Here is a 288,358-nt window from a genome sequence, read left to right as displayed (position 1 = left end):
CAGACTGATGTCCCAGCCAAGAGTCAGAGAGAGAACCATTTGCTCTTCCCTTCCCCCGACATGTCCCATCCTCTGCCCCCCTTCCTGCCCCCTACATCAGCTCTTCACTAGTCAAGGATTCTCTGCGTCCATGGGAATCCTCAGCCGCCCCTTTGGAGCAGCTTTCTGGGTGTTTGCAGTGCTCATAGCAACCTGAACCAGGAGCAAGAACTGAGCCCACTATACCTGGGTAGGATGAATAAGATCCCTCTATCACAGTCAGTACTGTAAGATTAAATAGGTGTTTCTGTTAGATTCTGATATTATCAAATGCTTGTTTTGCTCTTCCTAATGTTTATCTCTCTAGGTTCTTTCACTGCACCCATCATTGTGGTATCTGCTCTTCATCCAGTTGCTGGTTTCTGACAAGCGTGGGCAGGACTGGGAGATAGCACTGTTTATGTCCAATGTGAATGTGATGTATACCTGGGGGTTTGTCTGTATATTAGTGGCACAGCCTGTGCTGTTTCAGAGTCTCTCCAAGTGCCTTTATATAAGTGTGGAATCAGATGGGGGAAAGGAAGGATCCCATTAATATTCTCCTTGAAAATTCTTTGAGGCTTGAAATGTGTGAGTAACAAATACGACTGCATGAGTACGTTGGCTGTACACCTACTTACCTTACCCATGTCATTCAAGCACACCACTCTTTGCCATATTACCTCTGGAGGCGATACTCAGAAAAACAGTGGCCTCTACAACATAAATAAAGAGGAATCTGTGCTATTCACAAGTTTTTATCTTGCCTTCATATGAGCTCTGTTCCTGTGAAGGGCTGAACACTATCAACTATCTCAGTATCTTGGAAGACTGGATGCTTCAGTAGGAGTTGAGGGTGCTCAGCCTCCCACAGGCAGTGCTCAGCACCGATCAGACTCAACCCTCAGAGTCTTTACCCCTATATTTGAAGGCAACAATTACTTGAAGGATTACCTAGGGTATCTGTAGGTGAACATCTCCTTTTCTTTTCCTTGCTGCTATTCAATATCTTAATCCCAACTTGTGGGAGTGAAACTGTGGCAACCTTAAGTATATAATTTGCTTCCTATTACATTATTCTTCCAGTACAGGAGGTACCAGTGTTTGTCATTTAGGAGCATCATATCATTACATTGCATATTGCTGTGTAATGATGTGAAATGATTAAATGACAAAATGCCAGTTCACTGCCAAAAAATTAAAGTGGCATACTTTTATCTGCTGATGGGAAAGCTATTATTAATTTCTGTATGGGCTTTGCCAGATGAAATAATGTTAGCAGACTGATAATGGGAGGTGGGTACAATCCTTTTCCTAATTTCAGCATGCCCCCCTTGTGATGTTAGAGCATGTATCCAGTGCAGCGGGTACTGCCATATGTCAGCCTAGTATCCTAACAAATGAGAAGAGGTAGATATAAAAATAAACCCTGATTGGCATTTCTGATTGTATGAGAGAAAGGATCTGGTCACACAGAAGACTGTAAGGGGAAAATGGTTTCAGCGTTTTCTGTTCAATATTTTCTTTGCTATTTTCTTTGTATGGGCGATTGAACTTTGCCTTTTAGTCATCTTTATAGGGAAAAAAGAACATACCAAAGGGTTGTAGTTAATGGGGTAGAACAGACAGACCAACTGGGCCTGATGAAACGCATCCTAGAATACTCAAGGAGGAGGTATCTGAGCCTCTAGCTATAATCTTTGGAAAATCATGGGAGACAGGAGAGATTCCAGAAGACTGGAAAAGGGCAAATATAGTACCCATCTATAAAAAGGGAAATAAAAACAATCCAGGAAACTACAGACCACTTAGTTTAACTTCTGTGCCAGGGAAGATAATGGAGCAAGTGGTTAAGGAAATCATCTGCAAACACTTGGAAGGTGGAAAGGTGATAGGGAATAGCCAGCATGGATTTGTAAAGAACAAATCGTGTCAAACCAATCTGATAGCTTTCTTTGATAGGATAACAAGTCTTGTGGATGAGGGAGAAGCAGTGGGTGTGGTATACCTAGACTTTAGTAAGGCATTTGATACGGTCTCGCATGATATTCTTATCAATAAACTAGGCAAATACAACTTAGATGGGACTACGATAAGGTGGGTGCATAATTGGCTGGATAACCGTACTCAGAGAGTAGTTATTAATGGTTCCCAGTCCTGCTGGAAAGGTATAACAAGTGGGGTTCCGCAGGGGTTTGTTTTGGGACCAGCTCTGTTCAATATCTTCATCAATGACTTAGATATTGGCATAGAAAGTACGCTTATTAAGTTTGCAGACGATACCAAACTGGGAGGGATTGCAACTGCTTTGAAGGATAGGGTCATAATTCAAAATGATCTGGACAAATTGGAGAAATGGTCTGAGGTAAACAGGATGAAGTTTAACAAAGACAAATGCAAAGTGCTCCACTTAGGAAGGAACAATCAGTTTCACACATACAGAATGGGAAGAGACTGTCTAGGAAGGAGTACGGCAGAAAGGGATCTAGGGGTTATAGTGGACCATAAGCTAAATATGAATCAACGGTATGATGCTGTTGCAAAAAAAGGAAACATGATTCTGGGATGCATTTGCAGGTGTGTTGTGAGCAAGACACAAAAAGTCATTCTTCCGCTCTACTCTGCGCTGGTTAGGGGGACATGATAGCAGTTTTCAGGTATCTAAAAGGGTGTCATAAGGAGGAGGGAGAAAACTTGTTCGTCTTAGCCCCTAAGGATAGAACAAGAAGCAATGGACTTAAACGGCAGCAAGGGAGGTTTAGGTTGGACATTAGGAAAAAGTTCCTAACTGTCAGGGTGGTTAAACACTGGAATAAATTGTCTAGGGAGGTTGTGGAATCTCCATCTCTGGAAATAGTTAAGAGTAGGTTAGATAAATGTCTATCAGGGATGGTCTAGACAGTATTTGGACCTGTCATGAGGGCAGGGGACTGGACTCGATGACCTCTCGAGGTCCCTTCCAGTCCTAGAATCTATGAAACTATGAACTGGTGGTGAGTGCAATACAGTCTTGACTTTTTATTCCTAATACTATTATAGGCTTTGACCTGTACATTAGGAGCTGGCTCATGCAGATGACGCTGTAATATTTTTAGATAACTGGCATTCTTTCTGTGGCTACAGAATTAAGGTCAAAGATGACCAAGAGATGAAATCCATAAAATTTTCTTCGTTTGCTTCCATTTTAACAGTGCATCAGTTTCCAAACATAATTCGTTCCAAAGGATTTTGTTTCATTCATCCACTACTTATTTAAATTCCCTGTGTTTCTGTGTATGTATAAAAAGTATTAAAGTAGTACCTTTCACTTTGATGTCTTATTACTAAAATGCTTAAAATGCAATGGACCGGATCCTTGACTGATGTAAATGAATACAGCTCTCTTCAGAGAAGCTGCATGGATGTATATCACCTGAGGATCTGGCCTGACATATTTGCATTATCTCACTTGGCACTCATTTATTCCACCATTTTTATATGGAATTCTTGACCTCTCTGCAAAAGATTAAAGAGATCTCTAAAAGGAAGAATGCTCCTGCAACTAGTGGGCCGCTCAGCCTTCGAGGACACTAACCATCTATTGTCCTCCATTATCAATAAGATGGTTCCTGAACACCATCCATTATATCATCCTCATATGTCTGCTTGGTATGCAGAAGAGCTATAAGAAATGCTTAGTAAGAGGAGACTAGACCACTTATGGTGGAAATCATACTCCTTTAGTGGTGGCACAGCCAAAGAAAATTTTCTCCTCCTTCTCTGTCTAGATCCAAATCTGAATGGTGTTGTTCCAAGTTATAAGCCGCTTGGATGTATCCAGTCAGGAGCCTGGAAAGCCATTCTGAAGTCACAACTTGTGCAGAATGTGAAGCCAGCTTGTGTTGAATTATAGCTATAGGGAACATATTACTAGGGCTTGTTGGAAATTCTCTGATGGAATGGTTTTCCGGCAGAGAACACGGATTTGTTGAAATTAAAACATCTCACAGAGACAGTTTGATTTTGGTGAAGGTCCGATGGTTTCCTGCAGCTCATCTGACGGGCTACTCAGCAGTCCACCTGGTGGACTGACGGGGAGCTAAAGCCCTAGTAACACCCAGACTTCCAGCCCAGCTGATACTTCCAGGGCTTCCTGGCTCCCCTTCTGCCCATGTGGTGGAGTTTTGTTTTGAAATTTTTTTAAACAAAATTTTTTGGATTCTGTTTTGTGAAGAATTTCAAAAATTTTGGTTTTCATTCCAAATCAGAACAAAGCCAAATTTTGAAATTCCAAAATCCTCCATGACACAGAATTGCCGTTCTCTGCACAGCTCTAGGTATTACATCAATCTTTACAGACGGCAGTAGCTCTCTATACACCTCCAGGTTCAAATCAAACTGACAGTCCCTAGGTTTAAACATTAGGGGGTAGTGTCTGGAAATTCTGAATGGAGGCCCTTGGTTCAGGAATATGTTTTTTTCACTAGTCCACCAGAGCCTGAGTGTCTTGGCTTTAAAGACACAATTCAGACTTATTGCTTTTTTTTTTTTTTTTTTAACTTCTGCCTGAGGAAAAAATTACTGGGGAGACACAGAGGTTAAGTCACATAAAATAGGACTATTTGTTTAAAGTTACACACGTGCTTTGCTGAATTGGTGCCTTAGCCAACAAGTTATGTATGTTGCCTTTTAATAATATAGGTATTAAGTGCTCAGAGAGATACGGTGATGCTTACTTTTATAAATTAAAAATTAATAAAGATGTAACAGCCTTTTGGCTGATTATTGATATCTAAGATAAAGTGTTGTTTATTTTTAGTTGTAGTTTTCCCTATGTTTTATTATTGTTTTTATTTTGCTCTGCAGTGACAGCAACTGAGAGAAAAAGAAAAAAATTACTGGAAACGGTTTGAATTTAAATTGTATTGAGTTTTTTGACACTGAAATTCACTTGCCTGTTATAAAAAAAAAAGTAGGTAACAGAAACCATCCCAAAACAATAATAACTTTATGGGTTTCTAAACAATGGTTATATGCTTACAGAGACTATTTGGAACTATTTCTTTATCTTGACATTTTTTCTAGCAAAGGAAACTACAAGAGACCTAGTTTTCTTACTTCTAACATGTTGGCAAAAGTACAGAAACCCCATTTTTAATGTGATGGGATTCATAAATGGACAACTATTCAACTAATAAAACTGTCAAAAGAATTCAATGTACATGTGGCTAAAACATTAGACATTTGAAAAGCATTGTCATGATAAACATATTGCTCTATATATGGACTTATTGCCACTAATTTATTTGTCTAATGGATGAATTACTGCATATATTAAATGGTCTTGATTTTTATTCATGCATTCTCTAGGCTGAAGTATAAAGAAACCAGAAAATGCATAAGGATACCTTAGAAAACTGAATCTACTACACTATGCAGTATAGTTTGCTGTTCTAAATCTAGTTGTTAAGTCTCTAATTTTCCCCTCACACACACTCCCAGCTTTTGATCTTAGTTACAATGAAATAAATTATGTTACTCCAGAATTACACTGATATAACTGAGCCCTTACTTAGCTTCTATTAACTTCAGTGGTAGATTTGTCAGAGTGAAAACTGAGTCATGACTTGGCCTATAATATTTCTTTTTGTTTGTCTTGTGACCTGGGATGAGCATTCTCAATTCACTTGCAGTCACATGGGCAGTGAAAGTGCTCAGCATCTTGAATGTTCAAACCAGGAAGAATTGGGTGGTGACCATTAGTTATTTCTACGGCAAGGGGAGGAGGAGATATGATTCTCATCTAAAGGTTATGGGTCATATCCATCCCATGTAATACCACATAGGCTGAGAATTCCATATCACCAGTGAGAACTGAACACCAAATGATGTGAATATACTGCACCGAATCCTCAACTCATGTAAATCTGTGGCGCTCCATATAATTTCACTGCTGTTAGTAGTGTAACACCATGTGCAAATTTGGTCTGATTTCATTACTGATCAAAGAGATAATCAAGTGTTTAAAAACACAGCCGGCCTTGCTTTCTCCTTTAATACTGAAAAATCTGTATATAAGTTAGCTGGTAAGTTCAGTTTCAGTGTAAAACTTAGAGGAGTAGAAGCTAGCTCGGGTCTGGGATCTTCAAACCATTACGAACTTGAGTCCATATTATGCCACGACACCCACAAGTTTAAAAAACTAACAAAAGGGGTACTTTTTTGTTCCATAAAACCCGACCACTCTTATAATGTTATCAGTAAAGCTGTTTACTCTGATTTCTTTTTCAAAACTTTTCACATTAAAAAAAAAAAGATTTGCTTCGCAGTTACACTCTCTCATATTTTTAAATTCTTAAACATTGCAAAACATCCTTGGCACTTGTCTCCAGGCAATATTTCTTAATTTCATTCCTATTTTTAACACTGCAAACTTGTATAAGAAAAACAAAAGAAAAATTAAAATATCCCTTTTTAAGAAGAAAGGATCTATCTTCAGCCTGGTTGGTTAAATAATTATATTATCTCAGGTTAGGAAAGGGTGACCAAACTAATGCATTTTTGCATGCTTAATTTTGGCTGTAAAATGAGTGTAAAATTCATTTCACTTTTGAAATTAATTGAAAATATGTTTTCTTCAGCTAAACCGTGGTAAAAAATGTTGCCTCAGAAGGTTATTTGGGGATAGAACAGCTAAAAACAGAGTGAATTAATTAAAAAAAGGAAACCAGGTTTGGTTAGATAAATTGCATGTATGTTGAAAGTGGAGTTGACCAAGCTAAGCTGATTGACCAAAAATAGAAATCAGATTTTACACACACTTCCAATTGTAGGGAAGGTGAAGATATAGGTTTAAACACTTGATTTTCTTAGCTTAGGGAAGACTGTAGACAAAACCACCATGTTCCCAGGACTCCATGCTATTGGCAGCCTTGGGCAGCCTGAAATGTTTAAACTCATCTCTTATGTCCAGTTGGGATAGATTTTTGTTTTGTTTTGTTTTGTTTAAAATTGTATCATCACTCTTCTGTGGGCCTCAGAAAAAAACTTCTCGTCTCTTGAAGGGGGGATATCTGTCTGTCTACTGTTCTTCCATTTGAATCACAAACTTTACATGCAGGTTTATTTTAGTTGTTGGGGGGGAGGGTTAAGTGAGATATTGTAGTGAAAGAGGACAGGATGGGAGCAGATACTGTGCCTGAGAACCAACACACTAGATTAGTTTAGACTTTATACGTCTGTAGCAACCATCTTCAGGATCCCGGGAGAGTTTTACCTGTTCAGGCAGAGGGTAAAGGTGGATTAAGAAAATACAAAAGAGTTAAAACCTCTGTGTAAAAAGAACTGTGTTTTTTGCATCCTTTACTTTGTGTAGATTCTATAGTATTGGGCTACTCCTGCACCATGGAAATCAGTGGGAAGTTTGCTATTGACTTCAGTGTGAGCAAGACTGGGGGCCTATAAGAGAAAAAAAGCAATATTTGCTCAAATGAGGCCAATCATCTGGGATCACACCAGCCAGTGAAAGAGATGTAAAAACTTAAAGGGGTAGTTGGAGGAGAGGGGAATTGTTCTACCAGGATCCATGCAGAGCTTCCATTTCCCATGTGGAAGACAAAGGGAAAGGTACAGTTGTCTATGTGGCACCATCTCTCCCATTTCCTGCATCCTAAGTAGAGCCCCCTGCACTTCTGGGATTGGCATGAAGGGAGAGTGGTGGAGGGCAGTGGCAGATGGTGAGCTAGAGGGCATTCACATTATCCCCTCCCATAACCCAAAACCTCAGCATCACTATGAAGAAGTTAATGGAGCTTGAGGCTGCATTACATTTTCAATTGGCCTTTTTCAGGCTGTGGAAAGCCTCTCTCCCTTCATCCCCTTTTAAAGATGCTGACGGGGCCATCCTTAGCATTGTGGTTCCTTTGTAACTGTGCTGCCTGGGGGTACAGCATCTGGGCATGAATCACCCCATGTTCTGCATACATCCTAAGAAAGTTCTGGGTGCTTTTAGCAGAAAGAACAATGTTCATGACCTGAAGGAATAATTTGGGGAAAATTCAAATGGAGTGAACTTTGCAGCATCTTCTTCAGCTCTCATCATCTCCCCTGTGTTTTTTCCATAGGAAGGACAATCCCCACTTCAGTAAATCATGTGTGTTAAGTAATATGCCAAACTGGACTATATGGAGAGTAAGATGGAACTAAAGAAGGCTATAAAAATGCCAACTAGGAGAACTCCAGGATATTTGAAAATTGTAATATATCCTAAAATATACCATGAACTCAAGATGTTTAGGGAAGTTTTAGATAGTCCTCTTCAGCTTTGGGGTGCTATATCTTAACTGATCTTCTGAAACCCTTCCGTTTCACTCAGGCCTTGTCTACACTACCAGGGTAAATCAACCTCAGTTACGAATTATGAATAATGTAGCGGGAGTCGACATAACTTAGGTTGACTTACTGCAGTATCTACACCGCACGGCATCGACAGGAGGCACTCTCCCGTCGACTTATCTTCCTCCTCTTGTTCCCAGTGGAGTACCAGGGTCAACCAGAGAGCGCTCTGTGGTCGACTTAGCAGGTATTCACTAGACCCACTAAATCAATTCCCGCTGCATTGATCGCAGCAGTGTCGATCCCAGGTAAGTGTAGATGTGTCCTCATTGCTAATTGTTAGCAAAGGATTGGAAATGCTTGAGTTATACACCACTATGTGGTGCCATCAGATCCATTGTCAGATTGTCATGGCAAGATGAGAAGAGCAAGAAACAGGTGTATAAGGCTTAGACAGTTGTAATGGATTACTTCATAGGGATACAGCAGAAAAGTGGAAGCATTTTAAAAAATAAGAGACTCCCATTGAAAGTCAGTCTAGGTTTCTTTGGACTGACCACCAGGAGGGGACAAGTTGTAGGCTAGAGCAAAATCTTGGTTGAGCTTTATTGTTATTGTTACTGTCTCATCTTTAAAGATGCTTAAATGAGATTAAGAAATTGAAAATGCTGTAAATATAAAAACTTGTAGTTCAGAGAGAGAGAGAGAGAGAGTAAATTTGTCAGGGTCCAATCATTGGAACTGTCCCTGCCTGTCCCTGACACCACCCACACCCACTCCCCTATGGGAATGAGTTTGTTATTAAATGCATACACAATGCTCAGGGTGCATGAGATTTTTTTAATATAACTTTTTGCCCTTCAATAGCACCTTTTATCCAAGGATCTCAAAGCACTGTACAAAGATGAATGAAGTTAGATACAGAAGCTGAGGTACAGTGAGGCCAAAATATTGTGAAGTGATCATAATTTTGAGCATCTCAATTTTTGGATGCCCAACTCGGAACCACCAGGGCCTGATTTTCAGAGATGTTGAGCCCTCACAGCAGGGCCGGCATTAGGAAGTGTGGGGCCCGATTCGAATACCCAGCGGCGGTCCGGGTCTTCGGCGGCACTTCGGCAGTGTGTCCTTCACTCGCTCTGGGTCTTCCATGGCACTGAAGGACCCGCCGCCGCCGAAATGCTGCCGAAGACCCGGAGCGAGAGAAGGACCCACCGCTGACATGCCGCCAAAGACCCGGACCATTGCTGGGTGATTAAAAAAATTAAAAAGGCGCCTAATTTAGGCACTCTTTTTTAGGGCGTGGGGCCCTCTTAGGTGCGGGGCCCGATTTTGGGGGGAATCGGGGGAATCGCCCTAAAGCTGGCCCTGCCTCACAGCTCCTGTTGACTTCAGAGGAAGCCATTGCCGTCTAATACCTCTGAAAGTCAGGCCCTTCTGAGTATTACATTTTTTGCTTATCAGGTAGGTTATGTTACCTGATTACAGACAGGTGTTGGAGTGATGCACATGACTAGATAGTTGGCTCGCACATTTGAATGCTTGTCCATCTATTAATATATGGGAATTCAATTTCAAAAGCCTTGTCTGGCAGCATCTCAATGTGTGACAATACTAGGAAAGCCGTGGATTTCAGATGATACTCTATGTAGAAGGGTTCAGTTCCTCCCCATCTCCAACAAAGCGCAGGCAAACTCATCCTTCTTCCTTCATCTATAACGTAAGAAATAGTAACTCGAAACAATCCTCAGCCTAAACTTCCTCCTCTAGTTTAGCTATTCTCTAGGTCCAGGTTCCTCAACTTTGAGGTCCACTCCTACCAAATGGGAGTGAATGAACCACACCTTCCACGGTGAGTTGGCAAGAACTAATCATTGTCTACTTTGAACGGTTTACACAGCAACAGCAGGGTTTCATTCTGCATTGCCTTGCATAGCTATATAGCACATATATAGTTTATGCCTCTTCCTCCTCCCACCTTGCCAGCTTGTGCTGGTTCATATGCCCTCCATAATGCCACTCAATTCTGTTTGTTTTGTGATTAATAGTTTTTGTATTGTGAAAAGCAAACAAATGGTTTAGAGAACCAGATATTATAGGAAAAACATTGCCTCTCTAAGGGCATTTTTGTTATGATTCCCAAACCGTTATTTTGCCGTTATTTTTTTTAAATATACATATCTGACTGTGGGCCTCAGAGTTAGCATCCCTAAAAGCAGTGCTCAGCTTAAAAAGTAATGCATTATATTTTGAACACTGTATGTTTGACAATACATTTCATGCCTCATTTCCTGCTAGTTGTGAGCTCTAGTAAACACTCAAACAGCAAATTCACATTTTTCATGTCAAAAAGCCCTATAGTTTGTTCCCGCTAGGATGTCACTAGTTAAATAGATTCCTGTAAGGACATATTCCGTTCACACCATAATCTGTTGTGACACTAAACCTTAAGCCGTCTTCAAATTTTCATTGTTTTTCCACTAAAAGATTATTTCTAAAATATTTTATACCTCACATTCATTTTCTTTGTAAGAATTAATTGCATAAGCAGTGAGTATCTGACTAGGACTAAGTCTTCCATCCTAACCCAAAATTAAGAATTTAATGTGAATTATTCATAGCCATCCTATACAGTTAATTCAATGTGATTTTTCTCTAGCCTAGGCAGAATTTCCCTTCCCTGAAATCACCTTACCTCCTTGTAAGATCTTGAAGGAGGACGCACAGCTCTGGTGTAGTTATGGTCATTGTAGCACCCGCCGATGCAGCTAATTTATAGATATCAAAGTGTCTATTATAAAACTGAAGGTTTGATCCTGCCCTGTCTTAGGCAGCATGCAGTTTATTACACATGTCCAAAGTGAGCCAATGAGTCAAAACACTTGGCCTAATTAATGCACAATGGGTGGACAACAGTACTATTAACAGTGGGCGAGAGGCGGAGAATTCTGGGCTGATTGCAGTTTACACCCATTTTTCAAAGGCAAGTAACTACAGAAGGATGGAAGGCCATGGAGAATCAGGCCCCATATATCAGAGATCTGTCTTATTACTTTAAATTAACTCAGCATGGAGCCACCTGGAATCTTCAGTTGTGATAAGCTGCCTTAAAAAACACTTATAGTATTTGAGTATCTGGATTTCTTTCTTGCTTGCTTCCTAGTTTAACAGAGTTTAGCTCTCTAACTTCATCCATTGTGTTACATACTGTACATACACATGGGAGACAGTCTCTGCTCCAAAGAGCTTATGATCTAAAGAGGAACAAACTGTGGGAGGGGAAACAAAGGCACAGAGAGACCACAAGACTTCACTAAGGTCACACAGCAGATCATTTCAGGCTCCAGTCCAGCAGTGGAGCTCTAAGGTTGGGTTCCTGGATGAACTCCACACCCTATCAAAGTCAGTGGGAGTTTCGTGACTGACTTCAGTGGGGCCAAGATTTCACCCCCTAGCTGTGGCTGTCTGCCCCAAGGCTGGTAGAGGAGATCCAAGTTCAACTTCATAACCTGGTCCCTCCCACTTGAAATCAGAAGTGTCTCCTGCACCCATTTATTCAGAGACAAGCAAGAAACATATTGCAGTGAAATCTTTTCTCAGTTGCACATCATTCTCACTAGGGGTATGTCTACACTGCAAAATACACCCGTGATTGGCCCGTGCCAGCTGACTCGGGATCAGGAGCCCAGGCTAAGGGGCTGTTTAATTGCAGTGTAGACCTTCAGGCCTGGGCTGCAGCCCAAGCTCTGGGACCATCCCATCTCGCAGGGTCCTAGAGCCTGGTCTTCAGCCTGAGCCAAACATCTACACCACAATTAAACAGCCCTTTAGCCCAAGCTCTGTGAGCCCGAGTCAGCTGGCACGGGCCAGCTGCGGGTTTTTAATTGCAGTGTAAACATACCCTTTGAGCCATTCGCATATATTGTGTCTGTGGGCAGATTTTTAGCTCTCTGTTTTGATCATTTATGGGGATGCTTTTTATTTACAACTCAGCTAAAGAAAAGGTTTCCCTCATAGTATGAAACGTGTAATTAGTTAATCTAAAATATAGAATTGGGTCCCTTTGTATTTGTATAAATATTACAGAGCAGGATTGCTCATCTCATTCAATATGGGAAATAGCTCTCTCATATAAAGTTCCACTGAAGTCAAGAGGAATTTGCATATCACCATCTGAATAACGTTATACTATCCATTACCTAGTATGCCTGCTATAGCCTGACAGGTACAGGGTAACAGCTCCAAAAGATCAATACCAATGCTTAAAAAGGAGACTAGTAGGATAATCCAGTTGATACTCAGCTCTATGTAACTGCATTGCTATCAGTGCATGGGGAGCAGCTAGGGGGGCTGTGGAATAGAGAAGGAGGGTGGCATCCTATGCATGCTTTTAAGATGGACACTATGCTGCTTCTGAATATGTTGGTGCAGAAAGAATTTTTAGGAGTGGGTGACAGAAAGGGGTCTGGGGACCACACTTAATATGGAGTGGGACATGGAAGGGAAGTAGTCTCTATTCCAATTTACAGGTATGGTGGGCAGCAGAGAAACACGGCTCGTCTTGTTCGCCAAAAGCGGGACAAGGCTTGACAAAATTTGTTTGCGTAGCTGGGCTGAGTTTGGCCAGGGGTAACAAACTCAGCTGAGTTTGAAACGGGAAGTATTTTGTTCTCCCGGATCAATCTTTTCTATCCTTCTCAACCTCTTTTTAATATAAGCTTTCCCCAAAAATCACTTGTCAAGTCTCTTCCTCATTGTATCACACTTCTGGGGTATATTGGGAAACATTATTTACAAAAAAAATGCTGAATCCCCACAAATGTTTTGCCACCCAGAAAAGTGCCATCAGAAAAGTATTTAAACAGTCTCCATGACAAATATTTCAAGGATGTTAGGTATCTGACAAATCGATTTGAAAGAGAGCCAAGAAATCTCTAGCAGAAAAGAACTGAATATAGATATATGCAGGACATGGAAATCTCTCCTTATAGCACACTGTTGGGTTTTTTTTTATTAACTTAAATGCAAGCTGGGATAAAGTAACTAGCTAAGCAGAAAAGGACCTCTTGGAGTCAGATATTTGTGAATAAAATGTCTGCTGCAGAAAGGTAATACAAATGATATACAGTCGCTTTGTAGTCGTTGGCTCTTTAATTGAGCAGACTGATGTGTTGCTAGCATAATGGATCTTTGGAGCAGACGGAGAATGAGGTGCTGTTATTTTGTTCCTCAAAGCCACACATTTGAAGTGTAGGTGAATACAAACCATTTAAGAAATAATTGGTCTGACCCAGCAGCAGAGTAGCCATTTTGGCAGCAGTAAAAGAGGTGTTACTCAGGTGACAGAAGACAATGAGACAGAAATATAGAACACAATAGTTACTCCATCTCAAAAAATGTCAGCCTAATGAAAAAGAGAGGGGGAAAACAACTACAAAAGAAGTCCCATCCCTTTTGGGTCTATTATGTTATCTGCAGATTCTTCTGCTTCATTAGCCAAATTTCAATCCTTTTCATCTTTCCTGACTGTTCTTTAAAAACAAAACACAAAAAAACCAGTTTCATTGCCATCCAGACATCTTATACCTCACTGCAACTTCCCGGCCTCCCTTCTTTCACTTTACTACCTGCAAGTCCATCCAAACCAATGTGCCTAACTTCATCCCAGTCTGTCACTGGTCTGACCAGGTCATCCTCCCTTTTTATTAAACTAAAAAGACCCCCCACTCCCAAAATCAGTCTCCTGAATAGTAGACTTCTGTGGGCCTTTCCAGCGGAAAGGGATTTTTGGAGAATAGCCTTAGGTTGCTGGTATTTTATTATTATTATTTATTTGTATTACAGTAGCACCTAGGGTCCCTAGTCATAAAACAGGAACCTATTGTGGTAGGCACTGTACAAACACAGAACAAAAAGAAACCAGATCCTCATTTTTTAGAACTGGTGGAGCTAAGCTATATTACACCATCTAACAATCTGGCCCTCCATACTTTTATGGGGAATTTGAAATCCGCTATTGTTCTACTTATCATTAAAATTATATTTTCCACAGTGCAGCACAACAGACGCAGACTTTATAATTCTATTATCAGATAAGTCAGAAGCATCCACAATATCCTTGGTCAAAATAGCATGTAATGGTGATGTGGGGCCAAAAGGCTGAAAAATGAGAGTTCTTCTCAGCCTGTTTGGAGCTGAAGGAGGGGATTTGTGAATGGAAAGACCTTGATTTTGGAGGCTATTAGACGTAAGGTTTCTTTTTAAAGGAACAGGACACTTGCTAGCAAAGACAAGGCCAAATCTTTAATTAAAGTAAATATTTGTCACAGCAGGGGGTCACTAGCTCAGCAACAGATATAGAATCTGATGAAATAATGTACATGTTCTTGAGTCTTCCTCATCATGCAATGTCATTTTAGAAACTCGACACTGATGTAGACAGGACAGTGACTGAAGAAAGCGACTTCAGCTGTAGACAAGATGACATCATAGCAGGTGGAGGTAGAAAACATCTCTTGTTGATAATACTTTGTAGTTCTACAGCATTAGCTATTCCACGGAACTTGAAATATTATACAAACATGAATTAATTAAATCTGCTTTCTGAGATTCTTGAGATGTTTAATTTCATTATAATATTGAGAAATAATTAAATGTTACCTCCATTGTACCAAAGGGGAAAATGAGGCACATGTTTCTCAGTTTGTAGGACACTTTTCACCTAGAACCTTGAGATCATAGACATCCAACAGCTCTGACCCAAGATGATTACATTTACACTCTATTGGACTGAAAGGACTCTATGAGGCACCAGGTTTGCCCATCAACACAGCAAGTATATTTTACCTGGATGGATCTTTAACATGCAACAGCCATCAAAGGGGGATCCATCTTTTGAAAAAATTTATATTTTCAAAGAAGCTTAATGGATAACGCTTGTCTGGCACAGTGGGCCAAGTTCATCCCCTTTGTAATTTCATTGACTCTGATGTAGTCCATGCCAAGGATGAATTTGGTCCATAATATTTGAGCAGCAAGTAGTGACAATCTAACAAGGTATAACAAAGCTTTCTGTTTGCACAAGTGTTTTGCTGCATGGTGGTATCTTTTTTATTGCAGATGGGCTCACGAATGGTGCAAGATTACAGTATGGGCTTTCAATGTATACATGTATGACTGTGAAACTTTAAAGCTGTTGATACGGACATAAGTTCTTCCTGATTATCTACTCTTTAGGGCAAATTTTAAAATTAATCTCTTAAATTGTGCTTGGAAAAAGATGCAAAAATACCTGTCTGCATGTGTTAGTGTTTGTACGTGCAAGTGGATCTATCTCTGCGCTGTAAGGATCTGATTGAAGTCCATGGGAGTATTGTAACCTCGTTCCTCAACAAGTTCGTCTTGGGATTTGTCCCTTTCAGAGGATGGCTTGAATATCTGGCCCTTATTTTTATGAATTCTATGAATGTTTCAGATTCACCTTAAAGAAACACTTTTTGGGATACGGATGTAAAATCCTTTCACTCAAATTTGTAGTATACTATAATAAAAGTCTTCTTTATAATATGTTCAAGGTCTATTAAATAAGTGCATTGAAGAATTCCTGTTCCATCTTAAATGGGCTTGTCAAGTTAATCTATTTTCAGTGTCTGCATGCGTAAGAAATGCTATAGTCTTCTCTCGGTGATTTTAAAAATTAATTATTTAAGTTTCCTATTTCACTTGATAATCTCAGCAAATTACTGCATTCCATTTATTCCTTTATGGTTTACGATAGTGGTTTAATTATTGCTATGGGTACCTCCAAGCATGTCACACTAAAAACATTCATATCAAACTATTTGAAAGAACTGCTGAGCCAGGACAACTTCAGGTAAGAAAACTTTGTAGGTCCCATTTATTAATAAATCCTGGTGAGATGCTTGTTGCAAAGATGCCAGCCTGTCAAAGACTTAATCAGGAAGAAGAATCCTGATCTCTCTATTGCACTGCGGGGGAGGGGAGAGATTGTTTATCACTTTAGGAAGTGTGTGCTTGTTAATTTCAGAGATGTGCTTTCTTCCTGGGTTGGAAATGAAACTGTATTCACTTAAAGCTTGATCCTGTGAGGTGCTCAGCTCTGGAATCTATATCATAGTGGGATTGAAGGGCACGCAGCACCTTTCAAGAGAACTTCTGTGTCTTGCAAGATCAGACCCTTATAGTGAAGCAGGCATAGTTAACAAAAAGTGAATATTTGGGGCATGAAACTGTTTGTATGTATTTCTTTTACCCACTCATCACCGTGAGAGCAAGTCTTTAAGGAACATGTTTCAAAGTCCTTATTTCTGAGTTGGATACTTGTAGATCATGGTGATATTTTTCCAGGTCCTTCTAAACATTCATAGTTCTTAGATTAGTCAATTTTCATATTTCTTTTTTTCTTTGGCATTGCTCTTTCTCGTGCATTAAGTTGGATTTCTAAGAAAATGGGACCCAAGTTGTCATACACTTCAGAACGTCAAAGTTGAAATCAGTGATCACCAGTGAAGGCTGTTTTTTTTTTAATTATTTCTTCAATCCTGTATATTTCCTGCTTCTACCTGAAATGTGCAAGCATTTCTGTGGCTACACCAAAGGCTTCTGATATGGAAATCAAAGCATGACAGATCATTCAGACAAAAAATAGTATCTAAATACTAGTAGTGAAATTCACCACAATGCAGAGAGGCCACACATGGCCTGTTTCACAACTTAAACTCTTACAAGACGATAAATAAACCTTTAACATCTTTTAAATTTTCACCCTTTTATAGTCCCTTAGCACAGATGGTTCTTCTCGGCATCATTCACTTGAGTGTATTGAAGAGAATAGGAACTAATTACTTTTGTAGTGCAGTAAGTGTCATGAGCACTTCTTGATCAGGCACTAGAGGGCGCTTTGGCATAGATCAGTTGGCCAGTGTCTTGAAAACCATAATCCAACCATATCTAATGTTGTGGGGTTTTTTTCTTCTGTAGGACGCAATGATCTAGTATTAGAGACAGAATATCCTGTACTGCAATATTATTTAGAATTGTAGGGTTTTTGAATGATAATACAAGATGGAATTGATTGCTTGATATACTGTAGTCAGTCAAGCTAGAGCAACATTCTCTGAACTATGATACCAAGCTGAAGCAGAGTATAAAAAACAGAGACAAGTTCATGCACAGAGATCATGCACCCAACATTGCACCTTCAATAGAGCAAGTAATCACCATGAATGGGTATCCAAATTAGCTAACAGGGAGATTTTCAAAAGTTCCTGAGAGAGGTGGCTGCCTAATTCTCAATGAAAATCAGTGTGAGTTGGGTGCCCAACTCCCCTACGTGCTTTTGGAAATCCCACCCTAAATTCATTGGCTAGTGCATAGGTATGACACTAGTCACTTGCATGCGAATTTATCTTATTTACAAACCCAATGACCAATGTGTAATTTCATATGAATCTTGAGTTTCTATTTTGGGGGGCGGAAATGTTAGGGGTTGTCTACATGGTGTGTCAAAGCCTACTAGAGGAGTTTAATTTGTAAAGTATTCTAACATGCTATGCTCTAACTGCCGCATGGCACACACTAAAAGGGTAGGTACTCTTTTAGTTCTTAGGCTTTGCCTACATTAGTGAATAGGGTAGCCATTTACCAGTAATTATATTGGTTCAGTTGTGTGAGCAATGGTGCAGCTTCACCATGTTAGCATCATTGCATGCACTGATTTATACAGGGCTTAGGCATTTCATGAAAACCTAGAAGGAAGCAGATACAAACTCTTCTAATATACATTCAGCTTTAGTGACCAGGATACAGTGTTGCTAATGATTTATTATATTGTCTTAAAGGTAGTTTAGCGGTAGCCCTGCCACTTACCTTGTAATGCTCTATGGGGATAAACAGTCACTTCTATTTAGAAGGTACTTTGATGGGAAGCTGGTGAATGGTGATGGGATATAGAGCCTTTCATCTCTAAGCCACTGGTGTGAATTTGGTCCAGGTCAGTTAGAAGTGACAAATTGTAGCATCCCTCATGGAAGAGAAAATGACAAGAGTCAGCTGCAGTGAATACAAAGGTAATGCTTTATTCAGGCTGACTGACACAGACAGACCCTGTACTTCTGCCTGGCTCTCTAATTCCCAGGCTAACACAGCTTATACTGCTTCATGTCACCACACAGGGTCTCCCTTAAACATGGCCATCATGCAACGGTCTGTTGCCTACACTAAAACAGTCATTATCTGAAGGCTGTGATTGGGTGAATCTTAATCTAGTTCTCAGTTGGCCAGCACCTAGATCATAAGAACAGACACCACCATTGGCATCATTGCTGGCTCTCAGCAGAGACCAACACCTGAGTGGGCCGTGGCAACTGAACTCCCCTCTCTTTCATAATGGTGGTTACTCCTGGTGAGCAGTGAGGCGTGTGGGATTGTGTAGAGATGTTCACACTACTGCTGCCTGAGCTGTAGCTATTATTTAGAACTTCCATCGCTGGGGCTATTGTTCTGGGGATGGTCTAATACTTCCTTTCTCCCATCTGAAGAGAGTCTTGCCTGAGACAGTAAGGATTTTGAGGGCAGGGACTGCCTCTTAATACATTTATACAGAGTTTAGCACAGAGGGACCTCTTACAACTACTGCAATACTACTAATAATAACGGCAAACTTTAAATTCACTTTGACATTCTTTTGAAACCAAGTCACTGTCTCAAAAATTCATTTTTCATTTGTAACAGTATATCATAATCCATAATTTAAAATCTGACCGCTGTGTTGCTGTAAATTGCACTAGTAATCATTGAAACCTCTGCAGAAAATACACCAATCAGGTTGGCCATTTAGCAAATATTGTATGGATCTGTTTAATTACTGTTTCTGCCCTATTAACAAAACCCACAGGAGAGCTGAGAGCAATACTAGGAACTAAGTGAAGGGCTGGCTGTGCTACATGTAATGAAAGGACTTGAGTATGCAAACTCCCCTGTTAAGATAACAACAGTGACATTTAGTAAAGTCAGTGCCTGTGATGGAATCAGGATACAACACAGCTGCCCTTTAGAATAACTTCCTGTGAAAAATGGGCTGATGTGAGTTGCTGGAGGTGAGTGCTGGGAGTTTACAGACAGCCTACTTAGTTCACGCTGACTTTCACAGTTTGAAATTTTGTTTGTTAGTTTGTTTATTTTAGCCCTCCCGGGGTCTTGACCAATTGCTATGTGACAGAGCTTATTTTTTTTAATTTTAATTTAAAAAAAAATTCGGAGGAGGTGCGTGGCAACTGAAACAAATTGGTTTCTGCCTCTGAAATCTGATCTGCTTAGATCCTTCTTTCAGAGCCTGCTATTCAGACTGCTGTTTTTTCTTCACAAAAAATAAATAACATCAGTCCAAGTACGTGCATTTAAAGTGTATTGCTGTGTAAAGATAATCTGAATATATACAAGATTTGGTGGAGTGAATTAGTGAATTGAAGCCTCAAATGGATATTTAGAAAATATCACTGCATATAACTCCTGAGAGTTACATCTTCCTCTGGAATAAACACAATGGATCCTTAATAAAACTGAGTGAATAACCATTTTTTTCAGTTCTGAAAAAAAAAACCTGAGTTTGGGTCCAACCAAATCCAAAAATTGGAACACACAAAATCAGTGAATTGAAAAAATATGTTTTGGGTCCAATGAAACAACCTGAAACTAGCCCAGTGGCTTGTATACTCACCTGGGAGTTTAAGTTCTGTGCCAGGGAAGCTAATGGAGCAAGTAATTAAGGAAATCATCTGCAAACACTTGGAAGGTGGTAAGGTGATAGGGAATAGCCAGCATGGATTTGTAAAGAACAAATCATGTCAAACCAATCTGATAGCTTTCTTTGATAGGATAACGAGTCTTGTGGATAAGGGAGAAGCGGTGGATGTGGTATACCTAGACTTTAGTAAGGCATTTGATACTGTCTTGCATGATATTCTTATCGATAAACTAGGCAAATACAACTTAGATGAGTCTACTATAAGGTGGGTTCATAACTGGCTGGATAACCGTACTCAGAGAGTAGTTATTAATGGTTCCCAATCCTGCTGGAAAGGTATAACAAGTGGGGTTCCGCAGCAGTCTGTTTTGGGACCGGCTCTGTTCAATATTTTCATCAACAACTTAGATATTGGCATAGAAAGTATGCTTATTAAGTTTGCAGACGATACCAAACTGGGAGGGATTGCAACTGCTTTGGAGGATAGGGTCATAATTCAAAATAATCTGGACAAATTGGAGAAATGGTCTGAGGTAAACAGGATGAAGTTTAACAAAGACAAATGCAAAGTGCTCCACTTAGGAAGGAACAATCAGTTTCACACATACAGAATGGGAAGAGACTGTCTAGGAAGGAGTACGGCAGAAAGGGATCTAGGGGTTATAGTGGACCACAAGCTAAATATGAATCAACAGTGCGATCCGCCCTCCAGAGGTTTTAATCCGTCCCTCAAACTCCTGCCAGGGAGCAGGCTCCAGGGCTTGCCCCGCTCTGACGTTCCACCCAGGGAGCGGGGTCAGGGGTTTGCCCCACTCTGTGTGTGCTGTGGCTCCTGGAAGCAGTGGCATGTCCCCCCTCCAGCTCCTATGTGTAGGGGCAGCCAGGGGGCTCCGCACGCTGCCCCCGCCCCCAAGCACTGCCTCCGCAGCTCCCATTGGCTGGGAACCATGGCCAATTCGAGCTGCAGGGGTGGCGCCTGCAGACAGGGCAGCACGCAGAGCTGCCTGGCCGCGCTTCCACGTAGGAGCCAGAGGTGGGACATGCTGCTGCTTCCAGGAGCTGCTTGAGGTAAGCGCCACCTGGAGCCTGCACCCCTGACACCCTCCTGCCCTCCAAACCCCTCGGTCCCAGCCTGGCGCATCCTCCTGCACCCCCAACCCCTCATCCTCAGCCCCACCCTAGAGCCTGCAGCCTCACCTTCCCCCCCCCATCCCAGCCCAGAGCCCCTTAGCGCACCCAGAACTCCTCATTTCTGGCCCCAGCCAGAGCCCTGACCCTTCCCACACCCCAGCCCCCAATTTCGTGAGCATTCATGGCCCGCCATACAATTTCCATACCCAGACATGGCCTTCGGGCCAAAAAGTTTGCCCACCCCTGGTCTGGCACCTTCCTCTGACCTTCAGCCCTCTCCAGCTCTGGCTATCTGGCTTGGGGAAGTCAGCCAGTAAACCGTTCACTGTTCTCCTGCCTTCAGCCTTTCCCCAGGAACCACCCTGTAGTCTCCTAGCTCTGACAGCTCTGACCTGCAGATTTCCCATGGTCAGGCAGCTCTCATCTGCCTTCTTCCTGTCTGACTCCCAGCAGCTCTGTCTCACCAGTTCTCTCTCACCTCTAGCGCCTCGGTACCCTCTTTTTATCCCACTTAGGAGGCACAGGTCACTGTTCCTTCTCCCTCATAAAGGGCCAGTGTCACCCTGTGACAAATTGCAAGGTGGATTCTTATTAAGTATTAGGACATCAGGGTTTAAATTTTCAGAAAAATGAATGCGAAATTTCAGACCTAATTCTGCGTGTGTAATTATTGTGCTTGTGGGAGCAACCCTGGTAACTGTGCATATAAATGACTCATCAGATGGGTTGGTCTCACTTCCCACAATTGTGCATGTCATCTCAGAGAGTGGAAAGTATGCAGAGATCCTTCTGAACATCTAGGGCAGAAATTCTTTTATATCTGCTCACAGATGATAGTGCATGTAAAATTGTGGATACCAATGTTTGGCAGGAACAGAATTACCCTCCTCTATGAGAAAAGTGCTATAGTATTGTATATATCAGTGAACATATTGCTAGGCTGAAGACAAAGCTCTAGATTCTAAAAACATTTTGTTTCCGTTTCCTAGAGAATAGTACAAATCACTTGTGAGAAATTACAATATGTACTCCTACAAAGCCAAAATTATTTCAGATATGCACTGTGTACCCCTGATGAGAATGCTACTTTGAGATGTACCTTTACACTTTCTAGTCTCCTTTTCATGTGCTAACCTCTTGCACATTCTGTAAGTCATGATGTTAGATAAAGTGAAAACTGAGCAAGAGACTATCCCTATTAGATAAACTCTTGTCTTAAGATCCTGCCCAATGTGAAGGAATCTTCCAACACATTGGTTCTGTTCCATCACAGCTGGGAGGAGATCTTGCTTAACCTATTGTTGGTGGTCACTTCATACGGGTTTCACTGTATTCCAAGGTGTGGCTGGGCTACGGTATCTATCCTGAACTACATCCTGACTGCAACCTGGAGTGTGAGATTTAAAGCTATTTGTAAGATTTAGCGCAAGTACTTTTTCAGGCAATTCATACAGGTCTGTCTCATCTTACGCTGGGGTTACGTTCTGCAGTCAGTGCCTAAAGCGAAAATCGCGTATAGTCAAAATTACATTGAGAGTAATGGCGGGCAGAATCGCCTGCACTACAGAAAGTGTATTTAAATTGTTATTTTTCTCTTTTTTGGTTTTTTTTTTTTTGGTTTTACCAACCACATAAAGCTGAAATCGCGCATGTTAAATGCGCCTAAGATGCGACAGACCTGTACTGTGGAACCCATTGCCACAGGATTCCACTGAGGCTAACAATTTAGCAAGATTTAAAAGGAAATTGGACATTTATATGGATAACAAGACTATCTAGAGTTAAAATAGTTAATGCTAATAAAAAGAGTATTGGAAGGGGCACGTATTTCATGTTCAGGGCTAAAAACAATCTATTGCTATCAGGGATTAGGAAGACACCTGCATGGAGGGGGACAGACTATCCCACATCTGCCTTCGGTGGGGTTTCTTTCACCTTCCTCTGAAGCATCTGGTGCTGGCCACTCTCACAGAAAGGACTCTGGACTAGATGGACTACAGAGCTGATCCGGTGTGGTCATTCTTATGCACCAAAATATAGTCCTCTTCCTTGCTACTTAAACTTGCATGAACTCTCTCCAAAGGTTTCAGAGTGGTAGCCGTGTTAGTCTGTATCAGCAAAAACAATGAGGAGTTCTTGTGGCACCTTAGAGACTAACAAATGTATTTGGGCCTAAGCTTTTGTGGGCTAAAACCTACTTCATCAGGTGCATGGAATGGAAAATACAGTAGAGAGATATAAATACACAGCATATGAAAAGATGGTAAGGCAACTCCCATCTTTTCATGTGCTGTATATTTATACCTGCCTACTGTATTTTCCACTCCATGCATCTGATGAAGTGGGTTATGCCCAAATACATTTGTTAGTCTCTAAGGTGCCACAAGGACTCCTCGTTGTCTCTCCAAAGGGAAATCATTTGGCAACTGAACATTCAGGGAGAAAGAACAGATAGCTCCAAGAGACGTGTACTCTCAGGGTGGTAGTGTGGGTGGAGAGTCTCTTGGAAGAAGCAATGTTTAATATCAGTCTGAACAAAAGTAGCAGCAGAAGGGAGGAGACAGAACATGCTGACAGATATCGGTCAAGAGTCAGAATCGAAGATTAAGACTTGAATAGACTCAGGAGCAGCAGGCAGGAGGCCAGTCAATGAATAACAATTAGCATGCCCCATACCGCTCTCCATATTGTTGCTCGCCTGCCTATTCAACCTCCTCCTCTCCCTGTGTTTTCTTTAACATACCAGTGGTCAAAGCAAATAATGACATTATGTTTTCAAGAGAAGCCCTTGAAAGCTATTCTGAGGCAAGGGTGCAGAAAAACGTAATCTCAATTTGATTCTGTGTTTAGTGGGGATTCAAATCCCAACTTAATTTAATCTTTGATTTATCCTGCAGGTACTGCCTGATTATATTCCAGTGCCACCAGTAATAGGATTGTAGGAAAGAAATCTTGCTATTAGCACTTGGAGGAACAAAAGCTTAATAGAAGCCATCATTGTCATTTCTCAGTGTAACACACCACAAATGAATGACTGCATCTCTGGGCACTTTCCCTGTTGTCTAATTTTAATAACCTCCGGTTAGGATTACATACCAAACTTTCAAATACGATTGATTCACAAAGCTCTTTGGGCCTGTGAACTTCAGCTAAAACAGCACTGCATACCTGGCTAATGTGTAGAGTGAAATCCTAGTCCACTGAAGTCAATGGCAAAATTTCCATTGACTTCAAAGGGGCCAGCAATTCACCTGGAATGTATGAAGTTGACTAGGAGAGGAAGAATGGTCCAGTGGTTAGGCACTAGATTTAGGATTTAACAATCTAATGTTCAAGTCCCTGCTCTGCCACAGATTTCCTGTGTGGCCTTGGGCAAATCACGTAGCCTCCCTGGGCCTCCCCTTCAGTAAAATGCACATCTTGACCTCACAGGGTCTATAACAGTGGTTCTCAAACTGTGGATCAGGATCCCAAAGTGGGTCGTGACCCTGTTTTAATGGGGTTGCCAGGATTGACGTTAAACTTGCTGGGGCCTGATGCTGAAGCCCCCTGAGCCTTCTGCCTCGAGCCAAAGCTTTCAGCCCTGGGTGGCAGGGCTCAGGTTACAGGCCCCCCGCCCAGGGCTGAAGCCCTTTGGCTTTGGCCCAAGGGCGGCAGGGCTCAGGCAGGCTCAGGTTTTGGTCCCCCGTCCTGAGTTGTGTCATAATTTTTATTGTCAGAAGGGGGTCTCGGTACAATGAAGTTTGAGAACCGTTGGTCTATGAGGATAAAAGTGCTCAGAGACTCTGGTCTTGGGAACATACATGTACTTAAAATAGACAAACCCCATCAAATCACAATGCATGTGTTGTCCTGCCTTTTCCTCCATGATCTGCACATTTCTATGACTGAGTCCTGTTTGTATCAATCAGTTTGCATTTCCCAGTTGCACCTTAAAATATTAAACACATTTTATTTAATTTTCCCCTTGCTTTCTCAACAAGATATCAGTTTGTTCATATCCTTCAAAAAGCCACTGTTTAAAATTATTTTTTTTAAAAACATATTAAATCTTTAATATTCTCCTATGGGTGATTATGTATCTAAGCAGACAAGAGCAGCATGCAAATCTAGTGGCATGCCTGACAAACATAATGCATTTATATTAAATCTATTGTACAGTAAGAATTTTAAGAGAGCAGAGAAAATCATGCAATTGGATTAATATAGAAATTAGACCCTCATCTACCAAAACAGTTAAGCACATGCTGAACTTTAAGCATAAGTAGTCCCATTGACTTCAACTGAGACTACTCACATGCTTAAAGTTAAGCACCGGCTTGCCCACTTTGTTTGTTTGGGGACTTAGAAAAAAGATCTGAAAAAATGAAATCTTTGGGTTGTAACGTGGAACGTAACACATGGAGACACAACACTCCCCATGCAGTCATAAACTAAAGCAGCAATCCAACTCAAGCTACAAACCCTTCAATTTTTACAGGGAGAAGAAAAAAAAGAATGCTGCCACTAACTCCAGGGGTAAATAGTTCATGGATTATTTATTTTACCTGCATTCCTGGTTAAATTGAGTTCAAAATAATTAGATAACCCTGTAAAAGCAATCACTGGTGCTGTTAATTCTCCATAAAGATTTTCTAATGCAATACTCAATAAAAAGGGTTATCTTCTAACGCGAGTTTTGAACAGATTAATATACCTTACTTAAGTTGCACACTGCAGTTGAGTTTAAATGTTTGCTTTGGTTCTAACTAGAACTGAATGGAGGAAGAAAACTTCCTGAATGACCTTAGATTGTCACCTGGAGTTGACTGTACTAGCTCCACCAGTTAACTCAATTGTGATGCTTTAGAGTATTTGTGGCCTTAATTGAGGGACCTAAACAAACAAATTTATCATTGAAGCCCATAAAAATGACAGAATTCATATGGTAGCATTCTTCATTCTCTCCAATTTGTTTCTCTGAAATCCCTGCAGCGATTTATTTGCTGAATATGCGAGTTTTCCCCTTATGAAAATTACAAATTGTTGTCAAGGTTAACGAGTTAATATTCTCATTCAATATTTATTTTATAAGAAGGGGGGGAAGAAGAAGAAGCGCGACTGTTCTTGTACTTTCTTCCACTGCAAAGTCTGGTTTCTTAATCAATATGACAAGGACACTGTCCTTTGGATAATACCCTGAATCATCGGGACTAAAAAATGAGCTTTATTAATCAACAGCCCCTGATTAATTATTATAAAGTGATGCTCATACACTTCTGTACGTTTTAATAATTCCTGCAGAAGGCTAACAATGTCCCCAGTGATTTGAAGGCTTTTGGGTTTGAATTTTTCTCAGCAATGTCACAATAAATAGTCCAAGGGTACTAGTGCTCTCTCACTAATCCAGTCTGTTTCAATCCAGCAAATGAGTAAAACCTTCTTTTTTCCTATTTCCCATCTATAATTCATCATTTGCATACAAAGTAAGAAGCAAGAATCAGCAGTCTCATCAGTTTTCAAAATATCAAGGGACAATGGGGGTGATTTATAGCAGGCTGCATTATCTAGTTCATATAACCAGAATATTTCTGTAAAAATAGACCTATGTAATTTCTCGATAACAGTGGCTATGTACCAGATAAATGTGGTGAAGGTCATTGGTCTGGAGAACTTATAGTAAGTGTCAACTTGGCTAGCTGTTTGCTCTTCTGCCTCCTCACCCCACAAAAGCAAACCATCCCTGTCTTAAAATAGCAACTGTGAGTACCAAAGATACATCGTTATTTAAGGCTCTTTCAAAGCCCCTCAAAGAATATACTTGTCTGCTACAAGTGAGAGGAAAAATGTGCCACCTGTTTCTTCTGCTTTCAATGCACTTTTGAAGAGTGTTACTGATGTAACCTTACTGAAAGGAACAGATGCATCCAGCAGGCAGTCTCTCTTGGTTAGGAAATTATTCAACCCCAATAGTACATCACAAGGTGACCACAATTGGTTTAACATCCTTGTATTCATATCTTAGCGTGCATGAAGACTAGGAGTTCTGAACCCCAGTGATGTATCACCATTGTACAAATAAATGCTACGACAGACAGATCTTAGTTTAAAAGAAAAATATTGGGGCTGAATTAACCAAATGACGATACTAAACTAGCATGAGAGGGGCATTAGTAGCTAAGAACTGTTGGTTTCTAACACTTCTGTTGCTGACTCTGTCTGTGGTCTTGGGTGAGTCATGTAATTTTTTTTTTGCCTCAGTTTCCTATTCTTTAAAATACCTAACTCATAGGTGGTGTGAGAGGATTAATTAGTTCATGTTTCTGAAGCACTGCAAGTGTGCTAGATATTAGACTTCCAGCAGCACCAGTGTCTAGTGTTTGTGCTTAAAAAGAATGCGATGGAAACATACAATGCCCTTTTCACAACCTTCCTGTACGAAACGTTTTTAATTACTAGTCAATGTGCTCATCTATTCTGAGACAAGGCTGAGGATTTCTTCATGGTGAGTTGTCACAGTATGCTCAGGTAACCTATAGGTTACCTGGGTTAAGCACCTCAGTTTCTATTTGAATTCAAGAGTATCAATAATGACTTCTCCACGGTTTTATTAATGCCAGTCAGTGAATAATAAATATTTCATTGCTTTAGAATACTGTGTGACAGGCAGAGCTCCTGCATTTTGCCCTCTAGAAATATGGGTTCTGATCACAGATAACTAAAATGAGATTAGGATGTTAGCTTTCTCTAGAGATAACAGCAGTCTAGGTCATAAAACTACCATATGGCAGATTTGGCAGTCTTTACAGAGGTCCATGGTTTAATTATCACAAAGACAGATTCAGTTCCCCATTTGCAAATGCCTGGGTCCTCCTGCGGCAGGGACTGGCAATGCAATTAAGGGGAAAGCTGTATTGTACTTGGCTGAAACAAGAAGTGACCTTACTGTGGCCAGCGCTGTCACTTCCTAACATTTCACTCATGATTAAGTTTATCTTTTCAAACAAACAACATAAAATGTCAGGTCTCTGGTCTGTTTAACGCGTTGGCGGGAGGGAGGAAGGGGAAGTACAACCCACATCTCTGTATTTTGCACCAAGCCAAACTGGAAAGCACTTGTATTTAAAATAGAGGAAATAGATGGAGGAAATTATCTGGTTAGCGCCTAACTGTGATATATACGTTATAAAATCACTTAGGTGCAGCTTGCGATGTAACTGGCTGATTGTCCCGGGTCAAACACCCTGGTTTTCCAGCCATCACTCCTCACATGCCTCCTGAAGTCCCTTCTCCCCAGCTCAATCTGATACCATCAAACCAGCACTACCATCTACCCCATATCAATATCGCTAGCACTGGTTCACCCTTAAGGGCTTTTACCAGTATTCATCCATCTAAAGCTGTCTTGCATCATCTGGTACCTCCTCCCACTCCTGATTAAATGGGGACAACATTCTGAACCTCTCTCTAAATGCACTTCCTACAACCATTCTTCAGTCAGTTTTGGGTACTCAATGGGCATGGTCCCTATTTCCTAAACCTTCTCTCACCCAGACGTTCAAAAGAAAACATAAAAACCAAAGCCTTGTGTAGTCTCTACGCTGGAGTTTTTCCAGCTGCAAAAATTATACTCCCTAGAGATTCTGCATAAATCTTCAAACCCTCCCCTTAGCTACAGATCAAGCCTGAAAGCAGTTCCAGTTTTGCATGTGTTTGTTTATGTCAATAGGGTCCATTTATGTCAATAGAAAACAATGTCTTCCACTAATAGAACATACTTCCTAAGACAAGTCAGCTTCCCTTAGCTGCTTACACCTGAACTCACTTCATGAAGGACTTGGATTTTCCACACTTCTTTTCCAATCTCTAGATCTAGCTTCATATAAAATCTAAACTGCTGCACACCCATCTTCCAGGTGTTTTGATTTGTAGCCCCCACATCCTGTTCTGCGGCGTTAGCACTTGTCTACTTGATGTGGCCACAGTTTTAACTGGTGTTACGTCTCAGCCAAGAGAGTTAGGAGGCACCTTTGGATCCCTCACTTCCCTATGTGTGCTACCCCTAGGGCAGATCACAACACAGGGGAAGAGCTGTCACCTGGGAGCCATTATTTCCCCTCCCAAGTATGTGGACGTGGAGTGGCTAGAGCCTTGACTCTACCCTACGGTGCTGTGGGCAGCCCAGCTGTGCTAACGCAGAGGGAGAAGTAATCTGCACCAGGTATAAGGTTGATACAGATTTCTTCCTCTCAGGGCAAGAGTGGATGCAGGGCCCAAATAGTGACTGAACTCTGACTAGGGGCTTGGCTACACTTGCAAGTTAGAGCGCATTAAAGCAGCCTCGGGCGCCCTAACGCCTGATGTGTCCACACTGGCAAGGCACTTAGCTGCAGCCGGAGCGCTCCTGGTAATCCACTTCCACGAGAAGCATAAAGCTTGCTGCGCCCTGGCTGAAATGCCCGGGCATCAGTGTGGATGACGTGTCGCATTACTGCGCTGTGATTGGTCTCCAGAAACATCCCATAATCCCCTGAAGTCAAGTGGCCACTCTTGTCATTGTTTTGAACTCGGCTGCAGGCATGCGGATATCCCCTTTCAAAGCTCCGTTTCTGACAGCCGGCATGCTTATCTGCTCCGGGACAAAGCAAGCCATTATTGTGGAATGCCGCTGTTGTGAATGTTTGTGAGAGAGAGAGGCGGGGAGAGGGGGAGTCTGCTGCTGTCTGAACTTACATGACCGCATGCTGACACACTCTCTCCCCCCACAACACACTCCCTGTCACACTCCATTCCCCCCCGCCCCCATTTGAAAAGCACGCTGCAGCCACTTGCACACTGGGATAGCTACCACAATGCACTGCTCTCTGTGGCATTACAAGAGCTGCTAATGTGGCCACACCAGTGCGCTTGCAGCTGACTTTGTAAATACACAGCAGCATTTTCCATGCTGCGATCTCCGAAGGTAGTTTTAACTCCCAGTGCTCTACATCTGCAAGAGTAGCCAAGCCCTACATTTCTATTTACATATGAAGTCCATTATTTTACCAAAATGTGGTAGTAAAAGATTTGACAACAATGTTCATCAAACATAAAACACTTAACAAATCATGCCCTCTTACAGGCTCTTTCTAACATGTTACAAAAGGGAAACACACTACTGGTCATTATTTGTAAGGCACTCATTCTAGTGAGTACTGCAAGGTTGAATTTAATTCACAGTGGAAATTAACAAGAGATTTGTCATTCTTTTTTGCATGTAATATTGAGAATAGTAAATTGTAGCAGTGAGATAATTGCTTTCAAATAATTACATGATACATTAAGGATGGAATTTTCAGAAGTCCTTAAGTGTTTTAGGAAGACAAGTGCCACTGACAGTGAATAGGACTTGTGTTCCTAAGTCACTTACATGCTTTCAATCAATGGGACTTGTGTTTCTAAGTCACTTAGGTGCTTTTGAAAATCCCACCCATATTTTGTAAAGTATACAGAGATTTGTGAAATACAGAAAGCGCTAAATGTTAAAAATCTAACTTAAACTCATGGAAAATAACTCTTGGAAATTCAGTGTTAAAAATATCACTTCACCTAAAATGCAACCTGTTGTGGGTCAGTGTTACCACACAAATTGTATCATCATTATAACCTTCCCTATTTTTAACTCCCTGCAGTACCTTGGCATGGTACAATATACTGTAGTGGAAGCTCCATTTGCCTATGTCTTGGTCAATTTCACATGAATCTTTGAAGGCAAAAAATATCTTCAATACATAGAGTTTTACAGGTATAGCCCTGATTAAAAATGACATGTTTGAGGTACATATGCCAGATCATCAAGATGCAGCATTGCCAACCACAAGCATTCAAAAAACATGAGCCAGCCCCCCAAAATCATGAGAATGGCTTTAAAATCATGAGATTTTAACAATTAATCAATTTGGGGTCCTTTATATTTGCCTTCTAGGTTTTGGATCTTTATGATATACTCATGTCCTCTTTTTAAACTTTTTTTCCTGAAACCATGAGGGCTAGAAACTTCATTTTTAAAAATGAAAATTGAGATTCTCATGTATTCCCATGAATCGTGGTGCTGGGGCTTTAAAAATACACCAAATACGACAAGACTCATGATAAAATTATGTGAGTTGCCAATGCTGAGGATGATACATCAGTAAGAATTTCAGCACCGCTCAGGTTTTAGCTTAATGGGAGTTTTATCTGACATCAGAAGTTAACCCATTATTAATAACCTCCTTGGTTCCTTATGAATGTTCATCGTATATCCTGAAAATAATCATCTGTGTTGCCAAACACACAGAAGTACTGTTGACATTTTTTTTGACACAGTGTTGTTGGTTTTTAATTCTGGTAGCACCTAAAAACCTTGGTTGTGGACCAGGACTACTTTGTTCCAGGCACTATACAAACACCAAACAAAAAGATAGTCCCTGGCCCAAAGAGCTTACAGTCTCAGTAAGCTAAACAGTAGATCTCTAATTTCTCCTTTGGGGTGTTTTGGAAAAAAGAAATGCAATAGGACCAAAGTCTGAACAACATTCCCAGTTAGTATTTTTCTTAACATTGTTTGTAGTGACACCAATTCCCTATTTACTTGCGTAGTTAGCAGCAGCAGCCCAACAAATTCATGCTAACATTAATGTAAGCAGAGATAATGCAGACTTTAAAATCCAGCCTATGGAAAATGAGAGCATGATGTCAATGTAAAAATCAAACAACCTCAGTGGAAATCTGTGGAGGCTAAAAAAAGAAAAAGACGCTAGCGGAGAATGGTGACATAGGTTATTACAGAATTAGCATGAAGAACTGCATGGTGTTTTACAACAACGTGCAAAGCAACTATGGAAAAATATACAATAGGGAAAATACTGTTCTGGTCAAGAATGGGATAGATAATCAACAAGATCTATTCCATTGCTTATTTCCAAGATTTTATGGTAAACACAATAACCTCTTTGGAATCAAACTTCCTTCATTCTGCCTCTAACATCATCACCAGTAATAAATATTTTGTAATTAGAATTTAGCAGACAATGTTGTTAATGACAGGTAAGTACCCAGATATTATAGTGATGCCTGATAAGTACCCTAGATAGAATAAAACCCATAGATGGCACTGGCTCTGGGATATCAAAAGTAGTTTAAAAAATTGCTTTCACCACGAAAGTCAGCAGATAGATTCAAATCCACATATGGAACAGGTATGTTCTGTAAAAAGGGCTCCGTTTCACAGAGTGACTTCCTGGCCATAACACATGTAGTAAGCAGGCATAAAAATGGATATATAAAGAAGCAAAGAAAATTGGGTAATACAAAAAAAAGTTTAAAATGTTAGACTGTATGAGAGTTCCTTGCAGTCATAGACCAAATAACACAAGACCAGGAATCAGCTGGTTATTTCAATTGTAAGGCACCATATGTTCTTTGTTGTGTAAATTATGACCAGATGCATTAGACATGAGACTGATGACAACTCACCCCAGATGTACATGACTAACAATAATGATGGGCCTTACGTGTCATGGTATATTTTTAACAAACTATACATAACAATTAAGAAAAAAAATTATAACTAAATGTGACTCCATCATTTTCTGGCATGTTGATTCTAAAATAAGTTCAACTTGCAACTCGCCTTTTTGCAAGAACACTTCATGAGGAAAAGCCCATGGTTTTCTTTTCAAAAGAATTAAAAATAAAAGCTAAAAAATATAAAACTAGCTAATTTTACAGGTCAGATTCTGCACACTACACATCCATATGGATATCATTGTGTGGACATTCACAGGATACTTGAGGGATTTGGTCATTCAGCTCTAACTTGCCAATTCTGTGAAGTCAAGTAGCATAAAGTATCTTTCCATCAAGACAAACTTTTATGAAAAAAAGGATGTAAAAGGCAGAGACTCACTTATGAGAATTGCCTCTTTGCCATATCTGATTACAGAGACAAGGCAATGAATGAGCCATTTTAAATAACTTAAATTTCATGAACTCATGAGGGTTAGGAAGTTTACTGGTGACAGATGCTAAATAAAACGATCTGTCTCCCACTTAAGGTTACTGGTTTCCTGCAGGATACATAGTTGTACCATTAACAGGTGGAAATCCATGACTGATATGTTTTCCTTAAAGACGATAATGTAATTACTTGATGAAAACTGTCCTTTCCTTGTGATTGTGTGTTTTTGTTTGTTTGTTTGTTTTATTTTTTTACAAAAAGCTTTGTGCAAGATGCTGAACTTAGATAACTAGACCAAACATGGGCTCTGAAAATATGTTAGACCCTTATCCATCAAAGTAGCTTATCTTTAAGCTCTGGAGTAGTTCCACTGAGTTCAATGGAACAACTTGCATGTTTACAGTTATGCATGTGCTCAAGTACTTTGCTGGATTGGGGCCATAGTTTGCTATGACTCCCAAAACTTGAAAAGATCACAGCCTAGTGATTCTGTTGCCCTTTGTGCATTGTCTATTGGAAGATCCCCCCCTCCCCCTTATTAGAGTTACTAATTTGCTGTGGCTTGTATCTCTCACCTTTAACAATCAGATTGTTTCAGATGCCAAGGTACTCTGTACAGTACTACTTAGATTGGTCAAAAGAATGCAAGGTAGCAAGAAGAGCTATTAATTCAGGGAGAAGAACAAAAAATCAGATATAACCAAGAATGGTTTCGATTCTTATGTGTCAGAATATCCTAATTCAAACCCAAGTGGGAACCCACCCTTCTAGGGGATTCACACAGCTCCAGGTAAACAACTAATGAGCAGCCTGCCAGTTTCATTTTTATCAAGAGCCCTCTGAGATTCAACCGTGCCATTTCATAAAATATGCAGATGATAGTGGAGGGAGAATAGCAAAGGCTTTGAAAATGATTCACACAACCTAAAAATGATGTTGAAAAGGGAGGAATTAAATATTCACAAAGTGAGAGAAATTAAGGCATATTAACTGTTAGAATGTGGAAATGAAGTGACTAACATGCACAGAGATGATGAGAACTAGATGATTACAGATCTGTCAAAAGTTTCTAATTCTGACATAGTGTGATGTCGAGGTGCTAGCTGGCTGGTAAGGGCAAAAAAATAGGTATGGGACAAGTAAGGCAAACCTGACAGATCAGAGTCAAAGGCAGTAAGACACTGCAGTGATTAACATTAGACTCAGTCCTGTATCAAGGGTGAACTTTAAGCTTGCAAAATGAATACTAATTATAGTTACAAAACAGAGCACAAGGGGTTTGATTCATCAGCTGTGGAAAGGGTGGTGTAATGATTTAGATGCAAAAAATAGTCACCTGGGGCCAAATTTGTCTCACCATTGGGTTCTGTAGGCTTACGCTGGGGACGAATTTGATCCCTGGGATGTATAAGTGAGATGGAATTGTAATTTGCACACTTCTGTAATTCACTATTAGTGTAACAAGTTCTAACTCCACTTGGTTGGTGAGTTGGGGGAAAGGAAAGAGCAGGCATCATTTCTGCAGAGGCAGATATATTGAAGCAAGGGTAGTTGAAGAGGTAGGAAGAGCGTCTAACCTGAGTATCTAATTAAAGTAGGCTCTTCCCCCAGTCCTAGTTTAACCTGGATACAGTTCTACCTTCTTCACAGCATAAAGTATCTGCCTCAGCTCAGACACTCATATTTACAATCAGCTACATTGGAAAAGTGATCTCCCAAAAACCATTCCGAAACCATGAGATAATTTTTTTTAATACTATCTTTAAATCACGTGGTGCACACCTGCTAGCCCTACAATAGGTAGATCTATGACTTGCCTGAAACTGTTCACGGTGGTCACCAGAAACACAATCACATTCCCTTTGGCTGCAAAAACAACTTATTGTGCCCATCTATGGCCCACTGAATACTGTTGTTGCTTCATGGCGCCATGACAATCACAGGTACAGAAAGATGATTGGTCTTTACTGTGATCACATTATATGAATTGGCATCACTCCCACCCCTGGATATATCCATCTCACAGATGGATTGTTCACCAATGAATACCATTCATCCACTGCACCCTGAAAGTAGTTTACATGTAAGAGTGTCCTTTAATCACAGTGTGCATGGCAGAAATTAAATCAGTACCAGGTACTTTAGATGCAAACCTGCTAGCCAGATTTCTTTGATGGGCCAGATTTTAAAAAAAAATTAGGTATGTGCAAACACACAATTAATATGCATGTGCTATTACCATGACAGCACATACAACTCAGGCAAAGGCACATGCAGATTTACCTCGTTAGCCATTTGTGCACACAATGATGCAATTTGTGAGTGCAATCTTCTTTAGTATAAGGCAGTTTGAAATTCAATAGGGTTAGGTATCTCTCGTAGGCTCCTTTCAAAATGACAGCCTTGGGGTATGTCTACAGTGCAATGAGACGTGATTAGAGCACGTGTAGACATACCCACACTAGCTTTAATCTAGCAGAAAAGCTATGGCAGCAGAGGCAACCCCTGGGCAGGGCACGTGGAGTCACATGTCCCCTCCCCCCCCATTTGCTGCTTGGTCTTGTACTGAGCATGTTCACATGGACTGAGTATTCTCAGTAACATCTGCTGAAGCCGCTGCCCTCATTCGGCTCCCCTTCCCCCACTGTCTGCAGGTATGGGTCATCTCTGTGTGGCTGCATAGATAACAGCTGTCCAAGTAAGAACTTAGATGCTTAGGCGGCTTGTACAGTTTGCACTGAAACCTGTGCTGCTGCGGCTTCACTGCGGTTAATACTAGATTAAAGCTAGCTCAGGTATGTCTATACGTCCTCGCTCCACCCAGATTGTACTATAGACATACCTTTAAATTGTAAGGTCTTTTGGGCATGGACTGTCCATTTAGTATCATGTACAGCCCTGGGAACATTGTCAATGCTTAACAAATCACTATGATTTAGATTGCATGAGTATCCCCAGTGTGCTAGTTGACTTCCGAACACACACAAGAAACAGTACCTAAACTGAAGAGCCTGTAGACTAAAATATAAATAAATAAAAATAATTGTGGCAATTGTGCATGCCAGTTAGGCATGGAAATGTGTATGCATTTTGCATATTTAATTTATTAGAAAACCTGTACTATGTTCATGATCAAGTGGTGAAAAGACTGAGTTTGGTGAGGTGGATGTTCTGAATATATTAGGTATGTAAAGCAGTATTGTGGCTCCTCCAAACTAGAATTAGTGGTAATTATTATATAATATGTAATGATGGGATTTAAATGGCTAACACATTTTTTCTGCTGAGATCATTTAGACATGATTCATATAAATGATTAAATTAATAGATCTTTCTCTTTAAGACTGCTAGGCAGCTTAAACTAGATTTCTCAACAGAGACTGATCCCAGAAAAATAGTATGAATAGAGACTTAATAAAAATCAAAAGAGGAATTTCTGGGTCAGTGTGTAAATGCGTACTATAGTTTGAGGAAATGTCTACAGTCATCTTTCCCCACATTCAAATGTTATCTAGAAATAACCCACCAAGGACTTTAGAAGGTGAAAGAATAAGAAACCCAACTTTCCCCAAAAGAATAGAATGGTAAAATGTACTGGAAGACGGGGACTTAAAGGATCACTGTCTACTTAGTTTAGGCTTAAACATTAGGCTTTTTATAAAACTCAATGATTTTACAAAACCTAATATGAATGGAATGTTTTTCCTTCTTTTAAATCAAATTTCAATAAGATAAATTCCACCCCCCCACCCATATATTCAGGTCATTCCTCTGCAGTGTTGCAAGCCTACACATGAGAGCATTGTGATAATTAGTAAGAACAAGGACATGAAACTGACTACTTGTGGGATTTACAAAAGAGCCTAAGGGAGTTAGTCACCCAAATCCTAGCAAAACTCAATGGGAGTTGAGTGCTTAAATCCCTTAGGCACCGTTGAAAATCTTAGCCTAAAAGTACAAGTAAAAATGCCCTGGCTGAGATTCTCTGCTGTGCCCCTGTGAGTAGGTCTACACTGCAGCTGCGGGTGAGCCTCTGAGCCTGGTAGGCAGATTTGTGCTAGTGGGGCTTCAGCTAGCACACTAAAAATATCAGTGTGGCCATTGCAGCTCTGGCAGAGATCCGGGCTTGAGACCCATGGAGTTTGTTGGGCTTGAGAGCCCAACCTACCACCTGAACTCCAATATCCACACTGCTATTTTGAGCATGCTTCAGCCAGCTAGGGCAAGACTGTCAACTCGAGCAGGGAGGTTTGCTCCCACCTGCAGTGCAGACAGACCCTATGAGGCTTTAATCCACTTTGCACCCTCCTGATTCTGGCCTGCTCTACAGCCCCCCAGAATAAATGAAACATTGGTGGGGGCCCTGGCAAAATAACAGCAGCCTCCCAGGGCTGCCTTGTGTGCCCTAAGCATTACCGGGAACTTCCCCAACAGTGTGTGCTGTGGCCTCACCCCAATACACTCCTCCCACCCATGGAATGTCCTCATGCCAGGGGGCCTTTGAAGGCAGCATTGTGGCGGTCTTTCTCAGTTCCTGTGCTGAGGGAATCCTCTACTTTGGATCCATGGCTTTTAGAGCTCTTTTAGACCACTCCAGCCCTTTTACCTAGCATAAAGGGGCTGGAGTGGGGGGTGAAGATCTCACCTAGAGAGATTAAGCTATTTACTCAAGGTTTTACACAGAGTGTTACTGCAGAGGAAAGGCTAGAACCTGGAATTTCTTACTCATGATCCCCTACTCTAACCACTAGTCCTCAAACTCTCTTGTAGCCATGAACTGTCCCATTCTGCATTTAGGCTGCAACAGGGAAGATGAGACTTCCCAATTCCAAAACTAGCCCGAGGCATTCCCAAGTCTGTTTACTTTATATTAGCACAATTAATAATCAGGGATAGAACTGTAGCAGCTTGCTGTATATCAGCCATTCTGTTGGGAAAGGCCTGTCATCTTCTAGTTTTCTTTTACTCAGACTGAGAAAATGATAGGTCACCAGTGTCCTGGAGTACCACTCAGAAGATATCATATTTATTCTAGCTACAGCTTTGAATCAGTGCTATTCACACTGCAAAGAATTTCATTCCATAAAGCATATTTTGTCTTCATTTTTCATATTCCTCAGAATAGAACATATGGTGATCTGTTTAACTCTATCCCACAGGGTTACCCCAGTGCTATATACCAAGTGGTCTTCTATTTTTACTGTTGAATTCATGTTCTTTCCTTATCCTAAATATTTCACTTTTGTGCTTCGGATGTTAAAAATACCTGAAGCTGCAAGTCTGGCCTATTTACTACAGGATTCATGACTCATGCACTCTACTGAAATCTTGAAATATCACAGAGGTATTATTCACAGGGCGTCCAGCAAAAAGAATGGTGAAATCTGCTCTTCAAGGATTCCGGAGTCAAACGCTTTAGTATAACTGTTTGTGGAGCTTTATTTTTCAGGAAAAAAATTAGTAGGGAAACCTTTACTTTGCATAAAGTTTAAGACTGACTCTTTTGGGAGAGGAGGGGACACAAATGTTGCCAGTACTGGAATGTCCAGTCAGCCTTGTAATTTTGGTGCTATATTTCAGAAATGCTGAATGTTTCTCCAGATCCCAATTCTGTTCCTGCTCCCCTCCTACTCCAGTCTTTGGTGGCATATAAAAAGCTGACACCATGTCTTAAATAGCTCAGAGATTTTTGTCTCTAGTCTTTCTGATGGAATTTCAGTATGGAAGGTAGCAATGGGATATCCAGACTTCCACTTCGTGATGTAGCTATTATTGATGGATCAACCCAGTGATCAGAATTGGAGGATGTTCAAAGCTAACTTACCAATGCAGGAACAACATAATTTTTTTCTGAAAACTGGTCTCTCTGGCCTTGTCTACACTACGAGAGTAGTTCGATTTTACTTGCATCGAATTTTTGTAATCGATATTGCAAAGTCGAACGTGTGTGTCCACACTAAGGACAGTAATTCGACTTTGTGCGTCCACACTAACGGTGATAGCGTCGACATTCGAAGCGGTGCACTGTGGTCAGCTATCCCACAGTTCCCGCAGTCCCCTCTGCCCATTGGAATTCTGGGTGTAGCCGGCAATGCCTTCTGGGTAACAAAATGAGTCGAGGGTGCTTTTGGGAAACTGTCGTCATCCGTCCATCACTCCCGCCCTCCCTCCCTGAAAGCGCCGGCGGGAAAACAGTTCGCGCGCTTTTCCAGTCATTGACAGCGCGGACGCCACTGTACTCCGAGCATGGAGCCCGCTGCGACCATCGCTGCAGTTGTGGCCGCTCTCAACGTCTCGCAGCTTATCATAAAGGTTTCCCTGAGGCAGATGCAGAAAAGTCAGGCAAGGAGGCTACGGCACCGCGGTGATGTCCTGAAGTCTGAGAGTAGCACAGACCTGTCAGAAAGCAGGCGACCCAGCGCCGAGGACATCACAGTGGCAATGGGTCATGTTGATGCCGTGGAACGGCGATTCTGGGCACGGGAGACAAGCACTGAGTGGTGGGACCGCATAGTGCTGCAGGTCTGGGATGAATCCCAGTGGCTGCGAAACTTTCGCATGCGGAAGGGAACTTTCCTGGAACTTTGTGAGTTGCTGTCCCCTGCCCTGAAGCGCAGTGACACCCGGTTGCGAGCTGCACTGAGTGTACAGAAGCGAGTGGCCATAGCCCTGTGGAAGCTTGCAACGCCAGACAGCTACCGGTCAGTCGCGAACCAGTTTGGGGTGGGCAAATCTACCGTGGGGGTTGTTGTGATGCAAGTAGCGAAGGCAATCGTTGATGTACTGCTGCCAAAGGTAGTGACCCTGGGAAACGTGGAGGCGATCATAGATGGCTTCGCAGCGATGGGATTCCCAAACTGCGGTGGGGCCATAGATGGAACTCACATCCCTATCCTGGCACCGGACCACCAGGCCACCCAGTACATTAACCGAAAGGGATACTTTTCCATGGTGCTGCAAGCACTGGTGGACCACAGGGGACGTTTTACCAACATCTACGTGGGATGGCCGGGCAAGGTTCATGACGCTCGTGTTTTCAGGAACTCTGGTCTGTTTAGACGGCTGCAACAAGGTATTTACTTCCCGGACCACAAAATAACTGTTGGGGATGTGGAGATGCCTATAGTCATCCTCGGGGACCCAGCCTACCCGCTAATGCCCTGGCTCATGAAGCCCTATACTGGCGCCCTGGACACTGAAAAAGAACTCTTCAACTACCGGCTGAGCAAGTGCAGAATGGTGGTGGAGTGTGCTTTTGGCCGTCTCAAGGGGAGATGGAGAAGCTTACTGACTCGCTGTGATCTCAGCGAAACCAATATCCCCATTGTTATAGCAGCTTGCTGTGTGCTCCACAATCTCTGTGAGAGCAAGGGGGAGACCTTTATGGCGGGGTGGGAGGTTGACGAAAATAGCCTGGCTGGTGATTACTCACAGCCAGACAGCCGGGCGATTAGAAGAGACCAGCGGGAAGCGCTGTGCATCCGGGAGGCTTTGAAAGCAAAGTTCCTGAGTGAGCAGGGTAACCTGTGATTTTATAGTTTGTGTACTGAGAAGCTAAACCTGCCCCCGTTTCTTTACCCAGGTAATGTTGACTATCCTATCCAGTTACATACCCCCTTCACCCCCCCTCCAACACACGTGTCGAAATAAAAATAGTTCTACTTTGTTAAAGCACACCGTTTTCTTTAATACTGTTTTAGCGGGAATTTTTTAAAACTGGGACGCAGACTGTGGTGCGGGGCGGGTCTAGTGTTGTGATGCGAATGCAGCTTCTAAACTCAAGGATTGACAGGCTCCGCTGCGGTGGGATGCTTGTTTCAACGGAGCCTGTCAACCCTCCTGATCGGGACTGTGTGTATGGGAGGTCTATTTGACTTTGTGGCAGGGGGAGGACGGTTACAGATCCCATGCTGTGTGGCTCTGTGATCCTGTCTAAGGACCGGCGCTTAAGATCTGTAACTGCCCTCCCCCGCCACAAAGTCACAGAGCAACCCACCCCCCCCAACATTACATCAAAACAACCTCCCAGACTAACCGGGGCAACTAGTCACTGCATCACTGCACTGTGTATGTGCCCTGCTGCTGTGCCTGCCCCCGACTATGTACCCTGCCAAAGGAGACTGTCCTGTCCAATTTCCAACCCCCTTTCCCCTCCTCCTCCAAAAGAACATGATTGAAACAGTAGTTAACAGAAACGAATTTTTTATTATCAACTACACATGGCATTGGGAGGTGAAACTTGGACGTGGGCTTGTGTCAGGCGGGAAGGAAAGAACTTTTCAAATTTTGGGAAATGAGAGCCTTCTGCTACTAGAGCTCTCTGCAGGGGTGGAGTGAGAGTTAGCAGGGACTCTGCCGCCTCTCCTTCTTTGCACTTTGGGTGAGGTGGGTATGGGACTTGGTGGCGGGGGAGGGCGGTTAGAGATGGACTGCAGCGGGGCTCTGTCCTCCTGCCTCCGTTCCTGCAGAACATCCACAAGGCGCCGGAGCGTGTCCGTTTGCTCCCTCAGTAGTCCAAGCAGCGTTTGAGTCGCCTGCTGGTCTTCCTGCCGCCACCTCTCCTCCCGATCCATGTTGGCTTGGTGCATTCGGGTCAAGTTCTCCCGCCACTGGGTCTGCTGTGCTGCCTGGGCTTGGGAAGAGGCCATAAGCTCAGAGAACATGTCCTCCCGTGTCCTCTTCTTCCTACGCCTAATCCGCGCTAGCCTCTGGGAGTGTGATTCCAGGCTAGGTTGTGAGACAGTCGCAGACGGGGCTGTGGAAATGGGAAAAAGGGAGTGAATTCCTCTGAAAGATAAATGTAGTTGTGAACAAAGAACATAGTCTTTCTCTGTGAACAAGACCATGCACAGCACCTTTCACATGCGCACTCAGCACAAGGTCGAATTCTCGGCCTTCGCATTCTGTGCCTGGGGTCTTGAACAGCACATTTGAGAAGCGAGGCAGCACAACGGAATTTCTGTTGCAGGCAGACATGGTAAGCCGTACACTTGTGGCAGTTTAAAACTTTTATATTACCACTGGCCTCATTTCACATTTAAATCAATGTCAGTCCCTGCTGCCAGCAATCCGGCAAGCGGGAACTCTGCCCCTGTCCCACCCCCTCGCGGCTGTCCCCGGGAATGATCCCTTTCGGCTGCCCCTCTCCCGCCTCCACCGCGTGGCTGCAAACCAGCGGTGACAGTTCTGTAAAGGAACGGGAAAGCAGTCCCAACACTAACATTCCCCTACCTAATTAAAAGCAGGTCACCATGGCCGACATCACCCTGATGAGGATCTCCGAGAGCGACAAAGAGAGAATGCTCCGGGAAAGCCTCCAAAGACCAGGGCCGTATGCCGCCCTGCTGTGCAGAGCAATGATCCCCGAGTACCTGATAATCTCGTGGCGCGGCAACGTGTCGTACTTCGGAGGACCCAATAAGGCCGCTCTCCCCAAGAACCTCATGCAACGGCTTTCAAGTTACCTCCAGGAGAGCTTCATCGAGATGTCCCAGGAGGATTACTGCTCTATCCCCGCACATATAGACCGCATTTTACTGTAGCTGCAGTAGCAGGGAATACACAGTAGAGCGGCTTGTGCAGGACAATCACTGAAAACCGGACATTGCTAGATTTCTTTTCAAAACTTGCACTGCCCCTTACTAAACCGTTAAGCGCCTAGGGCACACTAATCATGAACAACCCATTCTTTTAATTGTTAATATTCCTGTTTTGTTAAAAATAAATGTTTAGATGTTTACAACACTTACTGGCTGATCCTTCACCAGATTCTGTGTCCGGGGTAATGGCTGGGGACGCTTCGTAGGGGATCTCTGTAAGGGTGATGAAGAGATCCTGGCTGTCGGGGAAATCAGCGTTGTGAGAGCTGCCAACTGCCTCGCCCTCCTCATCTCCTTCCTCATCTTCCCCGTCCCCTAACATGTCTGAGGAACCGGCCGTGGACAGTATCCCATCCTCAGAGTCCACGGTCACTGGTGGGGTAGTGGTGGCGGCAGCACCGAGGATGGAATGCAGTGCCTCGTAGAAACGGGATGTCTGGGGATGGGATCCGGAGCGTCCGTTTGCCTCTTTGGTCTTCTGGTAGCCTTGTCTCAGCTCCTTGATTTTCACGCGGCACTGCGTTGCATCCCGGCTGTATCCTCTCTCTGCCATGTCTTTAGAGATCTTCTCGTAGATCTTTGCATTCCTTCTTTTGGATCGCAGCTCGGAAAGCACGGACTCATCGCCCCACACAGCGATGAGATCCAAGACTTCACGATCAGTCCATGCTGGGGCTCTCTTTCTATTCCCAGACTGCACGGCCATCACTGCTGGAGAGCTCTGCATCGTTGCCAGTGCTGCTGTGCTCGCCACGATGTCCAGACAGGAAATGAGATTCAAACTGGCCAGACAGGAAAAGGAATTCAAATTCAAATTTTCCCGGGGCTTTTCCTGTGTGGCTGGTCAGAGCATCCGAGCTCGCACTGCTGTCCAGAGCGTCAACAGAGTGGTGCACTGTGGGATAGCTCCCGGAGCTATTAGCGTCGATTTCCATCCACACCTAGCCTAATTCGACATGGCCATGTCGAATTTAGCGCTACTCCCCTCGTCGGGGAGGAGTACAGAAGTCGAATTAAAGAGACCTCTATGTCGAACTAAATAGCATCGCAGTGTGGACGGGTGCAGGGTTAATTCGATTTAACGGCGCTAACTTCGACATAAACGCCTAGTGTAGACCAGGCCTCTTAATTGTGGGTTTCCAAATGAATCCATTTAGATTCATTTTATCCTGGGGCTCAGGCTCAGTATGATAAATTAAAAACTGTTCTGCATCATATTATCCTTTATTTATCTTAGTAGCAAAAATAGCCTATTAAGGTTTTTGAAAAGCATTGATTGGCATAGAATGCATGTCATTGTGCAGCACAGCATAAGCGAAACACTTTTCAAAAAAGCTAAAAGAAAGCAACATCGTTTTGTTTTTGGTTTTTGTTTAGTTTTGTTTTTAACAAGTATTACTTTAGCAATTAGATTGAGATTTAGGGCTTGTACCTGAAACTGTGAGAATATTTTCTACCTGGTATTACTTACTAGAAGGATAGATTTAGCCTCATATCCATGGGTTATTTCTTGGTAGAATACCAAGTAATACATTTCAATGAGTTATCACTAGGTACAATAGCTAAGTTGTGGGAGGAGGAAGAATGGTCTGGTGGTTGGGGCACTTAGGTATATTTTGGAAGACTGGGGTTCAATTCCTTGCTCACCCACAGAGCTCCTGTGTGACTGTAGCCAAGTCACCTTCACTTTCTGGGCTTCAGTTCCCTGCCCCTTGCAGGGGGAAAAAATTTAACAGTTCTTTCCTACCCGCAAGAGTTGTGGTGAAGATAAATACATTAAATATTGTGACATGTTCAGCTACTTAGGGGAGGGATAGCTCAGTGGTTTGAGCATTAACCTGCTAAACCTAGGGTTGTGAGTTCAATCCTTGGGGGGGGACTACTTAGGAATCTGGGGCAAAATCAGTACTTGGGTCCTGCTAGTGAAGGCAGGGGGCTGGACTCAATGACCTTTCAGGGTCCCTTCCAGTTCTAGGAGATAGGTATATCTTCATATATTTTTTATATTATATTGTGGTGATGGGGCCTGTATAAGTACCATTGGGGGGGGGGTCTTTTTACTCTTTGACTATTGGGTTAAAAACTAATAGGGGAAAATAGGCCTAGAGTTTCAACCTTATGACCTGGTACTTCAAACTTCCTCACTCCCTGCCACCATGTGGAGCCCACTGAAGTCAGTTGAACTCCACACAGGAATCTTCTCACAGGGAACAGCCAGGGCCGGCCTTAGGGGTGGGAAATCAGGGAAGTGGTCCACATCAATATCTAGGGAGGAATGCATCTAATCAGGTGGAGGTTTTTTGGTTCAGCTGTTTTGTTTTTTCCCCACCCAGGGAGGCAGAACACCAAGGGCCAGCCTTGGGAACACCTTGCCGGATAGGGGTCTTAGGTTAAAATCAGGCACCTGAATCCATATTGAGTATGCCTATATTGGCAAAAAAAACCCAACCTGTGTCATCAAGGCTCAGAGCCCAGATCTACAGGCTTCAGCTCAAGGGAGCCATGATATGGCATTAAAAATAGCCATGGAGATGTTCTCGCTCAGGCTGGTGCATGAGCTCTGAGACCCACCCCCCTTCACTGGGTTTCAGAGCCCAAGCTCGAGCTTGAGCAGGAACGTCTATACAGCTAATTTTAGTGCCATGGCGCGAGTCCCATGAGCCTGAGTCTGTAAATCCAGGCTCTGAGACTCGCTGCCGTGGGATGTGGTTTTTTTGTTTTGCATTGTAGACATACATATTTCATCACCTTAAAAGTAGCTTGATTTTCAAAGGTGGTGGGAACCTGCAGCTTCCATTGACTTTATTGGAGTTCGGCACTTCAATTGATTTTTGTCAATGTGCCTATACGCAGATTTAGGTTCCTGACTTTTAAGATGAAAATTGTGACCACAGTATAAAAACAATTTCAGTATTTCCAGGTGAAACCTCTGTTTTAAAAGTAAAACATTTTGGGGGGGTTAATTAACACAAAAAGATGGCCTTGATTGGTGCAGTTATCTACATTTTTTCTAGACTCATGGATGTGTCTCCTCAGTTGCATCCTCACTGCTTGTTGTGCTGCTTTGTTCAGAGGCATAGATCTGATGGAGCTAGGGATAAGAAACATCTTAGCAGGACAGAAAAACATGGAATTTCTATACCATGTGCCAGAATGGCTAGAAGCTCCAGTGGGTCATACATGCTTTCATTTCAGGAATGCCAGGTGTTGATGAGGATGCAGAATTTGGGCAGGAATCAGACATAACACAAAAACCAAATCACTTGTGCATTCATGAGTCAGAAAAGCTTGCAGAGTTTGCTCCCCACTTAGCCGCCTCCTAAAGTTTTGCCCCATGAGGGGTTCTGTTCTATTCTGTTCTATGTAGGTTCTCATACCGTGCTCATCCCCATAGCATCTGATCAATCAGGGCCTAAAAGATGTACATTTGGGAAGCCAAAATTAGGCTTTACCCTAAAAATAAATAAATAACTACAGTATCTAGTTAAGCTGGCTGAAAAATGGTCAACTTTTTTTCAGGGCAGGGGAAGACGGGAAATTGTTTTGGGAGGTTTTGTGAGGAAAATAAAAGCTGAAATTTTGCCATTTTCCATAATTTCAGCTAGATAAGAAAACTCACACTGCATAGTCATTTTTAAAACTCCAAAACAACAGGACAGAAAATAGGTTTATCTCAAAATTCCCAGGTAGCTCCACAAAACGGATACTTGTACCTCTGCTCGTAAAAGGGGCAGGTGCGGTATGTGAACTTCAAGGAAAACTTGGCAAGATCATTATGTCAAGTGGTCTGATGAATAAAGGCCGAAACCTGGACTTAGGAGACCCACCTTCTATTCTTGGTTTTGCCACCAAGTTGCTGACCTTGGGCAACTTGTTTAACCTCTCTATGCCCTTTTATCCCCATCTGTAGGATGAGTATATTGAGATTTACATTCCCTTTTAACGTGCTTTTAGATCTGTGGATGAACAGCACTAAGCAAACCCAAACTCCCAATTAAATTAAATGGAGAAAAGGACGCAGGACAATCCAGTAGCAAGGTTCATTTAGACACCTCTTACCGTTCTTCGGTCTTTCATGGAAACCCCTTTATTGTGCTAGTATCCACAGTACACTCTAATCTATAGAAGTGAGCTCTCTGGGACAGAATTGAGGCACATTCATGGGATAAAAAGTGAGAAGTTTACACTGCTTCTAGATCTGTTCTCTGCATAAGTATAGGAGTTTAGACTACATAGCATGCTATCCAGTACTTTAGCCAGCACAAAATTCTTTCTCTCAGTTATACACACATATGCCTTACAATTAGCGGGAATCTAGTGAAAACTCTCTGCCATGCCGCTGATTCAATACCTTACATGAAAGAAGTGACTAAATTAAACTGGGAAGTTGAGCTCTTGCAATGTAAAGCCAAATGTGGGCACAAAACAGAGTATTTGTACGTTTTTACTACTTGATTTATGCCCACGTTTGGATTGTTCGATGTAAAAGTACTCAGATTTGTGCCTTTACTCAAGTGCAGGAAGAAAAATGCAAGTGCAAATTCTGTGGGCACGAAGTTTATCCACAAAAAAGGAGGCCCATGTTTTGAAAACTTGGCCTGGTACATACAGTCTTTCTTGATGAATTTGAATCTCAAAATTGCTTGATTTTTTTTTGTTTTCTTGCAGGTAAATATAAGAAAATCTAGCAATTTCTTTTCATATCAGTGGCTATCTGAGTCACGTGAAGGTTGTGTAATTTGGGGGATGGGGGGGTAAGGAAAAATACATGAACATTTGTGCTGCGTGTGGGTATGAAGTAGAGTATATTGCACAGAAGCTGGTTTTGTTTTGAGAATTTCCAGGACCAATGCAGTCCGGAAACTGTGATCCTTGAACAGCTCAGAGATCAGAAGTAATAAGAAGCCTCTGAATTATCTTTTGTCTGTTCACAAAGCTTGAATTATCTTTTGTCTGTTCACAAAGCTTTAACTTAATCTGACTGACTGCCTATAGCTGGTACTTGACAAGATGCAACACCAAATATCAGATGCATGTCTGGATTACGCTGTATACAGGGAGCAGTCAGGAAGCATGTACAGAACAAAGGAAGGGGAACAGAAGCCCAAGAGCCGCAGTTTGCCAAGTGTTTTTGATGGTTTCCCATTATGACAGAAAACAGTTTTTTAAAAGTTCCCTTTTTAGGAACAGAAATGGTTTTTGCAGTCAGGTCAGTGCACTCCCCGCTCTCTAGAGTTTTTCACTGGATCCATCAGGTAGATGTAGAGTGGTGACAATTATTTTTTGCTCTGTTTCCCCAGACAACTCAAGAGTGTTACTGGAAGTTGATTCTTCTCTTATGTGAATCTATTGAAGTCAGTGGAATCACACCAGTTTAAAAGTGGTGTGAGAGGAGACTAAGTCCCTCTCTGTCACTGCACCATGTTCTTCAGTATTTTTACATTTGATACTGCATGTAATATGGCATTTTGGGATGCTTCCATAAATAATGCCTCTTAACATTATGTCAATCACCTTTATTGGGAGGGGGAAGGGGAGAATTTCATCTAGGAATGGGCAGGCTGGTTTTGGTATCATCCAAAGGGCCCTCAATTGAAGCTGTCTTCTTACTTTTGATTGAGAGATGGTGATAATACATTTGTTATCTACAATATTAATTATTTAATGTGTATTTAGTATATGAATAATTTTTTGATTAGCTCAAGTGTGTGAGCACCACTCAGGACAGGCGTGCAACATCCAGCCAGCATACTGCCTACCTATAGAGGTAATAGAGGGGAAAAATATGGGCCAAAGAAGTTGATATAAGGGTTAGAAAACTTTAATGTCTCCAGAAAGACCTTATTTTGTTAAAGGTCTACATATAGAGAAGTATTTATCCATTGAACCAGTTTGTTCAACATCAATGGATGTTTCACATCTAATCTTCTAACCACGAAGCCTCTGTGACCAGATGTCAGGCTTTATGATCCTATGTGGTGTTGCAGAATTATTCTGCAGACTTCTCCATGTAGCCAGATCAGATGCATCTCATTAGTTCCTATGAAGCAAGATAACCTGAATGTCTGTCTAAGTTAAGAGTAAGAGCTAGAGGGAGGGATAAGTCCAGCAGTGGAATTCATGCTTCAGGGTTACAGCAGGGTCAGGCAGAGTTTCCCCCCACTTCCTCAGTGTATTTTGGGAGGTTTATTTTTTGTATCTCCTTCCTCTAAAGCATTGGGGTGGCCATTGTTGGAGGTTGGACATTGGACAGGAAGGGCCAGGGCCTGGAGGCAGCATTGACCATTCTCTCTGTCAAGTGCTGGCTGGCTGGTTCTTACTCAAGGTCTAACTGCTCACCATGCGTGGAGTGAGAAAGGAATTGTCCCCAGGTCAGACTGGCAAGAGACCTTGGGAGTTTTTCGCCTTCCTCAGCGGCATGTGGTGTGGGTCACTTGTAGGATTAACTGGGTATATCTCATTTAAACATTTCCCTGCTATTGTGGGAGCCTTGAGCACTGGTACACCTCAGTCCCTTCTATTCTCTGCCTGTGGCAGAGGAAAATGTCTAGTCTCCTGTGGGCTGTAATACTTTGGTCTAATTTTGGTAGTTAGATTCAGTGTGTGGGTACTGGGTGGTGTGGGTGGCCTGTGATTTACAGAAAGTCAGACTAGATGATCTTGTGATCCCTTCTGGCCTTCACCTATCACTTTAGGAGTTGCTGTGGATTTTCACCAGTGGATTTACACCGAGATCAGAATGTAGTTTTATTTCTTTGTCAGACTGGATAACAACAGACACAAGGTGAACAAAAATTAAAGGTATTTTTAATTGTTTTCCTGACTGCCATCTTCTACTGTATTTTTCTACCAAAACACTCCTTGTAATTAAACATTTTTTTAACTAAAAAAAATTCTTCACTAAAATGCTATGTTGTTGTGTAAAAACTTTTCAAACAATTCTAGAATTTTCTAAACTCAGTCAAGAATTTGGTCTGCTGTATTGAACAGGAATGTTGACATATCACTACATTTCAATCCTAGGGTTGCTGCTTTTGTGAGTAGTAGGGATAACAGGAATTTAAACAAACTGTTATGCAGCAGGGAACTGGATTGATAATAGAATACAAGAAGGCCTTCCATTAGTAGGCCAGTGGATCAAATCTCACCTCACAAAGTCTAGTGAAATGATTTGAGGATCTCAGTCCAGGTGTCAGCTGATTGGTATCCTTATTGCAGAAAAACCCAATCATAGAAGATTAGGGTTGGAAGAGACGCAGAAGGTCATCTAGTCCAACCCCCTGCTCAAAGCAGGACCAACCCCAACTAAATCATCCCAGCCAGGGCTTTGTCAAGCTGGGCCTTAAAAATCTGTAAGGATGACGATTCCACCACCTCCCTAGGTAACCCATTCCAGTGCTTCACCACCCTTCTAGTGGAATAATTTTTCCTAATATCCAACCTAGACTTCATCCACTGCAACTTGAAACCATTGCTCCTTGTTCTGTCATGTGCCACCACTGAGAACAGCCTAGCTCCATCCTCTTTGGAATCCCCTTTCAGGTAGTTGAAGGCTACTATCAAATCCTCCCTCACTCTTCTCTTCTGCAAATGAAATAAGCCCAGTTCCTTCAGCCTCTCCTCGTAAGTCATGTGCCCCAGCCCCCTAATCATTTTAGTTGCCCTCTGCTGGACTCTCTCCAATTTGTACACATCCTTTCTGTAGTGGGGGGGTTCAAAACTGAACGCACTACTCCAGATGAGGCCTCACCAGTGCCAAATAAAGGGGAATAATCAGTTCCCTCAATCTGCTGGCAATGCTCCATTAGCCTTCTTGGCAACAAGGGCACACTGTTGACTCATATCCAGCTTCTCGTCCACTGTAATCTCTAGGTTCTTTTCTGCAGAACTGCTGCTTAGCAAGTTGGTCCCCAGCCTGTAGCAGTGCCTGGGATTCTTCCATCCTAAGTGCAGGACTCTGCACTCGTCCTTGTTGAACCTCATACGATTTCTTTTGGCCCAATCCTCCAATTTGTCTAGGTCGCTCTGGACCCTATCCCTACCCTCCAGCATATCTGCCTCTCCCCCCAGCTTAGTGTCATCCACGAACTTGCTGAGGGCGCAATCCATCCCGTCATCCAGATCATTAATGAAGTTGTTGAACAAAACCGGCCCCATCCAGCCAGCATACTGCCTACCTATAGAGGTAATAGAGGGGAAAAAATATGGGCCAAAGAAGTAGATATAAGGGTCAGAAAACTTTAACGTCTGCAGAAAGACCTTATTTTTTTAGAGGTCTACATATAGAGAAGCATTTATCCATTGAACCAGTTGCTAGCTGCAACTCCAATTGTGCTTTGGCCTTCCTGATTACACCCCTGCATGCTTGAGCAATATTTTTATACTCCTCCCTAATCATCTGTCCAAGTTTCCACTTCTTGTAAGCTTCCTTTTTGTGTTTAAGCTCACTGAAGATTTCTCTGTTAAGCCAAGCTGGTCGCCTGCCATATTTGCTATTCTTTCTGCACATTAGGATGGTTTATTCCTGTGCCCTCAATAAGGCTTCTTTAAAATACAGCCAGCTCTCCTGGACTCCTTTCCCCCTCATATTAGCCTCCCAGGGGATCCTGCCCATCAGTTCCCTGAGGGACTCAAAGTCTGCTTTTCTGAAGTCCAGGGTCCGTATTCTGCTGCTCTCCTTTCTTCCTTTTATCAGGATCCTGAACTCGACCATCTGATGGTCACTGCTGCCCAGGTTGCCACCCACTTCTACTTCCCCTACCAATTCTTCCCTGTTTGTGAGCAGAAGGTCAAGAGAAGCATGGCCCCTAGTTGGTTCCTCCAGCACTTGCACCAGGAAGTTGTCCCCAACATGCTCCAAAAACTTCCTGGATTGTCTGTGCACTGCTGTATTGCTCTCCCAGCAGATGTCAGGGTGATCGAAGTCCCCCATGAGAACCAGGGCCTGTGATCTGGAAACTTCTGTTAGTTGTCCAAAGAAAGCCTCATGTACCTCATCCTCCTGGTCTGGTGGTCTATAGCAGATGCCCACCATGACATCACCCTTGTTGCTCTCACCTCTAAACTTGACTCATGGTTGGCACCCTTCTTTATAGTCACTACACAGAGAACAGAGTAAATATGCATGAAGGCTAAATTAGTCTCTTAACCCTAGAGATGAAAATATTATGGTGTGAATTAGAAATTAGTTTTTGAACAGGGGAAAGTGAGTTTCCAGGGAAAGTAGGAAAAGAAACAATGGCCTGGAGTTATGGAAAGAAAAGCATCATCTTGACTCATGGAGAAGTTCTTAACTCCGAGAGCTATTGGCCAGTGTAAAAACTCCTCAAGGCACTGTGGATGCAAGAACAGGTTAGGTACAACATTAAAAGGAATTACCTTTTTAAAACATATATATACAGGTAGTGCCTCTTCCAGTACCTGGGGTTTGACTTGGGGGACCTAAGTAAGACCCAAGTATGTTAATATTTAGCAACAGTTACTAGTTATTTCTTTTTCTAAGTATGGGGCAGGGGTAACTGTACTAATTTCAGATGCTACTGTGTGGTCAGTGAACTTTTCTTAGCAACCCAGTGTATCCAGACTTCTAAAGAGTCAAGTCTGCTCTTATTCACAAAATCCATGCAATCTCATTGATTCCAGTGGGATAGCAGGCATGGGTCATGGCAGAATATACTATTCTGTGTTTACCGTTTGGTATTTTTCAATCTGTATATTCAGCCATGCTGAAAAACTAGACATCTTGGCCTAGCAGGAGTACTGCTGGTGGCTCAGGAATGAGGTTCACTGGTAGAGTTTACATGAGGGTTTGTGGGCAGAATGCACAGTGTCTGCCTGCAATATACATCACTTTAGCTGGTGAAATGAGTCTTCATTTCCGCAAGTACCAAATTTACCTACTTTTTTTTTTTAATGGAAATATCTCATTTCTGCTAAGATTTTACCTTAGCATGCTAGGACAGAACTAGTTTCTCTGCATGTGTTTGTATAGTGCCCATCATTTTGGGACCAGTGGGTGCTACCACAGTATAAATGTTTAATGCTAATAGAATAATAACAGTATTCCCTAATCTGCAGGTTTCATTGCAGACTTAATCTGGCTCAAATAAATACTCAAAGTAGCTAATGCTGTTTGGTGTAAGAATGAGTTTTTAAAAGAGTTTTCTTTGAAGGGGTAGTGTCCCCACCACACTCCCTCGACACAGCACACATTCAGTTGTTGTCCAAAATGTATCTCCGTCCTGTGATTATAGTCAATTTCAATAACAAAATGTAAGCCCCAAGCTAAATTTTCTACTGTGTGTGGCTTGTTCCTAGGATTCTTACTTGAAAAGTCATGGGTTTAAATCCCTCTCGTCCTTCAGACACATGGGCACAGATAGACTTTCCCATGTCCTGAATTGAAACTAATGTGTCTCACCTGATCCAGCTTGCAGCATAAGAGTCAGAAGAATATCTCTGCCTTTCTTTGCAAGGTCCTAAATCCTGACCTTATACCACAGGTCTGTTGTAAACTCATTGGAGAATTTAAAACTGTTTTTAGTCAGAATTATCAGGAAAGCTTATTAATTAATAAAGCAAAATTGTTTCATAGTTGAGAATATTTGAGGAGGGTAGCAAGTGAAGTGGCAAAATAAAGGGTCAGATGGGGGTTAGGTGAGAGGGAGAAGTGTGCAAAACATTCCTTGCAAGAATTAGACTTCTAAGGGCCTCCAACCTATTTAAAACGGGTCATCACTCATCAGCACCATCATCATTATCTGCTCGGTCAGAAGAAGAAGGAAAGGGAGGGATAATCAGCCAGGGATGCTCAGCTTGTTATCACTGAGCTCTTCATTTTGGGGCTAAAACTGCAGGACTCTTTCTGGAGATAATTCATATTTTATCGTTATAACTGCTGATCAGAACACTGTTAATATGTGGACATTACTAACATACACACACACACACACACACACAAAAGCTAACATGATAAAATTGTAATGCTTCTATTAAATTACTTAAACTAGTTTACCCCACCTCGGCATTATTCCCATCCCCACCCCCTCCTCTGCCATCACAGAAGCTGCTTGTACATGGCACACAAAATCTATAAACTCTTTCCAGGAATACAAAAGCATTCTCTATGATGTTGATAAGAAACAGGACAGTCACTCTCCCCTGACATATTTGTTCTTTAAAAACAAATCAATGGTGCAGGGATTTGGCACCTGAATGCAGAACAACGGCTTGATGAGGCAAAGATTGTCTTCATTAAGGACATTAATATTCATAGAGAGTAGAAAATCTGACACAAGAGAGGACTCACTAACCTTTTCTCATATTAGATTTTTACTTCTTAACACAATTACAGTCCGGCAATGACTTAATTAATGCTGCTTTTCGTCAGGCTGCTTTAAAGAGCTGTCAATTTGGTCCTGCAGAGGCTGTCAGTGAAAGAGAAAGACAGTCATCTAGGCTAAAAAGACACAGGAAGAAATTCAAACACTTAATAACATTCAAAGTGCTATGCAAAGTCACACATCAGCCTGTATTAAGGCGAGTTTTTTTTCTTTCTTCTCTTCCTACTTATGTTAATATTTTACAGGTAAAATAGGGGCAGTTACCATGCTCCAGCTCTGAAATACAGGGCAGAAAATGGAGGAAAGGTCACCAAAACCTGTGAGGGGCTAGGTATATCTCAAACAAGCTGTGAGACTGGAGAAGAACAAACAGAACCAGACTAACTAGACATCTTAAATGTTTCGTATTTCCGATCCAGGTAGACCCGTAAATGAGTTGATCTGCTGGCATGTTGCTTCCAGCACTGTCCTGGAGCCTTAAATATCTGCATGCCCAGCCAAAGTAAGGGAGTGTCTATTTGGTGGGATTTGTTCAACCAAAACTCCACAATATTCAAGGGAATTCACCTAACAGACCAGGACATTTTTTGAAGCGCAGGTGGAATTTTAAGGTTATCAGGCCTGTAATTTTAGAATATGTTTTTCTAGTGCTTTTATATTTGTGTGTTTAGTTAGTTAAGAAAAAATGCTTCATCTCTCTGCAATATAGCCACTGGCCACAGAGCTGAGAGTGGCCTGAACCTCAGATCTTTTGCTAAATTCAGATCCTGATCTGAATCCAGATTTCATACCTCTGGCTTATTTTTCTTACACAGTGATGTCTTTCCTAATTTAGACTTTAACTGTTGCTATGTAAGTGATTTTAAAAATGTCATTTTCTGGGGAACCAGATGTTTCAGAGAATCTGTCTTTCTAATTGTATGACCCCATAATTATAGTAGCTGAGTGCTTCATAAACATTGATGAAATTAACCTTACAAGGTCTCTGTAAGGTTGGGAAGTGTTATTTATCCCCATTTTACAGATAGGGAATGGAGGCACAAAGAGATTAAGTAATGACCAAAGATATACAGAAAATTATAGCAGAAACAGGAAGTGAAGTCCATTCGCCAGAGTCCCATGATAGTGTTTCAACCACAAGATTATTGTTCTTCAGATGGACTTCACCATTGGATCATTACAGCTCCAAATGGTATTGACAGAAAAGTCACAGGCATCAAATGGTTGATGACTGATATATGAGATATGACTGAGTGATCTCAGTCCAGTTTTCAATGGACAAGCCAGCACACAGATGGCACCATTCTTGGCAGACTCAGAAGAGAGGCCAAGGCGTGAATGAAAAATGAAGAAACACTTGCTTCTTGAGTTGGTCATGATTGTAGAATAATGGTGGAAATGGTGGAGGAATATCATATCTATGTAACAAAATATATTGATCATGGAACGTTGACTGTCTCACCTGCATTCTTCCCACTACCCATATCCAGCAGGAGCTCTTCTGGTATGTCAAACTTCTGCACAGCTTCCACCAGCTGCCATTTAAAACAAAACTATGGAATTTTTCTTCCCAAATTAGGCTAGTTTAAGCTCTAATGCCCCACCCTGCCTGTATACAGTTCTGACTGCATCCCTTCCCATTGCATAATAATTCCACTATTTCAATTACATATATGGACAATTCACATTGGGATTTTAATGCATTCTTATCTCCAAATTAACAAGTGGAAACTAAGAGATGGAGCTAGAACTATGAGTGCAACCAGCTCTCTGCTGACTACCAGCAAGTGCTCTTTGGACCACTAACCACACTTTACAACCTCTGGCATAAAGGATTTATTAGCACTTGTTTGGGGTAATTTACATAATTTGACTGTATCATTGCCTCTTGAAAGTAATGCGGTCAATCCATCTTTGAGCCACTCTGCCCATTTTATGCTCTTTATTTTTTTAAATTCATTTTTGAGAAATGTTTTACGCGGATAACCTAAGTAAAAAGAATAGGAGAGTAAGCACGTTGTGCTAAAATGAATAATAAAGCAAATAAAATAGTGTACAATAGTGTACAAATATCAGAACGACAGTAATTAATGTTTTCAGAAGAAAGAGCTGATTTAGGCATTGCAGTGTGATGTTTACCTGAGGTGTTCAGATAGTCCAACATTGAGGGCCATAGAAATGCCATGTAGATTGGTTTTGTGCAGACGTCTCAGAAGTGGCTTTGACTTTGAAACTTCAGTGGATGTAATTCTCCATAAAAGGTAGTGCTTTTAAAAAAAATGTCAACCTGTAATATTGGGTTTGATTTTAATAAACTTGTAAGTACTTGAACATCACGCTGACCAGGCACAGCAGAAGACAGATCTGTATGCAACCTTAATGTAGTGACCTCTGAGTGCTTAACTGCAACATCAAATCCTGTCTCAAGGGCAAAACTCCCATTGACTTCAATCTGAATGAGATTTCACTTAAATATATGCAAGGAGTAATAAGGCTACAGAAATGATGGAGCCTTTTTTTAAAAAGCAAAGATCCACACTCCAGTCTCTACTCCATTATACCAATATTACATCAGTGTAACTCTATTTACTTCACTGTGTTTACTCTGGCATAAAATCAATGTCAAAAAAAGGAGAATCAGGCCCACAGTACTGAATTAGTTTCTAGTGGTCTTTGGTATGTGCTAATTTGTACAAATAAATGGTGTGAAACAAAATCCAAATAAGTGGTGTTTACAAGTCTCTTCTGTTTATGAACAATCCCCCTTACACTGAGGTTGTATGGTGCTGTACATGTTGGTTCATGGAAGATTTGTGTTAATAGCATGCAACCTTGTTATCAAAGCCTTCCAGTGATAGGATATATTATATATATGGCTGCCCCCTTTTCAGCATACCTTTCTGGAACAGAAAGAGATGAAAATGAACTTTGCCAATAAACTTCTGCTAACACTCACATATACTGCTTGTTAATATTATTATCTTGTTTAAAATGTGACTCTATTATTCTTGATACTACATAGCATATGTTACATTGTAATCATTAGGTTCTGGCACAAGGTAAACAAGGCTATTCTAAACTTCTTAGTAAAATTAGCCCATAAAATCTTTCAGCTCTGAAACTCTACTAATATTTCTCAGTCACATGATCTCATACTCAGTTAATTGTTCTTGCCCAGTTCTATTCCCTACTTTTCCACAGGTTTACTGTGTGACCAAGGGCAAGTAATTTCACCTCTCTGTACTTCAGTTTCTATATCAGTAAAACAGAGATAATAATACATACCCTAATTTCTGCAGGACTTTAAGATATTTGGATGAAAAGCGCTATGTAAGTGCTAAGGAGTGGACACAACTAAAAATTTGTGTGATTCAATGCCCTGTTTTGGACACTCAGTAGGTAGGCAATCTTCATACATGGCTCACGCCATGCATGGGCTTTTGGAAATGTGACTGATAAACTGATTATGCTTTCTACTTGCTGAATTCTCATCAGCACAACTGGTTGAACAATTGAACAAAAAAATTATGAAACATTTTGACAATTTTTCTCCCTGGTTTTACCTGAATTCCATTTATGTCAAAATTTTCTGATGAGCACACCTGTCATTCAGAGGTATTTGTATGGCTTGCAGAGAAATGATAGAGAAGCTTTTATAAAGATATAAAATGAAACAACAAAACTTTTCAACTATTTACATCAACCAAAGTAAAATTTTACTTCTACAGCCTAGTATAAAAAAATATAATATGCTCTTGAAAAACACAGACCACTGCATTTAAATTAGGCCAGGCCCTTTAAATGTCTGTTTCCTGTGTATACAAATGAGATCACACCTCCAAATAGTTTCTCTTCCACTCCAAAAGCTTCAAGAAAACACAGTGGAAACCCAAGATCTGTGAAGATACCATGTGTACTCACTTTACCCTGGAGAAACTTGTTTGCTTTGCAGAACAGAGGTCTAAAAGACTTGGACAGAACTGAGCGACACAGTCCTACCATGTTTGTAGAATTATCTTGTTGACAAGTGCAGAAGTATACATTTGAATCCATTAGCTAAAAGGATCCATAAACATTTGAATAATGGCCTTTTACATTTTTCACCTGTCTATCAAACACATCATGTCTTCTTTTTTTAAAAAACAATTTTCCCACAGATAATATAAAAAAGAGCTGGATGGAGCTGCACTACACTTTAAAGATTTTAAATATTTCTGTAATTTCAGACAGGAAACAATTGTTTTTGGGGGTGGGTTTTTTTGGGGAGGGGGGGAGAAGGAGAAGGTTGCTTTGTTTTGTTTTTTCCTGGATTCTGTGCTCACATCTCTGCCATAGCCATTTGCCAGTAGGAAAAAGTAAACATATCATAATCAATGAAAATTTCCTCCACTTAAATTGCTTCATTAAATCTTAAAGTAAAAACCACCACAGAAATGAATTTTGTATTGAAGGAAGTGAAGCCCTTCATATGGTTCAACAGGTGTTGCATTGGGCCATTGATGAGCATCAGAGTAATAAGGAACAAAGAAAGAGAAAAGCAGAAAACATGGGCCAAATTTTCAGCAGCAATTGTGTGTCTAATTTCAGTACATGATTATCAAAATTAGATACCTGCCTGTAATAAGATATGACCTTGTCATATGAATGCAACTACGGAGAATGTGCATGCAATAACATTAAGGGTGTGATTAATTTGGCCAAGCATCATTTTGTAACTCTAGCCCTATATGTTATATTGGCCCAGACCTGAGGTGTATTCAGCTCCTGTTTAAATCAACAGGAATTTTAAGTGAACATTGATTGCAGGATCAAGAACATACAGTATATTTAGAATGGTGTCTAAATAGAGGGCCAGATAATCACCTCGTGTAAATCAGCATTTTTCATGACATATCTGCTGCTCTTCAAGGATGGTTATTCAGGAGCTTATCCAATTTTCATTGAATTCAGTGGAAACACTTGCATTGTCTTTGGTAGACAGTGGATCGGGCTGTTAAACTGGGCGCCACCAAGCATTGGTAGAGGGAAGTCTTACTTCAAGCATAAATGTCAAAAGATATCTTAAGGAGTACATCTGAAAGTTATCCTGAACTAAAACAACAAGGAGTCTGGTGGCACCTTAAAGACTAACAGATTTATTTGGGCATAAGCTTTCATGGGTAAAAACCTCACTTCTTCGGATGCAATAAGTATACCCCCTGATACTTATCCTGAACTGAATCTAAAACACAGTATGAAACAATAATTATTTTATTAATTGGTTTTGAAAATGGAAATCCATATGTTTTCTGCATATGACAACAAACAACATTCTCAAACTGAAATAGGAGATTCTTGTCACAGTGATGTGGGGAGGGGGAGGGAGAAAAATCATTTCCCTTCCACTCTATACCACAAATAGTTTGTGGCTGAGCCAAATGTAATAAGGTTTGACTCATTTGTAGGAATTAGCATGACTGAAAAGTATGCCAGATTTCAAAACAATTTCTAACAGTTTCTGTGATACTGTGTAAGCAACTGAAAATTGGCATGTTGTGTTGTGCACAAGTCAGCCAACTGCTGTCACTGAATAATTAGATTTTCTAGCAGAAGAAAGAGAGTTTTCTAAACAAAATATTAGGAAAAAATACTGAAAATACTGAAGCTTTTATTAGCTATTTTAAGTAGAAATGAACCTAACCCCAAAAGCCTGGGTCCACACACCTGGAACTTTCAAGAAGTTTCTATCCGGTTCCAAAATGCAAGATGTGGGCGCATCTCTAAATTGAAAGTATAAATTAAGTAAGAGAGAGAGAGTGTGTTTGTGTGTGTGTACGTACACATTGCAGTATGTTTGTCATGTACACGAGGAGATATGTTTTCATTCTTGGATATGGCTGAACTCTCTAATATATATCTGAATGTGTTAATTTTTCTAAGACAAATTTTTCATGTAAAATATCAATTTCAGGATCCCAAGATCAAGGACCAGAATTTAGGTTATGGGCTAGTTATATTTTCATCTACTATATAAATTAAATGCTTGTGACATTTGTGTATGTGGACAGAAGGTTAGATTCTCCATTGTCTTCCACCTGGGGGTAGTAAATGACATCTGTGTAAAGGGAGCACAAATAGGGTACAGAACCATACTGGTTTGTTAGTATTGACACCTGTTTGCTTTGTGCAGGTGAAAATGATTACACAAAATACACTGGAGAATCAGGCCCAGTGATTACAAAGTGAGCGTAAGATGTCACAACTAGCATGAGTGACAGGAGATTTCTGATTTGGTGGAATTTTACATATACTTTGCTCTCCCTTCATACATTTGTGACTCAGAAATGCAGATATTATCTGTAATGGAAGACTCTGGGCCAGATCCTCATGGAACGATGCCTATTTGCATCTTCCAAGGATTTAGCCTGATATCTAGTTAACTTGTAAAATGATGAGATCATATGAGTCAAGAGAGTGAATATTGAGCAATTGAGAAGGGAAGGAAGTTTTAGTCAAAATGTTTCAAACTCTTTGGGTTTTGCTTGCTTGGTTTTTTGGTAACATCTAATTCATTTCAATGGCTAATTAAAAATAAATGGCTCAGGACTATCTATGTCTATTTGAATCTTTCTCCAACTCCTATCCTATACCACCATCCATGTTACCCCCTCCACCTGAAAACCTTCTCCCTAACCCAGGCCACCATGACTCCATCTTCTCCTGGTAGATAATTAAACTGAAATCCCCCAAATAAAACCAATCCAAACACAAATTGTGGGGCCAACAATGCACAGAAAACATCATGGTTCTGTTGCACTGTTTTTTGCTAGACTATCTTTTGTCTGAAAATTACTTAGATGGTAAACTTTTTAGGCCAGAGACCTTGGGAAGAATTTGAAAAGCGCTCAGCATTGATCTAGTTGGTCCCATTGAAATCCAGGGTAGAACTCCCACTGACTTCAGTGGGAGTAAAATTAGGACAATACTTGGCCCATTTGAAAATCACACCCCTTTTCTTTGACAGGACTGTAAAATGCCTGGTACGCTGTTGGCTCTATATAAATGAGAGATAAATAATAAACATCTCCCAGTACATCCAAAGCTGCACATATAAATCCATATTAAATCCAAGGTTAATAATGTTTTCTGTTTTATTGGCTGCAAGTTCTTCCAGTTTGGAAAATCTTGACACAGTGCAAAGCAGTTTCCTTTCGGAAGTTCTTAAGCAACAGCAGTCAGTGGTTCAGCTCATGACTGGGACATGCTGCAAACACAACGGGAGTGAGAGTGAAGTTCTGGTATTTTGAGTTGGTCAATAACAATCAAAATCCTTCTTCTTTTTTTCCCCCAAAAATCATTTTGTATCCATAACAACCCTAATTCAGCTTGGCTTTGCAGGAAAGAGAAGTGGCATCCCACTCATTAGTGCTTTGCAGTGCTCTGTTCCCTGGCTTAGGTGGGAGCAGTTTAAATCGTTGGGGGGAAAGGGAGGAAATAAAAGAGATAAAACAAGCTTTTTGAACCCTGTAATGTAAATTTGCAGACAATTATTCATTATGAACTGCCTGCAGCATCACACCTCTCTCACCTTTGCTGGAATGTCTGAACATTAGGGTAAACAACACAATGCTGTCTTATCATAATGCGGTCTGCTTCACTGCAGCAAGAACTTGTCAGAAACAGATTGTGATGTTGACTTCTCAATAGGGGGAAAAAAGGGCCTAAATTAGACTTCTATAAAAAGAATATTGCATATTTATTTCCACAATAACACCAAGGAAAAGCGTTAGTCAAGAAGCAAGCAATTGGGTGAATAAATAAGCTTGTCTTTGTTCTCATCAATTAAGTTATTACATCAGTTGGAAAACCAGTGAATTATAATACAGATGTTTAATGAAACACTGCTGTGCCTATAAGTCAAACTCCTATTTTGTGGTGTGATTTTGGCTGCATAGTTTTGTGTGTGTTAAACCGTATTTATTAGCTGATACCCATTATTATTTTGAGCAAGGTATAATTCAGTTGTCAGGCTCCAGCTCTGGGAAGGAGATTTAATCAGTGAGAGCCCGCTTTGCTGCTGAGCATAAAACAATGTGGGTTTCATGAAGCAATCACACCAGTGTGAAAAAATGGGATTAATTAGTATTGTACAAGAACAGGCAGCATGCTCATTAAAACCTTGTGAGCTGCCTCTTGATAAACTGCCACTTGATAGGGCCGCATTAATGTGACAAGGCAAAGACTTTATTTCCAAATCCTTTCTGATTATATCTCACTTTTTAAGTTACCTGAATTGACTCTCCAAGGCTTTTGGAATACAAAGATCAAAATTGCAGCAAGAGATCCCCAAGACACCTGGACAAAGGAACCATGCTCAGATAGCAAGGCTTCAAAAGACAACTTTTTTTTTAACTCCCATTCAAACAGAAATCAATAGATGTACAATGAAGCCGCTCCAAAGGTGGTAAATTTGCATTTACACTCAGCAGGTTGGGCTGAAACTAATTTGACAATTGGCAACTGCCTTAACGAATCCCATATACAAATTCTCTGTGTAACTGTTTACCAAATGCTTCCTATGTTTATAGATATATAAAGTCTTATGAATATTCCTATGGTTCCTAATATGTTTTGAGGCAAGAGGGAAAAATAGGTAGGTATTCCTGTCTGTACATCTATTTTATGTAGTTTAGGTTTATTGCTGTCCAATGACAAACATGGGTATATACAGATTTTATCCTTTCCTTTAGAAATGTTCACAAAATAAAAATGTAGATTTCCACTAGTGGATTTGTTTCTACATGACAAAATGTAATAGGAGATATGCCTGAATAACAACAGTAAATGTTGGCTAGGATGTATTTTTGATCTTGTGTGTTATTTTCCTCTAGGCATAATGTTTTATTCCTTCCTGAATTTGTAGCAGTTCTGATGATTTACTTGCACAACAGTCTTTCCTTTTATTTATTTTTTTTCCTCTTAGCTCTTGTGAATTAGCAGCTATAATAAAATTAAATCTGAACTTTTAATAGTTACCTAAATCTACAGTCTATTGCATGATGTATAAGTGAACCAAGATGCTGACTTTTATGTAGCTTTAGCTGACATTGTATGTAAGGGCAATTGTATTGCAATATACTTATCTGTCAGCATGTATTTGTAGGTGTGGAAAATGCCACTCAGAGAACAGAGATCTCTGATTCCTTGACGCTTTTTCCAACTATTATATTTTTAAGCAAAAACGTCTTGTTAAATCTCAACAAAAATTAAATTAATGCTTTCTACCATGAAGTCGGAGTATTCAGTTACCAATTATAGATTGTTTGCAATCGTACTTGTGTAAATCCACCAGAAGATACCAGTGTAAGGCATCAGACTGGAGGCAAGGTACCTGAGCTGGCTAGATATGGATGAGTACAACGCTTTACAAAGTGATGGGTTGCAATATTATTAATTTAAACCCTACGATTTCATTGTTGTGATCTGGGCTGCATGATGTAATGCAAGATGACAGCCATTGAATTAATAGAAAATGGGATTCATCTCTTGAAATTTCACACAAAATAGAAGCAAGAGAGACAGACAAAATAAAGGGAGATAGATCGACAGACTGATAAATACTACTAATACTTTTAAATTTAAACTGAATGGGTGAGATAATTTTAAAGTACTAATGGTATTTATCAACAGTATGATGGCAGAGAAATCACTCTCTCTCTCTCTCTCTCTCTCTCTCTCATTGATTGCTTTGTTGAGCAAGTCAGTGAATATTTTACACTTTGTTTCTTTTATTTTAGCAAATGAACTGCCTGGAGCTAATGTAGTGTAAGTGGAAATTTCAAGCCCCGACATCCACTGCATGATCCTATAATAGGAACTTTCTTCCCCTGCAAGCTCTGTAGCATAGTTTAACAGCAAACTCCCTGCAGCCTTTCAGGTAATCACGTGGCTGATTTATAATCCTATAGCTTTGGAAGAGGTTAGCTAGGTAGTTTAAATCATTGGTTTTCTCTAATGAACTGGGGTCAGGGAGAAAGTATTGCATTATAAAGACTCTATTTGGTTGTTACTTATGCCCTACATACCATACCTCTGTATTTTTTACATAATTTAAATCAAAATGCCATTTTACACAACGGTATTACTGAAAATTGCATAAAATGAGCATTCTTCCTCCTATTTATTCTATATCTTGGGGGAAAGCGGAGTTGGAGATTCGTGTTCAAGAGTGCAGAGTGACAATAGAATGAAGGAAGTTTTCTTACCCCAAAGAAAATGTTCCACGGGGCTAAATTCTGCTCTAACATATGCCTTTGAAACCCCAGTACAAATGCCTAGATAGCAGGGAGATGGGTGTATTAGTAATGCATGAGATAGATAAATAGGCTGATATCAGAGAGGTTTCCAGAAACTTGTCTAAAAGGTCCTGAAAGTTTGGAAAAAATGTGTGATTTCCATGGAACTCTTACACAGCTGAGTCTTGCACAAGCAGCGCTTACTCAGTAGATCACAATCAGGCTTGTTGGCCTTGATAGCAGGACAGTGATGATACTTGTATACAGATACACTCCTTCTGGACAATTTATTCCCCATTGTATTCAGGATTTTCTTCACCATCAGGCATTCAACCAGTTTTTACTTTGATACGTTATTTATACATTAAAGGCAAAACTAATATTTGAGTTACTCTCTTTCCTATGTCCCTCAGTAGCTGCTTAATGGAGTATGAGACTCTTATTGTGTCCTGACACTTCAACGCCGTAGAGCAACTGCTAGTGCTACTCTTTCCCTACGGTAGTTCCATGTTTGGGAAGTAGTGGGGTAAATTATTCCTGTCTTGGCCCACAGCAATTTCAAATTGTCCATTTCCTGTTACCTAAAGAGTTCTAGTAGCACAGCTCTTTTTACCACCAGGCCTGTACCTCTGCAAAGAGATGGTTAAGCAGTCACTGGGTTGCATTTAGAAAGACTGGTAAGACCCATTTCTTTGCCATGGTTTCCTTCCCAGCTGACTGTAAAGCTGCAGACAGCAGAAGAGCATAGTGTCTGGGCTCTTTCACTGAGCACTTCAATGTATCAACTTTGAGGCAGAAGCCCAGAAATCTGGGGTATTAGATATGCCATCATCAGGAGGATCAACCAGTGTGAGCCATATTTAAGCAGCTTTCTCTGTTTCCTCATATGAATGATTGATGAAGGAGACTGCCTATTTGCACATTGTTGTATACAGTCGTGTTGTAGCCATGTCGGTCCCAGCATGTTAGAGAGACAAGGTGGGTGAGGTGATATCTTTTATTGGACTAGCTTCTGCTGGGGAGAGAGACAAGCTTTCAAGTTACACAGAGACCTGAGGAAGAGCTCAGTTGGGTATCTCGCACTGCCTTATATCCCTGCACTGCTATGCCATGTGAGACTCAATTTGGCACTCTGCAAAGTAGAGGGAAGCCAGAAAGAACCCTCAGACTTTTCATGTGCAGTGTCCCCAGTTTACACATATGGACGGCAGGGTCAGCTGTCACAGCACAGACAGGTAATAAGAGTTATTCATTCTATCAAAAATATGCATAAGGACCCTTGAATAACTGGAATAATTCATGGAATTTATCCCTGTAAAATGTATGTAGTGTTAGATGTGAGGGTAAAGTGTGTTTAAATTGTATGCTACTAAATACAGGTAGAGTGCTGCCTAGTTCATTTCTAACCATACTAGTTAGTAATGATGGTATCCCGAGCACCAGTGATACAACACAGGAAATGATGATTCAAAATACTAAGGGAGAAACATCCAATGGCACTTACAGGAGAGTAACACTGGGCCCTTTGGCAAATGTGGGCTTGGGATTCAGCCTGGGATTGTCTAGGGGCTAGAGTAAGACATGAGCTGCCAGGACTCCTTGGTTTGGTTTCTGGCTCAGCGTGTTGCGTGTTTTTGGGTAAGTCACTTGTCTGTATGCCATAGCATAGAATCTACTCACCTACCCTTTACCCTCATGGCTAAGACCAAAGATACGGAAGGATCTCATATAACTTTACTGACCCTTCAAAAGAAAAAAATACTCACCCCAGGTGAATGGGCAAGTAGGATTTTGTAGAGTTGATAGATCTGATATTAGCCCTGAGCCAGTAAAATTCCACCTCTCTTTCAGGAGATTTCCTGACCACCAGGGTGAATTCCACTGAATAACTTGGAGATCCTGCAATAAAACAACACTCCTTTCTTTGGAGGGCCAGCCCTATGCAGTATGTATATTGTTGGAGCACATTCAGCTTGGGCAGGGTGATGGACTATGATTTAACATGTCTTCTCCATCTCTGTCTCCTCCAGTCTTCTGAGCGTGTGCAGTCTTGGAGAACTTATTAATTCTGAAACTACGAGGATACCTCACCCATCCTCTGGTGTTTCAATCTATCTAACTAATGAAACATGTACAAGGTTGGAAGAAACTCTTCAAAACATTGCCCAGGATATACCAGTGAAAGCACTTACTTGTTTGAAAGGTTTGCGGAAGGATCAATCTGTACAAAATTGTGAGCAGCAATGTCCCTCTTTCACTCAGATTTTTCATGCAAGCCAATGAGAGAAGAGCCAATGAGACAGGCAACCTGGAAAAGGGGAGGAGCTGCTCCAAGAGCTTCCATGTGGTCTTTGTTGCTATAGAAACCATTTCTTTTGTCTGCATGTGCAGCTGCTTTATTTATAATCCGGCTCTCAGGTAAGGCAACTTGTGTCGTGACGTGGAAAATAAGAAAGGAGGATGGGGGGGCAAAAATGCTTAAAAGAGGAAAAAAAACCACCACAATTAGCTATATACTCAGATAATATCCAAGCATGTAGAGTTACGAGTCTTTTCCCCCTTTCAAGAATGCAGCAATGCACTCAGCCTGCTGCATACAATGTATCTGTATATATACAAATATCTTTGTCCTATAGGTATGTATATTATCTTTGACTTCCAATTGAGCGTCTACAACCCAGGTCGCTATCATTTGAATGATGCAATCTCCCTATAAGTGTCTGAACAAAAGAAAAAGATATTTGTTTTATTTGAACAATTGATTTTTCCTGGCTGCATCATAGTAGGGGAGAGCTTTATAGTTACTCTCTTATTTTTCTTCAGTAGCAACACACATATAAAATATGAATTAGAGCTCTCATGTGCCCACTTTGAGATACTATCCTTCTCTTTCTGTTTGTCTGAGAAAAACCTCAGTAAAGTAACTTCCAATTGCCATCTTGTGAAGTGCAAAATCCTTTTAGTTTATACATTAAAACAAAATCCCTTTAAGCTTTTAGTTGAAAAGGTGCTAAAGGAACCCAACCAGATAATTCAATTACTTGTAGCTACTCTTAAAATAGAGGTGGATGGCACAGCTAGAACTCACCACCACATGTTGTTATTGAAGCAAAATATTTAGTAAGTTTAAAAAAAATTAGCCATTTATATGAATCTGCATCTCTATACTGACACTAGCTAGGACAAAATGACAAAGATTGTCAGCCCAAATGCTTCAGCGCAGAAGATCACCAGCTGGTAGCAGAACAACATTTTTTCTCTGGTATAGTTGTGCATTTACATGTGTTATAGGTGTTGTCCTCTTTCTCTGGAGCATCAGGTACTGGCCAGTGTCAATAAAACATGTTTTTCATGATCCAGAGTGAGCCGGCTGAGTAGTATAATAGATACTTATAGCTATTTTTAGGGAAAATAGATCAAAAAATAGTTTCATAATGTTACCTGTTTAAAGACAAGGAAAGAACTCAGGGACTTGGATATGGACACCCAAATGACAGACTAAGACTGGGGTAATATTTGCACTAACAGTCAAAAATAATCACCAAGTGATTAAGGTCTTCTCTAACAACAAAATTATATTGCAAATTTCCTTGACTCCAAGCAGAATTCACTCTGCCAGCATTCTGAATAATGATAAGGGCCTGGTGATGCAATATAAATTCCGGAACACTTTGTCCACATGTTATCGGAATGCCCACAATGAAAGAGTTATGGGAAATATATCATCATCCCTAAACTAGAGTTTATACAGAATATTACTCTGCCATGGGATCCCTTTATCTACGTTCTAGATAGCCTGACAAGGACTCCCCAAATGGTTGAAGCCAATTTAAAAAAGGATAGTAAGAGCTCTCTAATAGCCAAAGTTATTACTACTAAAGTGTAAATCAATGCAGTGTATATTCCAAGAAGGAAGTGTAGATCTGATTGAGCTTTGTCTTAATGGAAAGAGCATTTTAGATTAATTCTACATGTGTGAAGCCAGATTTTACATATATGGTGCCAGATTCTGCAGTCAGTTGTGCCTGTGAACCTCCTGTTGACTTCAGTGGAATATGCATACATTCATCTTTGGAGCAGAATTTGACAAATGTTCTGCATGTTTTACCATATATGACTATATATAATCAGTTGCCTTCCTTCCTTATTAATCTAGTCCCATTAGTTTTGTAAGCCCTATGTCAATGCCCAGCTTCAGCTGTGCTGTACGCAAGGCGAATGGATGAGGGATGTGGGGGTTAGAAGGGAGGAGGACTCTTCTATAGGTACTACGTCATCCCTACCCCACTTCTGACCCCACTGTGTGTTGCTATTCAGGCACTCCATCACACAGGGTACACCAGCCCCTATGAGGGATCCAATTCTGGATCTGACCTATAAACCTAATTATCCCGAGTTAATCCAGCAATGAAGAAAGTTGGAAATTGGTCTCTTTCTTATTAATAATGAAAAAAATGGTGAAATTCTCTGAAGCTGCCAATGTCACGAGCAATACCACTTTTCTCTAAGGTGACTGACTCAGAAATGCCAATTAAAATTAAAATCATTATTTCCAAATACATGTTGGTTTATTCCTGGTGAAAAGTGAAGAGAATTTTAGAGTGACAGATCTCTGTAAAATACAAACTTAAAGAAAAAGGTTTTTTGAGGCTGCCTCTAACAATTCAGTTTCAACAGGCATTCGGTTCAAACATGTCTTCCTTAAAAAGCATATTGACCAAGCTGGCATACTGCATTATATTAGTATAATTCAGATTCAGGCTGAGCCATGTAAATAGAACAAATGGTAATTTAATGGCCTAAATTTTCAAAAGTTGCTAGTGATTTCTCAGTTCCTCCATGCCCAACTTTCAGACACCTTAAAAAGGCATGATTTTCAGAAAAGTGCTGAGTGCCCATCCTCTGAAAATCAGGTCGCTCTAAGAATTCTCAGATTGGGCACCCAAATACTGAGACACCCACATTCACCAGCCACTTTTGAAACTTTTGGCCAAAGGTGGTAATAAAATGGCAAGGAGCAGACCGAGCTCCAGAATTGTTTTTGGAGGGGATTTCAACCTGTTTAGAGATCAAGATTTGCTGGTGAGCTAAGGGCAACAAATTCTTTATGCGTCTGACTAGGTTTAACTATTTACCTATCACAATGTGCAACTAACCATAGTATCTAAGAGCCATATCATTAACTAGGATATTCAACATTGTCATGGCTGGACAGAAGTCTCTGTTTCACCCTTGCTGGGTTTCTGTTCCATAATTTGAGCTTGATTCACAGCTGTGGCTGCAGGAGGGTATAAATTGCATGCACAGGGGTTGTGGGTTGTTCACTACTGGAGTAAAAACAACAAGGAGTCCGATGGCACCTTAAAGACTAACAGATTTATTTGGGCATAATCTTTCATGGGTTTTAAAAAACCTCACTTCTTCAGATGCCACTTCTTCAGATGCCAGTACTGGAGTGCAGCTTTAAACTTGGGCCTGGACTTCACAGAAGCCCTAAAAGTAGAAATGGTGTCACAACATCTTCTGAGTGCCCTAGGCCTTCTGCTTCTGCAACAGCCCCTGGCTGCTGGGAGAGAAGCAGGGTCTGTGAGCAGCTTGTGGTTGTATCTTCTCCAGAATGACTTTCTACCCCTGGGGACCTAGAGCCCAAGTTTGGCTGGAAGACAGTGAAACTCAGAAGCATCTGGTACAGACCACCACCTGTAACAGGATACTGGACTAGATGGACCACTGTTCTGATCCAGAATGGCAACTCCTATGTTCCTATGGATTTGGTCCATTACCATTCCATTTAGATTCATTTGTACAAGGTGATCAAACAACCTCCTTTTCCCTGTGCATTTGTGCTGTGGTAACCCATTTGCTCAGATTGACTCTGCCACCATTTGTCAATAGGAATTATCCCAAAGGGTACAAGGGTCTGGTCTGAAAGCTGAAAGCTAATGCAGGATCTAGATCTAATTCTAAAATGAAAAGGAGAAAGCTCACTGAAAGCTTGATTCCACTCACATTGCAAGTGACTAGATTACATGCCAGGGAAGATGCTATAGTTGAAGATTATAGCCAAGTGCTACTGAGGACGGCTAGTGAATACATTGTGCAGCTATTTTGCCATTGCTGTTAGTCTTAAAACCTTGGGTTTTCTCCTGCTCTGTAATCTTGTACTCATGTCCATTACATTCCAAAAGTTTCTGTTTAAAAGTATTTCCACTCAATATGATTAGCTGCTATTGGGAGGGTTCTGTATTAATGACTCAAAGCTCAACTTCAAATATTTTGAGGTGGTTTTAGCGGGCCTGGCTGAGATAAATGAAGTCTATTTTCCCACTGATTGCCTTGTTGGATCTCTTTGTAACTTCCCCTTGTATTCCTTTCTGTTCAATACTTTTCAAAGTACTGAGAGTTTAAAGAGGTACAATAAATCCCAGATCAGTTTTTAATGACCATGGTAAGCCTGCTTGTAATATGTCAGTAAGCTGAGCCTAAAAGCCAATGGGGAATAAGCCATTTCTGCCTTAGTAATTGCCTCCACAGAAAGATTTATAATGTCATTATCTGAATCTACAAGAAATAACTCATAGAGCTGAAATACCCGAAAAATATTACAATTCTTTTAAAATCCAGTCATTCATAAATGCTAAATCCTAAAGTTTTTTCAAGATGTTTTATGTTAAAAAATAAAACCCAGTGAAAACATAAATGTACTTTTCTTAATCAGATTCTTCATGTATCTGTTTGCAGCCCTGTCGTTTGTTGGGCAGGAGAATGGTGCAGTGCATTGCTCAGATCTAGCACTGTGCTGTTGATAGCACAAATGAGTTCTGAAAAACCACAGAGAGAGAACATTCCTAGTCATTTTTCTTTATCTAAGTATGATTCCAGGGGGGAAGCGGGTTAGTTAGTCCTGCAATAAAATTAATTTTAGCAATAAAAATCACTTTCCCCCTATTTTCCCATGAAAAACCACACAAAATGTCCTGATAAATGTACTGCAGCACTGTTTAAACCATTTCAGCCAGCTTCCTTTGCCCTTAGCATTCCCCAATCAGAAGATATCATTCATTTCTTTCAAAATGCAGGAAATGCACTCTTCAATTTGTCTGGTGTTTAATAAAGTGCTTGAATTGCCATAGCTACCCTCATCTTCTGATGCTTTAATATAGTGCAAGATTTATACTAATTTCAGCTAGACTATATTCTTCAGAGTAGAAAACTATTACACTTAAAAAGATACTGTCAAGGTATTTTTCATATTTTTTTTAAACAGTAACCTCTTGGAAACTTGAACTTGAAATTTCTCCCCTGCTGATTTATTTTATTTTATTTTTATTTTTTTGTCTCTGACTTGCATGCATACATGCTGGTTTGTTGTTGCAGAGTTGCTCATGAGTGCTGGGCTTCTGGCATAATTTTGTTTAATTTCTCTTCATAGAAATCTGCCTCCTAGTGAAGTGTATTTAAATAGTGATAAAACTCTAGCACTGTTTTTTAATGAACCAGTCGCCTGCCCACTGGGGTTTGATCCACTCCACTAGAGTCAAGGAGCTTTGGAGCATGCCCCCTGTAGTGCTTTATGCATTGTAACTATCATCTATTGTGTTTGTTTCTTAGGGCTCGTCTACATTACCTGCTGGATTGACGGGCAGCGATCGATCCAGAGGGGGTCGATTTATCGCGTCTAGTCTAGATGCGATAAATCAACCGTCGAGCGCTCTCCCGTGGACTCCGGTACTACAGCAGGGTGAGAGGTGCAGGCGGAGTCGACGGGAGAGCGTCAGCCGTCAACTTACTGCAGTGAAGACACCACAGTAAGTAGATCTAAGTATGTCGACTTCAGCTATGTTATTCACGTAGCTGAAGTTGTGTAACTTAGATCGATCCCCCCAACAGTGTAGAGCAGGCATTAGGGCATGTCTACACTTACTGGTAGATTGGCACTGCTGCGATCGATGCAGCGAGTATCAATTTAGCGGGTCTGGTGAAGACACGCTAATTCGATGGGAGAGCTCTCTCCCATTGATTTGTGTACTCCACCTCCCCGAGAAGCATAAGGGAAGTCAACAGGACAAGCTCTCCTGTTGACACAGTGCAGTGTAGCCACCGCCGTAAGTGGATCTAACTACGTCGACTTCAGTTACGTTATTCACATAACTGAAGTTGCGTAAGTTAGACCGATTTACCGCAGTAATGTAGACCAGCCCTGGGGTCCAATCTTGGGCCTGGTCCCCACTAAGCCCCCACTTCGGACTAAGGTATGCAAATTCAGCTACGTTAATAACGTAGCTGAATTCGAAGTACCTTAGTCCGAACTTACCGCGGGTCCAGACGCGGCAGGAAGGCTCCCCCGTCGATGCCGCGTACTCCTTTCGGCGAGCTGGAGTACCGGCGTCGACGGCGAGCACTTCCGGGATCGATTTATCGCGTCTTAACCAGACGCGATAAATCGATCCCAGAACATCGATTGCCTGCCGCCGGACCCTCCGGTAAGTGAAGACGTACCCTTGCTGTCTTTGAAGTCCACGTTAAAACTAATGTTGATTTCAGGGTGCAAGATTGTGCCCTAAAACTGCAAGCTTATTGAGGCAATAACCCTGGTTGAAATCCTGGCCTCACTCAAATCAATGGGAATTTTGCCATTATCTCGAATGGAACCCAGATTTCACCCCATGCCCTGTACTGTCCTGCTCAGAATACAGAAATCACTCAGTAAATAATAATAATTTATTCATCATTATTGAGTATTACGAACATAGAAGTTTTTTTTTTACTTTGAAAAAAAAATCAGCTCCAGGAAATAGATGTTCGCTCCCATTCTGGGCACTCAGAGCTTGGCAAGGTCTCCTGAATCTACTATGTCTGAAAAGAATATTGAAAGGTTTATATCTTGAATTTCACAATGATCTACAAACAGAAGGGTGAGTATCTGCCTCTGGATGTGCATGCATTTCCCGTTAGCATTAGTGAAATTCATGCATGTGAATAAGAAAGGAAAATACCGTTTAATATGCTCTTCATTTATTTACCTCAATTACAATTTCTATAGTTAGACTGTTAAGCTTTTGGAGGATTTTATCTTCTTTCTGAGGCTTCTTCTATACTGAAACATAGCAAGATAGCTGAAGATTTTATGAAACTAATGGAATTGAGATTTCTGAACCAACTGTCTTGACATGATGTTTAAAAACCCCCAAAAAACCAAAATGCGTGCGCGCACACACTCAAAAAAACAGCCTCTTTTATGAAAGCCTATTTCCCTTAAAAGCAGCTGCATACTGAGTTGATTCAGATTTAGAATTTGAAGTAAGCTCGATGCATTGTTTATCATTAGCTTTTAAAGCCTAATCATGATTGAGATCAGAACATAGCAACTAAAATAAAATAAAACCCAGCAAACTAAAACCCTGTGAAGGAATTGGAGAAGATGCAAGGTGACAGACTGGAGTGAGCCATCTTGGGCCACATCCTTAAACAGGAGGAATATAAATTTGCTTTCAGCTGGATTGTCGATAATAGGATTGATGGCAGAGAGAACTTAAACCACAATGAAGGATGAAAGAATATAAAAATATCCTATTTCTTCTTCTGTTGGAGACCCAGCCTGTAAGAATCAGGGCTAAGTAAGGAATTGAGGTTGGCCAGGATTAGCCTCTGGTTACTCATTTTGTGCCACGCTTTTTCACTATTGTATGTAGCAAATGTTTGCTGACAAGCTAACCAGGAATAATAGAAGGATAAAGGGCTAGAGTGACATAGTGAATGTTACCATTGTTATTCCTGTCTTCTAAATGTGGTTTATCTTTGACTGTGTCAAAGGTGACTAGTCTAGGACTCTAGGCAACTAGGCAGATGAACAGTTCAGGATATATGTGTTACTCATACCTAAAAACCAAGGCCACAGTCCTGCAAAATATCTGCCTATGTAAAGTCCACTAAAGTCATTGAGGCTCTGCAAAGGTGTTTCCCTTTGCAGGGTTGGAGCCTGAGTTATGAATACCAGCACAATGCCTATTCTTGTTCTCCTGAAAATGCCCAACAGTTGGTTGGTTGGTTCACTTGTATCTTACATAATATACATAACATCTTTCAGAGGCTATTCTCCACCACCAAAAAATAATGGTGTTCATAATGGTAATATACAGAACATATGTGTGCTATCTTGGGATCAGACTGTCACCTGGGAATCTGGACCTTGTGCTTGGGCTGCCCCATTAGTGCAAAGTGGCCCTAAAGTGTCCATAAAAGCTCTTTTATTGCCCCATCTCACTGCAACCAGTGTAGGCATGTGGAGAGATGGAGGGGAGGAATGTGCCTCAGATCCCTTGACTAAAGCCACTTTTGCACTCTTCTCCTATTCTGAGTTGCACTGTGCACTCCGTGGCAACAGCCAGTGGTCAAAGCCCTTGTATCTGAACTGTATTGTCAGATTTAAGCCATGATCCTGCAACTGACTCCACATAGATAGACTCTTGTGCCCCTATGAAGTTAGTTGCAAGACTGGGGACATAGACTGTAAAATTCTTAGGGTAAATATTTATATGTATGGTGCTCAACAAATGAAAAACATAATAGCTGTCAAATACCATCAATTGTCCCATTGGCATCTCAAAACATCTCCCAAAGAGAACAGCAAATTCTCAAGGCCTCAGCATTCATGCAGCATGAATGAGAAGACAATACACATTTTGATAAAGTGATTATGAAGCAAGCCTTTTAAGTAAAGGCAAATTCAATTTTTTTCCCCAAAAAACAAAGAGGAGTTGAATTAGGAAACTGCATCACTCAGTGCTGTGAGGAAGTGCCTAAGTCTGTATAGTCGTGGTAATTACTGTCAAGAATCTCCTGTTGAGGGATCCTTGAGAAGTGGAAAATGGACGCAAAGAACTAATAAAAACACAGTCAATTGATTTTAGATTTATCTGCAGAGGATGGTTTCAGGAGGGAGGCAACTGGAAAATTTTGTGTTGCTTGTAGCATAGATTCAAGCTTAGAAAAAAAGCTAGAGCTACATACTTTAGGACGACAATGCTGATAGTGTACTGGGTGCAGAGGATTACATTCAGATTACTTCTGCATTATGTTTATTAGATAGTTTAGTATTTAAGGTTAAGTAACTTTTTTAATTTTAATTTTCAAAACAAAAATTTTAATTTTAATTTTCACTATTTTCATCCAATCTCCAAATAGTGCACACCTCTATTTGCATTCACAACTGACCCACACAACTGGGTTTGGATAAATGGTTCTGGGTTTAGCCCATGTGTAATACATGAAAATGACATAGGTTAAGAGAAGAATATTTAATGTCCTTAGACATGCGCTAACTGATTCATTATGTTCCTGTGAATCAAAATATGGGGGAAAGATCCAATCACATTTCCATTTGTCTACTCGAAACCTTAAGCATGGGATATGAAAGATCATCTGATAGCACAGGGAGTATCTGCCAGTGGAGATGGGACTAGGGAGCTCAGAATATACCAGGACAACACAGTGAGTGAATCTGTCATACACATAAATCAGCCACACTCCCTCTGCATTTCTAATTGTCTCCCTAAAAAGGTTTTAGTCATCCCCTTAAAATGATGATCATACAAATGCATTTTTATGGTGTCTGTTTGCTTTTAGTTATGCAAATTTGTTCAAGAGAAACGACGCACTCAAAATGCTCTAAAATTTTTTAAAACCTACAGATGTCTATAGTATGACAGAATGTACAGTTAATGCACACCAACGGGGTCTGGGATTGTAATGATTTGGGGGGGGGTCTTTAAATAAAAAGATCTCTCCCTTAAAAAGGAGAACAAGGCAGAATCTTTTCTTAAGAGAAGTCTGTAAATATTGGTTCATAATCTTTGCTAATGCATTTTCTGTTCAGTTGCTTGCTGCGTCTATAGTGGGAAATTGGAAACGCAACTGCAAAGGCATAGATTAATCTTTTCACTGTAATGAATATATTTAAACTTCCTTTTCTAGTATTAGAATTCCATTCATTTTTATAATCCTCTTCATAGGTGGGTTAACGCTGAAGATCAGAGGAGCCAAGGAGACAAAGGGCCAGGACCACCAATATCCAGCACATTCGAATGCTACTTTTAATGCTTAATTTAGAAAGTGACATAAGAGTCAGCAGTTCCAGTCCAGTCCAGGTCAGCAGGACAGGAAATTGTTACCACTGTGACGGGCTGTTTCCTGGCTTTCTAAACCTGGATGAAAATTGCCATTTATTTTTCAGCTTTTCAATAAAAAAACTTATCCCTGAAAAAGTTTGGGTTTTGAAAACCATTTTCGGTAAAAAAAAAAAAAAATTCAGTCTTTGACTACCCAGATCCATAAACCTTTACCAATTACTGAACATTTTTGCCAAACATTTTTGGTTTCTGTCTGTGGATGTGTTTTGTTTGTTTTCTCAAAAAACTGGAAAAATTTGAACAAAGTGACTTTTTTATTACAAAAATGTTCAACCAGCACAACTGGCTTCTATTCCAGCTCTACATTTGTCCTGCTACGTGACTTTGGGCAAGTCACTCTACTCTCTGTCCCTCTGTCTTCCCCCCTCCCCCCCACTTCCCCCTTGGTCTTTCTTGTCTATTTAGACTATAAGCTTTGGGGTTGTGTAATTGTATCTATAGTACCTAGCACAATGGGACCCCAGTCACAGGTAGGGACAGTAGTCACAACCATAATAATCATTTATAAATATCCGCATAAAAATAAAATATCACAGCCTGATATTTTGGCATTGATCAGCTGGGGCAACTAAACGGGAGATTGACTAAACATGGAGACTTTTAGATTAGAACTGGGACCTACAATCAGGGGCTGATTCGTCACTTCTTTACACTAGTTTTGCAAAGCTGTGACTTCAAGGGAATCATAGCAATTAAAACTGGTGCAACAGAGTGGTGTAATTAGGTCCCGCACTCAACCTCTGAAGGTTGAAGCAAATTTGGTGGCGCAATGGAGGATGCTTGCATTGTTGTGGCTTGTGCTGAACCTTTCCTCTGGTTTAAAAGTCTATCTGGCAGCTCCCACAAGCGCGAAATTAATATATTAAAAAAAAAATAAAACAAGATGAAGAAATCAAAACTGTGACTATGATACTGTGAATTTATAGAGCCCTTCACTGCCCTAAATCCACAACAGAGGTCCCATTGATGTCAGTGGGCATTATATGGCCCATAGTATGTCAGGCCATCTAAATTCAGTGGCTTAGCACTTAGAGGAGCCGTTTGGAAAACATCCTGAGTGTTATGATTTACAGCACTGTAGAGCTGATTAAAAAGTCACTCGTTAAAAAGGTATCTTTTATTATAATTGCTAAATATTTTTTGGTGTGGTTAGTAGGTTTCACCTTTAAAATGATTTGTGTGTCCTGGCTATTCTCCCAAGCTGTCAGATCAAAGCCACTGGCTGGTAAAAGATTTGTACTGGACTGAAGGGAGCTTTGCAGTGCTCCACATTTTCACATGTACACACTGCACAAGTAAGTGGAGGCAGGGTATTCCAGTGGATAGGGCAGGAGCTCCCAGCTACTGACTTGCTATGTGATCTTGGACAAGTCGCTTCACCTTTCTCTGTTTCAGTTTCTCCAATGGCTGTACTTTTTTGGTATCTCTATGTGGAAAGCAGTATATAAGTGCTAGGAAATTGATGATCATGCACGTTGATGTCAGTGCACCAAATGTGATAAGGAAGAGTGCCCCGATTTGGGTCTTCTAAGCAGCACATACAGGAGTGTAAATATTGTGACAACAGTAGGCCCCTACAAGCACAAAAGTAAGCCGATCCTCTCCCCCATGGCTCTGGTCTCCCTGACTTCTCTTTCTCCCCATCCTTGTCCTCACTACATGGAGACTTTGTGCTGTCCTGAAGCTGTCTACATTGGGAAGGGAGAATACCAACTAATCAATCCAGATTCTTCTCCCTGTTCTGGAAATGTTTGTAAAGTGGAAACCTCTTCCAAGGGCAGCAAATGTTTTTGACAGGTTTCAGAGTAGCAGCCGTGTTAGTCTGTATCCGCAAAAAGAAGAACAGGAGTACTTGTGGCACCTTAGAGACTAACAAATTTATTTTGAAACATTTTTCATCTCAAACTGGGACAAAATATAAAGAACACTTTTTTTTTTGTGGGAAAGTTTTTGAAGAAAATATTTGTTTTGGAGCAACCAAAATGGAATTTTTAGGTTTCCCGGCTGCCCATCAGCTCTGGAAAGGTAGAGAGCCAGGCCACTCAGCCTTCCCCCACAGCTTCTGGAACCAGATACCCTGGGCACTCAGCATTCCTCCTCCCTCCCAGCTGTCTGCCTCTCCAGCTCCCAGAGCTGAGTGGGGAGGATGAGTCAGAGAATCAGGAAACTCAGACTCAACAGCCCTCTCGGAAAGCTTTTGTCAGTTTTATCCATGTAACGTGAAATTGACAAGACCCTTGTAGGCAGGCAGCCAAGGCGTGATCATTTCAATATTCCCAATGGAATCAATTGTTTTCTGCAAAACTGAAATTTTCTTGTAGAAAATTTGGTTTTGCAATAAATTAATTTTTCATCAGCACATCATTCCAATAAAAACTTTTTGACCAGCTCTACTTTGGATCTGGTATTATATATGTCCCAAGCCTTGTTAGATTGGTTCTTAAGGAACCTTCCAAGCACAGCTTGCCTGACGGCGTGAGTCCTGATTACCAAAGGACTCGGAGTCTCTGACACCCGATCATAGACTAGTGTGTTTAGAATCACAGAGGTCAGCAGTAACTGGTTTTTCTCATCACCCCATTAGTGGCTGCAAATCTTCCTATAGTTGACAAGCAGCATCCTCACAAGAAGGTCTGCTCTGTGACATTACTTGCTAGGAATGGGATTGATTACTTGTGGAAGAAGTTGATGCTGGCAGAATACCATGCAAGAGAAATCTACAGTATGCACAGTGCTATTTAGCTTCCAGCAAACCTGATCCCTGTGTTCAGAAAATAGACCAGACAAGCCACCTAAACAGTGATTGGTGCATTGTGGGATAGGAGCATGAGGACTGTTTGTACCACTAGCTGTATTATGTCAGTGATTCCTGTCCACATTGTCATTCTATAGGTGGAGACTGGACTGGATGAGGATCGTATGATGGTTACCTTTATTTGAACCAAGTCTAATCCAAATAATGACATGATTGCCTGTGAATTGTTGGGAGCATTTAGGCATATGTGTTACCAGAGACACACATGGTGGTTATCTTGGCAAATTTCTCTAGTGTAGCCAAGGTCTGAGGATAATCCAGAGGAGAGAAATGAGATCACCTGATAGGCAGGAGTGAATCTGGTATCTAAGAATATCAAGAAACATCCTTAAAAAAGCAATTTCATAGCTGAGTTGCATTTTTAACCCACCTTTACTCTTGACTTGAAGTCTGCAGCTGCCCCTACAACTTTGTCTTCTGAATAAGATACTGCTTTTCTAGCAGAACAAAAGAACCATTAATGACACCAATTAAGCAGTGTAATTCTCATTTACACCTCTTTATTACCTTCCACATACAGTATGTGATACATCATACATCCCATTAATTGTTAACATACACATAAGTCAAGATCTTTTATTATACTGGGTCATCATTCATTGATACAAAGATATTGTCATATTACAGCTGAGTCCACAAGCACCACTGTAATGGGGAATCCAATACCATTTTCACAGCAAAACTGATTGTGTAACTAGGCCCTTTGAAAATGCTTGGTATGAAATTTGGTCCCCTGCCAACAGACACTGATGAAGAGGAAGGTGTGATGGGGACTTGGAGTGAGTTTTGTGTTCTTTTAAACAAATATTGAAATAAATCATTTTGGCCATTTTAAATTAGGACACTGAGCAAGATGGTTATTTAATCATATTGTGATGCTTTATGATTTCTACTCATCTAACAAGCATAATATATTTTTCTAGTAATTACTCAAAATATGAAGGAATTCATTTCACTAATAAAGAGGCACCCTTAGTTTGAAATCAGGGGTACAATTTTGTAAAGCCATAAGGTGAGTTAGGAGCTTCCTGTTTTCAAATGTGATGTAAATACTTAGGATCTTTTTGAAAATGGAATTTAGACGCTTTTGAAAATTTTAATCCTAAATTCTCATGGTTTTTTTCTCTCTCCTGTTGTATGAAGACACACACACACACACACACACACACACACACAAAACAAGAAACGGACTGACTCTATATGGGAGATATGAAATTAACTACACACAAAGTGCTATCACACACACCAAATAAATTGGGAAATATATTGTGTCTCTACTCTCTTTTGAGGGTAATTGTTATTTGTAACATTAATTGGTGAGAAATGTTCAGACATATATGTGTCCCTTAACACTTTGCAATTCTATTGGTCTTTTCATTGAAAAGTCTACAAATGCTTTGCAAATTAAATTAATGTTCACAGTATTTCTGTAAGATAGGTCAGTATTATCATCTCCTTTTAGCAAATGGGTAAATTAAGTCACAGAGAAGTTTAGGGAAGTTAGGATCCTAACCACCTTTGAGGATCTGGGTCTTAGTGTCTCTTCCTAGAACCAAATAATAAGCCATTGACAGAATAGGAAATAGAACCCTGAATGCCTGATTCTCCACACCCTGTGCTAACCACTAGGCAAAGCTCCATCCTCTGTTAGTAAACTATCAAACTGAAATTTAAGATGAATCAGCTTGACTTGTACATCACTTGCTTTACATGGGATTTTTACTATGTGATCATTGGTAGACCATTATGCTCAGTTCTTAGTACTAGTAACTGGAGCTGATCAGAAAAACTTCAATGGAGCAATTTTCTATCAGAGATGGCAGCTATATAGAAATCTACACACTTCACAAAATCTTGCTGATTTTACCAAAATTTCATTTTGGAGAAAAAAACATGGGAGGGGAATATTCTGACAAAGTTGACATCCCATTTTGACATTTTCAGAATGAAATGTTTCAGTTTTTGCCTTTTGAAATGACTTTTCATTATAAAATAGTTTTATTTTGTATGGTTATGTATTATAATATAGCATAAAATAACATTTAAAAAAGTCAAAATCATTTTGATTTTGTTGAATCAAAATGTTTTCATCAATCCAAAATGATCTTTATTTTTTATTTTTTTGCAGATTTTTCTTTTGCACGGAATTTCCAAATTGGGGGCTTTTGTTCCTAGTTGGAATGAAAACAAATTTCAAATTTCAGAACCTTTCAAGAAATGGACTTCCGCACAGCTCTACTAATAACCCTTCGATTGTGATGCACCGTGGAAAAGCCACATTGGGAAGAGTGCCTTTGATCAAAACCTTTCAGTGCTACAATGCTTTCGGTAGAAGGAGCAGCTCTGCATCTCTTCCCCCTCCGCTCCAACTGTTCTCCTCCTTGCTTAGGTGTGGTCTCATACAGTAACAGGTCATCCCCTCAGCTGGCCTGCACAACTGCATGAAGACTTCTGGTGAGTCTGCATTTTCTTTGTGTCCTCCAGGATCCTTCCTCGGCTGGCTTGGCCTTTTTCTTACCTTGCCCTGCATCTCTGTGGCCCTAGAATATTGCTTCTCTACTGTCACTCTGTCTATACATTCCAGCTCCATTACTCCTGTTACTTAATTTGAACCAAAGAGAACTAGCACTAGGAATTAATAATACGGTATTAAATTAATACTTCAACGGAAAGGAAGGAGGCAGTGGCTGGAGTCATTACAAAGTAAACTTACTACTGTTACACTAATACACAAAATGCATCTATGCTTCTGTATTAAGCCAGTATGTACCATTATAATATACAGAGGGAAAATAGCTACAAAAGAGTGGCTTGAGGTTAAAGCCACTGCAGATATGCAGCCTAACAAGGTGTTAATCGGGCAGCATGTGAATATAAATATAGAGCGCAGAGTATAGGTACATGAAGAAGGTTTATTGTGGATGCGAAAGCAGTGTTAATGCTGTATCTCATAATAAAGACCTGCTGAACTTTATGTACCTAAGTGGAAGTCTGTTACCATAATGACCCTCAAAAAGCAGTAGTGGTTTTCATTCTCTTTGACTGTACTTTAGTGGTTGACTGAAGTAACAGGCCATGAAACAACTTTTAATAAGTAACTGAATGGCTTCAGGGTGACAAAAGCAATTAGCTATCAATAATCCATCCCTATTATGCCTCCTGCCCCAAATTACTTCAGGATAAAACCCCAGTTAACAGGGGGAGGTTTCTCTAGTGAGATAGATCATGTATGCGAAATCTTTTCATTGCAAACTTACTACTGTAATAATAGTCCACCACAGCACCCTATTGGTTATTAGAGGACCATCTTCAAAGCAAGGTCTGTGGCTTCTGAAGAACACTGATAAATCGTCATGAGTAACTATCTTTTATCTCCATTTAATAAACAGGGAAACTAAGGGTTTATCTACACAGTAACTAGACACTCATGGCTGCCTCCTGCTAGATGCCTCGGGCTCACAGGGATCGGGCTGCAGGGCTGTTTTACTGCTGTGTAGACTTCCAAGCCAGGGCTGGAGCCCAGGTTCTAGGACCCTGCAGGGTGGGAGGGTCCCAGAGCTTGGGCTTTGGAATTAAGTATATGTGTGTTTATTATTTTTGTGTAGGTCTGTGTATCTCTTCTGCTAAGTAAAGAGTAGTTGTGTTTAGAATTCTGTGCAAAGTCCATCTGTGTGTCTGTTCACTTGCACTATCATGCGCCCCTGAACAGATAAACTGTAAACCCCAAGTACCCACATAGCTGGTGTGCTGGGAGAAGGTAGGTTAGGTAGTTGGACTGCAGGGTCCCAGCTGTCAGAAGGGGGTACTAGACAGAGGATCTGAGCATGTGCCTAGAGACCCCAAGCCAGGGACAGTGCCTGGTGGATCCCAAACAGAACAGCTTGGGGAGTGTCTACCTTGGGGGAGCTCTACCAGGGCTGTGTGTGTGATACAAGCTCCTGGAACCTTATGCTTTAACCACTAGACCGAGTGCCACTCTAGAGGTTGGTTGAATTGCTATATAGCTTTCCTTCCCTGCCCGTATTCTCTGTGGCTCACTGTAAGGAGGCTCCATTGTTGATTCACACTGACAGCAAGAGTTAAAGCCCTGCATAAAGCTGATGAAGTTCTGGTGATTCATTGTGGCAGGTGTGGCTCATTTACTCTACCTAGGATTTAAAGGCAGGATCAGAAGTGGCGTGCCCTTCTGGAGAGTGAGAAGGAGCTAATGAGCTAGGGTTGAGGAAGACCTATGGGGAAACCCTAGCAATAGCCAAATTCATAGAATCATAGAATCATAGAATATCAGGGTTGGAAGGGACCTCAAGAGGTCATCTAGTCCAACCCCCTGCTCAAAGCAGGACCAATTCCCAACTAAATCATCCCAGCCAGGGCTTTGTCAAGCCGGGCCTTAAAAACCTCCAAGGAAGAAGACTCCACCACCTCCCTAGGTAATACATTCCAGTGTTTCACCAATTCAGGGAGGAAGCTAATGCTAATACTGTGTTACTGTTGCATTACCAATGAAACCAAACCCCAGATTGGAGATGAGTTTCAACACTTACTCAGTGGTCTGTATGTTCTTGCTCAGCCCATTCCCATTCACCTACACTGATTCATGTATCTCGTGTACTGCAGTCTTAGAATTGGAGTATGAAATCCCTATAGGATACAAACCAAATTATAGAATATAGAGAAAGAGAGGGGGAGAGAGAATTATAATTGTATGATAGGTGTGTGTGTGAGTGTGGTAAGCTTGCATATCTCTATCTCTCTAAAAATAGACAGCATAAAGAAAATCTTGGATTTCACTGAAAACAATAATTATGCCAGTTATGCTGAGAGCAGGAATACAATACTGAAAGTACGAGTCTCTGCAGCACGTGGGGAGTGGCAGCAATACAGACATTCTGGGGTGTCAGCAGTTAATGCTCTCATGTTGGGGTGGGGTTGCCCATGAGTGTTCACATTTGCCTGCTCTTCTTTGGAAACAAGGAGTGAAATCCTGCAGGTCTGACACAGACCTTCTCAGGGAAAATTCTATTGGCTTCAGTAGCATTGTTCTGAGGCAGGCTTTGACCCAATGCATTCTCATCATTTTAGGGTGTATCAAGCTTCACCCTACAGGCCCAGTTCATTATTGGCACAACTGCATTGACTTCAATACATTTCCCCCATATATGACAGCAGTGAATTTAGCCCTAGATTTCTTGGCCTTGGGGACAATGAATTACACTGTTATATCAAAGAGGTTCCATAAATATACAGAGGGGAAAAATAAAGCAAAAATTTAATGGAAGGCATTAATTACAGAAGGAAATTCCTACTAGGTATAGCGGGATCATTTCAAATCATGAGAGAGCTTGGATATGGATCAGAATGTTGCAGTTGATCTCTGTCTTTATAATGAGCTGAACCAAAATTCTGGACGCAACCATTGTAAGAGAATTTGGGTCTGGAGCCAAACTTCATGGCTCAGACTCATTTCTGATTAAGTCATCTGGCTACCAGCTGACACACGAGGAGGAATCTTCTCTATTGTTTAGTCCAGTTAAGTTTTCACGCGATGAGACCTCTACTGTTACACTTGGGAGACCATTCCAAAATCTAATAGATTTTACATTAATAAAATGTTTCCTGATACTAAGCCTACTGTTTCCATTATTCCTAGTTATAGTCCTTTAGACCAAGTTCAGTATTTCCTGTCCCTTCTTGGCCTTCACCCACATCAAATAATTGTAGAGCACTATCCTATCCTTCCTAACTCAATATTTGTATGGTACTGAGACACCCAAATCTGTACACACATTGCTATATAGAGCAGGTTCATCAGGTCCTTGGTCTCTGGTCTGGTGTTTCCATGTTTATAATCGATCGTTTACCCCCTGTCCCCTCACTGAATTGAGTTGCAAGCCTATATCTAACCTGTCTACTATCAACGTGAGTTTTCTTCTGTTATTAGCCTTTCCCTCTCATTTTATTTATATATTTGACTATCCATGGCTTGGATTATTGTATGTTTTTCTTACTAACTAAGCAATGCCACTCAAAATTGAAAGTTTATTGTAACAAATTCAAATAACCATAAAGTCAAAAGAAACCACGCTCTGCTCGTGGATGTCGCATAAGTAGAAAGAGCCTAAACTCCTAGATTAAATTATTCATTGCAAATTTTCTTCTCAGCTCTAGTCTTTGCAAAACGCAGACACACCAACAACACTGAAGCATCATTCCCAGAAGAACAGGGCACAGAAGTAGCATTCTTGTTTTGATACTTGCTTTCTCTAATCATTTATGTATTACTGGTCTGGAGATTTTGAAAGAGAAAGTATTTCCTCCTCCCTTTGCAAAAAAACACGGATTTCTGTGGCCCTGATTCTCCAGTATGATCAAGAAGCACTTCGGGCAAATCTGTGATCCAGGAGACCCGGCCAATTTCCAGCATAAATTAGAGTAGCCTAAAGAGTGCTCTAATTTATCGTGTCTACTAACAGAATTGTTACAGCAGCCAGGGATCAACTACGCATAGGGTTGGCCAGCTATTTCCCATTTTCCATGGCCACATTTCCTATGTTTGTTGCTATGAAGAGATACAGCAGCCATGCCTCACCTAAGGATTTCCTAATGCAAACCGGGGTGGGTCTATAGGTGACAGGAGTCTCTATAGTCCTAGCAGCATAAAGTAGCCCTGGTTATCAGAGATGTGGTCTATGTCTTTTGGGGGGTTACTGAAATTAACTCCTGAATGTTGTTTGAATTATATTTTTTTTAAATTGTCTCTCTTCTAATTTTTTGTCTGCATGTGTAATGCGCACATGTGTTCTGTCCCATCTAGTGGCACCGAGACCACTTAGAGAGAGATTAATGAGTCTGCTCCACAGCCTTAGCTAAGGGCTGTGTGGGTTTTAGCTCATGCCGTAGAGGCTCATGCACTAAGCTCCCGACCGGGGTCCGTTGGCATTACAAGTGGAACCGAACCTGGGACCTCTGGAGCTTAGTGCATGAGCCTCTACGGCATGAGCTAAAAGCCACACGGCCCTTAGCTAAGACTGTAGAGCAGACTCATTAATCTCTCTCATAGGCCAGGTCTACACTAACCCCCTAATTCGAACTAAGGTACGCAACTTCAGCTACGTGAATAACGTAGCTGAAGTTCGAAGTACCTTAGTTCGAACTTACCTCGGTCCACATGCGGCAGGCAGGCTCCCCCGTCGACTCCGTGGTACTCCTCTCGTCTAGCTGGAGTACCGCAGTCGACGGCGAGCACTTCCGGGTTCGACTTATCGCGTCCAGACAAGACGCGATAAGTCGAACCCAGAAGTTCGATCGCTCACCGCTGAACTACCGGGTAAGTGTAGACCTACCCTAAGTGGTCTCAGTGCCACTAGATGGGACAGAGCACCACACCCAGGAGGTGTGTGGTTTACACGCATATGTATGTGTGTGTGTGTGTAGGGAGAACAACGGCAAGAGTCAGACATTTTTTTACAAAGTAAACAACAACACATCTCTGTAGTACAGCACTATTCAGGCTCTAACACTGGATATTGTGATTAGCATCCCCGTTTTACACATTCGTACACATCACAGCCTACATTTAGCCTAATTCAGTAGCCTTTTGTGAAACTCTTCGATAGCTATGTGGAAATCAGGATTAGCGCCCGTTAAAACTTCAATAGCTTCCCAAAGAGGCAAATGGGCCAGGGATGTGTCAATTGAGATTTTGATAAAAAACCAATGGGAAATCTGTCTGTGAGTTAACTCATACGAGCTAGAAACATTGTAATGTGAACAAAGCTCAGCAAAGCTTCTCCGGTTGCCCTGAAGTATTAAGTGTTTCATTTGTGAAATCCCTAAAGCCTGCCAATACTTGAAGGCTTTGCATGATGCAGAAGGTGCACTGCAATGTCAGGGTTAGTGCAGATGGAAGCCAAAGGACCAAGATCATTTTTTGTATCTGTCTGACAATTCTTAAAGCTTAATTTCCGATTTTACTGGTGGATTAAAAATAAGATATCAGGTGGTATGTTTAGGAAATTTAATGCAACTGTACAATGTTTCTCTCCAGGAAGTTCATGTAACTCCAAAATGGTTAACTTTTCAGAAAGAAATCACTGGACCAGATATCACATAACTCCATTATCTTCACCCTACAGCAAACTACTTTGGCTGTTGATGAGGTACCCTGAGTCCCTAAAGGATATTGTGATGTACAGTAATTAAAGGCCACTCATGTTGTGTGTAGTCCAGAACATATTATATAGATTGTATGATGTTCATGAGACAAAATACCAAGACACCAGTCAGGCACCCAGTTAAGCAGTATGGCTCTCAATTAGTTAAAATAGGAAACATTAAGAGGAAATATAGTTTGAAATGAACATGCTGAGTTTAAAAACATGGTGATTATTTCTCAGAGAAAAACACATTGTTTCAACATGTACAGTATCACTTTATTGGAGTCAGAGAAAAAATTTCTCCTTTTTAACATCAGCTGAGTTGTTATCTTTGTTAGAAAGACTTTGAAAAGCTAGGGTGCCATCTATTTTGTGTAGGTGAGGTTTTTATATGTGGGAGAACCCCCAAAGTCTAATAAAAACCTTTTAAATAAATCTCACATAGCTCTAATCTCTCAAAAGCTCCCATGTTCTTCTCTGCTGTTCTTATTTAATTTTTAATAGGAACAATTCCATGCAGCTCTGAAGCATGGCTCAATTAAGAAATATTCCTACCAGGCAGCTTGTAAATCCTGGGAGGATTTTATTTTTTTTTCCCCTACAACTCTCAATTTTGGTTTGTTCGGATTTAGAAAAAGAGTTTATTTTTAATTGCATGTTCCATTTCACACTGTTATTTACAAGTAGACAAAACAGCTTTCAAATGCTCATGTATTTTATGCTAGAAGGAGAGCACAGAACACCTTTCTATCATAGTCTGAAATTACAAAAGGGATCTTTGATCTAATTCCCTAGATATTAGCTGTTCACCAAGTATCTCTAGGTTATGGGAAGTAATTAAAAAAATAAATAAATCCAGTGTCTGAATCAAAACTCCAAACCCAGGTATTTTAAAGTAATCAAATCTTAACTCCTTTATGATTCACTTTTATTCTCATAGTTTATGGCACTGTTCTTGCTGCTCTAGTTAAGTTGTATCAGCATTTCCATTATAAATGCTGCTTTCAGGGGTTTATAAAATTCGCTCTAGGTTGAAGCTAGCATATAAAATTTGAGTCTGAAGGAGCCATCATGACTTGCTTGGAAAATCATGTTTGTATCATATATATATATATGCAGCATTTTTGAGAATTCCACTGTGGGATCTTACAGTGGATCACAATGCTGTTGTTGTGTCTGAATGAATGTGCACTGTCATTAAGAGAGCAGTAAATTGTACATTCTGCTATACCACTTTGGATGATGGTCATGGCAGATTTCATTTGCTGATCCAGAGTTTACTGCTGTCTATCAGAGTCTTTGCATTTACATCAGTGAATTTGGATCAGGCCCTAAGGAGGGCTGGGTCAACATTTGAGTGGGAGACTTCCAATGAAAACCCAGTGTGCTAAAACAATGGTATTTGTAGGTCAATAGATGGTGTTCTTTCTTCTGAGTCCCTACTGAGCTGATGATATGGTGTTACTTGACATGCCATTTTAATGGGATGTAAAACTGGACAGCTTGACTGCTTATACTTATTAAAATTCCCATCACACTTGCAGTAGTTTTAGCCTAACTGGCTGGCCAAATTCCAACTTAGGTAATTACATCCTGCCTACTTAAGGGTCCCCTGCTTTTTTCAATGGGATATAATGTCTGCCTTAACTTACTAAACTTTTGGGTGGATAAAGTTGAGATCAGTTGCTACTTTACATGCCGCTTGTCTGTGTTGACCCAATACCTATAAAAATGCCTCTCTATAGATAGATAGTTAGATAGATAATAAGGTATCCAACACAGGTAATTATATATGGGTAAATATTAGAGCTGGCTGAAGGATGACAATTCCATTTTATGACAACTTTTGAGGTTCCAAAATTTGTTTTTGTTTTCGTTCCATGTTAGAACAAAACCAAAGCCTTTCAGATGTTTTCACAAAATGGAATTGTGTCAAAATGTCCATTTTCAGATGAAAAGGGGCAGGGGTCCAATGCAGATGTCTTTCTCTCTCTCTCTCTCTCTCTCTCTCTCTCTCTCAGTCTCGAAATGACCAGGGAGTAAACCCTGGACCTCAGAAAATGTTGTCAAAATCTATACATCTCTACAAAACATTTTGGCTTCAACAAAAAGCATATTGTGATGGAGCAATTCTGCTCTCTCAAACGATGCAAGTTATAAACATCTCAAAAAGTGCATTTAATTTTTTTTACAAAGGTATTTAAATAAACTGGCATCTTTTGAGCCAAACCTTGCCAAAGACAAGAAATACAAAGTTATGACTGAGATGTCCATCTTTATCTTGTATGGAACTCTCACCCATAACAATGAATTAGGGGACTGAAGCATTGGTCTAAACTATGAAATTATTGGCTTTGGTTACTTGGTATCACATTATTTCACCATCAGTCAGTCATAGTTTTTATTTTCTGCTATTCTTGAGTACTTGAAGGCAAATGGCAAAATGCCACTAACCAAACATTTATTTTTCTGCATTCCATTTTTATACACTTTTTGTATTTTAATGAAAAGCAGTTACACAAGTTATCTCCACAACCCTCGATCTTCTCAGAGACAAGATGTGCCAAACCTCACTCTTTCGATCAGATCCTTTGCTTATGTAAGTCAGTGTCGCTCCTCTGAAGGCAATGACCAGTTTACAATATCTGAAGACCTCACCCTTTTATTTTATACCCCACAAATCACCATGTGATAAGTGCCATTAAATAGCATCTATTGACCAAGAAAATTCAATGCATGTTTCAGGAGATTTCATACTGCAAACTGCGTGGCAATGGATCTGTGAATTGCTTACAAATTTCCAGAATCATTATCAAGATGTGGCCAAATTCAAAACAGAATTGTTGTTTCCCAGACAGACCTTGTATAAATCTATTGATTTACACCATATTTCCCCATCACTGGAAGCACATTTCCCCAGTATGTAATAGGGCATCCCTAAAATGCTTTGGAATAATCACACTTCCCTCAAGATATGACTAGGGAACTATTTCTATGTGAAAACTATGTAATTTGAGAACTGCAAACCTCATGTTTTGCCATCTATGTCAATTTCCCTACCCATCAGCCACTGCTGCATGGATATGTCTAGGGAACAGGGCTGGAGGCACAGGGTCTTTTTTTTTTTTTTTTTTAGGAACATCTCATCATTTTGACCTTGTGAATCAATCTGCAGGGAATAATAGGTCCCCAGTCTCACCTCAATGATATTTTAGCCACACTTGCTGAAGAAGCAGGAGTCAGTCACATGGTTATATACGAACCCAAGTTCTACACACAACAAGCACCCAATTAGGCATATTTGGTTATTCTATCATTTTCCTTGCAATGTTAGTGCTGATGCCAGGTGCTGGACTGACAGCCCTGGTAAATGAAACCTTCACTTTATTCCAAACTAAGGGCAGTGATGGTGCAAGAATCACCACACTGCCTAAGTGTGCTTCATGCCTAACCTGGAGAGTCTGCCTCCACAGGTACAAGGAGAGCTGAGACTCCATTACCTGTTCAAACTTTAGTACCTCTTCTGACAACAAAGATTCCATTTGTGACCCTGGTTTCTATCTTCTGAACACTTGTCTACTAGGAGCTGGCCTGAAATCAACAAGTGCACTTCACGTAGGCCCACCAGATAATAAACGTGGATCCAAAACTGGATTCTTCAGTCTTGCCCCAGGAGGCATATTTGATTTATTGCCATTTCAAAAGGTTTGATTAGATTTAACTCTTACCATGCCATTAATGCTAAGTTCAGACTATTATGGAAGGAACTGAAAATTGCTTACATTATACTATATACTCAAAAAAACAGTTTGTCCACTTTAAAATGATGCTTATTTACCAAGAAAGGAAGTCAGCAACTGTTCTGTCATTGGTGAATAATGCCATATGAGTCCCGATTATGCAATGCCGGGAAAATTATTGCCTCTAAATATAGCCTTGTTTGATATGGAAGTGTCTTTGGAATAACAAATTTTCTCTTATGGATGTTAATATTATACTTTAATAAAACCAAAATCACTGCTACAAATCTCAAATTTAGCTAAAGGGCATGCATTGTAAATTCAGCTTTGTTACCTTCACTTTCATAACTCACAAGAGCCAGTCCACTTGGTGACTCTGATTTACTTATTCCTGTCTTACTAGAGGTGCTGGTAGAACAAATACATTGTAGTATTTTGTACTGAACTGACAGGAAAACTATGCTTAGCCCTGTGTAAAACCTTCCCATTGTTTAATGCTTTCTGTCACGCTATCACATTCTCTCTGCATAATAGAAACAGCACCCACAGCTAGTAGGCTGCAAATTATAGAATAGTTCATCATTCAAGGCTCCCCAGCATATGATAGTATTGCAAATATTTATATTAGCAGCTTTTGTGTTTGACTGCAAGACTGGAGATCTTTCTGAAAGTCTTATGGAGAATATAGTAATAACTACAGCTCCATGCACAAACACTGACCATCAAAAAACGGAGTGGGTGATGGAACTGCTGAAGTTCCAGCCTTTTACAAACTTGTTTTTCCATTCAGGGCAGAAACACAAGTCAGTATTTGCAAGTAGTTCCGACTACACAAATGCCCATGCTTCCTTGTGAAAATAGTGAATGCTTTGCCCTGCAGTAAATTTACAATTCTGACAGATTAGATGGATTTAAATGGAATTTGACAGAATTTCTATACTACAAAAGCTGTATTTGCTGGCTGAGGTTTTGAATGTAGTCCTTGAATAAAATAGATGGAATTCTAGTGGGGAAAGAAATGGTGTGTACACACACACACACACACACACACACTCTCTCTCTCTCTCGTCAGGACTAGAATGAAGACCTGTTTTCACAGGGAGATAACCTAGCTTTAAAAGAGCCACTTGGGCTCAGTTGTGCATTACCTTGACCATACCAGTGTGGGAAACTCTGGCAGGAATTCTGCCTCAGAACTCAACCAACAGCTCCCAGCATACAGGAAGAACTCACCTGCTACTGCACCTCTACAGGAGGGCAGGATACTCATTGCACAATCTGATGCAGAGAGCCCTGGACCATGGTCTCTGCTCTAACCCTCCGAGTCCCTTGAAGGATGTGTGTTCCTCTGACCAAATGGACTGCATTAATTTGTGACAGGTCCTTATTACGGACCACACAAGGGGCTGGGCTCCTGCACATTCTCTCTCCCTCACACTCCTGTCCACTCACAGAAATGTCTCTCACTACCTGAGATACTAGGACTTACTATGGGAGAGACCAATGTATTTCCTTGCCCCATTTTGGTATGTTCCATTCATATGGATGCTTTTGTTATCAAAGTGCACAAAGAAGAGAAAAGGCTTCCTCTTGTGGAGACTCATTTACATTTTCACAACTTGCAAATGATTGATTTTAAGAATGAAACCCTGTGCTAAATTATGCTGAATGTTGGCCCTTTTAGATCATATGTTTTTGGAGTGTTGTTTGAGAAAATGCCTGAGTTATATCTGGAACTTATTACGTCATAGGTACAGAAATGCTTTTTTCTTTTTCCTTGGTAATGCCCGCTTCCTCGTTGACATCATTCAGTGGGTGCCTTGATTACAATACTTACAAAATTGACTTTCAGTGGGACTTTCCCCCCCAAATCCTTTAGGCACTTTTGAAAAATCTCTCCCATAATGTTCTAGGCGCCTCAACAAATTGTAACTATTTGGCAGAATTGAACAGACAACATTTCAAAATAACAATCCCCACCCCCACCAAATCCCAACATCATCCTTACAATGATATAATCCAAACAGACAACACACACTGACATCAGGAGGGTTACATCTCCCTAAAAACTCGTAGGTGTCTGCTAGGTAGCTGATGATGGGTGTTGCAGTATCACAAGCCAATCAGACTCTCTCTGTGTTACTTGACTGGAATGGACTCTACTAAAAAGAATCAGAGGTTTGACTGCAAGTATCCTATCCTTATAATACACTAATAGGTTTACACCTGGAAAGTGCAGTAAGAAAATTGCAAGTGTAAAATGTTATGCACATACAAGTGGAAGCTGGACAGAAGCCTAGTTGAAAATATAGTCTTTTATTTCACAGTATGGCCACAATCCTGCAATCTTTAAAATAAATACCCTTTGCAAGGGAGAAATCTACAGGCAGTTACTGTAGCCGTCTGTGTAATTATCACTTTAAACTCCCTGGTTCTTTTGGTTTTTTTTTATTTTATTTTTTTGTGAACCAAGCTGCATTTGGTCCTTTGAGGAAATATTTTGAGATGGATAAATGTTAAAGTGCAGTGGTGAGACATCACCGCTGTCTGCAAATCTGGAGCTGTCATCAAATTTTTGGCTTTGTACATTAGTTTATTTCTTATATCCATTCATGAATCATTCGTTAGTAATACAATGGTTATCAGATGCCACAGGAGCATGAAAAATTTCAACTCTAATAAACACTATCGTAACTGTCACTTCTTTATGATGTGCAGGAGGATATGTACATGGGATTGCCAGCTTTTCATCAGCGCAAAGTCGGACATCTTTTCTTGGGAATTCAGTTCCCCATCAAGCTGTCCTTCTCAGAAGTTAATTTGGTGTAGTCAAGACAGGCACAGCCTCCCATGTGCACACCTACATGCCCGCTTGCCCCTACATCAGGGAAATTGGGGATCAAGGATAACATGCTATTTTTGGTTCCCACTCCTTGTTTGAGGTGATCAATTAATATGATCAGTAAATATTATATTTATTGAGTTAGATAGGTTTTTTAAATGTTAGAACAGAAATTGAACTCCTATCAGGACCAAATAACCCAAGATCTTGAAGAAAAATGTAAGCAGTTATGGAGTAGGAGTAAGAACAGGATTTTAATAAGAGCTGGCCTGAGCTGTAGAGATCAGATCTGTACATGGAGATGAGCTTTCACAAAGCTTGGGGAGGGGAGGGTGATGATCACATCTAGGGCTTCTGGGAGAACAGGAGGGCAAATGAAGTTAGAAGAGAAAGAGACAAGCAGGGGGGATATACGCAAGGACAGAATCATGGCAAGCCATGAAGGGGAAAACAAGAAGGAAGTGACATGTTCATAGTGATGGGACAGGAAGATCTGTTTTAGAAGTAACATGCTGAATAGCCTGTTTTTCACTCCTCTGCTGACAGTAGGCACAGTGGGCCTGATTCTCAGTTACACTAAAGCCACTTTACAACTCCAGCAGCATAAAGGGGCCTCCTTAAAATGGGCTTAAATTAATTAACACTCATTTTAAGGTCCCTAGACCAGTGAAAAAAGTAGCCTTAATGTAAATGAGAATCAGGCCCAGAACTTTTATTGTGTCAAATGTGTTCTTGCCCCACTATGTTCAAGGCTCTTGTTCCTCTCAATACAGGGTTACCAATGGCCTGATTTTGAAAGCATGCCTCCAATTTTCTCAGCATAAAATTATATCCACAACTTATTTATGCCAATCAGAGGATGTGTAGGCAACTATCAGATTGTGCCCACCTATTGTGTAACTGGATAGCTATGGTAAATATTGTCATTTGTGCTCACAATTAAATGAGGGTGCAGGGTCTAACCAGAAAAGAAAAGAAAAAGCCATGTTGAGGCCTTGTTAAACTTTGAACCTTAATTATACTTTGTAGGAAAACTCAATAATATATTGAAGGTTCTGAAGACTATAATGAGAGTTTAAAGGACAGAACAGTCCTTCATTTTATATTGTTCCATAATATGGGGACAACAAGGTATCACTCCATATAGTGAATGGCAGGTAACAAAATACCAGAGTTGTCTATGTTTCAAATGTGTTGCCAGTTTTCCAGATCATCCTGAGGCCCAAGGGCAATCCTTGCACCCTCATGACTATTTCCCTCCTTCATCTGCCCTTTTCTTTATCACAACTGATTAGTCCACTTCCCACCACCATCACCACCTCCCATAGAGTCATAGATTCCAAGGCGAGAGGGGGCCACTGTGATCATCTGTTCAAGTCTGACCTATATAACATGGGCCATAGAACTCCCCGCAAATAATTTCTTTTGAACTACAGCATATCTTTTTAAAAAATCCAATCTTGATTTAAAAATTGCCCAACCACTTGAATCCCCTTGTTCAAGTGGTTAATTACACTCACATTTACAAATGCCTTATTTCCAGTCTGAATTTGTTTAGCTGAAGCTATTGGTTCGTGTTATACTTTTCTCTGCTATCTTGAAGCACCCACTGTCAAATATTTGTTCCTTATATATGTACTAATAGACTGTAATCAAATCTCCCCTTAACCTTCTCCTTGTTAAGCTAAATAGATTGGGAAATAGATTCCCATTTTTAATCGTTCTTGTGGCTCTTCTCTGGCCCGTCTTGAATTTATCAACACCCTTCTTGAATTGTGGACACCAAAACTGGACACAGGATTCCAGCAGCAGTTGCACCAGCGCCAAATACAGAGTTAAAATAACCTCTCGGCTTCTACTTGAGATTCCCCTTTTTACGCATCAGCCCTTTTGACTACAGCATTCCACTGGGAGTTCATTATCCAGCTTGGTCCCCCAAAACTTATTCAGAGACACTGCTTCCCGAGATAGTCCTCACGCTGTCTCCTAACTGGCTCCACCCATCTCATCCATCTGGATCCTTGCAGCCCCTTCTGCCCTTTCTCTATGACTTCTCTGCCCCCAGCAACTGAATGAGCCCCCTTTCCTACTCTCTACAAATTGCCCTGTCACCTGCTTTTGCTGAGGAAAGAGGAGCAGCCAAAGATCAGGGAAGAGAGGGGAAACTGACCTGCCAGGTGAAGAGCAGCTTAGGGAAGATGTATCTGCTCCTCAGCCTGGACTTTCAGAAATCTCGGATTGTCCCAGACAAACTGCTGCCCTTGCCTTCTGTATTTGCTGATTCATTTCTGAATGCATGAGATGAACCTCAGGAAGGTCGGGGTTAAACACTGTGGGGCAGATCTTCAGCTGGAGTCAATCAGCTGTAGTCATTGGAACTATGCTGATTTACACCCGCTGAAGATCTGGGCCAGAAGCTGGATTTTAAAATGATGCCTGGTAACTTGACAACCTATAATAACTTTTGTAATTATGGACCTTGCAACCTCTTCCCATGCTTTTGGATGTTGGAAGGGCATCAGAGAGAAATTCTCTCCCCTTTCTATAGCATTGCATGGCTAGGTCTATTACATGCGGTTGGGGTGGTATCTTCCTCCTATTGCCAAATTCAGCTTGATAGACTGATGGTCTGATGCGATGTAATAAATCCTAAGTGCCTGTATGAATACATATGGCAGAGTATGCATCATATTAGATAAGAATGGCATTTCACGAACCATATAGTTGCAAAGTAGAGCTGACTCTGAGTGATGGAGAGATGAGGACTGTTTTAGGTTAGAATCTAGTGTTCCAAGTGAATATGAAACTATTTGGGATTATCAGTACATTTTTAATTTAAACAAATCAAATTATACTAAATTAAAGATGTATTTAGCCAACATTGTAATATTAAATGCTTAAAAGTGTTAGATGTCTGAGATAAATAGAATAAAACAGCTCGTTTAATCTACAAATTAATCCAAAAAAATAAATTGCATTTTAATTACCTTCATAATGATCAAGCCGAAGCATGACTGGCATATCCCTTTCAAGAGATAGCCAAGCAGCAGAGAAAAGCAACCATTATGGGTCAGATTCAGCTGTCATTTACACCCTTGAAAATAGTGAGTAACTCCATTAAATTCAATGAGCTTATTCCAGTTTGCAATGGCCTAACTGAGAACAGAATTTGGCTCTGTACCTGACGTTAGCCCAACACATTCCTACCCTGTAGATGGCTCTAGTAATGAAAACCTGTCTTGCAAATGACTCATTGTGAGAAGACTGTGCTGTAGATGTTGAAAATCAGGATGATGCATTTGAAAATAAAATTAATCAATATGAAGATGAGGATCAGCAGTCTATCAGCAGAGCTGTTTGATAATAATGAAACCTGAGGAAACAGCCAGCACTAGGGAAACACATGAAATTGCAGGAAATGTCAGTGATAATAATGAATTAGTAACTATTTCAAGACACAGAAGAGACAGAGTTTGTAGACAAAGAAAGGTGAACTAGAAAGTTATGGCACTTGTGAGAGGCCAGATTTTTTGAAAACTTGGCTGTATAAATGTGTATGCAAAATATATGTCTAATTTTCTTCTGCACTTACCCTAATTGTGTATTCAAATTAAACAATTGCCCACGCAAAGAAATTTTATTAGTAATTTATATGCTGAGCTGCTCAATCTGCAATGCAATGGTGGGAGCTGCATGTGCAAACTAGGTTATTCAGTTACCCATGTACCTTTTCCCCCCTGTAAAATCTGGGACAAAATGTTTATCCAAAATTAGGTAATAAATTAAAAGGATTAAAAGGTGGAACAAACGCTCATCAGTTAACATCACTAATTGGTTAAAACAACCAATTATTGACACAATCACTGGTCCTATCTTGCAAGATCTTCTCAGAGATAATGGCTATTCCCCAGCACACAGCAGCTTTAACAACCACCATCCCCACCAGTGCCTCTGGCCAGCACACAGCAGGTTGTCATGGGGCATTTCTTGCTGCAGTCACATAGCTGTATTTATAGACTGCCCTGGCTGGTTACTGGCTTGCAAGCAGAGTGTCAGTTTTGACCTATAAAGCCCTAACTAGGTTGAGAGCTGCCTGTTTAGGTGGCTGCTCGCTATTTGGCACACTGCAGCTGAGGTTAGCAGATATCAGAGAACCCTGGTTTCAAAGAGAGCAAGAGAGAGCTGCTCTTGGAGAATTCACCTGGAAGGAGACCTTAGCTTTGGAACTTGCTGCCCGTGGCCCCTTCTCAGTAGCTCAAATCTGTTGCTCTACAGGGGTGAGCTACAAACTTGTCTACTCCCCAGGTTTTGAGAGCTGGAAAGGTGAGTGGAGTCTTGATTGGTGTACATCAATGGCTGGGATTTGTTAGTGTTTTAATTCCCCTTTGGGGGTTTTGAGAAGACTGCTTCACTTAGTTTTGTTGTACTGGTGGTGTTGGATTGTTTTGTGTATTTAATATATGGCACAGGCTCCTAGAGGCCCAGGATAGGCACTTCTTCATGCTTTGTATAAACTTAAAGAAATGTATATCATGAGGAGCGCAGATAAGTAACTGATGGAAGGGCTCAGAGTTGAATTAAAATATGATTTCAGCTGACATTCATCTGATGAGCCTGAAAGGAAAAAAAACCCAAACAGGAGAAAAAGATGAATTACGAGACACACATACTTGGAGAAGTAACCTAAGGTCACCACTCCATGTGCCAATCTTTCCACATGGCATGAAATCACTGTGTCTTTTTTTTTTTAATTGACTGCTTTGAGGTAGATACAGTTAACTTAATAAATGACAGGTGTCCGCAACTGTAAGCTGATCTTAATTGCAGCGGCAGCATCCAAGAGGGGGAATTCTCCATTGCTAGTGATGGTAAAGAAACTGGCAGTAAGAGGCACAGGGTCTGTTTCCTGTCCTAAATGGCTGCCTACATGGCAGCCATTACTGTAGTATCTGAGTGCCTCACAATCATGAATGTATTTATTCTCAGAGCAGCCCTGTGAGGTAGGAAAGTGCTGTTATTCCCATTTCAAAGATGGGGAACTGAGTAAGAGAAAGACTAAGGGCCAGATTCTCAAAGCCCTTAGGAACTAACTCCCTTTAGGTACCTAACTTCCATTGAAGTCACACTAGGTGCCTATCTGCATCTTTAGGCACCTACGCACTTTTAAAAATCTGGCCCTAAATGACTTGCCTGAAATCACATAAGAAGTTTGAGGTGAAGCAAAGAGTTGAACTCAAGTTCTCCAAGTCCTACTTGCGCTGCCTAACTACTGGGCCAACCTTCCTTCTAGGGCCTCGTTGTTAGGGTGCAACCTGTGATATGCTGTCCTGGGTGGCGGGGGCTTGGCCAAGTGAGGGGATTCACTTTTGGGGTACAGTAGGACTAACTCCGGGTGTCAATGATTTCAGTAGGTGTTCCGACAACTAATACTTTAGGATTTGGCCATCATTTTGTAAGATGTTGGCTGGATGTCTTTATTTATTTATGTATTTTTAAACATTTAACAGTAAACAGTGGAGTCGAATAGTTAATCTACCCTACCCTTCAAAACATAATCCATAGTCAGTAACTCTAGTGTAATATGCAAAATGCAGAAAGTTCTTGGGAATTACAAAGAGACTGAACTGTGATGTGCCACCACGTGGCTGCAGAAGCCACAATCTAGATGTTTGTTATATATTTACTGGATCATACTCCTAAATCAAGAAGCTAGACATCTTCATGGGGACTGATGCTCATTTGCGCTATTGGTATTGTAAAGGCACCTTAAAGCGAATGTGTAACATTTTCAAAAGTTCTATTCAGGCATTTTTGAAAATGTTACCTAGTGTAAATGTAATTTTCACCCACTTTAAAGCTACTTCAATGCTGCCAGGAAGGTACAAAGTACAATTGTAAGTAACATTTACTTGCATGATCTTTAAAATAGTGCTTCTAAAGATTAAATGAAATCCAGGTTCACACATTCCTTGGAATTGTATTTCAACAGTGTTTACTGCTTCCCACATTCTGGCAGCAGTATTGCAGATGCACAACTATATTGCAGAATCCTATTTTAATGCCAAAATAGAAGAATATTTGCCTAGTAAACTGGAATAACCAGGTATTGCCTTTTTTCTTGGGTTTGTATTAAAGGGTTAGTCTGAACTATACATCAAATTGAGCACAGGGGTTTAAAAACCCCTTTATTGGAAGAATGCAAACAATATAGTCTATCTTTTTTTATTTTTATTTTTCATTTTTATTGAGTACTTTTAGGACCTCCGATGACAAAGGGGAAAAAACAGACAAAAATATTGCTTTCAGTCTATTGTAATAAATAATTTGCCTCAAGTTCCAAGTCTGTTGTTAAATGAAATTTGAGGTAATCTTCTAAGCAGAGCTTCAGGGCACCTGTGACTTTTAAATGGAACTATTCTGTTTCTAGGGAAATACATAGTTTTAAAAATTAAGCTTGAGGCTAAAAGCCTCAAACAATAAATCTCTTCCAGCACACTTCTCTGGGGATAAATGTACTATGCAGTCTACAAGCAGGGCACTTGGCCTACCTTTGGGTCTCAGGGAAGCAAGAGTCCCTTTGTCCTTCCTCAAAGTACGGATTCCAGCTGGAGATCCTCTGTGCCTTGTTGAGTTTTCAAAGACTCTAAAACATCTCCTGAAATTACTCCATCTGTTGACTTGGCGGATGTTCTCTAAACAACAAAACGGGTTAGAAAAATGATCATCTAAACATTTTTTGTCAGAAAATGCCATTTTTGCAACATTGCAAAAAAAAACAAACAAAAGTCAATTCCGAGAAAAATTCCTGAGGAGGGGAAATATTTGAAAATGACACTTTTTCATTTCTGAAATAAAATTCCAAAAATTTCTGATTTGGTGGGAATTTTGTTTTGAATTTTATTGGGGTTTCTCCCTTTTATATCTTTATTTTATGACCTGCCAGGAACAGTAGTACATACTATGCTCTACAACTGACATGTCATAGTATGACATAACATAACGGTTAAAATAGTCTAGTTTAGTTTTACTTTAAAATCATTAAGGGCAATTTCTGCTTAGTACTGATGGGTCTAGAAAAGAAGAGACGATATTACAAACAGAAACAGGAGACACTTGGAAATGAGGACGTGTGGCCTCATGGATAGAGCCCTGGCCTGGGACTCAAGAGACCAGAGCTCTATTCTCTGATCTGCCATTGTCTTTGGCAAGTCACTTCCCCTCCCATAGTCTCTCATTGGCCCTCTCCTGTCCAAGCAGTACTCTATTCTTGGTTATTCCTTTATCTTGTTGTTAAAGTCAGTTTACTTTATACTAACCAGAAATTTTCCATATTCAGTGTGTTGTAGATTTTTGTATTGAAAATGCATAATTAGATTGTGGAAAAATTGGAGACTTAGAAGCTGTGTTGGGGACAATTGTAGCTTTTGGCAACCTGTAAGCAGTAAAGTAGTAGGTTTGGACTATGATTCAGGAAAGTATCAATATTCAATGGGACTTGAACACCTGGTTAAAGTTGAGCCTATGCTTAAGTACTACCCTGAATGGATGGACTGAAATATGTGCTTTCCTGAATAAGAACAATAAAATACGATGATTTCCTTTGTCTTAGTCTTGAGTGCCACCCTCCCCAAGCAGAAGAGGTTTTTGGTATTACCCTTTCTCTGCTCCTGCGAGAAGAGTTGGAAGTGACATTAAAATTGGAGCAGCAAGTTTAGACTTCCTAATTCCCTACACCAGCAAACCTTGACAGCATCATGTTATACCTTTGTTTCATTAAAAAAAATCTCAAATGCACCGCAAACACCTCTCCTTTCCCCTGTCCTTCCAACACAAAACTGCTTCCCATGTCTTTGGTCCACATGTGTATTTCCTTGGCTATACAGATGAGTTATTAGTGTGAAATAAGGTATTCCTGTGACCCTGGCAAATCTGTTTAAGGTTTAAACAATGAGAACAAATGGTCTGAAAAGCCTTTTGGAATCAATTATGCCCCTTTACCTTAAACTGTAAAGGGACATGGACCAAATATAGGCTGAATTTTCCCATACATTAAGCCCTATTGTGCTCTATATATAAAGAAGAGATGGGATGGCATATACTGAATATGTTGAAAATGATGTAAAATCAGCTGTGTTCCAGAAGGAACTATACACCACACGTGACAGAGATAGCCCAAGATGGCTGTGTTGTGACTTTGGCTTTGCAGAACTTCTTTGGCCTGCAAAACAAAGACCAGGGTAGTTTTGGATCTGGGTTGTATTTTAATTGAGAGTTTGGATATGAGGTTCTGGTTTGGGGCCCATCTGTCTAAAATCTATAGAACTAGATTCTCCTTTGTAAAGCATGATTAACACCCATGAAGGCATAGGAATTACACTGGTGTAAAACCAGAGTAAATGAGTTCAGTTCAGCCTGTGTTGCTTATTATAATACACATTTTGCTGGAAATGTGGCTGTGTGCCTTATTTATATACACAATCACTGCATATGAATGCATACTTGCCACAATTGCACATTCAGCTGACCTGTTAGTCTGAAATAGCACATGTAAATAAAATAACTATCACTGCAAATGCACTAATTGCACCGGTAAATTAGCCACACAATTGTGTGCACACTTTTGCACATGCAATTTCTTGAAACTTAAAGCCACTGAATTCAATGGAAACTCTGGTTAATCTGGAACCATTTCAAATATATTACAGCATTGTAATGCTTGTGTATCTAGAAAAATAGGTGCAGCATTACTAGATCTGTTATAGGTGGCTGGTATCTTCACATGTTCTTCAGGTTGCCTGCCAGTCATTTAGAACTTTGCTGAAGTTTAACCATGTGGGCTGCAATTACCCATGCCAGGAGTGAGGTTAGGGTTGGCTGGTTTGTTTTCCCAGTGTTAAAAAATAATTCTGCCCACCTTTCACTTGAGAAACTCTGGCACCTCCATGCTTTGGGTAGGGACTTGAATTTTATCAATGAAGAGAGGAAACTGGAAGGGGAAAGGTACAGGAACTGGGAACCAGTGTGGAAGGGAGGAGGGATGGGTCTAACAAGGAACCAGGGTGTTGGGAGAGAACTGGCACTGGCTAGACAAAGACACTGGAACAAGGAGCTAAACAAGGAGGCGACTGAGGCAAGGAGCTGGTGAAAGGGTGGAGCGGAGATGGAGATTGGAGCCCAAGCCAGGGATGGATTTGGGGATTGGGAGCCAGTAGGAGTGGAGGGAGAGACCGATTGGATGAGTTGGGAGGGGGAAAATGAGGTTTGCTGGACAAGGAGACTGAGGGTGGAGCGTTGGAAGTCGGGGAGAATTTGGGACTCTTACAAGGAGCCCAGAGAGGGAGACTGGGATGAGGAGTAGAGACTGAGACTAGTTGGCAAGGAGAATGGGACTGGCAAAAGGAGCTAGCGATGGCAGATGGAGGGGAGTGGAACAAGGACTGGCTGGAGGTGATGGGGTAACAGACAGAAGGGTCTGTGACCAATAGACCACTGTCCTCCAGAGTCTAGAATGGACCCAAGATTCCTGAGTTTTAGCATTCTTCTGCAGTCAGCAATTATCTGTGAAACCCGCTGATGAAGTATGTGTCTCATCCTTCTGTCCTGCTGGTCCACATAGTAATAGTAGGTTATCATCCTCTATTAGTTATTCCATTAACTCAACTGGTAGATATCTATGTGGTGGCTTGAAAGGTCCCAAGCCTACTGATGAACCATGTGGGTGTCAAAATGATGCCATTTGATGGAATTTGGGGGGGAGGTCAATTAGCTACAAAATTACACACAAAAACCACATTAAAAGAACATTGAGGTTTGAAAAACCAAGCACTCAGAAATAGGAAATGTGGGAATTAAAGTTGCCTGTGCAATTTGGCCCCTTTGTGCATAAGCACTATGATATAGTCTTTAATTACAAGGCCACTTTTTTTTCTGTGGGACCCCTGCCTCATTCACTGCACAAGATGGACCTGCTCTTGGGATGAATCAGGGTTCACAAGGGAAGGAGGGAAAGAAGGAAGGAATCTGTTGTCTATAGGACCCCTCCCTCATTTGTTGCAGAATTTTGAAGGTATATAGTGAATGAGGCAGATGATTGCAGGAAGAAAAAGGATAATCTCATGGTTAAGGTACTTGAATGCTGACCTGAAAAACTGGATTCTATCCTTACCTCTGCCACAGAGTTTGTATGTGATGCTGGGCAAGTCACTTTAACCAAATTTTCATGGGTGGTCACTAATTGTTTGTTTCTCGTTTGTTTTGGTGTCTGACCTGAGACCCTGAACTGCAGAAGTGCTGGGCACTCACAACAGCAGCTGAAATCAGTGGGAGCTGTGCTTGGATATACAAAGTATTTTATAATGCTAAGTACTTTTAAAAATCAGGTCCTAGACATCTCAGGTTGGACACCCAAAATTAGTAGAAACTTTCAGGTAAATCAGTTTTTCTTCTTCTGTAAAATGGGGATAATAATATACCCTCATCTGACTTGGATGTTGTATAAAAGTAATGTTTGTCAAGCACTGATACTATAATGATGGCTGCCAGAAAAAAGCCCCAAACAAAATCAATCATTCTGTCTTCAGAGCAAGGTTTGAATAGTGTGCAGTAAATATGGCAGGGGACACACTTTGAAGAAAGAATTAAACAAATTCTTGAATAGATGCTCATTAGTCAAGTACTATTCATTCTGATCACTGTCTGAAGCAGAGGTCCTACAGAAAAAATAGCTACCATGATGCATACACACAAGGAGGGATGAATTAAGTTCCCCAGGCATATATAAATAGGATATAGATTTTTTTTTTTAATACACCCAATGGTAGCGCAATCTTTCTATGAGGGCATTCTTATGATCCACTGCCTTGTATTATGTTTCTGAATGTTACATATTAGAAACACAGAGTAATTATTTTTGCTCATGTATCATAAATGTTACACTACAATTTAGCCAGCTATTGTATTGTGCAGCATCCCCAGACAAATGAATAACATTTTGGTTTCTATCTCATTCAGTATTTAGACATTTATATTATTGACTTACATAGAGGCTGACCGATCTAGCTGTTTTCAGTTTACTTTTCAATGCATTATGACTTTGGTATTTCGGTCAATACGTTGATCATTTATATGACGCCCCATCTTAAACTGTTTAATAAAATGTAAATAACAGGAAGGTATATCCAAAGTCAAAATAACTCATTATTGCTGGTTATACACTCGTCAAAATCCTAAAGGGGCCATGACCTGATTGTAATTTTCCCCTAGAGCCATACAATAATTTTAGCTGCGAAAGGAAATTTTATGGCATGTAAGATTAGCCCACACTAATGCAAGGTCAAAAATAATAGAATCAATAAACAAACTCAATACTGCTAACATTTTGAGAAAATTACTACCAGAAAACAATGTCAACAATGGATTGAAATGGGTCTCCAAAGTTGTCTTATTGATTTCCTTTCAGTTTCATGACAATCTAACTCTTTTTTCCTTTGCAATATGGCATTCTTTTACTTTTTTTCTGCCCCACCCCCAGATCTGCAAATTATAACTGTAGAATATTTTTTGCAATGTTTACTGTTGTGTGTATGGCAAAATGAATGTGATTACGCCTACATTATGGAATAGGAGAGAGCCTCTGATGCCATCAGTAAATGCCTAAAAAGCCATAGACTGGTTTTAAAGGTTTAATTTTGTTTGTGATGAATGAAAACACCAGCACAAAATAGAAAATAAAGTGAAAGCAACTTTTAAGGTCTGTCTGGAACTGTCAGAATCAGGAATATTAAAACTAGAGACAGAAATTCAGTGCTTAATGCATACTTGTTAAGTATTGCATTTCATACAGTTAATACTTTATGCTACCATATAACCCCGAACCACATGAGTTATGCCCATGAAATGAATGAGTTGCAGCCTTAACTTTAAAATGGAGAATGTGTGGTCTAGTGCTTTGAGCCAGGAGCTGACTTCCTGTTCTCCACACTAATCTGATATGATTGTGAGCAAGCAGTGTAATTCTCTGTGTGTTAGTCTAGCTTCCTGTAATAAGGGTATAATATATCTCTCCTATATGTTGTTTGCAATGTGTTAATGTTTATACAGTGCTTTGAGATCTTGGATGAAAGGCTCCATATGAAAACAAAGCAGTAGCATTATCACTCTTTTTGCTTTAATTCTTATTTAAATATGCCCAAAGGTTGAGTACCCCACTTCTACTCTCTCCCCTTACATGGGTGACTGGATGTTTCTGGTTATTTGTATATGTCACATGAAGCATGCCTGGTATGTAGAGCTGAATGAATAGTGGGAGAAAATGCTGCAAATATTCACCTGAATTAAAAAGTATATTTTGATTCAACCCATGTCCGTGACCCTTTCATGTTCCTTTTCAATGAACATTGGAGTACTTCAGCTTTGCTGACACAAATACTCATGGAAAAATATCTTAAGCTCAAAAGCTTGAATATTCATCGAAAGCAAAATTGCAATTGGATTTTCAAATGTAGTAGAGAGATAGTAACATATGATCTGCATAACAAACTAACATACGGTGGGTGAACTGTGACTATTCACAATGAACTGTTCATAAACAATCTGCAGGGCAAAAATAAGGAGTAAACTTGAGAATTTTATTATACGTTTGCAGACAATTCATGACCATGAAAAATTGAATTAATCAAATCTATTATTCATTGCTTATCATTTCTTCAGCTCTCCTTTAAAGTATCCTTCACTAAATTGGACAGCATGCATTTGGATGGCAAAAAGCCAACATTTCCTCAGAGGTCAAATAATAACCACCATTTCACCAGCCTAGACTCTCAGCCACTATGGCCTCGATTTAAGAGACAAGTATCAGAGGGTTAGCCGTGTTAGTCTGGATCTGTAAAAAGCAACAGAGAGTCCTGTGGAACCTTATAGACTAACAGACGTATTGGAGCATAAGCTTTTGTGGACATGAGTCTGACGACGTGGGTATTCAAGATTTAAGAGAGCCTCTCTAAGCACATGCTGAAATGATGCCTATCCTTGTAAAGCAAAATGTCCTGTTACACTAACATATGTGGTTATCCAGTAATTCCATGAGCAATGGGAAAACCTCTTTGTGTGGGACTATTCCTCTTGTACATTTGGAGGTCTGACATTTGCAAGCTATATTTACTGACCAGAGATGGTTTCAAGTTGTGATTGGCATTTTGAAGTCTTAAAGTCAGGAATGTTTGAATCTGGGATTGTAGTTTTTGGGTCCATCTCTAACATCAAAAGTAAAAGTTATTGGGTTTTTGTAGTTTTGTAGTGAATCAACTTTCTCATAGCCTTACAATGGTGTTTGAACAGTTTATGTTCTGAAAATATGTTGTAAGGGGCATCTCCTCCACCATTAGCTTGTGCATGTGGTTTGAGAAAGAGAGTATGTGAGAATGGGAATTGAAACAAAGGTATTGTTGGTGCCACTTGTTACCATTGTTGTGTTGTGTTGTGTTGTAGTGGGTGATTCCACTTGTTGCCATTTCTAGAGGAGGCAGGTGCTGTTAGGTGAGGACTCTGGCAGCTTTAAAATGTACTGGTCTTTTTTTAGACAATGAGGTGTCTCTTCTCATTCCTTCATAGAATACTGATATTACAACATCTTGGATGTGCTGATTTCTCATTGGATTCACTTCATCAGGTTTCACAAGAATATTCTTGTTTTATTTTTCCAATCATTGTGGGCTTGCACACTTCAAAACAAGCCGGAAATCCAAAGCTAAAATCAACTAAAACAATGCCAGTCTCTTCAGGCAGGTGATGTATCATAATTCTACTACATAATCAGAAAGAACACTACAAAAACTAGTAGTGCAATAAGGTGAGTTGCACCACTGTTGATTTGTGTGCATTTAGGTCTAGTCATTACAGTGTTTGTTTATAGCAACCCAATCTAATACTTTTTGCTTTCCTTTTCTCCCCCCCCCCCCCCCCCCCCCCCCACACACACACCTCTCTGAGTTTAATACTTTTGACCATGCAAATGTATTTTGGGTTGAGGCTTAATAATCTTCAAACCTAACTGAGATTTGCTGTAAGTAGAGTCAACTCAACTGATTTTGCTGGAGTTATATCATATGCACCATGTCATACCCTTAGCACTTGAGCAAAATTAATTTGTATTTTTCAGTGGCCATTGTTGATGGGTTCAGCTGCATTTTCTTTACTTTTAAAATTTGTATTTGAGTGAGAGATGAATGGGTCACATTCATCTTCGGTGTAACTCCACTGAAGTCTGTCTCAAGTATTTCTAGGGCATCCTTAACCATAATAGCTAAGTGCTATATACAGTAATTAGGGTTTCCATAGTGTTGTCCATAAAACATAGTGGACTCTGCTCTGTGCTTCTCCAAAGTTCAGCAGTTTTGCATATGTCTTGGGTACAACACAACTCCCTTCCTCCCCCAAACATAATCCTTTTGGGCTTTCTTTTCGTAATAATTATATTAATTATTATTAGGGGCAGATGTATTATGCAGTCCTGATGTGGTCATTGCTGTAGCAACATCTGTGTTTTGCAACAAAAGCAAGTGCTGTGTTCCTTATAAATAGGGCTTAACTTGTCATAAGGGCAGGCTATCAAAAGTTCATTTGAACAAGATGATTTTCTGTGAGCCTGATGCCACCAGCAGCAACAGATGTTTGGACAAACCAGTATTGGCGACTACTCAGTATGCAAGATTTAGCCAACAAAGAACGGTGGAGTTTGTGAATCTAATCAAACTTTGACAGTCACCCAGAACTTGTTTGGAATGCATTTGTCACTGTCATTTTAAAAAAGCCTCCGAAGGGAGTTGTCACATAAAAGTGTGTGGTATGAACTCAGGGACCTAAAAAATCAATCATGGCAATTATTTTACTAAATTATTTTAAACAGTAGTGTGTCCAGAAATCTCTCTGTTAAATGTCTGCTGTCACAGCAACAAGCTGTGCTGTTTCCATCTCTGACCTTTTTCATGTTAAAATGTGTGTCAGTATGTAAAACAGAAATGCTCCATATGAAGATAACTGCAGCACCACTTTGCTTTCCTGAACCAAAGGTCCTGAAGATACATATTTTGCAGGAAATGAGTATAATGGGACAATTCACCATTTCGTAAGGGGGGGGGGAGGTGGAAAATCCCAACAACAAGCAAAGGTTGCTTTTTTCTATGGTTGTTTTGTCATGTTCATTTTCACTGTAATATATTTGAGGGAACAGAATGAAAGACTTAAATGGCACACATGGTGAATAGATTACTTAATGATCAAGTGTGAAATGACCATTAAAGCATTGACCATTTATCCTTAATACTTAATTCAGACCCAAGATCCTAAGTTAAATGAGTTTAGTGGTTTCAGATCAGTACCAAGTGGACAGGAGTCCATATGTCACAGAAATCCAAATCACCATGTGCAATTGAACATCAGCAACGGCACGGACTTAGAACAGACATGGATCAGATTTGTGGATGATGACAATAAGGATGTGAGTAGTTCCCCCAAAGTGGGTTTTGAGAAACATTTATGGACATTTCCAAAATATTCTATCTTTTTTGTAAAGGGTGTTTTAGGGTTGATTGTTTGTTTGTATCATTATGGTTTTGTTTTTCCCCTATGAGAAATTATGGCCTAATATTTTTCCTAAAATTGGATGCAACCATTCCCCTCTTTCCACATCCCCCCCCCCCCCAAAACAAATAAATAAATAAACACTACCACACCAGCAGCTCACTATGGACACTTGGGAATTGTGCCTTCACGTGACCACAACTAGTCATTTCAATGAAATTCCTGTATTCACCTGTGAAAATGTGGTAAGTGCATGTGCCATTTCAGTGCACACAATTAACACACAACTTACTTCAAAATTAGGCATTAATGTTTCACATCTACACAGTTGTCTTCATGCTGAATAACACCAAAAGGAGGTGGGTTGGTGTAAGTCATAATAGCTTCATTTACTCCACTGGAGCTATACCAATTTACACCAACTGAGAATCTGCCCCACCATTCCTTAGGGATTTTAGTCAATAGGTGGAATCAGTGTCATCATAAGAGTGTTTTTAAAGCTACATTAAAAGACATTTGTAAGGCACTTTGTCGTGCCTGGAAGAAGATGCTCTCGAAGTGTGAATTTATTACATTATTTATGTATTTATTTATACATACTATGCCAATATCTGGTCATGATTGGGTCCCACTGTGCAAGATGCTGTACAAACACAGAATGAAAGAATTGACAATGTAACTTAGATGATATTACAAACTTTATGTACAGAAATCACATCCATCATTTCTGGCATGGAAGGAACCCACTCTTCTATTTCTCTTAGTTCTTTGCCTAGGAAGTCATGAATTATTTGGTTGATTAAATTTAACACATCAATAATATCTGTATACTGTTGTGCCTCAGAACTTTATAAAATCAGCTTCTGGGATACCTATTACTGTAGTTATCTGTAAATGTATAAATCTGGTACAGGCAAGTAAAGGAAATGAGTTGTAGTAGCATTTCAGCTACTCTGTTCTTCCAACCCAGTAAAACTCTGGCATTAGAGAGATTGTTATTGTTTGTTACTGGCCAATCTCGTGATATTTTTTCCTGAGTGAATGTATTTTTCTGAATAAGAGAGTGGAAGTACATAAACACTACTCTGGTAACTTGTTTGGTTTCCAAACAAGACTCTGAATCAGTGAAAAAAGAAGCTATGAGGGCCTGTTGCAGCTGAGATACAGATCTAAGATTGTGTAGTTGAGCCAAGGTGCATGTCCCAGAAACCAAATGAGAGTCACAGCTGTGAAAGAGGGCAACAGATTGGCCACATGCAGAACAGCTATTCTGGGATACTTAACCTGAGCAAATGCATACCCAGAAAACCTGTTGTAGAAATCCAAACTTGACCCTGAAATAGCAAAAAACAAAGAATTCCAAAAATATAAAATACCCCACAAAATTAAGTGTGATCTAATTGTTAAAGAATGGAGACTGAATGTCAGGAAATCTGACTTCTATCCCAACTCTACCCTCCAACTTCATTTCTGACCCCTTTTGTGACATTGAGCAAATTACTGAACTGTATCTGTTATCATCTAGACTATATCTTCCCTGAGCAACAGATAAGAACCACAGAAGAATGAGGGCTATTTACGTTTAAACACAGAAAATGGTTCAATTTTTGTCAGCTCCCTTTTGAATTAATCTGATTAAACTGCAGCACAGTCCCAGGCCAGATGTGAACTGTTAGCTCTTCATGCTCTAAGCCACAGTACACAGCTCCTCCCACCTGACCAACCACTGTAAACGTGCTCCATGGTTTGAAAACAGAAGAACAATATCCTTTTCAGAGAAACTGTAACATGTGGAAATGAGGCTTGCAGCAGTAGATTCTCCCTTTTGAGATTATGTGACTTTGCTAAGTAATGAAGGATTGCAGAAAGGTTATAGTCATTCTCTCCCAGAAGCAGGGCCGGCTCCAGGCACCAGCTTACCAAGCACGTGGTTGGGGCGGCCACTCCGGAGAGGGGCAGCACGTCCAGCTGTTCGGCGGCAATTCGGCGGACGGTCCCTCACTCCTGCTGGGAGCGAAGGACCTCCCGCCGAATTGCCGCTGCAGATCGCGATCGCGGCTTTTTTTTTGTTTGGCTGCTTGGGAGGGCCAAAACCCTGGAGCCGGCCCTGCCCAGAAGAGGGTAGTATGAGAATTTCCTGGAAAATAATAGCCACACGGTGGGTGAGGTAATATTTATTTATTTATTTTTATTGGGCTAAGTTCTCTTGATGAGAGAGACAAGCTTTTGAGCTACACAGAGCTCTTCTTCAGGACATTAACAGTATTGTAAATCTGGGATAATACTGGCATTTTCTTCAGGACCTGAAAGAGAGCTCCTTGTAGCTCAAAAGCTTGCCCCTTTCACCAACAGAAGTTGGTCCAATAAAAGGTATTACCTCAGCCACCTTGTCTCTCTAATACCTTTTTTTCTGTGAGTTGAACCTTTACAACTGTAGACATGTATACAGAAATAGGAGCCATTTTTGTTCTCAAAGTTACTGTACCATTTTACATATACAAACACAGTGTGCTCTCTCCTGGAGAATATTTTTAACTGGCTTATTTTGTTGTTGTCATTAGTTTATAAAATAGTAATTCTGACTCACTCATTGATACAGTTGCAGTTGAAGTACAACAAAAAGAAAATCATGAGGGAGAGAGCATATGTATATTTCCTCTATACCAGCTGCAGTAAATTCACCTCATGCCATAGCAGCTAGCCCTGGAGACAAGCAGACTCTAGGGGGCCATATTTTCTAAAGAGTTCAGCTCTCATTTAGGCACCTATATTAAGTGGCTGGGTTTTTCAAACGTGTTCAGCTGTTCACCTGTTCACCCAGGAGCTACTGAGTGCTGAGGGCTTATTAAAATCTGACTCTAGCATTTTAAATGTGCAGTAAAGAGAAAACAAAGCACAGCTGGTATAGTTACATACAAGCAATAATACAACAGAAGTGTTATGCCAGATGTTTTATGTAGGATTTTGAAGCTAGCTAAAAATTTGACCCAAATTTGCAGCCAGCTTACATTTCACTGGGGTTATGTGACATTTTAGACCATGACAGAAGTCCAGACTTGACCCTGAAATAGCAACTGCTATTTAGCTAACTGCGAACATGCTCCCAAGTTTTGAAGGGAAAAGACAAAATTATTCTTCAAAAACATGATTCCATGATAGCTCCTGCACTGAAGATAGTGGAGGGTGGGAGATGAAACTAAACTAGTTTCTTCAGATTAGCCATATACATATCCACTTGAGAAAACTAGTGCAATATGAGTAGTGATCCCTGGTTATTTGGCACTCGTCTTCTAAACCAAATGGCATGTTGGAGATATCACATGCAGGATCAGGTTAGCATGTAGACTGAGCACATATGCTACTTAGTAAAAATAATAGTTTCACCAGATTCACCGAGACCTCCAGGCCGAGAATCTGTTGTCCGGCTGGGTTGTAAGGAAAGCAAATGCTCAGCCCAAGCTTATGGGGATGATACTATGTTAAAAAGGGGGATGCAACCTTTGGTGCAAACTTACGGAAACAATCTGAAGAAAGGCAGAGAATGAAGTAAAATTCAGTGCAAGCCTGGGGCAATGGTATTACTATATGAGGCAAAACCATGGATACTCGGTTTAAGAAAACAGGGGGAGCACCATTCACCCCCTCTACTCTGCTAGTGGAAACCAGCAGAAACTTGGGTAAGGAGGCCCTAGAGTCAAATGTCTACCCAAAGCAGGACTTAGAGCAGCACAAGGCACCTTCACTATGTTTGTGGGTTCCAGACATGGCTGCTGCCTGAAAGTAAGTAGGAGCGGCATTACATTCACTAGGACAGGAAGTGTGGTGCAGTGGTTAGGGTACCAGCTTAGGCTAAAGTTCAATTCTCTTCACCACCACAGATTTCCTGTGTGGTGCTGCTAAGTCACATAGTCTCTCTGTCCCTGAGATCCTCTTTTTTTTTTTTTTTTTTTTTTTTTTTAATGGGGATAGTGGTATTATCCTCACAACACCCCTTTTGAGGTAGGTTAAATGCATTAAAAGATTGTGAGCCATTACAGTAATGGGGACCACATAAGTAACTAAAATACATACATAAAATAGATGTGTAATGACTCTAGAACAATGCCATTTGTCAGATCCTAATCTATTTTTTTTTAGCTAGAAACACTTTCCCATAGGAAAAAGTTTGTGCATTTAACCTGCATGATCTGTAGTTATATAAGTAAAGGGCGTGTGTGTAATATCATAATGGGATATTGCCATGTGTGCCATAAAATTTAAAGTTAGTAATACATAATGCAAGAGCAGGTTTTCTCACTTTATTTCTGTATCTGGAAAGTTCAGCACTGGCACCATATCAATATTTATTAATGCATTGTGAACTAGAACCTGTGACTATTACTCATACTATCTCTTACTTTACAAGCTTCAGCTCAGAAGAATAAAACCACATCTGCTTTTACTCTCCCCATATTTTATTCAATGTTTTAACAGCTTTGCCATAAATATCTCATCCATTATGATTCAGTTGTGACTGTATCAACGTCACATCTCCTGTTTTATTGCTGTCATTACTGTTAAACAACACACTTGTTAATTCTGTTAACTAAGTTCATTGTTCTCACTAGTCAGCAATCTCCATTTGTTGAGTCCACAGCATTATTGGTTGTAAATCAAAACCAGTGACTGATTGAAGCATTTTCCTTCATTTGGAAAATGACAATAAGTTCTACATAAAGGCTGCTTAATAAAAAACCTATTTGAGAGGCCAGGTAATTACTGATTTAGTGAGAGCAGAAATACTGGTATTTGTTCTCTGCAAGTCCCATCATATCAACCAGATGAAAGAGGTGTGAGTATACGCTAAGTTGGGGTGAATTACTCAATACATGTACTTGATGCTATCAATAAAAACAAGATCAGTGAAATGAAGAGGGAATGTTAAGGTATGTCTACACTACCCGCCGGATCGGTGGGCAGCGATCGATCCAGCGGGGATCGATTTTATCGTGTCTAGTCTAGACGTGATAAATCGACCCCCGAGCCCTCTCCCATCAACTCCTGTACTCCACGAGAGGCGCAGGCAGAGTCAATGGGGGAGCGGCAGCAGTCAACTCACTGCAGTGAAGACACCACAGTAAGTCGATCTAAGTATGTCGACTTCAGCTACATTATTCACGTAGCTGAAGTTGCGTAACTTAAACCGATTTCCGCCTCTCCCCCAAGTGTAGACTAGGACTTAGAGAAACAGTCAGATGGAAAACATCTTGCTCAGTTTTATAACTACTTACCTTCCATACTAGCTCTAATGCTCACTACTTCTCCTTGAAGTGGGCAAGCCACATCACCCTTGACATAATCCCTAAGCTTCCCTGCTCCCTCGCAGTAATAGCTTCATTTGGCAGGGAAGTGTTAGGTGAAACTGTCCTAAAGATACCTTGACATATCTCTCTCTTGCTCAGGACTTCTGAGTTCTGGGAAATATTCTTTATGCCATAGGAAATAGTATTCAGAGAGCATTGGAATGTAGTATGATTAAACTGTGCTGTCCATTCCAAAATAATGCATCAAACTCTTCCCCCAACTACTTAGACGCTAAAATATTTCTCTCTCACACACTCACATGCGCCAAAGAATGGTTTGATCCATCCTTCCCTTAGAAGAGCTATTTTAACTTTGAAAACTCCACTGGATCACTGCTTCTTGGATCCAAACTGCCCCGGAGGGCTATGTGCCCACCCTGACCTCTGCCAGCTCTCACTTTGATGAAGTGCTAAGCGTGGTACCTTCTTTGTGTGTAATCACTTTCCCTTGAGAGCTCCCAGCAGCGATTACCCTTTACCTAACAAGTATCATTTCCAATATTTTTAAATAAAACCAGGTTTATTTGACACTGAAAACAGAAAAATCAAGAGTAAATCCAAGTTGAGAACGTAACATGCTCATCACAGTGTTACACTAACTATGAAGCAAACTACAGAGGCTAGATCATATAATTTAAAATCCATTCATTAAGCAGGATTAAAAATCTGTACAATTAGTCTATTTACCTCTGTACTAATCACAGTCTTGCTCCCAGTCTCCTCACTGCAGCAGGGAAGGGGTGCACTGTAGTAGTTCTATCCCTGTTGCTGCTAATGCTCCCTAATGGACCAGAGCAAGCACTCTGATGGGGACATTGAAAGAGCAGAGTCAAGACTCTACCCACCTGCACAAGAGGGTATGTAGCAGTTCTGTGAAGCCTGCAATGTCCCAGCATGGTACACTGGTGTAAGGGATTAAAGAGGCATACATCCCTTGTACCGGCACACAAATGGGTCCTAACTTGGTCCTAAACAACTCCAAGACGTACTAGTAAAAAATTAGTTCTCTTGCCTCCAGTAACTATGCATCTACATCTAGGATTGATAGCAATTGAGATTTGTTGAGCTGCTGTATCTTGGCCCATTTCAAACTGACTTTTGTGCAAAAAATAGAATCTGCCCTTTTAAGGATATGTGAGTCAATTGATTTCACAACATGAGTAAGCCTGTCTTATTTTGAAAAATATGTAGTCATTAGATCTAATTTTTTTTAAGTACAATTCCTAAAGGAAAATATACCTCGCTTATGATTTGAAAGCTGTCTCTTGAGAAATCTTCTATGCCTGGTGATCATTTGAATTCCTTGCAGTCCTTAACTTGCTGGCTGTGTGCTAGAAATCATTTTAAATGAATTGAATAAAATTCACAAGTGTTATGTGCCAGCATATGATGAACTCTTAGGAAATATGACTCAAATCTAGATTTTCTTCTTTTTTATTATAATAAATAGGAATGGACACATGATTTTAATGACACATGTCTGAGTGAGATCTTTTCTTGGCCTGTTATCATTTGGAAGCATGTAATGTGTTGGTTAAGTCAGGTGGTTCAAGATATTCACAAGATTGAAAATTTTTATTTTGCTATATTTCATTGACATTTCCTATCGATACGTAACCTCTACGAACCAAATAGTGCCCAGGGTATGCATGGGTGCAGCTGCTATTGATGCTAATTAGGCCCAATTCTGTAAATAAAATACAATTAAATGTTTTTTCCTGAGATATAGGTATATTCCCATTTTTAACCTACAATAACCCTTTTTCCCCCAGGGGTCCATAAGTGAAGGGTTTGTTCACCCTAACCAACTGCTGAGGTCAATACTAGAATACGCCAAGCAGGCAGCCCTGTCAATGGAACCAGTTCAGATTCAGTACACTACAAAGATCAGGCAGTGTGGCCTAATAGAGCAGTATGGCCTAGCAGGGGGACTAAGGAGACCTTGATTCTATTCCCAGCTTAACCATCAGATAGCCAAAATCACCCAGCAAAGTCTTTTTAACCTCTCCATGCCTCTGTTTCCTCATCTGTAAAATGGGGATAATGATGCTTAACTACGCCGTAAAGTGCTTTGAGTTCTATGGATGAAAAATGCTACATAAGACTAGATATTATAATTAAATCTACCTGGCCACCTTTTGGGGGAACTTAGACTTTTAAGGGGCAGATTTTCAAGTGCTTGGGACCCACAGTCTGGATCAAATTTCCAAAAGGGCTCATCTCCAATTTAGAGACACAAATAATTATCAAAAATGCTCAGCCCCTAGCAGTGACCTTTGTGACACTCCTGTTTAGACTTTCAGAAGATGATACAAAATTGTTCAAAATAGTTAAGTCATAGCAGACTGTGAAGGGTTACTAAGGGATCTCACAAAGCTGGATGACTGGGCAACAAAATGGCAGATGAAATTCAATGCTGATAAGTGCAAAGTAATGCACATGGGGGGGGGGGGGGGAAATAATCCCATTATACATATATAATGTTAGCTGTTACTACCCAAGGAAGAGATCTTAGCCTTTTTGATTGCTTGATTCTAACAGTATGTTAGGAACTATTAGAAAAGGGTTGGAAAATATCATCAAGACAATATATAAATCCATGGTGCACCCAGACATTGAATATTGTTTCCAGTTCTGGTTGCCTCATCTCAGAAAGGGTATAATGGGACTGGAGAAGGGCAACAAAGATGATCAAGGGTATGGAATGGCTGCCATTTGAGGAGAGACTAAAAATATTAGGGCTGTTCAGTTTAGAAAAGAGACAATTTGTAAGGATTTGATAGAAATCTGTAAATCATGAAATGGTATGTGGAAAATTAACAGAGAAGTGTAATTTATCCATTCACATAATACAAAGAACTAGGGGTCACCCAATGAAGTTGCCATGCTGTAGCTTTAATACAAATAAGAGGAAGTACTTTTTCACACAACACACAGTAAACCTGTGGAACTCATTGCCATGGGATGTTGCAATGGCCAAAAGTATAACTGGGTTCAAAAATATATATTCACAGAGGTTAGGTCCATCACTGGCTATTAGCCAAGATGGTCAGGGATGCAACCCATGCTTGGAGTGACCTGAAACTTCTGACTACCAGAAGCTGGGAGTGGAAGACAGGGGGGAGGGATAGCTCAGTGGTTTGAGAATTGGCCTGCTAAACCCATGGTTGTGAGTTCAATCCTTGAGGGGCCCACTTAGGGATCTGGGGCAAAATCAGTACTTGGTCTTGCTAGTGAAGGCAGGGGGCTGGACTTGATGACCTTTCAGGGTCCCTTCCAGTTCTATGAGATAGGAATATCTCCATATATTACTCCACAATTGCCCTGTTCTGTCCATTCCCCCTGTATGGGCCATCACTGGAAACAGGATACTGGGCAAGATGGGCCATGGTCTGATCCAGTATGGCAACTCTTACATTCTTAAGAGCTCAACATCCCGTGTGTGGACTAGAACATCTGGCCACTTATGTTAGTATGTTAATGGGAAATGGGAGCTGAGCTCAATCTATGCCTGTTTTGTCTAGAATTACACTAGATGGTTGTGTTAAGCCTGTGTCTAATTATAAGCACATGAGCTCAAGTACCTTGCTGAATAGTGTACAGAAAGATGCACCTCATTGGGGGCCCATGAAGGTAAGGTACTTCCCACCTACACTAGAGTAAGAGACTCCTCAGGCCAGGCAGGCTAGTCTTTGTTTAAGTTAGTGTGGGTCAGATACAGTATGATCTTTCTTCATTCCCTGTAGCCTGACAGCATATTTTTGTATCCCTTTTTTGCTTAACCACTTTTTGCTGTGATCAACCTCCACTCAGACAGCAGTAATGACTGAGATAAGCAATATGCTCATAGTATAGTAATGCACCGCATATTGTAAAGCAGTCACTGGTAGAATGAATCCTAGTGAGGTTTGAGAGTGGAAAGCGGTCATGGGGAGGGTCTGTTTCTCCCCTCGCCCATGATTGCCCTGTGGGATGGGCTATTCTCAAGGACCCGTCCCTCCCTTCCTGGTCTTAGGTGACCTCTCCATTTCAGTGCTGTGGTCCAAGTCTAAAGCCTTGGATTGGGTCACACCCTCAGCCCCCTATTGTCTTTTTAGCTGTCACTCTGCTTGGGAGAGCCAACTTCTGAAACAGAGATCATGTGGGAGACACTCTCTCTGGTATCACTCCCATGTCTAGTGGGCAAAACAGAGACCACCTCTTGGGTGTGGTGCACAGTGGGGTAGGGCTGCTGTGGGGCAGTTGCCCAACTATGGCTGAGGAGAACCTCCCTGGTCAGCACTGGAGCAGCATTTAAAGGGAAGGGAGACAGGAGTCAGAGCCTGCCTGGGCAGTGAGGCTTTGGTAGGGTTCTGTGTCTTCACTGTTCCAAGTTCAGGGTTTGGCCCAGTGTAACTTCTATAAGCTTTGGCCCAAGAATGTACCCAGCTGAAAAGAAAACTGTTACTTAGGTTGTAAAGAGCCATGTGTATAAATGGGACACCACTCACGTGACTGCACAAAATATGCTTCAAATTATGTCAGTTTAAACTGGGCATTGTTCTTATGCTGTTGCATTGTGGGTTTTTTTTTTTTTCACAATCAATTATTACATTTATTGACAAAGAAATGAAAGAACTTGAGGGTACAGTGGAAAAACAAAGGCCTGCTTTATTCTAAATATCCTCTCAACTATTACGTCTGTTTGTTTATAAGAAGCCTGAAAGCGGCTGCTGTGTCCCTTTGCTGAGATGTTTATGTTTCTGCAGAATTAGTAATTGGAGAGGGAGCGCCACTAATTCCCATTTCCCCATTTGGAACTTACTGCTAGGTAGTGTATCAAATTGAACACAATGTGTAGCTCGGCTCAGTGACAATCAGTTTACCCATTTGTTGGTATTTTTAATTGAATTTAATAATGGAACTAAAGCTGTGTGGAATAGGGTGGCAATTGATTCACAGGGGCCTGTTGGAACCTGTTCTGCACATGGGTTTTGTTTTGAGATTCAGATCTGAATCAGCTCCAAAACTACCAGTGAAACTCAGACAAAACCAACTTCAATCATCCCAAAAGCAACTTCAGTCATCCCAGGCTTGCTATCATCTTGAAATTTGAGCCAGGATGGCTCAGAACTTGATCCAGTCTCTCTAAAAGGCTCTCAGACCTCAACTGACCTGGTGTCAGGTTGTCCTATGATTAAGGCATAGGTCTGAGAGTTCTGGATTCAATTTCTCACTTGTGCGTAAACTTAGGCACGTAATGTAACCTCAGTTTCCCCATTTGCAAAATGGAGTGAATAGTACTTTCCTATAAGGGGTTATTTTTGAGCCTTTAATTCAATCAGATTTATAATTTGTAAAGAACTGAGTTCCTCATATGAAAGGAACTTGTGGGGGGGGGGCACTTTTAAAACAAACAAAAACTGTGCATAATTCTGAAGGGGACTTCCTTACCCTAAACTTTGCTTTCAGCACTTTAACTGTATTCCATATGGACTTTTAACTCGTTTTAACTCAGCTTTGTTTCCTTTCTATAAAATTTTGTTCCAAGGAATTCTAGGGAGGACTGATCTTTTCAGTAGGAAGCATAGTTCTGAAAAGAAGTGACTAAAATGTGGGAGGGATTAAATAATAGTTAACATTTATATAGGGCTTTACAACACCAGAGTTTTCTACTGTACAAATATTAAGGGTTATAACCCTGATCTTGTGAGGTACTTGGCTCCTATCAACTCACTGAGATCACTGTGCTTGTATTTCTTGATCACACAGGACCTGATTCTGCAAGCCTTGCTCACATTGAGTAGTACTTACGCATGCAAATAATTCTGTGGGTTCAATGGGGTTCATGTATTAATAGGCTGAAAGGTGAGAGAATTGGACTGTATCTCTCACTACTTTACAGCACTCACGGATAAGGGCATTTGGTGATAACTGTGATACCCACTATGTTGGGTGTTCTTGTTTTGATTTTCTTGAGCTGTTGAAATCAATGGGATTACTCAGCATGAGTTGTACTGGAAGGGCTGCAGAACTGGAAGATGATACACCATGGAGATCCTCAAAGGTTAATTCAAATTGCCACTTCCCTCACTAGCTTTGGCGTACTGATGAGTACAACATGGTGTGTTAACTTGTATGCCATTTCCATAGCAGCTAGGAAAATAAATGTGCCTCCGTCCTGAAGCTCAGGCCCTCCTGAAAAAGAGGCTTCCTGACTGAAAATTTCAGTAGCCAAGTCTCCGTTCTAGACAGGCATTTGCCAGCTGGATGACCTCTAACTGGGCAACTGAATTTGTATTTGGGACTGTTATTAATCTGTGCCAAATATATGATCTCATGTGAAGCTTGTACTTGGTATTATTTAATTTGGTTCCAATTATTCCAGAAAAAACAATTAAGAAAATGAATAATTATAAAAGTAAGGTCAACTCAATTTTCTCTACTAATGTTTTTAGTTACTAAACTCATTATTGCTAATTCATTTCATAGTCTTTGCCATCTAACCTCATTTGTTTCATTTATAAGTGGCAAGAAGGGAGCATCATAAAACTTCAGTGAAAACAAAGCAGCAAAACCATGTCATTTTAGTGATTTCCTGAGCAAGTAATTATCCATTGTTAACCTTTATGGGAAGAACTCTTCTGATTTAACCACAATATAGTTGTTAAATTTATCAAACAGAAATTTCTCTCCTTCCATTTGTAACTGCAACTGCCTAAAGTAAAACAAAAATTTAATAATTGTATTATATATATTTCATTTATAAAATATATATATCCATTTTCTAAGGCTTAGAAGCAAGCCATTTTGCCTCTCTACTACATAATCAAAACTAAGAACTTATAAGTGAATTTCAAATAGTTTTTTGGTGAATCTGAGTCCTGAGCCTGCAAATATACCCTGGAAATCTTTTAAGAGCTGGTTCTCTCATAGTATGTAAGACCTGAGCCAAGATCTATTGAAATCAATGGGAGTCATTCTATTAATTTCACTGGACATCAGCTCAGGCCTTTTCACTTTAATCTTACATTAAGTTACAATGTATGGGCAGATCGCTGCACAGTTTACACCTATGGGAATTTTGCGCCACTGCGCATGCGCAGAATTCATTACTTCTCTGTAGAAAAATCCCTTTCTGACAGGGAAGCAAAGAGAAGCCTCAAGAGTGGTCAGGCACCACTCCCCAGCAGAACGGGTGCATTATTTCAGGCAACGAGGTAAATCACAGCAGGGGGCGGTGCTGGGGATGCCCCGGCCAGTGGCTCCTTCCCTGCGCCGAGCCCAGCTGCTAATCCTGGCTGGACTGGGGATGGGGAAGGATGGGACTGCCTTTTCCCTTAGGGTTGGCAGGTGTCCAGTTTTCGACTGGAATGCCCCAGTCAAAAAGGGACCCTTGTGGCTCCAGTGAGCACTGCTGACTAGGCATTTAAAAGTCTGGTTGGCAGGGCTGGCAGGCTCCTTACCTGGTTCTGCGCCACTCCCCAGAAGCGATGACATGTCCCTCGATTCCTAGGTGAAGAGACGGCCATGGGGGCTCCGTGCGCTGCCCCCATCCCAAGTGCTGGCTCTGTAGCTCCTATTGATTGAGAACTGCAGCCAATAGGAGCAGCAAGGGTGGCGCCTGCAGGCAGAGGCAGTCAGGGCCGGCTCTAGGATTTTTGCCGCCCCAAGCGAAAACAATTTTGGCCGCCCCCCCCTGTTTTTTTTTCTTACCCCCCCCCGGCCCCGCCTCAACTCCGCCCCTTCCCCAAATCCCCAGCCCTGCCTCCTCCCCCCAGGCTCTCAAGCCTAGGAGGGAGGAAGGGAGAGGGAGAAGCAGCGCGTGCGCCGCGGCCACTCAGGGTCTCCCCCTCCCTCCCAGACTCTCAAACCCGGGAGGGAGGGGGAGATCCCGAGTGGCCGCAGCGTGCGAATCAGCTGTTTAGCGCAGCGCGGCCGCTCGGGATCTCCCCCTCCCTCCCGGGTTTGAGAGCCTGGGAGGGAGGGCGAGCAGCGGCGTGTGAGCGGCAGCAGCGGAGGTGAGTTAGGGCGGCCGGGGCACATTTTTAGGGGCGGCATGGCCCACGCCAGAATGCCGCCCCTAAAAATGTGCCGCCCCAAGCACCAGCTTGTTTTGCTGGTGCCTAGAGCCGGCCCTGGAGGCAGTGCACAGAGACGCCTGGCCACGCCTCCACCTAGGAGCTGAGTGACATGTCACTGCTTCCGGGGAGCTACCCAAGGTGAGTGCCACTCGGAGCCCACTCCCCGAAACTCCTCCCACATCCCAACCCCCTACCCCAGCCCTTAGCCACCTCCCACACCCAAACTCCCTCCCAGAGTCCACTCGCCCTCCTGCATCTCAAACCCTGCCCCAGCTTGGAACCCCCTCCCGGACTCTGAACCCCTCAGCCCCAGCCTGGAGCCCTCTCCTGCACCCCAAACCCTCATTCCCAGCCCACTCTACAGCCTACACACACACACCTGCCCCAGCCCAGATCCCCCACTTCTCATTTCTGGCCCCACCCTGGAGCCCACACCCCCAGCCCAGAGCTTGTACCCAGGGCTTTGGAGCTGTGCTCTGGCTCCGGAGCAAGCTCCAGGCAAAAACCTGCAGCTCCGCTCTTCAGCTCGGGGCTCCGCTCCAAAGCCCTGCTTGTACCCCCCTCCCACAACCCCACCCTCTGCCTCAACCTGGAGCCCCCTCCCACACTCTGAACCCCTCAGCCCCATCCTGGAGCCTCCTCCTGCACCCTAAACCCCTCATCCTGTCCCCACCCCAGAGCCCACACCCCCAGCTGCACCCAAATCCCCTGCCCCAGCCCAGTGAAAATGAGTGAGTGAGGGCTGAGGAGAGCAAGCGACAGAGGCAGTGGATGGAGTGAGTTGGGAGATGGAGCCTCGGAGAAGAGGCCGGGCAAGGGATGGGGCCTCTTGGCAGGGGTGGGGCAAGGGTGTTCAGTTTTGTGCAATTAGAAAGTTGGCAACCCTATCTTCCCCTGCAAGGAGCAGACTCGGCCACCTCCGATCCACCCCCAGAAATCTTCCCTGGCTGCAGGACGTGCCGCACCCCTCCCCCTGCTTTCTGCCCCATTGCTCCTCAGCTGCAGGGGGAGGGGTCACTGTACAGGGAGCTGCTCCTTCTGTCTGCCACCCATGCATCTGGATCCCCCCCAATCAAACCTCCCCCCCCCGCACTCAGAACCTCCCCACTGAGCCCCCCACATCCTAACCCCCACCTCAATGAGTCTCACCTCCTGCAACCAGACCCCCATTCCTGCACCCACACTGTTGAAGCTCCCTGCACTTGAACCCCCACCCCAATGAGTCCCAATCCCCCTGCACCTGGACCACATCTCATTGAGCCCCCCCCACCTGACCCCCCCCCCCCCCCCCCGCTGAGTGCCATCCCTTATACCCAGACCTCCCCTGCTGAGCCCCAACCACCTTCACCTGGACCCCTCTGCAGAATCCATTACCCCTGCACCCAGAACCCCCAACAACCCCCTGTCCATCCAGATCCCCCCCCACACACTAAGCCGCTGTACACAGATTGCCCCACATTGAACCCTCACCCCACACCTGGATACCTCACACCAAGCCCCTCCACACTTGGATACTGCTGGGATGAACTTGCCTGCCCCACACCTGGTGCGCCTGGCATGGAGGGGCAGTGCCCTGGGGTGTTTCTCAAGCAGGTGTCAGGGTCAGGTACAGCTGAGTCTGTGTCCCAAGGGGCAGGGGAGCTGCAGGGTGATCTCTCACCTCCATGCAGCCAGTGGCCTGTGCTCCCCACTGCCATGCTGGAGCCTCCACATTTATTTATTGACTAATAAAATTTGCCAAATTTTAAAATATTGTGTTCAGAAATATTTTTTTTTGTGCAGAAATTTTATTTTTTTGGCACAGAATTCCCTCAGGAGTAATAGGTTGTGAGACCTGCTGACGTCAATGAGGCACTGCATGAGTTAGGGGACCATCTTCCTGCAAGAGGAGTAAGTCTCTCTTCTCGTGTTTCTAGCCAAAACCAAAAAACAGGAGGCGGTGACTGTGTTTTAAAAAAAAAAAATGCATATGGGAGAGAAGTTAAGGGTTGGGTTCTAATCTCGGTTATGCTACCAATCAATCTATTAAAATGAATGGAGTTACCTCTTATTTACTATACACTGATTTAAGATCCAAAAATGGCCTTAATGGAACTTTTTTAAACCATTAAACATGGCTGTTTGCTTTGAGTTTTAGGTGAAAGTTCTTATTCTATTTGAAGAGCGATCCCCAGTTACGACCAATAATGAAATAATTGTACTAGCTATAGAAAAATACTCCTATTTCAAAATCAAACTTATAGTAAAATCCTTTGAGCTATATTGATATGTAGGGATAGTAAATTTAACAATGACATGTTGATGGGAGCCTTCATAATTCCTTAATTGTAGGGAAACCATTATACAAGAATGTTAAGGTGAAAAGGAAACCTTTGTAGATGTTTAAAGGGGCATATCCACTTCAAGAAGCCTAAATTAAAAGGGGGGACAAAGGTCATGGGCAGTCTTTCACTGGTGATGGGTTTATTGAGAGGGAAGCCAGGAGAAGAATAAACTGCTATATAAATTTTTCTCAGTATGATGATACCAAGAAAAGGGAACATTTAAACTGAGAATTTTGGGGGGGGGGAAATAAATGAAGATTGGGGTATTTCCCTCCCCCTCCTGCCCAGTAGGGCTTCTGCTGATACTTTGGTAGCAGCAGGATATTTTATTGTCTCTTCAAGAAGAGCTATCAGTGCTCTTTGTGAGAAGAGAAGTGGATACTGTGTAACTGCCACATCACAAGTGCAAGTGAAAACCGAGACAAAGGATGTCATGAACGGCGTGCTTAATAGCATTACACATGGTGAGGCTGGTAAGAAGACTTCTACACATCAAAGCAGCTCATGTCTAGGGTCTGAGGTCTTCTATCCCTCCCTTTTCCTACCTTTCTCTCTATCATAGCCTTCATCCTTTCATCTATGCTCCTCTTGCCTCCTGATCTCCTCATTTTCTTTCCACCAATTCTGCTGGGATCCCCAGTTGTCCCCCTGAGAAGAATCAGCTCTCTAGATGATTTCCCAGCATTCCTATATCGAAAGACAGTGTGGATGACTCAAACAAGCAGTAACAAATTAGGCCAATTGCTTTATTAGAAACCCTTAAAAAATCCCAATTTTCAGAGAGGGTCTGTTTAAAACCTTCTAAAAATTGGGTCCCTTAAGAGATTTCTCAAGTTGGGCATCTAAAATCAGTAGTCACTTTTGAAAATCTTGGCCTAAGTGCCACAGGGAGACCAGGTATCCGCTCTTGCCAAGCCTTCAGACATTCACTAAGAACTGACAAACTCACAACTGGAGACCAGACCAGTTCATATGTATGTTAGATTTGCTGAAAATAGATATTAGTCTTATTAGAATGTTTTTACTGTTTAGACGAGAGGTGTGCAAACTATGGCCCGTGGGCCACATCTGGCCCACGGGACCATCCTGCCTGGCCCTTCAGCTCCCGGCCGGGGAGGCTAGCCCCTGGCCCCTCCCCTGCTGTTCCCCCTCCCCCACAGCCAAGCTGCTGTGCAGGCAGCGCGGTGGGCGGCGTGTCTGGCTCCAGCGGGGCAGCACGGCTGCCAGACATGCTGCTCTGAGTGGCCTGGTAAGAGGGGCCGGGGAGTTCCAGGGGACAGGGAGCAGGGGGCGGTTGGATGGGACAGGGATTCTGGGGGACTGTCGGGAGATGGGGGGGGGGGGGGGGGGGTTGATCAGCGTGGGAGTCCTGGAGGGGCCTGTCAGGGGGCGGGGGTGTGGATAGGGGTCAGAGCAGTCAGGAGACGGGGAACGGGGGGGGTTGGATAGGGGGTGGGGCCCTGGGAGGGGGTGGTTAGTTGGGGGTGGGGTCCCGGGAGGGGGCAGTTAGGGGACAAGGAGCGGGGGGGTTGGATGGGTCGGGAGGTTCTGAGGGGGGCAGTCAGGGGGTGGGAAGGGGGAGGGGTCAGATGGGGGGCGGGGGCCAGGCTGTTTGGAGAGGCAGAGCCTTCCCTACCTAACCCTCCATACAGTTTTGCAACCCCAATGTGGCCCTCGGGCCAAAAAGTTTGCCACCCCTGGTTTAGATTCTATGAAATGCTTATGAATTGCTGCATGCATTAATCTCACTTGTAATGTCTGTATTCCATGCTATAAGAAAATTATGTAAATTTTGCTTTATAACTTTTGAAAATGTTTTGCTCTGAAGTTGTGAACCCAGGGACAAGAATTGTCATTTCCACCCCTTGCCCATCCAGGAGGACTATCGATATTTAAATGGTCCGTTATAAGAAAAAAACATTATTAGTTGCCCCACCCATGCAGGAGGCCTTGTTCCATTGCTTTGAATGCTGGAAGAGGGAAATAAAAATAGTTGATGTGAAGATTTTTTTTCATCTCTTTGACCCTGTGAGAATTCGGACAGCAGACATACCAAACTAGATCTAGTGATCCTCAGTGGCTGCTTCCTGGGTCCGCTCTGAAAGATGCTTTGAATTGATAGATCACTATAACTCTGTCACTCTTAGGGTTTAGACTGCAGCTTATTTGTTCAACTGTTTCCTTGCTTTAACCTGTACACAACTATCTTATTTCTCTTTCCTAATTAATAAACCTTTAGATAGTTTATTACAGGATTGGTTATAGGCACTGTCTTTGGTGTAAGATCTGGGATCGAGGACTGGCCTCTTGGGATGGGAAGTAACCGAAGTATTGTGTGATATTTTTGTGTTAGTGACCATTTATCATAGTCCAGTTTGTCTGGTTGGCAAGATAGACTGGAGAGTAAAAGCACTGGTCTAAGGGGTCTGTCTGTCTGACTCCATGGTAAGACCATTATAATGATCCAGGAGTTCCCATTTGTTACTGACTTTGTAAAACCTAATTATCAAACATACCACCACTTGGAGGGATCTGCCCTGTTTTTGACAGTCTGCCCTGAGCTAGGCAGTCATGGTCATGAGCCACTCCACACACTGTGACACTCTATATGTATATATCTTTTTGGGGAGGGGCAGGAAAACGTTATCTGAAACGAAACTACTCAGGTTGGCAACAACTGCATGTCTCTAGCACCTCTGTGAAAATTATACTAAACTAGACCCATAAAGCCTTTGATTACTTAGGTCACAAGATTATAAGCATGATTTTTAAAAAGTGCCAAAATGGCTGCTTTTTTTTCCTAAGTAAAATATTGTGACACCTCCACAAGGATCTTTCTATTCAGACTTTTGGCTAAAACCTAGTGTGGGAACAGTTTAGTATCTGATATATCCTCTGCCAGAGATAATATCCTGCCTTGGAAGGGAGGTGGATTTGAAGAACTAATAGGTCTTTTCCATCTATAACTATTGCCAGTATTCTCCTATTTTTAATCAGAAAAATGTGTTGCTGAAAAGTACAGAGAATAACTATCACAATTGCCTGTACCAAAGACAAATTTTGTTGGACGAGCAGAGATGTTGATGAATGACATGATTTGAAATGTTTTCATCCTAATGGCTTCCTCTGCTGGTGTGTTTTGTTTTTTGTTTTTGTTTTGTTTTTTCAGTTGCCAAAACATTTTATGAGCAGATTTGTGGATAATGACACTCTTACTTGGGGGTTTAAATAAAAATCTGTTCCATTTGCAACTGAAAAGACCTAGAATTAAATTAAGCAAACTGGGTTGGATTCTGATCTCACACCAGTAAAATAAATCAACTGAAGTCAATAGAGTTACACTTCTAGAAAACTGTGTAGTAAGTGAGCTCCCAATCACAGTCCTGTTGTTTCTTCCTTGGAAAAAGTTAGGGTCAGAAATGACTGATATTGACAAAATATTTTCTTGCAGTAAATTTTCACTATCCACTAGGATGGGCTTTTAATATGCAGAAGTTCCCACTTTCCTGGCCTAAGCTGGAACCATTGGAAGGAAAGGCAAAATTAATTAAGCATTGCAAATGTCTTACTTTATAATCAGTCCCTTTGTCTAGTATTCACTATGAGTCATCATACTTGGGGGGGAGGAGTCAGAAACAGGGCAAAAATGAGAAGTCTTTTGTCCAGACAGACCTCATGGTGGACAGTCACACAGAGCTTAGACTTGAGCAGAAATGAACTAGGGAAAAGGTTGTTTGGGAATTGTTTGATAGAAGTACTCATTCCTTGTGAAAAATTTAACAAGAAGAGTGCAGAGCTGACTAGTTTATATTTCTTTTTCATGTGTAACTAAGAGCAAATATTCAACACCTTTTAAATCCTACATTAGAACAGAAAGATGCAGGAACCTCTAGTTCATAAAAGGATTCATAGAGCCTTAGGCCAGATCCCCCGCTGGTGTAAATCTGCATCGCTCCATTGAAGTCACTGGAGGCTGTGCCAAATTATGTCACCTGAGGGTCTGGCCCTGTGTCTTTTATTTGTATAAATGTGTGAGCCTTGTTGATGTCACCTGTACAACTCAGTTGACAGTCCAGTGGAATGAAAAGATCTTAGGAGATTAAGTACTGAGAAATGAAATCTTATTCTGTAGAATAAACTGGAAACCTTAAAACGGTAAACCTGTAATTGTCGAATTTTCAACCTCACAGTCAATGTGCCACTGAAAATGCCCTGACATAGCTGAAGCACAAGCACTGTCCTGTGAAAAATCTACATTTTCATATGTAAATCACATATTTTATGCACGCAAGGCCTATCGAGGGATTTTGCAATTCCACCCATTTTAGTGTGCAAGTATGGCGTGTGCATCCAATGATACATCTACACTGCAAAAAAAAAGTGTTCTTTTGGGTTAGCTAATCCAGGTTAAAATAACAATGAAGACATGGCAACTTGGCTTTTAATTCAGGCTGGCAGCTCAAGTTCAACCCCAAACTCCCTTAAAAGCTTTAACTCAAGCTACTAACCTGTGTTAAAAGCAGAGTTGTATTTTTTGTAGTGTAAACAAACCACTAAGAGGCCCTAAAAAATGTGGCCCATTATCAATCTTTCCAGCCAGCAGAGTGTATGATGTATGGGATTTTTGCATGGCATGTTTCCACATGTAACTAGAAAAGGCCACTATCCTCGAAGTATGAACTTCTGTAATATCATGGGAATGTCATGGGAACTTCTGTAATATCATGTATCATCTCCTAATAATGCCAAAGTGAACTCTTATGTCTCGCTTTGCAAGGAGATGCCCACAAAGCCCCTTTTGCTGTTTAATCCTTGTAGGATGTCCAGATCTCATTGCAAACATCTCTAATAGGTGATAAATATGCCAGCATCTGCATCTTCAGAATGCTCATCCAAAACAGTTATACAAAACACTGTAATATTTTAGTCTGTAAACATACATTTTCTTTTTCTTAAAAGTAGGTTGGAGAGAAGTGGAAATTAGAATCCTTAGATCATAAGGTGACATCCTGGACTAATTTAAATCAATGGCAAAACTCCAATTGACTTAGAGGGCCAGCATTTCACCTATAATATTTAGGATATAAAAAAGACCTTTCACGTTCTACCTACACTATTATCAGGCCAGTGCAATGTTGATTCCTCTAATATATTTTCTGGTGTTTATTTTCCAACTACTTTTAAACAATGGGGTTTCTACCACTTTCCTCAGGATATTATTCCACAATCTAATAGATCCTGTTCTTGCTGGACTTTGAATCAGCTTTCAAAAACCCACTCGTTTCTTCAAAGCCTTCTGAAAAAGATTTGTTTTTTTGCGTTGCCGGTATTCTGATTTGTTATTCATCTTGTGGATTTTTAAAGATCTCTGTACTTGGTATTCAAATGAATGGCCTTGCTGTATTTGGCTGGATAAAACACATTCAGTACAATGTACATAATACTTGCATTTCTCTGATATGCATACTTGGTAAAAGCTTTCTCAGTTTCATCATTTAGACAGGTCGGATCCAGTAAATCATGCACTGCACTCGGAGTGGGATGACAGTGGGGTTGGGGGTAGAGGAAAATAGCGGGCAGCTGCTGCAGGAGACCTATCCAAAAGCCTTGAGCCAATGTTTAAACCTGAAAGGTGTGAAGTGGTTTGAAATGCATTAAACTGATATTCCTTTTTTTTCTCCACTTGCAAATGCCTCATTAGAGGTTTCAGTAGAACAGGGGTTGGCATATCCCTCGCCCGCGCCACTTCCCGCCACCCCCATTGGCCCGGGACGGCGAACCGTGGCGAGTGGAGGCCGCAATCAGCCGAACCTGCCGCTTCAGCAGGTAAATAAACTGCCCCGGCCCGCTAGGGTGCTTACCCTGGCGAGCCACGTGCCAAACGTTGCCGACCCCTGCAGTAGAAGCTTATGTTTCTATATATGGTCTGCTCTTGTTTCTAACCCCATATGTACCAAAGTATCATACTAAATCTATTCTGCCACTGGCCAGTTGTGGACCCTCGCACATATCACTTAGTTCTAGATTTTCAAAAATGTCCACTAGTGTTGAGTACCTCTGTTTTCTTGGATATCCAGCTTGAGACATATGGGGCCTGATTTTTAGAAAAGCTGAACATCCTACACCAGCTGATGAAGTCAATGAGAGTTGCACGTGTTTGACAATGCTTAAAATTGTATTTGATATTTCTAAAATTGGGGGCCCAAATACTGAGGTGCACACAACTAGTGGATACCTTTGAAAATCTAGTCCTTAATTCCTCTGATTCAGTTTCTCAGTGTATAAAATGGGAAAGTGCCATTCTGGATTCAGCACTGTGCGATGCCAGCTCTGACAGAGGGATGTTGTTGTGATAACAGAATATCCATTGCCCCTGCTCCAGTGGGTCACCCCACCTCTTGAACATTTTTGTGCCTAGATTTATCAGTGAAGACCTCATTGCATGCTGCAGAAATCCATTTGACCATTGTATGGTAGTGGCAGCAGCAAAGTGGAATGGGTAACCTGGTAATCTGTCAGTAGAATAAAAATACATCCTTGATCTCAACAGTCTGAGAAGGAAAGTCTCTGAGCTTGATTCACCTCTCACTTTTATACCAGTTTCAAACCCCGTCTTGGAAACTGGCTATTCAGCAGCTAAAGTACAGTAGCTAGGGACATCTCCTACAGTATATACAGTGGACAACGGAGAAATACTATCTGAGGGCCAAGTTCGGTTCCCATGGAGGGGTAAATTCAACATAACTCCATTGACTTAAATCTAGTCAGTCCAGACTTGCACCAGTGTAAATGAAAGAGGAATTTAGCCCTTGGCTAGAATTTCTCCACTTGAAAGTCTCCATTCTCCACAGTATGCTGTACGGATATGTGCCCCCATTATAACTTTAGCAACTGTAAGCTTAACTGCTGAATAGCCAGTTTGCAATACAGGTTTTGCTATTCATAATTATTGTCTGGAGGAAAAACATCAGTAGACTGTGTGCATAAACAGGCCAAGTATCCCTGTTAGATGAAGGCAATGGTAATTTAGTGGAAGGGATCAACAGAAAGGCAAACCTATTGCATCTCATCATTCTCCCTTAAGCTTTCACTTAATTTCCTCCTAACACACATTGTCATGACTTTTTTTAATTTCACACAAGCTTTTGTCAAGGTTAGAACATCTAATCAGTGAGAACAGAACATTTGTCTTTTTTTTTAATTTAAATTCACTGCTTGCTAGTCTACTCCCTTAAACACACAAGAACACAAACTATCTTCACAAACCTATATACACACTGTCTCTCATTGTCTCACATCCTTGTGTGTGTATGCACATGCTCTTTCTCTGCTTCTCTCACTCACTCACAATCACAGTTTTCTTCTTCAGCATCTCCAGTTTTACTTCATAACTATAACATATCACTGGATCCCCTCTTGCATGGCAATTGTCTTGTTTTTTTAAGGAAAATAACCTTTTGCTTATCTTAAACCTAGAACAATGGGTGTTTAACTGAGTGTCAGAGAGAGAAAATTAAAATAATCAATGTAATTTGCAGTCTGGTCAATGTCATTGGTATTAATTTACTGCTCCTCTCACCTGATCAGAATCCTTTTACCCTTTCTGCTACTTGGTAGCGTCTCAGCAAAAATTATCAGCATCACCCCACTTCTTGCTGTAGGCTGTCAAAACACAACGTACTATAGGCTTATCCATGCACATTCTAAAAGAAAAAGTCCTTCATTTCTCTTTCAGATTTCTAAGCCTTGTTTATGTACTAGCCCTATAAGTATTATGAATAAGAATATAAATTCCTTAGAATTTTTAAGGCCTGGGTGAAAACAATAAGATCTGTTCCAGAAATACAATTTAGGTATTTTTCGCCTCACATTAATTGATGATCCTGCTGCTGCCATAATGGGGCAGTTTCCCAATAGCCTGGACATGTCTGTTCTTTAGTTGAGGTCATGATGATAACAAAAATTGCACATTTAATAGTCGAATTGGGGGTGGTGTCAGGTTATCTATCAAGGGATCACTTTGATCCATGACTTCTATGAAGCACACATCCCCAAAAGAAACTCTTGTACCTGTTCCATTGGGATTGAAAGTTATTCTATATAAGGAGTCAAAGGTAATTGGGCCCCCACTAATCCACAATCCCATAATACCGGTCACCATGAAACAGAGAGATTTATGACCAAACTTGTTTTAATAACAAATCTTTCAAATTGATTTTTAAAGAGATATGCTTCACTAATTTTATTAGTTGTAAATTCTATATTTATCTAGCCATTATTAGTAAAATCTGCTTAGCTTGAAAACACAAAGTTCTCACCCCCCCCCCTTTTTTTTTTCTTGTTTTTTTTCCTCCACTGGATTCCTAAAAGCAGCAAAAAGATAACCAGAGTTCTTGTTGACTTCATTGTTTGCGCACTGGTACCATCAAACATCCATGTGAATGTGAACAGATCTGAGAAGTTTATGCTTGTTCATTTACAAAGTAGAACTGTACTGCAGACACCTAGTAAGAGACATTGTCTGCTCCAAAAAATTTACAATCTAAATAGGAAAGACAGATTGAGGGCTTGTCTTCACTCCCCGCCCGAATCGGCGGTAGAAATTCGATCTCTCGGGAATCGAATTATCACGTCTCGTCGGAACACGACAATCGATCCCCGAATCGATGCGCGTACTCCACCAGCCCAGGTAGGAGTAAGCGCCATCGACAGGGGAGCCGCGGCGGTCGATTTGCCGCCGTCCTCACAGCGGGGTAAGTCGGATCGGATACATCGAATTCAGCTACGCGAATTTGCGTATCTTAAATCGATTCCTCCCCCCCCCCCAGTGTAGACCTAGCCTAAGTGAATTGTCCAAGGTCATATGGGAATCCTACATTAGAGATGAGCATTTAATGCAGCTCTTCTGATTCTCATCCTGGTTCAGTAACCACAAGACCAATTATTCCGTTATCATGGCCAGATCTTGGGATAAGTTTCAAGCAAACCCGGGTTGACTGTGTTCGAGCCTGAAATCAGGTGAAACTTTTCAGTTGTGGCCGAGTTTTGCTTTGAGCTTGGGGAGCGCTCACAGGGTATAAATGTATGCAAAGTTAATGAAATTAAAAAGATGTTTGCAGGAGGGGTGGGTCTCAAAGTCCAGGTTCCAGCCTGAGTAGGAATGCCAATACCGCTATTTTTAGCCATGTAATGCAAGCAGGAGTCAGTTCACCCAGGGTCTGAGAGTCACAGGAGAAGGGGAGGTTGTTTTGGTGTTTTTACTATATAGATGTTCCCATGGTTTATTGTGTGTCTTGCATAAATGGTAGCTATTTAGCTTTCTATAAACAGGGAAGGTGCTTGGAATCAGAAGAATAATCTCCACCAATGTATAACCGCTTCTTAATGTGATCAAGCATTAGGTCCTTTAACTGAGATTCTGTCATTCTCTAAGGTCCTGGTGCTATCAAGGACACTCACGCTGGTGTACCTATATCAGTTCAGTTACTATTGTCCAAATTGCCCCGTGCAATTTAGTTAGCATCAGTGCAGTGGTATAGTCTGGTGTAGCACTGGTATAGCTACATTAATGTAGTTATACCAGTGTGAATTTCCTTAATGGAGGCCGTACCTAATGTTCACTTCACTTCCTGACAGTTTTCTGGGCTTGGAATCTACATTTCAGCCAAACACTTGCCCTAGCATTTTCTGATGAAGGTACAGCACCCTATGTTCCTTCTCTTTCATACATTTTAAATTCATGTCACTAGGCAATTCATATGAACAGCCCTTTCCTCTATTTTCCATCATGTCTAAAGCACTAGGAGAAGAGCTTTGGGAGGGCACCAGGAGAATAATGTTGATAATTATGGTTTTAAAGTTTTAAGAGGCTTCATGCATCATATGAAGTTTTACACTTCACCAATAACTTTTAAAACATTTAAATTGATTTATCTACAATTGTGGCATATTTAAGACTTTTAAAACACCATGGCACATGTGGCTTTCCCGGCATGTTCTGAAGTATTTTGAAAATACTTTAGAATACGTTAATGTGTGACGTGTCTACAGGCTATTAAAAATTATCAGAGGCGTAATTAACTCTTTAAGCTGTCTGCTTAATGAAAGCCGCAGATAAACTAAGGCATTATATATCACTTAGTCTCAGTTGTGCTAAATTGCTCAGCCTTTAGTCACAACAATTGTAACGAAGCTTGGAATAAATCATGCGGAGTGTGCTCATAATGCTAAACCTATGACTTTTGTTTGTGCTTTTGCGAGCATGAATTCTTTCTCATTTCAACAACGCAATAGAAACAGGAAGTGTTTCTAGTTTATTCTTTTCATGTTAGATTTAAATTTGTGCTCAGGTGTAGGTGGTTCTCTTTATTTTTTCATAGTCAAACCCTTTTTGTTTTTTTGTTTTCCTGTCTGCAATTAATTTATATCAAAGAATTTCAGCCTCACTAATGAGTTACTTTGAATTATTTTACTGGTCATTAGCTGACCGACTGACAGAGTTTGTGATCACCTTTCAGCCCCTCACCCTCCACCCGACCTTCCCCACTCATGGGTTGTTTTTTTCAAATTTACCCACCTGTTCATTAGAGATGGTCAAAACACAGAATTTCCATTCTGCAGAGAATGCCAACATTTCGAAACTTCCTTTCATCCTTAATCAGAACAAAAATAAATAAATTTCAAAAATTTCAGCAAAACAAAAATTCTGAAAAATATTGTTTTGGAAATATAGAAATGACCTAATTAAAGCACTTGGTTTCAGACCACAAGGCCTCAATATTTTGGCATCACTTCTCCTGCCATGGAAGTGCAGCCACCACTTAGGATGCAGAAGCTGTTTCCTATTTCAGAGCAGTACTAAACATTGTACAAATAGGAAGATGAAGGAATACCACACCCAACAAAACTGCAGAGGACATTTATCAATTGAGGTACATATTTGGCCCCATCCCTATAGTAGCTCGAGTGCCTGACAATCATTGAGTGAAATAATCATCATATTGCCCTTGTAATTATGGAAATATCTTCATTTTGCAGATGAGGAACTGACATTGGATCCTCAGATCCAGGGCCAGCTCCAGGCACCAGCGCTCCAAACATGTGCTTGGGGCAGCACTTAACAAGGGGCGGCACTCCGGCTCCTTTTTATTTTTTTTTCCTTGGGGTGCAAAAAGCCGGAAGCCGGCCCTGAGCGGAGGTGAGCTGCAGTGGTGGGGGGCGCGGGGAGGGCCGTAGGAAGTAACCCTGGGGGGAAGCGGGGGCAGAGGAACCGCTCCCCCCCCAGCTCACCTCCGCTCCACTGCCGCCTGCTCCCCCTAGCCCGCCGCTACTCCGCTTCTCCCCCTTCCTCCCAGGCTTGCCTGGGATGGGAGGGAGGGGTAGGAGGGGAAATGCCGCGCGCCCAGGGGAGGAGGCAGGGCCGGGGATTTGGGGAAGGGGTTGGAATGGGGCGGGGAAGGGGCGGAGTTGGGGCGGGGCCGGGGGGGGCGCAGGACATCTTTTTTTTTTTTTTGCTTGGGGCAGCAAAAAACTTGGAGCCGGCCCTGATAAGATCACAAGGGAAGTGTGTGGTTTTAGGAACAGAACTGAGATCTCCTGAACCCTAATCCAGTAGCAAGGCCATGTTTCCTTGCTCAAAAATAGGCAAGAAGTTGGACATCGCTGTGAGGTTAGCACCCTTATTAATTTTTCATAGATCCAAAAATATTGCCCAACCTTTAAAAATAAAAAAAAAAAAAAAGAAGAATGCACTATGGCTTATTTCCTAAATCAACCATATGCTGGAATTTTTATCTTCACTCCTGAGTTGAGAGATCACATAATGCAACTGCAGTCAATATTTACATTTCATGTGTTCATATTTAAAATAGAAAACAGGAAATTGTATGTAATAAAACTGACATTTGTGCTGACCCCTTATCACCTTTTCGACTGTGGTTCTTTCGTAGGGTGGAAAACAGGCTGTACTCCAGGGAGGGTAGAACCTTGTTGTCTTTTTGAAATAGATTGAAACAGAATCTCCCCAGAGCACTTTTACTCACACGTCAGAGGCACCTCACCCTTAACTTTTCTGTGATAAGGTGGGGGCCTTTTGTCCACTCACAAACAGAGCTGAAAATTATTTCTGCTTCTCTGATGACAGATCCTGTCTATCAAAAATGAAAGATGGGCATTTTCTTAAAGGAAAAAAAAAAACACTTGACATGAAATTTGAAAAATGGTATGGCTGCTCTTGGCCAGACTTTTTAAAGAAAAGTTGACAGAAAATTTGAAATATGGTGTCTAAGCCCATTCTATCCTCTTTTTCTCCCATAAAGAGTCAGCTGCTCTCCATTATCAGTATGCTATGTGGGCCAGTGAGTTAAATATTATGATCTAGCACTGCACAAAAGTCTGAATGTTTTTACCATATTTACATTGTATTGTCATTTTTCTGATAATGAGTTGAACATTTAGCCACTCTTGGTTACTAAAGAGTTCGTCCCAGATCTTCAGAATTGAATATGTGCACATTTGCACACCTAACATGCTTGCATATTTATGACCCGGTCCATCTGTCACTGAAGTCAATGGGAGTATCTCCATTGACTCCAATGGGAGTTGATTTGGCCCTCACAGCACTTCATGTGTGTGTGCTTACCTGAAGGCAGAATTCATCCAATGTGTATTCCCACTAGAGTAATGCTGTTGGGTACTGATTCCATTCTCACTTCATGATGGTGTAAAGCAGGAGTCATTCCAAATGAAATCAGTGGCACAAATGTTCTGCTCCCAGATCCAATTTGAAAGGTGGGATGGATCAGCCCTCTTCTTCTTGCGGCTAATGTTGTTGGCCCTGGTATAGATTAAAGTAGCGTTGGGGCAGCTCTAACTTGTGACAGCTGGCAATGCAGTGCCCAAGGGATTATATATCATATGGAGATGTCCAGAACACATTGTATTCAGGCTATTCTCTTTCTCCGTCTCTAGTAACATGAACACACCCCTGCACGCCGCTCGTGAATGGCAGAGTGGCACAGAAGCTAGATACATAGGCTCTGTAACAGATAAGAAATTCCCTCTGCCAGGGGAGTTCTCAGCTGGCCAGATCTATCTCCTATCTTGAGTAGTGCAAAGAGGCTGGAATGCAGTAGAGATTCCAGCTCAGTGGTGTAATTCAGATGCAACACTTCTATGTGTGAAATCAGAATCATGTCATAGATATCAAGGAAAATGAACATCTATAACAGGCCATGTATGGCAAATTAGAAAGGAACTGGGAAACTGCAAAGCAATGGGGTAAAATTGCACTTAAGTAAAAGTGATGCATGTTCTTGGAAGCCCACATTCAGTATCTAAAGTTAATGAAGTTCTAGACTTTAGGTTTGAACCTTTGATATAGCAAAACATTTTGTAATCCACACCCTGTGCAAGTACAATTGCCATTTTAAAACTTGCTCGTATCTTTTGCTGCATTAAAGTATGGTTCCTCCAAGCTATCTAAAGACCCTAGTCCACCTAAAGGGTGACGTGTCTTAAGAACTCAATACATTTAGTGATGACACGCCTTTTTGTTTCTTTTGAAAGTAATAGTGGGTGTAAAAAGCTATTTAACTAACAAACTTTGTTACCTTCCTCTAACAGAAATAAATTCTAGGGGCAAAATATGTTGCCATATAAAACCTCTGTGAGTGCCAATTTTTAGTCTAGAATGAAATTTCACCACAATATAAGCCTTTGATTGTAGGAATTTATACTAGATATTACAGTTATTGAATGTAAAATTGATACCGAAAAGGTTTAAAAGCAACTGCCAAAAGAGGTTGGTTGGTTGGCTTTTTTACATTGGCTTGCAAGGAATATACAATAGTGATTTATTTTTTAAATGTAAAACAAAGGCTTAACTGTCCAAACAAAGGCTCCTTAATAACAGGGGATAAGCATAGTATACATGCTTAGATTGTTGGTTAGGAATGTTTGTTTAGCTAAACTAAATCAATACCATCACCCCAACTTTCTTGAGCAACCCTACAATAACAAACCATTGCGTAACACTGTAGTGTTCCTGAGCAACAGGAAAGTCAGATCAGTGTGCAGAGTCCAGTACTTGTGAGCAATATTACAATAACAAAGGAAGTTGGAGCAATCCAGAGTCCATACCCAGTGCTTATGAATAGCATTACTGTTAACAATCCATTGTGTCCAAAACACAACATTCCTAAATAACTTTATAAGTATGAACCAAGAAGTATGTGAAATACAGGGAGGGGGGAATTTGCAAAGGAACAGATGTCTGCTTCCATTTCCCAATGGTTTTATTTTAAACTACACTGAGGAAAAGAAGATTTTTAGAACTTATGAAAAATAACTTGACATTGCCTTTTTAAATTGTCTATTGATATCCTAACCCATACTGGCATTTGTTCATCCAGATCTCTCTACACACATGTATTCATAATGATACATCCTTCAAATGGCACAGTTCTTCTGTGGTTGCTACCTGTCAGTGCTTGTACTCGAGAACCTTGAATATCAGTGACTCACTAATGTTTTATGATATTTTACCTTACTTTATGGTAGTCATTTATGACAAGACCAAAATGACATAAACTGCCATAAAGCAAAGCAGTGCAATCATACAAATGACCATAAATCAAGGTAGCAACACAAAAAGGTCATAAAAGGAAAGAAAATTGAAGAAGAAAACATTTGAGCTTAGATTCAGAAGTCTGGAGTTGGCAGCCCCAAAGTTGAGGACAGATGGATGTGAATAAAAGCAAATTCAGTGTTCCACTGTTACTAATCATTTTGTGTGTGCATGGATGCATCGGCAGATTGATACATTGTTAAATCTTCTTTACTTATAAGCCTGTTATGATGCATATATTAGGCTGCATACAGTGTGCCCAGGTCTTTCTGGTGACACAGTAGCTTCTATTTGTCTCAGTTTGCTCTTGAAGTTGTCCCCAATGTAAATAACTTTTAAGGAAATTTCCCCATAGCCTTTACATATTTATTCAGAGACCATTTTACTGTCCCGTTGCACTGTAAAATAGTCAGGGTAGGTATAGAGACTTCCTAGAAAGATGATGCATCCTTTGGCTGGGGGTCGAGAGGCTGTCTAGTCTGATCAAGAGAGAAGATTGGATGTTGCTTGGAAAGGGGATTAAAACAAAGCTCCAGGCAGTTGTGAAGTGGGGTGGGTGGATCAGGTTGGAAGTAGTAGTTTATTCCTCTGTATGAGGTCAGAAATAATTGAAGGGCTCTGTCCTGTGTGATGGTCAGTGTGCCATGGAAAGGAGTGAATCAATGGGAATGGAGGCCCCAGCATCTCACAGTATCAGAGGCTAAAAGAGAGGGGGGGGAACTATATGGAATGTAGTAGAACTGTATGTTCACCACACCTTAAAGTTATACTATCATAAAAATGAGAAACTGCTAGTTGTAGAGATAACAGCATTTATGAGGAGGATTTATGGGCAGTTCATGTGGTATGAATATATACAGTACAAAACACCAGTGGGGATAAATTCCAGTGGACAGTCCTGTTGTTTTAGCAGTAACCTTGACAGTATTGTTGGTATCATTATTTGACTAAATAAAGTGTTAATGGAATAATATATATTTCACTTCTTTTTCCACCCTGTGCCATTCACCTCTATATTAACAGCTACTGGTGCTTAACAAAAAATGTGTACTGAGATAAACATTGAAGTTTTAATTACATTTATTTTAACACCCCATCTTTGCTCATCCTTGTGCCCCTCCCCACCCTACTTGCAAAGCTATTTTCAGTGGAGTCTGTTTTCTTTAAACATTGTAAATAAATATTTTTATTCCCGTTCTTTAAGTCCTCTGTTTCTCTGTTTCTAAAGCCGGCCTCTCTTCCCTTTTGTTGGTACAGTGGTAGCATTTGCATTAGTTACTGATGTAAACTGTGCCAATCATATTTTATACATGTATGGCCATTTTCATTCCAAAGCACTTAATAAATTAGGTACATCCAACCCTTTGAAATGCAACTGGTTCTGGGGTGGAGGGTGGCAGCCAAGCAGGCAACTGATCCTGGGAGGTACTGAGCATTCACCACCCCCATTGTCTTCAGCTCACGCAGTATAAAATTGCTGAGTCAAGAAATCAAACATGGGATAAACTGATCAGGTGCTCTAGTGCTGGATTGCTCGCTATGGTACATTTTCGACAGTAGTTTGTAATGATGGGAATGAAAGTGATGGTAAAGAACATCCTGACTAGTGCTGGGTGACATTTTTCATACAAACCTTTTTTCGCAAAAAAAAATACAGATTCTGGTTGACCCAAACACTTCACAGATTTGTGTTGAACATGCCAAATTGTTGTGGTTGAAAACAGCAAAAACACATTCAGAAAAAAATCAGTGGTTCATTTTGACATTTTTGAGATGAAACATTTTTTTATTTGAAATGGCTTTTTCCAAACTTTAGTTTTTATTTAAAAAATAAAATCTAGAAAACAAATTTGACCAGATGAGAACATCAGTTATTCCCACAGCTCTAATCCTGGCCTCCCCAAAACACAACAAGGAGGCCATATGGACTAGAGTAAATGAGCTAGAAAAACACTTGAACTCCCAGGAAGCCCACGTCAATGGAAAACTACTAGGATCTGTTCTTTTTAAATGATATAAGGCTTGATCTACTGCCACTGGCTCAGATGGGTTAGGTAATGGGGGATACAAATGCAAGTAAGGAGAGGTCTTTGTACCATGGGGAAAGGCAGGCAGAATTTGCATCCAACTTCCTGGGGATTCTGTCAGTTCCCCTGGGACATCACTGAAATGCTGTCCATGAAAGCTGGCATGGGATGCCCTGAATCAGTGAATTCCACTGTCCCCATGGCCAGCAATCCCACTTTGGGGGTTGTGCAGACATCTTTTCTCCAACCAATGCAGAAAGAGATTTGGGGTGCCTTGCACCATTGAAATCTACTTCTGGATGGACTTTACGCAGTTCGGGGCTTTGTGGGCCTGGGAGTCCTTGGGATATTAATTCATGGAAAGAGCAGTGGACAAGCCCTTTTAAATATCTTTAAAGTGAAATGAGCTCAATGAAGAAGGGTGGTCTTGTGGAGTAGAAGCCAGGAGTTCATTTCCTGGCTCTGCCATAGACTAATTGTGTGACCTTGGGCAAGCAGTTTAATCTTTCTATGCCTCAGCTCATGCCCTGTAAAATGGGGAGGATGCTTCTTCCATATCTAACAGGGGGCATTTTGAATATAAATTAATGAATGTCTATGAAAAGCTCAGAAACTGTGTGGTAATGGGGAGCACATAAGTACTTAGATAAATGAAATAATTATAGGCATTCCATTACCCACATATCACAGTTGTGACCAGAGACCGTGGCAACTGGATGCTTTATTGATGGGTCATATTAATACAAGATTATTAGATATGCCCTTCTTCATTGCATCTGTATGTCCTACAGTAAGAGCAATGATTAAATTAATCGTATTCAATCTGAACAGTCATAGGGCCTGCTTTTGTTCCCATTCTAGTCAATGACAAAACTCATATTGAGTTCAGTGGGGTAGGACTGGACCCATAATAGAATGTCTTTGTTTCTTGTGGGTCATCAGTATTCTCTTGCACTTAAAGATCAGGACCAGACACCAAGAGCAGAATACAGTGCTTCTTACTTGCAAGGGCAATGTAATCTGCACAGAAATCGGCAGGATAACTCACATGAGGAAAGGGTTTGCAAAATCAGCCCCCTCGATCCAATTCTTCAGCCATGCCACATATACCAAGAGAAATTTCATTTGCCTTTTAAAAGACTTTTTGCAGGATGGAGTTACCCTGCTCAAAGGAACACTCTCTTTTACCTCTTTTCACTGACATAGAACTTTTATTTATTACGATGGAGCTTCTGCTGTTACTCTACTCAAGAAAATAAAATAGGACAAATTAACAGAGGGAGCGAAGAGTAAAAAAAGAAGCTGGTATCTGCATTTTTGATGCAGTCTATGCATTCTCATTATTACATTGTCTTTTTGTATTACTTTTGATTTATAATGTCATTGGGGAACTATGGAAATGTTAATGGGAATGATGCTGTTTTGAAAATGACAAAGTTGTTTACTAATTACTGCCTTTAACTTAGGCTAATTTTTGTAGTATTAAAACACTTCAGAAATACCCTTTTTTGAGGGTTGCCTTGAAATTGTTGTCTAGTTTGAACTCTGTCTTCAGTTAACTGAGTTTTCCCCCTTAAAACTAAGGACACGTAAATTAAAAATTTGCTACACTGGAGTTCAATCTCAAACCTATTCATTTAGTTAAATATTTAGATGAGAAATTGTTGCTTGTATGTTTATTTATTTATTTTTTGTAACATCCAGTGTGCTGCTCATTATCTTAGGGGAGATGGAGAATATTGCAATGATTATTAGTGAGCTTGGTAATGAGATTACTGAACCATTTGGAGTTGACTTTTTTGTGATGCATAATTACAGGGGTTTATTTACAGTGTGATTTTTTTTTTTTAAATGATTCACATTTGTATTCTTTGTTCTTTGTCTGAAGGATTCAGTTCTTTAACTCTCTGGATGCTTTGCAATTCCCCCTGAAACGGAAATGAAAAACACTGTTAAAAAATAAAATATAAACAGAAAGATTTTAAACAGCTCTGTAGGCCTGATCCTTCAAACTCATGTATACAAGAGTAGTGTCACTGAGGTCAAATGGGATTATGCATGTAGGTAAAGTTACTAGTGTGCAAGCATTTGGTCTAGGTTACTGTTTCAGTGTCCACTGAAGTCAGGAAAGATTCATATTGATTTCCATTGGCACTGGCTGGGACCCTAAATATATGATATTCTGATAGCATATGAACAGAAAGGAAAAGCCACCCTGCAGGTCTCAGATATCTAGCAAACATAATGTGGAAATGTATATTGTTTTATTTCTTGCTTCTCTGTATGACCTGGTCCAAAGCCCATTAAAGTTGATGTAATGACTCTTATTGACTTCAGTGGACTTCCTCCTGTCTTCCTCCTTTTCTTGCAGTGCTGTTAATATGTACTTTCATATGCTTCCTTTAAACCAGGGGTAGTCAATAGGCAGGGGCGGCTCCAGGCACCAGCGCAGCAAGTGCGTGCCTGGGGCGGCAAGCCGCAATGGGCAGCGTGCCGGTCGCCGTGAGGGCAGCAGTCAGGCAGCCTTCCGCAGCATGCCTGTGGGAGATCCGCCGGTCTCACGGCTTCGGCAACAATTTGGCGCCAGGTACGCCAAAGGCGCGGGACCCTCAGAAACGCCACCGAATCCGCGTGACCGTGCTGCTGAAGGCCACCTGACGGCCATGCTTGGGGCGGCAAAAAACATAGAGCCGCCTCTGTCAATAGGCAGACCAAGGGCCAAATCCAGACCACCAGATGCTTTTGAATCTTATTTACTTATTATTAGTATCATTATTGTTGTTGCTGTTTTCTCTGGAGTCTGAACTTTGTCTATACCATGACCAAGAAATTTGGACCTTGGCAAAAAAATAGACTACCCCTGTTTTAAACCAAGGCTCATGTGATCCAATGGATATACCTGTTGCACTTCCTTTAAATGAAATGAGTTCTTACATCATAAACACTTGTGTACTATGCAGTGGCAGATATCATAAATACAGCACATTTCGGAGACTACACAGAAAAGATGTTCCTTCTCATCACAAAGTGACCGAGAATCTGATTAGAGTATCCCTGCCACGAGGAAAAAAACAGACAAAAAATATTGTATGTTCTGGGGAAATTTTACTCTTCAAATTACAGATTCAGCTAAACTGCTATCCCCCTCATTGTGATAACTCGTCACACTGTCAGAATTTAAGCACCTTAGCGATCTTCTGGGAGTAAATGTCCTTATGTACATGTCTTAAAAGATAGCTACCCTGGGGTTTCTATCAAGCTTACATGATCATATATTGATGCTAGGCTTATTTATTTCAGTGGTTCTGAAGTACAGTTAATCATTTTACTAAGGTGTCCTGTGTGGTATATAATTAATAAAACATGTTGGCTTTGGAAGAGAGCTATGCCGAAGATTCAGGTGAACCAAAAGAAATATTGTAGCTTCTTTATATTCAACAGAGATCCTAGACTGTAAAGGTTGAGATCTTCCATTGACAGAAATGAGGAACAACGTTAATTTTTTTCATATACCCCCCTTCCCATATCACTTTCCACAATCACTCAACTTAAACACTGATCAACTGCTAAATTTTTGCCAAGAGAGAGAGTAAAATCATTAATTCAACTTCTCACTGTTTTGCCTCTGGTGATTGCTGTCACTTCAGGTAATAGCTTGTCTGTGGTTCTGACCCAATTCCAAAACCTGTTTTACCATACTCAACCAATTAATCTAATGGTTCATTAATTGCAAACATCTGAAATCATTAGAACCTGATTGAGCACAAAAGCATCAAACCCTGGGAAGCTGTGACTGCTTAGCCAGCAAATGGTCTCATTGCAAAGGAATGTCAATGTTTATAGTAAATGTAACCTAAACTGGGGTGTTCATTGACATATCCCTCCATTTGTATACAACGTCTCTGACATCTATCAGTTCAAGAGTGCATGATTTATCCACTGCTATATCCTGGAACTGACAAGCCAAAGATTACAGCTTAACCTACATGAAAGCAGAGGCTGTATGTATTCCTAAAATAAATATTTAGTAACTGACAAGCTCTGGTTAATATTAATTCATGATAGAAAGCAGTCAATTTAAGCTTACTTCATGCCAAAATCTATTTGTATTTTGTAAATCATTTTTCATGAATGTGGTCTAGAGAGGCTCAAGAAAATATGGGGAGAGGGAAAGGTTGCTCTATTATTTGACTTACAGATGGGTAATGTATTAAAAGAGAACCTTCCACTGATACATTCTTTTCCAGTTCTAAACAGTAATTTGTATCTAAACAGCACTATGATAGTAACTAGTGATGTAGTTGATTTTTTTAAGTGAATTTAGTGTGTGTGAAAGATCTCAAATGGGCAGCATCAGAGAATGAAGGCCTGTGTTTTACGCAGAGAATGTATACAGCATGGATAGTAGTACTGCTAGCACACAGCCCCTTCATTGTGCCTCAACCCCAAATTGGAGGATGAACTTCAAGGATGAGATGGGAGGTCCGTCTCTCCGACCTGGTCAATCTTTGACTTTCTGTTTTAAAAGAGTCTGTCAATGGTGCCAATTGTGCTGATATTTTTGACAATGGGTAAAAATGGAGGGGAAAGGAATGGGGCTGGGGATTCCACAAAAATGGTTTTGAATTTTCACATTTTCTGAAATTTTTTGAGGAACTTTGTTGATATGGTCTTCTCCACTATAGTAAACAGTCTAAGACCATAAATTAATGTTCCACTGGCCAAGGTTAATTTCTGCATAGAAAGAAAGAGAGATATTGAGCTTGTTAGTTCAGAGTTACTGAGAAGAAAGATTTGAATATGTGTGCAATAGAAAAATAATATTGTTGCCCTTTTCGACCTGAGCAGTTAGCCAATATTCATGGTCTTCCGGGTTGTTTCTGTTAGAAGAGATGATGGAGTTGGGTATTTCTTTGATGCAATCCTGTATATTTAGAAGAATTCACATAAAGTACTCTTTCCCTGAACACAGCAGGAATCAAACAGCAGGAGGCAGTTTCTTTGTACGCAGTTCCCAGCCTCTTTCCAGCCAACACTCTGCCCAAAAGCTATCTCCCCTACGTTTTTCCCAAAGTCACACTACAGGTGCTTCCCTGGCAGCTTCTGGGGCTTCTTTGCTGCCTTGACTACATGCTTTTGTCATGTTCCTTGGCTGCTTTTACCCCCAAGGATCCTGGTGCGCGCACACCACTTTGGAGACCACTGCTCTAGTCCTCTGTGTTCTGCCTATATTCTCATTCTCTCTGCTCTCACAGTCCAAAACCGCTGGGTGGGTTCACCTAACTCTGTTGTCTTAGGTTGGGGCTTGTGATTAATTTGTCCTTTACAGTTATGATAACAGAAGGGTAAGTTCACACCCATTAACCTCAGTGAGATTTTTAACTCGACCCATAACAAGATTGCAGCTAATTCATAACAATAATACTGTAGGTATAATAGGCCTGAACCAAAATTTCTTATTCAAAAACATCCAAATTTTGGAGGTGATTCTTAATCTGACCTTTGAGCTCATCTTTTTATTTTCTGCTCAGTCCCATCGTGTGTGTGTGTGTGTGTGTGTGTGTGTACGTGTACATATGTGCAATCTATATTGTAAACAGACCTGGGTGAATTGGAGGGAATAGATCTGGCTACTGGAGGGGACTATCGCCCACTTCAACATCCATCCAGTAAAGGACTCCATAATCACTAAAGTACAGGAAAAAGAAGGGCTGAAAGGGGCTTAGGAGAGAGCCACCATGGGAGTGGGAGCAGACAGCTGGAGGCAGCAGCCTAGGAGTTGGCTGTGGAGATGCCGGAGGAGACTCTGGGGGTATTTCCACATTGCATAGTAAACTTGGGTCTGTGGGACCCACGCATGCAGGTCCATTCTTTCCCAACTCACACTTGAGCGTCCACACTGCAAGCCGTCATATCCATACAGCGCTACCAGACCTGAGTCCAATGATGTTGGCTCTGTAGGGTATCCCAGGGTTCTTAGTGCCCTTGCTAGCTTTAGCCCCTCTAGGGCTTGGTTCATAATGTACTGTGGGAGAGGTTGTCTGTCCATCCTGTGGGACAGCTTGCCTGTCCATCCTGTGGTACTTGACCAGAAGTGATCTTAGGCCCCCAACACATCCAGCCAAGCCATTTTTGAGTCTGCACACTCCCTACAACCGAACATGTATCCTGCACTGGCAGACGAACTTCTCCTGCTCACGTTTTCACTCTTGTTTTGTGATTCAGGCAGACATCTTTGGGATGCTGAGGGATAATTTGGTGGCAGTATTTGTCCTATTGAAGACACTTCATGGATGGAGGTACAGACATGGACAGCCATGACCCAGCTGATGCTTCTCATGCCTGTTGAGATAACTGCAGATTTCCCATATGTAGATTGGTGCTTCTGGAGCCAGGGCCATGATCACAGACCAGTAACATTGTCATGCAGACTTGGGATGACCAGCAGTGGCTGCAGAATTTTCACATGAAGAGATAGATGTTTCTGGAGCTATGTGAACAGCTTGCTTGGATCCTCCAGCATCAGGACACAAGCCTGAGGAGGGCATGCTGGTCCAGAAGCTAGTCGTTATAGTCACCTGATAGCTTACTGAAGGTTTCTGACTAACCAGTTTGGTGCTTCCAAGTCAACTGTGGGGGTTGTGGGATGGAGTTTTGTGAGGAAATCAGCACTGTGATTTATCTGAAGGTGGTGGGAATAAGTAATGTTCCTGAAATAACTGCTGGCTTTGAGAGAGAGGGCTTTCTGAACTCCTCTGGGTCTATCATTGGGACTCATGTTTGACCTCCAATAGGAGCATATGAGTACATAAACCACAGACTCCATCATTCTGCAAGCCCTGGTTGACTAAAAGGCAGGTCCATGTACACCAGCATGGGGTGTACTGGGTGCATGATGCTAGGGTTTTCTGGAAATTGGGACCTTTTCATGGACAAGCTGGGGTGTGGCTTCCTTAATACCCTTTACTAGACTGCCTTTTGGGACTGAGCGAGGATCTGTTGGTTTGATCTTCTGTGTTGTTCCTAGGGCAGGGATTCTCAAACTGTGGGTCGTGACCTTTCAGGGGGTCATGAGGTTATTACATGGGAGGATCACAAGCTGTCAGTCTCCATCCCAAACCCCATCTCACATTTATAATAGTGCTAAATATTTTAAAAAGTGTTCTTCAATTATAAGGGGGGATTGCACTCAGAGGCTTGCTGCGTGAAAGGGGTCACCAATACAAAAGTTTGAGAACCGCTGGACAGTAATTGCACCTTTTGTATTTCAGGCAGTCGTAGTAAAGCAATTCTCTGTTGTTTGAGTGTGGGAATGTTTATGGGAATCCACCAAGGGATAGATCATTGTGCTTGGAGCACCAATAGTTCTTTCCCCTGAGCATATGGCATATGGACCTTGCTACCAAACATCTAGCAAGGATGTATATACATGTATAACTTCTCACAATGACACGCTGCATTGTGATCAGTGATGATATAAATATTATTATAAACCAGATTTTCAAAAAAGCTTAGCATCCATGATTGGTGTGCACCCAGGGCATATATGTGTTCATAAATATATGTATATATACTTAATAGCTCCTATATATAATAATATGCCAGAAATTGCAACAATTCTATTGTTCAGTAGATTTAAATTACTTATGGAGTGACATTTTTAATTCCTTGGCAATTTTTTTAATGGAAACATGGTTCACAATATTCAATGAAAACATTACATTCCTCTGTCATTAGGGTGAATTTTGTTTGCATGCTCTCTTCCTGGAATACTGATGTTAATTTTTACTTAACTTTAATCTTGCAAGGTATGAAGCAATTTAACTGACTAAGTAACCTTTCATTAAAGTTCAGTGCAGTACTTAGGGGTGTTGGGTGCATTAATTGTTAGCTGACAGCTATTATTTCTGTGAAACCTTTTTATAGTAAAATTTCTGTTTGATTAATTGGAATTTACCAAATTTGCATTTCACTGAGCCACACTCAACTTGTGCTTCGAGTTACTGTAGATATTTAACTGGAAAACCAATAATTCTTTAAAGTATTAAATATTTATTCAAAAATAAAAAAAAATTCACTGAGATAGAGTTCATTAAAGATTGAACTTGGATCTCGACAGTGTTGACTTTGTATGCAGGGAATCATAATAGTACATTATTGGAGTAAGAGCACTTTTTCATATAGATATAGATAGATTTCATATCCAAGGCCAAATCCCAGACTGGACCCTGCTGTGTGTGTGGCGTGAAGCCTACTGGAACTGTACTGACCAGCCTGGCTCCACAGGTGCAGAGACTTAATGGGAACCTGAGGGGGAAATGCTCACCAAAAGGGTTGTGACTTTCTAAGGCTCGGCTGTGCCTAAGGATGAAGTCACAGACTCTGCCCCACCCAGGCACTGGGAGATGTTATTGGATCTCCTAGTACGTGGGCAGAAATTCCATGGGATTCCCCCTGCTAGTAGACTTAGAAAGGTTAAATTAAGCAAACCTTGTTCTTCTGGCTGATGCCCCTTTCAGTCATTAAGCTGAACCAAATACCTGCCCTGCTACTCTCCCCCACACCCCAATACTACAACAATCAAAGGGAAGGGCAGCAGAAAGATAAGGAGATAGCAGCAGTGCTCATGTTGGGGGGGGGGCAGAGAAAGAAAGCGAGATAGGAGTTAAACTACACCAAGTTTGTGAGCCTGAAGAGGAATAAGCATGGTGGCATTACCAACAGTGACCGACAAGGTGGATTTTGAAGGTAATTAGAAGAGTTTGAATTCTAATCAGTTGGTGGGAAAACATCCTGGAAGTGATGTGAGTCTGAATGAAGGGTGAAAGCTAATGGGCAGAGAGAGAAATCTGAGAACATTAGAGATGGTAGCTGAAGCTGTGTAACAGACTGGATGTATTTGTCCAGGGAGGGAAGGATGACATTAGGAAGCAAAAAGGAGCAGCAGGAGGAGAAACCAAAGGAGAGAGTAGTTGTAGGATGAGAACCAAGAGAATACAGAGTCTCTGAAGTCCAGAACATGGAGTGTCCAGGGGAAGGGGACGGGCAGCAGTGTTGATGGTGGCAGAAAGATTAAGGGTGAGGATGGGAAACAGGCCATGTGACTTTTATGCCCTTTATGTGCATTGGACTTGTCAACAATACACTATGACTAGGACTGGTCAGAGCTTGATTTAAAGGGAAACCACTCAAACTTTTATTTCAAACTTCCTTATGTAAGCCTTTCCTTGCTCATTGCCCATAACTCCCTCTGCTTTCACCCTTGTTCCTCATCCTTAGATTGCTTTAACTGCAACCATTCAGTGTGAGCTTAGTGGGACAGTGACCCGTGTATGTGTTTCTGTGAAATGTCACACATATCAGTATATAAATAATAATGATAATATCCTGCAGATGTTTCTCTCTCATTCGGTAGTTTAAAATGAAGCACTATTAACGTATTGGTTGATGGCAGACTGGAATCCCATCTCTAAAGTAACCAAAGAGGTGAGTTGAAGTTGAAATATGTGTCATACCTAGAGATCAAAAACTGGCCTAACCTGACAATTACCTTCAAAATGTTGGGTTCAGTGTTGCTTACTTATGAACTACAAAAAATGACTGGTTGAGATCTCATGGTGTATTGTCTCAACAACACTGGCCCATCACCTACAGTCCTCAGCTAATACCTCTCCAACGCATCATCCGTGATCTACAACCCATCCTGGACAACGATCCCTCACTTTCACAGGCCTTGGGAGGCAGGGCAGTCCTCGCCCACAGACAACCCGCCAACCTTAAGCATATTGTCACCAACAACCACACACCGCACCATAGTAACTCTAACTCAGGAACCAATCCATGCAACAAACCTCGATGCCAACTCTGCCCACATATCTACACAAGCGACACCATCACAGGACCTAACCAGATCAGCCACAACATCACTGGTTCATTCACCTGCACATCCACCAATGTAATATACGCCATCATGTGCCAACAATGCCCCTTTGCTATGTACATCGGCCATACTGGACAGTCTCTACATAAAAGGATAAATGGACACAAGTCAGATATTAGGAATGGCAATAAACAAAAACCTGTAGGAGAACACTTCAGTCTCCCTGGACACACAATAGCAGATTTAAAGGTAGCCATCCTGCAGCAAAAAAACTTCAGGACCAGACTTCAAAGAGAAACTGCTGAGCTTCAGTTCATTTGCAAATTGGACACCATGAGCTCAGGATTAAACAAAGACTGTGAATGGCTAGCCAACTACAAAAGCAGTTTCTAGCACTTGAGGTATGAACACCAAGGGAGGAGAAGAGGGCCTCATCCTCCCTGATTGAACTAACCTTGTTATCTCTAGACTAATTCTTTCCTGCATATTTATACCTGCCTCTAGAAATTTCCACTACATGCATCTGACAAAGTGAGTATTCACCCACAAAAGCTTATGCTCCAATACGTCTGTTAGTCTATAAGGTGCCACAGGACTCTTTGTCGCTTTTTACAGATCCAGACTAACACGGCTACCTCTCTGATACATGACCAGGAAGAAACAGAAAGAACAGAACAGTGAGGAGAAATGCATGTCTTCTAATTGTGATGAGGACTTCTTCTCCACTAGAATCCGTCTCCTGACTCCATCTGTTGAAGGTTGGTTTAATTAAATAAGCAGTGAAAAAGCATGAAGTGGAAAATTATTGGATTAATCACACTTAGGAGACAAACAGAAGAAATACAGAACTTCGGGTGTGGGAACAGCCTTTTCCAAAAGAAAGGATGGAGGGGAAATTGAGTTGTCTTATGGTATATGCCCTGGTCGGAGACCTCATGGAATTCATAGTAGTTAGTGACCAGACTACTCTGGGAACCTTGAACGTTTTCAAATTATACTAATTGAAATTCCCCATGTTTGCACTTCACACGTAGGGGGAAAGACTTTCCAACACACAAGCTATATCAGGCTCTGAAATAAGTAAGAGCAGAGCGCAGCACCATTACAGAAAATGTTAGTGTCATATGTGGTGTACCTCATACAGTGCATCAAATGCCCCAATAACCGCTATATGGGTGAAACCAGACAATCACTACAATCTCAGGTGAATTCATACAGAAAAATGATAAAAGACAAAAACACGCTATCACCTGTGAGTGAACACTTTTTACAAAGAGGTCAGATACAGAGCGATCAATCTGTCGTCATGCTCAAAGGAAACCTGCACAATACTTTCAAAAGACAAGCATGGGAACTTAAATTCATAACTCTGTTAGACACAAGAAATCATGGGCTCAGAGACACTGGTTTTATGGCTTTTTACAACCATTTGTAACTACGAACCCTTGGACAATACAGCAGAAGAGGAGACTAACATTCAGTTGTTGAAAGTAGAGAAATGGACATAGCACATTCTTTTAACAAGAACTAGTCAGGAGTGTATTCTAATGGTTCCACAAAGAATAAAAAGATTCAAATAGATTGGGGGAGACATCTCAATGGGATGTCAATGCTAAGCAGAGTACATTAGAAATTGACAGCGGGATGTTTGAAATATACCAAGCTAAGAGCAAAGGCAGCCTGACAGATGGTGTGCTGCTGCATGTCCCTGAGGTGTGGAACAAACAACATTCAGGTTAGGCCCATGTACAAGATATCACATTTTAAAGTAACTACACAGAAATGCCACATCACAGCCTCTACATGGAAGCTTCTACAAAAAACAGTAATGAAGGATTTTGAGAGAGCATTGAGTGCTAATCAGACAGCAGGAAAAATTGTTCACAGAAATTTTCAGTTTTTCTGTTTCCATTAGAAACCCATTTTGATAGAAATTTTCTGACTTTGTTCTCAGACTGAGGTGAAATGGCTAGTGAATCTGAAAAAGTTCTGTTTTGGGAAGATGAAAAAGATTCTTCTGGAAGCGACTTGAGTGCATGTCAGGACATTTCTGAAAGTGCTGGAACTCCGGCCTGGCCTATGCTACAAAGTTAGGTCGACATAAGCCACGTTAGGTCAATTAAAAAACTTTGTGTCTACACTACCAAGTCCCTTCCGCCAACCTAAGTGGCCTATAAAGTAGACTTCTGTACTACACCGCCACGAGAGGCATTGCGCCCTTGATTCGACATCCACAGGTCAACGTGGAGTTAGTGTAAACACTGCATTGTGTAATTCGAATGAAATGGCCTCCAGGAGATGTCCCACATTGCTCTGCCGTGACCGCTCTGGAAAGCACTTTCAACTCTGCTGCACGTCAGCCAGGTACACAGGAAACAGCCAGTCCCCTGCTAAAGCCCTGGGAACTTTTGAATTTACATTTCCTGTTTGATCAGCGTGGAGAGCTTGTCAGCAGAGCTGATCATGGAGACTCAAGGCCACAAACGCGCTCCAGCATGGAGTACACAGGAGGTGCAGGCTCTTATTGCTGTGTGGGGAAAAGAGTCTAGGCAGGCAGAGCTCCAGTCTAGCAGAAGAAACACTGACATCTATGCCAAAATTGCACGGGGCATGGGGGAGAAGGGCTATACCAGGGAAACGCAGCAATGCCGCGTGAAAATAAAGAAGCTTCGGCAAGTGTACCAGAAGACAAGGGAGGCAAACAGTCGGTCCTAGTTCTGTCCCACAGATACGCTGCTTTTATCAGGGGCTGCATGCGATTCTCGGCGGCAACCCCAGCACTATCCCAAAATGCTCCGTGGATACCTCCCAGGAGCTCTGGGCGACCTCGAGCAACAACGAGGAGGACATTGTTGACGAGGAAGAGGAGGAGAATGCGTGGCAGGCAAGCAGAGGATCCATTCTCCCCGATAGCCAAGAACTGTTTTTAACTCTGCTTTTAGCCCATCCCTTCACAAGACCAATTGCTGGTGGAGTATGATGCTGGGGAAGGCACCTCTGGCATTTTTAATGTTTAATCTGAATAAAAAAGTAGGTGTAATGGATATTGGTGGCCACTCCAGCTACGCAGAAGGTGCTCACCGAAAAAGACTGTTTATGTGCAAAGGGATGGCCACGGAATCCTCCATGGAGATCTCTAGGAAGCTTTCATGGAGGTACTCTACAAGGTTTCTGGGAAGGGCTGCCTTATTTCGTCCACCACAGTAGGACACTTTCCTGCACCCCTCCAGTATTAACTCTTCTGCCATCATTGTGGCACACAGCATTGCAGCATAAGGGCCAGGTCTGTACCCAAATGCTTTCAGCATCTGCTCCTTTTCCGCCTCTGTTACCCTCAGGAGAGTGATATCGCATATGGTCACCTAGGGGAAATGGGGGAAATTTTCAGTGCTAGCCCTTAAACCTCAAACAATTCAACAAGTAATCCGCCCCTTTTTGGTGAAATCTGGGTGTCACAACCATGCTTACCCAAGCGTTCCATGGTTGTGATTGGAAGGGATCACTGTGAATTGCAACCAGCATTTAAAAAGGGGGGAGGAGGCTTCCTGTTTGTGTCTTTCCCCCTCCTCTCCCCCCCCCCCCCCCCAGTTCTGCTTTTGAAAAATCAAACTATGTGGGGGACTTTACACTGGTGCCTGTTCTCAAACACCAGCCAGGTTGCTAAGGGAAAGGCGGCTTTTCTGAAGTTGCAACCAGTGATCCCAAAGATGCCTTCACAAAAGCTGCAGCACAAGACCTCTCGCCCATGCCTCATGGCCTTACTCACCATGGCTGGAGCAGCGAACCGACTCTTGCAGTAGCCAGCGGTTGTGATTATGTTGTAGCTTGCAAGGAAGTACTTTAAGAAGTCTTTCTTTTTTATATAAAAAGAATTAACCTTGCACCAGAAGCAATGTATGCACTATCAATGCTACCCTTGTGCTTTGTATTCTTTGAGCTGAAACCTTGTCGGCTGGCGCATCCTCCACACCAGGACAGAGACTTTCCCAGATTAGAAGGCGGAAAAAGAAGACTCGGGAGGATATGTTCAATGAGTTAATGTGTGCCTCTGAGAATGACAAGAAGGAGCTCAGTATGTGGAGGATTACACTGTCCAAGAACCTGGACATGGACAGGAGAGCATGCAGGAACAAGAACATGCCATGCAGGAAGAGATGCTGCGGATTATGAGGAAGCAATCGGACATGTTGAGGCATCTGGTTGAGGTTCAAGAAAGGCAGCTGAATGCTAGAGTCCCTCTGCAGCCTATGCTGAACCTGCTGCCATCATCGCCAAGTTCCACATCCTCCACCCCAAAACGTCCTATGAGGCGGGGGGGGGGGGAGTTCAGTATCCCTTGCACTCAACACCAGCGGAGGGAACAAGGACCAGAAGGTGCTCATTCCCACACCTTTGATTTGCAGTGCAGTTGTAAGCAAGCTGTCCTCGTTTCTCTTCTTCCTCCCCCCCCCCCCCCCCGGGTTGTTAGCCCTTTTGCCCCATTTTCATTGCTGTCTCTGTGTGTTTGTGTGCATAATAAAACTTAATGGATTGAGGAGAAAAGGCTCTTTATTCATTCAGCCCACTGTGGCTAGTGGGGGGGGGGGGTGGAGTTTACAGGGGAGAAAATGCAATGAAGGGGACAGCTTGGTAAGGAACAACACAGATAAGTGTCACATTACTGTGGATCATTGCTGAAACTAGTCTTCAAAGCCTCCCGGAGACGCGGAGCCCCTCGATGTGCTCTTCTTATTGGCCTGGTGTCTGCCTGGCAGCCAATTTTGTGCAGCCAATCTGCCTCAACCCCCCCACACCACCAGAAACTTGTCTCCCTTAGTTTCACAGATAGTATGGAGCACCACAGAGCTATTGCCACTCGCTTCTCCACTGTCCGAGCAGCTCTCATTTTAGTATTGCTGCGCTTCAGGGCTGGGGAAAGCTCTTCACACAGTTCCTGGAAAGTGGCCTTACATATTCGAAAGTTCTGCAGTCACTGCTCATCATCCCATAGCTGCATAATGATGTTGTCTCACCAGTCAGTGCTGGTTTCCCAGGCCCAGAAGTAGCACTCAACCATGTCAAGGTGATGCGTGACTGTCACCAGCAACTGCAAATTGTTCCGCTCCATGGCTTCCAGCAGGGCTGCTTGTGGGGCATCACATAGTTCCTTGCAGCGGCTCCTGTATTGGCTGAGCAAATACTGTAGGATAAGGCGTGAGGTGTTTGTAATGCTAACAACAGTAAAAAGCAACAGAGATAGCCCAGAGGGCAGCGCTCCGTGTGTCTATGCAAGCCCTGTTAGTGGGGATGCGCTCCGCCGACACAATGAGCATAGTGGGGACACGCAAGATTGACTTGCTTAAATCGGAGGCTCGATGTCGACTTACATAAAATCAACTTAACTTTATAGTGTAGACATGGCCTCAGTCTACCGCCTTGTGAATAAAGTCATTGGAGTCAGTTTGCATCAGTGACATTCTAGGCCATGTTGTCACAATCATTTAACTCTGCTACCATTTTGAAGATGGGGCAAGTTTTCCAACCAACATCCAAAATTATGCCTGAAAATTTTCCATTCCTATTTGTTTCCCCAATTAAAAAAAATATATATTTACATACTCAGGCAGCTACACAAACTAATTACGTAGGTAAGTTCAAAATTCATTATCTAAGTAGCATGAATAAATGGCCTTTCTGCATGCAAAAAGATGCGCAGGCAAGATTTACATAGTCACCTTCTAAAGTTTCAGAGTAGCAGCCGTGTTAGTCTGTATCCACAAAAAGAACAGGAGTACTTGTGGCACCTTAGAGACTAACAAATTTATTAGAGCATAAGCTTTCGTGGACTACAGCCCACTTCTTCGGATGCATACAGAGTGGAATAAATATTGAGGAGATATACCTTACCTTCTAAAGTTGTGTTTGGAAATTTTGATCATTCCTTTTTAAATTCTCTCTGGCTTCAGAAAACCAGACTTATGTATTTGGGGGTTTTTCATGCGCTTTGGGTTTGTGGAGGGGTTTGAGGTTTTTTTCCCCCTTCTCCATCTTTTTTCTTGAGATTACATTCTTGTCTCCTTTATTTGAAAACTATCTCTGCATGTGTGTTTTCTATTGAAACAGTGAATCTTAAGTATGTCAACGGCTGCTATAGCGAGCAACTTCTTTGTGATGTATGCTAAAAAGAATCTTTCGTGGAAAGACGTATTTGGCACAGAGTGATAACTTCAGCGGTGGAAACAAACCTGACTGTTGCTTAGTTTCTAGCAACTAGGTCACAGCATTCTTGACTGTTAGCATCACTCACTGGCAAGGATAATGCACTTCCTGATTTCCTAACTGAACAGGATATTTTTAATTTTGCACAAAAAGAAAATCAGTGAGATAGAGAGAGGGAAAGGACAATGTGTTTACAGTGTCCTAAGGGAAGCTTTCTCTGTAGATAAGTTTCCTAAGGGGCTGACCCAATCTCACCTGTTTTTGGTGCAACTTACACCTGCAAAAATGACACCTGCAGTTTTCATAGAATCATAGAATATCAGAGTTGGAAGGGAACTCAAGAGGTCATCTAGTCCAACCCCCTGCTCAAAGCAGGACCAATTCCCAGCTAAATCATCCCAGCCAGGGCTTTGTCAAGCCGGGCCTTAAAAACCTCCAAGGAAGGAGACTCCACCACCTCCCTAGGTAACGCATTCCAGTGTTTCACCACCCTCCTAGTGAAATAGTTTTTCCTGATATCCAACCTGGACCTCCCCCACCGCAACTTGAGACCATTGTACATGCAAAATGAATTATAGGTGCAAATCAGAGCACTTAGACATCTAACCATATAATTTACACTTGTAATCACAAAGTTGGAGGTGCAAGTACCCAGAGCTGTTCTGTAATTCAGTTGCAGGTGCAAACATAAGGATGCAAATGAGCCCACAAAAAGAAGGCTGCCTTTTTAAAAATACTGCCCCATATATCCTTTTATGAAACTATGCTTTAAGGCAGGGATCGGCAACCTTTGGCACGTGGCTTGCCAGGGTAAGCACCCTAGCAGGCCGGGCCGGTTTGTTTACCTGCCGCGTCCGCAGGTTCGGCCGATCGCAGCTCCCACTGGCCACGGTTTGCCGCTCCAGGACAATGGGGGCTGTGGCCAGCACATCCCTCGGCCCACACTGCTTCCCGCAGCCCCCGTTGGCCTGGAGCGGCGAACCGCGGCCAGTGGGAGCGGCGAACCGCGGCCAGTGGGAACCGCGATCGGCCGAGCCTGGGAACGCGGGAGGTAAACAAACCGGCCCGGCCCACCAGGGTGCTTACCCTGGTGAACCGTGTGCCAAAGGTTGCCGATCCCTGCTTTAAGGTCTGATTCCAGTACAGGATTGCATGAGTTGAGACCTATGTGACAGCCTTTATTCAGAATTTTCTTGTTAGGTTTGTTTAGTTTTACGATTAACATTAGTGCTAATTATTGCACCTGTTATGTACACGCTGATTTAACTAGAATCCATGCTTTACTAGGCAATATGATCTGCTTTGCTATAACTGGACAGCAAGAATTCAATTGCCTTAACCCAGGGGCAGGCAACCTATGGCACGGGCGCCGAAGGCGGCATGCGAGCTGATTTTCAGTGGCACTCACACTGTCCGGGTCCTGGCCACTGGTCCGGGGGCTCTGCATTTTAATTTAATTTTAAATGAAGCTTCTTAAACATTTAAAACACCTTATTTACTTTACATACAACAACAGTTTAGTTCTATATTATAGACTTATAGAAAGGGACCTTCTAAAAACATTAAAATGTATTAGTGGCACGCGAAACCTTAACTTAGAGTGAATAAATGAAGACTTGGCACACCATTTCTGAAAGGTTGCCGACCCCTGCCTTAACCCATTTTAGAGCTGATAGGACATTTTCAATCTTACGCAGTTTTGAACAGAAAATGGTATCTCAATGTTGCCTCTGGAAAAGAAAAGGAAACAAAAATGGGGAAGGAAAAAAAGGTAGGGGGGGGAGAGGAAAAAAAAGCGATTTAAAAATCCAAAACTGAATGTTTATTGGGTTTTGGTTTTGTGGCGACTTCAGCTATGTTAAAGCAAATTAACTTCCAGATCTTAGGATGTGTGACGGTCAGATAGGTCGATACAAAAATATTATGACATTGGCATTAAGGTTTTGTGATAGAATTTGATAAAGCTGGAGGTGTATTGCTTTATGGTATGTGTTGGAGATGGAAGCCAAAGCCTCATGGAGTTTTGGAGTGTGATATCTGCAGGTGGCAAAGAATGCGGAAGACTCCTTGCTTCATTTGTGATTTTTATGCTTTTGACACTGAGTGACTGAGGCTTATCTTGATGCAACCTTAACTGTCACTCAGTATAGTTTTTGGTTTTTATTAATATAATTGTATCTACATATATTAATAGTATGGCTAGATTTTCAAACATGCCAGACATGCCGGGGCATACATCATTAGCACATGCAATTACGACAATTGGATATCCGGTAATGGCTTGCAAAAATGACAGTAAACAGTCATTTGCATGCACTATTTAACATTTTGTATGTGTAATTGTGGTACTTGTGCACTTGATTTAGGTGTCCAAGTGCACGTCTAATGTGTCAGAAAATCTGTTTCACAATTTGTATAATAATATAACACTTTGGGATACCCTGTGAGAACAGGTGTTATATAAAATTTAAGAGTATAATTGCTGTCCTATGCAAAATGCTCTTAATAGGATGATGCCTTCATGTCGAGAAGCAAGCAAACTTGAATGTTGTTTATCAAATGTAGCAGATATGGCTATTTTAGAGAAATGGAAAGGGGGGTGGAAGAGAGAGAGAGACTGTGTTAAAGTTTATATTTTAAAAAAAAAAATCAGAGCTTTCTTGGCAGCAAGAAAACAAGTGTCTGAATCCTTTCCCGCTATTTTTTCAATCTACCCCAAAGTCAAAACAATACTACAACCTTCCATTTCTTCTTTTATAAGTGAGCTCATAATAAGTCACTCAGAGATGAGTGTAATCATACTACAATGCACAGTTAGGATAATGTACAACTGAGACTCTGTAAAATATATGCATCTTGAGGAATCGCGGTATGCCTTGGAGGAATGCATTAAATGTTATGGTTAATTAACTAATTTACTCAATCAAGTTTAACAGTGGTTTTAACTTTAATGGCACCATTACATTTTAATATGAAAATAACAGGCTGTATTCCTAGCGTTCCCTCCAGTCCGCCTCCTCTTTACTATCCACTTTACAGTTTGATTCTGATTTGTGAAACCTTATACCTGTTTATAACATCAAGCACGTGTAATACAATATGTGTGGTGTACATTACACATGCACACCTCACAAAAAGGTTTGCTGAAGTTGTATCTTCTGACAGACACAATGTGCATTCTTCAGAAATTGCACAGATTTTACATGTCCTTCATGCATGTAAACATTTGAATGAAATTACAATGCACGGACACTTAGGGCTCAATCCAGCAAAATTTTAAGCACATGCATAACTTTAAGCCATTGAAGAATTCAGTGCGCATGAGCTGTCTCACTTGACAATGGGATTATTCATGTGCTTAAAAGTTATGCACTTCTTTAAATGTTTTGCTGGGCTTGAAGGACAGATCCTTCTCCTTCCTCCCCTCCTCTCCTGAAGTCAACTGCAAAATCTCCTTTGACTACAATGAAGTAGAATCAGGCCCATTTTTCAAATGGCTGTCCTCACCTTTTGCAAATACAATTTACCCCCACAAAACTTGCATGCACCTAGAATTTTATACGTGCATTTGAGTTGCAGGAGCAAATCTGAGTGCATGTGCCTTTAAGATAGATTGGCGGTGCAATTCATTTTGGGGATCCAAAGTTAGAAATACGAGTTTTACAGGTATAAATCACCCCTGTAAAAAGGAGGCTAGGACTCAGGCTGGCTGTAGAATTGGGCCTTAATGCCCACCATGTATGTTCATAATGTATATACTGATTGCAGAGAGGGGAAAATCCATCTTTGTGCAGAGGGCCACCACAGGGCATGTGTACCACTTAAGTCCAACTTAAGCCCTCTTGCACAAAGGATTTCAGCCTGAGTGTATTAGGATGCACAAGAGAAGGAAACGATTGATTGACAGTAACAGCAGCAGAAGCAAAGAGTTGAGGTGCCTGAGAGAAGGCACCCATCTCCAATTTATATTAAATTTAATCAGACTTCTTGTACGTGCAGTAAACCTTCAATATACAGCTATAGGTTACTTTTTTGGAGAACTTTTACTATCAAAGGTACAGGAGACTACTGTAGAGATTAACTAGCAAAAGCTGTACAAGACAGTGGAGATAATGAATCACGAATTCTGTAAGGGTGAACCTACCATGCTGAATCAAAGTACAGCTGTCTCAAATTTGCTCTGTGTGCATTTTGCAACCAGTAATTTTGTCATCAATTTTCATATTTTTTGTTTAAACATATTTGTCTTTTGGACAAGATAGGTCATATTTCATACATTTGATGAATTTTCTCTTTGGTCCAGTTCTACAGAATTTGCACTTAATTAATTGCACAACCTTTAATTCGACAGACTGTTTTTAATGTCCATGTAGTTTCAAATGCACATACATAAAACAATTTCCAGAAGTAATTGTTTTTGTGTCACTGCCATCGAAAGTTGCACTTATTAAAATGTATAGAAAATGGCACACATTTCCACCGTGGTTTACACTAAATTGCATGCATGTTGTTTGCATGTCCTTTGCAGTGCCTGTGTTTAAGTTGGAATATTGTGCAAATATAGGTACATTTATATACAACGACACCGACTTCTGAGAGTGCATTGAGCATTGCCTGTGTACAGTTCTGGGCTTGCCAGAAACGCTCGCTGTTTTGCACGCATGCTTTTGCAAATGTGGGTCATTTTTCATGTGTGTACTAATTAGAAAGAAATCCAATTATATGTTGATGAATCATTTCAATTTGGCATTCACTAGAAATATTTCGTTTTTAAAATGCAGAAGAAATCCTGTGCGTCCAAATGTTATATAAGCCTGGTTATGAAAAAAAACTGCCTTTCATTATTACAAGAGCTAAGCACTGATGGCTGAGGCACTTTTTAAAAGCTTCCTTAGTTCTTAGCAGATTCACAAAGCACAACTACTTCACCCATCCAGACAGCACACTGTCTGGAAATGTGCCCATCAAATCTGTCTGTCAAGCCACCAGGCTTTTCCATGCCTGGTAAAAGGCAGACAGGAAAGAGTAGACAAAGGTCAATCCTTGTCAGTTTCTTTGTAAATGTAATTGTACTGCCAGTTTGCAAAGCACTGGCTTGTATCCTAGCAACTTTGTGTATATGTGGAAGAGTTAAATACATATTTTTGCTTGTGTTATTTTCACCAGGGTTTTTTCGTATTGTGGTGTTTTTTGCTCTGCGTAGTTTTGTTTTTTGTGTGTATATATAAAATGCAACCTGACATAAGCAGTCATGCTAGGCACTGAAAAAAATCTTTTACTTAAGTGAAACTGTCTTCTAATAATGGCAGAGTAGAACTATACTCATCAGGCCAGGTTCTGATTCCATTTACATGGACATGAAACTGGAGTGACTCCATGGAATTAGAGATTTGCTTCATATTGATATTAGTAAACTAAGATCAGAATTTCTGTATATTTAGGGATGCTTTGGAGTAGTCTCTTATAATGGGAGATTGTCTAACAAGGATTTTTTTCTAGTATAGTTTTCACTATGTTTCATAAGTTACTCCTGTTTTGGACAAAGACTAATAGAAAGGACAATTATTTTATTGGTGAGTTTGGTGTGGATTTTAGGTTGAGGAGAAGATTCGTATTTATAGAGACAAATTCAGCCCTTGAGTAATGGAGTACAACTTCACTGGTACTAGTGGAAGTTACACCCACTTACACCAAAGATAAATTTGGCACAGTTAAAGCATTCAAACTTCAGACAAAACTGTGGGGCCCAAATTCTCTGTTGGTGTACATTTGCATAGTTCCATTGACTCTTTGAATGAGTTGGTCCAGAACATGCATTTGATGTTGAGGGATACATTTTTTTTGCAGGAACAATTTGTACCTATAAAATTGGTGCCAGCAATTCTGATTCCCCAAAATAAATTACAGGTGGACACATGCCTTTAACTATCTGAGCAGCACCTGCAATCAGATAGCTACAAGTATAAGTACCCTGGTTTGTGCCCTCAACTCAACTGCAAGTGCAAATATGTGGGTGCAAATTTTGCAAGTCCAAGCAATACTCACAAAAAGAGAAGCCTGTCTTTCGAAAATTTTGCCCTGATTACTATCAGAGATGCTACAGTCAGAGATGGAGATGGTGCCATAATACTATGTTAATCCAGTTTTAATTTAATGGACCAAAATCTCTGATGTAATTCCTTTGATTTCAATGAAGTTACACCAGCAGAAAATTTGGTCCAATGATTTTTATAGTTGTACTGACTCCTGGGAATTTATCATTATAGACATGTATCACCTTAACTGATAAAAACTACAAGCAAGGATGTATTGGTGTGAATTGCTCGCTCTCTCTCTCTCTCAGCACAGATAGTAATGACTCATACTTTGCACATGGTTTTTTTTTCTTCATCTGTAGATCTCAAAGTGCTTTATAAATGTAGTGTCCAAGCTGCGCCTATTAAGGCGATTGGACATTTCAGGGTTACAAAAGAAGCCTCCTGGAACACTGTGGTGCATAGGGAGAGTGTACTTGTGGTGATGCCTTCTTAGTAGGTTGCAGCATGCATTGCCTTCTGTGGCTGGCCAGTTCTGCCAGTCCTACATGGTGGGGGCAGGGGAACGCCATGCCCCGCTCTAACTCTTCCTCGCCCCACTTATACATGGTTCTTCCATGGTGAGAGGGAAGAGGAGGGGCAGTAGCCATGGGTAAAGGGAGAGCTTCTTTTGTTCCCTTCCCTCTCCAATTCCGTTTACACCTCTTGCAATGTCAGGAACAGTCTGCTTGTTAGGTATAATTCTCCTTATAGGAAAACTGAGGCACTCAGAGGTTATGGGGTAAGTTTTTTAAAAGATTTGGTCGTTCTTTCCATGAGCAGGTCATGCACCTACAAAATGTGCATTTTTGCACCTGAAAAATGAATAATGGTCACAAATCTGGGTCTTGGCTCCTAAAGTACCAGATCTGGATGTGTAGTGAGAAGCTCAACTAGTCAGGTTGATGCCCACGGTTGAATCTCAGCCATTAAAATGCAAGTGCAATTTTTGCCTTTTGAAATATGGTCATAAGTGATGTGGCCACACAAGGAGTTTGTGGCAGTCAGGAGCACAGTCTCCTCACTCCCATCCATACCATAGCCACTGAATGCCACCACCTCTCTGCATATGAACCAGATAACCGGGCAATATTAGGTGGCTGACATTTTAGGCTGATGCGTTTTTCATTTCATACTGGCATCAGCGTGTGCCAACATCAGCTAGGTCATTTGCTGCTGCTGTTTTATTATTTGCTCATTTGAAACAGCTCCATATTGTCACATTAGAATCTTGGCTCCTTTGTAACAGTTTCATTTTGCATCATATTGAGTTTCTCGTACTTGTTCATTGCAGTTTCTAAATCATTGCTGGACACAAAGCTCTTCTCAAAGAAGTGGTTTCTTTTGGCATGGAAGGATAATTGCTGGAAATTACCTGTGAATGCCTTATTTTTTGGACAGGCCAGACATGCGTACTACACTCCTCCTCCCTGCGCTCCAACAGGTATCAGCTGTACTAATTAAAACATTAGAACTGGTTTTAAATCTAGGTTCCAAACCTGCAGCTAGATTCTCAACCCTTCTATGGCACCCTTGTTCCTTTCCAGCAGCACAAAGAGACCATCAAACCAATTTAACTGGCTAGCTGGGATTCTTGTGTGGTGGCATGACCAGGGAAAAGAGGACACACCTGCATCTCTCTCACACACACACACACACACACACACACACACACACACACACACACACACACACACACACACACGTACGTTTCAGGGATCGTTGGCTGCAGGAATCATCGGCCCCTTGATATTCTAGACAGCGGGCAAAATTTAGAGTGGTCCTGCTGGCCTAATACAAACTGGTAAAATCCAGGATTTTCAGGGGGTAAGACTGCCATTCCACCCATATATCACCCTGGGGGGCCTCCGACACTGAAGGAGTCAGATCAGTGCTCATTAAATAAATAAATAAAAATTTCAAAATGAAGTAACACAGATGGAAAAAATCCAGGTTCGTGGGGCAAAGATGCTGACTGAACTAACTAGAAACAAATAAGAAAGGTCCGACTAGACTGTCCTAATAAATCACAAACAACTTGTTCTTTGTTTTTTAATGTTCCTGGTTGTAATGGGGTCAGCTGCCTCCTGAGCACCCCCTCCTGGCCAGAGGTCACTCTGCAGCACGCTGCCTCTGTTTCCCCCTCTTCTGAGCCCCCTAAGAACTTCACACAGGATTTCCTGTCCGCTCCCAACCCCGACTGTGGCTGGTTTGATAACAGAAACCGTTCAAAATAATCCTCCAGATCCCAAAATAGAGCCCGTTACCACAACACAAACATTCATACTTAGCTCTAACATCACAACTGTCCCAGTCTGTTCTCACAGCCAGTCTTCCTCCCTGGAGCTTAGCCTTTTGGCTCTGACCTCCAGACCCAAACCCAGTTAAGGTTTCCTACAAAAGCCTCATTGGGCTTTGACCTCCAAACTCCCCTGAGGTCAGGATTTTTCCTGCAGCAGCCTTTCCCACTTCTTGCTGCTCTTGATAGTGGACTCACCTGATCCAACTCAGATGTGCCTCCTCAGGGTTAGCTAGCCCCAGGCTCTCTAGCCTTTAAGAGGCAAGCTACATGGTTACACTGAACTAATAGGGTCTTAGCATAGTGAGAAAGGTGTAGCGGTTCCTTTGGTTTTTTTTTCCCCCTGTGACTTTTCCAATTAACATTGAAGTTGCTCCTTAGAAGCAGACACAAAAGATCTCAGTGCAGAGGAATAATGTCCTTACACTCATGTTATTTTCTGTTCTAGTGGTTCTTTGGACATTATTATTATTTATTATGTATTTCAGCTGGTGACAGGAGATCGTCCATAGTTTTGAACTGAGGTTGGGAGAAGTTTCCATTCTGAGCTGAACTATTCACCCACCTTGTCTGTTTGGTTGGAAATGGCATAAAATCAGGTTCTCTCAGGTATTTTCTTCTGTTCCCAGCCTGAACCAGGAATCTTGACGTAATGAAAAGTAGTGAGGAAATAGAAAGGTAACTGAATATTTCTGACCAATGGAGAGGTTCAACGTGGGTGTCGTAACAGACTAGTGAAGGACTCTTATGGTGCAGGTAAAAAGGCAGTGAAAAGTGCAGTGGATGTATATGGGAGGCTGCCCTGTCTAGGTAGGAAGGGCTGGCTCTGGCACCCTAGTCTCGGGCACTTGCCATTGGTAAGTCACCGGTCAGTCCTTTGTTTTTTCATTCTGTACAATATGTAATACTTAGCTATCCCCCCGAAAGGCTAAGCCTGATCCAAGATCCACTGAAGTCAATGGGAGTCTTTCAATGGTTCAGGCCCTTAATGAATTAGTATTTGCGAAGCACTGTGAGACCCTTGCTGGCACTACACAAATAATACATAATGTCAATAGTAATTATAGATTACAGTGATGGGCACCTCAAAAATACCTAAGGTAGATAGGCCTTTTATCTTATGGACATAAGAGCTATGTATTCTTGTTATTTTCTTACATAAACAATAGCTGCCATTCAGTCTTAAAATGTCTTACTTTACTGTGCTTCTTAATACCTAAAGACAATAAGGACAGATCCTCAGCAGGTGTAAATCGGCATATGCCCATCTGGCACCATGGTCTATACTATCCACAAGGTTCCGGAAAAATTAAGCCATTTTTAGTTAGATAAGAGCAGGTGTGTGGGGTGGAGTACACAACATTACTTTAAAACCCCCTCTCTTTGAGCTGTTTTACTTTATTGCTTTTAAAGTAATCTTTTAGTCAAAACAATTGTATCCAAGCTAAAAATTCACATGCCAAGTTACAGCCTGATGAAATGCAAACTGATTGAATTATAAACCTATAGAAAACTGATTTTATTATGGAAATGTAAACTGTCCCCTAAGCATAGTATGGGGAGATAATGCTATAACAACATGCCAGTAAGTAATAAACAACCCCCAATATTACATCGTGTGACTGCATACAGCTAGAAATGTATCTGTTTGGGTGTTGAATTATCCCCAAATTTGAATTACGGGCATAAAATTCAAATGATCCCTTTCTAGTAGTATAAAGCCTGACAGACATATTTTTTTAATAAACCTCTTGTGCTGCTTTGCATTATGTCACATCCTCCAGTGTTAAAGCTGCAGTTTTCCTACCATGATTCATCAGAAATCAAGGGGGGGGAAGTAGTTGAGATCTGATATACTGAGCACTCTTAAATTACATAGCAACTTCAAGTATAGTGTCTGAGGAGAGAGACGCAGAGTGAATAAGTACGTCTCAGGCTGTCATGTCCATGAACTGGGAAACTCACTGGCTCATTGAATCATTTTCTGGTACTTCTGCTCATCCATCGATACAGTAGGCAACCAGACCAGGTTTACAGAGATGAAAGCCAGAGTAATTCACAGCCAGCTGTAATTCTTTATAAAACATACAGTAAGTATTTTTGTTGACTCCTATATGACATTTCCAAGGTGGTTGGGAAACCAGGCCATTTGTTACGTGGCATCCAGATCAATAGAAAGCACAGAGGAAAGCAAGTAAAGTTAAAATCCAGTGGAAAGAAGGGCAGAACAACTTCCAAGCTTGAACACTGATGGTTTAAATGGAGAGTTCACAAATGCATCCAATTTCTTCAGCAGGCAATATGGGGCCTAAGGATGATATTCAAAAATATTCGGTGTTTGGAAAATCTACTGTGGGATCACTATGTGCAGTTACCATGTTTCTGTCCCTGCATATAAATTAAATGCATTTGCACAGTTATCCAGTTTGTGTGCAACTGCAGTAATTGCATATGCCCATTTATACTCACGTGTGTACTCATTCTGTGCACACTCTTGTATAAGTGAATCTCTTTTAATTTACACTAATGAATCTCTATGGATGTCACTGAATTAGTTACATATTTGTATCAGCATAAGTGAGATTAAAATCAGTCTCCTAATGTTTTGGTAAATGTGTTTTCCTAGAGTTAATCTATAAAAGATGCAAATAAAAAAATCATACTAATCATGCTTGTTATACAATATGGATCTCAAAGGGCCTAATCCAAAGCCCGTTGGAAGGGCTCCCTCCCCTTGATTTTACTGGTCTTTGTTAGATAATTCTTATTATTTCCACTTTTATAGGGGAAGAAACTGAGGCAAGGAATGGTTCAATGATTCACCCAAGGTCAGAGGATGTCTGTATCTGAGCTGGGTCATAGACTTACGCTTTACACACAAGAGCATCCTTCCTTAACCTTTAGATTTTGTAAACAAGTTATACTATATAGAGAAGGGGCTTGTTCTTCAAAATTTGCATTCAGATCCAGATTTTCAAACATCCCTAGTTTGGACCCAGGGTTTACTTTGTAACATTATAAAGACTGGGCCTATTTCAGCTTATGTTTGGAAAACTCATTATTCAGGAGTGTTTGCTTCCAGGTTTTTTGTTGGTGTGTTTCCCCTCCCTTACAATATGGAAACAAATCCATGATTTTCTTCCTCTTAGGGTTTCTAGTATCCAGTCACACCTCAGTGTCTGAAAAATTAACACATCACCTGGACTTTACATGTAGAGATTTAACTTTTGATAAACAACAAAGTCAGCTACTGCTGTGCTAGCTATTTTTAACCCACCTTGTGAGTGTGCTTTTTTTATTGCTTTATACAGCATATCTGATTCTCTCTAAAGCACAAACTAAAAAATCTATCCGGCTGTCATTTGCTGCATAGTGCCATCTATCATCATGCAGCTTGGCAGCTCTAGTGCATGACAGAGAGAGAGAGGGGAGCTAAAACAGGAGGCACAGTCAAGGACTTTCACATGTAACAAAAAAAAACTTGTCACAGTTATTTATGACTCTTGCTAGGGCACATAATAGGACACATAAAACCTCTGTTTCAGTTTCAAGCACCTTCACATCCCTGCTCCCTTGTCGAAGTTGGTCGCAGGCAGTTTTGCTTTACACATACAATTTCCTGAACAATGCCGAACACTTGTGAAGTGACAGTGACAAATACTAGAGATGCTGGCTGCAGCTCTGCAGGCAGCTACAGGAGCAGTGGTGTCAATAATCCGGCCCGGCTGCCAACAATACCAAAACACCAATGTGAAATTCTGCTTCTCTGGCCAACTGCCTTTAATGTTATTGTTTTGAAGTTGTAAGAAGCTTCCTACGGCCCTATGTAATCCCAAACACTATAGGAAACAGAGTGACTCCTGTCTTAATTTGTCAGAGGAAACTGTGCCAGGAATCAGATTCTCTGATCTTCAGTGTAGTTCGGTTTTCTGATGGCTGAATATCCCTGTTCCAGAATAAATGGTTCAATTAGTTTTTTTTACCTCTTTGCTGGCCTAGAGTAAGGTCATTTTTGTCAGGTTCTATCATCTCAGCCTTGTGCCGTGGTATTCTTGACTTTGCTGATCATAAAGTAACCTTTGCTTCAGGTCCCAGCTGAGGAATTTCACAGACATTCTGTCTACTAGCTCTCTAGATGACAGGCTGTGCAGAACTGTGCTGCTAAGGGTACCTTGCTAATTAAACATCAAACTTGGGTCCCATCCAATAAATGATCTTTTCTGAAGTACGAAGCAAGAGAGTAAGAGCACAGCTAGATATTAACCTTGATGTCCCCATTAAAGTCCACTGATACACTTTTTGTTTCCCTTATCTCTTTAGTGTTTCTGAGCTCCAGTGTTAAATAGCAGACTATACATATCTTTAATCAAATTAGCAATAGAGAGCCAGGATATACTTGCTGCCATGAAGCAACTCAAGTTGAATATAAGCTCCACAAAAATGCCAGGAATAGGAACTAACCAGAAACAGTTGAAAACTAAGCACACCAATTTTGAACTTAACTAAAACAAACCAGAACTTCTGTGCTCCTAGGACAACTGTAAACTAGCTCCACTATGAACACTCTCATTCCATCTCTATACTTCTGGGTAATACCTTTTAGTATTACCAATTCAAGACCATGTTTATCCAACTAGAATGCATGTGAACTCTTCCGTAACTTACCAGAACAAAAAACATTCAGACCTGGTAGGAAAACAGGTAGAACTAATTCAATTACAATATTTCTAGAAAGGAATTTGAGGTTCTTCACTGTTTTGAAAGAGCAGTTTAAAAAAAAAAAAAAAAGCCACACCAGACCATGACTTCAATATCTTTTCTTGTACCTGCCACTTGATTTCTCTGCTTCCTTGTTTCAGGTATGTTGGAATGAGTGTGCAGGCTACATGCTGAGTGGTGCATTCCAACTTGGTTCTACCACAATCAGAACTATAACTATCTTGTCATGACAGTTCCAACAGGTTAGAAGAGTGGAAAGAAGTGTTTAGAGAGTGTTCTGATTTGATCCTGATATGTTAGCGATATTCATTTTTCAGCTTACTTAGCTCTTCCTCTCATCGGTAATATGAGAAACTTTTTACATATGGTAAAATCTGTCTCTGCCTGTTTCTCAGCAATCCACCTCCCAAACCTCTCCTCAATTCAATAAAAGACTTCCTAGCAAACAGGACTTCTTTATGGCTAGTTGCATAAAAACTTGTTTGCCAGTACATTTTGTTTAACAATACATAAATGTTAGGCATAGTATACACAACATTAATGGGTATGATATGCACTCTGTATGTACGTATGTATATAGTGTATCCCTCAGCACATTGCATAGTTGAAGTCGGCTTTGGCATTAGAAAATGCAAAAGCCAAGATACATGAATGCTATGTCCTAGCTCAGGTTTGGATGTACTTCTATGCCTAAATGGTTTGGAATGTAGCATCCAAAACAGAGATAAGAAAAGTACAGAACAAAACAACAAGTTAAGGAACTGTTATGACCTGGTGCTGGATTTCAGTGATGTGCAAAGAGTTCTGTAACTTGTAGAATTATGCTATAAATGCTCCAGCTGAAATGCATACCTTGGAAGCACACCTTCTCTGCAAGGTGAACATGCTGTGAGAATATGCTTCCCAGCAGGAAGGTATGTGTATGTCTCCTTTTCATATTGTACTGCTTTGTCTTCAAAGAATAAATTGGGCTAAGTTCAGGTATTTGGTCTCTTGAACATTTAAGAACAAACTGTAAGTGTAGTCAATACAAATATAAGCTGAAGCAGCTGTTTGTTCTTCACTTTATCTGCACTAGAAATCACATGCCATTTTCTGTTCGTTGCTTCCTTCTTCCCAGTCTTTCCAGGTTAAATACATACAAACACATACTTCTTCTATAACTTTCATTTTATTTCCTCTCCTTATGTTTGGGATTCTTCTTTTCCCACCTTAGTGAAAATAGTAGAGGGATCAAACTTTAAGAAGAAATAATACCTGTTTCCACCAACACTAATAATTGAGGATGTTTTCTTTACATAGCAAGTATCTGGTTGGCAGTACCTGTTTTGGTTGGATAGTAGTAACTGGTTCTTGTAGAAGGTACTTGGACAGGTCATTTATGTGGATGTCCATATCTATCCTTAAAACAACAACAAAAGTGAATCTTCTTACTTTAACTAATGTTTTGGCATGTTCTTTACCTGCTGCATCTCAGCCAGGGCTTTTCTTGACTTTCTAAGCAAGGTGGCTACAGTGAACTGCAGTGTGTTGTAGCCATGTTGGTTCCAGGATATTAGAGAGACAAAGTGGGTGAGGCAATTTGATGCGGACACAGTGGGGAAATGAGGCCAGACATGTGCGTGGAATTAAGTGGTGGGTCACAATCTTTATTAAACTTCAGCACAGGAGAGGGGCACTACCCACCCATCACCCATATTCTCCTATACCAGGCGTTTAATTGGTTCCAGTGTGGGGATTACAGGACACATTACCATATAAACCTAACTCAGTTCTCTCTGAGTCCTAGCACCTCTGAGTCCTAGGGCCACTGTGAGGGGGACAGAGGGTGCATAAAAGTGGGGGCCTTGGCCTACAAGGTCTGACCTTGGCCTGTGAAGGCCACAAGGTCTCACCTTCTCCCATGAGCCCAAGGCCCATCACCAAAATCCCATGTCTTTTACCTCTCTTAAAGCACTGGGATCTTACAGACCCCTTATTTTTTTACTGCAGTGTTGGAACAGCCCTTTAGTCCCACAGCAGTGCATCATGCTGATCCTCCTAAAGTGGTGTTTATACCTGCATTGAGAGTGAAAACTTTCCCATCAATAAATGCAAAGCACACATTGGCGCTTTTTTTTAATTATTATTTTTAATGAGGTTTTTGGCACTGGCAACCTGCTGTCTGTGAATGCTTGCTGGGCAGGCCGATAAGAAGACCTGCACTCAAGCCAAGTTCCAGGTCTATTTTACCTCGGGGTAAACCAGGCTGCTGTGCTGCCTTCTGTCTAAATTCTCTGTCATCCTTACGACCTAGGGCCTGACCCCTGCTGCCTCCCGCATTCTGCCCTGCTCCCTTAAAGTGGCTCCTGGAGTGGGCACCTGCAGGCCATATCACTGGCTGAAGCCACCAAGCCGTTCCCTGCCACCCACCAGAAGCCTGAAGTGGGGAGAGGCCTAGCAGGACACAAGGAGCAGTGCATTCCCAAGGCTTCTGCAGCATGCCCCTGGCCTCTCCTCCTACATGCAAGGGAAGGGGTGGGGGCCAAGGCAACAGACCTGTCTCAAATAGTGCCACTGGGGACACACGACCCCACCCCAGCTGCTGTAGAGACACTATATGACCTCCCTCCCCCACCCAGCAAGTAGTGGGGGGGGAGGGGATGCGCCAACAAATCTGCCCCCACCAGGGCCACCACTGGTCCCGTCAAGTTTCCCCACCAGTTGAGGCAGGTGGGTGGCATATCTTTTATTGAACCTGAAATATAGCTCTGTGTCAGCTTGATCGCTTGTCTCTTTCACCAACAGAAGTTGGTCCACCCGCCTCATCCCCTTGTCTAGCTAAAGTGAATGCTATTATATAATAGTTCAACACACTGTGCAAATGTGTTCCCTGATACAAAGTCTACGACTATGGTCTTCAAGCAGGGTGGTTTTTTTCTATAGCTGCTCACTTAAAGTGATGTCAGAAATCATAAGGGAGATTGAACATACTGACTTACATAGTTCTAACAATATGTTTGCAAAGTGTTTTTTCCTTTCCAAGTCATTAATAGAGAGTGCATTAGTTCTTCCATCACAGCCTTCGATATGGTAGATGAAATGTCTGACTTGCGTATTGCCCAGTGGTGCTGTTATGACTGTATGAATTACTCTTGCATTGTTGACCCATGTGCAATGAATGATGAGAACCTGTTGTCCTCTTGTTAATTTCTATCCTCCTTGTACTTTTCCTACATACTTATAGCATCTTCTAACAGTGCAGCATTCTGTGGAGTGGAAAAACATTTCTGATAGGAGTATGAAACCTTCGATTTAGAACAGACATGAATTTCTGGAAAAACCCGCAAGGAACCACTACCAGTAGTGACTATAAAATCCATGCAGTGGACATTTTATATGGTTTACACCTGGTCTTTAAGGCTCTGCATGTTACTTTGGGTTTGCTGCTCTGGTAGATACAAGTTTACATTTTCACATCTGATTTCAAGTGTTTTGGGAAGTTGTGGAACTGTAAATCCTTGGGGGTAGGGGCTGTTTCTTCTTTAAATTTAGAAAGAACGTGGCATATTTTGGATGCTACCACAATGTAAATAATTAGTAATGATATGAATGCCTGGCTATGCAACTGCAAAATTCAGAGGTCATTGCAATTGAAAGAGCTTCATTTTTTGCTGCTTTTTTTTTTTTTTTGGTCCTTTCTTACTCCAAATTGTATTTATTTTGAATACAAAGATATTCACTCTCCCTCCCTTGTGCTATATTTTACAAGGCTCTGGAAATGCTGCAATAAAGCTGGTTGCCATAGTCTGGGTGTGTTGACCCTGAGCCTTGATAAGGCAAAATAATCACCCCAGAATGTGGGTGAATGCACAAATTTTGAATTGATGTGTGTTTTTAGAATTGGAATATGGCTAAGAATAACTGTAGGACAGATGTTGGTATTCCTCACTCCTTTGTTTACATTTTCAGCTCTCTCCTTCTCATATAAAATGAAGGTTTCAACTTGTTCCTCAGTAGTGTCCATTGGATTTGTTTAATAATCAAACATATCTGATTTGGTTGGCTCGTGCTTTGGAAATATACACTCCAGTTAAGAGTAAAGGTACGTGCTAAATTCAATGGCCTTTGCATGTGAAAATTAGCCACATTTTGTAACCTTTCCCCCTTTAAAAATAAAATCTGGCCCAGAATGTCCTTATCTTGGGCCAGATTTAAAAAAAAAATAGGCATTGCAAACATATGCCTAATTGGAAAGGGGGGGCTGTACACACAGATGAGCATAGATAGTCATTTGTGCACACAACTATCTGATTTGCCCACACCAACCTGGGAAATTGTGCACAAAAACTAGGTGTGCAGTTACGTGCATTTGCATGCCTAACTTTTTTTAAAATCTTTGCTCATAATACGTTTTCCCCTACATTGTAGATTAACGTATAGTGAAAGATCAACAAGCAGAAATAACACGTCTTTTATCCTAATAGGGAATATGGTGGTGGGATTTCCTTGTTCTGTCTCATACTCATTCACGCAAACCATGTTGTCTGTCACATGAGTTCATTGACACACATTTCCAACATGTAAAAAGTGGACTATTGTTCAAGGGTGCCTATCAAAATTTTAGATGCGGCTTTCAAGATGTTTCTGCACTAAAAAATGTACCTAATTAACACATTCTTTATTAGGCAGCAAATGAACCACTTGTTCCAAAGGGAAAGGGTTTAAAGGGTTGTTTGGTTTTTTTTTTAATCAAGCTCTTAATTGAGTTCAGAATTTTAAATTATTATTAAATATTTAGCCCTATTTGGAATTTTATTTCCTCTGATGGCACAATGCATTGTTCTTTGCCTGAGATTCTGACACCAATTTAGCAAGATGTGGCAAACATACAGCTACCAAGGAAATAGTTTCCTTAGCAACAAGGAACCTATTGACAACTCTCAACGCAGAACCCACTTCAGCCCCAATCTGTGGTGTTTCTATTTTTCTGTTTTCTACTGTTCTTTGCTGCTTTACAAATGTGACATTAGAGGATCAAATTCTGCTCTCCATATACACACAAGCAACATCTGATCCAATGGCAATTACACATGTGTGTAAAAGAAGGAGTTGGTGAACTATGGTTTGTGCCATTAAAACCTGCATATGTATCACGGCATATTAATACTTAAAACCTGCATGCCATTTGAGGTATTTCCCATTCTAAGTGAGACTGCAGTAAAATCCAGGGGTAAGCTAAGTATCCAGTTTTTACTAATGCCCGTTGTAAAGTAGGAGGAATAGGAACATGACTTTGGTTAACTATAGCCAGAAGACATTTTGGACAATGAATATTTACATGTAGTCAATGCAAGAAACCTGTATAAATACAACATTAAGTGTAAGACTGAAAACCAAAAACATTTTGGAAATTCAAGGTGAGAGAGAGAGAGAGACTAGTCACCAATATAACACTTGAGAACTGGCCCTTGGTCCCACTTATACTGTCAAAAATAAAATAATGTATTGTCCTCTTTTGATACTAATCAAGGAAAGGAACTGATCCTGCTTTCATGGAAGTGTGGCTAATAATTTTGATGGGAGAAGATCCAATACACCTGGAACAGGGGTAGGCAACCTGTGGCGTGCGTGCCAAAGGCGGCATGCGAGCTGATTTTCAGTGGCACTCTCACTGCCCAGGTCATGGCCACTGGTCCGGGGGGCTCTGCATTTTAATTTAATTTTAAATGAAGCTTCTTAAACATTTTTAAAACCTTATTTACTTTACATTCAACAACAGTTTAGTTCTATATTATAGACTTATAGAAAGAGACCTTCTAAACATGTTCAAATGTATTACTGGCACGCAAAACCTTAAATCAGAGTGAATAAATGAAGACTCGGCACACCACTTCTGAAAAGTTGCTGACCCCTGACCTAGAAGGTTACCTATTCATTACAAGGCTCCCCCATTACTCTAAATCACTTTCTTATTGATTCTATCAGTGCATTAGAGACATGCGTCTCCCATTTAGATCCCAGGGCTGCAGGTGATTCCACAGAGAAGAAAGATAGGCCAGTGGTTCAGGCAATAGCCGAGGAGTTGGTTGGGAGATCTGGGTTAAAATCCCTGCTCTGTTTAACCTTTGGAAAATCTTAGGCTAAGATTTTCAAAAGTGACTAGTGATTTGGAGCATTTCAATTTTTGGATGCCCAGCTTGAGGCACATTAAAGGGATGTGACTTTCAAAAAATGCTGGGCATCTACCCTCAGAAAAACAAGCCTCTTTAAATTGTCTCAAGTTGAGGACTCCAAAATTGCGGCACTAAATATATCATGAAACACCTGAAAATCTTGGCCTGAGTCTCTCTGTGCCTCAATTTCCCTTTTGTAAAATAGTCCCTTATAGAGGGGTTGGGCCGATAAATACATAGAAGGTACTCAGATATTATAGCAATGCATAGATTCATAGATTCCAAGGCCAGAAGGAACCATTGTCTGTTATCTAGTCTGATCTCCGGTATAAGACAGGCCAGAGAACATCCCAGAAATAATTCTTAAGTGTATTTTTTTAGAACACCATCCAACCTTGATTTTAAAATTGTCAGAGAGAGAGAGAATCCACCACACTCCTTAGTAAATTGTTCCAATCGCTAATTACCCTCAATGGCAAAATGTCAAATAGCACAGGGCCAAGAACCAATCCCTGCAGAACCCCACTAGAAACACACCCTCTTGATGACATTTCTCCATTTGCAATTACGTTTTGAGACCTATCAATTAGCCAGCTTTTAATCCATTTAATTTGTGCCATGTTAATTTTACATTCAAGTTTTTAAATCAAAATGTCATGCAGTATCAAGTCAAATGCCTTACAGAAGTTTGTCAGCACTATGACCTTTAACAAACAAACTTGTAATCTCATCAAAAAAGGGTATTGAGTTAATTTGGGGACCATAGTAATGGAGCCATATATGTACCTAAGATACGATGAAGTGGGCTGTAGCCCACGAAAGCTTATCCTCAAATAAATTTGTTAGTCTCTAAGGTGCCACAAGTACTCCTGTTCTTCTTCAGTGGGCCTCAGTGTAGGCACAGGGGCTGGCTGCATGGAGCAGTTTGCAGCACCAGATCCTCAAGTTGTAATCTCCTTGGGTTAACGACAATCTTTTTGCATCTTGTGCAGCACCAAGCATGTCCATAACTATTGTTATTGATTTCAGTCTCATAATTTAATTAATACCGAAGTGATAATCCTTCCTTCAAAAACGAAACTGGGAATGAATTAGTGAAATTTTATGCCATGTTTTGAAATTACAAAGCACTGTATAAATGCTAAGTATTAACATTATTATTACATCCAGCCAGCTGCTATTTGGAACTCAGTGTTTTGTTTCTGTAAGCGTTAAGGACTTGGGGCCAAATTTTCAATAAGGGCTCCAAAGCCTACAAAGTGTGCAATCACAACCATGTGCTCATACAAGAATATGTGTCCTATTCATTTTCACCCTAACTTTTGCACAATCTTAACACTGTATACAATTAAAGGAGAAGGAGGCAGAGAATGATGAAGATGTATCTTTTGGGCTGAGAGATAAAGCGCCTGATTCAAACCCCTCTTAAGTCAATGAGTGTCTTTCAATTGACTTTGGTGGGACTATGGGTCTGGCTCTCAGAGAGACCTATTTCTCCTGAGTGCAAATGAATCCAGAAATTGTGGCATACTATATTTTGGGGGAGCATCTTGTAACCCCCATATTTCTCATCTGTATATAATTGTGATATTGCATATAAAGCATGCCACATGAGGTATCAGGGGAAAGGTTATGATCGGCTGAAAATCACTGTTCTATTTAAATATGTATATCTTTAGTGCATATGAAGTTATGAGATTGTGTTTTATGTTTGTCACTAAAACATGCTGTAAGTTGGGGAATCAGCCAGATATTAGCTCCCCAGAGACAACAGAAAGGAAAGTAACCAACACCCGGGTGGGGTGTCAAACAACCCATCAACAGCCGTTGTCCAGCAAGGGAGCTACAATTCAATGACTCACATAAGGCCACACCAGGGGAATTGCTCAACCTTGTCTGGGGACTCAACAATGCCTACCGGATATGTCTGGACTTGTGTTCTCCAAGCACATGGGACTGAGGGTATAAAACAGAACACAGGGGCCCCATGGTTGGCCTTTCTCCTGTCCCCACCTATGCTGCAAGCAACAAGGACACTGAAAGGACTTAAGACTCCAACAGAGGAGACTGGCCCAAGTTTCAAGGGTGAAATTTGTGTACTATGAATTGCAATATCCAGTGGGGTCAGAAAAACTGCTTAATCTAGGTGTTGCCTAGTCTAATAGGGTTGAGAGTTTAGACTGCATACTTACATTTTATTTTCTTTTTGTAACTAACTCTGACTTTTTGCCTGTCACTAATAATCACTTAAAATCTATCTTTTGTAGTCAATAATTTTGTTAAACTGCTTATCTTTTACCAGTGAGTTCGCCTGAAGTGTTTAAGGATGCTTGCTCAGGTTTACAAAGGCTGGTGTATATCCACTTTCCATTGATGGACATGGTGAACCAATTAATAAATTTGCACTGCCCATCTTGAGTAGTGCAAGACGGTATATTCCTGAGGTACAAGGCTGGGAGCTGGGGGGATTTGGCTGGTGCCTTTCTCTGTCTGATTCATGAGTGGCTCTGGGAGCATTCATGCAATCTAGCTGAGTGTGGGGCTCCATATGCGGTTGTGCTGAGTGATAACAGCGCCTGGAGGGGTTTGCTACTTGTCACTAGCAAAGCACTGTGAGAGACAGCTCAGGCTGGAGCGCTGAGGAGGCACAGCAGTCCCCTCAACTCTCACCCCGGGGATCCCATCACAGAAATAACTTCAGAAATCCCTCCAGAAGCAAGTATGTGAGGAGAAAATGTGCTAAATGTAGTGCACCATTTTGTGATCCCTACTGCTGTCTTCATTTTTTTTCAGTTGAAACTGTTTGCCAAATTTGCCCCATATTCATGAATAGTTTTCATTGACCCAAAACTATATATTTTTGGCTAATAAACTATTCATCTGAAAAATTTTGCCCAGCTCTAGTGGGTTGTGCTGCTGAATAGCACTTATGCCAATTATTTTCCCCTCCCCAGACTTGAATGACCCAATTCACTTCTTTTGTTTGCACCCTTTTCTTGTAGAAAAAAGATCACAAATGTTCAAATTTCTTGAACCTGTGGCAGCTCTTTAAGAACTCTACTTTCTTGCTGCTAAACTGCTTTAATTAAATTGCTGTATCAGCAATTCCACATTGAACAATTCTTTTATTTTGAATGGTTGTGATTTGATTATCTCTTCCATGAAACCTTGCAATTGTGTGGATATGCTTTTGTATAATTAGATGAAGTGCGATCTGAATACCAACAATATTTCCTAGCCATTGGTTTTCGAAAACCTTGCCAGAGAACATACTAGTAATAAACTGAAGTGTTTTTTTATTTTTATGCAAATACAAGTATTATAATCACCATATACTTTAGCATTACTTGTTCTCCAATCTGAGGAAATGCTGATTTAAAATATAACTTGATACAAATTATTCAGTGGAGCATAATAAAAAAACATGAAACTTCCTTCCATAACATTTTTACAGGCGTTTGGGCAAGGACAGTAATAGTTTAGTAGAATTTTTGTTAAAAACTGCTAGCTAAGATGCTCTTGTAAGAAGTCTAATGCAGTGTGCAAGTATGCACCTGTGTAAACATACACAGTATGGGGCCAAACAATCGGATTATGCAGGCATAGCTGAGAGAGCATAATTTGGTCCATAATCTTTAAGTGATTTCTCTGAAACTGTACTCTGAAGTATTTCCTCAAAAGTGCAAGGTGCGCTGTTGATTGCCACCTGACAGTTGAAGGTAATAGTGATTGCAGTGTGCAGGCTGACGCCATCTTGACTTATCTATAGAACATGTACAGGAGATAGAGCTAAGCGAATCATTGATTTTTTTGGTTCAGTGGCCAAATTGAAAAAATTTCATTTTGTGTTAAGCAAAACCTTTTGATCAAAATATTTTTTTAAATTTGGTTTGGGGGTGTTTTTATTCTTTTTTAATTAAAAAAAATCTAGCTAAATTTCAAAATGAAAAGTCAAAATGTTCAATTTTGACTTTAAAAAAAAAAATTTCCAGCTGAAACTATTTGTCATATTTGACCCAATTTCGTGCATAGTTTCCATTGACCCAAAACTGTAATTTTTGGTTAATAAACTCTTCATCCAAAAAATTTCACCCAGCTCTAACAGGAGAGGCATCACAATGGTCTCCAAACTATCCTGTAAACTTGCTTCAATCCTTTGGCTCATCCACTTTTAGGGATGAGATGGAAGTCCAGTTTCTAGTCCCATGTAATCCTTGGCCTCACTCCAGTGACTGCTAGCCCAGATATAGGGTCTGATTAATCTGATCACTCAGATGGTGATCTTGCTAATAGGGCTGCCTCAAAATAGCTTTGCAAGCTCTGTGTCTGATAAGAAGACCATTACTCATGGATTGCCCAATGTATCATGTCTTCTGCATTTCTCTTCCTTTTAGACTGTACGCACTAAGGAGGGGGGTCTGTCTTTATTTTTGTGTGTGGTACAGTGCTGGGCACGGTGTCAATGTTAGACATACTAAATAACAATGCAGACACTTCTCATGATCCAACAACTTACTTCATTGGCAGTTCATTTCCAGAGGCAACTAAAAGCCTGTTTGAAAATGTATATCAAATAGTGATGATTTTCCATTGACCTCTGCTGGATTTGAGCAAGTGACCTGGAAGAGATTTAACCTCTATATCTTAATGCCAGCTCTCTGAGCCATCCAGTCCCTCACGCTCAACATAGGTGTAATTTTTGTTTTTGTGTGTGGGAACATGCGTTTCTATTTCTTGCTTTCATCTCTGGTGCATAATGATGCCGAAGAGTAAAATTAGGGATATGCTATTGCTTCAGTTTCCCTGACACTTATTAAAAACTCCAGATGAATACACCACGCCTGTTGAGGTCACTCATGCTGAAACTCAGTGTTACATAGATATTGAATGCTGAATTTATGTAACCAGTCCCCCATGCCTCCTTGACTATAGATTATCCAGAATTATGCCAGAAGAGGCAGGATCCTGAGATTTACCAGGGCAGGAAATAGTGGCCGCAAATTCCAGTCTGCCAGCAGCAAGTGCAACCCAAGAAAGGCCAGGTGTGGGAAGTGTATTGTCAGACCATCTAATCAACTTCAGAGCTTTTGTGAAGCCCTGCTGAAAACTAGAGTGACCTCAATTCCCTGGTGGCTGACTTTCCCCTCCTCTTGGGGTTCACAGGAAGTAGTTGGTCTCTGCCCAACCATCAATGAATCTGGCCCACGTAGCTTGGGCTGTAATTTGTGTTTTAAAAAAAAAAAAAAAAAAAAGTGTGAGGCTGTAAGAGCAGGTTGAGTTTATCAAAAAGAATGTAGTGAGTCCAGAGAGTTCAGAAATAGACTGAGCCAATTCTGTACTGTCGCTGCTCAGAGGCCTATACGTCATCTTGAGAGTCTTCATGTTTTTACAGATGGCTGCATTGAGTTAGAGGCTCATAGGAAAAGGAGCTGGAAAGGTTGAGAGATGTCAAACTCCACGTTTCTTTTTCTATTTTCATGATGCTGGATTTATATTTGCTCTAATAACGATAATGCATATACCAGCAAATCTCTCTGTAAATATACAAATTTTTCCATATCTAAAAATGAAAAAAAATCTGACAGAATAAGAATTTCAAGGCACTTTTGTTTGTTTATTGTTATGAGGAGTTTTGTTATATGCACTAAGGATATTTATAGTTCATTCGCCCTGAAACCTGCAAATTCCACCATTTCTGGGTGAAGGAAACAGGGGGTTTGTTTGTTTTGTTTGTTTGTTTGAACAGGAACACAATGATGTTCTAGCAAATTCACATGGGAAAGGTGGAATTTGAAGGCCCTGCATATGAAATACACACAAACAGTAGATAATGGAGATGAACAGCACAGAGGCCGACTAAATATGTATAAGCAATCATGCTATTCAACTACACTACGTAGTACCTAGAGAAACTACCATTGGCAATAACAAGGAATTGGATCACCCATTCCCTTATCAATACTTGGCATCACTGGCATATCATAAAGAGTCTGGAACATGACAAAGGACTAAGTTAACTGAACAAAGATGCCAAGAAAGAACACAAATATCCACGATCAAGCTGTGGCAAAGGAATGTGTATGAGGACTCAATGACATAGTGGGGACTGGCAGCTAGTGAATGAGGGGGGAGAGTGGGACATTCTGTGGGGTGATGTGGGACCAAAAGTCTGGGCAGTCCAACCTTAATTCACCACCCCTTGTTTGTATGCATAGTCTTATTCCATTATCACATACTATTTTTTCCATAGGACCCTGGCCACATTTAATGCACAGGATTGACCTGCTCTGGGGATGAATCAGGGCTGTGTACTGATGGAGACAGTTGTCTTTCGGACCCCTGCTTCATTTGTTGCAGAAGTTGAAAGGTGTGTAGTAAATGAAGCAGGAGTTGCAAAAGACAGGAGGTTTAATCAGAATGCTGCTCTGGAAGATGGAATTGTATTCCTGCCTCGGCCACAGAGTTTTTATATGTGGTGCCAGAGAAGTTACAAAACCAAACTTTTCACAGATGGTCACTATTGTATGTTCCTCACCTTATGGGTGTCCAACATGAGACCCTGGGCTATGCAGTCACAGCTGTAACTAAAGTCAGTGGGAACTCAGCTCCGAAAATATAAACTGATATGTAATATTAGGTACTCTGAAAAATCAGGTCCCAGGTGTCTCAAATTGGGCGCCCAAAATTAGTGAACACTTTTGAGCTTTATCTCTGCCTCAGTTTCCCATCTGTAAAATGGGGATAATAGCCTCTCGTCTCAAAGAGGTGTTGGGAAAATTAATTAATTGTTTGGGAAGCACTGAAGGGCCAGATTTTTGAAGATATGGAGGTACATAAAGATTAGAGCTGGGCAACCTTTTGGGTTTTTTGGTCAAAAATGCAAATTTGGTAGCACGAAACATTTTATGAATTCACATCAGTTTTGCCAAATAATTCATCTAAAAAAACTTAGAAACCCCCCCCCAAAATTCTGAAAAAGCAAAACAACATTTTGCATTGAAATTAACTTTTTTTCTTTTTCTTTTTCTTAAATGCAAAAACAGAAAAGAAAAGTGCTTGAAATTGAAATGAAATGTTTGGTTCCAGGTCAAATTAAATGTTTTGTTCAATCTGAAACTAAGTTTGCTTTTTATTTTCACTGAAAATTGTAAAATATTTCATCTTCTGGTCAACCCAAAACAATTTTTTTTTTTTTTCAGAATTGCCAGTGAATCAGAAATGCTGCTGTTTGTGCAGCTCTACTAAAGATGCAGACAGGTGCTTGGTGGGCTTTGAAAAAGCACTTAGATACCTAAATTCTATTGATTTCACTTTGGAAAATCCCATTAGGCAGTGTTTCCCAAACTTGGGATGCCGCTTGTGTAGGGAAAGCCCCTGGCGGGCCAGGCTGGTTTGTGTACCTGCCGTGTCCGCAGGTCTGGCCGATCGCGGCTCCCACTGGCCACGGTTCGCTGCTCCAGGCCAATGGGAGCTGCTGGACGTGGCGGCCAGTACGTCCCTCGGCCCGCGCCGCTTCCAGCAGCTCCCATTGGCCTGGAGCGGCGAACCACGGCCAGTGGGAGCCGCAATTGGCCAGACCTGCAGATGTGGCAGGTAAACAAACCGGCCCGCCACGGGCTTTCCCTACACAAGCGGTGACCCCTGTTTGAGAAACACTGCCATTAGGCATCATTCAGCATCTTTAGTTACTTAAATACATTTAAAAATCTGGCTCTCAGGTACTATAGTGATAAATGCCATAGAAAACCCCAGGAGAAAATTAATTATTCTGTATTCAGAACAAGGTTTGAATAGTGTGAAGTAAATAAAGCATGAGGCCACATTAAATAATGATAAAACAAAATGTTGAATAGCTGCTCATTCAGTGAGCACTGTCCAGCCTGTGCACTGAATGAGGCTAGGGTCCGGTGGAAAAAATAGTATGTGACCATGTAATTAAAGACCTATGCAGAAGGGGAGCAAATTAAGGTTGCAAATTTAACCATAATTTTGGCATTTCCTAACTTTTGGAGTGTTTCACTTTACAACCTTAATATTCTTTTAGCATATTTTTGTTTGTAATATATACAAGCTGACATTTTTCAAAGCCACCTTGAAGATTTGGTGCCCAAATTCTTACTAAATTCAATAGGAGTTGTTTGTCCAGATCCCTTAAGTGTCTTTGAAAATCTCATCCACAGTAGATATTTCAATTTGCTGGCAGTTCCCCCCCCCAAAAAAAACCCCTGTTTGACCAAAAATAAAACCGAAAATTCTGAAAAATGCCCTGAAATGATTCACTGACACATTTTTAAAAAATAAAAGCAAAGGAAAGTCCTTGAATCTATGAAAATGAAGGGCTAGATTCACAAAAGAGCAGGAGGAGGAGGAGGTGGCAATAGTGGTGTAAAACTGACTGAGTAAATATATGAACACTTGAATAATGAAAATGCACCCAAATCAGCAAATGATGTTAGATCTCTCTGTGAATACACTGGGGACACAAAATCCAAAAGTTTTGGTGACCATCAGATTTTGGGCATTCAGTATTGGACTAAGCTACCTGTTTTTGCTAATGATTTGAAAGGCAGAGAAATAATCCAATGACTATGTTGCAGGCTGAATTGACTACAAATTACTACATGTTTCTAAGGTTAATGAGAGAGGAATTGAACACGTTCACACATGTGGATATCTCTGTTTCTGTAAGAGCTGTTAATTTAGGATAGCAGTAATAAACCTATAAATTAAAGGTTCTTAATTGTCACTAGAAAATATTGCTATCTTTAAATGCAAATGTAAACTGCGGGGGGGGGACGGACCTTTCTTTTTTTAAATGAGCATGAGTTAAGCAAAAAAAAAAAAAAACCTAGGATTTTATTTTCCTTTTAACTTTAACTGGGGAAATGCTGAATATGCAGTGATTTTGTTTTTTACATTAATAATAATAGGAAATGGTAGATAGTGGCATCTCAGCACAATTCTAATTTAATGAGAAACAATAAAATAGTTTTCCAAAGGGGCCTATTTAGGCCCAAGAAAAGGAGATATTAAAGTTTCAAGATTTATTTTACTTTCGTTAAGGTATGCTGATGTGCATTTTCTATGGCTATATTCTATCTGTTGATTAGATCTTTTATAATTTCCTTATTTGGGAGAGAACTGGACTTGGTATTCTTCAGACCAGATCACTTAGAAAAGTTTTTCAGCCAGGTCATTTTATTATAGTTAACAGTTGATGTAGTATAGTTGATCTACATTGCAAAACATTTGCTTTTGTGTATGTATAACACAGTTTTGTGCAATAGAAAGTTGTGCAGATTCCAAATTCAGCTGCACGAATCTGGATCTTAAAGGTTTGGGAAATTGAGGGGATAATTACTGATCAAAGCCTGGGGAAATGCTATGGAAGCCTCTCTAAACAACTGTGCCTGTGCAAATCGGTTCTTATGTGCAACGACCCTACTTTAGGGTCTGAGTCCTACATCTCTCTGCAATAAACAGGGCAAACATTGTGGTGGTTTTGTGGTGTGGATGAATATCTGGTAGAAACAGCAGAGAATCCACTTAATGTTAATGAGTATTGTACGAATATATCCAAAGGAGAAATTTGGCCCATAGCTTTAGCTACTTGCTAAAGCAGGTCAAAAATATTCCCCTCACCCCCCACAGGAAATTAAACTTTTGGTCTGCAAAACTAAATTTTCAATTAAAAAAATGCCGATATGGTGCCTCATGGGAGATGTAGTTAGTATGCCTTTTGTCCCCATTCTCCACCATAGGCTGGGCTCACTGGCCTGGACTACATTTCCCATGATGTACTATGGTCTCCTCTGTAACTGAGCCATGGTAGGGAGATTGTAAGAAAGATGTAGCGAGGCTGGGAAACCCAACACTAGTGGATGAAAATATGGGCACGAGGGATCTGACTGACAGCTCCCATGATGCACCGTGGTGGCATTTCTAGAGGGATTTTTTTTTCTTTTTAGTTTTTACTAGGGCTGTCAATCACAGTTAACTAATGCGATTAACTCAAAAAAAGTAATTGTGACTAAAAAAATTAATTGCGATTAATTGCACTGTTAAATAATAGAATACCAATTGAAATGTATTAAATATTTTGGGATGATTTTCTACATTTTTAAATAAATTGATTTCTATTACAACACAGAATACAAAGTGTACAGTGCTCACTTTATATTATTTTTTATTACAAATATTTGCACAGTAAAAATGATACATTTTTCAATTCACCTCATACAAGAACTGTAGTGCAATCTCTTTATCGTGAAAGTTTAACTTCAATTAAATTTTTCAACCAGCCTTGCTACTTGCCTATACCATCCTGGACTCAGCCAAGTAATAGGCCACATTTTCATCTGTAGTCACAATAAGTACACCATCAAAAATGGACGTGCATCTGAAAAAGAACCACATCGGTGCATGCAAATTCCATGTGCTGGTACAAATGTCTATATGAACACTACAGTGTTGAGTCACAATTGTATTGTCATGCATTTTTGTGAGTGCATCTGTAGCATTTAGGAAAGGCATAGTATCCTTTTAAATATTTTGTGAGTACTGCTTATTGTGTTCCATATTTCAGTAGGGCTGCCCAGGGGGAGGCAAGTGGGGCAATTTGCCCTGGGCCCCGCGAGCCCTGGCCCGGCAGCGGTCCGGGTCTTCAGCGGCATTTCGACGGCGGGGGGCCCTTCAGTCGCTCCGGGTCTTCAGCGGCATTTCGGCAGCGGGTCCTTCAGTGCTGCCGAAGACGCGGAGTGACTGAAGGGCCCCCCACCGCCGCAATGCTGCCGAAGACCTGGACTGCCGCCGGGTAAGTACAAGCACCGCAGCTCCCCCGCTTTGCCCCAGGTCCCCTGAATCCTCTGGGCGGCCCTGTATTTCAGAAGCTGCCAAATACCAGCCCCAGCAGCAGCCGGTATGTAGCTAGGCCTTACATGTTTGTGTATACTTATTAAAACTGGTTATTTGGGGCCCAACTGTGCCCATGTGTCTTTTCACACAACAAAAATAATATTAAGAAAACACAACAGCACCTTTGGCTGGAAACATATTTCTTTGTCTTGAGGTTAAGTTAAAGGTGACCTGCAAAAAGTCGTGCATCTTTTATCTATTATAGTTATCCAGATCTGCAGCCCTTCTTGAGGTCTTAAAATTGTCTTTAGGTAGCACATGTGGATTTCCCTAGCATATGGGAACCTTCATCTGTTGTAGGGTTGACATATAACCAGCCCTACACAAGTTCTTCTGAGATCACTTGTACTAAGGAATAATCTGGGGCTGGGGGAGGGAGAGGGACAGAGTGTGATATAACAAATTTTGTAACATGGTTGGGTTCTTTTATTGAAAACAAAAAAAATCATGTGATCTTAGTGTTGGTAAAAGACAAATACCCTAAAAACTATAATGGCATTAAGAATTGGATTCTACGATTAGTAAATACGTTTATATGGGAGTAACTGGGGAGAGATGTACTTTTCAGAGCAGTTCTCTGTTACAGAACTATTCTCTTCTTTAGTTGATCTTTCACTTTATCTCTGAATTTCTTTTTGAATTATAGATTTTCTGGACTAGTTTACCTTCCTCATGCTAAATTGACTGTATCTTGATAATGGAAAGAGCTTTAGTTTCTGATCATATAACCCCGTCCATTTTCAGCTGTTACATAGAATATAACATATCACAGCATTCTCTCTTCAGTCCATTGCAATTATTCTTCTATAATTGGGCTTCAAAACTTGTGTTTTCTCCTTCCTTTAAAAATGTACATGCATATAGTCCTAGGATATTTGACTAGTCTAAGACAATAAAGAAAATAAAGGAACTGACATTTTCAGAACATTAACAATTTAGCTTTTAGATCATCCATCCCCTGCCTTGTTTTAGGTGCTCATTTCTAACCCAGATGTCTTGAGACACCTTGGGTAAATTTCAGTAGATACCAATATGATCAGGAGTGATAGTATATTTGCATTATAGTTCCATAATTAAGTGCTGGGATGTGGATTTAAAACATCGTTTACTAGTTTCTCACTCTATAATATCTGTTTAGAAATTGGTAGGAATTTTCATTACAAACTTCTATGCTTAAAAAAAAAAAAGTCTCTCTTCTGAAGGACACTTCCTGTATAATCCCTTTGTTAGGATAACGGGACCATCTGGTCCCATCCATCTCACTGCAATTTGATCCTGGGTTAATTGCATGCTGTCAGCAAGCGTGATTGACACTGTATGTTTTCTCTCTTCACTAAGAGTAGTTCATTCCCAAGGCAGCTCTTCTGAATTCTAGAACATCTTTTCAAAGAGGCTTGGGTGGGAACACATATACCTTTCTGAAGTTTTACTAGCAACCCCCCCCAAATAAAAACATATTAAAAAATAAAATAATAATAAATCTGTGGCAAGGCTGATGGAAAAGTGAAATTCAGTGGTTTTATAACTATTTTCTGCTGGTGTTTTCTCCTTTTGCATCAATGAATTAGTGAGCCCATTGTTTCAATGGTGGAACAGGACTCCTCTTGATAATGCATTTTTATGACCACATGATAATATGGACCCAAATTCAGCAATGTGTTTGTGGTCACAATTCTCTTGACTTCAGTGGAGTTGTGCCAATTTAAGTCAGGCCTGAATTTGAATCATGACGTTACAAAATACACAGAAGCATGAAGTCCTGCATGCCATTTTAAAATCCAGCCTCCTTTGTACTAATCTTTCTGCTTTTCATAGATTTTCCTGATAACTACAATCCTGCAGTTCTTACTCAGGCAAAACTCATGATGACTTCAGTATGGGTTTTGCATGATGAAATGTTAAAGTTTCAGTGCCAGGTGTATGCAGCTTCACTTGAGGTTCAACAATAAGGTCCATGGGTCAGTCACAAGAACTTTATGTTGTGCAGTACGTGTTCTCTGGCTCCTGCAGCACCTGATTTACAGCATCTCCACTGATGGACGACCAAGATTCACTGTTTGCCACTAAAAGAAAAAGGCCAACCAATTCATAATTTTAAGGAAAGCCGGTTTTAACAGCTCTATTAGTTTTACAGTTCAGACTTTTGCAAGCTTCTGTTTGTTAGGTTTAAGTCATTTGATTGCGAGAGTTTGAGGTCTAAAATTCCATAGGCCTAACCCTTCACTACTATGTGCCTTGTGCAACCTTTACACCCATGTGAAGTGGATGTATAATGCAACCAAAGTAGTATGGTAGCATTTTGCATAGGTCTAAATGATGACACCAAGCAGTGGAGACTCATGCCCCATTTTTCCGAGCAGGGTTTCTACTGGGAGAAGGCACCAGTGCTTTTCATTCATTCAATATCAATTACACAGCGGGGAGAAAAGTAAGGGTGATTAAAGTTGTAGCAAGTAAAGGTAAACACTGCAGGGGGCAAGAAGATATAAGATGAAGTAAGACGCAGCCAGTGTTCTATTACAGATTCTTACATCTTCAGCTGGTTACTTTTCCTGCTACAATCTTGCTCTTCCACCCCTTCAGCAGATCATTTAAACCACCTCCCTGTATGGTGGGGGTAAGACTGGGGTGAAGACTTCCCCTTCATCTCTCAGGGAATCAGAGATGCTTACATTGCATGCAGGTATATCACTGTAACATTTGCCCCAGCTCTGAGCCTGGTCTCATGGATTTATTCCCGCAGATCCAGAATAACTAACTGACCAAACACCTATGAAAATATTCATCTGTCAACCATTTTATATAATCTTTCTAATGGTGGTGTTAGTTATTATTTGTGTTGTAATAACACCTAGGAGCCCCCTGTTCAGGACCCCAGAACCTGTACAAACAAAAAGATGTTCCCTGCCCACAAGACTTTGCAGTTCATCCCATCCTGAATATATCACATGCTAACTAACTGATGAGCCAGGTTCTATTCTCCGTTGCACTGTAACTGAGAATGGAAACTGGCCCTTTGTTATTGTTGTTCCCCCTTTAGATGTGTGATAACTGGTGGATCTCCATGTATAAGATGATGTGGGCCCTCCATAATATTATCAAACGTCATTTGGAGTAGAAATGATTGTTCCTTTCTGTTAATTTCTGTGGCTGTTTTGTTTGGAAGTTATAATTTAACCACAACACCTCTTCTCACCCCCCATAGAATATCAGGGTTGGAAGGGACCTCAAGAGGTAATCTAGTCCACCCCCCTGCTCAAAGCAGGACCAATCCCTAGACAGATTTTTGCCCCAGATCCCTAAATGGCCCCCTCAAGTTTTGAACTCACAACCCTGGGTTTAGCAGGCCAATGCTCAAACCACTGAGCTATCCCTCCCCCTTATACCTTCTTGTTTCTTCTCATGATATCTTTCACTGCAACCCCCAGTTCTCCTACACAAGAATTAACATAATACCATGTTACACCTCAAAATACTATGTTACATCACAATACTATGCTCCCTCTAATCATTTCTTGGATATTATTCCTATCTCAAGCATCTCACTGATGAGCTGGCAAGATGTCGAAGACCGTATTGTCCGTACTAATTCCATCCCTCACCGCATTCGGCAATTGTCAGTGAGAACAATGTTCACTGAATTAAACTTGTTCCTAGTCATCAAATTATTATAACTTAGTTTCAGCATATACAGTAGCTGCTCAAAAAACACATTACTTTGTGGAGCTGGGTGAAATATCTTGCACATATAGCAAATGTGGCAAAATTTGCCAGTTCACTGATTTTTCAAAAAGGCCAATAAATAAATAAAAAAGAGAGCGAGAGCAAGAAATCCCCATTTTTTCCCTACTGTAATATCACTAATTACCACATTAGCAAAAAAGATAATTTCATCAACAAAAAAGTGGTATTTGTACATTTCATGTAAGTGATACTGGAAGTAATAAACAGGAACAGAGAGTTTGTCATGCTTGTTCAGACCAATACTGGCAACTACATGACAGCATGGAGGTGGGGAAAAAAACAGCCTAGGGCTAGGTCCTGGGAAGGAGCATTGTCTAGTGGGTAGGGCACTGGATTGGCCTCAGATGAATTCCTGTCTCTGCCACAGCTGTGTGCCTTTGGGCAACTCATTCTAGGTCTCTGTAACTCTGCCATATTTTGCTTGTCTTGACTAGTTAGACAAGCTCTTTGAGACTGGGACTGTCTTTCACTATGTACAACGCCTAGCACATTGGTTCTCAATCTTAGGTGGAGCATCTAGGCACTCGAGCAGTGGTTCCCAAACTCTGGTCCATGAGCTTCAGGGATGTCCTTAGGCATACGTGGCATATGTGGCTGCGTAGGGCACCCGAAAATTTGGGGCACCACCGGTATGTGGGACTGTTCTGCTTGTGCTGCGCTCTGACTCCACTGTTCCTACCCATAGGCAGGCTGGCCGGGATTGTGTGCAGTTTGCACCCAGCGTCTTCCTAGCTGCACATGTGCGGAGTGAATCAGGACAACCAATCAGTAGTGCGGGTGGGAAATTTAAAAAAGAAAGGGGGGGAAGTGGAAGAAGCCCCCTGACTCCTCCCCCTCGCCCACTGCTCACTCCCTTCAGCCTGCCTGGTGGCCAGAGGGCTTCTCTCCGCTCCATGGTAGATCAACAAGGTAGGAACTGGCATGGGGCTGTGGGTGCCAGGAGGGAGCCGTGGGCGCTGGAGAGCAGAGTCTCCTCTCAAAGCTGGGGGTGCGGGGGGGGGGGGCACTGGCCAGAGCTTCTATCACCCCCCTTGCAGATTAACACACAGGCCAACAGGGCCCGAGCCCAGAGTCCCCCCCCCGGACAATATGGGACCCCCAGAAATATGGGCACCCAAGCAGACAGCCCAAACTGTGGGGTGGAAGAAGCCCCAAGCTCGCCTGGGTACCCTGGCAGAAGCTGTGCCAGGGGGGCGGCAGAGGGAAGCCCCAAGCTCCAGCAAAAGCCGCACTGGGTGGGCAGCAGAGGGAAGGGCAGCGCCGGGCAGGGGGAGGGTTCTGGGGATTTGCAGGGGATGGGGTAGCTGTGCCCCTCGACACACTGAGGTCAGCGGCACTGGCTGGAGATTGCCTTCAGTGGAGCCCCCGTCTCCCCCATCCCTCAATATCCCCCCTCAAGTAACTTGCGTAGGGCCTCATAAATCCTAAGGACGGCCCTGATGAGCTTCATGGTCCATCAATTCATTTCATACCAGCTGAGGATCTGGCCACTACTATGTAATGCTGCACATAGGGAAAGTTTTCCTGCCTGATCTCTATAGTCATCAGTTTATGTCCTGAAGCATGACATTTGATTAACCTTAATTCAGCATCGGTAAGTGTCAATGTTGCTGCTGGTGATAGTGGAGGCATATTGGGAAAATTACAACTTTTATTGTAATGTAATGTTGGCAACATTCTGTCAGTTTCACAAAACATCTCCAGCTTCTCTGCCCACTTTTGCTGAAGCAAACAAATATAATCATTTTTACTCACTCCCACCACTACATTGTTGTCCAGAGCATAGTCATGACATGTAGGATATAATCTTTAATATAATTCATGCTTTTTTGCCACAAAATAAATGAGTATTTTAGGTTTATAATGCCACATATTATAATACTGGATACTATGAAAAGCAGCATCTGATTTATAGGCAAACATTCTGACTGCAAATATCTAAAGTACTATGCACAGGAAGTGGTTATCTGTCCTTTTGTAGATACATCATGAGTAGACATATACTGTAGACTAGAAAATTAATAAGCTACTCAGAAGTTTAGTTGTGTTTGTTTCAGCAGTTTGACTGGGCTCAGCCCTTGAAAACACAACCCACATGTTGATATACCTTTTGTAAATGTCAAGAGAGGATGCACTTATTCCTTTGGATAAGAGGTGGCAAGCTACTGAATGCAGTTTGACTTTCCTGTTGTATTCATCCTGTCCTCCCAAACAGAAAATTCATTTCTCCTAAAAGCTGTAGTCAGGATATTTTCTGTTCACACGGGTAAGGAAAATACATAGAGCTTCTGAACCAACCTATGCCTGCTGTCTGGAGCCCTACTGGGACTAAGGAAGGAAATGAAGAGAAGATAGAAATCAGTCCCAAATAAATAGTAGAGAGAACCTGACACTCTTCCGCTGTTGAGAGGACCCTTGGATAATTTGGTAAGATAGAAACATAGGACATTGGACTGAAAGGGACCCCTTGGGTCATTGATTCCAGTTCCCTGCTATCACAGGCATCTCTGTCCTATAATCCCATTCATAAACTTTTCAGTTATCATTTATTGTAAGGTTTTCTGTAGATAAGCAGGAAGGGAATTCCTCTGCAGGTTTACCACATTAGGAGTGAAATCCTAGACCCGCGGAAGTCAATCACAAAAGTCCCATTGATGCCAATTGATTTCACCCCTTAGAAGGGCCTTTTTCTTCTAACACTTGTCAGGAAGCAAGCACTGTTTTAGAATCCTTCACTGAGGATTAAAAATGTGCCAACCTATGCTTTGCAGTGGGTTCTGATCACAAGGATTCTTAATTTTATTCTATATGGGGTTTTATAGTGTTCATCACTGTGGAGTAGAGCATCTTCCATTAGTGCATTAAGCCATATGACTACACAGCTGTCATGTGTTGTTTGTTCTCTCATACTCTCCACGCAGAGAGAAATATGTGCCAGGCGGGATCTTGTTTCAATAGTGTGTGTCTTTTTAGATAGATAGACAAATAGATAGATGTTGCTATGTGTTTATATTAGACAGAGCAAGGTTAAAGAAATGTGCCTTGTACTTGGAGCAGAAAGTGGTGAAGTTTGTAATGGTCCTTAGTAACTGGGGGAGTTCATTCCTCAGTCTCAGACCACTCCCAGAGAAGTTTCGGTCACCTGCACAGATGAGATTTACTCTTCTTGCTGAGAGTTCTATTGTGCCAGATGTGTGTAGTTGTCAACCATGGTCTTTGTCCCAGAGCTTTAGATGATTGTTTAGAGATGCTGAACCCAGGCCATGGAGAGCTTTGAACATAAAGAATGCGACCTTGAACTTGATTCAAAATTCTATGGGAAGCCAATATAGAGAGCAGACAACAGGTCTGATATGTTCGTGGTAGCCTGTGTTGCTGAGGAGATGAACTGTGATGTTTTGTACTATTTAGAGTTTCCTAAAGGCTGAAGGCTTCACACCCAGGTATATTGCATTTTTGTAGTCCAGCGGAGAGGTGATGAAGGCATGATTAACTGAGGCCAGGCCTTCGTCTCCCAGGATGGCAGGGAGTTTCCTAGCCAGGCACAGAGAGTAGAAAATGTTATTTGTGGATAGTGCTATTTGAGAGCTCAGCATCAATGAGGAATCCAGGAGTCCTCCTAGACTACAGACTGAATTGACCAATTGTGGTTATGTATTGTCAACCAAAAGAGACCTCACTGTAGCTACCAGTTCTTCATAATACCATCCTCTGCCCACCACTATCACCTCTGCCATGTTTCCAGCAGCTGTTTTTAACCCAAGAGCTGAGCTCATCTAAGCACTGGGCCATCCTAGTAGTAATGGTATGGTCATATGTTGTGAAGGATAGGTAGAGCTGTGAATCATCTGCATATTGCTGGCACTTGAGTCCATGTTCTCTGACCCGCTCACCTTGTGGTTGCATGCAGATGTTGAAAAGGAATGCAGAGAGAATTGATCCTTGTGGAACTCCATAAGTCCAGGGGTCTAGTGGTGGAGGTGCAGTTCCCCTTCACTACTCATTGGGAGCATCCTTCCAAGAAGGACTGAAACCATTTTAGCACATGCCCTGGACCCCTGCCACTTCTCTCAGGTGATACAGCAGAATATCCTGATCAATAGTGTTGACTGCTGCAGAGATATCCAGGAGGATGAAAATGGATGTCTGTCCTCTATCCATTGACATTAGGAGATCATCCATCAGTGCCACTAAAGTGGTTTTGGTTCTGTGTCCTGGCATGAATCCAGATTGTGCCAGGTCTATAATGTTAGCTTCAGTTAGATGAGCTTCTAGTTGGCTTTCTGTATGAACTTGCTTAGGAGTGGAAGATTTGGCACTGGGTAGTGGTTTGTTAGGGCTAAAATATCAAGGGTGGGTTTCTTCAGTTTTGGTTAGACTATTGCGTATTTAAAGGAGGAAGGGAAGATTTCTTCTCCGAATGAGGCACAACAACCTACACAAAGGAAGGTATCCGAGGGCATGTCTATATAGGGACATTCAGGTAAACCAGATTAACATTGCCAGTGAAGACGTGCCTTAAGTTTTGAGTTTAAATTCACACTGTTAGTTAATTTGGTTTACTTTTCCTGAGTGTCCCTTTCTAGATGCGCACTAAGTGGTATCTTTTTTGTAATCTCATATTGAATATAAGAGACCAAGTTTTGCTCTCATTTACACTGGAGTGAATTCAGGGTAACTACTTCGAAGTGAATGAAGTTATCCTGGATTTACCACAATATAATTTAGAGCTAGAGTGACCAGATGTCCTGATTTTATATGGACAGTCCCGATATTTGTGGCTTTTTTTTTTATATGGGCACCTATTACCCTCCCCACCCCCTGTCCCAATCTTTCACACTTGCTATCTGGTCACACTATTTAGAGCACAATTTGGCACAAGACTGAAGTGTCTTCTCCCTCACCATAGCGTAGTTCCTGCATATTGGTGCTTTTAAACCTCAATGGCAAAGATTCTCACTAGGTTAGACTTTTCCTCCCCATAATACAACTAGCAACAACAGGGCAACAATCTTACCTGTGCCACATTTCCTGTGCAAAATGTCTTCAGGCCCAATTGACAGATATGGGTAAAGAAAAAATGATTGCAGGCAGCAAAACTCCTCCTTCCATCATAAGATCTATGCATTTGAATACATTTTATAAAGTTTTTACTTAGAAGCATTTAACAATAGGAGCAACTTATGCGAACAGTTCTTTTTTTTTTTTTTTTTTTTGCTCCTAAGTCCAGAGTCTGCAAGGCTTTCTTTTTCAAAACACAGGCATCTTTGCAAAGCACTTTCATATTGTCATACTTGCTGGGGAAGAAATTCAGTCAGCCATTAAAAGGTGGGAAAGATTCCTGCTGTTATGGATATGAGAGCAGGGCATTGTCTCGTCACATGTCAGATACGCAGCAGTAGAGGGAGAGAAAATCCTATTGGTATATGATGGAGCTTGCGAGATCTCCAAACCATAATTATTGGAATGCGTCCTGGGATAAGTGATGCTGTCACTGAACCCTGATTAGTTCTGAGGCAGGGTGGATGCAAGAAGGAGGCAAAATAATGTCAAACTTGTTAATTAGCCGCTAGTAAAAGCTACCAAAATTGTACATTGTGAAGAGCAATTTGTCATCCACTTGCTTTAAATTAGAAACTTGGTAACACTATGCACTTATGTTGCACCTTTCATTTCTGGACCTCAACACACTTTATAGACATTAACTAAACCTCACAATGTCTCTGTGAGGCGGGCAAGTATTAGCATGCCCATTTTAAGATGGGATAAACAGAGGCACAGAAAGGGTAAGTGACTTCCCTAAAGGTCACACAGCAAGATCAGTAGCCAAGCCAGGAATAGAATTCAGGAATCTGAAGTGCCAGCCATCTTCTCTAACCATGAGACTATGCTCCCTCCGACTGATTTAGAGAAAGGAAATATGCAGCTGGAAAAATAGTTCATGACAGATGCATCAATAAGATCAATGAGCATGTAAAATACATTTCTGAGCCTGCATCTTGAAAGCCACATATGGGATATGAGTTTTAGCTCTGAGCATGCTCAAGAATTCTGCCCATTTACTGTTTAATAGACATGACCATTCTCAAGACCAGAACATTGGCCCCACTGAATCTGTTCTGTCTACCAGTTGCGTGGTAACAAAACAAGCTTAAAGTTGGTTTTAGCCAACAAGTGGAGGATTCCCCACATATAAAGCAATTCTTCAGCATTGTAGGGCTACCCTAATGGCTTCTATATCCCTTCTTCCTCCAGCATAGGGAGCCTGGCTCAGGAAACGGAAGCATGGAGAGAGCACTCTAGTGTCCCCAAATGCCAGAATAGCCCTTGCGGGGTCATGGGCAGCCAGGAGCAACTTAGAGCAGCCCAAAGCTTCTCTGTTACTCCAGGAGTCAGACCAGCTCAAAATCAGGGGAACACAAAGGAGGCTTCTCCCTTTTCCACCACTCAAGCCCCAGACTCTAACCCAGCTGCTGCTCAGGATTTAGCCAATAGGTCTGTGAGCTCAAAAGTTCTCATGTACCCCTGGGCCATTCTTCTTGATGTCCCTTGTTTGAACATTTCACAAAAGTAAACCTAGCTTTCAGTAGACCTTTGAATGCTTTATTAAAAAAACTCAGTAAATGTTACTCATTAAACTGTGGAAAGATAGACATCCAAAAAATGTGCCTGGGAACTTGTGCAGCAAAAAGAAACAAAACAACAACAACAAAACAAGTCCACATTGTTTCTTTGGAGAGCAACTTTTTTTGTTAACAATCTACCAATATGGAATACTTTCAGCATTTCCTGGATGACTTTCTAAAGGCTTAAAACATCTAAAGGTATTACTGAGTGCTGTACTTGGAAAAAAGCATTTCTTTAAAGACTGGACAAATGATGCACAAACACTTTGTAATAGCGCCTCTAAGCTGGCTATTACCACAGTGAGTTTATACATGCATAGGATTGGTCAGTTATTACTTCCAGTCAATGCTAAAGAGGTAACTAGTCCTCTCCTCATTTCTATATAGAGAACACCCTCTTATACTAAAGGGGATTCCCAACTGTAAAACAAAACATGTCAGGAGGGAAGGGATTGTTTCAGAGTGACACTAACAGCTATATGGGGAGGGAAATAGGGGAAGGCTTTGTGTGTATTTATAGAGCACTGGAGAATTGTATATTTAGAGCCCCCAGGTGAACTGAACCATACTAAAAGAACAACATTCAGTGGTGTAGAGATCTTGGCAACCAGGTTCCTGTGACATTTCCTGGACATATTCCAAAGGGTTCAATAGCTCCTTGCTACAGCATGTTTTCCAGCTTAGTAATGAAATGCAGAGACTCCTGCCAGTAATTTATTACATTTATCAGGGAAATTTGTTTTTTCTTTCAATAATTTGTTTCAATAATTTGGTGCTATGTGACTGATAGACAGATGGACACTGGACCAAATTCTGCACCGATTTACAACACCTTGAACCCCACTGAAGTCATCCAGAATACGGGGATTAGGTCTAGAGAGATTGTCAAATTCAGAGCTGATGTGTAAAGGGGTAAGGGAGGGGGGGAACAGGTTGCATTCCCACCCTGTTCCAAATAGTTGATACATGCCATATAAGGTCGGTTTACCCCTTTCTTTGGATTTAACTTTATTGGTAACTCAAATAATAACAGAGCATAACCTGCAGACAGAACTTTCTCCCAACTCTGTCTTCCTCTAGTTTCCTTGGATTGGATCATGCCATATATCCTGGTGGAGTTAACAAACCACATCTAATACAATCAGGCACCAAAATATACTCATCATCACCCTTATGCAGAGTTCTAACGCCCACTGACAGGGAGGGTCAACAGCCTGGCATCTCTGTATGGCTGTAGGACCTGCCATCCTGTTACAGGAATAAGGGCCAGATTTTCAAAGGTATTTGGGTGCCTAAAGGCGCAGATAGGCATCTAGACACCTTTCAAAATCCCATTAGGTGCCCATCTGCACCTTTAGGCACCTAAATACCTTTGGAAATCTGGCATTAAGTTACTTTTTTGGTACGTTGAGCTAAATAAATCTAGATCCTGAGGGACTGAAAGAAGGTACAAGTGACAACAGCTTCCACAAAATGATGCAGTGGTTAAAATTCTAGTGATGAATGGTTGCCTTTTCCACACGTGCACTCAGACCATTGAAATGCAGAGCTGCACTACTGGTAGGGAAAAGAAATAGAATGTAGACACAGCCTTAGACTCATGTCAGACTTATCTCAGAGAATAGCTTGAGCCACAAAATTCAGATCCAGATTCAAATCTGGATCCAAACTTCCCAGGAGATCTACTCTATTTTTATAGAAATGTGTGTGAGCTACACCTGAGCTGAACATCCCCAAATTTCAAGGAGGTTCAGATCTAGGCTTCAATATCTGGCACAAATTGTATCATGGCAGCTCATATAAATATACCTGAAGGGCAAGCATTTTACCTTTGGAATAGATCAAGTGTCACGTGTGTGGGGTTTTTGTTTTTTGTTTTTTTGGTTTGGTTTTTTTTTTTAAAGTCCTGAAGAAGGAGACTTTCAAATCCTTCTGTAAGGCCTTTGTCCCCATTCTAATACCCCCTCCAATTTCAAAGTATGCCCTTTGCCATACACTGAGGGCTATATTGATAGTATCTTTTCAGGACACAATGTAAATATTTCCAGTGACATGAACAGAACAGTCCAGATTGGTGGTTCTCAACTTATTTAACATTGTGGGCCACAATGTGTTAGCTGGGCCACAGGTTGAGAACCACTGTGGCCCCACCAAGTCCCCTCCAGAGACTCCTATGGCCAGCGCCTGCCCCTGCCCAGAGACCCCTCCAAGAGTGAGACCACAAGTGGACCCCACTACTGTGCTGGGTGGCAGAGCAGCCCTGGACCCTACCGTGCAGCAAGGCAGCGCAGCCCCGGTGCCCTGGACCCCACAGCATGTAGCAGAGCTGCTCCGGACCCCACAGCGTGAGACAGAGCAGCCCAACCCGGACCCCACCGCGCTGGGCGGCAGGGCAGCCCGAGACTGTGTTGGGCAGCAGGGTGGCCCCAGACCATTCCAGGCAGCAGGGCCACGCTGCGTTGGTCAGCAGGGCAGCTGGGGCCCCGGACCCCAGCGCAACAGCAGGGCAGCCTGACAGCCCAGACCCCAGCCACGCAGGCCCTGCGGCCTTTAGCACACAGCTGGGCCACAGCTGTGTGCTAATTTGGCCACATGTTGAGAACAGCTGGTCCAGATTCTCCACTACATTCAGCTTAAAGCAGGGTGAGGGCCTATCAAGGAACCGGTTCTGGCTCCCTGGTTCTCTGCTTCACCTTCATCACAGTTTAATTTATAGACTACAGGGCTGGCTGCACCAAAGTGCGCCAGCCAGCAATTTTTCCCCAGGGACCGTACTTCAGCACTGGTATGCCAATGTGTACACTCCAGCCACTCTTTTTACCTGACCCTCCCCACCTGGGGAGTTGTTATAGCCTGATAGAAAACCGTTTCATGGGAACCTTTTCCTAAAATAGCAGCAGCACATCACCCATTGCTGTGGGATACTGCTAAATGTGGGTGGTTTGAAAATAATTACTGTTTGATCATTCAGTGCCTAGCCCTTCTCCTGCTCTCTTTTGAAATTAGACTGTTCCACTTCTAGCCCTGCCCTCCAGCTGCTGAGCAGAATTATCTGTCTCTAAGGTTCAAAACAAAGGATTCCTTTCAAATAGAAGGGTGTGGACTTGGATTGCTTGCCAACTGGTATAGAAATCAAGAATTTGGTCCTGTGAGGAGCTAAGAATCCTCAACTTCCATAGACTTCAATGGGAGTTGGGGATATCCATGACTTTGTTCCAAATATCTTTCAAATATTGCTTCAGTTTGGAGAATCGTGACAGTTCTGTTGTGTCAAATGTGGACTGCATCATATGTCATCCAATTGGCTTTACTTGTGAGGAGAAGCATTATGGGTAGGGCCCTACCAAATTCACGGTCCGTTTTCATAAATGTCACAGTCCTAACATTTTAAAAATCATGAATTTCACAGTTTTGGATATTTAAAACTTAAATTACACAGTGTTGTAACCAATCATGAATACGTATTTAAAAATAGAAAAATATAAACATGTAAAGCCCCTAAGACTCAGCGTTTCTCAAACTGGAGGTCCTGACCAAAAAGGGGGTCGCAATCACAAAGCTATTGTAGGGGGATTGCAGTATTGCCACCCTTACTGCTGGGCAGCTGGAGAGTTGCAGTTGCTGGCTGGGTGCCCAGCTCAGAAGGCAGTGCCCATTCCAGCAACAGGGTAGAAGTAAGGGTGGCATGTCATGGTGGCAGTAGTATTGCCATGATTATGCTGCGCTGTTGCTGGCGGTGGTGCTGCCTTCAGAGCTGGGTGCTTAGCCAGCAGCCATTGCTCTCCAGCCATCCAACTCCGAAGGACAGGGTAAAAGTATCCAAAAGACCAGATTTCACGAGGGAGACCAGATTTCACGGTCTGTGATGTGTTTTTACTGCTGTGAATTTGGTAGGGCCCTAATTATGGCATAGTCAGATTTAACCTGATGCAATGTTGTACAATCACTTTGATTGTTTTAAGTTATTTCAAGTCAGTCACTTATTATCATTTTGGCTCACAAATATTGACACATCAGTATTCTATCCATGGCTGAACTGACATGAGCATATAAATACAAAGCTAAGCAAGCTGGCAAGTACTTTTTGTTACCGCTCCTCAAATTAAAGACAGGTACTTTGGTGTGTCTTCTACCAGAAACAAACTGTGAAAATTCATTTCCCAGTGCTATCTGAGTGTATGTTGTTTTGTAATTCACCATGATCACACTATCTATGCAGATAGAAGTTAAAAATAAGCTTTTCAACTCTTCCTTGTTTATACAATATTAGCAGCACTTTATAGAAGTGGGTGCTAATTAAATACCGTATTTTAATGGAATTCCGATGAATTTGTAGAGTACATGCTAGAGAGACTTTCAAAATAATTTACTTTTAAAGTGGGATTATCAAGATCAAAATAATTCAAATATTATGTTTTGATTCCCACTACCTTTATCACCAAACGTATTATGTTTAAATGCCTCACATGCAGAAAAGAGAGGGGGGGAAAGAGGATCAAAGGAATTTTTTGCTCACTTAATTTTTCAAGAGTGGCTATTTAAATAAAGGTTTTCCCCCTATTTTGATCAACCTGAGACAGCTAGTTATAGGCCAGATTTTTGAAGTGTTCAGCCATGAATTTGCACACAAAAATCAAGTAACTGTGCATTTGAATGGCTAATTAGGCACATCTGCACACACACAAGAACCAATGTAATTTGCACATGCAGTCATGGGAGTTGTAAGTGCATGTTAAGCACATATATTTTGCCCACACAATTGCACTTTTTTGAAAATCTTGCTCTGAAATATGTCAAGAAGAGATTTTTGTGTTTTTTCCCAAGATTTTGTTGAAATTTTTGAGGCTTGTTTGCTACTTATAGCACAGTATGAAATCTCAAACCCCATCATTTTGATTTATGGCATTTTCCTGAGAACTAAGTGGAGAGCTCTCCAGTATGAAGTGTTAAATCGTAATTTACAGGGCTACAAGCTGCTGTTCAGGATAGTGAAAGCTAAGGGCTACATTCTGTGTTGTGAGAGAATCCAGGGGAAAGACTGTAACCTTTGTACCACCTGGATCCCAGGGTGGACCCTGGAACTACTCTAACTTGTGCCAGCCTCCCCGAGGCTGCCTGTGGGATGCACGGCAGCCCAGAATTTCTGTAACTCTGAGGAATAACAACCTCCTATCTCTGACACACTCCCGACACTGCTCCTGCACTGAGGGAATTATCTGCCAATCCCTTGTTGATCATTTATGGCCCTTATATGCTGTCAGAGACATGTCTACAGACCAGAGTGGAGGGCAGAATCACCACTCCTCCAGAGTCTGAAGATATTGAAAACAGGTCAAGGACCATGGGCCTAATCCTACAAAATGCTCAGCCCATTTTGCACACCACTGAGTTCCTTCAACACCAATCAAAAGTCAATGGGAGTTAAAGATGTTCAGGCCTTTGGAGTAGTTGTTCAGTAGTTTGATCAAGTCCTGTGTCTATACTCAAGGGCATCAGTCAGAGGCAGCACTCTTTGTCCTTGATATTAGAGACAGGTGCATCGGTTTGGATGAAATAAGAAGTGACCCATGTTTTCATGGGGACTGATCCTTTCTGGAGGTTCAGAAATCTGTGTTAACTTCATTCTTGCACTTCTCTGCGCTTCTGAGTCATAGATCAGGTTGGAAGTTGAAATGACAAAATATTTTGAAAGTAGCTGTTTTTGTGTCTGGGAATGTAGAAAGGCAGAGCAAGTCTATGCCTTCTAGATACATCAAAAATTCAAGGTATACCTTATTTGTTTGAGTGAATTATTCAACCTTAATTCAAACATAATGGGCCTAATTCGCCTTGTGCTTTCAACAGTTTTACATTGACTCCATACATTATCTCCTAACAAATAAGAAGAGAACCAGGCCCCTAGGTACAAATACAAACCATAGTATTTTGGTATTCCTGCTTCACAAGAGCATAGAAAAAAATTCCCCAATTATCTATCTGCCCAGTTGCAGAAGCACAAATGGCTTTCATTTTTGCCTTCCATAACATTAGAAAAAACATCTCATAACGGAGATCTCCATCCAGCCTAAGCAGGTTTTGAAAATACAAAGAGGGGCTAGGGACACTTCAAGCAAAGTTAATAAAAATGGCAAATCAACATTGTCAAAGTTATTAAGAAATTGCATACTCCATGAAAAAGTGATTGCAAATGCAGAGACAATAAAATCTGAAAGTTGTTAAAGTCCAGATTGATTACACATATGATTTTCCATTTATTATATTTCATTATTTTAAAATGGATACTGAGTCATAAACATGGCTGCCAATAAGTCCACCTGGGTCCTATGAAAAAGATAATAAATACTCCTCACTGACTTTTTTCTGTCATATTACAGATATTGCAGAGATTGCTTTGGGGCTTTCAACCAGGGCCCTAGAAACCTCGTCCCCTGTGCTTTTCTCTACTCCATAAGTCGTGGTTATAAAACATTTTCATCTGTGTTCCGTATCAGAAAGCATCTGCATTATATTATATTTCATCTTTAAGCCAAGAATATGTTTTTGGAAATTCTGAACACTGTCAAATAGTTTTCACTGCTAAAAAAGTAGGGGGAAAACCCCACCATATAGTCTTGCAATGACCTTAGAAAGAAGGCCTGCAAGAAACTTTACGTGGATAAAAGATATTGACTGACAGGGCCCAGTTTATCCCTGGTGTAAGCCCTTTTAACTTACATTAAGATGAATTAAGTTTACTTATTGTCAATAGCATTTTGCAGTTGAAAAGAAAGAAAGAGAGGGAGAAATTGGTTATTAATAGTAAGCTACATTTCAGTATTCTGTAACAGCAATAAATTAGGTGAGCTTAAATATGTTCTGCAAAGTGGATAACAAAAAAATTATCATGAATATTTCACGTATGAAAACTAGATTCACAAAAAAGCAAATCCCTTGGAGCATTTTTTTATCATTATTTCTAAAGTAATTTATTTTCTAGTAATATAATGTCAGCATGGACGTCACTAAGCACACCTATTTTGTTAAAAAGATAGAGGCATATACATAGTACTGAGAGCCAAGAATATCTGGGATCTAATGCCAGCGTTGACATTCGTTCCCTGTGTAACTTTGGGAAACTTAGCCTCTCTATCTCCTCTTCACAACATGTAAAATGGAGAAAAAATATTTAACTCCACAGGACTCTTATGAGGGCAGATAAGCCAATATATGTACAGGAATTTGAAGATGGAAACAGCTATGTCAATGCAAATTGTTATTCCTTTTTTTAGGAAACCTACATAATTAACACTTTAGTAATCATTTTTTGCCTTTTTGCCCTGTTTTAAATTATTATCTTGAAAACGCAAAATAGCAACTTTTTGCTGAACTTTAGCCAATCAGGATCATCCCTCCAAAATAATGTAAATACAATTAGTTGATTTAAAGCATATTTCATGTTATGCTTATCTCCTAAGTGTTTCAGTTATGGCGTTCATACAGCATGAGTCACTCATACATATTCCTCAAGGAAGAGCCAAAAGATGGAAGGAAAATGCAGCCTGAGGAAAAAGTCTATAAAGATTTCTCGCTTTTCTAATCCCTTCTCTCTAATGTTTCTTTGTAAATTTGTCAGATGGGAATGAAATTGCCTCATAACTCTCCAGACGTGAAGAGCATCACTGCACAAAATTACGTACTTGTCAAAGCAAGGGGGAATTTATGTTGGTGTTCCTGAGATGTGATTTTATTCAGTCTATTTCCTTTGTGCACATCATAGCAACTAGAGAGACAAAAACAACTAGTTTATGTATATTCTTTTTTCCTTTGGTTTCTTTTTTTTTTTCACTCTGGTGAATTTTTTTTCTATTTTTCCCTTTTGTTTCCCCCCCCCCCCTTTATCTACTGCTTATTGCTAGTGACAGTAAACTTCCATCCAACAGTACAGTGATGATAGCAGTTATGATTCTACCAGCACTAGGCAGTTCAAACAAGTACTAAGATAATTTCCCTATGGAGCATACAGGAAGGTGTGGGTTCTTTTCCGGAGCCATGACAAAAACTGCTCAGGAAAGATTTTGGTTCAAAAACCTTTAACATGTCTTCCAGACAGCGGAAACTTTATTTCAATTAGTTCTTTCCCCTGAGTTTTTGTATTGTAATTTGAACTCCACGCATTTCCCATCTGAAGGCTCTGCCTTTGTATCTAGCCACTATGGATAAATTTGCCGTAAGCCTCTTCCCCATATGTTTAGGTCCAGCTCTTTGGCACTATTTTGAAATTGTGTGGATCTTGGATTTTGTATTTTTTTTTTGTTCCTTTATCTTTAACACTGGGATTTGCATAGGAGATGAAGGGATTTGGGCACCTAAATCCCATTGAATTTCAATGATACTTGGGTGCCCTAGTCCCCCTAGGCATCTTTAAGAATTCCAGTCTTAAATGTTATGTATATAGGTATTTGTCTGTGTCCACATTGTTAGTTTATTTTTGGAAAATATACAAAATAGGTATATAAAGGCTCAGTCCTTTATCTGTCAGATCAAATTAATGTATCTAATTGATCTCTGGTTCTTTACAACACCTCTAACTATAGTATCCAGATTGAACCAGAAAAGCATTGTCCATAATGGACTTCATAGTGGATTCTACTCTTCACCTCTCCCAAACACTATGAATTCTTCTAGGCTTGTTTTGTTTGTTTGTTTTTCTTGACTTCTGTTATAATAGCTGGGTTTCCCGACGTGTTTTGAAAATAGCTAGTCTCTGGGTTAGTCTTGCTTTATTCATGCAGGTAGTCCTACTGAATCCTTTCTTATATGAACTAGATATCTATGGGGAGCTATTCATAGCTGGAGTTGGGCTCAAGTTACAAAGTTCATATATGGGTGCAGATCTGGACTTGCAGGCAGAGGAGGTCATTTCCATGGTATGGTCTCAAGACCATCTATGTTGCTAGCATCACACATGGTAATATAACCAAAGGAACATGCAAAACTAAAAGTACAGTTGTGTGAAGTAGTTTACAGTACAACTGGAATGGCTCTAAAGGAATAAATGCATTAGGGAAATCTTACAAAATCTAGTCAGACACATGCCCAGCGCAAATAACTTTTCTTCAGAAGGAAATGAACTATTGTGTTTTTTTTATCAATATCATGAACATGATTATGGGGCTGAGGAGAATTTATGCCAGGGTTGCTAATCTGTCGTGACAATTTTACAAGGCGATATTAGAATAGATAATGTACTTAACTTGTAAACTATCTAGGGCAGGGATTGCCTTTTTGTTCTGTGTTTGTACAGCACCTAGCACAATGGGGTTCTTGGAGTGGGACTCCTAGATGCTACCCCAGTACAAATAATAATAAAACTAGTGAGCCTCCGAGCTGTTAAAACCCGCCCCCTACCATTACAAGTAGCTCTGTTGTATAAGTGCACTCATTTATTTGTCCAGTCCTCTCTAAAATACCAAATAAGTTGTTTGCCCCTACAACACCTGCTGGGTGACTGTTCCAGAACCTCCACCTCTCCAATGGTTAGAACCTTCTAATTTCCAGCCTGAATTTGTTCACAGCCAGCATATATCCAGTTTTTCTTGTGCCAACATTGTCCTTTAGCTTAAATAGCTTTTTCACCCTCCCTGATATTTACCCGTTAATGTATTTCTAGAAGGGAATCATATCCCTCTAGGCCTTCTTTTTGCTAGTGTAAATAGGCCTCCTCTCATAAGATATGGCCTCCATTCCCCAGATCATCCTACTAGCTTTTCTGTGCACCTATTCCACTTTAAATTCATCTTTCTTGAACATGGGTGACCAGAATTGCACACTGTATTCCAAATGAGGTCTTACCAGTGCCTTGTACAATGACATTAATACTTCTCTATGCAAATATATATTTATTTTGCCTGTATTATGGTTTGATCTTACAAGCAATGTATGTGTGCAACTACCATTGAATTCAATGAGCCATTAATATTTGTCTATTAATGTTTGATATTGATCAATGTTTTGTCTAGAAGAGAGTATAGTCCAATGGTTCTCAACCAGTGGGTTGGGACCCCAAAGTGGGTTGTGACCCCGTTTTCATGGGGTTGCCAGAGCTGGCGTTAGATTTGCTGGGGCTTAGGCCCAAGCCCCCAACCTGGGGCAGCAGGGCTCTGGCTTCAGGTTCAGCCCCAGGGAAGTGGGGCTTGGGCTTCTGGCAGGCTCAGGCTTTGGTCTCCCCTCCTGGGATCATGCAGTAATTTTTGTTGTTAGATAGGGGTCAGGTGCAAGGAAGTTTGAGAACCTCTGGAGAACAATGAGCTAGCAGTCAGGACTACTGGGTTCCGTTTCCTGCACTGCCACAGCCCTGCCCTCTGACATTTCAGAGAAGCAGTTTATCCATCTGTATATTGGGTATAATAACATTTCCCTCCACATAGGTGGAATTGCAAGGCTAGTTTTAATAATGCTGATGAAGTGTTTTGAGCGCCATATAAGAAAGATGTGTGTAAAGGCCAAGCCACATATTGTGCTAAAGTAAATTAACAAGCTTCATGGCAGAATTTTCTACTATTACTCTTTTTTTTTTTTTTTTACCCCTTTATATTTTCTCTGCTGTTTTGATCAGAACATACGTTGTTTATAACCCCTAGTTTACTGGCCCCAAATATCATTACAGCGTCTGCTCTATGATATATGGTTGGTTGTTACCCTTTTAATGGATAAAAAAAGATTTAAGTACTTCATTCTGTTGCATTTTGACAGCTGTTAGCCATCATTTTTCCATTCACCTGCATTTAGCAATCCCATAAAGGGAGGCAATCTTAGAACTAACAAGAGCTGGGCACTGCAAGGTGATAATTCTGTATCACTTTGGCCTATAAATACCTGACAGGCTTTGCGCTGAGTCAGCAGTCTGTAACAAAGTGGCAACCATGCCCTTTTATCTGTGTGAGTGTTTCACAGCAATTGGACTATCAGCCCCTGCAGTGAAAATCCATAGTATCGATCAGGCCATTTCTCCACTGTAATTCTTTTGTAGGAAATCCCTGATGACAAATTTTATCTGCACCACTTTTTGATCGCTGGTTTGATGTAAGCGATCTCCAAGGGCAGAGTTAAGCTCTTGGCCGTTCCACATTATCAAGCACTAGCTTTATTTACTGAAACTACACTTGTGGTCACCAAAGAAAATAAAAAGAGAGAGAAGGGGGAGCTGAAAATTAGGAGTGAAATAATATTTCAAAGAAGCAGGACTGGGGGAAAATAGGTGCATTAGCTACTTGACTCTGTGTAGGTTATAAAAGCAGGTGCCACATTTATAAACACACAAATAGTAGAAATATGTTTTGATAAGAATGTCTACATGATGCAGGATGGTACATTGAAAGTGAAGTGTTTGTGGACTTGATCCTGCAAGCCCTTGCTTTTGTGATTGGTCCTGCTGGTTTCAAGAGGGCAACACTGTTGAGAAAAGACAGGTCACATGAGTAAAGGGTGAAGAATTAGATTTGCCTCCATTTTCAGATTGATCAATCTTCCTTTTAAGCTGTTTCCCTAACACACATGTAAGGGTGCCTTGGGCCACAATGAAGTTGGCTCTCCTGTTAAGACTTCTCCCTCCCCATGCCCCCCATTATCTCAAAAGGTTTGGAATCTGAGTCCAGTTCTGAAACTAATTCAAAAGATCAGATGCTTATACAAAGCTTGCACACAATTAATTCCTGGTAGAAATCTGTCAGTATTCGGAAGTGGTAAACCAAGGATTAATTTTTAGGCCCTTTAGTCTCTAATTTGGACAAGGAAATCTTACAAAAACAGGCTCATGAGATTCTAGCCCTTCTATTTCTGGTCAAAACCAGAAGCAGAGAGAAACTATAAAACACTGAAGAACAAAGGAAAGGTGCAGTTCTAGAAGAGGGCCCAGGTTTAGGGATTTCCTATATTTAATGATCTCGCTTGATCTTTCCTTGTCTTGTACCAGTGACACTTCCCCACAAAAGTCCTATTGCAGCTAATGGAATGTGCGCATGGGTGTCCCCCAGTTAGTTCAGTTACCACAAATGATCGATCTATTGGGGATCAATTTATCACGTCTAGTGTAGACGTGATAAATCGATCCCCGATCGCTCTGCCGTCAACTCCGGAACTCCACCGCAGCGAGAGGCGGAAGCGGAGACGACGGGGGAGCGGCGGCAGTCGATTCCGTGCTGTGAGGACAGGAGGTAAGTTGAACTAAGATACGTCGACTTCAGCTATGCTATTCTCGTAGTTGAAATTGCGTATTTTAGGTCGATCCCTCCCCCCAGTGTAGACCAGGCCTTTGTTTGGCTTAAATGAAGAGGTATAGCAAGCTCATTAGAGGCATGGTACTGCATTCCTTGGACCCTGCCCCCAAATACTCCTGTTGACTTTTGAGGGCACAATGAATGTAGGCTTGGGGGCTATAGTTGCATCCCTACTAATAATATACACTTATTTCTCACAGATGCAGATGAAAGCTTTGTGTTCAATGTCTGTTGCACACTAGCCATACTCGGTTAGTATTACTTACTATGCCCTTGCTTACATATTTCCTCTTTATACAACTACTCCAACAAGAAAGACCGAAAGGGTGCCCGTGTTTCCCAAAATTGTACCAACAGATATTCAGATGTTTTTATTTATTCAGAGCCCTGAATCTTCAACATATCCCAAACATGGCATGTAAAGTGCAGAACTACTTAGAGAATGCTCGGCCTTTTTTTTTTCTGATAGGTTAGGTATAAAAACAAAATAGGTTGCATAGCAATGAGTTCCTGATTATGAAAACGTCTTTCTGTTTCCATAGTTGTGCTTCTGAATGGAATTATGTCACTCCAATGAAAGTCAATCTTATATCCACAGCTACATATTGGATAGGTTAAGATTAAGAAATTGGAACTGGATGATGGGATGGATCACTTGATAAATTGCCCTGCTCAGTTCACTCTCTCTGAATAGTCTGGCATGGACCACTGTTAGAAGAGAGGATACTGGACTAGATGGACCATTGGTCTGAGCCTGTATGGCCATTCTTATGTTAAGGATGACCTCAGTTTGATAGAGCTACTAATCCTAATTTACAAAGGGTTTTAAGTGCACAAGTGTGTGTGCAGAACAGGCATTTGCAAGCACAATACCACAACAATCAATTTGCACATGCAGTTACAGTTTGCATGCGATTATGATCCCTACAGGCACACATCAGGCATGCATTTATGTGAACATTTTTTACTTCCAGTTCCATACCTAATTCATTGAAAATTTGGCTTGTTATTACTGGAGCACTGAAAGGCATGTAATAATAGCTTGAAATGAGTAGTAAAATGATCCATTTTTGACTTGCTTTTCTTACAATATTTGGTTCATTCTGGATGCTATCCCAAATAAGTTGCTTTTCTCATCCCTTACTTCAGCAAACTGACTTAGGTTAAGGGAATCAACAGCCATTAGGTTGGAGAACTTTGGGGAAACCTTCTTAATTATACGTATAGTTGAATTAATTCAAAATTTACCACGTTGGTTCTTACTATGTAGACTTATAAGCACGGAGACAAATAATTGAAGTTTTGTTGGGCATTCACAACACTCTTAGAAGGCAATAAGAAATATTCATAGTTTGTTTATTTTGATTTTTAGTGACCAAGTATCTTATGTTCAAGTTGCCTCCCATAAAATAATCGACAGTATTCAGTACAAACAGTTGAGCTCTTAAAGTCATTATACAGTTACCATTACAGTATTACCACATGCCCAGGAAGTACCCGTAATCCTTAATGCATATCACCTGTTTTAAAAAAAAAAAAAAAAAAAAAATCCAAGCTTAATTGCTGACTCCCTTTTCAAATGCCTGGGGGAAAAGGCATTTCCTTGGGAAGTTAGCAAATGCCCTGACACAGCTAAATGACATTGATAAAGAGGAAGCTCCAACTCAGATGCTGCTTAAGGATCATCACAGTACCATGGGAATGTAGAGGCGGTCTTTTGGGTAACGGGTAGTAAACCACCCAGGAACCTGCTGGCAGCCAATGCAGATCCCAGTAGTTGTAGGGTTTGTACTCATTTGTGATTCAATCAGCCCTCAGGGTTTCTTTTGTTTGTTTTAAATCTTTCAAATAAATTCAGCACTGGTGAAATATACCAGCTTGACAGCTTAGGCAGTTGATTTTGTGTGTGATACAGACACCTGTTCACTAGGAACTGTATTGGGACCACCAACGCATTTCACTTGAGCTACTGAACAGCTATCAAGTGGTAATGACTTTCAATTACTACTAACCTGGGCTGGAGTTGAACCAGTGACCTTGAAACAGTCTCTAGCCCATTAACAATCCCCTGATGTTTGAGTGTTCTGAATACTGCATAGGGGCTTTTCCTCTTTTCTCTTTATTTCAGTTTTTAAAAGCACTTAGCATTGTGGGGAGGGAGGAATTGAAATACTCAATTTGCAGTTTCTCTGTATCTCTACTATCACATCCAATAGAACAACTTTCATTTTCACTCCTGCTGAAATCAAATTCTTTTTTTCTCAGTCCTCGATATCCTGTCTGTCTCTGATACCTTTTGCACACCTCAATTTCAAGAATCATTAGAAGCTGCTGCAATTCTCTTTAAATTACAGATGTGAACCTCTGAATCCCACTGTGAACCCTGGGATCTCCTGATTACTAGCTGAGTATGTGGAAAGGCTGAGCAAATAACACTCAGTGAGTTATGTACAGCATCTAACTAATTTAGCCCCTGTTTTTTTCAGCTTGTGGAATATCCACCATCAGAGCTCATTTTCCTCAAATTAATTGGTTATTTTAATTAATAGATTTTTTTTTCCAAAATTTTTTGCTCTGTGGATTGATCACAAACCGTTCTCAGCAAGTATTGGATATTTGAGCGATGTTGGTTAGTTGTGCTTAGTCAGATAAGTCACATAGTATTGATTCTGTTCCCTGAATGGATGAACCAGGCCTTGAGTCTTTAAAATGAAGACTTCTCCCTGCAAATACGGTCCGTGAGGTAAGACATTAAACTTAGTTACACATGACTGAAGGCTACTGACACTCTTATCACATAACTGCAGCTTGTCACTCACCTGGAAGAAAGGTCTAACATCTCCTGGAAGGTTTTGAGAATGTGTGAGTCCATTGCAAACAGGTTTCTGAGATATTTCCAAATTTCATTCTCCCTCCTGTTGCTGGATTTGTGGGGGGAGGGCTTATGACTTTCCTGACCATAAATAGTCTTGAAATAGGCTTTTAAAATGTGGTGTCATGATAGATCCTATTTGGCCATTTCTGGGTAAACAATCCTATCAAAGATGATCAGCTTTCAGTCGTGTCACATTAGCTTGTAGGTTATACACACTACGGTTAATATGTTAAGTGGAAGGGTGCTTATCTATAGCAAGGACAAAGTGTAATGTACCGAATTCAGCATTAAAATCAAAATCACAAATGAATTAGGAGGTTCTCCCACAAATACATATGATGGCATTCGTTATAATCCTACATTGTGAACCAGACCTGGTGTTCCCCATACAGAAGATCTGATGTTGACTTACCTGACCCAACCAGCTGCCTGAGATTCCACCCCTACCCCCAGATATTTGCCTTACCACAAACGCCAAGGAAAGGGTCATGTTTTTACAACACTCCTAACAATGCTATCACTAAAAGTCATGTCATAGACTCAATCCATCAATCAATCAGCATTGGCTAAAAGTTTGGTAGCCTACCCAGAAATACCACTTACTCAGATTATACTTCAAAAAAATCACATATTTCAAGCAAGGTGACAGCAGAACCTAAGGATTTTATAGAAAGGTCAGGTACCCAGAAACCCTTTTCCTAGAGTTACCTAAACAGTGTTTTTCTGTATCTTTTGTGGCCGTGTCTAGTTACGCACAGGTACCGTATATCACGAGGTGCAGATCTCATTAAATAGGCAGGGATTTTAAATAAAGTGTTTTGAGAACTTGGTGGTAGGGGCAGCACTTGGGGCTGAGAGTCTGGCAAACCAGGTACCAGCTTATACCAAGGTTCTCGTGCCTCACTTGAATACTGACAAACACATAGCTGGAATCAGTCACAATTCAGTCTGTGTGTTAGAATTGGTAAAACAGGTATTAGAGTTACGAAAATATGCTTAGTGTTTAGGCTGTATTGAATGCTTGTAAGTTGCTGCCTGCATTAACGTCACTTATAACATCTGTATCCCATATTGTAAGGTAATATTTGAGCATTTGCATTGTAAGTCTCTGAAACTGTGCAAACCACCAGACAAGAGGAAACATTAACTAGTGTGAAATACTAGGCTATGTGGATGCTACCACTTTTGTGGGTATAACTTATGTCGCTCAGGGGTGTGAATAAGCCACCCCCTGAGCGGCATAAGTTTTGCCATCCTAAGCACCGATGTGGACAGTGCTATGTCGGCCAGAGAGCTTCTCCTGCAGACATAGCTATTGCTGCTTATTGGGGGTGGATTAACTAAGTCAATGGGAGACCTCTCTTCTATTGGCTTAGAGCAGCTACACAGAGAGCGTAGGGTGGCACAGCTGCACTTACCGCTGTAAGCTCTCTAGTATAGCGGTAGCCAAAGTCTCCAACAAGTGTTATGTCCTGCCTGACAAAGGCCCATTGACACCAGATGAACTATTGTGCAACACCTGAGGACAAAAGACTTTGTTGATTGCTTCCCCCTCCCACTACAAACAGGAGAGGTGCAAATGAATTCCTCCCATCAGCTGAGTTTGCAACTCAAATCAGAAGGGGGGGAAGGAGTAAAAAGTCCTAACAAGGAGGAACTGCTTGGACTCTGGGGGGCAAGGATTACAAAGCATAAGCAAAAGATCACCAGTGCTTAGCCTGGCTTAGCCCTTAAGGACATATAGAGATTGCTAATCACAGAAGCTTCTATTAGTTTTTGAAACTTAAGATTGTAATTCATTTGTGTGTATCTATGTTTCCCTGCTTTAACCTTGTAAATAACTCTCATTTCCTTTTCCTACATAATACATCTTTAGTTTGTCTACAAGGGTTGTCATTGGTGTGAGATTTAAGGTGCAGTTGACCGGGGGAAAGTGACCAGTCCTTTGGAACTGGGAGTAACCTGAATATTGCTATGATTTTTGGTGTAAGGGATCATCTATAACAAAGGTAAGCTTATCTGGGTGGCAAGATAGATCGGAGTACCCAAGAAAACTGTCTGTGACTCCATGTTAAGGCTGTTACAGTGCCTGAGGAGTTCACACTTGATAACTGGTTGGTGACACCTAACTATAGAACTCCCAACCAATTTGGGGTTTGTGCCCTGTTTCCTAACAGTCTGCCCTGAGTTTGCTACACTCTCAAGCCAATACAGGAGAGCTCTGAGGGGGGCACTTCCAGAATTTAGGTAATTTTATGCAGGTAATATCCTAGTGACCACCACTTATGTATCGTAACGTCACACAAAAGTGTGATAGACAGCTCACAATAGTCATATGATGACAGTGAAGAGGATTAGAAACCAGGGAGGACAGAGGAGGCAGAGGACGCATGAGCCAGGTTTACAGCTATAATATTATGTGCTGCTCAGTAGAGACCAGGGCACAGCATTGTAAAGCAAATAAAATAATTATACATACACAGTGGACTGAATCCTCAGTTGTGCCATGATCAGGCTTGATGAAGCTGAAGTGGGAGAAACAAAGATGGCTCTAAGCCACTTTTCTGTCCTCCCTATGATCCTAGAGGAAGAGAGTGGCTTAAAGCAGGAATTCTCAACTGCTCACTGATGGTTTAAGTCTGAGCACCAGAATAAGTGTCCCCAAACGGGGTCCTATACAGAAATAACTATTCCAAAATAATTGTAATATTCCAGATTAGCTCTTTTAGTAAATTTCCAAGTGTAGACTCTTCCTAGAGTATTCATTTGCTCCAGCACCACGACTAATACAAACAATGGTGTGTGTGTGTGTGTGTGTGTGTGTGTGTGTGTGTGTGTGTGTGTGTGTGTGTGTGTGTGTGTGTGTGTAAAATGCCTGATATGTAATTTATGTTTTGGTCTATCATGGAGTAAAGTTGCAGGCGTGGTAATTGCACCTACAAATTTATGTACACAATTGTGCAGGAATTGACATGCTAAATCATCTGGAAATCTAGAAAAATCATTTTCTTACTATTCCCTGTCTCATTTTGGAAGAACAAGATATCACTGACCATCGAGTACAAAGGGTCAATTCTTTAACAGTGGAGTTTTATACTATCACCAAAGAAAAATTAATCATCCTAAGTTTTTGTATGTGTCTCTTTTTTTCCCTATTGCGGCATATTCAGGTTCACTACTGCTGAAGAGAAAAATTCTCTACTGGTATCAATGGGAAATACTCCATTGAAATCATGGAGCTACATCTATTTAGACCAGCAGACAATTTGGCCTGTAAGTTTTAGCACAGTCCTTTCTTAAACGGGATAATTTAAAAACATATGGATCTGCCAGTCAGAATGTAATAAAATGCAGAATATACTTGTAAAAAGAAATTTGATATTTATTGTTCAGCCATGTAATATCCTCCACTTATACAACTCCCTCAAGGATAATTTTATGTGGTAAAGCCCTTATATTATCCAAAGTGCAGTCCTCTTACAGATGCTCCATTTTCCTTCTTTCAAACTCTTTTGCTCCTTTTTGTCACTCTCTTCTCTTCTCTTCTCTTCTCTTCTCTTCTCTTCTCTTCTTCATCTTTCTTTAGGAAGTGCTGGTCCAGCAAGTGTGGTACTGTGGTAGCAGACAGAGGTTGCCTTAGGCAAAACTTCAGTGTGCCACCCACTTTTTATTCCCTAAAACAGAAGTTCTCAACCAGGGATGTGCATTGGACTTTCCGGCGTAGGGGAGGGGGGAGGTCTGATGAGCCTTCTGATGGTTCAGTGGTTATGGTAGGCGTGGGGAGGCCAAGCACCGGGTTGCAATATCACTCATTCAGATTTGGCCCAGCCACCCCTCTGTCATGACATAGGGGTGGCCAGGCCAAATTTGAATGAGTGGCTCTGCGACCTGGTGTGCAGAGTCACAGCACCACTTAGGTTTGGCCTGACCACCTCGCCATCACAACAGTTGGGTGGCTGGGCCAAATTTGAGTGAGTGGTGGTGTGCCCTGGAACGGGGTCGCAGCACCACTAAGCTTTGGCCCTATCACCCTAGGCAGAATCTGCCACCCTAGGCATCTGCCTAGTTTGCCTATAGCTAGAGTGGCCCCTGGTAGTAGAGATGAGTAGCCCCTACAGACAAAACATCATAATGATTTCAGAATATAATAGTGGGTAGTGGTATAAGCTGAGTATATTTTAACTCCACGGAAGATCTAGGCCCTGGTTCTTATTTACAACAGAGTAAATAGCTCAGTGGTTTGAGTATTGGCCTGCTAAACCCAGGGTTGTGAGTTCAATTCTTGAGGGGGCCATTTAGGGATCTGGGTCAAAAATCTGTCTGGGGATTGGTCCTGCTTTGAGGTCCCTCCTGAGGTCCCTTCCAACCCTGATAGTCTATGGCTAGGTCTACACTACCCACCTGAATCGGCGGGTAGAAATCGATCTCTCCGGGATCGAATTATCGCGTCTCGTCGGGACGTGACAATCGATCCCCGAATCGACGCTCTTACTCCACCAGCGGAGGTGGGAGTAAGCGCCGTCGATGGGGAGCCACGGAGGTCGATTTTTGCCGCCGTCCTCACAGCGGGGTAAGTCGGCTCCGATAGGTCGAATTCAGCTATGCTATTCGCGTAGCTGAATTTGCGTATCTTAAATCGACCCCCGCCCCTGGTAGTGAAGACCTGCCCTATGATTCGAACAGTATAAGCGAGACCAGAATCAAGCCCTGGGAATAACGAACAATGAGGTTACCCTTCAAGAGAGCTGATTTACACTAGCTGAGGATCTGGCCCTTTCTCTCACTAAACTTTGTGGCCATATTCCAGTCTCTAACAGAATGGGTGTCAGGTACCTGGATCCAAAACTAGAATATGATCCTGTGTATAAAATCCTCTTAGATTGCATCCTAATCTTTCACTGTTACACTAGACAGACAAAGAGATGTCATACTGACTGGGAAGCATATAGTATTGCACATCTGCTACACCGAGCATCTCATGGGAAGCAACTCATAGTGTTGGGAGGGGGTAGTCTGGTAAGTGGGGTGCTGAAAGGCTAGGAACCATACAGGGCATAGAATTAAGATCTGTGGTGTGTGTTTTGTGTGTGTAGTTGTGGAAGTAAGATATGTGCCTGTTGATGGAGGAGTGGAGAGTATATACTGTACATATCCTTGCTCTTTGGCTTTGAGTCAGGAATGTTATATGTGGTGTGCAGCAACGTGTGACTATTATACTTATTCCCATAGAAAGGATGATCATGTTGAAAGCCCAGCCAAGGAACCCCAGATTTCACTGAGACGGAAATTCAGTATGGAAGGCTATTACAAGTCCCTCTGTACCAATTAAGCCCCCATTGTGTCTGTGCATGAGGTCAGCAAGCTAACGATCTGTGGAGGGCTGTCGTCTCCCCCTCCTTTGTACTCTGGAACTAGTCTCCATGTATCATCTATGTATGGGGGCAACATGGGGACGGGCCAAGAAAGAGACTATGGATCCACATGCGCACAGATGCAGGGCCCTAGAATCCCATGCAATAAATGTGGAGGGGCTGCAGCCATTGTTCTGGCATATAGAAAGTTCTGCCTCCTTACCCTGGGTTAGAGCAGTCAATTTTCTTCCCCATGCTCTGTTCACATTGAGTACGAATACAAATGCCTTATGCAGGTGGTGTGAATTTCACCCTTTATTAGCAGTGCTTTTTCTGTGCAGTATTTTTGCAGAGTGCTGGGCTGAAATGACTGCTTTCGCCAAAGATGCTGCAGCCAATACCATCCCCTTGTGAGCCAGAAAGGGAATGCTATAGCCGAATGCATCCCCTGATGAGATTTAGTCAATCACATCTACAATATCTCCTGACCTCAGCTTTCATATAGGTCAAGAACCCAAGTCCGCTTCTGATCCCAGGTCACTGCACAATGAGCTGCTGCCATGCTCTGAGCGATAATAAGCTCTTGATTTTCAGCTGGGGGATAGAGCGATGTAAAAAAAAAAAAATACCCCAAAACAACCCAGATCTCTGTTTGCACTCTAATGCAAGGGAGAGACGCATGCCCACTCTGGAGGAATTTATACTATTAATTAGGCTGCACCCTTTGATATTTTCCTTTGAAAGCAGTGCATCAAACAACACAGTGCATTGCACCTCATTTTTACATTGCGCTTGGCATGGCGCATAGGCTTCTGCCATGTGTAATGGAAGTTGACAGAAATTTAGAAAAAGTTGGCTTTAGATTGAGAGGCAGTGATCAATTCTGACAGCATCTTGCTCAACTAGATATTATTTCTGAACTGCCTAGAACCAAATGCCAGTGAGCAGTGCATGTCTTTCCAAAGTTCAAGAGGGTAGATGCAAACATGGGCCATAAAAGACCTGCATGTCTTGAGCTTGTAGGGGTCATAATTCTTTCCAGCAAAGTTACCTTTCCTGTTTCTATGAATTACTCTTACATTCTTGTACGAGATATGGTTTGAGGTATTTATGGTGCATTCAATTCTGCTATCATTGATTTACTGGACTAAACCTGCTCCAGGATATGATGTAAAGCCCCTAATTCCAAAAAAAACTCTTACATCTTGGTGAGAACAGCATTTTCTGCCCTGTTGCCCTCAAGCAGATGACCAATGGAGATAAACAGAGGGCACTCCACTCTCGGTTGCAATGTGCTTGGTGATGTGAAGGAATCAATCAGACAAAAGCAGATTATTAGAGTGTCTGAGAGAGATCAAACATTGTTGGCATCTTCACCCACACACGGTTGATTTACAGGCAAGCTGATAAAGTGCTGCAGCTCACTGTCAGAAGTACATGACAGCTCCTCTAGCTCTATGGATAAATTATTGCTGAAGCCCATGATAACATTTCTCCACCTAGCAACCAAACATAACAGGATGTGGCTTTTAGTACTAGAAGCCAAAGTGATACAAAGAGAAACATAGGAACTCTTCAAGCAGGAAGGTAGTGCACTAAGAGAGAAATGGTTTAATGGAATCACACACGCATGCAAACATATTTTATGAATCTACATAGAGGGGGGTGTAAATAACAGGCAAATTTTTAGAATTGCAAACTTGGAAATACATATGCAAAATAATCCTGCATAATTTGGGTATGCAAATACTGCAACAGCGTGCCCATTCGTGGTAATCATGCAGTGGTATATGCATACAAATTATGGCACACCGTTTCAGACTTCAGGGCCATTGTCTGAGTTTTTGAGTCTGTTTATGTCTCACACACAGTAATTTTTAGAGCTGTACCTTTACCTTCACTCCTCTTTCAACTTCACAAATATGCACAAACACGCAGAAAAAACAAGCAGTTCAATTAATTTTGTGCTGCTGACTGGAGAAGATAGCAGTGATATGGAGATAAGCAAATGATCTTGCTGGATGTAGCAGCCTCACTGTGCTTTTAAAAACAATGATCTGGAAGACAACATTAAACAAAAATATAGTTCAAATCATTCAAAGGCATAGATACTATTTTCCTTTTATCTAATATCTTATGTTGTTAATTCTAAAGCATATTATTTTATATTATTACATTGTAGATTTAGTCAATTGGATCTCGCTCTAAAATTAAACTGGGTTAATAGTGTTATTGGTTATTAGAGCAGTAAGTGTTGAAATTTATGCCCTAAAAGGGGTAAATTAAACACTGACTCAGGAGCTCAACCTTTTCGAAGATTCAAAGATTCTCAACTTAAAATCTAGACATTTTCAAACACTGAGTTAAAAGTAGTTTCAAGTCCTATCCTGACTCAAAATCTCCTTGCCCATTTTTGTTGTTTTAATATATATCTTTATATAGTTTTTTTTTAAGAATAGTTTTTTCTGATCACTGTTGCTGTATGTAATATCCACACAGACAGAAGAGTCGGAAAATAAGTATATAAAGGAAACAATGATACTGTTTGTACACAATATGTTGCCTAGTGAACAAACTTAAAACAGGGCATTTTTTCTCTCTCTGAACTCCTCCAGTTATAGAAGTAATAGATGTTACTTGGGAAAATAGTAGGTGAGAAATTTTGAAACACAACTATCATTTTTTGAGCTGACAGTGTTCCTTTAATAATTCCTTGCTTTGTACTATTAACTTATTCCAGTTCTCCTTATACAGACAGAACTCCCATTGGCATTAGTCAGAGTTCTGTTTGCCAGGATCTAGTATTCTGGGCCCTGCTGTTTTCAAGAACAATTTCAAGAACTGCATTTGCACATCTAATTTGTACCTATACAACTGTTGCTGGGATTGAGTGCAGTCCTAGCAAGAGGACTCACAAGTCTGCATAATTAACCATTTACACATGCTGGTGGCTGCTTTGTGTGCACAACTGCAATAACTGCATGTGCAATTTTAAATATGTGGGCCTAACTAGAGTGTTTTCTTTATGATTAATATCACAGTTCTCTCTGGATCATTTGCGTTCCTCTCTACTTTGGTTCTCTGCATTGGGATATGAGAGAAGGGGTTCTGTGGTTGCTAGTCATATTTTAAAATATCAATATCATGTTTAACCTAATCCTACACACACACACAAATATACACATACACTCTAGATCAGTTTTCAGTGGACTCCATGGGGAGGATTTAGCTGTGTGACTCCTGTAAGTGGCTTAATCCTTGCTACATTGAAAAATTACCCATAAATATTTCACCATTATATTTTATTATTACAGTCAAATTTGTTTTATGTACTTATTATTTAAGAGATAATAGGGCAGATGTCCCATTTTATGAGGCAATAATCTGGTTTGCTTTGGCTCCATAGTTTATCCCTACCAATGAACTGCATTATTGCTAGGGAAATGGGGAGCTTGTCCAATTGTAGTAATAGCATCCTACACTTCTATAGTACCTTTCATCTCAGAAGAATCTTAAAGCACTTTACAAATCCTATCAAGAATGATCTCAACAGCATCAGTTTTGTAATCAGGGCCAGAACCATAGTTTAGACTGATTGTGCCTCCTCTCCTGATTCTCCTCTTGTGTACACCATTGTAACTCAACCGACTCGGTGTAAGTATGCGGAGAATGAGGCCCAACATGCTGATGGATGCCACTCACTCTGAGACCCCATACTGTAGCATATGAACACGATGCCCTTCTTCTCACACATCTTGCAAACACAACTTCGTAAAAGTATGAAACAGATTTCTATGGAGAATAATGTCTTGAGATGGATAATTGCAGGGCAAAGCCAGCCTTTATATTTATTGGAAGGATGGCTAGAAACCACATCAAATAGAAATGATTCCAGCACTCCATTAGACAATGTTCTTATTCCAGATGATTTAGAGTGTATTTCCTCTACTCGGTCACAACGTTAGGCCGCATTAGTGGCCTTTTGCTAGATACTGGTGCTGTTTCCAGATATACATATTCTATGTTCCATGTAGTTTGGTTTTGCACTGCGTCAGTGATGAAAGGAGCATTTAAGTCTAGGCTGGGCTGTTGTCCCTGTGCTATTTTTACAGGCAGTCAGTGAGTAAGGAGGAGATCCGGATTGTCTAATAGCCTGAAGTGCCTAGGTAAGCCAGTTCCCAGCAGCCATTTTATGGACCTGTCCCATTTGAGCCCTTGGTTAGTCTCTGAATAATGCTATATAACACATGTGCCCCCAAGTGTCTTCAGCCCCTTCAACTAGTTCTGGTGTGGCTGTATGACAAAATACCTCATCACTCAATATTTCTAGGGCTACAGACACCTCCAGAATTTGTGATTACAATGTTTCTTGTCAGTTGTAGCCTGTTCTGGGGAAAAGAGTTGCCAAATTGAGGTTAGGCTGATAATGTATGTTATTAGAGAAAAAGAGGGATTTACCCACAATCTGCTGTTTCTTCTGCCTCTTCATTCTCTGTCTCATTCATTTTCTCTTCCTTCTTTTTCTTTCTCCTTAACCAGCTGAGGAGCCAGAAAAACAAAGTAATTTTAAAAAGAAGAACAGAAGTACTTGTGGCACTTTAGAGACTAACAAATTTATTAGAGCATAAGCTTTTGTGGACTACAGCCCACTTCTTCGGATGCATATAGAATGGAACATATATTGAGGAGATATATATACACACATACAGAGAGCATAAACAGGTGGGAGTTGTCTTACCAACTCTGAGAGGCCAATTAATTAAGAGAAAAAAACTTTTGAAGTGATAATCAAGCTAGCCCAGTACAGACAGTTAAGAAGTGTGAGAATACTTACAAGGGGAGATAGATTCAATGTTTGTAATGGCTCAGCCATTCCCAGTCCTTATTCAAACCGGAGTTGATTGTGTCTAGTTTGCATATCAATTCTAGCTCAGCAGTCTCTCGTTGGAGTCTGTTTTTGAAGTTTTTCTGTTGTAATATAGCCACCCGCAGGTCTGTCACTGAATGACCAGACAGGTTAAAGTGTTCTCCCACTGGTTTTTGAGTATTTTGATTCCTGATGTCAGATTTGTGTCCATTAATTCTTTTGCGTAGAGACTGTCCGGTTTGGCCAATGTACATGGCAGAGGGGCATTGCTGGCACATGATGGCATATATCACATTGGTAGATGTGCAGGTGAACGAGCCCCTGATGGTATGGCTGATGTGATTAGGTCCTATGATGATGTCACTTGAATAGATATGTGGACAGAGTTGGCACCGGGGTTTGTTACAAGGATAGGTTCCTGGGTTAGTGGTTTTGTTCAGTGATGTGTGGTTGCTGGTGAGTATTTGCTTTAGGTTGGGGGGTTGTCTGTAAGCGAGGACAGGTCTGTCTCCCAAGATCTGTGAGAGTAAAGGATAATCTTTCAGGATAGGTTGTAGATCTCTGATGATGCGCTGGAGAGGTTTTAGTTGGGGGCTGAAGGTGACAGCTAGTGGTGTTCTGTTATTTTCTTTGTTGGGCCTGTCTTGTAGGAGGTGACTTCTGGGTACTCGTCTGGCTCTGTCAATCTGTTTTTTCACTTCAGCAGGTGGGTATTGTAGTTTTAAGAATGCTTGATAGAGATCTTGTAGGTGCTTGTCTCTATCCGAGGGATTGGAGCAAATGCGGTTATATCTTAGAGCTTGGCTGTAGACAATGGATCGTGTGGTGTGTCCTGGATGGAAGCTGGAGGCATGTAGGTAAGTGTAGCGGTCAGTAGGTTTCTGGTATAGGGTGGTATTTATGTGACCATCGCTTATTAGCACAGTAGTGTCCAGGAAATGGACCGCTTGTGTGGATTGATCTAGGCTGAGGTTGATGGTGGGATGGAAATTATTGAAATCATGGTGAAATTCCTCAAGGGCTTCTTTTCCATGGGTCCAGATGAAGATGTCATCAATGTAGCGCAAGTAGAGTAGGGGCGTTAGGGGACGAGAGCTAAGGAAGCGTTGTTCTAAGTCAGCCATAAAAATGTTGGCATATTGTGGGGCCATGCGGGTACCCATAGCAGTGCCGCTGACTTGAAGGTATATATTGTCCCCAAATGTGAAATAGTTGTGGGTGAGGACAAAATCACAAAGTTCAGCCACCAGGTGGCAAAAGTGTAATTTTAAATAGTAAATATTGTTTTATTTGTACTTGTACCCGAAAGTGGAAACTGGGGTATTGGAGACCGTCGCTTTAAGGTCTGAGTGTTCCAGAAAGACAGACTTGGCAGGGCACTGTGAATGTCTTCTTGTTATGCACAGCTAGTTGGAACCCAGCACCAAATGAAGCAGATGTCTTGCTAGAACCTTAGGCATTGAGGGAACACCACAGAAATCAGCCCTAGTTAAGCTGTGTCAGCTTTGATTAAGGAAGATAGGCAGATCAGACTGTGTATGCTCTTTTCACATCAAGGGGCCCTCCTTTGCAGGACATAAGTGACTCCCATTGATTTCAGTGGAAAATACCTGTGTCCTTCAGAGTGAGTGGGTATGCAGGGGTCCATACAGCCCCCGTTTGGGTAGACTGAGTCACTGGACTCCTTCCATAAACTATAAAGCTAATGCTAGAAAATCTGGACTCTCTTGTGCCCTTTACTTTTCTGGGAAAACACTACCAAGTTATTAGGCCCCAATTCAGCAGGGTACTTAAGCTCAGGCTTAAAATCACCCTGACTCAGTACAGTACGTACAAAAACAACAAGGAGTCTGCATCCGAAGAAGTGAGGTTTTAACTCACGAAAGCTTATGCCCAAATAAATCTGTTAGTCTTTAAGGTGCCACCAGACTCCTTGTTGTTTTTGTAGATACAGACTAACACGGCTACCCCCTAGTACAGTACGTAGGTAGTCAATGGTTATTGAAGCAGCAAAACACTGAAGTCAGTGAGACTTAAGTACTTGTTTTAAACTAAGTATGGGTTTAAGTGTTGGGCAGAATTGGGGCTTTCACCATGGATATGCTTCACTGTACGGCATCTGGTACTTTGGAAATTACCTTACGTGGAAGGGTGGTGACCAGAGAGAAAAGCAGCCAGACAACTCCAGTAATCTAGCAGTGAAATGCCTCTAGAAAATCTTGCATTTCTTAACATCTTTTTAAAGTGATCATTATGATAAACTTGGGAAAAAAGACGGAGAAACAAAACCTACACAGAGACAAACACTGAGGTTTTTCATGTGGAAAAGTGGCTTCTTTTTTGCTGGTGATGGGCTCAAGTCCCAAAATTTCCAAACACAGTAAAGTCTGGCAGTTGACAGAGACAAGGAATAGGCTCAAGTCTATCTCTGCTTTCAGTGTACTCAAGTTCTGTGCTCTATAAATCTTGTATAAATCGGCATACTCAAAATATGCCACTTTTCAATAAGTATTGATGCAAACAAAGGACCAAATCCTGCAGTTTTCAAAGAGAGTTACGGGCTACAGGTCAGATTTTAAAGGTTTTTCATAGATTCATAGCTTCCAAGGCCAAAAGGGATAATTTGTTATCATCTAGTCTGACCTGCTGTATAACACGGGCCATAGAACTTCTCCAGAATAATTCCTAAAGCATATTTTTAGAAAAATATCCAATCTTGGTTGAAAAACTGTCAGTGATTGAGAATCCACTATGACTGTTGGTAAATTAAGAACATAAGAACAGACGTACTGCGTCAAACAAATGGTCTGTCTAGCCCAGTACCCTGTCTTTTGTCAGAGGCCAGTGCCAGATGGAATGAACAGAACAGCGAAATTATCTTGTGGTCCATTTCCTATAGTCCAGTCTAGCTTCCAGTTGTCAGAAATTTAGGGACACCCAGAGCATAGGATTGCATCCCTGATGATTTTGGCTAATAACCATTGATGGACCTATCTTCCTTGAAGTTATCTAATTCTTTTTTGAACCCAGTTATACTTTTGGCCTTCACAACATCCCCTGGCAATGAGTTCCAGAGGTTGTGCATTCTGTGAAGAAGTTATTTTAAACTTGCTGCCTATTAATTTCACTGGGTCACACCTGGTTCTTGTGTTACATGAAGGGATGAAGAACACTTCCCTATTCACTTTCTCCATACCATTCATGATTTTATAGACCTCTAGCATATCCCCTCTCTTTTCTAAGACAAGCAGTCCCAGTCTTTTTAATGTCTCCCCATATGGAAGCTGTTCTATAACCCTAATAATTTTTGTTGCCTTTCTCTGTACCTTTTTCCAATTCAAATATCTTTTTTGAGATGGGGTAATCAGAACTGCACTCAGTATTCAAGGTGTGGGAGTACCATGGATTTATATAGTGGCATTATGATATTTTTGGTCTTACTAGCTATCTCTTTCCTAATGGTTTCTAACATTCTGTGAGCTTTTTTGACTGCCACTGCACATTGAGCAGTTGTTTTCAGAGAACTATCCATGATGACTCCAAGATCTTTCTTGAGTGGCAACAGCTAATTTAGATCCCATCATTTTATATGTATAGTTGGGATTATGTTTTCCAATGTGTATTACTTTGCACTTATTAACATTTAAATTTCATCTGCCATTGTATTATCCAGTCACCCAGTTTTGTGAAGTCCCTTTGTAACTCTTCACAGTCAGCTCTGGACTTCACCAACTTGAGTAATTTTGTATCAGCTGCATACTTTGCTATCGCACTGTTCACCCCCATTTCCAGATCATTTATGAATATGTTGAACAGCACAGGTCCCGCTACAGAACCTTGGGGGAACTCTGCTGTTGACCTCTCTCCATTGTGAAAACTGACCATTTATTCCTACCCTTTGATTCCTATCTTTTTACCAGTTAATGATCCATGAGAGGACCTTACCTCTTGTTCCATGACTGCTTATTTTGCTTAAGAGCCTTTGGTGTGGGACCTTGTCTAAAGCTTTTCTGGAAGTCCAAGTACACTATATCAACTGGATCACCCTTGCCCACATGCTTGTTCACATCCTCAAAGAATTCTAGTAGATTGGTGAGACATGATTTCCTTTTACAAAAGCTGTGTTAACTTGTCCCAAATGTATCTGACAATTCTATTCTTTACCGCAGTTTCAATCAATTTGCCTGGTACTGAAGTTAGACTTACTGGTCTGTAATTGCTAGGATTACCTCTGAAGTCTTTTTTAAAAATTGGAATTACATTAGCTGTCTTCCAGTTATCTGATACGGAGGCTGATTTACGCAACAGGTAACATACCATAGTTAGTAGCTCTGAAATTTCATATTTGAGTTCCTTCAGAACTCTTAAATGACTACCATCTGTTGCTGGTGACCTATTACTGTTTATCAGTTTGTTTTAAAACCTCCTCTACTGACACCTCAATCTGGGCCAGTTCCTCAGATTTGTCAAAAGAATGGCTCAGGTGTGGGAATCTCCCTCATATTTTCTGCAGTGAACACTGATGCAAAGAATTCACGTAGCTTCTCCTCAATGGCCTTGTCTTCCTTGAGTGCTCCATTAGCACGTTGGTCATCCAGTGGCCCCCTGTTTGGCTGACAGGCTTCCTACTTCTGAGGTACTCTTAAAAAAATTGATGTTAGTTTTTGTGTCTTTTACTAGTTGGTCTTCAAATTCTTTTTTGGCCTGCCTAATTATACTTTTACACTTGGCTTTGTCAGAGTTTATGCTCCTTTCTGTTTTCCTCAGCAGGATTTGACTTCCAATTTGTAAAAGATGCCTTTTTACCTCTAACTGACTCTTTTATTCTGCTGTTTAGCCATGGTGGCAGTTTTTTGATCCTCTTACTGTTTTTTGTTGTTGTTTTGATTTGGGGTATATATTTAATTTGAACCTCTATAATGGCGTTTTTAAATAGTTTCCATGCAGCTTGCAGACATTTTATTCTTGTGACCTTTCCTTTTAATTTCCATTTAATTGGCTTCCTCATTTTTGTGTAGTTCTCCTTTTTGAAGTTAAAAGCTACTGTGGTGGGTTTCTTTGGTGTTTTTCCCCCTACAAGGATGTTACATTTAATTACACTATGGAGTCTATTTCTGAGCAGTCTGGTATATTCTCCTCTTGGACCAGATCCTATGTTCCACTTATGACTAAATCAAGAATTGCCTTTCCCCTTGTGGGTTCTAGGACTAGTTGGTCCAAGAAGCAGTCATTAATGGTGTCTAGAAATTTTTTCTCTGAATCTTGTTCTGAGGTGTCATGTACCCAGTCAATACGGGGATAGTTGAAATCCCCCATTATTACTGGGTTTTCTGTTTTTGTAGTCTCTCTAATCTCCCTGAGTTTTTCACCGTCACCGTCATGGTCAGGTGGTCAGTAGTATATTCCCTCTACTACATCCTATTATTCAAGGTGAGTACATTTTGATTCATTTAAGATTTTTACTATATTTGACTATATACTTGAAGAACAATTACTCTCACTGTTAAAAATGTACTGCCTGCATCTCTAGGTACCTAAATACCTTTAAAAGCCTGACCCCAGAAGATTTGGCCCAAAAATAATACTTCAGTATTGTGCCTAAGGAATAACACTGGTATTAGATCTATTAGCCAAGCACAAGATATAGCTCTGTGCAGCATTTACATCAGTAAAACAAATCATGCTATACAACAACATTTTCCCATTAGTAACTAAATGGATATCTTATCTCACCCAGCCATTAGGATATGTTAAAAGTTCATTGGATTTATGGATGAGAAATCACCATCTTTCAAACGCTGTACAAAATTATCAAACATGATCTAATGTCACAGAACAAGTGATTCAGTGGGGGTATTTAAGTATGTGCCTAGTTTAAGCATTTGAGTAGTCCCATTGAATGAAAAATATAAACAAATAATATGAATATCCAGAGTGAGAAATGAAATTGGCAAGATTTTTTTTTACCCTTCTCTCATAGGCCAGATTTTCAAGAGCTCAGCTCCCGGTTAGGCACCTAGCTCAGTGGCAGACTTTCAAAAAAGCTCAGCAACCACCACGCTGATTTTCTTTTGAACATCTGGCATTTGATTTTGCTGTTAGCAAATCTGTTAAAAATGTTTTTAAAATTGATAATTTCAATAGAGTTGATACTGTAAAAAAAAATCAGACATTGGATAAATCCAATTACATTACAATGAAAACATTTTTAAGATGGGTCATTAATGTTACAAACTTTCTAATGGCACCATGGTAAACTTAACAGAATGAAAAGGTCTGTGATGAAGGCAAAGCATAGAGACATTTTATCTGAAAGCCCCTTTGGAGCTCCTTAGAATTTGTTTTGGAATGGACAGTAGATTAGAGGAAAATTGGCTCATGTATGCCGTCAATTACAAAGTGCAAGTCACTCAGAGCTGCACCCTACAGCATATGGCAGAATTGGGCCCAATCAGTCTATACTAAAGAACATATAACAGCTTTTAGGTTGATAGCAAATTTCATACTTAAGCTGTACAGGGTGTAAGATCATGTTCTGTGCTGCTGACTGTTATTTATTCAAGACAATTGTAATTCCACTTGAAACAATAGCAGAGCTGGAGCCTGGAGGGCACATTCTCACAAACACCAGCACTATAATATTTTACTAATTCCTAAAGATCTGTTTCCTTCTTTGTCCGTGGCACTGCAAGAAGGAACTGCGGGGCGAGGAGAGGGAGGAAGGCTCCATGCTACCTCCAGATGTTCAAAATATGTTAGTACCCAATTACTGCTACTGCACACACAAATTGGGAAATTGTTCAGGCAAATGCACGCCCACTTCTGTTTATTCACAAGACAGATGGAGTATGTGCAGTGATAGTGCAAACTCGTCCACACTACCCTATTCCACTTCATGAGTCTCCCCCCAACTGTTTGATGGAGTGATCAAACTTAAAAATGAAAGGGTATTTCCATCACTGGACGCCTTTGAAACCTTAGCCTCTTTGCCAGCAAGGGTGCCAGTTGTGAGTGTGCTGTTTTTGGAGGACAGATATCTGTCTACTGAAAAATGGACTTAAGCCAACAACTCACGTCACAATCAGCATGTTTTCAAAAAAGACCCCAAAAAAGCAGTTCAGATTTGTAAATGTACTGTGAATACAACAGGAGCAGTTGTAATTCAAGACTTACTTATGCAAGACTGCTATTGAAGCCAATGAGAGATGTCAAAGAAGTAAATATATGTTGCCTGGCATCTAGAAACTATGCTGATTTGCACTAAGGATACATGGACCGACAGTCTTGAGTTAGGACTGAAAGCTTTTGCTGATCATGTTTAACAAAATCTGCCATGGTTCCCCCCTCGGCCGCATAAATGAGTTTCCAAATTGTATGGAATATAATTGCCTCCTGCTTTTCTTAAATGAAAGCCGGTAGCAGCAGGGAGCTTCTACAAGTCTGTGAGTATTCATACAATTTGAAATGCAATAAAGAAAATATTTTTGGTGGCATCAGTTTTGAAGCTGTGAATAGTAGGACATAGAGGTGTGATGCTTGTGTGATCAGCAATAAAATTATATATTGATGAGAAAGTTAAATATGAAGTAGTTTAAGTAGCTATTTCATTAGTACTTTATCTTTTGCCAGTGACTGAACAGCTGCTAAGCACTGAATGCTGCAGAAAAAAGGATACACTTCTCAGCTACCCTTTTATTCTGCATCTATCCATCCTACTTTTTGAGATCCCTTTGTAACTAATCTTGAAAGATTTGATTGAACTTTTTCTGGGCAAATAAGGTTCTGTTATAGTATTATTATTATTATTACTACTACTACTAATTATTAAAATAATCATATCATATATTTTTAATTAAATGTTTATTATTTTTCTCATTTTCATGCCCTGCTGCACTTCCTGCTTCAAATATACCAGAAGTACTAAAAGTTCCTTGTTTTCTCCTCAACTGCAGGACCCATTCTATAGGTTGTTGAGAGCTTCCTGTGAGCCTCTGAGTTTCTTCAGCTCCCATTAATATGGAGTCTGAGTCTGAGATGGCCTTGCAGATCACTGGCACCTCACAAGGTCAGGCCTACTAACAAGACATATCATAAGCATAAGGAAAGTAAGTGATTTTCATCCTATTTCTTCAGACCAAATAGTTTCTCATAAGCTAGACGAGGTGGGTATAGGAATCTAAATGTGATGCTTGTTTCAGTTGGACTTCTGAAACTATCACAGGTTGGCTTTGTTACCTGCATCATTTCCAAGTGATGTGAGTAGTCTACATTTAGCTATATGTTGTAAAGTATATGAATTTCTAGCAAAAATCATAAAAAGTCCTGTAATTAAGTGGTTAGAGCTGCAGTTTTCCAGGTCAGTGAAGACACTTAGGGTTATGGCGCTTGGCTTGACAGAAGACTGGTCTGTTCAGTGGAAATACTAGCCTGCTCCCTTCCTGTACCAAAATTCCAACACGAATATAAAGTGAAGATTTTTTTTATTCAGACATCCTTAATTGCTTTCAAATTTTGGCACTTCTGTTACTATCAGATTTCTAACATATTCCATGGTAACGATTAAAGCTAGGCAAATAACTCAAAATATTTCCACGAATACTCCCTTGAATAAAACATTGAATTCCCTTCAGCTGTGTTCACACCCTTTTAGTATTTGCTTTCTGTGAATATTCGAGTGAGTGATTTATGGGCAGGAATATTCCCTGAAACAGCAAATTTTAAGAAAATATTATATAGTGTTTGTAGAAAGTGAATTTTGAACTCAATAATATGGGTCTCTTTGCCAGACACCATCCAGTTAGGGAACAGAAATATTACCATATGAGTTCACTTGGAGCTAATCAACTCACCTTGATATTCAATACTCAATAGTCCCAAAAAAGCTCTGCTTCTGAACAATATAAAGACCAAAAATTTGGGTCAGATTTACAAAGGCAATTAGGCACCTAAAGACGCAGATAAGTGCAAGTGACTCCTATTGACTTCAAGGGAGTTATGAAATCAAAGTTAGGAACCAAACCTGCTTAGGCACTTTTGTAAATCCCACTAGGTGTCTATCTGCATCTGTAGGTGCCTAAATACCTTTGTCAATCTGGCCCTTATCAAAGAAAATACTCTGAAAATGTCAAATACTGAATAAATTTGAGAAAATGATAAGCAACGCACAGCCACTTTGTGAAGAAAAAAAGAAGCTATCTCATTGACTAAATTGTTTGCTATAAATTATTCACTAAAGCTTAGTAGTAAATGCAGCACATACTTCCTCCGCTTTTTCGAGGCCTTCCTCTTCAAGACTTACTCTTCAATGTTCATTTTATTTTGGATGATGAGCTGTTAAGGCCTAATGTTTCAAAAACGCACACACACTGTGTGCCTGATTTGCATGTGCAATTACTGCCGCTGCATGCATAAATCAGGGAAGAATGCACACAACTAGCAGTGGTCATTTCCATCTGCAGTTACCCAGTGTGACTGCTTAAAGATGAAAAGTGCATGCACAAATTAGGTATTCAATTACACTAATGAACACAATTTTTAAAATGTAGATTTAAATATTTGCTATTGAAGTTCTTGTTCAAGTCCCTAGGCAGTTCCAGTATACCACAGGAAGAATTGTATTGTTCCTTTTAAGCTCAAAAGTATCCTCATGGCATCTTTGCAAAACTTCTTTTAACTGCTCTGTGAACACAACCCTTTCCAGAAGCCAGAATGCAGTCATGTATTTTGGATGATCTTCAGCTAGATCTCTGTCCCATTTATGCACCCACCCTACCATGTAAAAGATTTTTGGGAGGGATGGGGGGAAATAAACGGGAGATAAGCCAAAAAAAGTCAGACTCAAGCCTGTAAGCTAAATTTATACTTCTAAATAAAGATGGACTGAGTGTGTTCTTATTACCCAGTTCTACCAACAGTTAGTCTTTCTTTATAACGAAGAGCTAGAGCACTTGCTTATGGTTACTTATGCTTCACTTGTATGTCTGCAGCCTTTCACGCATTGCAAAAATATCACAATGGGAGAGCTGTTTTACATCTAGCAGAATTAATAGCATGCAGTCTAAGGATAGAAAATGTGACTGAATATCGTATGTGCATTTCCCAAGAACTGGAAGAGTTTGCGCTGAGCCCAGATGAAGAGATTTTAAGCATATTTTCAATGACTACCATAGTTCCATGCTTTTTATGAATTAAATCCAAGATGTGTGAGCACTTCATAATTTCCCCCATCCAGTTTGCTTATCTCATGCTGCCCCCTTTGCCCCCGGCTAGTTAAATGAAGTCACATCTTTCTTTTATTAATCAGGCACTTTGTTTCACTGTTTCTTTAATTTCCTGTATTTTCCTACCACAGACTTAATTCACTTTATTTCTTATCCCAAGAATGATAACAGGGTTTCTATAAAAATGAGCATTCATGATCAAAGAGCAGCTCTGTATCACAAACAAATTACAGCAACTGGGCATGCTTTTAAATAGCTTAACCTAATTACGCTCGAACACTTTTGGCAAAAGCTTAAAAAAATTAGGAGTAATTGGAGCTCCATTCAAGTTCCTGACTTAGTGTATTTTAGTTATATTTTGGGGGTTGTTTTGTTTTTCTTATTTCTTTTAGACAAACTATTTTGACAGTGTTGCCTTCTTAGGAGAAAAAAATATTGTTGATACTGAAAACTCTGGCAACTTTTCCAAATTACATTTAATTCAAACTGCTTATAAGTGGGCTTGATTTTTAATCACTTTGGTGCACAGCTGCACGTACAAAACACAAACTGCACACCTACTTTGCATGTGCTAAAATCATGATCATATTCAAACATCCGGTAATTGTGCAGACAAATAACCATAATAAGGAATTTGTGCATTTGATTACCCAACATGTTAATGGAATGATGATAAATGTATATGCATATTTGACATATAAATGCACTCATTCTTCACACCAAGCTTCTTTACAAATCAAGTCTTTTTATTCTAGTAAATAAAATGCACTTTCTAACTGCACAGACTATCATTGCCATTAAAAGTCACGGGTAGAATCACATTTTTAGTGAATGCTGAAGGGTGTTATACTGTAATACATCAAGCCACTGCAGAGGAGATGCATGGAGGAGGTCTGCGGGGATCACGTGCCACCCCAGATTTCTGCCTTCCATTTAGCACCGAGATTTTCAAACTCTTGAAACAGTTTGAAAACCATCTCCTCCAGCAGGAGCCAGCAGATCAGAAGCTGGTGGGAGCTGCCTGGCCAACTCAGGCCTCTGGCTCTCCGCGCTGTGGGAAAAGGCACACTGGCTGGCTGCCCGGCAACCGTTCCTGCCTGGCTCCCCAAGCCAGGCTGCCACTGCACGGCCAGTCACTCTCCAGGCAGGGCAGGCAACACAGCTCCAAACTGCGCCCCTGACATGCTCTTGCTTCTCCCCCGAAGGAGTCCAGTGCTGACCACTGATGCCCTCTGGAGTCAGCCCCTGCCTGCGGAGCCTGGCTGCCATGAGATGCTCCCCGAGGTGCTCACTAACTGCTGCCCTGGTGCTCCTGGCTTTGCTACTGCTCCTCAGCCCAGAGGCAATGCCATGGAGCAGTCCCATGCCCCCCCCCCGAACATTTAAATTGTGCCCCCCACCATCAAGAGTTATGCATCGTCTCTGTGCCATTGCCTGGTACTGGACGGAATATCAGAGCTGTTCAAGTGTGTGTCACAACTGCTTCTGTGAAAGGAGATTCACATTAGTTTGAGTGGTGGTGGACTATGTTTTTGCAACATGGAGACTTAGGAAGGGATTTTCAAAGAAACATAAGCAATTTAGGAGATCAGTTTTAATGAGATTTAGGCAAGTAACTCCCTTCGGCTCTTTGAAAATCCCACCCTGAAGTTCTGTCTCCAAAAGAAAAAATATTAAATCCTGGGTGGCCATAGTGCGTAAATATTTTTTTCCAATGAAGGACTCATAAGACCACAGCAGATTTCCGAATACCTGGTTACAAAAACTCCTGCTTAAAAAACAATGCTGATCAATAGATAAAAAATATTGGCCTGGAACAAAGAACTATAAGCAGTGAGAAGGCATTTCACTTTTAGAAGAGCTCATCAACGAAGTCTGTTTGTTTCTTCTTCCTGAGTCCAACCCTAAGCAAGTTTACAACAGTATACAGCAGAACTTGACCTTCTCTCATTGAAGTCAATGGCAAAGCCTCCAGTGACTTTAATAGTGCGGGATCAGTGCCCCATGAAAGAAAATTATTTCTCTGTTGAAGAGTTAACTTATCTTTAGAACTCAGTCGGTAATTCTATTCTATTCAGGTTCTTGTATTTGGGGGAGGGATAGCTCAGTGGCTTGAGCATTGGCCTCCTAAACCCAGGGTTGTGAGTTCAATCCTTGAGGGGGCCACTTAGGGTTCTGGGGCAAAATCAGTAATTGGTCCTGCTAGTGAAGGCAGGGGACTCTACTCAATGACCTTTCAGGGTCCCTTCCAGTTCTATGAGATAGGTATATCTCCATATATTATTATAACTATCATCTGTCTTGTGAGGTTTGATCTTTCTCTGATCCTCTCTCCAGGGGTAGGGGGAGGAGTATGGTGTTTTGTTTTGGTAGGGTTTTGTTTTGGTTGATTTTTAATTAATTCATTTATGGCAAATACATGCGTCAACCAATTGTGATTCTTTCTCTGCCTATAGAATGTCTGCGAGCAGATAGTGATTTTCTAAAGTTAATTCTTGTATGTGCGTGTGTGTCTGTGTGTGTCTCTGACTTTCATTTAATCTACAGCTTTGTATTTGAATAGTCAGACTCTAAAATCCAAGCTGAGTTGCTTACTTGTAATTGGTCACATAAGTCACATTGTATCAGTTTTGCTCACTGATTGGGTGAGCATATCTCTTGTAATCAATTTCTAGCATGAATGCTTATGGAAAAAGAATTTCAAATGTGCTTTCTATTCTGTGAGTATTCATGCATAACAGCTTAATACTCACTGTGTTCGGTGAGTATTCATGCTTGTAAAAACTGACTGCACCAATGATTGCAGGAGATGAACACAAAGAGGCCACAAACATGGCCAGAGCAAATGTATATTTACATTTGAACAAATATTTTTGTTTGCATGGTTTGCCCATCTCTACTGTTTTCATTTTTTAATAAAAAGCACCATGTTTTTAAACTAATAAAATTTCTTTCATTAATTGGAAAATATTAGGAAAAGTGCTAAACCAAATTACCTGTAATTATATAACCTTCTGACTCTTACTTAAACAGATTAAATGTTCCATTTTTACAATTTTCAAGGTTAAGTGCTCATAATGGGGCATGCTGGTGAGTCAGTCATATAATCCACAGCAAGGGGCACTCAGTAAACTAAATGGAAGATAGTTATTAAAGTCTACAACATACAACTTGAATCTAATGCTTAAATTATCAGTGAGCCACTTGGAAAGAGCTGTTTGCAGGTTCAAAATGTTTGTTGCTCTCAATGGCGATCAAAGACTGGTACTTCATGTCTCGGGCTGGTGTGAGGGCCAATTTAGAAGAATTTCAAAAATTCATCTGTTATATCTCCAAGCTACAGAAACTCATAACTGGAATCTTTTATCTTTGAATAAGCAGTTATTTTTAGTATGTAGCTTTCAATCAGTATTACATCATTGCTTTCATAAGGGTTAAAAGTTAGTGGACATCGAGGCCATGAATACAGAAGCTAAGACAAATTCAACCCATATCTTTTCAGAAAGTCTTCAACTTGATGTAGTCAGGCTTTCATTGGTAAGTATCACTGCTGAAAACCACAGCCACCTTTGCCATAAATTTCAGACACACAGCTGCTATCAAATGCTCCCTGTATATTCGCTCCTGAATTTTCTGACTCCTGTACTTTCTTTTTTTTTTAATTGAGTTTTCCCCTATTCTATTGATGTTTTCTTTGTAAAATCTACCTTGAAAACTATATAGTACTTGTAAAGTTAGCTCCAAAACCTCTTTAGACCTGTGAGATAACCTACATCATTAGAAAAGGAGTTAATTTTTCAAAAGGCTGCCTATATTTGTTTTAAAATTGTAGTGACAGTCCTCTACCAAAACCATTACACCACCTTCGCACTGCTGTTTTTTCCCTGACAGTCCTTGAAATGACCTTGGTTTAATTACCTGCATCTCAATGAGTGAATCTACATAGAAAGTGAAGGTTAATTAATGAAGGATCGTTTCTTACTCTAAACCCATCAGGCACTGGCTGACAGCAAGTCTGGTCCATGCAGTATTATCCTATATCTCATTACAAATGGTCAGATTGATGTGTTAGCTTTAGTCTAAGGAGAAGAAAGAGGACAGTTTATTAATGATGAGCAGTGATGGTGCTGTTGTACAAAAGTTCCCAAATATGGTACTGAAGTCTATTATCACCAATGTTATTGAGTTTCAACTTTTTCCAGTGAATGGTTATTTTCGATAGTTTTATTTACCCCCTAAACTATTCTGGGTACAAAGTTGGCATCAAGTTTCTCAAACCAAAACTTATAATGTTGTTAATTTAGTCATGTGATCAGTGACCAAAAGGCAAAATAAACAGAGATCCTCCAATGGTGTGACTTAATATTGCTCATTCAAGTCAATGGACTTAAATCTGTTTACAGAAGCTGAGATTCTGGGGCTCCAGAGGTTTATTCTGTTGACTTGTAGTCTTAGTTCTCAAAAGATATATTTGCACAAGATTCAAATAATTACACTGTAGAGCTCACCTATGTTAACATTCAATGTGGTGTCCAGCAAACTATTCATAGACATAGCTGAACAGTCCTTCCCCTTACCATGTGCCTTCTCAAACATTCAAGAAAGCTATTTCACAGCTTAAAAAAGGCATGAGCAGAAGAGCAATGAAGCAAACTGAGGAGGGTCTTACTGTCATTCTGTCATCCCCATAGGTAGATCACTGATTAAATAATGGTTACCATGTCATTTACAGCACATTGAGCAATATGCTAGGGTGTCTGCCCTGCTAATCTACTATCACCGCTGTGCCTACAGCAAGACAAACATTATTATTATGAAAATCCAACTTTGTTCATTAAAGGTTATTGAAAAACACCAACATGAACCTACTGAAGGTGACAATGAGATGAATCTCAGACATGGGCTATGGCTTATGACTTTGAGCATTACATTCATTATTGTAGAAGAGTTATTGGTATCACTGGTATCAAAAAAAAAACCTGGGGTTTGCAGGAGAGTCCTGAATGTGAGTCCATAATGCACCTGGCTTTTCACACTGCTTAAATTTACTATTAAACTGTGAAGTGGTAGAAGTTCTATTGCTTGAGAATTGGCCAAGCACAAGAAAATATTCTGAATAGTAAGCATTGGTAAATGTGTGGACTAGATTTTATTTTATTTTATTGGTATCTTTGAGGGCTATGATCCCATTATTCACTTGTTAAATAACAATTTCCTGAGTGACAATGTATTGAAAATGTTATTGGTGTGAGATAAGAACTGTGAAAGGCATCTAGTGCCAAAAATAAAATCCCATCAAATAACCACAGGAAAAAGACAGTTTCTTGAAACTAGTAGCTGAAAACAAAGGTGCAAACCTGTTTGGCTGACACATTCTTCTGAGGTCCCTAAAAGCCACACATATCTATGTTGGCAAGAAGGAGATCTGAAAGGCAGATACATTTCTCATTCCTACCCACTCGACTGGTACTGCAACTGTAAGGTAAGGTCTTCCTTCTTTTTGAAATAGTTTTTCAGAAAGTCAGTGACAAGTTGACTGTTGTGTGCATATCTTGGTGAGGAAGAATCAAATCAAGGTAGTGTCACCAGTGAGGCCAAAGGATACTAAGCGAGGGTAAAATTCATGCTTGTGGAAAGGAGGAACACAAGGCCCATGCACCACTTAAATCCCAGTTAAGCCTTAAAAAATAAGACTTAAGTGCTGAATTTCTGCACGGGGTGCAATTCATTTATAGAACTTGGTCACATTCATTTTTTTTTTAAAAGTCTGTAGATCCTCTAATTCAAAACCCACTGAAATCAACGGGAGCCTTTTATCAGGCTCATAATATTCACCGGGATATCACAATCAGTAGGCCAAATAACATAAAAAATTCTCTTTATCAGCATATCCTGATCAATATCTAAAGGGCAAAACAGAATACTTTCACCCCATACAGGTATCTATGAGACTTTACTATAAGTCAATTGCCAATCCTTCCCTCATTGAGGTCAGTGGAAATCTTTTCCATGTATTTTAATGAGAGTTGGATTGGCTCCTGGGTGAACTAAGAGATTGATCCTTTCGACCAGTTTTTCTCAGTTTTTCCATGTTGGCGACTTCTTATTCAAAGTCAAAAATTTTCAAGATTCCCTTACAGTTATTGTAAAAGTAAGACATTATTAATAACAATGATAAGCCTTTATAACTTATTTGTATGTGTATGTTTCAACTACATTTGATCTCACAAACTCTGAATGCCCCAAAATTATTCTGGAAAATGCATTGTTTTTAAGATTGTAATAACATTTTCAATGCCTCACAATCGCGCCCCCCCACCCCAATTCCCAAATTGTTTTTGTGGCCCCCATAGGTCATGAACCACTGGTTAAGAAGCATTGCTTTAGATGAAGGAAGGGCTGGGGGAAAAAAAGTTAATCTTTTACTTTTCATCTCCTTTAAAGCTTCAGGTGAAAGGAGGTCGGACTGAGCTTAAGCAGTCACACTGAATGATTTTTTTCATCCACTAGACAAATCTAGTTCTTTGGAAGCCTCCAAGTATACATCCAAACCTTTCAGTGGTAATCTCACCCTCCTTTTCTTAGGGAGAAAATAGCTTGGGTGATCATGCACCTATCTGCCTTTAAAAATGTGTTTTTTCTGTATGCAAAAATATTAGGAATTGCATCTGTTTTGGGGATGTGCCAGAATTTAACTCATTATGCTTTTCCATTTTCGAGTACTAAGAAAAAATAATGAGATATACAAAGTTTTCTATAACCATGAAACCAAACTCATTTACCTTTTGTAATTTCTATTAATCTACTAGTAGAATTCATTTTTCATTGAATTCAGGTCTCTAATGGTTTAAAACTGTGTCTTTGGTCTTTATACGTTTGTGGTCCCAGTCTTGTCAAGCTTTTTCATCTTCTTTATGTTCATTTATTTTAACTTTTAGTGGTCTTCTAGCCAATCCTTTATCCTTTTTATTACAAGAGCATGAAATTTTATCATCCCCTAGAGCTTTGTTAGTCAGCTGCTACCAGGTTCTTAACCTTAGTTAATTTATTCCTTCATTTTTGACTTTCAGATATGGAGCATGCTTTAATATTTTGTTTTTGAATACGAAAGCAACTCTTATTAAGTAGTTTTATTGCATGAATAGATTTTTATTTCATCTTTTACAGTTGTGTTTAGGTTTCCTGCTAGTTATATTCATATCATTTTGCATAACCATTTATAATTTTGCATAATATAATTTAAATTTTAATATAAGAAAGCATGGGTAATATAATAACAATGACAATAAACTTTAGATAATTTTACTAAAGAATCATTTTAAACAAAGATGCCATTTTAAAATTATTATTATTACTTTAGAATCAAAAGTTGTATTGGTGATTGTTAGCAACTTCCTGAACTAAAGCAGCTAGCCTCTATTGAGAAAGATAAAGATTAAGCCACCAAAAATTTATACATTTTGATCACTATATTTGGGGATGTTTTTTAATGAAAGCTGAGATTTGCAGGCAATCTCCTGATTTCAACAACTGGGTCTTCAAAAGTTCCAAAACAACTGCATCAAATGTTGCTAGACTCATGATGCAAAGTGTAAAGAAAGCAGAATTTTGGTTCCTGTCTTATGGAATGTTAATGCCTCATTCCCTGCTAACATTACTGCGTGCATGAGAGAGAGAGAGTGTGTGTGTTGACGAGAATTAGCAATATTGAGTTCTAGGCATTAAGGAAAAATATGTGAAGGGAAGACAAAGGGGCATAGTCAGACAGTTGACTAGAGCTGATCAAATTGGGTGAATGGGGAGAAAAGGGAGACGAGACGAGACTAGACAGATAAAAGGGGGCTAAGTAATTGGGGAGGGCATTCAAGTTGAGAACAAGGAGGATGAATTTGGTGACTGATGCAATAAGAAGCTAGTGAAGGGATTTGGAGAAGGGTAAAGTTGGCCAAGGGTTTGGGCCAGGAAATAATTTTTGCATCTGAGTTTTGAATTGATTGGAGAGGAAAAGAGGTGATTGTCAAGAACACCAGAGAGATGTTCCTGTCAAGGCTCAAGAAGCTCAAATTCTGGACAAGGGCCTTTGTTGTTGGGAATGGGAAGGAATAGATGGTTTCTGGAAAAGTTGTGAGAGAAAAGAGAAAACCAGTACGATTTAGTGATGGTGTCGGGGCTGGGGGCGAGGGGGCCATGGGGAAGAGAAGGAAAGAGAGGAAGCAGAGTTGTTGACAATGGAAAAAAGCAAGTTGTTCAGGAAAGAGAGGAGTTCTGTGTTTGACTTTTTGAATTCAAGTTGAGGCAAGACATCCAGGACAAAAGATCAAAGAGTCAGCCTTCTCATTCAGTACCTGCTTTTACACACACACACACACATCTCTCTCTCTCTCTCTCATATGCACGCAGTAATGTTAGCAGGGAATGAGGCATTAACATTCCATAAGACAGGAACCAAAATTCTGCTTTCTTTACACTTTGCTTCAAAATGTCAGTTGATGAACAAAGAGTTAACACAAACTACATCACAATACTCAACACATTGGCTAGTTGCCCAGTAGCTGAAGTATCAGTTGCTTGTTTGAGGTATTACTTTTTTTTCTTTTTAAGTTTACATGATTTTCTATTAGTCTTGAATGCTAATAAAATTAACAGGTAAATGTGCCTATGATTTCCATTCTGTAATGTGATATATGTGCTATTCCACCTACAGTATTTATTTCTGTGTGTGTGTGAGAGAGAGAGAGAGAGAGAGAGAGAGAGAGATTCCAATCCCCTCAGAGTTTTGCTTCTGGCCCACGGGGAGCTAACATGTAACATGATTAATTTTCTTTTTTAAAGAAATGAACATTTCTTTGTCAGGTAGAAGCTTTTACTCATTCTGACATGAGGCTTTCGTACAGCAAAAATATTACTAATACTATTTTGCCTCTAAAGTGCATTTGTTATCAATATGCACTTAAACTAGTGATCAAGAGTTGGTGGGAGAGACACCTGCTCTGCATTTCTTATCTGTTTAATACCTTAGGGATACATCACTTAATAATTTAGTGCTAAACCATTTAGCATTTTAGCCCATCATCTCTTATATTACACATAGGATTTCAGTAATGTCTGATAAAATTATGTGTTAGCTGCCTTATGTGTGTGTAAAACTTAATAAGTCTTCTTCCCCCCCTCCTCAAGTTTAATAACTGATTTCTTACATTTATGGATGTGAAATTTTATTGCTTATGGATATAGTTTGAGCCTAAATCTTCATATCTTATAAATTGATTTTTAGTTTCCTTTTTGACCTTATGAATTTCAATCAGACATTGACCTCTTGTTGCTCATGAATCTGACTGATTTAATGCCATATAACAATAATACTATAGAAAAGCATTATCATAAGAGCCCACAGGGTTTGCTGAAACCCATAACTAGATTTTGGAGGCCTCTAGCAATAATAATTCTTGACCCAAGACTATTCTTTAATGCCTTCATTCTTTACTGTTCTGGACTGGCCAATCCTTGTTTTAGCACAGTCAAGAAAAGCAGTGGACATTCCCAGGAGGTTATGAGCTAACGTTGTATATAAAAGATGGTGCTGAATATACTCAAGTAATGAGAAGCATATAAAAGGCTAATTTTATCTGGATTTGTCATGTTTAGAAGCGAAGGGGAAAGAGTACATAGGAGTCTTTTGTGGTAAAATTACTATTTTTGAGTGCTTAAGCTCTCTAAAAATAAGAATGTAATATTCATTGTCTTTATAGATTGTATTGTTACTCTTCAGTCTATTATTGTGACTACATCCTAAGTAAAGGACTTGAACAATTGTGCCTTTGTTTGCTTGCCTGTGCTAATTTAATTAATTTATTTTAATTGCCAATGTGCTTTACTGAATAACTGGCTTTACAGAATAACTGCGTGTTGATGTTCATTATTCCTATAAGAAGGACTCTTAAAGCAAAGATAAAAGTGTGAAGGATGTGGGGGCTGCTTGGTATTAATTTATGAATAGTGTATGTTACCAGGCTATGGGAAATGTTTACTGTATGACTATGCTGGAATGTTTACCATATGCATATGAGAGGGTCGTTTAATAGCATGGCTGTTGGAAAACAAACAGGAGGGCAACACAATGGATCAAGATAAACACCTCCTGGTAAATAGTTAAGAGCTATTAGCTGTGAAGATTCTACTTCCAGGCTTCAGCCAGCAATACACAGCTGTTTTGCCAAGGCTGGAACTGACAGATAAAAAGGACCATAAACAGTTAAAACCTCTTTCCTTCCCCAGAGGTAGGGAAGAGCAGTTGTCAGGGAGCTGTTTAGGAAGAGCAGAGTAACAGACAGACAGACAGAGGGTCATTTGGGGATCTGAAGAAGCTAAGACTAGGATGGTAAGCCTTAGGTATGATAGGTATGCATATAGATTGTTCCTGTTAAAAAAACCTTTTCTCATATGCTTTTCTGTGTTCCTACTGTTAAGATTAAATATGTAATACTTGGTTTTGAAAGCTGATGGTTGCTGGTCGCTCCTGAAGGGAAGACTTGCAGGTGCCCAGGGGCAGCTCCAGGCACCAGCTCAGCAAGCGCGTGCCTGGGGCGGCAGGCTGCGGGGGGCGGCGTGCCGGTCGCCATGAGGGCGGCAGTCAGGTGGCCTTCGGTGGCATGCCTGCGGGAGGTCCACTGGTCCTGCGGCTTCGGTGGCAATTCAGCGGCGGGTACGCCGAAGGCGCAGGACCGGCAGATCACCCGCAGAAACACCGTCGAATCCGCGTTACCAACGGATCGCCTGCAGGCATGCCACCGAAGGCCGCCTGACTGCCGTGCTTGGGGCGGCAAAAAACATAGAGCCGCCCCTGGCCATACTCAGCTGAGCCTGCTACATAATCACGGTTGGTTACATGGGGTGCTGTAGACTAGGCCCCAGTCTGAGAGTGGTTGAATCATAGGATTCCATCCCAGAGAAGATAAGGGCACAAGACATATACCTGAGGAGGTACATGGTTTATTAAGTGATCTGCTCATCTCAAACGATTGATAGCCTGGATCCAGAACTCATTTGGTGCATGGAAGCATAAAATCTGTCTGACATGCTGCTCATAGACTCATAAACTTTAAGGTCAGAAAGGACCATCATGATCATCTAGTCTGGCCTCCTGTGCATTGGAGCCCACAGAGCCTCACCCACCCACTCCTGTAAGAGACCCCTAACCTCTGGCTGAGTTACTAGTTTAAACCTGCAAGTGAAGGCAGAGGAAGGCAAAAATAACCCAGGGTCTCTGCCAATCTGACACAGGGGAAAACACCTTCCCAACCCCAAATATGGCGATCAGCTAGACCCACCAGCCAGACACCTGAGAAAGGATTCTCTGTAGTATCTGAGAGTCCTCCCCATCTGGGGTGTTTTAATAGCAGACCAAAGCTGTAAGCTTTATGGTGATGATGTGTCTGTCCACCATGTATTCCTATAGTCATAATGACTATCTCCAGAACATACGCAGAACTGTCATATCTGCACCCTTTGCACCCACTAAGTGTATATTTTTTTAAAGTTTTACAGTTAAACTAGCCCTTTGTGTGAAAAACCATCAGGAGGACAGACTGGAACCTGCTACTCAAACTCCTGCCAAGACTGGGGAAGCGGGAGTTGTCACTCTCACTTCTTGTTAAGGATGCCATGTCCCTGATGCCTAGTATTTAAATATTAATTTAAAAAGACCTCTTTAAGGCTGTCCAAAGATACACTGACACAGAGCCACTTCCATTTGTCTTTCCTTGGAGAGCCCTTCCCTGCATACTGATACCACTGCACTTTATCCATATAGTGCAAACATTGCAACCATGCTGAGTTTCACTGAACTTAATGGGACTCCACCAGACACAAGGATTCACCTCTATAGATCTGACTGAGGGATCAGGGATCATATTAGTTTTTTTGGAAAGAAGTCAGGGTTCAAATTATCATTTATGGTCCAAAAATAAAAACTAGGTTAACTCCCTAATGAAATCAATCCCAATTCCTTTCTGTTAACAAACCCCACACTGACTTTTTTCTAAACACCACCATGCCCCTAGTCTCTGTGATAGGGAGTATTTTTAAAATGCTACATTTTGAAAATGAATGTCAAGGTGTATCCAAGAAATGGTAATTTACACTGTGACAGGCCTGTAGTCTGAAATCTAAACCTACCAGCAGAACTGCTCCATATTACTTTACCAAGATTAGAGTGGACCACTAAGCATATTGAAAAATGAAAACCCTGCCAAGTCATTCCACCTTCTATGAGCTATTTACATTATTTATTGTTATTTAAGGTTACCAATTTTGTATAGGTACTTGAGGTTATGTTGTTATATAATATGAATGAGGTTGTTTAGATTTTGCCTTTTTTATCCAGTTTTCTCATTGTTTGCAATAGTTTTGCTTTTTTAATACCGGATCTTAGTCACCTGCTGTTAAATATACTTCTCATTTTGAAATTACAGACCCAGCATCAGCATTATTGCAATTAGCGATTACAAAATATCAAAAGTTTTAGGGGTTCAGTCCAGAGGAGCATACAAGGATTCGGGATCCAAATTTTCAACATTGCATCATTTCCCTAATTTGCTCATATAGTTAGCAAAATTGTTCATGCAGATGAGCAGTTCTGTTTGTCTGCACACGACATTATCTGATCTGTGTGCTCAATCACAAGAAATTCACGTTCAAATTTGGAACATTACGGTATGAGAGTTTTGCTCATGCAATTGCATGCGTAATCTTTTTTTTTTTTTTTTTAATTAAAACAAAATCTGCCCTCAAATGCTTTTCTGCTGCTCTTTGAAATGTGTATGACACATATGATTCCTTGTCTGAGCTGGAAATGTTATAAGACTAGCCTTTCTCATCATATTTTTATAGCTACTGCTGATTTGGGTTCAAAACAAGAGATAAAAACATGCCTGATTCTTTTTATTTTATTTTATTTTATTAAGTTTTCTAAACTTCTTTGAACCTCCAAAAATGTTGGCTTTGCTTTGATTCAATGTTTGTTTAATTCCTGAACCACTTTGCCCATCAAAAATTGCCTTCAAATAGACTATGAAGTTATAAAGTAGTAAATGTTTTGGATCCTGGTACTGTATCTGAAAGACCATTTTCTCCCTTGTATGATATGAATGCAGCTGAGATCAGCAAAGGCATTGGAATTATACATCCCTATATTAGAGCTATGCAAATAACTGGCTTTTCAGTTCTTTGGCAATTCTGAAAAATCAGGGAAGAAATTGTTTTGATTTTGAGCATTTAACTTCGTATCTTTTTAATAAAATTGAAGGACATTTCAAAACAAAAAGTTGCTTTGAATTGGATAATTAAAATATTTTGTTTCAAAATGTTGAAATGAAAATGTTTTGACTTTTTCAGACTTTCTGGTTTTGGTTTTTGTTATTTTAAGGAAACAACTTGGCAAATCCAATGTAATGTTTCTGTGTCTCCAAATCTGCAGTTTTTGCTGAGAAAAAGTTTGGGCCAAAAAATTTCACCCAGCTCTACCCTAGATTTGATATTAGAAAATCTAAAGTGTTTTCAGGCTGGAGGACTCCGTGCTGGAATTGGACTTGGTTTGAGAGAACTTGAATTTGTTATATGTGGGGTTCTAATCTTTCTATGGAAGTAGCCCACATCATCATAGTAGCTAATCTTCCTCTTATGTCTAGGGGTGCAAAGAGGATTAAGTGGGAGGGAGACTATGCAGGGAGAGGGTATCTGTACATGTGAACATTGGTTCAATTTGTATTTTGAAGGTATATTTTTAACAGATGTACTTACTCCTTTACTAGATGGAGTGGCGTATTTTAAATAAACCTGTACAATGAATGAATTTTTAAAAATGCAGAGAGGGGGAAAAAATATCTTCATTGCTGTTCCTAGTCCATGGCTTGATATAGTACAGAACAATCAGATTTGCCAGGAATCATCAGATCTTCCTCCTTCTTCTTTTTTGGTTCTTCAGCAACAAGAATCTATGTTGATTTCCTGGTGTCCTTTTTAGTTATGCTGTATTACTCATAACAGCAGCGCAGTGGTAGCTGCCAATACAAATTTAATCTTTTCTGTTTATTCTGTAGTGTCCTGTCAAAGCAGATAAGTCTGCTTTGCATTAGAGCTCAAAATTTAATTGTGGGAAAATGATGAGTCACTCCAGTTAAGGTAAACCAGTGTCTGTGTCAGAGGGTTTTCTTCTGATGTGCAAAGCAATGAAATGACATTATAACCACAGGCCAAATTCACTGCTACTAACACAGGGAGGTGTAATTTAAACTTTCCTGTGCCAGCAAATCCTCTTGTGCCAGGGAAGAGATTCACTCGGGGATCAAATTAGAAGAAACAAAACAAAAAAATAGTAGTGCCAGTCTGTCAAGCTTTGCTCACCAACCAACTTCTACCCACTACACCAAAATGAGAAGTCAAAACAAGATGCCACTCACAATAGATTATACAAGATATTGCCCATATGATCATCTTACCTCTTTTTTATCTGTTTTTGCCAGCAATGAAATAGTAAATAATGTTGACATTGAGTGATCATTCTTAGGCATCAGGATTAACACCAGTTTTAGAGCAATAGAGGCAGTTCACAATTCTCGGAGGGTTTGTGGCACTCGAATTAAAACCATCTTCAGAAGGTCATCTTTCTGTTTCTCTTTCATCCTTCCCTCGTTAGCATTAACCATACCTCCACAAGAGTTCTATGCAGTTGTACTGGTCCCTGTGCGATCAAGCCAATGTCCTCTTCTGGTGCCAGTTTAAAAGCTCAATTCACATTTGCCAAATGTGCCTTTACCCCTTGAAGAGAGAAAACCAAGTGAGACATATATTTAAGAACATGAATGTTAGCCTCCAAGGTAACAGAATTTTAGATTGGCTAGGTGCTGTATTTTCTGACGTAAATTCTCCATTCAGCTGTGCAGTTGCAATGACAATGACTTCAAGAGGGTGCATCTGTGTAACTACATTGTGAATTAGGCCCAAGGGATCAGAACCTTGGACTATTTCATAAAGTTCTGGCAGCACAAAGCAGCCAGAGACTGGTGTTGCTACTTAGCTTAGGATTCCCTAGGTGGGGTAGAGCTGGTGTAGCTGACTTTATGCATCCCTCTTCTTCCCAGTCCCCAGCACAGGAAGCAGTCTGGGAGTTAAAGGAGTGTGACCAGAGAACCATTCTGCTCCATCAGTCTCTGGATGTGGAAATGGCCCCTTGGAGCTGTGGGCAGTTAAGTGTGATTTACAGCAGGCCAGAGACTGCTCTAACTTACACTGAGGGTCAGCCCCAGGACAAGGAAGCTGGAAAATCATCTTAAAGCCACTTTCTTGCCCTGCCTCCATGAACGTATCTCATCTGCGGCCAAGAAGCTAGCCCATTATCTCCATGCCAGGGCCAATTTTCTTCACTATTTTTTATTTTTGCTCTTTAAGTGCCTTTCTTGCCTTTTCTTTGCTCCTCTCTTCCATGCGCACATGAAACAGAAGAACAAATCTGACGGCAAAGCAATTTGTCTAGTGAAGAATCTTTTCATATATTTCTGTATCTGTCCCATCTGACACCCGTAGTAGGTCAGAACGTGCCCCGTGTTTTTGTATTAACAAGAGTCTTGGTTGTAATACCCCGGTGCGTGCTTTACGGTCACCTCATTCAAAATAAATCTATGTCTTATCAACATTCCATACACCCAGCTATTCATCTGTTCTCTAGAGAAAGTTCAAAAGCCAATGGCCCTCGCTGAACTCGTTAGGAAGCCCAAGTAAGGAAGCAGAATGCTCTCATCCCAGATGTCCAAGTTAATTACCAGACTTGTCTGGTTCTTTTTAATTATTTTACAAAACCATGCAAGAATTACCTATTTTTGTGTTTGTTTCAAACTCCAAATTCATAGCAGATTTGTCAGAAGGTTATCTAAGTGAAGAAAGGATGGTCTTGTATTTAAGGGCCTGTTCCCAGCTTTGCCACTGACTTCTGTGCCCCTATAGGTAAGTCTGTGCTTCAGTTCCACATCTGTAAAATGAGGTTTAAAAAAATGTAACTTCCTTGTGTCTTCAGATCAATAGTTACATACGGTTCTAAGAACTTTTCCTGTTGATTTGCAACTCCTAAAGGGTTTGTTATTCCTTGGAAATTCTGTTTGGAGCAATAAATTCTTGGGTCTCTGTGCCTATGATAAAGTAGTACCCAAGTATATGGGAGAAGCCAAAGGATTCCTGACTGGACTTGATTTGAGTGTGACACATGCAAAATTAGTTCTACAGCAAAATTTTCAAAACTGCCTAAGTCCCATTTTCAAAAGTTACAGTCACTCAGGAGCCTAAAGCTCACTGAAATTCAGTGGAACTTGGCTCCTGAGGTCCATATTGACAAAGGTATTGAGGTGTCTAAATGCTTAGGTGCTAAGTGACTAAGTCACTTTTGAAAATGAAACTTAAGCTCCTAAATTGCTTGGGCACTTTTGCAAATTTTACCCCTAATCATTATATTGTTAAGGAATGCTCTAATTGTGGCTGCTGTGGTGGTGTTCATATACAGATTGACTATTGTAAAAATAGAGAGTACCCCTTACACACCTTAGAAAATTCCAGACCTAATTTCTATGTGTGGACTCTTGTTACATAAAGTCTGAATCATCGCTTAACGGGCGCTACTGGGATGAAGCGTTAGTAAGTAAAGGGGTCAGAAAAGGAAGATGTGGTTTGATGGTAACTTGGTTTTCTTTCAGAAAACCATGAGACCCCTTCATGGTGGTTTTGCCAAACCCTGAGGATGTTGCTACTGCTCTTTGTCCATATTGTACAATGGGCTATTCCTGTAGAAGACTGAACCCTGACTTCTCCGGGAGTGAGCTTAGCAATGTTTGATATTATGGCCTTGCTGCATTGCTTGAAAATCATTTTAAAGTTAGACTTCACATCCTACATCTTGCATTTCCAGCATCTTGTGATATCAGTTGTTGATGCTCTTAAAAAGTATTAACTGGGTAGTCTGCCCCTTTAAGGACCAGAGGACCTGGGGCCAGTCAGCCCTATTGAATTATTAGACCCACCTGAGAAGGGGTCAGATGTTTGCTATAAAAGGCTGACAGAAGTGAGTTGGAAGGAGTTGCAGGAGGAACAGCGCCTCCTGAAGCAGGCCCTGAAGAAGGGTGATTGAAGGGAAGGCAAAGGCAGAGTGTGCCTTCCTTTCAGCACAGAGAGGCAAGGGGGAAAGGCTCTGGGAATTGTAGGCCATGGTGGACAGAGGATCTGCTTTGTTTTACTCTTTTGACTAAGGTTAGTGTTTGAGTTATTAAACAGTGCCCTGAGGGGAGAGTCTGAAAGAGACTTGGGCATGGCAGTGAGTCCTTCCTGAGTTGAGAAGGCAGGCCAGCAGCCTACAGAAAGCGTGTCTGGAAACATCCCCAGATGACTGCTTTAGGAAAGGTTGAGTTAACTGTTCTTTTAGTGGTGGACATCAAACAAGGGTTGAAGTGTCATGATTGTCCATCCTTCATTGAGGCTAGTGAAATTGTAGCTATTAATGTCTGATCTGTTTATGATATGTTAGCAAATGTATGCATCTCTGATCTTCATCCACATTGCTTTATATTCTGGTAAGACGGCCAACTTTCTGTTTGAAAGGCATCCCATTTCAAGTGTAAAAAAATGTATCACTGGTGAGATGAAGTAAAAGAGGGTCTATAGGCTATTCAAATGAAAAAAGAATGCCTCAAGTTTTCTTCAGAGTTGATAATCTGTTACCAGAGAAAATGCCATAAACTGATCAGAAGGAAGGATTGAAATGAGAAGTCAAAAGCTTTGGTTTAGGCATAGGTTGGACAAATGTAAGTTAGTATAAAGAAGAAATAATGGTATTACATAAATGGTGACACAACATTTGTTTAATTCATATTTCCTGTAACAGCTTTAGGGTGAAACTCACCCTTATGAAAGGGTCCTCACAATCCTGAGGACTTCTGTAACACTTATGCTCTACTTATACTACTTATTCAGTGTGAAATTCACCCCAGTGTGGCAGATCAGCCCAAGATCTATTCACCAACTAAGACCTTTTTTGACTTAACAAGGGACCAAATGGTGTACAGGACTGGTCTAGTTCTCTGCAGAGAAGTGAATTTGATCCCCAGTAAATTCAATGTGTGCTTATAAGCAGACCTTTGCTTAAAAAAACCCTAAAATTCTCTTTCATACATAGCCCAAGAGAGGGTTATTCTGAAAAAGTTGCTTTACCAGCTCCTTAGAACAGAAATTGCAATTCTTAAAAACTATTTTAGAGCCTTAAGCATGGTTTATTTCAATGATTTGTCATTTGATCAAACAACATGGTTGAATTAATAGAGCCCATTAATCATGAAATGTAAAAAAGTGTGTAGCTTTTTGGGTGCTTTTTTTTGGATGGATTCTTATTTTACTTTTAAACTTTTGAGGAAAATCAGTAAAGGGGATTTTATAAATTGTAATTATGTAATTCAGTGATACTACCCAGACAGATAAAATGTGTAATACTTTGCAGAGACCATAGAGCAAGGGGAATATGGTTAGCAGTGTGAAATGCTTGGCCCAAAATGAAAAATTTAAGATATTTTGCATTTTTTCACAAGGTCTAAAACAGGCCCAATTTCATGGACAATTTCCCTATGATACCTTAAATTTGTTAACAAAAAGGGTCTGTTTATAAGTTAAGTTGCTTCCATTTTCCATGCAAATACGGAGCTCAAGTTTTTGCATGTCTGTGGTGTAAATATGGGTTTTCTGTTGAAATTGTAACTATAATGAAAACTGAGGATATTAGAAACCACAAGAAACAAAAAATTCCATATGAAATTCCATTAAACAGATATTGAAGCGCTAGTTATAACTTGAGTGGTACTGAATTTCTGACAGAACAGCTGAGCACTCTACAGATATCTTGCAAGCTACAGATCCATTATAAAACATGCCATGTAACTGTTGGTTGGTTTGGATGCTTTACATCATGTCTGGCAAACTTTAGACATGTGTGCCCAAAGCAGCATGCCAGCTCATTTCTGCTGTCTCTCTGACAACCTAGCTTGTAGTTGTAGCTTTGTCAGTCCCAGGATATTACAGAGACAAGGTGGGTGAGGTAATATCTTTTATTGGACCAACTTCTGTTGGTGAGAGAGAGAGAGAGAAGCTTTCGAAAGTTTGTCTTTTTCACCAACAGAAGTTGGTCCAATAAAAAATATTACCTCACCCATCTTGTCAACCCAGATTATTGACCTGTGGGGCCAGCTCTAGGGGTAGCTGGAAATAAAACATGTCATGTAATTTCCAAATTGGTTTCAGAAGGTAGAGTGAGCACAAAGGAGTGCTGATGTAATTGACATGCTTTGGGGTGAACTATCATTAACAAAGAACTTTGGAGTGGGCAGGTCCAGTTTGCATGATGCAACTTTCCAATTCCCAGTGAGAATGCAATATAGGATGGGATGATGGAACCAAAAAGGTGACTCTAGAAGAGATTATTATGGCTCATAATTAATCATGTTAAAGAAAGTAAATTGGTAGTTGCTGTATGCAACATAATTTCTCGTGTAAAAGTATACAAACAACATTTTCCAATGCTGTGAAAGCCAACAGTGATAAATTCACTCAGTCTGAGTAATCCAAATTCTTTCACAGCCTAATTTGTCAAGAGGCTTGTTCAAAGGTGCCCCCAAAATTGAGCTCTTCAACTGTGCTCTGAAATTTGCAAGTGCTTGTGTTTGCATGCACAAAAATCTTGCATTTGTACATGTAAATTAGGTAACTTCGCAAGCTAAGAAGACATTAGGAAGCTTGATTAAGAAAAAAAAAAAGATGTTGGAAATCTCTTGTACATGCAGCCTTGTGTCTACTCTTCTATGTCCAATCTGTCACGTGTGCATTCAAATTGGAAGAGTTCACATGCAAGTGTTTTAGACCCACTTGCATGTGCACAAGCAAACGTACTGTGAGCATGCAGCTGCACACATACGCACAACATGCAAAGAGCCCTCTGACGTTTGATTTTAAAAATGGGAGTTAGGTGCACAAATGCCCGTTTGAGCAGACAAAATACCTCTGTGGCTCAAATCCATGTTTTTATACACAGAAATGTGTACTGTGGAAATTTCAGTCACAGTTAATTAAACGCTTAATGTAATGACTGAATCTGTTTTTTACCTCACTTATGGCCGATTTAAACTAGGGTAATTCGATTAATTTGTTGAGTTGCTCCTAATTTTATATGAATATAAAAAAGATGAGAAATGGGTCCATTAATTTAATATAGCAAAAAGAATAGAAAATATCAAATTCTAAAAAATTCTTTTTTTCTCATTGGTTACAAAGAGAGAGTCCCATTGGCTCTCATCTTTAAACCACAGTACATCTCCAGTTCTTTCTACCCCTTCTCTAACACCCTGACTTTGCTCCAGTGTAAATTAGGAATAACTCTCTTGAAATCAATGGAATTACACCAGCATAAAACTAGTGTGCATGAGAGCATAATCAAGTCTGCTGCCTCTGATTCTTATGCTATAGCTCTTCTGCGCAGTTACTTTAGTCTTGTTACTTTCATCTCACTAACATGAATTTTGTTTCTGTATCTCCAATAGGCTCTCTTTGTGAATTCTGAATCTGGAGTCCAGTGAACTTTAGCCCAGAGACCTTGCTTTTTTACAGTGTCGTAAGTAAAAAGCCTCAAAAATACTTTGTTAAACCTGATGTGCATTTTGGTTTGTCCTGTTATGACTTACAATGAAGTAATACACCATAAATTCACAGCATTTATGTCTATGTGACTGAGGGCAAATGCCAGAATGGACATGCTCATTGGGAAATTCAAGGCACCTGTTCCTTTGGGAAACCTTTCTACCAGTACTTTTGTCAGCTAGTCCTAAATTCATGCAAAATTGAATGAAGGAAGTGCCATACAATATATGTTATGTAACAGGGACCCCTAGTGACACACATGGTGCTGCCTGTGATACATTTTGCACTGCAACCCTGACTGGTGAGAGAATCATAGGTAGGACTGGAAGGCCTAAGTATTATCTAGACCATCCCTGACAGGTGTTTGTCTAACCTGCTCTTAAAAATCGTCAATGACGGAAATTCCACCACCTCCCTAGGCAATTTATTCCAGTGCTTAACCACAGGAAGTTTTTTCTAACGTCCAACCTAAACTGCCATTGCTGCAATTTAAGCCCACTGCTTCTTGTCCTATTCTCAGAAGTTAGGGAGAACAATTTTTCTCCCTCCTTCTTGTAACAACCTTTTATGTACTTGAAAACTGTTATGTTCCCCTTCGGTCTTCTCTTCTCCACACTAAACAAACCCAGTTTTTTCAATCTTATCTCACAGGTCAAGTTTTCTAGACCTCTAATCATTTTTGTTGCTCTTCTCTGGACTTTCTCCAATTTATGCACATCTTTCCTGAAGTGTGGCGTCTAGAACTGGACACACTACTCCAGTTGAGGCCCTATAGAGTGGAAGAATTACTTCTTGTGTCTTGCTCACAACACTCCTGCTAATACATCCCAGAATTATGTTTGCTTTTTTTTTTTTGCAGCAGCAGCAGTGTTACATTGTTGACTCATATTTAGCTTGTGATCCACTGTGACCCCCCAGATCCCTTTCCGCAGTACTCCTTCCTGTCATCCAAAGCACTTACTCCCAACTTGGTATCATCCGCAAATTTTATAAGTGTACTCTGTATGCCCTTATTTAAATCATTGATGAAGATATGGAACAGAACTGGACCCAGAACTGATCCCTGCTGGACCCCACTCATTATGTCCTTTCAGCTTGACTGTGAACCACTGATAACTACTCTCTGGGAACAGGTTTCCAACCGGTTATGTGCCCACCTTATAGTAGCTCAATCTAGGTTGCATTTCCCTAATTTGTTTATGAGAAGGTCATGTGAAACAGTATCAAAAGCCTTATTAAAGACAAGATATTAAAGACAAGTTACCACTTCCTTCCTATCCACAAGGCTTATTACCATGTCAAAGGAAGCTTTAGTTTGGTTTTGTCACTGCTTGTCCTGTTACCCTGAGTGTCTTAAAATGTTCTGCTGCTGTAGTTATCTGTCTACACATTCCCAGCCAACATACAGGCATGCACTGGGTGTCTCTGTATTGAGCAGCCTTGGTTTAGCAACTGACTCCAGCAGCCTGTTTGTTACATCATAGTCACACTCTGGTCTCCACCAGCCTTGGTTACTACTAGCCAAGTGACCCCAACACACTCCTAGTCCCAAATTTCCTCCAAATCATCTGTCCTGAAGTATCCTGCCCTCTCCTGGAACATTCAGAGAAGTAATATGGTTTGGTGCTCCTTTAAAGAGACAAAAGCACAGCTGATTACTTTAACGGGAGTTAACAATCACTTCAATTCAAACACAGCACTGGCTTGGTTTAGATTCAAAGTAAAACAAGTTTACTTACAAAAAGAGAGGTTTTAACTGAGTTAAAGTACAAGGGATAAAGACAAAATGGTTACAAACAAATAAAAGTAAAATAGACTTTATAGTGGCTAAGAGTTCAACAAGCTACAGCCTTGGTTCAAGGTAAAGTTCTTACCAATCTTTCTTCTTCCCAGCCATGGCTGACTTTCTCTGAGTCAGAACCTTCCACCAAAGCACAAGGAGCTGGTTTACCTTGTCTTCCTCTCTTGCAAAAGTTCTTTACCTAAGGGTATTTTCACTTGTATTCAATTCCCAGAGACTTTAACTCCCTTGATTGAAGGGCCCATCCTTCTCAGCTTGCAAGAGCTCTGGTCCTGTTTGCATGCCAAGATGGCACCTTCTCTCTCGTTATGTCTTCCCAAACTTGTTGTTTTGTCCCCAGACTCTGGATGGCCTCATGCTGTTCTTCCTTTCCTGTGGACTTCCCATTCCCCTGCTGATTCATATTCCGTTGTTCTGATTCCACTATGCTTAATTTACATAGACAACCAATAGACAGCTGCCTTCCTTCCTGTCTGGGAGAAAACCTGTTTCTCTCCCGTTGTTTGGTCACAGACTCGAAAGCATAATATTAGTGAGTAGCCATAATTCCTTATGTAGTGTTGATGCAAACAGTGATATTCACAGTGATATTAATCATCAGTGTGTCACTTCTTCGCTCGCATATGATACCTTGCATGACCCATTTTAAATACAGATTATGAAGTTTGCCAGAATTGGGGTATACTGGGCTGGTCAGGCCACCTGAAACTCACTGCTTCATACCAGGGAGTCCCTTGCCATCTGGGGGTCCCCACTTAAAAAACTGCAGGAGGGTTAGCCACTGGCTGACCTAGAAGCAGTAGGTCAGAACTCTCTTTTCTGAACAGGGCATCTCCCACCATGTTTTCTTTTGCCTTTATGTGGAAAACCCCTTTTTTGTCTCCTTTGTCTGTTCATAGTCTCCAGGACATAATATCCATAATTTCACCTACAAATATTTCATAGTGACATTAATGGCCAGTGTCTTATTAGATTTTAAATATACTACATCACCTCTTAAATAAATACCATGACATCAGTGTGCGAGGTGTAGTGAGTATGTCAGTCCAATAGGCCTTTTTGTCAAAGCCTGAAAGTGTTAATTTGGGCTGACCTATACCAGGTTAATGCTATGGACTTTGTTGCAGTCTTTCATGATTTACAGCTATGTAACTGAGATCAGAATATAGCCCTGAGTGCACAGGAGTAACACTGTTAGTCTCAGCTGGACTTGAGGGATGCTCATGGCATGGCTCTTAAGGGTACCTCCTGTCAGTCAAGTCACGGGGCAGATGTCCCTTCTGAAGGAATTGGGTCACCCTTTCCCCTGTATTCTGAACCTGACTGAAAAGGCAAAAATGAGAATTAGGAAAGAAAAGTGAAATATCAGGAAAACATAGGCAAAATAAGGGGATTAAAAAGAAAAATTAAAAGGGAGAATGGAAGAAAGTGCAGCCCACAACCAATCACATCAGGTTTAGCATAGAGTCAGGTGGTTATCTCAGATTTGAGCCGGACACCAAATTGCACAGATATATTCCAGTGGTCAGACCCTGGTTTATTCTCTCAAGGATTGTGCATGATGTCTCCAAAAAGTGTCACGTTTCTGACAGCCTTGGAGAGTGAGTTCCAAGACTTCTCAGTGTCCCAAGGCTAAACTGAGCAAAGGCCATCTTATAAAGCTGTGTCAAATATGACTAAAAAAGTGAACAGCTGCATTCAGATAGCACCTTTCATGAACTATGGTAAATTAGTGAACTAAAGTGCAGCCAGCAAAATCTTGAATGGGATACTGTTCCCCTGTGGACAGTCTGGACATGCTTCCAATGTGTCCATCCCTACAAATTCTTCTTCTTCTTCTTAAATATTTCTATTGTGGTAGTGTCCAGAGGCCTGAACTGGGGATCATGGCCCTTGAGTGCTAGATGCTGTTTACAAACATGTGAAGGCATAATCCTTGCCATGAAAAACAGAGAACCCAGGTACCCTAATTCTTAGTACATCACCCTATTCTTCACTGGACCATGCTGCTTCCCTATGTCTGAGTGCAGGCCCCATCTTGAGAGGTGCCAAGCGTTTTTATTTCCCACAGACTTCAAGAGTAAGAAGTTCGATTCTCAGTTCTGACCTTGAGCAAGTCACTTAGGCCTAAATTTTCAAGTGACCATTAATATGGCGTACCTCAGTTTTTGGGCACCCAACTTGAGATGCCATTACCTAGGGACAGTTTTTCAGAGGAGCTCAGCTACAATTCCAGGTGAAGTCAGTAGGAGCTACGGTTGCTCAATGCCTCTGAAAACCAGGCCACAGGTGTTTTAAGTTTGCCACCCTAAAAACTGAGGTACCAAAAAGTTAATGGATACTTTTGAAAAGTTAAACTGAGGGTAATAAGGCTTTGTAAAGCACTGTAACATCTGTGGATGACAAGTACTATATAGGTGCTAATATTGCTGTTGGCACTTTCCTGGATGGTGTATGGAGTGGAAATCAGTTCACTAATTGATATTACTATCTCCAGAATTAATTTCAAATAATTTCCATGAAGCAAAATTTATACCCAGGTCTCCGAGGTGAACCCACTTGACCAGAGCCTCCAATATGGGATGTTATGAGTTCAGAAGCAGTGTTCACATTCCCAAATCTCTCTCTCTCTCTCTCTTTAATGCTTATTAAAATTAAAAGCATGACCTGCCACATTACATTACATTAAAACATGATGTAACTTCTTAATTTTTTTAAACCATTTGTTTTAATTTATGGTGTTGAATTATGCCACAAAAAGCTTTTGTTTTCCCCTGAGTAACTATAAATTTTGACAGTGACTGTTTATCCAGAATCTTTGGCAGACCAAAACAGAGCAAGCATTGGCAAAAAGCAGATATTTAACAGCTCCTGACTAACAACTTATGAATCACCTGGCATGCATCTCCCTGCAGGTACCCTACAGAAATCACCCATCTTCCCTTCATCTCACAGTAATGGCTGTAAGGTTGAGTAGCTGACTGACTCAAAACTACTAAAAACTTGGCCTGTTTTACCCTTTCAATACAGTTGTGTTCTTGGAGGAAAGTACTGTCTGGGCAAATGATATTGAATGAATATTCTGGGAGCAAGAATACAGAGAGGTAAAGTAATTTGCTCAAGGTTATGCAACAGGTCAGTGATAGAACCAGGAATAAAACCCAGGTGTTCTAACTCCCAGTCTACAGTCCTCTCTGTTGAGTTACACTGTCTCTCAGATGATCTTTCCCACGGGTGGGTTGATTGTTTCGTTATTTTAACTTTCTGGGTGTTCAGGTTGTCACAGTACAAGAAAAATTATATGTTGGTTGAGGATGGATCTCACACACCCTACTCCCATGTATAGTGCTTATTCATGTGACTACTCCACTACACTTAATGGAGCTACTCATGTGAACAAGGTTTGCAGGCCCTTGATTTTTAAACAACTGCTTTACAGGGTGGACTGTGTTCCATAAATCCATAGCATAGGAGTATGGTTTAGTTGGGCTATAATCCTCTACTAAGACTTGCACTTATTTCTCACACAATTGATAAAAGTCGTAATGCTGTCACTCTGGTATACCAGCTGTGCTCAACTTTTATTGCTTCCTACTCCCATGATCCATAGTGCACACATGGAGTATAAAGCCTTCCTAAAATCATAGCCCCTTAGCTAAAAGCTTTTTTTCTGAGAGACAGTCTGTTGTGAATTATACTGTGGACAACAAATAGCAATTGCTCTTGGGCTACAGCCTCCAAAATATATCTATTTTAGTTGGATAACCTTTTTTTGAAGGGGTACTTCCAAGACACCCATATTTATGGGCTCACTGATATACCAGACTACCTAATCGGGAGTAAAAGCTACTTGAAACCTACAACGCAAACTTCCCATGTCTTTTTTTCCCATGTCTTTTTTTTCATCACATATGAACTGCTGGTTGTCACAGTTGAGGACAAATGTACCCAGATTCCCCTTCTTTGGTCCACCAAGGGCACCCAGTCTAGGCACCTGGCTATTTAGCCATCATCTCTCTTGGGCAGAGACTGGGGATCTCTCCCTCTTGACCTAGGTTTTTCCAGGTTGCACTGTTCCCTGCCTATGATGTGATAGCCAGACTGCCTAAACAGACCGGCATTACACTTTGCTTTCTTTCCAAAGCTTTTGAATAGCATTATTGCCAGCAGTCACAAGTCACCACAAAGCTCTTTATAGGCAAGCATATTTATTCTTAAGGCAAAAGCATTACAGAGAAAAAATAAAAAATACAATAAAAAAGCTCCTATATGCATGCTAAAAGCTTACCAGAGGTCACCCATTAGTCTTATCAGGCCTCAGTAGACCAAAATCCTTCAAACCCTTCCCAGAAAAGACTGGGGCCTCCCTTGGACAGAAGGTTCTGTCCTTTTTTGTCTGTTGGTCTCTGGAGAATCCAGTTTGAACTAGTATACATGAGCCTTTCCAGGTGGTGGTTACTTCTCTGGAGATGTTACAACCTGAGTGAATTTGTTTAACCCTCCCCTCGACACACATGCTGTTCTTAGTTCCTGGAGCAGCTATGGTCACTCTCCCCCATGGAATTACATGCAATCCCAGGCCCAAAATGATACATAAACTTAATACAGTAAGATCTCTCAAATATATTGCAGGAGATTGCCATATCTACACATTGTTTATAAAGGATACCACTGGCTATAAAGTATAGAGTCTGTCCTATCTCGGGGACTCTCTTTCTGCCCCACCATCCCCACGAACATGATACAGTTCTGTGGTGATCTGGAAGCCTACTTTCGTCATCTCCGACTCAAGGAATATTTTCAACACACCTCTGAACAGTGCACTGACCCACAGGAACTCTCCTACCAACACTACAAGAAGAAGAACTCTGTGTGGACTTCTCCTGATGGTCAAAATGACAGACTGGACCTCTACACAGAGTGCTTCCGCGGATGTGCACAGGCTGAAATTGTGAACAAACAGCATCGCTTGCCCCATAACCTCAGCCGTACAGAACACAATGCCATCCACAGCCTCAGAAACAACTCTGACATTATCATCAAAGGGGCTGACAAAGGAGGTGCTGTAGTCATAATGAACAGGTCAGATTATGAACAGGAGGCTGCCAGGCAACTCTCCAACACCACATTCTACAGGCCACTATCCTCTGATCCCACTGAGGAATACCAAAAGAAACTACACCATCTGCTCAAGAAACTCCCGGCTACAGCATGGGAACAAATCTACACGGACACAACCCCAGAGCCCCGACCAGGGGTATTCGATCTGCTACCCAAGATCCATAAACCTGGAAACCTTGGACGCCCCATCATCTCAGGCATCGGCACTCTTACAGCAGGATTATCTGGCTATTTGGACTCTCTCCTCAGACCCTACGCTACCAGCACTCCCAGCTATCTTCGAGACACCACCGACTTCCTGAGGAAACTACAATGCATTGGTTTTCTTCCTGAAAACACCATCCTGGCCACCATTGATGTAGAAGCACTTTACACCAATATCCCACATGAGGATGGACTACAAGCTGTCAGGAACCGTATCCCTGATGAGGCCACAGCACGCCTGGTGGCTGAGCTTTGTGACTTTGACCTCACCCACAACCATTTCAGATTTGGGGACAACTTATACCTTCAAGTCAGTGGTACTGCTATGGGTACCTGCATTGCCCCACAGTATGCCAACATTTTTATGGCTGACTTAGAACAACGCTTCCTCAGCTCTCGTCCCCTACTTGCACTACATTGATGACATCATCATCATATGGACCCACAGAAAGGAGGCCCTTGAAGAATTCCACCTGGATTTCAACAATTTCCACCCCACCATCAACCTCAGCCTGGACCAGTCTACACAAGAGATCCACTTCCTGGACACTACAGTGCAAATAAGTGATGGTCACATAAACACCACCCTATACCAGAAACCTACTGACTGCTATACTTACCTACATGCTTCCAGCTTCCATCCAGGACACCTCACATGATCCATTGTCTACAGCCAAGCCCTAAGATACAACTGAATTTGCGCCAATCCCTCAGACAGAAACAAACACCTACAAGATCTTTATCAAGCATTCTTAAAACTACAATACCCACCTGGGGAAGTGAGGAAACAGATTGACAAAGTGAGACGGGTACCCAGAAATCACCTACTACAGGACAGGCCCAACAAGGAAAATAACAGAACACCAATCGCCATCACGTACAGCCCCCAGCTAAAACCTCTCCAGCGCATTATCAACGATCTACAACCTGTCCTGGAAAATGATCCCTCACTCTCTCATATCTTGGGAGGCAGGCCAGTCCTCGCTTACAGACAACCCCCCAACCTGAAGCAAATACTCACCAGCAACTACACATCACACCACAGAAACACCAACCCAGGGAACCAATCCCTGTAGCAAACCTCATTGCTTACTCTGTCCCCATATCTATTTTAGCGACACCATCACAGGATCCAACCACATCAGCCACACCATCAAGGGCTCATTCACCTGCATGTCTACTAATGTGATATATGCCATCATGTGCCAGCAATGCCCCTCTGCCATGTACATTGGCCAAACCGGACAGTCCCTACGTAAAAGAATAAATGGACACAAATCGGACATCAGGAATGGTAACATACAAAAGCCAGTAGGTGAACCTCCCTGGACATTCTATAACAAATTTAAAAGTAACTATTCTTGAACAAAAAAAACTTCAGAGACAGACTTCAAAGAGAAACAGACAAACTAAAATTAATTTACAAACTTAACACCATTAATTTGGGCTTGAATAGGGACTGGGAGTGGCTGGCTCATTACAAAAGCAGCTTTGCCTCTCCTGGAATTGACACCTCCTCATCTATTATTGGGAGTGGACTATATCCACCCTGATTGAATTGGCCCTGTCAACACTGGTTCGCCACTTGTGAGGTACTCCCTTCTCTTGTCATTATATAATGCCTGCATCTGTAACTTTCACTCCATGCATCTGAAGAAGTGAGGTTTTTTTTCCCCACAAAAGCTTGTGCCCAAATAAATCTGTTAGTCTTTAAGGTGCCACCGGACTCCTTATTGTTTTCGCTGGCTATAAAGTACTCCCTACTTTTTGTCCATTACGTAATGAGCTCCTCTTATATTAAGAGAAGACAGAGAACATGAATGCAAGGAGTAGAGGCTGCAGGTGAAAATCGGTTGGAAAAATCAGAGATTAGTCCAAAAACTGTCAGGCGAGTCTGGTTCTCCATCTTATGTGATTGTTTAAATTCATTTTACAGTGAAGCAATACAATACTTTTTAAAGACCAGATGCCAAGACTCCTGGAGAGCAAGGACATAGATTCAAGGTTGAATAACTTACAGAATAATTATTTAAATAGATTCAAGCATGAAGCTCTTTAGGTCCCTAAATTTAGTATTCCTTTGAAAAAACAAACAAACAAAACCCTTACCATAAAAACTAACCTACTCCTCATTGTATTCAAGTTTTCCATTTCTCATTTTAAAAATGTTATGTACTAACAATTTATTAAAAATTCTCCACTGGTATTTCCGGCTCACATTCATTTGTGGGCATTCTACTCTCAGACTCATTGAATGTGCCATAGGGAATGATTTTGAAAACCTGCTGGGACACAATCCCTTTAGCACATACCCTCAAAATTTGGAATTCCATCACATTATGTATTTAATGTGAGCAACTGGGCATTCAGACCTCCTAGCTTCACATACAAATGCAAGTTTTCAGTGTGTAAAATGGGAACATATAAAATGCACATACAGAAGTAGGATGAGAAAAGTTTGAGGCTGGATGAAAATAAGAACATAAGAATGGCCTTACTGGGTCAGACCAAAGGTCCATCTAGCCCAGTATCCTGTCTTCTGACAGTGGCCAATGGCAAGTGCTCCACAGGGAATGCACAGAACAGGTAATCATCAAGTGATCCATGCCCAGTCCTGATCCATTTGAAATTAGGGGGAAATTCCCATTTCATTGGTGTATCAATGGGCCCTAATTTATATAATCTACCAATTATGGGGTGACACAAGGTTCTTGTGTTACTGTAACTCCTCAAAGTGAAAAGCTGTGCAGGTTCAACGGTCCCTCAAGACAGAGTGAGTGGCACACCATACCCACTGTCATTTGCAAAAATACCAGCTTCTTAGAGCACTCTTTCTGAAATAAGTCTGCTAGGACATCAGCATTTTTGGCGCTGAACTTACAGTTTTAGGAATACTGCCTTCTTCAACCTACTTCTAAGACTAATATTTCATTGAAAGAAATGACGTGGCATCAGATGGGTGATGGAGAAAGCGAAGGTCAATATTTTTAAAGGCATTCATTAATTTTGGCTGCCTGAATTGCTGAGTGTCTTTCTTGAGATATCTAGATCTGATTTTTCAGAAGCACTGAGCGCGCACGCCCCCCGCCCCCCCCCCCGCAACTCTCAAATGATGTCACAAGGTCCCGTCATACAAAACAAATGCTGGCTCTCACCTTACCAAGCTCAGGTGGAAAATCGTGCCCTTCAACAGAGCTGCTACCTGGCTGCCCATAACAGCCTCAATTCTAATAATCTCCCTAAATTTCAAACTTAAATCTCAAACAATGGATGCACATCATCAATTAATGGTGCTGTTATCATTCTAGACAACTCTTCTGGATGCGTCTTCCCCCTTATCAACATTATCTGTCTCATGCAGATTGAGCCTCAGTCTGCGGGACCTCATGCAAACCCCTATCTCTTGTAGACACAGGGTCATCTGTTCCACTAATCCAGCAGGATTGGTGTAATGGAAATATATAGCTGGATGTTGTCTGTAGACTCCAGACACTGTAGTCCTCATCGCCTTACTAGCCATCTTATGGCCTTATATACATTTTGGACATAAGTGGGGAGAGGATCAGAGCAGAAACCTGCAGTACCACACAAGAGAGAGCTCTTGGAAAATTGCCATCAACATTTTGTGGGTATTTCCACATTAAAAGGCCTGAAATCACAGCAGTAGAGGTGCCCAGAGGACAATTCCATTTTGTGACAATTTTTGCGGTTTAGAAATTTGTTTTTTGTTCTGCATTGGAATGAAAACGAAACCTCTCAACTGTTTTCATGAAATAAAATTGGGTCAAACCATCTTTCTTTTGATCAGATTTTTGGAGCTGCGCATGCACGCACGCCCTGGACTTCAGAATCTTTCCCATTGAAACCATCACTAGAATCGATATGCCCCTGTGAAATGTTTCAGCTTCAACCAAAAAAGCATATTTGGGTGAAAACACAATTAATTATAAATGTGCTGAACAGCTCTACACTGTAATTCGATCCATTCCTACTAATTCAACCTATGCAATACCACCTTACGGTCATCAAAAGTAACTTTACTGTTCTGATAAAATCAGCCTGGGCTTGTCCTTTTGTCCATAGCCAGGCACAGCTCAATGGCCAATGCCACTTAGCCAAATAACTCTTTCTGATGAAGGTTCGAAGTTGGGCAGCTGCTCCAGTGCCGCAGACTGTATAGTTTGTACCTTTTTAATAGGGGGCTTCTATACAGTCACAGCAGGCTCCATTGAAACCCCAGGTAGCCATACGGACAACTGAAGGTTACTTCTGTAAGTACTCTTAATTAATGAACACATAGGCTGCTAAGGTAAATTACAGGGCCCCACCAAATATACTGACCTAGAGCTGACACTGCACACAAATTCTCAGAGGGGCATTCCAGCATGACTTGAAAATACAGATATAAGGCCCCATTCTGCCACTCTTACCCATACTGAGTACTACCTCACTCTTCAAATAATAATGGGGATAATGATACTTACCTCCTTTGTAAAGTGCTTGGGGAACTACCCATGGAAAGTGCTATATAAGAACAAGATATTATCTACCTGTTTTTCAGGTGCAGTCTGGCAGCTGTCTAATTCCTGTCATTTCTGCTCACAAAATTAGAGGCCATTTTTCTTAGAAAACACATCACATTGTTTTCTCCAGCTTAGTTTGTCTCATATCCACCTTGCTGTGTTATTTCTATAAACCCATGCCTTACTGCATATGTTTTGCTCTGCTTTCTAATAACCTAAAATGCACACCCCTATTGTTAGACATTCCGATGTAACTAGAGAAGGCGCAAAATTGCTACATTTAGATTCAGATCTAGATTTTGATTCCCAAAAGTTCAGGATCTTTCATTCCCATATTAGAGAGAGGGGACAGCTATGAAATTCAAATCTCAGTCCTCATCCAGTTTTTGAATGCCAGCATGCTTCAGGGGTAAACGGATCCAGGATTTCAGTTCAGGACCCTCTCTAATTTTAACTCTTGTTCAAATGTGGCCATCCAATGCAGTTAGATCTATTGAATTAATTGGATCTCCATTAACAAGAAGGCTCTCTTTTTCGCCACGTTTTACTTGCTCATGGTTAACCACATGCTCCTTACCTTTTATATCAAGTTTAAAAGCAAAGTACATGCAGTAATTTAGAATAAAAATGTGCAATGAGATATCAGACTGGGTGATGTTATGAGAAGGAACAGTGTACAGTATGCTTTATGTGCTTTTAGCTGTTCCACCCTACGTTGCAACATGTGCACCCACTCTTGTAACCTTTAATGCGGTGCAAAGATGATCTGTCATTTCTAAAAAAAATATTGAAGCAGTTTTGAATCCTTACTGCCCTCTAGAGAAATTCTGGTAGAAAAGCTCAAACTAACAGAGTCAGCAAAATAAAAAACTGCAATACCAAACTAAACTTCACTGTTGTATACCAACCACATACATATAGTGTCAGTAGCAAAATCTGTAGAAGCACAAAACATCTAGAAGAGCCTCGTTCAGTGTCATTTAATGAAGTGATCAGACTTGTACAGACTCCAGTTCAGTGTTTTTCAGCACTATACCAGACTTGTAAAAATAGCTTTGTAAAACCACTAGTTTTTACATGTGAACAAGAGAAACTGCATTATTTTTGTAGCCAAATGATGAATGCAAAAGCTGCCTTTCATTTCATCCCCCAAAAATGAGGCCCACATTTTTCAGAACTGCATGCATGCAACTGTGTGTATACAAGTTCATGTGCTTTTGTACGCGTAAATTTGCATTTGCAATTACTATGTTGTGCATGCTATTATGGTAAGTGTGGATGAAATTCAGCCCTGTGCAGAGGGTATGCCCAAGGCTGTAGTCACATTTAAGTGTTGCATAGGGCTCGAGCTGGCCGTCTGCCCAGCAGTGAATTTCACTTTCTGTATGTAAGTGATCTGTTAGACAGCTAGCGAACTATTTGCATGCACAATTACTACAATTGCAAGGGCAATTTGAGTGATTTATTGTGAAGTTCCCATGTTTGCACATTTTTACCGACAGCTATGCGTGTATAATTCTAAAAATCTAGCTTGAAGAATCTAAGGTAAAAAATGAAAAATGGGTTGACTTTTTATGATCATGTGGAAATGTGATTTAATATGTTAACGCTTTTGTTGTGCCAGCAGAGACAATATTAGCAGTGTCAGCAATGAATGGTAGTAAAGCAGGGATGAGTATTTGCTTCTAAAATATATTCTGTAGAACTGGACCCATTGTTTTACATTCATAATATCAAGAACAGTATAAACATTTTAAAAACTATATAGTTTAAAACAAATTGTCCACATCCTACCGTCACATATTTAACAAACTGAGAGGGCTTGTTTTATTGCCCAATCATCTTCACAAGGTCAACACATGCCTAATAGAGTTTGCTCTGTACCAGACAAATCCTGTTAAACATGGCAGAGTAACAGATGATATTACAGGATAGTGGAAGCAGATTTGACTGCCCTCTAAAGGCATGTGTGCCATGAGCAAATGCCTGAATTCCTGAGGTATACCAGAATAGGTGCCAGAGGGTTATAAATGGTTAGTTCAGGACTCCCTCCCCCTATTCAATTTGACAGAAATTTTCATATCCAGAGCACAGATGAGAATTTCATACTGTATATTCAGTTCTTCAGACTAGCCAGTTAGGACAGATGTAGCAAATACAACCAACAAGCAGTCTCAACACAGAGCTGGAGGTGCACAGTCTACCAATGAAACACACTACAGCGATTGCTTATTTGGAAACAAAAAGTCACTCAGTGTATGACTAACAGACTGCTGTGCCTTGCAGCTGATCTGTCAAAGGATAAACATAAATCTTGAATGCAGGGGAGGATTTTGTCATTTCTTTTGTTTTTAGGGGCAAAGCTTAAAAGGTTTAGAGGTTCAGTTTGACTAACACTCAACTCTGAATGTGTCTCTTATCCAGACCTCTTCAGCCAGATTTTTGTAACTGTGTGTGTATCTGTGCATCTCATTTGTGTTTATTAGTAGATACCATAGAAGCGCACACAACCACATTTGCATAGGCAATTGAATAAATGCAAAAGTCATCGAAATCTGGCCCAAGCTTAAGTAAGTAGAACCCAGGCTGAAGCCACCCCAAAAAAGCTTCTTTGTTATTAAAGTATTATTTGTATTACAGTACCACCTAGAGGCCCCAATGTGCTAGGTGCTGTACAAACACTTAGTAAGAGACTGTCTCTGACCCAGAGGCCTTACAATCTAAATAGAAAAGAGAGGTACAAAGAATGAATAAACTTGCTCATTGTCTCACAGTAAGTAGTTTTAAAGCTCAAATTGAACACAGGACATCTGAATCCTAATCTAGTGCCGTCTACAGTGGAATTCCCTACCACCTCATGTTCTCTATTTCTTGCTATGTTTTGTTTGTCACGTCTGTTTTCAGTCTCACTTTGAGCCATGAAGCAGAACAAAATTTTAAAACAGTTGAGGGGAAAGTCATTCAAACTTTTTTGATCCTCAAAAAAGGGTTCAGCACAGTTTGGAGCAAAGTTTCAGGTGGAATCTTATTTTATCCAAACCTGCTCTGCCATATATGTCTAGTTCTTATCAACCAGATCAATTCTGTTAATTTTCCATCTCTTGCTGTTTTTCCTTCTCTTCCTCTGTCCTGGAGGCAAACCTGCCATTGAAATAACTGGGAGTTTTGCCCAAGTATGCTCTGCAGGATCAGAATATACATGCAACTGCCACTATCATTTGCTCCGTTCTCTCTAAATGGAGGTTTGTCAGTCCTCTGACTAGTAAATGTCATTCCTGTTTATAGCATTTCTGGTGCTTAACCATTGGTTCTGGAAATCTCCTGTGTGAGGAAATGTTTCTCCATGTCATAGTGATGACCCACCAGTAAGTAGTGGGGTGCTGATTAGTTAAGTACATAGTCTACCCACAGATCAGCAGGTACCCCTTTTCCAAGGAGCGTAAAATTTCATGGGGGTCACTATGATAGTGTGACACTTTGGGGGTTTATCCAGACCACTAAGAGGTTCTCTCACCACCTATTCTGCAGCTCTGGGTGCCTCTGTGCTGTGTAGCTTTGGCTCAGAGCCATGACACCAGCATAGCACAATAGTCTCACCCTGGATTCCACCAGCCCAGTTATTCCTTTATTTTGCCATTTCTGACTTTCATGCCTCATTACTTGTATCCATTTAAAATCTATCTCTTTGTAGTTAATAAACTTGTTTTATCTAATCCATTGTGGTTAAATTGAAGTGTCTGGGTACCTCCATTTGGGATATCAAAACGTGTGCAGATTATTTCCATTGATGAAATAAGGGACCTATATAAATTTGAATTGTCCAGGAGAGGACTGGTCAGTACAGGACATACATTCCTGGGGGCAAAATCTGGGACTGGGAGTGTGTTGCGGTCACCCGGCAGTATAATTCAGGCTGGTAAGAGCCTAGGTGTGGCTGGCAGGCTGCAGCACACACAAAGACATAAATGGGAGTGACCTGCATGCTGGAGGCTTTGTGTGACCAATCCAGGCTACAGCCGTAAGCATTGGAAAGGACACCCCAGGTTAAAGGGCAGGGGTGATACACTACTCATTAATCCGGATTGTACCCTGGGTATGCCTCAGGCTTGTTTGACTTTTTTTTAAATGCAAATCAGTTTATCGTGGGTCTGTCATATTTTCCTAGCAACTTTATAGTGTTAGTAATTTCCTTTTGCAACCTGGTTAATAGCAGAAGCAACAGTTCTTGTCTCTCTGACAGCAGAATCCAACTTTCTGGCAAATCAAACAACCTTTCTGTGGTGAATTTCATCATTCTAACAGTGGCAGCCTGTCCTCCTCATATGAATGTCTGTATTATTCTTGGAGATGTACTGGACTAAACCGGAGATTATTTTGGGGTGGGTCCAACAAAGAACATCTTTTCTTCACAAGTGTCAACTGCATTGTTTAAAATAACTTAATATCTTTTGACTCTATGTTCTTGAACAGAAATTTAACAGGCTGTTAATATCAAACCTCTTTTTGCCTCTAACCATTATTGTAATTCTGTCCTCTAGCTCTTTTTCCTCTACTAAGCTATCAAAAAACACCTTCCTAATCAACAGTATACACGATAGGATAATAGATGGCACCAGAGTGAATACAAGGCTGTACTGTAATTCACTCTAGGGCGCAGCCTAAACCTCAAGATCATCTTTATGAGCAATGGCACAGCCTAGACAGTGAATGCTGTTTATTCACTCGGGGAAAATTCTGTTTAGTTTTTTAATATAAATATATTTATGTGCATCTGTTTCTGTGTGAAAAATAATAATTTATTTCATTCTAATTTTCTTTCATTTGCATCTGTCCTAGTGCCTGATGATTCTGAGGTGCATTACCCCAGGAGCAATGCAGGAAAACAATTGTGCCTTTGAAAGGCACAATTTTCTCCCTGCTTCTCCCTTTCTGTAGGGCAATAATAATTTACTACTGGCCTGTACCAGCAAATTACAACCTGGGCAGGTAGCCATACCTATGCTTAAGGTTTACCAACACTTTCTATTATAAGATCCTGTTTTCAATTGCTTATAATTTTGCCAAAATTAAATTGTTTGGGCTGAAATTTTTCACGCTGAGTTTCTGCATGAAGATGATTATTTTAAATGGTTCAGCTGTTTCAGTGTTGACTTCAGTGGAGTTACTTGTGGAGCAAGGCACTATTCAGTGTGAGTAAAGATATTAGAACCTGGCTCAAGGCATGGGTATAGATCAGGGATTGGCAACCCTTGGCATGAGGCCCGTCAGGGAAATCCGCTGGCAGGCCAGGACGGTTTGTTTACCTGCAGCGTCTGCAGGTTCGGCCAATCGCAGCTCCCACTGGCCGCAGTTCGCCGTTCCAAGCCAATGGGGACTGAGGGAAGCAGCGTGGGCCAAGGAATGTGCTGGCCGCCGCTTCCCGCTGCCCCATTGGCCTGGAACGGTGAACCACAGCCAGTGGGAGCTGCAATTGGCTGAACCTGCGGATGCTGCAGGTAAACAAACCGGCCCAGCCCGCCAGCGGATTTCCCTGACGGGCCACATGCTATCCCTGGTATAGATAGAGATCTCTCTACAGATAGCTAGACATTGTGTACACAGTTTTTATCTTTTAAACATCCAAATATCTAATTGTTCCTGAAAATCAGGTACTTAGAAGACAAGTGTCAGAAACTGAAACCCACAAACTGTAGGCAAAAGACTTTACCCAGAATTATTAGCGCCTGCAGTTTGTAGATATAAAGAAAAAAGCCATCTTGTAAAAATCTGTTCATTTGTTTTTATCATTATATAAGATTTTTTGACCGCCTGACCCTCCCCTATTGCTAAACAAGAGGGGAATCTGTGGTAGATCGCTGCTAAATGGGAGGTGGGTCTCAGGGTGGTCCTGATATAGAAAAAATGGTTATGGGAAAGTGGGTCATGGTGTGGAAGATGTTGAGAACCAGTTTTTTAAACACTTTATAATACATTGTTTTATAAGGCTTTCCATTTAACAGAATAACTTCCCCTTTCAGTCGCATCAGTGAAATTGAATTATTGTCCTCACTATAACTGATGTCTAGGGTTGGCACTCATCCATCAGTGATCATCTAGGGATAAACATATCAATCCTGCCATGATGCTGAAGGGAATATCTACAGAAGATAGTTGTCACCAGGTGTCCTTTTCCACCCAAAGGGTTCTGTGAGTCTAGGTCAAGGAAAGTCCATTTGTCTTGTGTTCTCTGCACAGTATATGTGGAATACAGAGGGAAAAACAAAATATGCATCTGATCATACGTACGTGTGCAGTTGCCTGCTGTGTTATCACCTCATGGTGGAGAGTGGCTGTTTTCTAGGAACTCAAGCCAGTACTACCACTGTGCAGAGTAACAAATGTCTTAGGGACAGAACTGTCCTTTTGTTCTGGGCTTGTTCAGTGCTTAGCACAAGGGGTTCCTGGTCATGCCTGGGGCTCTTAGACTCCATGATGATAATAATACCAAATAATAATAAAAAGGTTACTGAAAGTGAATATGAATAATAAATCGGTTACATAAAACAAGAATAGGACAACTACACAAATCCATTTAACAGCATTTTCTGATTTCTCAGATGTCACCCAAACCCTCCAAAAATACTGGTACAAATACATTAATTTAATTAATGATGATCTGGTATCACTTCCTCATAATGCTACCCAAAAATACCATTTCCTTTCCTGTGGAAAAAGTGTCTGCTTTCCATAGAAAATTGCGGGAGGGGAGGAGTTGTCAAACAACTGTATGCTGGAAACCAAAAATTTTTGGCTGAAATCAAAATTCTGCCATTCAAATTTCTTCCAAAATTGAAATTTTGTGTGGAAAATATAGATGAGGACAACCTTATTTTCCTTTTTGTCAAAATTTTCTGTTGGAAAAAAAATTTAGCCAGCTCAGTCTAAAAGTGGATGACCCCAGTTCATACTATACATTACCATAAGTATGAGTAACTTATTCCATGAATCATTGAAAACAAACGTTATATTTGGGACAGATTCTGCTACCCTCATTCACACTGAGTAGCACTTGACCCCATGACTGGTTCGAGTTAAATCAATGGGACTGTTCAATGGTAGGCTATCGCATAATCCTTACTTGGTCACACAGTGGAGCAGGAAAAATAAGTGCAGCAAACACATTGTGTTCTAGCTGCCCCATGTAGACCCTGCTGGCATGCTCTAAAAGGTACCTAGTTTGCATTAACATAGTACTAAAACAGGGGTGGGCAAACTTTTTGGCCCGAGGGCCACATCGGGGTTGCGCAATTGTATGGTGGGCCGGATAGGGAAGGCTGTGCCTCCCCAAACAGCCTGGCCCCCTCCCACTTCCCGCCCCCTGACTGCCCCCCTCAGAACCTCCAACCTCCCCTGCTCCTTGTCCCGTGACCGCCCCCTCCTGGGAACCCCACCCCCTAGCCAACCCCACTGGGCACCCATTTGCACCTTTGAAAATCTCTCCTATAATGTACAGCGTAGCTATACTGTGCTGAAGAGCACGTGCCTAGAAATGTATTCTACATCTATTTTAGGGGATGGAGAAACTTAATAGAGCACCCTATAAAAATACTTAGCATTTACAATACATAGCAATTTGTATCTTCAAAATGTTGTGCAAACATAATTATCTTATGACAAATTAAGATTTGAATATTTTGAATATATATGATTTTTATATATAGTATGTTTGTTTTATATACTGTACCCAAGCTGTGACTTATCTAAAAAGAGTAGGTAAAAGTGACCAGTAAAACACAGATCTGCAGATGACATGTGTCTGAATATCTTTTTAAGAGAATTAACAGGGACAGGAACTATAGTGGGGATCATAAATGATGACAATAGAAAATTCTTTAGGGAAAATAGTCTGACTCTGCAAAAATTCACTGACATATGTAGGGCAGCTGAAATAGCCCAAGAGCAGATACAAATCCTATCTGATGATCACGTGGTGAAATGTATTAGAAAGAAATTACAGGAGATGAAAACACATAGGTAAAATGAGACAGAACTGGATGCACCCTGCTGCAAAGAAAAAGAAAATCCTGTCTGAAAGAAGCCATCAAACTGCTAGAAGCAGTATTGGAATTAGAGAGGCCAAAACCAGAACTTCAAATCCAAACTCCTTTGAATTTAGTGGAAAGTCAGATTCATGTGACTAGATCAGAACCTGTCCCAAGGATTTGAATCTGAGGTGGATTCAAACCTGGAAGGAGCTTATTTTCTGTTTCTGGCTTGGATGTGGCTGAAATCTCACGAGAACAGCTAGTGAGACTTCTGCTGTTTTGGGCTGAAAGATTGAGGGAACAGCTCATGACATTTCAGTGCCTTTAAATATGAACTCTGTTTGTTTTACATGCCAATGTGTATATCCGAAAGTGTGATCCAGTAAGATGTCCACATTTGAAAAGTAGGTAGATTTTAAAAGCATTTGCCACAATTGTAATTTTCTGCTTTTCCTAGTCAGATATTTAAGTATACTTTATGTAATCTATCTCGTCCAGTAAGGGTGGTTCATCTATTGCAAATAGGAAGTAGGTCAATCTGAGAGCTAGGTCTTCTCTAGTTATCTCACTCGTGGATGTTGTCATCTGGAACTACTAAAGGTTAATTCTTCATGGGGCTTGAGTGGTTTTGTGTGTTGTTTGAACCTGCAGATAAACTGTCTGCAGACAGATTGTACTCTGGGATTTGAGAACAGAACACTAATTATAAGGGAAATTCTTCGAATCTTTGACGTGTGATCTCATTGGTTGTCATTTGGCCAGTAGCGCTTTTAGATTCTAACCGTAGGAGAAAGAGATCAAACGCTCCAGGGCCAGAAGTTGAAGAATTCTATCTGCGAATTCCAGTCCTGGCTTTAGTTATGGTGGATCCTGTGCAATGAAGAGCTCTATAAATAGGCGCATTGAACACTCAATTTACAATTAACACTAACCAACCTGTCCCTTTAGAACCAATACGAGCAAGCATTTCTTAACTCTGCTAACCAATCACTGGCAAACAGGGAGGCCAAAGGAATATGAAGTGCTGCTATGGAAATTGACAAAATTAACAAAAGTGCAATAGGTAGAGTTAATTGAGAACAGGGTTACTTATTCCACCCCTCTGCCCCCTCCTCCAAAAAAATCAGAATTTCAGTATTGTTTCTATTTAACAGGGTACAAACTGGACCCATTTTCCATTTTTTAAATTTATTGGGAGGAAGGTTATTCTAACATCAAAGTAGGGGGATGTTTTCACTCCACATAGGTCTTGTCTATACTTGTGGCAGCATGTAAGGTACATGTAGCTACACACAACAATGAAAGGTAGGCTGCATCCACACTGCATTGTATAACTACATGTGGCAGGGAAAGGCAGCGGCAGCTCTACCCCGTGGTCCAGGGCCGGCTTTAGGCCGATTCCCCGGAATCGGGCCCCGCAGGTAAGAGGGTCCCGCGCCTAAGAGGGCCCCGTGCCTTAGGCTCACCCGGCTGCGGTCAGCTCCGGAGGCATTTCGGTGGCAAGGGAGGGGGGTCTGCTCCGGTGGCATTTCAGCGGCGGGGGATCCTTCAGTGCTGCGGAAAATGTGGAGCAGACCCCCCGCTGCCGAAGTGCCGCCGAAGACCCGGACCGTGGAATCAGGCCCCGCAGGTCCTAAAGCCAGCCCTGTCGCTGTCTCCCTCCGCCGGAGCCTTTCCCTGCTATCTGAGTCTTTCACTGCAGCGGGGAAAGGCTCAGGATGTAGAAGAGTGATAGGCACTGCTTGGGCATGTAGAGAGCCATGTAGGTTCTGAACACTAGGATTCTGGCATATCTGTACTCTACTTGCCTAAGCAGTGCCTCACTGTCTACACCGTTAGCTGCATGTGCAGTGTCTGTACTCTACATGCTGCCCTAAGTGTAGACCTACCCATAGAGACTGTAATTCAGAAAAATAGAACAGTGTGACCGTCCCTTGCATGGTGGGAGTGGGAAGCAAGGTGCCTTTATGCTTGCACACCTGTTCTATGGCCTATGTTGTGTAGGAGATCAGCGTAGATGATCAGAGTAGTCCCTTCTGGCCTTAGAATCTATGAAAATCTAAGGCCAGGACCAATCACAACTGCAATCCCAGTATTTTACGGAGTGCAGGGACAGCTCCTATTGTAAGAACACAGGATCACACAAAGGCGGTAGGGAGGAAGCAGGACCATGCAGAGGAGATGCAGTGTCCACCATGCCCCAGAAAGCTGGGAGAGGGAGTGTGCCTCTCCCTGAGTTCCCCCTGGCACACTGCAGTTCTGCACTGCCAAAATGCATTTTCTGGCCCTATGGAGTGGAGGATGAATATGCCATTATCAAGGATCCAAAAAAAACCCACAAAATTCTCCAATAAAAAAATAAAAATCCGTGTTTTTCTGCAATTAAAATGAAACGCTGAACTTTGGTTTCCCTAGCCACAATATATATAAACATCCATTGGACACGTTTTATTGATGTACAGTACAAGCCCATTTTTCTGAGCCTCCATTATCCAGCTCTCTGTATTAAGCGAACCACTAGCTGTCTGGGGCTGACAGTGGCTAAAAGTTCTCCGTAAAAAAACAAATTTTGTGTTTTTCCTTGTTTTTCCCGTGTCAAACAGATTTCTAGGATCCCTGGTCATTATACTTTGTAGCTCAGATTCTGAATGACTAATTTGCATATGCTATCATAGGGCTTTATTTTGATACATTTACTCTGGTTTAATGGCATTTACATTTACTCTGGTTTTACTCTTAGAGTACTTCCACTGATTTCAGTAGGACTGCTCCTGAAGGTACTGTTCACCACCAGAAAGGTTATCAGAATCTGAGCTCTTGCCACTATGTATGCAAATCAGGTAGCTACACACTCAGATATGATCATAGTTACCCTTGTATGTATTACTTCAGTAGCTACACTCACCAATTAGGCACATTATTTTTGTGTGCACAATTGCATACCCAACTTTTCTGAAAATCTGGACCTCTACCTAAGCCTCTGGAAATGGTTTCCCCACTCAGAGAATGATTACAAAGCACATTAGACACTATCACTGTGAAGTGAAGATACTGAGGACAAGATCAAGTTAATATTGATCAAAAAGGCTAAAAAAAAATTAAAAATAAATCAAACATTGAAGTGTTATGATATATAACCATCAGTCAAGCTTTTGGTCGATATTTCAAAATTAAGACTTGGAACAGTTACTAGAAAATGATTCACTGGTAGCTTATGCATCACACCTCATGAATAATTATGCATATATTGAGAGAAGGGGAAATGGCAACAGTATCCCTCATATAACTGGATGCCAAAGATTTCAATAGTTAATCTCTGGCATGGTAACAAAGACAGAGAATTATAACAACTAGAGACAGTGGTAAGACTAATATGCCTGTGTTTCTCTATCCAAGCTGAGTTAGCACACTATGGGTTTGATTCTGCTCCCATTGAAGTCAATGGAATAACTCTCACTGACTTGAATGATGCAGGATCAAACCCTAATGGGCTGACTCTGAACCTCTTACTAACAATGGTGACCAGTTATTCCAAAAAGCAATCCCATTGGCTGACTTCTTTCCAAGGTGAGTAGGGGGCTGGCAATGTGGTCCTAAAGCTTCAACTTTACGAGCTGTATTTCATAGACAACCTAGGCTGATAATCTTTCTGGGGCATGTTTGAAGACCTCCCACAGCCAATGATACTGAAATGAAAAGAGGTTAAATAAATATATATGAAGATGCATCCAGTAGAAACTGAGAAAACAGCATAAACAGAACAGGATGAAGAAAAGTAATGCGGGTGTGGGTGTACAACTGGTTAAATCTTCCTGCTACTGTTTGAAAACAGATGACCTACAAAGAAATGTATTACTTTTTTTGAGGTAGAGAGACTGGTCTGGCCTCAGTTGAGGGTGCTATGTACTTTGAAAATCTGTCTCACTGTGACCTGGAGTGCTGATTTTCAACGAGTCTGTGGAAATGCACTTACAAAATTTGTAATGACTATCTATTTGCATATGGAAAACCCCACTTTTGCAGGATCAAACCAGCGCAGTAGCAACTTTGCCAGGTGCCTATCATTTGTAATTGAAGTTTTACAATTTACTGTTTTAAGGAATACCTCCTCACTGTTTGCTCTGTTGAACTTGAAGTTTTGTCCTTCAACAGGGGACTAGTGGTGGCAGAGTATGATTTTATAAGTTACTATCGCACTTATGGGTCCGATCACGTGTGTCCTTGAAGTTTGTTCAAAAGCTTAAACACACAAGCCCAAACCCATAAATCTAACTCCTCTCATTCAGATTCCTTTTCACACATCCACAGTTCATCCCCACATGCATTTATGCATTTGCTTTACATTTTTTGTGATAGTGTTTTTAACCTAGTAACATTGTAAATGTTTAAGCAGGTGAACATTTTACAGCTAAAAGAAATTTAAAGATGCCATGCATTTGCCAAACAAAGTTACCATGGCAAGGCATTGAGACGCCTTCAAAAGAGCCTCTCTCGCTCACTTTTTCTCTTACTCAAAATACAGGCTTTACAAAATTGACATCTTAAAATTAAAATGTTTTTTCTGAAAGTAATAGCCAAGATTGTAGAATATTTATGTGATCATTAATATTTGAATTTTGAATAATGTATACATATATATTTCCACAAAATAATACGATGCTTGTTATATTCCAAAGTCATATTTTTCCCCCATAACAAGTACAGAAGCAGTTTTATTTGCATTACTCACTGCAGGTATGTAATATCAAATTACACTACTAATTCTTTTTGTTTCCGGAAAAATATATCTGTGTCAGACATTTTTACTCTGCATACATAAAAGAACTATACTAATAAAAATCTTTTATAAATGCAGAAATCTTCTGTGCACTTATCACTTAACCAAATTTGGATACTTTCCCTGTGTTTATTTTAAAATCATACCATTTTCTTTCTTCTTAATTGCACCTGGTCCATACCAAAAGTTTTGTCACTAGAATATCTAAACCAGAGCCTTCTATTTTATCAGTAATGGCATATATATATGTGCAAGGGCATACAGCTGCATATCAAATAGCACTTGCATGCTCTGCCATTCACCATCACTCTTCAGGATGCTGATGAATGTGCTGACAGACAAAGGCTAATTGGCAGACTGTACGGAGTCAGTTTTTGATGACACAGTAGAAATAATAGGAGACAGAGAAGGTAACAAAGAAAGTTTAGAGGAAATAATAAAGGAAATATAGTCTGAGAATATTTCACATGAGGAGAGAGGGCAACCTGAAATACAGTGGGAGGGAACCAAAGGACCAAAGGATTACACAAAAGAATGAAAGGGAAAAAATGAAGAGGAGGGTAGCAAGTCCTCCATGTAGTCCTGGTGTGACAGACAGACATGATGATGTGAACATTTACAGCCATGTGAAACTTGGTTTTGGGTTTCCTTACAAACTCAAAACCCAGAGCTGGTTCAACAAATGACTGACCTGTTTAATGCCTATTTTGCTTCAGTCCTCACTAAAAAGGTAAATTGTGACCAGATATTTAACACAGTATTAACAACAAGGAGGAAAGGAACAAGTCAAAATAAGGACACAACAGGTAAAAGACTCTTTCGATAAGTTAGATGCATTCAAGCCTGCAGGGCCTGATGAATTTCATCTTAGGGTACTTAAGGAACTAGCTGAAGAAATCTTGGACCCATTAGTGATGATTATCTTTGAGAACTCGTAGAGGATGAGTGAGGTCCCAGAGGACTGGAGAAGGGTAAACATAGTACCTATCTTTAAAAGGGGAAACAAAAAGGACCTGGGGAATTATACATCAGTGAGCCTAAGTTTTGATACCTGGAAAAATACTAGAACAAATTATTGTGCAATCAGTTTGTAAGCACCTAGAGGATAATAGGATCATAAGTAATAGTCGTCATGGATTTGTCAAGAACCAGGGGTCAGCAACCTGCGGCTCCGGAGCCATATGCTGCTCTTTGGCTGCCCCCTTGCGGGCAGCCGTTTTATGAGGGGGTGTAAGATGCAGGCTCTGGCCAAGAGGTGCTTACCACAGGCGGCTCATCTCTGTGCGCCCCTTGGGGGCAGGGGGGCAGTGAGTCTCCGTGCATTGCCCGCACCCACAAGCACCACCCACGCAGCTCCCATTGGCCGGGAACTGCAGAGACGTGCCAGCAGCCAGCCACTTCCAGGTGTGGCATGGGGCCAGGGCAGGCAGGCAGCCTTCTGTGCCGCTGGCCGGAAGCCACCTGTGGTAAGCACCTCCCAGCCAGAGCTTGCACCACAACCCCCTGCCCCAGGTCAGAGCTCCCTCTTGCACTCAAACTCCTTCCTAGACCCCGTACCTCTTCCTGCACCCCAATCCCCAGCCCAGAGCCCCCTTCTGTTCAAATTCAAACAGGCTCATTACCAAGGCAACTGTTGTCTACCAATAAAACTCTTCGAATTTCTTGTGAAAAGGAAGTGGATGTGCTCGGTCTTTGCTACTATGTTCGAACATTCAACAGTTTGAAAAAGTCTAAAGTCAGAAATAAAATAGATCAGATCAATACCTTCAATCAAAAAAAGTATTGGTGCGTAATAATAACTTTAATATGTTTAATTATTATTAGTTGATAAATTCTAACTCTACAAGTAGCTTTGCGTGTGATGCGGCTCTCGAAATAATTTGGTCAAAGACAAAAACAAAAAAATGGCTGCTCTTTGAAAGGTTGCCGACCCCTGTGCCAGACCAGTCTAGCTTCCTATTTTTGAAAGGATTACTGGCCTAGTGAATGGGAGGTGGGAGATGTAGACATGATCTATATTGATTTTAGTAAGGCTTCTGACACAGTCCCGCCTGACATTCTCATAAGCAAAGTAGGGAAATGTGCTCTAGATGAAATTACTATAAGGTGGGTTCAAAACTGGTTGAAAGGCTGTACTCAAAGAGTAGTTAACAATGATTTTCAGTCAAACTGAGAGGAAAGTGTCTAGTGGAATCCCACAAGGGTCTGTCCTGGGCCCAGTACTAGTCAATATTTTCATTAACGACTTGGATAATGGAGTGGAGAGTATGCTGATAAAATTTGCAGATGACACCAAACTGGGAGGAATCTCCTCTTTGGAAGACAGGATTAGAATTCAAAATGACCTTTAGGAAAAATATGGGCAAATTGGAGAGAGTCCAGAGGACAGTAACAAAAATGATAAAAGGTTTAGGAATTCTGAACTCTGAGGAAAGATTTAAAAAACTGAGTATGTTTAGCTTGAGAAAAGAAGACTAAGAGGGACCTGATAACAGGTTTCAAATATGTTAAGGGTTGTTATAAACAGAATGGTGATCAGTTGTTCTCCATATCCACTGAAGTTAAGACCAGAAGTAATCATCTTAATCTGCAGCAAGGTAGATTTACATTAGATATTAGGAAAACCTTTCTAACTCTAAGGATAGTTAAGCACCAAAGGAGGTTGTGGAATCCCAGTCATTGGAGGTTTTTAAGAATAGGTTAGACAAACACCTATCAGGAATGGTCTAGGTTTACTTGGTCTTGTCTCAGTGCAGGGTGCTGGATTAGATGACCTCTCAAAGTCCCTTCCAACCCTACATTTCTATGATACTATGATTCTGTCAGCTTCCAGACATGGTTTCAACACTGGGCTTCATTAATGTAGATACAAGTCAGGGTGGGAGAACTTGTGTATTTGAAAATATTTGCACCCACCCACAGTTCAGACCACTTTGATGTTTAATCCCTCAGTCCTGCAAAGGGGTCTGGCACATTTGAAATCTTCTACCCAGGCATGGGTCCACTGGGACTTGGCAGGATCAGTGCCTATGTTGCTGATTGCCAACTTCAATCAGGGATTTAGACATCCAAGTGATCTAAACAGTACATGTCAATAACTGAAGATCCCGTTCTGCATCCATAATTAATTTCTTCTCACAAAAATGGAGACCTCTTTAAGGCTTGGCTGTCATTTGACCATTTGCTTTTAATTTTTCAATCAAAAAATATAAACTTGAAAACCCCACCATCACACACATCACAAAAACGCATTATAACTTTAAGTCTCAAAGAAATGCTCAGCCCATGTAAATGACCTAATTACTTTATCTACAGCTGATGTGTCCCAGGTCAGTGTACAGATATATGCAAAAAGCCAATGGCAGCTTTGGGAAATAAGCTTTTTGATTATAAAAGAGCAATACATGTGTTCTCTCGTGTGTAAATGTGTGCCACTCACTGAAAAATAATCACATAACATTGCTGAATAGGTAACAGAATGGACAGGGAATGTACTTCTGACTAATATTATGTGTAATATATAGGTTCTGTTATTATATGACTGTTAGATATTTTTGATGATAACATCACATGAGAGCTGGTCAACTAATATCCTCTGATAATTTGAATTTCACCAAAATTTTCATATAAAATATTCTATGCCTATATTTCTTTATTTACTCAGCTCTTCTCTGGATGACCATAGCTACAGGGATCGTTATTAAAAAGTTAACACTTACCTCTACCACAGTAAAGTAACTGAGGTGTCATGGCTCTTTCCTGTTCCCATGGCATATGAATCAGTGTTCTAAAAATTCACTGTAGTAATCACAAAATTCTGCTGGAAAGAATCACTCAGTAAAATCTATTGAGATTTCAGCCTACCACCTCCCTTTGTTTCATAACTAGGAGGTGTCTAATAAATGCAAAATCTCAGTGAATAGAGCTCAGCGGGGCCTATTTTTTTCCTCCTGACTCCCGTGATTATTATAATTTGATTTTATAGGTGTCTATCCTAAGACCCCGTCTAGGGAGTAATCTTTACTGAGTCATGAACTTTCACATCATTAAATCTCTCTACATTTATTTTAAACATATCAGAAGTGTCAAGTAACTTTAGATGTACTAAATTTTATTTGCATTGGGTAAAGTGAAATGTAACCACTTGGGAAAATAAATGAAATAGTTTCCTTAACACTCAGGAAAGCAGTGAGGCTCCTGAGTCTGTGATTCCATCCATATGGCTGCATAGCATGTCTCTTGTATAGGCCCCGACATGTGTTTACAAGGACAAGAATCTGAGTAATTTCCTACTAGTTTGAAGGGAATATTAAACTCTTCTGTCATTAGGTGCTATATTATTTATGTTCCCTTTTTTATTGTTGTTGTTGTCTATTTTTAAAAATATTTCATTGTTGGCTCAACGCTGACTCCTGATAGAAAGTGATGAAATGCCCAATATGTTAAGAAACTTTATCACTAAATCAGGAGCAAAACTATAAATTTTGGCTTTTGAAACCAAACTGACTGTTGAGGATCATTTTGCTCCTGAAATATTACAGCAGTGATCAATTTGCTGTAAAATCAAACAGTTTACCTTGGCAATCTATAGATGGAAAATATGTTGTTCTTGAGCAAAGTTTATGCCCTGCCCAAAGGATAAATTAAATTTTATGGGAAAGATATGCATTATTATATGCTTATCTGCTTAACATATTCTTTTCCACATCATTATAAATATTTTAATCACACATTTGATCTTGTGTATATATTAATATGGTAATATTTTCCCATATAGGACCAAACACAGTTAATTCATCACAGAACAGGAGAGAATATTCCAATCTTCACCCCCCCGCCAAAAAAAAGGAAGATAAAAATTTTAGCAGAGACAGGTAAAGATGGGGCTAGTTTGTGATCCTCTTGTGAAATAAAATGTTCCTGAAGTGAGGGGAGGAATCAATTAAATCATTATTATTAATTATTATTGTTTTATTATTTCATATTTATATTACAGGTGAACTCAAGATCGAAGTCATGTTACATTAGGCACCGCAGTGCCTTGAAGGGTTTACAATCTAAAACAAGCAGTGTCTGAAAAGTGTGGGGAGACAATCAAATATATATATACTTATATACATTTGCTATTGATTTTTAATTGCATAAAGGAATAAACAGGAATCAACTTTCCCCAGCTGCCCCTTTGCCTAACCTTCATATGCAGGATGATTTCCTCTGGATGTTGCCATTAAAGTGGGTATTCAGAAAGGATTTGATAGAGAAGAGAGGACTAAGGAAGGCCTTCTATGCATAAGGGACAGCATGGAAGAAATCCTCAAGATATTTGTGGGAGGAGTGGGAAAGAGCCCGGCATTATTGGGGTAGAAGGTCGATGTGATAAGAAACAAGAGTGGATAAGTAAGGAGAAGCAGAAACCAATAGACTACTTACCTGTAACGGTATTACTCAACAAGAGTAAGGAGGCAGACACAAGCCCTCTGTGAGTAGTTAGTTTATCTGGCCATCTTTAAGAGTAGAACAAGACAGCAAAGAAGGAGGCCCAATGCCTCATCTGTAGTCTTCTGTCATCTCAGTCTCATGTTGTTCACTTGGAATACTCAACATGATCCTGTGTTGGTCAAATGTGGAGATATGAATTTGGATTTTCAAAGATCAAAGATTTAGACATGCAAATCCTACTAATTTCAATAGGAGCCGTGTGGTTTAACAGTCACCTTTGAAAGGCTCAGGCATAGGTCTTGGTAATGTCATTTTCCTGGTTGACAACCCTTTTCCACTCTAAACACCCACTAGTTTCCTTTCTGTCACACAAGTCATCCATCTTCTATTTTTTTGGTGATCTGGGTACTCTTGACGTATTTAATTTGTAGTCACCTTACTCCGTACTTGCTTCTCCCTTTTTGTTTTCCGTAAGTACTTGTTCCCATCATTTTTTCTTATTCTAAATAAGTACCTAAAATAGATATGTTTCACCTATGCCCTGGCCTGACAACAGGGAATGTCTCTGTGCCAAGAGCCTTTCCCTACTTTTAAGGAAAGGAAAATTTAAGATGAATAGTGGGAAAGGGAAATCCCTCAAGGTGAGTCTATTCAACTATGGAGAAAGCACTGGGTGATATACAGTACGGGACCATCCTGCATTGTCAGGAAGATGAACTTGATAACCTATCAGGTAACTTCACTTACTCTCTGGGGTGCTGTGAGGATTAATCAGTTAATGTTTTACAGCCCTTTGAAACTGCAAAGTGCTATGTAAGTGCTAAATATTATTATTTTTTTATTACATCCTTTGTACTTTACATGCAAGAGTGAACCATTTTGAGAAGACAATGCAAATATGTCTATTATTATCCATGTTCTCAATCATCATGAGCAAGTTCTGCAACTCAAATTTTCATCTCAAGAGTATGCTGCTGAAATGTAATTACTGGAGGCGTATAAATGGTCTGCTGTCTCAGACCTTTTGTAAACTTTAATCCTATTCTTATAAAAACCACCTCTAAAATGTAGCTGTTTGGAGTAGGAGCCTTCTTTTTGTTCTGTGTTTGTACGGCACAGTGGGGGTCCTGGTTGATGGCTGGAGCTCACAGATGCTACTCTAATACAAATAAATAATAATAGCCAACCAGAGGTAGTGGTGTCACACAAAAGATCCAAAGCATATAATAACCTGAAAATTATAATGATGATGCAAATGGTCAAATTGTCCCAAGAAATTGTGACTGATGTAATATGTAATTAGGGGGACCAGATAGCAAGTGTGAAAAATCAGGACACTTTTTTTTCAGGGGACAGGGGCATAGCTGCATATAAGAAAAAGCCCCTAACATCAGGATGGTCCCAATAATATCAGGATATCTGGTCACCCTAGTGTTATAAATACTGAAATGTAAGCACTTTATGAACATGGTATATGACCTGGACAGTGAGGGGAAGTTATTGTATACTGGTTTATCAGACGTTCCTGTACAAATGCATTGATCTAGCTTAATATGGGCTGTGGGAAGAATAAACAGGAAGGCAACACAGTGGTCCCAGATAGCAACCTCCCAGCAAACATCAGGGGGAATTACAAGACAATGGCATGTTTCCAGGCTATAGGCCACAATGACACAGCTATTTTGCCAGGCTGGGAGGCTAGAGATCAAAAGAACACTTAACAGTTAAAAGCAAAAGAAGTGGAGGGGGGGACTGAGGGGGGAAATAAGCTAACAGAGAGAAAAGCTCTGTGGAAGATTTATAGGGAATTAGTCCTACCAAGGTCCCCATGTGGAGGATGGTTAAACACCTGGTAAGCTATGCATGCGTATAATCTGCTTCATTGTTTTTTTAAATGTTTTCATTAATTTGCTTTTGTTCTGAATACATTATAATTGGCTTTAAGGAGGCTGTCTGAGGACTGCAACCAAAGGCCTGAGTCCTGAGTGGTGGTGCACTCAGAGACCCAGAGGGGTCAGAGGTACAGTTAGCTTGGTAATAATGACAGTGTTTTTAAGAAATATCCATTCTGTACTTGCAAGTAATTCTAAAAGCCCTCTCACTATGAACTATTTTGTCTTGTGATTCATGAAGCCCATGAGTTATCCACTGTGGGCTAGCATGCATCAGTGTAACGGGAAACTAACACAGGCCTAATCTTATATCCAGTGAATGTAATGGTAGTTTTGACATTTTCTTCAGTGGAAAGATTGGGCCCACTGGAGAGACAAGGATATACATATGCTATTTACTATTTCTTATCTTTTGGAAATGAATGGCACAATGGAGGTGGTTCCAGTAATCATGGTATCTATCCCACACAACTCTACTATATTTGATTATTATTAGATTCTTGCATCCTGAGCAGAAACCTACCAGATTTGTCTGTCTCAATCCTGCTAAAGCTGAATATTTTCATACATATGTATGTATATCAAGTTTTTATGAGTATAATTTGGGCTTTTCAAAATAGTGACACAATAACAAAGCAAAATTGAGACATGCATGTAATTTAAATAATGATTCGGTTTTCTCTCTCCCTAATGCTGGCACTTTGATGGTATTTTCCCTTCCATCTTCCTTCTGCTCTTCGTTCCCAATGAATGGATTTAGCTGTGAGACGACCACACCTAATGCAAACTGTGTTTGCTACTTCCGCCAACCAAATATCAAATCTGAGTGACGTGCATTTGGTGCTCCTGCTGAGTTTGCTGAAGGTTACTATAGAAGTGGTCTAGAAACAGCTTAAGATGGGAAGATAAGCTACAGGAACTGTCAGGTGGCAGTTGCCATGTACCTCTGGACACCATTTTTCACTGTCTTAGGGTATGTCTACACTACGAAATTACACTAATTTTACAGAAGTCGATTTTTGGGAACAGATTGTATAAAGTCGAGTGCACGCGTCCACACTAAGCACATTAATTCGGCGGTGTGCGTCCATAGAACCGTGGCAAGCATCGACTTTCGGGGCGGTGCACTGTGGTAGCTATCCCACAGTTCCCGCAGTTCCCGCTGCCCACTGGAATTCTGGGTTGAGCTCCCAATGCCTGATGGGGCCAAAAATTTGTCGCGGGTGGTTATGAGTAAATGTCGTCAGTCAACCCCCCCTCCGTGAAAGCAACGGCAGACAATCATTTTGCGCCCTTTCCCCTGGATTGCCCGAGCAGACGCCATAGCATGGCAAACATGGAGCCCATTCAGCCTTTTTTCACTGTCACCGTATGTCTACTGGATGCTGCTGACAGATGCAATACTACAGTGCTACGCAGCAACAGCTGCAGCTCCTTGCCTTTGCAAGTTAGCAGAGATGGTTACCAGTCATACTGTACCATCTGCTGCTTTGCAAGTTGGCAAAGACGGTTACCAGTCATACTGTACTGTCTGCTGCTGTCATGGGTGCTCCTGGCCGGCCTCCGTGAGGTCAGTCGGGAGCGCCTAGACAA

At 40.9% G+C, this 288,358-nt stretch overlaps 1 protein-coding gene and 1 long non-coding RNA gene across 3 annotated transcripts; one reads left to right on the top strand and one right to left on the bottom strand.

Annotated features, from left to right (window-relative positions):
• Positions 1-41,370: 41,370 nt before the first annotated feature.
• LOC135975351 (uncharacterized) lies at positions 41,371-43,909 on the bottom strand. Its single transcript, XM_065566015.1, has 2 exons — positions 42,935-43,909; positions 41,371-41,940 (listed from the first exon to the last, which is right to left on the bottom strand). Exons 1-2 carry the CDS (start codon positions 43,509-43,511, stop codon positions 41,465-41,467), a joined length of 1,053 nt encoding a protein of 350 aa, XP_065422087.1. The 5' UTR covers positions 43,512-43,909; the 3' UTR covers positions 41,371-41,464.
• A 54,151-nt stretch (positions 43,910-98,060) lies between these two features.
• LOC135975350 (uncharacterized) lies at positions 98,061-285,923 on the top strand. Of its 2 annotated transcripts, XR_010592285.1 has the most exons (5): positions 98,061-98,464; positions 232,008-232,160; positions 254,888-254,958; positions 284,212-284,308; positions 284,431-285,923. It is a non-coding gene; the product is annotated as an uncharacterized LOC135975350 (long non-coding RNA). The 2 variants fall into 2 exon arrangements; XR_010592286.1 differs by lacking the exon at positions 232,008-232,160.
• Positions 285,924-288,358: the final 2,435 nt, after the last annotated feature.

Source organism: Chrysemys picta, chromosome 13, assembly GCF_011386835.1.
Source record: "Chrysemys picta bellii isolate R12L10 chromosome 13, ASM1138683v2, whole genome shotgun sequence".
NCBI lineage: Eukaryota > Metazoa > Chordata > Testudines > Emydidae > Chrysemys > Chrysemys picta.
The sequence above is the reverse complement of the archived record's forward strand: the minus strand, read 5'-3'. Positions and strand labels throughout refer to the sequence as shown.

Bases quoted from the DNA above. Each gene is read 5' to 3' on its own strand.
- LOC135975351 (XM_065566015.1), bottom strand. From the start codon at position 43,511: ATGCAGAGCTCTCCAGCAGTGATGGCCGTGCAGTCTGGGAATAGAAAG. The intron at 41,941-42,934 runs GTAAGTGTTGTA...CCATTTCCACAG, and splicing joins ATCTGGTGAAGGATCAGCCA to CCCCGTCTGCGACTGTCTCA.